At 38.7% G+C, this 288,358-nt stretch overlaps 1 protein-coding gene, 1 long non-coding RNA gene and 2 pseudogenes across 5 annotated transcripts; 2 read left to right on the top strand and 2 right to left on the bottom strand.

Moving 5' to 3' along the window:
* Positions 1–26,640: 26,640 nt before the first annotated feature.
* Positions 26,641–27,171, bottom strand: LOC149225150 (uncharacterized; annotated as a pseudogene).
* On the bottom strand, positions 27,171–28,169 carry LOC149225149 (alpha-aminoadipic semialdehyde synthase-like; annotated as a pseudogene).
* Positions 28,170–44,382: 16,213 nt separating this feature from the next.
* Positions 44,383–48,520, top strand: LOC149225148 (uncharacterized). 2 transcript variants are annotated; one of them, XR_016247640.1, is made up of 4 exons: positions 44,383–44,634; positions 44,924–45,580; positions 46,102–46,393; positions 46,540–48,520. It is a non-coding gene; the product is annotated as an uncharacterized LOC149225148 (long non-coding RNA). The 2 variants fall into 2 exon arrangements; XR_016247639.1 differs by having other exon boundaries at positions 44,384–44,634; positions 46,102–48,520.
* A 23,301-nt stretch (positions 48,521–71,821) lies between these two features.
* LOC149225147 (uncharacterized) lies at positions 71,822–238,695 on the top strand. 3 transcript variants are annotated; one of them, XM_089376947.1, is made up of 2 exons: positions 71,822–73,219; positions 82,465–82,498. In XM_089376947.1, exons 1-2 carry the CDS (start codon positions 71,901–71,903, stop codon positions 82,481–82,483), a joined length of 1,338 nt encoding a protein of 445 aa, XP_089233073.1. In that variant the 5' UTR covers positions 71,822–71,900; the 3' UTR covers positions 82,484–82,498. The 3 variants fall into 3 exon arrangements, with proteins under 3 accessions (XP_089233073.1, XP_089233075.1, XP_089233074.1); XM_089376949.1 differs by lacking the exon at positions 82,465–82,498 and adding an exon at positions 238,674–238,695 and having other exon boundaries at positions 71,823–73,219; XM_089376948.1 differs by lacking the exon at positions 82,465–82,498 and adding an exon at positions 76,531–76,674 and having other exon boundaries at positions 71,823–73,219.
* Positions 238,696–288,358: the final 49,663 nt, after the last annotated feature.

Genomic DNA, 288,358 nt, shown 5'->3' with positions numbered 1-288,358 from the left:
GGTCCAGACCTTTGTGCGTGGGTGGTTCGCACTCAAATTTGCACGGGCGGATCACACGAGCTGGGTCCTTTCATCGTTTTGGCATTTTGAAAAGGCCCCGGTCCTCCTCAAGCGATGGACGCCGTTATTCGACCCGGAGACGGAGATCATAGGCATAGGTCCAGTTTGGGTCAGGCTACCAGGCTTGCCGCTGCAGTACTGGTCAGAAGATATCTTTAAGAGGATTGGAAATGCACTTGGCACTTTCATGGAATCAGATAAATCCTATCTAGCATCGGGCTCGATGGCATACGCAAGAATCCTAGTGCACATGGACACCAGAGGAGGGGTGCCGGAAAACATCAACATACATTGGAAATCTTCTTCAAGAACACAGAAGCTTGATTATGAAGGCCTCCCCTACAGATGCAGAAGATGCCACCAGGTGGGTCACCTTTTCAAAGACTGTCCCCTCATTCAGAAGGCCGAGCAGACGGCACCAGGCCAGGACCCGCACACTGCAGAAGGACAGCCAAGCCCCCCTGTGGAAATGGCGCGCAGAACAGACCATATCATCACTTCAGATACGGTGGAGGCTCCCCCTGCCCCTCGTCGCAAGAAGCAAGGCTCAAATTCGGCTCGGCCTCCTTCTCCTCCTCTGACGCGATCCAGAGCTGCGAAGGGTGCGGTCTTCTCCTCGGGTACGTCCTCTCTTTCGTCTGCCTCTGTTTCTCATTTTGCATCTATGTGTTTATCCTCCTCGGGTGTGCCTCCCATCAGAATCCCTCCCCCCTCCTCCCCATCTGCCCTCGACCTCGTAAGGGATACAAACCCTTCCCATCTCCCTTCGTTATACGTATCCTGCCCCATTCCGAAGGCCCCGGGCTTCCCCATCCCCCCTCTTTCCTTCTATCCCCCACATTTCCTTCCCCTCGCCCTCCCCTTCTGTTAACTCCTCTCCTCGGTACTCCACCCGCTCGACCACCAAGCTAAATGTCTCGGATTCCATAGGGCTGGCGGTGGAAGCCCTTATCCTCTCGCCTAAGCAAGGGCGGGGCCGACCTTCTGGTATGTCCATTGCTCGTAAACAAATGGAGGATGAGATCCTTCGTGGCAAACAACAAACTCTCCACAGGGCCCTTAGAGCACAGGACACCCTCCCCCACCCCCCTCCATGAAAATCTTGTCCTTCAATTGTAGAGGGTTGGCCAGCCCCGATAAAAAATCGGCCCTGAAGCGTCTTCTTCTCGCAAACCCTGTGGACATTATCTTCCTTCAAGAGACATTATGTAAAGCAGACACTGCAACCTCCCTTCTAGGTTCATGGCTGCCGGGGTGGTCCTTCACAGCCATCGATGTGTCAGGAAGATCAGGAGGCATTGCTATTGGATTTAAGAACAATTCCATTAACATCAAGAATATATGGGGTGGAGTGGGTTTTCTGGGGGCTGATATTTATGCAAAGGACATGGAGGAAAATCTCAAAATTATAAATGTTTATGGCCCCTGCCAAAACAGAGAACTATTCTGGCAAAAGCTTCTCGGTTCCCCGCTCCTACTAGATGAGAACATTATCTTGGGGGGAGACTTAAATTTCTCTATGGGCTTCTCTGAATCCTGGGGTCACCAGGCGCAAATCGATCCTCTCTCCGATTTTTTCGGACAACTGCTTGAGGATTTTCACTGGATTGACCTCCCCTCCGCAAAAGTCCAATTCACATGGAAGAACAACAGAACAGGGGACCAAAGCCTAGCCAGGAGGCTGGACCGCTTCATCATTAAAGAAGGTCTATGTAACCTACACCCTAGAGCCAGACAATGGGTGGGAAGCGGAGGGATCTCGGACCATAGACCAATATATTTGGAAATGAGTGCAAGACAACAGTCTCAAAAAGCCCCGTTCAAATTCAATGCAACTTGGCTGCGGGATCCCACCTACATCAAACAGATAACGGACTTCTGGAAGGCACATCCGATTCGGGAGGATGAAGACCCAGCCATTGGCTTCGTCAGAAACCTCTCAGAGCTCAAAGTGGTTTCAAGAGATTGGGCAAAATTAAAGAGGCAACAGGATGACCAAACTATTTCTCTAGCGGAACAAGCTATTGAAGCCCTCGAATCAGGCTCAGATGGTACATACTTATCCCCTGATCAGAAGTCCATGTATGAAGACCTCATTAAAAGGAGGACTCAGATACTCAGAGATAGGGAGGACTCCTGGCGACTCAGAAGCAGAGCAATCTGGCTCAAGGAGGGAGACGAGAACACAAAATTTTACCATCGTTTTGCAAATGGACGGAAGGCAATCAACACTATCTGGGAACTACAGGATGAGCATGGATATACGGTGAGCAGGCCTGGAGAACTAGCACACCTCGCCACTTCTCACTTCAGAAATATATACAAGGCCCCAGAACAGGCAAGCCTACTTGAAATCATGAGGGTGGCAGAACTCTTTCCTAGGTTTGTGGATGAGGAGGATGCAGAAGAACTCACAAAAGATATTACATTGGAGGAACTGGAATCCACCATTAAAGGTTTTCAGAAGGATAAAAGCCCGGGACCGGACGGCTGGACCATTGAATTCTACTCAGCCTTCTTCGAGCTGTTGGGGCAGGACATTCTCAACGCTATAAATCATTGCAGCCAAAATGGATCTATCCCCTCAAGTATCAAAGCCACTTTCATAGCCCTTATACCAAAATCAGACAAGCCTGTGTCCTTTGATGACTTTAGACCCATCTCGCTCTGCAATTGCCTCTATAAGATATTGGCCAAAATTCTAGCAAACCGGATCAAGCCCATTCTCTCGGCTAATATATCCTCTGAACAATTCGCTTTTCTCCATCGACGACAGATCCACGAAGCAATTGGTACTGCTCAAGAGCTTCTTCATTCTATGCAGAGCAAAAATCTGAAGGGTATGATCCTCAAGGTGGACCTATCAAAAGCTTTCGATAGGGTAAATCTTTTATACATCAGAATGCTCCTCACCCATCTGGGCTTCCCCTTCCTCTTCATTAAGAGAATAATGAGTTGTATCTCTGATGTCCCGTTCAGCGTCCTCCTCAATGGCTCCCCTTCCCCTTTCTTCACTGCTGAAAGAGGCCTCCGACAAGGGTGCCCACTCTCCCCCCTTCTTTTTCTTCTCATTATGGAAGGATTAAGCAGACTGATAGCATCTGAGCATAGAAGAGGAAGACTAAAAGGGGTAAAAATCTCGGACAACTGCTTCCTTACACATCTACTATTTGTGGATGATGTATTGATCTTTTTAAATGGTAGTATGGCTGACACTTCGGCGCTAAAATATGCTTTTGATCTCTTCCAGAAAGCAACAGGGATGGTTATAAATATACAAAAATCCACCATAACAGAGCTTGGTTGTACTCCTCAAGAGGTCATCTACATTAAAAACCGTTTCCCCTTTCATATCCACCCCATAGAGGAAGGGCTAAAATATCTAGGTTTCAGGGTGAAACATGGAGGATACAAAATAGCTGATTGGATTTGGCTAATCACCAAAGTGGAGAAAAGGATAAATGTCTGGTATAATAGATACCTCACGAGGGCAGGAAGGCTCACTCTTATAAAAGCAGTCTTGGAAGCAACGCCGGTGTACTGGATGTCTCTAGCTTGGATACCAAGAGGGATTTTAACCAGGCTTCAAAAAATTTGTTGCAGATTCTTATGGAAGGGCAACAGACAAGGAAACCTCTTTGCCTGGGTAAAATGGGACACCATAGCTAGACCAAAAAGATGGGGAGGCTGGGGAATAAAGAGACTAGATCTATTTGCAAATGCTCTGGCAGCCAAATTGGGATGGCAACTCCTCACAGCAAATAGTCTCTGGACGAAGGTAGTTATGGAAAAATACATCGCCCCAGAAAGTATATACAGCTGGGTCTGCAGGGAACAAAGAGGAGGTGGAAGGCATTCAATAATATGGAAAGCGGTTTTAAACTCTCTTCCCCTTATCCGAGAGGGCCTCACCTGGAGAATCAGACAAGGAAACTCTGTTAGAGTTGGCATTGACCCCTGGGTTGGCTGTGGAAATATGCACTTACTTCCAGCCCAGCTCCTAACCCACCTCAGGGAACAGGGAGCCACGCAGATTGCTCATATTGCAGACCAGGGAAATTCTACTTTTCTCCACCAGGCTTGGAGGACATCTCAAGACCTGCACATTCCAGAACAGTGGAGACAAACATGGGAGTTATACACGGAGGCGCTCTCACAAGCACAGGTCAGATTAACGGAGGATGAGGACGAAATTGTCTGGGCTCTAGCAAAAAGCGGTTCATACACCCCAAAGGAGGGATATCTGCAGCTCATGCAGCCAATAAAACCAGACAACATGCAGCAATGGTGGAAAACAATCTGGCATCTAAAAGCAGCCCCCAGAACTCGCCTTCTCATGTGGGCAATTCTCTTCAATAAAATACCAACAGGAGCAAACTTAAAAAAGCGGGCTTTTCATGGACCTTTCTGGTGCCATTTATGCAAAAGAAATGACGAAGACACTGAACACCTCTTCCTCACATGCCCGGTTGTCAAAGAGCAGTGGTCTTTACTTGCTACAAAATCCCCCTCTATCCATCTATGGCAGGGCCAATCTATTAGTGCTGCATGGGAAAATTGGCAAGCACAACATTCAGGCAAAGAAAAGAACATACCCCTCCTGATGTGCTGGTCCATCTGGACAGCCAGGAACAGAGCCATCTTTGACCAAAAACCTCCTCTGTGGCCTGTCCTTATTGCACACCTTTTTGCTGACCTTGCTCTCATCCCAGAAGATCCTCCACCTGCTCCCCATAGGACCATCACCCCGGAGATCATAGATAAATCCTTTCCCTGGGCCTATTTTGATGGCTCAGCCCAAGAGGCAGGCTGTGGGGGGGGAGCCCTACTTTACCTGAGAGAAAACCATTTTTTCTCGCTGCAAATACACCTGGGAAGGGGCACAAACAACTATGCTGAGCTCACCACTGCAAAACACCTCATTTCATTTGCACATGAAAAAGGCTGCACAAAACTACAATTGTTTGGAGATTCACAGATTGTCTGCAATTGGCTCACCAGGAAATCATCATGCACTGTTTTCTCTTTGAGACACATTCTGGATGAGGCACTCAGACTAACAGATGCTTTTGAAAAATTTGAATGTCGACATATCTACAGGGAGCGCAACTCTCGGGCGGACTACCTATCCAAGCAAGCAGCGCAGAGGCAAGAAGCGGACTGGCTAATACAAGAAGACCTGGATGGAACCTACTTTCAGCACTACCATAGACCCTTTGATGACCAACAGGCACAAAGGGACACTTAGAACTGAAAGGGGTCCCAATATGCACAAAGTGCTGTTTTTTGTTTTTTCATTTACATGCTATTTAGATAGAACTGTTATTATGGACAGCATCGGTTACGGTGGACTGTTATAGTCACCTTTCTATATTTTTTGTGTCTCCCTTATGGGGGGCAGCACTCTCAGCTGCACAGCACAGCAAACACAGTATATATGTTTTTATTACATAGACAGACTCTTGGACAGATACCTCTCTGAAACTCCCTGCGTGGACCAACAGTTCGGAGAGAGGATGGTTTTTTTGTTATGATCGTACATCTGTGTTTTTTCAGTTTATTTTTGGAACTCTGGACAGTCTCCTTCAGAGTTTATTGAGAGACACACTGTCTCAGTATGCATATGCACAGCATCTACAGAATGTAATTTCTCTTGACTAATAGAAATTACGACTTTTTCCACGGGAAAAAAAAACAATAGAGGGATTCTATGGGGAAAATAAATAAAAATATGGGGGTAATAGGGGCACAACAATATAAATAAGGGGTATAACTACAATAGTAATGGGGTAATCACTAGTATTATAGGGACCCAACACACATCATCATTCATTTTTTCTCATATTTTTCACTTCCATCGGGAAGAAGTCAATTTTTCACTCAATCTCACATCATCATTCATTTTTTCTCGTCTTTTTCACTTCCATCGGGAAGATCCACACTTTCCTTGGCCAAATCTTGTCTTTCCCAACTGGGTACTATGCAATCCTAAGGCTTAAGCCACAAGATTGGCCACTAGAACTGCGCAGTGCACAGTATAGGTTGGCTCCATTTGAACGCTACGTAGTTCTGAGAGTTAGTCGGTCACCTTGGCCACTGAGACTATGCAATGCACAGTCTCTCGCAATCTCTACCCAGGCTAGGACTGTGCATTGTGTAGTCTCAAGCCTTAGGCTTCATCCTTGGCTACTGGGATTGTGCAGTACGCAGTTCCCTCAGTCAACTAGTCTCCCTTGTTGATAAAAATTTCACAATCCTTCTCTCCAGTTTCCCAGTTTGTTGCTTGATCATGCTTTGAAGGTTGATTTTGTTGAAGCTAATATTTGCTTGCCATGAGTGTCCTTTTGTCTCCACAAGTACCACACTTGTGAAGCATTTCTATCTAGTAGTCATTATTACCATGGCACCGAGGAGATTTGATTCAAAAGAGACCACTGAAGGTAGTACTGTGGAAGCAGTTGAGAAAACATTAGTAGAATTTCTAGTGTATGCAGACACTCAATTATTTATAGAAAAGGGATGAACACTAACATGGTAGCAAGTTAGTGAAGATCTTTCGGCAAAGAGCCTTGAGGTATATCTAGAGGAAAATTCTAGAAGCAACACCAACAGAAAGAAACAATATTGTATAGGATAAGGGAAAGAGAAAGGTTGCTGATAGTCCAGAGGGAGAACAAAGGTACAAGATGGAAGTGGATCCAATCCTTATGCAAGAAACTTTGGCAACATAAGCAAAGAGGAAGCAGTGTGGAGGAAGAGAGAAAATAGAGCTTGCAGGAAGCATAACTAAGGGTGCATAAAATAGAACAAGAACTGAACGAGGAACATGAGCCGAGGAGGAAAGAATAGGAAGATAAGCAGAAGTAGGAAGAAGAAGAAAGGAAAGGCACCATATGAGAAGAAATTATGCCAATACATGTTGAAGAGCAAGAATAGAACTAACCAACAACAAATGGAGAGAGAGAACATATGCAGGACCATGAGCTTGCTCAGTTGATTAAATATTTAATTGAAGTTGCGGACATGGAGTTGGGATTGGAGCTAAAGGATGAAGATATTGATCTGATGCTTAGTGCACCACAAGTCATCGTTCAATCTCCATCACCTCCAGCCATAGAGTTAGCCCTGAGTGAGGAAGGGGACATACTTCCCTTTAATGATGATCTAGTAATGGATGTGTACAATCTATCATATAATGAACTTTAGGAGAGAATTGTACAAATGCAGAGAAATAAATTTTCGGATGATCATGCATCACCTGCATTCATTAGGGAAAGGGTGATAATGGCGGACACCATCAAGAATCAAGATGGCATTACCGAAGACAAATTGGTTGTTGTAGGTGCAGTAAGACAAAACACTCAGTATTTGACGACCAAGAATAAGCAATTGACACAGGACTTACAAGCTGCTTGGCAAGAGACATAACAACTCCGCGCAGCAGCACAGAACACAGTCTTTGCATAGGTCTACTTGGACGAAATGAGAGCATTGGTACTTGGTGAAGTATCAACACTTGGAGAGACCATGCAGGACCTCTATGAGGAGCTCATAACCATACACAAGGCAGTTATTCACTTGCATGGATTGTAGCAGAAGAGTAGAGACTTTGTCAAAAGGAATGTATAAATTGCCATTGTCGGCGTGCAAGAATAGACAATGTGATACAAAGTGGCACTACTTACTTTGGTAAAGAAGATGAAGCCGTAGGCAGAGCTGGAGAAAGAAAAAGTTCAAATGTTGATTCAAAACAACAAGCAACTCACCTCATTCATGGGAAGTATTCAGGCCTCATATGTACGGTTATACAATAGTTTGGATTTCATGGTGAAAATACAAAGGATCCCATCATTTGTATTGCTCACCGAAGCCAAAAGCAGACACCAGGTCAGGTAGGATATCGAATAGTACTTGGGGTAGTTGAGATAGATTAACACCAAGGAGGATTTGGAAATGAGCAGATAGAACATGCAAAATTATATTGGTGGTCCTCTCCAGATTAGAACAATGTTGCTCTTGCTCGAGAGGGATGTTAAAACTGGATCCAAGTCATTGTACTCAGATTCCATGGAGGCTAGAGTCCACTTCCAGCCAGACACCATCATGTAGTTTGGGGATTTCATCACACAGTACCGAGCTTGGAACCAATATGTCACCGAGAAGCATCAAGTGGAAGTTGTTGAGCTATATTTTTCCAAACTCAAGCATCATAGTGTTGTGTCTTGTTAGGCTATCAAGTTGTCTCTACCCTATTTTGTCTTATATGGGTAAAAGTGTAAAATGTATTATTATTTGTAATTATGTTGTAAGTGAAATTCCAAGTGCCAATATTGGAATATGAAGATTCATCATGTAATGTAATGAGTATTTTTGTAAAGAAGTTGAAGAGTCATGAGGGTAGTCCAAAGGTCACAAAGGGAAGTTGTATAGTCACCCCCTCTTGTTAGAAATAGAACTTCATAACTCATGTAAAAGGCTTTTGGGAGCCAAGCTTTTGGCTAGGCTTAGGCTTAGAAGGAGCTTGGGAGTATTGTGAAGAGCCTTGGCTTCTCCGTAGCATAAAGCGAGTATACTTCTTTGCAGGAGTAGGTGTTCTTGACTTTAATGTTCCACTATTGGGGCTAGTGGTCCATCAATGGTGTATGCATGAATGAAACTTTCACTTATAATAAAATCAGATCTGACACGATTTCATGCATATGTTGTGAATATAGTAGGACTATTTTGGTTGTATTTGCAATGTATGTTGTTTAACTTACGCTTATGCTTATGAACTATTTCATTTACATTCATATGAATCTTGTTGAATGTGTGTTGTTGCATTAATTCATCACTTTAACTTGTGGATTATTCCACATCTTAGCTTGTGATGTCATTATGCTCGTGTGTTCCTTTCAAGCTATGTACTATTACAGGCTTCCAAGGGGCACACTTCCTTTTCCCTTCGTGTGTTGGAACCTTCATGCATCGCACTTGGCTTTCTGTAGGGTCACACTCTTGCTCTTGCCCAAAGTTAGTATACTTCACTCTACATGTTTTCACAATCAAGGCATAACATTACCACCCACTGTTGGGACTCCTACTCCAAACAGTGTGAGGTCTAGTTGGGGCTTCATATCGGGGAGATCCCCTGAATGTTGGCGGGCCGTCAATAGTAAGGTAATAATTTGTTAATTAGTAAGTAGTTCAATGTACCTCACTTTAGGGATAATTTCGGTGAAACTTTTGTTGATGAGAAGTGCAAGAGACTTTTTCCATACAACAACATTATACAACCTTAGAAATACAAACCCAAAATGACCCTTGTGGCTTTGAAAATATCACATGGTATTTGTATAACCCAATATATTTGTCATTGAACATTTCCATTAGCAGTTCCATCACCTATATGAGGGTCAAGTCCTAGTAAGAAAATTTTTCTTTCTCAAGAGACACTTCCCAATAAGAAGGAATTGGTAAATGCAACTTTGCATGGTTAGAATGCATTCGAGTTGCCTTCAATTGAAAAATAGTGAGATAATGCATAACAAATTCCCACTCAATTGTCTCTTGATTGGTAACTATTCCTAACTCTATCTTCAAAATGCTAATTTTCTTACAAACTTCCTTGATAGTAAGTCATTTGAAGAAGGCCTTTATGGGATAATATGTAGTCTTATGTTGATGGATATGAGACCTAATTTGGGAATATCGAGTCTATTGAATCTTATCAACCTTAAATAATTGTCTTAATTTGGCAACTCATTGTTGAAGGATGCGATCATAGTGAGTAAGTTGAAGATGACAAGATTCCTCTTCAAACTCCTCCTTGAATGCTTATGGCATGAAAGACACACAACTACAATATGCCATCCAAACCCTTGTAAAAATTTCATCATTTGGTTGATGGCACTGTTGAAAAATGCAGCAAGAATTTCTCAATATGATTTTGCCTTGATTAAATTGAGAAAATTCGAATTTCCACATCAACAGACAACTTGGATGATGTTGGAGGAGTTAGAGTTCTATTTTGCATGTGTTATTGCTAATTTTTAGCAATCAAAGTCAGTCATCTCAAGTTGTTTTCAGTTAAACTAGTTCCAACTTTTGGAGGAACTATTGGAAGGTCAATTAAGTGATGGGACTTCAGTCAAACTCAATGATCATGAAATTAACTGATCAATCAACCATTAAATGCTATTTCATTCAGAGAATTTGAGTTACCCAGTTGAGTTGGAGATTCCAAGGCAGTGTAACATCAATTGTAGACTAGTCTTGAGTGTACAATTGTTGCACGCAGTCAGATGGCCAACCTAAAGGAATTGTGCAATTCATTTGAGGAAATTTCCTAAATAATAGGGGATAATTCCTCAAGGAATAATTCAAGTAAATAAGATCTCAAGCCGAGGAAAATTTTGACTAAGTCTGGGTTAGAGGCCTTCAGTGAGCAAAGAGATGGTTGTGCACTTAAAGGGTGAACTCAGTTGAGCAAACCAATTGTAATACATCTCTATTTAATTTGATTGATGCAAGAGGAATTGTGGTTTTTAGTTGATTGTTTTCCCCATATAAAAATGCTTGTTTCATGTGTGTTATTCCTTCTTGCATGTCTGAAATTGTTGTTTTAAATTGTGAAATAATGTCCACAGAGTAGTAGTGTAGATCTGTGGCTTGTGATTTTGATTAAAACTTCATGAGCAGTTGCAAATCTACAACCTAATTTCTACATGGTATCAGAGTTGGATTCACATTAGAGTAGGAAATCGAAGTTGTTTCTCATAGGTTTGAATTTGAAGATCAATGTAGTAGGATTTCTTTAGAGCTGAGAAGATGGCCTTCAATTGACTAAGGCTAGAGTATGCCTTGGAAGACGCCTCTTATTTTGTTGCATGGAAGGACTGCATGGAGTAAATATTGGATGATGATGGATTGCTAGAATACATCAATACAAACGTTACAAAACCTCAAGCATCTGATGCCAAGAACCTTACTCAGTGGAAGAAAGATGTAGCCAAGGTGAGGAGAATAATCTTGGAGGGAATATGAGATCATATTGTCTCGAATCTCCACGGAAAAGAAACTTCATTCGTGATGTGGAAAGAATTGACATAATTGTTCGAGAATAGTAGTGACCACAGGAAGTTGGCCCTCAAGGATAAACTTTGAAGTATAAAGATGTAGAATAATGACACAATTCCGCATTATCTAAGCAAGTTTACACAGTGTCATGATGAAATTGGCGGAGTCAGTGTTAATGTCCCTAAATAAGACTCGATAATATTAGTCCTTTTGGGCCTTCCCAAGAGTTGGCATAGCTATCAAGATTCGGTGAATGGGAGGGATAAACTATCAAGTTGGGAGCACTTATGGTCTGACTCGGTATAGGAGGAATACTAGAGATGAGACTTCATTCAAGGGCGAGGATGAAGAAAAACTTGCATTGGATGGAAAAGAAAAGAAGGGAAAAGGGAAGAAATCCTAATCCAAACCAGAATCCAATCAATGGGGGAAGAAGAAATATTTGTCAAAAATTAAATGCTTCCAATGTTATGAATTCAGGAACTATGCCATGAAGTGTCCACACAACAAGGAAATCAAGAAGACCTCAGGAGGAGAAGCAGGTGAAGCTTTGGATTTACAATTCAAGCTTGAATTTACCTTCATTTCATGCATGGCCAACATAGTGGTGGGGAGCTTGTGGTACTTGGACTCAAGTGCATCATTCCATATGACATGAAATATATATTTTTCTAACGACCTGGAGGAGAAATATGTGCAGATGCACATCGAGATGGGGGATGATGGAAGGTATAGCGTGACTGATATTGGTACAATCAACTTTCAGAGGGAGTCAAGCTCCCCCCTCAATCTCAAGGATGCCATGTTCGTTCTGCACCTAAAGAAAAATCTCATGTTTGTTGCAATTTCAGAAGACCATGGTTATGATGTGATCTTTAGAAAAGAAAGGCATTCTTGAGACACATATCCACCAGATAGGTGAAGCAGATTAGGGTTTGTGTGAAGAACCTTTACAAGCTAGATGTGGAGGATTGTGCTCCATTGAGCACAAAGGTGGAGAAAGTGAAAAGATGTGATGTCGGTGAAATTTCGCATAGAAGACTTGGCCATTTGCATCATGGCACTTTGAGTGGCAAAGGAGTACTTGAGTAGTATGATGTATGGAAAGGATGTATTTTGGGGAAGAACAAAAAATCCACATTCCATGATTGGTAAAACAAAGAACATGCAATCCTTGAAAGGATCCACTCTGATGTTTGTGGACCTTTCTTGACAACGTCCATTGCCAGACACAAATATTTTTTCTTTTTTATTGATGACTTCCTATGAAAGTGCTTCATCTTCTTCACACAGAAGAAGGATGAGACATTCTCTAAGTTTGTAGAATTCAAGGCACTGGTTGAAAAAGAAACGGGCAAGAAGGTGAAGGCTCTCAGGAGTGATAATGGAGGTGAGTATGTGTCGAATGAATTTAATTTTTGTTTTTGTGCAAAAGAAGGAATTATAAGAGAGTTGACATCACCCCACAACCCACAGTAGAATGGGGTGGTTGAGAGGAAGAACCATAGCATTGTTGGTGTAATGAGGGCGATGTTGCATGACCAAGGTCTACCTCTACATTTGTGGGCTAAGGAATGCAACACAAGAGTCTATTTACAGAACCAGAGTCCTCATCAGATTCTTGGCATGATTACACTTGAGGAGGCGTTTTCAGGGAGAAAGTTGGATGTGTCGCACTTCAGGATTTTTGGAGCCTCTATTTACTGCCATGTCTCCAAAGAATCAAGGAAGAAGCTAGAGCCAACAATAGAATTGGCAGTATTTGTGGGTTACACAAAAACTCCTCACAACTACTGTGTGTACTTGTCATCCCTTTGAATGAGAATTGTGCGAAGGGATGTAAAATTTCATGAAGACAAAGTGATGCGGTGGTCTCTTGATAGGGAGCTTCAGATCCCACCAGAAGAGGATCTTTTAGCGCCAAAGGAGGAACCTCGGGAAGTTGTGTAGTAGCCACAATTTGAGCAGCATAGAGTGGAGACAACCACTCAAAAAAACCATCTAGAGAAGGAAGTAAAAGGACCAAGGAAGCTAAGATACTTGTGCAGGATGCGAGGGAGAATATGGGTGCTCCTTCAAATCAACGTAGGAAAAGAAGGTCACCAGATTAGTACACTGGATACATGGATCTAATCAAAGAGTTTGTAGAGACTAAGCCATCCTCATTTGAGGAAGAATTAGAGAAACTAATATGGGTTGATGCAATGGTGTAGGAATATGAATCCATTGTAAAGAACAGTGTTTAGGAAGTGGTCTCAAGACCAACAAATAAATTATTTGTGGTTTCGAGATGGATCTTCAAGGTGAAGCACGCAATAGACATAAGCATAGAAAAGTACAAGGCTAGATTTGTGGCCAAGGGGCACTCTCAAGTTGAGGGGATTGATTATGAGGAGACCTTTTCTCCTGTAGCAAGGTACTCATCCATTAGGCCAATTCTTGCTATGGCTGCATAGATGGGGTGGAATATCCACTAAATGGATGTGAAAACAACATTCCTCAATGGATTTATTGAGGAGGAGGTGTATATCAAGCAACCAAAAGGATTCAAGAATTTTGATTGGGAGTCTCATGTGTGCATACTCAAGAGAGCGTTGTACGATCTCAAACAAGCACCTCGTGCATGGTACACCAGGATCGATAACTATCTCACCAGTTTGGGCTTCACCAAAAGTGAAGTGGATGCAAACCTCTATCATATCTTGGTAGAAGGTAATATATTGAGCATTGTCTTATATGTTGATGATTTGATTTAACTGGTGATGAGTATTTCAGCAGATCTTGCAAGGAGGACCTTGCAAGAGAGTTTGAAATGAAGGACATGGATCTCATGCACTACTTCCTCATATTGGAAGTATGGTAAGGTGATGGGGAATTTTTTTTCTTTGAGGGAAAGTATGCCAACGAGATACTTCATAGGTTCCACTTGGATAGTTTCAAACCCATGGAGACACCTCTAGTGACCAATTGGAGGAAAGAGGTTGCGAATTTAGGTGAGCAAGTGGATGCTACTATTTACCAAAAGTTGGTGGGTTCACTAATATATCTTGTGAACACATGACCAGATATGTGATATGTAGTCAACCAACTGACCAAGCTATGGTTAGGCCAACCAAATTATTTTGGAGGGAATCTAAGCATGTTCTACGGTACCTCAAAGGCACTACCCTGTTTTAACTATGGTACAAACAGAGAGGGGGAGTGAAACTATGTGGTTTCACAAATGCAGATTAGGAGGGGATTCCATCAGACCGAAAGAGTACATCAGGTGGAATTTTTAGTGTTGGGTTCGCAGTTGTTTTCTGGTAAAAGAGGAAGCAAAGATCTATGGAACTTAGGTCAGCAGAAGCAAAATAAATGGTTGCCAGTCAAGCATCATGTGAGGTGATCTAGATGAGAAAGATACTTATTGAATTGTTTGGTCAGATGACGAATCCAACTGTGATCTACTGTGATAATCAGAGTTGTATCAAGCTCTCTAAAAATAATTTTTTTCATGATCGATCCAAGCATATAGATATCCAATATCACCATTTACGGGATTGTGTGTAGAGGCAAATATTGTTGTTGCAGTACATTCCAACAGAGGAATGAGATGATGAGATTTTGACAAAGGCCTTTTCAAGAGGGAAGTTAAGTTCCATAGGTGTAGTATAGGGGTAGTTGATAATCCCTTTCTTGCTGAGAGGGAGTGTTAAAAAATGCAGCAAGAAATTCTCAATTTGATTTTTCCTTGATTAAATTGAGAAAATTCAAATTTCCACATCAACATACAACTTGGATGATGTTAACTTGTGTGACATGGCTTGTGTCACCCATTTTACTCAGTAAATTTGAGTTTAGTTATACATGTGTGATTGCTAATTTGTAGCAATAAAAGTCAGTTATCTCAAGTTGTTTTAGTTAAACTAGTTCCAACTTTTGGAGGAACAAGTGGAAGGTCAATTTAGTAGTAGGACTTTAGTCAAACTCAATGATCATCAACTTAACTGGTCAATCAACCCAAAATAGCTATTGCAAGCACAAAATTCACGTTACCCATTTAAGTTGGAGATTTGAAGGTAATGTAACATCAATTGTAGACAAGTTTTGAGTGTACAGGTGTTGCATGTAGTCAAATGATCAACCTAAAGGAATTGTGCAATTCAACTGAGGATATTTCCTAAATAATTAGGGCTAATTCCTCAAGGAAAAATGTAAGGAAATAGGAGCTCAAGCTGAGGAAAAATCTGACTAAGTCTAGGTTAGAGGCCTTTAGTGAGCAGAGAGATAGGTTGTGCACTTGCAGGGTGAGCTTAGTTGAGAAAAGCAATTGTAATACATCTCTATTTCATTTGAATAATGCAAGAGGCATTGGGGTTTTTAGAAGATTGCTTTCTTGAGATAAAAATGCATGTTGCATGTGTGTTATTCCTTCTTGCATGTCTGAAATTTTTATTCTAAATTGTGAAATAATGTTCGCATAGTAGTAGTGTAGATCTGTATCTTGTGATTTTGATTAAAACTTCATGAGCAATTGCAAATCTACAACCTAATTTCTTCAACCTCCTCCTTGAATGCTTGTGGCATGAAAGCCACATAACTACACGATGTCATCCAAACCCTTTTAATAATTTCATCATTTGGTTGATGGCATCATACGAGGAATTTCAAGGTCTAAAATGGGCCTCCTGAGGAAAATAATAAAAATAGTTAAAATAATAAAATAAGAGTTATGAGTTTTTAAAGGAAAAGAAAGATTTTTTTTTTGGTTTGTCTTCTTATAGGTTTACTCAAATGTCAAGTGTAGGCACCTGTTCCATGTAGAATTAAATTCTGCATCCAATGAGTACCCACTCTACATACTTTTGAGTAGACCCACATTGGGGAAAATTGAATACATGAAAAAAACCTATTATCCTTCCCCTATGAACATGGTAGGAATTTTTGAATATATAAAACATTTTGGATGCAAGCTAGGTGTCAAAGATAGGAAACATTAAGCATGTAACAATATATAGGCATCTTCATTTGGTTGTTACTTAGAAAATATAAAAAATGATGGGGTGGTGGTCAAAGAGAGTGACCTCTCCACAAATTTCACCATCCTACCACCATCATAGTCAAATAGGAAAGTGTTATATTTATACATGATAACTCTTTCTGATTGATTCATAATGATTTTGATAATAGCCCTAAGTTTTAACCAGGTGAACCATAGCTTTGATGAGTTAGTTACTTGATACTTGTGGGGGTTTTAAAGGACAAGGTTGGCCTTGAGGCCATTCTTGGTCAGACACTCTTGTTGTGTTACATGAAGAAGCTTAATCCCGTGTTTTTCATGCTAAAATTTCACATTAGTCTATACACAATTTCTAGCTTATGTTGTGAGGAATTGGGCTAGTCAATCACACTACTTAGCCCTATCTTCAACATCATCGAGTGAATACAAATTAACAAGTTCCAACACCCTACCATCAATATTAAGAAGCACCCACACAACTTAGTTAAACAAGTTCATTTATTGACTAATAATTGTTGATGGTCAGAAAAATTCGTCCACCAAAAACAAGGGATGATTTCTTGATGGCAGTCCCAATTAGACTTTCTCTCATTTGGAGAAGCAATTTCCACTAGTATGTGGACCCGTTTACCACTAAGAAAGTTGCAATCGATTTAATATCAATTCAATTTGGAATAATTAATTCCAATATAACTAAGATCTAACTAAACATAATATATATACTATCTAATAAATATTAGATCTAATTAACTATCATTACCAAGAGAAAATCTCATTGACATCATACATGAGATTTAATATTCTATTATTGAACAAAAAGAAATAGTTCATTTAATCAATAATATGTTTTAGTACTGACACATATATCCTTATTTTTCAGATAAGTAGTCATCTAAAATATTTAATCATATGTACTTGTATCTAGTATCACATTAATTAAAGCATTTAAAATTCCACGAAAAAGAATTATACATGAAATACATGGAAGAACAACAAAATATACAAATCACATAAGTGCAAGAATATCATTCATTATTCAACCAATGAAAACTGCTTCAAAATATGTCTACATTTATCTTCAATTAAAACTCAATATAAATATACAAGTTTCATATTAAGGCTTCTAGCCATAGGTCTTCAATCATTTCTTCAAACTTCATGGCAACATACAAGTATAATTTTCAGATTTTCTATCCCCCATTACATCAAAATATTTTCCTTATAAAGACTCTTGTCTAATTTCTCCATCCAATCATACTCCAATTCATCTATCACGAAAGGGACATATGTTGCTAATTAGTTCCAACTGGAGGGGATTCAAGTTCTTTTTGGTTAAAATAGGTCTCCCATTGACCAAATAAATTTGTCAAATGTGAAATTAGAGGTGGATTTAAGTTATCCAAGCCCATTTCACAGCGACAAATTCTTCTTTCAATTTTAGATTTTTTTTCTACATGTTAAAAAGAAAATAGAAATTAAATTTTTACATTCATAGAAACAGTGACACAATCTTTGATAGCTTCATTGTTCCATGAGTTGATTTGTGATGCTTCATTGTTCCATGAGTTGATTTGTGATCTATTTTCTTTGTTGGATTTTTTACTGCACCATATTTTGTATGAAAAGTAGACATAGTAGAAATTATTTTATAGGTCCAACATATGGAATGTTGTAATCCTCTAGGATATCCAAAGAAAAATCCAAGAGAGTAGAACACCATTGATTGGCCTTTTCATTCGAGTCATTAATGTTTGAACCAATAACAACCCAATTATCTAGTGATACTTGAATCTGGAACTTTTCTTTAGTGGAAATTTTAATGATATTCTCTGGTTGTTCTTTTTCGTCCAAGAGCATGATTTAAGCACTTTTATGATCATCCAATTGAAATTTCACTCTATTATAACATTTCACTAGCTCATAATAAAATTGTTGTAAATCATTTAACTTCTTAAAGAGTTACTCTTTATTATCTTTTAAATGTGAATAATAGTTTGTGCTTTTGTTTTGATAACTTCTACATATTTACGTTCTATCTACAACTACTGCGTTTGATTATGAAAGGAAATGATCTATTCTTGAAAAGAATTAGAAGCATCTTCAAATTTAATTTCAATTTGTTTACCCTTGGATTCTATTTCCTTTAAACATTCTTGTTTTAATCTTTCCACTTGTTGTTTATGTTGATCTTTTGTTTTCCAATTTTACCATAAATTTTTCTAAGTTGATTAACATGACTCTAGTGCTATTCTTCTATTGCTAATTTTTTTTATCGCTTAATCTCTTCTTGAATGATGTAACTAGATACTTTTGTTTATGTAGCTCATTGAATAACTCATCGATTGATCAATCATTGGCATTAGAAAATGCGCCTAATCTAGATGATGTTTCTTGTGCTACTTTATTATGTGACTAACTTATTGCATTTGAAACCAAATGTTGTTTGACAAAATCTTCTTCATTAAATCCTACACTTCTCTTTTTGGATCTTCTTCTCATTACTGCTTTCTTTTCATTGCTAAATAAATTGTCTCCCAGTGGAACTATTATTTCCTCAAAGGGTTCTAATTGATCCAAATCCAATATTCTTTGTGTTATGGTCCCACTTCAAGTGGCAAGTGGTGTAATCACAAATGTGGGAGAAATCATTCCATTAGTGTTACTAATAGTTGTTTGAGTTGGGGTGCTCATAGTTATATTTATATCATGTAGTTTGGGAATTTGCACCTTGTATTAATAGTCACTTTCGAAGAACTATTCTTAGGATTGTTTGTTAACTCATATTCATGTAAGTCAATTTTCATGTCTATTGTTTCTTCTCCACTTTGATTTGTTGGAAATCAGGAGGTTTTTAATTTTATCATTAGATTTCTATTACATGATAATTACTTGTGATATTGTTAACATTTTTATTATTATGTTTCTTTCTTCATCAAGAAATTACCATAAAACATGGAGATCACAAAAAACAAGAGAACACAAGATATAGTCTCCAAGCTGAGGAAAAACCCCTCTAAGGGGAAAACCCATAAATTCTCTTCTTATAGAATCATATCAAATGAGATATCCAAGACCCATAACCAAAAATTTCCATCTCTAGATGCCAAGTCAAACCCTCCTTCCCTCCAACAAATTCATTAGCAAAAGACCAACTACAATAGATGAACCAAGATAGATATTCCACAAGTTCTAGCACAAGATGATATCTTGTTTTACAAATTTCAGCTCTCCATATCTTCTCCTCCCTAACTATGATATTTCAGAACAAAAACACCCAAGTGTGCGTGTCGAAATGAGCTCCATCTTCCCTCTATTTATATAGTTCAGAGGGTTGCAAATAAACATGTCATCATGATTCTTGTTTTATATATTGAAGAATCTCTTCATAACTTTGTTCCCGTGGAGGATATTTGTGATCCTTTCTCAGTGACATGATGTCAAGTGTTTCTGCATGAATAGGTTCCAATCCTTCTTCTATGGAGTTGTATTTATCAACTCTTTCTCTTTCTTCAAGAGTCCATATCTGATGTTGATCAATATCATCAAACAAACTCTCCTTCCATCTTCTTTACACACTTTAGAAATTTGTCTTACTCCCTTTGAAGTCATCATTCATTTTGCATTTTTTTTAATTTTTTTTTATCTTCCTATTGCAACAAGGTTATGCATCATCTTTCAATCATCAATGTGTTCTGGAATGAGCTCATTAGTTGGAAGCTTCAACATTATTTTCATCAGGGTCCTTATAGTTCCCTCTTTCCATCATGCTCATCATCATCAAGCATGAGTCTTGCTTTGCTTTAATCTTATGTCCTTCTCATCTTTATTCCTTTATTATGTACTTGCAATTTTCACTAACAAGTACAACCAAGAAAAATATACAAAGACAAGAGAAGTATGGCAATATTGTCAATCTAGGGTTTCCATGGTTTCTCAGAGGGTGTACTTCAAGGGTTCTAATACAAACCATATATTTATTAATCTAAATATTATTAGGGATTTTACTTTTAGCAAAAACATCAACCCTAGGGTCTTAATTTCAAATCCTAGGTTTTACCTATTTCAACCCTTGGTAAGGTTTTACCATATACCCTTAGATTATCTCTTTCAAAAAATGAATATGCAAACCCTAGGTATTATTTCTCCAATGCTAAGGTTTCCTAAGAGGGAACAACCAATTAGGGTAAGGTTTTCACCCTTTTCTATGGCTTTCCAATTCAAGTCACATCTATGGTTTACGAACCCTAAATACCAAAAAAAACTTTAAAAATTAAAATCCACAAACCCTAGATTCTTGTTATGCACAATATTTTGCAAAAATCTAATGCATTTCATCTCAATGTCTAATATGCAGACCCATTATCTATCATAAGCTCAACATGCTTATAACAATTATACATGCCTCATAGACAAAGACCATGTACCCCTGTCTTCCATGATCACCAGAAACTACTTTATTCCAAAGCATTTTGTCCTTCACTTCTTCGCAAGGATTTTAGTCCTTCATCAATTTGTCCAGGGCCAATCATCTTTTAGCAATGATGCTCCATGGTTCACAAGATCATGATTTTGTTTCCTTCCTTATGTCACATGATGATTACAACTATACCACATCCGATTAGTAACATATGTCTCTATATTATTGTCATGGTTGTCATTAAAGTTTCATGCCAAGATTGCCATCATACATCATATATGTCATTGTCTTATTGTTATATGCAGCTCTGCCTTATTGTTGCTGTGAGATCCACATTCCATTGAACATTTTGATACCGCTGAGGTACACAAATCAACGACCCATGCTAAAATAATGCCCAATGTTTTGTCAATGTCGTGTGTTAAGATGCTCGTCTAGAAAGTAATGCCATAAGCATTGATGTGAGTTAGAAAGTAAAAAAATAAGTGGATTTTTTCATAATTTTTATAAATATTACAGTTGAACTATGTCTTATTCGTAACTCTGAGCCATGTCTACACAGTAAGGAGCCACAAGCTAATAGTCGTATGTCACGAGCTTCTGTTGACTAATTTGTGCCATCGTGGAAAAGCAATTACTACAACGTTGTCAACGCATACTTATGACTATATATATATTACAACCACTTCTCATGAATTTTAGAATGTATAGTGCAACACAGAGACTGGATGCTATGCACAAGACCAAGCCATTGTAACTATCGTAACCCTCGCTACTATAAGAAGTAAGTCATATCAGTTGTGTTAAAATGCGAGCCCAATACATTGTGTGAAACATTGGGTAATTAAGTTACACAAGCCACAATGAATCTCACCACTAATCTGATCCTCTAGGGCTTCCACAAAGGCGATTTCAAACCATATGAGCTTTATATAATAAGCAAATCATAGAATAAATATATCGATCTCTTGTAGAGGAGAGCGAATCACTTTGTGATGAGCCTATCAATACTTCTGAGACATAGAGATATCGCTCTGAGTCAATGATTATTGATCTTCAAGCCTCCTTTTCCAACCATAACTTTGATACCATGTTGCAAATTAGGAGGTTTTTTATTTTATCATTAGATTTCAACTTTTCTTTTTATCATTAGAATTCCATTACATGATAATTACTTGTGAGATTGTTAACATTTTTATTATTATGTTTCTTTCTTCATCCAACAATTACCATTACCATAAACATGAAGATCATATAAGACAATAAAACACAAGATATAGTCTCCAAGCCAAAGCAAAACTCCTCCAATGGGAAAGCCCAAAAACTTATCTTCTTATAGAATAAGATCAAATAAGATTAGGAGGTTTTTTAGCTTTATAATTAGATTTCAGCTTTTATTTTTATCATTATATTTCCATTACATGATAATTACTTGTGATATTGTTAGCATTTTTATTATTATGTTTCTTTCTTCATCCAACAATTACCATTACCATAAAACATGAAGATCACATAAGACAATTAAACACAAGATATAGTCCCCAAGCCAAGGAAAAACTTCTCAAATGGGAAAACCCAAAAAAATCTCTTCTTATAGAATCAAATTAAATGAAATATCCAAGACCCATAACCACAAAAAATTCCACCTCTAGATGCCAAGTCAACCCTTCCTTCCTTCCAACAAATTCATCAGTAAGCGACCAACAACAAGAGACGAACCAAGCCAAATCGTCCACAAGTTCTAGCACAAGAAGATATCCTCTTTTATAAATTTCGACTCTCCATATCTTCTCTACCCTATCTGCGATACTTCACCAAAAACATCCAAGTGTGTATGCCCAAATGAGCCTCATCATCCCTCTATTTATATTATTTAGAGGGGTGAAAATATACTTGTCTTTTGTGGCAAGGCCAACTTGTCATGTCGGTTGACTTGGCATTAGAGGGGTTTCTGTCCCAAAATTACATAATTACAATTTTGTTTTTCTTTTACATTCTTTCCAAATAGGACTTTGACCCAAAAACCTAAAAGCATGAAGAACATGCTTGTATAGAAAAATAATGATAAGTTTCCTTTTTCTTTTCTTTTGATTTTTACTTAAAATACATAATGGTATAAATTATGAAGACTGGAACTAGTTACATTCTCCAAAGTGATCCACATCCTACATTTCCAGTGATGATTTCTTACTTTCTTAGTCAGCACTCAACAACCCTTGAGTTGAATTTTCAATACTCTACTCAATACTCTGCAATTAATGTGCATTTTGTGTTGCTTTTGCTTTATCTTTCCCATCCTTCTAAGAGTCATGAACAAAGTTTTATGTGTCTTATTCTTCATTGTTTTTACCCTCATTATCTCCTTTTTCATCCTTTTTCTCCTGATCAATCAGATCACAGTCTTATCTGCTAACAAAAGCAATTAATTTATTACTTTCTTTGAAAAATACCTTTTCCTTTCCTTTTGAAAAGTTGGATTTGTGCTTTTTCATTCTCATTCTCCATAAAGATTCTTATTAAAACATCATCATAATTATTTTCCCTTTTGAAAATACAATCATAAGGATAGCCTTCATGTATATATGATTTTGAATACCTAGCCGATTTCATATTAACAATAACTATATCATCATGATCGTGCATGTAAAAACTTGCACAATATAGTCATACATCTTCTAACATTTTTGCTTCTTCCTATCATGCTTGGGTTTCAATAAAGATCATATGCTAATATTCAAAGGAAAATTTGGCCATAATTTCTTTTACTTTCGAATTAGTGATCTAGTTATATTTGTAGCCATTGTTTGATATGCAATTTCTCTTAATACCAATTTGTCATGTGCATATTTTGGTAGCATGTGAGGGGTTGCAACACATCCAGATCTTCCATTTATTTGATGGTATCTTTAGCTTCTTGAGTAAGCCTCAAAGTTTCTTTATCAAGTAATAAATAATTTAGAGGAGCCATAAAATTGTCATAAATATCATACAAATGATTCTTGCATTCACTATCCTATAGAACAAAGCAATAAACATGAACACGTTTCTACTCAGGTGACCAATTCTACTTCATGAGTGGGAAGGGAGTTATTGCACACATTGCATTATTAAATACGCTGACATAAAGCATCCAACTCCAAACCTTGAAGGGGATTATAAGGTCCTCTTGATCGCTTGCAGGATGTTAATACAAATAAGATTTGTGCCCAGTTGAAGATTTTACCCTTTTTGGCAAGTTGATGAATTGAGGGAATCCATTGTAATTTAAAGTGTCGGGGATCTTTCTCCCCATAAAATTTGCATAGCATTATAGTAGCTAGTTTGTAGGGATTTTTAAACATCTAATTAGGGTACTACCTATTTAGTTTGATTTTGAAAGAGTCAAGGTCATAACACCAATCCTTAATTTAATTATAGCCATATTTGTTTTCCCTGCATCTAACTTTAAATTCTTGCATGAATCATTTATCTAAACAGACACATCAGGAGGGTCTCACTTATACATTCTAGTTATGTCTTTATGTTTGAAGGACCCAACTGCTTGTCTAGCATGGTTAACCATTGTATAAGTTTGAACATTAACATGGGAGATAATCCAATGTACCATGTCATATAAGGTAAAATAATTGTGTTGGATGCAACTTTGTGTAATCCTGTCCTTTTAATGTTAATTGTGATGTTTTCATTTGATCATAATCATCAAGCAACATCTCCAAACTCATTATTTCATGAATTTCTTTCCATTTTAGACAATTCTTTTGCCCAAAATGTTGTATTCCAATTTCTATCCTCATCATATTCTCTGTCTTCATCATATTCTATGTCTTCAAGGTCTTCTATATTTCATTGTTTACCCTTTAAATATAAACCCTCTACTTTTACTTGCTTACTCTTTGCTTTCTTTATCATTTGATCCACAAAAACTAAATTCAAAGAGAAATTATAAAAGTCTTGAACAAAGTTCTAATAATTTCAAACAAATTTAGATATTGAAGAATAGACAAAGAAATTTTCTTAGGATCCAAAAATTATCTCTTGTAGCAAGCTTTAACTTGTTTACCTATTAATAGTTTCTTAGGTTCTTATTGAAGTTCAAGATTACAGAGCATAAATATCTAGTGAAAAGATGAATATTTGGCGAAAAGACTAAGTTATGGTAGTTATTGATTTCGAGGTTATTTCAGTCTACTCACATAATTTTGCATATTGTGAATTAATAGGTATAATTTAAAATTTAAATAATGTCATCACTTGTGTATTTAATATTAAACTAATTGGAAAAACATAATTTAATATATCTCTGCTTAACAAGAATAAATAATATCCCAGTTTTATATTTAAATCAATTCTAGATCTAGATGTTTGGTTTTGAATCGTAAAAAAAGATAAAACTTATTTGGGAAGTGAATGGAAAAATCTAAACGTCAAAATGTTTGCAAAAATAGTTGTTTATCAAAAGACTCAAGTTTGGATACAAAGGTAGGGATCACCATGGAATGTAGAAGTGTTAAGATAAAAATCATATAATGTGTTAAGATTTACGTTACGTCCATACTAAAACACAAATAATTGCTTGGACCTCTTGGATCTAGATATTCGAATATATCTATTGGGTATGTTAGCGCTTGGAATTCACCTAGGCTGAGATAGACAAACTCTCAAGGCTACATCAAACCATTTCACCTCGTAGCTAGCCCTACGAGGTATGAGAAGGCTCTCTCGGGTCAGATTTGATAGATCTTTCAATATGATTAGGCTGACCAATTAAGAATAAAGATTTTAGGCTAGTAAATTGATAGGGGGGTTGATTTAATGATTTTTGGGGTTTTTAATGACGGGGTTTTTCTGGGCTGTATGGGCAAAATCACAGCTTCAAACAGAGAAATATAATGAACAACACAGGTTGACGACTGAGGCAAGGTAGGCAAGGAATTTAGCATCAAATCTAGATTTTTAAATGGGATGGCAAGACTGGTGAGGAGCTAAGGAGGGCAAATAATACTTTGAATCCTCCTTAAACAGAAGAAAACATTGAATGTGAGCAAATTTATAGGAGGAGCATACAATACTATGAATTCCTACCTAAACACTTCCTTTGCTCAACTAGAAACGATCATGAAGTGAAATGAAACACAACAGATTACATATGAAACACAAAAAAACACTTATGCTAAATTAACAAACCACAGGAATCTCAGAAGAGCTGTGAAATTTCATTAAAAATCTCTCTCAAAGACTGTACAAGAAAGCTCTGCTACGCTCCAGCAGCTCCCAGCACTCAGAAAACTCTCCTCTCTCTCCCCTCTCTTTTTACAAAAAATTATTTAATACATTAAATGGCTCAGAAGAAAACTGATCCATGAAAAAATGGAACTGTTTCAACTGGCACAATGAAAAATAGCAAAAGCTACTCATCGATTCCTAAATCTCAGCAGATACATATCTAGCCATTCGTAATTGCCGCTATTCATCTGCATAATCACCTCTGACTGCCTAACCACTTCAGCGTGAAGACCCAAAATGAACTAACTAATTCGATTTCTGTGTTGGGATAGTTATCTGTGTTTAAATTTGGCCTTTGACTTTTATTTTTCCCAAAAAGTCACGGCAAGTGTCTCTGCTGAAGGTCGTTTCCATGCTGCCACATATGTTCCTTATATGAATCGAATGCCTCACATGTTGCAACGCCTGCCACGTTCCTTTTTGCTGTTAGACCAAAATAGCACTTGGAATGTGGAGATCGCCCTTTAACAAGTGCATTGCAGATCAAGCCACGTTACACTTGCCATTTAAATAAAACAACCTTTAAACTAACATTCTGTTGATGATTTGGCTAATTATGAGGCAAAACTGGAGCGCATATCTTTTTGATTTCGGTGGTCTTGAAATAGGAAATTCGTTTCTATTTTTCTGTTGCGGTGGCGTGAATGAGGACCAAGAACACGTTTCAAGTGAAGAAGATGATGAGCAGCAGCATTGACTGAAGATAAAAAATAGGTGAATTGACCCTGTTTTTCTGCTCTGACAGATGTCTTCGTGGTGTTTGGTCCCTTTATCACCAAAAACGCTATGATACAGTGAACTCGGGGGCAAAAATTCATGTTTAATTAATCTCTTTGAAACCAAATAAATCAAGAATTTCTCTTGTCTCCTTCGAAGCACTTCCACGTCTTAGGATCTTATAGACTTTGGGTGTAGTTAGATCTATAATTTTTGAGCCTGCACGTCCAACTGGAAGTTGACCTCCATCAAAAATATAAGCACAATGTTGCCTCAGCTGCTCAAATTCTTGAATACAAACTGTGCTTGGTTGTCCACTTCGATTAGCGCTTGTGAGTGCAAGAGCGATGCCAAAATTACGAGCTACTATCTGGATAAAGTCACATTCTGGTATTCTGATTCCAATAGTATTCACTCCTGGGTTGAGGGATTTCTCAAAAATACTTTCGTTGCCACGGTCTAGCACTAAAGTGACAGGTCCAGGAAGAAAACTACTAAGTAGACCATCCGGTAAATGAGAGGTCACTGCAGAGCGATTAACATCCGACACATCAGCAACACAGATTGCAAGTGGGCTTGTCATACTGCGTCCTTTGATTTCATATATCCTTTGGACTGCTGCTGGAAGCAACGTTACGGTTCCCCTGCTAGAAATATAACTCCCTCCCCATTCATATCTTCATGATAAGAACCAGTTAAAGGATCATATCTGAAGAAAGGGCATTCTATTGGGATTACTTGCTTTAGACATTCAATTGAGCTCCCAATATCACACGTTATATCAGCAATCCCCACAAGGCGATTGAAATTCAATTTCAGCTCTTTCATTTGCTTATTAGTCAACAACCGAGGAAACCGTTTTTCCCAATACATGCAGTTCATTATACATGTGGCGTATGGAGCTATTTTTTCATGGAACACTAGGTAATAAAGTTCTGGGTGTGTGTAATAATCATATTTATCAAACTGCTTTGAAGGATCCTTGAGTGCAACCATATCCTTGGATGTTACAATGCAAGAAAATATTTGAAAATCTTGTCTGGAGAATTTTGATCCCTTTGAAGAGTTTGGTACATTTTTGGTTGACTCAACGAGCTTATGAAGTTCAGATGGATCCACAAAAGTATGAGGTAAAAGGCGTAACATCTCTTGTGCACCCTGTGATACATTTCCTGAACCTGTGAAGACAAAAACCAAAGGAGAGATTGCAGATGGAAGACCTGAAGTAGATATTTCCTCACCAACAGCAATAACTGCAGCCTTAGCAGCACTTAAGAGGAATACATATATGAAGACCCTAACGAGAGAAATGGAGTGGAATATCCAAGATTTAAGAATCTTTCCCCTAGGCCACGTAAGAAGTCTATCATTCCTGTTCTCCCAGCATATGTTCCAAAGGCCAACAATCTTTTTCCATTCTCTCCAACAATAAGCTCATAATCATATAAAGATACCCGCTGACTAAGAACCTTATCAAGTAATGGCATGTTTTTCTGGTTGAGCCTTGTGAGAGTGTGAGAAGAATGCATATGCCCTGTCGGGCAAAATGTTTTCCATCTTGGGTTGTTTGATCCCTAAAATAAGCCCACATTCAGACAAGTCCTCTGAAATTTCACAGCCAACATCTTCATATTAGAAGGCAATCAGCGCACTCATCAACACCACAGCAAAGACTATCAACTGTATCTGATGAAGGAGGGTCAAACTGCTTATTTTGTAGGCAGGGGCTTACAATATGTCTGAATTATTCTTTTCAAGGTTCCTCTTTATTGTCTCCATAAACTATCCAAGCAAGATTGCGAAGACCATAACACATCATTGTCTCTATTTGCAAGTGTTGCATCTTTATAACCATCCGTGTACCATCTTTCAAAATACCACCATGAACTTGTGCAATTGATACTGCTGCAATTGGTATTTTCTCCACATAACTTTTTGCCTCTGATTGCTAATGATATTCTGAATTGTGCTTGTGCAGATAGGAGCTTTGAAGTCGCTGCTGCCTTTTGAAGAGCTGGAGCATAAATTACATAATTTAAATCAATACATTAAATGATTTCTTCTTCAAAACAGGGTTTTGAAGAAGAATCAATCGCTGACATGAGACGGAGTCTAACAGGGTACACATATCAAGTATCCAAAGGATTCATATATTGGTTTTTTCTCCTTTCTAATAAGAATATATAATTTCCTTTAGGAGAATATATCTAAGAAACAAACAGAGGGGTTTTGTAGGTGAATACCATACAAAATTACCCCAACAAAACACAAAAAGTACAACACATAATGCAACTAGGGAATTTGTTTAATAGACTTCATCTGCCATTAGGGAATGATAGCAGGCCCAATTTGGCCATTGATCTTTAATTCACCTGTCTTCAATTTATACCCCTCGTTAGCATACTTGTTTGCTTCTTTGTTGAAGTCTATTAGGAAATGGAAATATTCTTTGGATGGGATATCTTCAACAATTCTTGATTCTTTTCACGATGTCTTCCATAGATTTCTACTTTGGGAGGCAGCGTTTGACTAGATGATGTAAGATTAGGAGAGAATCTCCCATAACCGTAAGTGTGTCCACCTAATGTTCTTTGATTAACAAAATTCCCTAGTAGATACCATATATCTTTGCTTGATTATTTGTCATTTGACTAAGACCCCATGAGTACCTAAACAATTTGTCCTCCTCAGGGCTATAAAGCACCCCTCCCCCTCCTACCACCCCTCATGATCTAGAAATCTATGAAAAAACTCATTAAGAGTTATTGTAGATCCAAATACAAAAGTAAACTAGTTGCAAATTCTGAATTTGAATATAAAATTTGTTTCACTCATTCCTAATGTGGATCAAGATTCCAATGACACCATTTGCATAACAAAATTTTGAGCAAATTTTCTATTGATTTAAACTAAATGCAAGATCTAATGAAAGATACAACAACGAAAGTAAATTGTGCAAAAAATGAAACAAAAAACACACAATAAAAAAATTAACATTGCAAAATCAATAATAGTAAACCATAAAATCAAAGAAAAGTCAAGAAAAAAGTTGGGAGGGGACCATTTATTTTATGATAATTTTCATTAAATAACAAGGTTGTTTTACATGCTACAACAATAATACACGACATGAAATTGAGCAAGATAAGGATGGTTTCCCCCCTTGCCCATCCTCATGCCCAGTATGAAACATGGCAACGAGTGACAACGAACATCTTTGATTCCTCTCATATTGCTACTTCTCATTGGATGAGGAGGGAAAACCCTATTTATAACCAACCCCTCCCCCCACCCCCAAATGAGAAGTAACATCTTGAGAGGAGTCAAACATGTTCCTTACTCATAAGTGAGTTGGTTACCTTTGGAGGTGTTGGCCCATAACCAATTGTGCTCTCAATTGAAAATATTATGAGCAAGATTACCCTTATTTCCTTTCTTTACCATCTAAATTCATTTCTAGCATTAGTTGACGCTGAAACCTTTTGGGTCTAGGAGGCCAAGGTCATAAATAGAATAATATTCAAGGAATCTACTTTTGATAAGAGTGGGAAATCCCTAACCCTATGGCCTAGGATCTAGCAATGGAAGTGGATGTTTAGAAGATTGATATACCTAACAAGTTGTGGAATGAATTTGGAGCCACCCTTAATGTTCTTTGTTTTCTCAAGTCTTAGGACAAGTAACGCTAATGTAGACATGCTTTTCTAGGCAAGGTCTAAACACATATTAAGGCTCGTGGTAAAAGAGTTACCTAAGGGGATTCAACATGTGCTTGAGAAAATCCCATAACTACATTGGGAGGTATTGGATTTCAACCAAGATGACAAAATGAAGCTAAGAATAATCATAAATGAAAAGTGTTCATGGGATCCAACAATACCACTAGGCTATTGCAACACATATAGGAACCACTCATGACCACCTTAATGAAATTATTTTATCCATGAAGACAAATTGGAAAATCCTTTTGTCAATCTTTGAGTGGCCATGCAAAACCCATTTGTAGGGATACCAATCCTCTTTAACCCAAGCATTGATAATAGATTACCTTCAACATGATCCAACAAAGTTTGATACTTTAGCCCATCATAAATCACAAAATATTCATTAACATGAGTTTCAACAACTATTTCATGACAAGGAATCTTAGTATCCTCATGATTTTTTTAGGAAGAACTTGCAACGATGCTTTGGTAGCACCATTGTTGCCACTATTAGGAAATTTAGTGGAAATTTCTTCTAGAGTGATGTTAAGTGGTAGTAGGGCAACCATTTGGCCCTTGCTAGTTTTATGGCAACCAACCTAGAGCTTATAGGTCAATAACTATATCAATTTGAATATAATAATTTTCCAAATACAGTCCATTAACTACAAATATTCTTAGTGCATAGGAGAAAAATATCAACAAGCAATGGCTAATAGATGTGATTATATTATCATCGAGTCAGTAGGGAAGACTTTATATAGAAATGCATGATTGCATTATTTGTACCTATTTGAGGATGTACCTTTGCAATGATAGGATCTTGTATATATACAACATGTTAAATCATATTAGCTATGACAAGAGACTGTATACAATCAATTTGTCTTTCAATTTCAATTTTTACATTACTAGAAAAGACAAAGGAAAAGGTATTAACTCTCCAAGTATTTTATTGTCATCCAACCACTGTCAGTCATTACATCCAATATCGCTTCACCATAACAATATATTATTTTCTCTTATTTGAGTCAACCATGTGAGTTAAATTGTGATGTTGTATATGGTCAAAAGCTCTAAAGGATGTTATTAATTCCTAGCTACATAACAATGGTGCAACAATGTGATGACTTATTAGGTAGAGTGGATGAGGTGGGGAGGTGGAATGCATGACAATTTTTTATGCTAGTCAATAAACGTGACAAGTGAAGCAATAATTGATGTTTTGAATTCATGATGGAGTGGTGAGTTGAGGTTGGTCACATAGAGAAGTGTGTAGTGCTCAACAATCATGTTGACTATGATTAGAATAATTACAAAAAGGAAAAAAATGTAGGTGATGCAAGTAATTGGGAGAGAAAACATGGAAATCATGTATCTTGAAATTTGGGTTATTGAAGAGGAGAAGGGAGTGATGTGGACGTCAAGGATCATTTATGAGGATATGTGCTTAAATCATGGTGATGAATAACTTCTGGTTGATGGAGTTGTTGGTGTGGTTAGTACATGTAGTGTTGATCATGTCTTGACAAGTTAGTAGGAGGGGATACAGACTAATCCAAAATGGCTTAAACTTATTGGTGGTGATAATGATAAATATTAGACCTATTTATTTAGTTGCCAAAAAATTGATATAAAAATATAATAATGATCCATCAAATAAACACACCATGCATATTAACAAGTGCTACATAGTAGCTAGTCTTATCTTAGTTTAAATACAGCTAAATTAAAATATATGTTATTGTTAAATATGCATTTTTTATTATTAATTTGTAAAAATATACACTGATATTTTTTAGCCATGTAATAAAGATTTGAATAAAGTTAATATGATATTTACGGTGACTATTTTGATATGACGTGGATGTGGTTCACTATGCTAGCATGATTCAATTTTAGCATATACTTATTTGTATAGTAATGTATGTTAAGCATGGTTCCACCACAAATTATTATGCGAGATCTTAGAGCTATAAACACTTGTTAAAAATTTTAAGTTGTTTCATGTTACATTACAATTATTAATATTTAGACTCATGTAAAAAAAAAATTGTATAGCAAAGTGTGTTAAGCAACCGAAAATTATTTATGAGGGACCTTAGAGCCATAAACAAGTGTAATTCTTTTTACTTTCGTACATGGACTAATGTACCCAATGTCTCATTTCAGTGATCCCATAAACTAGTTAAAGAGAGCACATTTTTTTTTTTTGACGAAAACGGGTATGGGGTATTTATATTCCTCTTGGGCTGAATGCCAATAATCTGGTTACATAGAGGTCTTCTTTATTCTGATGCGGGTCACATTTGTGTGTGAATATGCATCTTATTCTTACAGAAATATTCTTTGATCTGGTGTTCATGCTTTTAAGCGTTTCCCCCCATTTGAAGATACAAACATATTGCTTTAAAAGAAGACAGTAAATCATTTGATCCTGTATCTTAAGGTATGGGATCCCATGTTTCTTGTTTGTCTTTCTGCTTGGTTCCTATTGAGAGTAGAGTGGCTTTGTTGGCCTCTTTGTCTGCCTCTTTGTTAAAGGCTCTCAGCACATGAAAATAGCTTAATCTCTGGAAGCGTTTTCCAAGCCCCTTGATTCTGGATATCAGTCTAGTGAGCTTGAGATCTGTCACAGTGGTGCTGGAAGCCATTGCATCTATTATGATCTGAGAATCCCCGATAACGTTGGCTGTTTCAACATTTGTGTCTTGGAGGATCTTGAGTCCTTGATATAAAGCAAGAGCTTCAGCTTGCGCGCTGGTTGTATGCCCAAGCCCCCATGCGAAGGAGTGAATTATTTCCCCATTTTGATTTACTATGAACCCTCCTGCGCCAACTTTGCCCGGATTTCCCTTTGCTGCCCCATCAAAGAAAAGAGTATGTCCTGAAAGCGCATTGAGCCATTCTTTAAAGTCGCCTTCAGATTTTCTTATGTGCCAATTTTTATGAGAAGGGACAGCTCTGTTTGCTGGATGGAATTGCAAGCCAATGAGTGTACCCCAGGTGATGTCTTGTTGACTGAGGTTTGAGTCGTCTTTAATGTCAGCTAGGCATTCCCTGAGTTGGCTTTTAGCTTTGCTCTCTAATACCTTGCTGTTCTGTTTTATGTCTCTAAATATTCTTCTATTACGTTCAAGCCAGATTTGCCAGCATATTATCTTTGGAAGAATGTCCCAGGCTGTTTTTACTACCTGATTTTTTGAAGGTTGTCCTGGATAGTTGGTTGTCCATTTTGAAAACAGCTCCACAATGGAGCTTGGCAATAAGAGATTGTGATTCAAATTCTGAACAAAGTATTCCCAGATTCTTTTGGAAAACGAACATTCCAACATAATATGCGCTGCTGTCTTTGATCTTTTTTTGCATAGCGGGCATATAGAAGGCCCCTGTATTCCTTTCCTCCGTAGTATATCGTGGGTGAGTATTTTTCCATGACAGAGCTACCACGCGAAGTGATCTGTCTTCGGCCATGAGGGGGTGCGCCATACTCCATGCCACGGCGCTGGATCTGGAGGAACGTGCGGTTTCTCCATTAATTTTCTGTAGTCGATGGCCATGGTGTAACCTCTGCTTTGCGCTCCCCATCCCTTGCGATCCTGACTTCTCCTCTGCGTGGGGGCCAGGCCATGTAGATGCTCAGTCAACACGGTCCATTCCCTGCGCAGATGATCTGGCACTTCCACTGCTTTCCAGCCCGTCCAGGTTTCGTTATGCCACAACGATATGTCCCATAGCGTGCGCAGGCCATTGTTGTTCATCCACGATCGCAGGTCCCTTGTGACGATTTTATTTTCAAGAGGCTCCCTGTTCATAATGCGATCGGACCAGATGTTTATCCTCCTACCATTCCCGGGGATCCAATATGAATGATCTCTGATTAGGGGGCCTGCTTTGATGCAGAGTTTTAGGAATGATGAATTCTGCTTAATGAGAGGCGAATTCTGAGCCTGAAATTCGTTCTCTAAGCATCTTAATCGGGATCCCTTGAGATAATTTTTCCATAAGGCTAGTTGAGCCCATCCAGATTTGGGCGCAATGATCCTCCAGATGGTCTTTGCTGCCATGGCCACGTTCTGATGACCTATATTTTTGAAGTTTAGGCCACCTTCCATCAACGGCTTGCCAATGGTTTCCCAACTGATAAGGGGGATTTTCCTTTCATTTTGCTTTCCGCCCTTCCAAAAGAACCTGTGCATAAACTCATCCATCTTGCTGAGGATGGTTGAAGGAGCAAGGAGACCTGCAAAGTGGAAAATTGGGAGGCTGGACAGCACAGATTTTACAAGAATTGACTTGCCAGCAGCGTTGAGCCAACGAAAACCCCAGGACTGAATTCTAGATTTGAACTTTTCAAGCTGAGGATGCCAGTCTTTGACTGAGAGTCTTTTGAGGCAGATAGGGAGGCCCAGGTATTTAAAAGTGGTCCAAGAGGATGAAGCAGCAAAATCCAGGCATCTAGAGATAGCAGATAGAGTTCTTGGCGAAGTATTCCAGGAGTAGATATGGCATTTATTCTTGTTAAGGGCGCTGCCAGAAGCCTTGATAGAAACATCTAAGGCAGCTTTGAACTTGGAAGCTGAGGAGAGGGTGGCGCTACCTAACAGCAAGGTATCATCCGCAAATAAGGCGTGGTTTAAGCTTTTGACCCCTCTGGCTATACAAAGGCCATTGATCTCTTGGTCTTGTAATTTTCTCTCTAACAGGAAATTGAGGACAGAGGCTTGAATGAAAAAAAGCAGAGGGGAAAGAGGACATCCCTGCCTGAGGCCTCTCGAGGCTTTGAAAAAATCAGTGGCTCTTCCGTTTACTAGGGGAGCAATCCAAGGCTCTGAGATGCAGGCCCGGACCCACTTTATAAAATTTGCTCCAAAACCAAATTTACACATTACTTTTAATAGAAATCTATGATTGACTCGATCAAAAGCATTTGCTAAGTCTAGTTTGATCACCATACCTTGTTCCTTTCGGTGGAGACTTGAGTGTATTGCCTCCTGAACGAGAGTGTAGTTATCCACGATTTGCCTTCCCTGAATGAAGCCTCCTTGATTTTCCGGAATTATTTTTGGTAGGATGGACTTCAGCCTGTTTGCGATGACCTTGGTAATTAATTTGTACCCAGTGTTACAAAGCGAGATCGGGCGAAATCTGCTGAAGTTGCTGGCTCCTTTTTCCTTTGGAATGAGAGCTAAGAAAGCAGAGTTTGTGCTGCCTCCTATTTTCTGAGAATTTTGAGATTTTTGTACCATTTTAAGAAGATCCTTTTCCACAATCGGCCAGCAAACTTGGAAGAATCTGGCAGAGAAGCCGTCTGGTCCCGGGGCCTTGTCGGGCTCCATGTCAAAGAGGGCTTTTTTAATTTCCTCTTTTGTGATTTTGGCCTCTAGGATCTTGTTCATACGGGGAGAGATTGCTTGAGGAATAATGTCTAGCAGCTCTTGATGAAGAAGATTCTTCTGGTCTTCATAGATTTTGGAAATGCGTGTAGGCTGCTTTATTGATGTCTGCAAATTCCTTGTGCGTGACATTATTTTCCTTGATCTCAGAGATAGTATTGAAACTTTTCCTAGCCTGGGCTTGCTTTTGGAAGAAGCCCGTATTCCTATCTCCAGCTTTCAACCAGAGATTTCTCGATTTTAATCTCCAGTATTCTTCTTCTGCCAAGCAGGCCTTATGATAGTTTTGTTGTAGATGGGTTTCCTGGTCAATCAACTCCTCTGTGATTATGGCGCTCTCCATGCAAGTTTGATGAGAGGCAAGGGAGGATTTGATGACTTTCCTTTCAGTTGTTGGATTTGGGAGAGATTTTTCCCAGCGTTTCAAAACCCTTTTTGTCCTTCTGAGTTTTTCCTCCCAAATGTAAAAAGGTGAGCCATTGACAGGTTGGCTCCTTGATTGTTTGCATGAATAGGGGTTCCTTTACCCAGAGTGGACTGAAGCGGAAAGGAATGGGTCCCAGATCTGGGTGGGCAAGCAGCTCTAGCTTTATCGGCTTGTGGTCCGAGATGCTAAATGGGAGAATGTGCATTCTGGATTCTAGCCCAAGAAGCAGGAAAGAACTTTGGATGAAAAATCTATCTAGCCTGGCAGCGATATGCCCAGGACCTATTCTTTTGTTAGACCATGAAAACTTACCGGTTGAGGGTTTGATGTCTATCAAGTCCCATTCTTGCAGAAGATCCTCCGCCTATTCTCTTGCCAGGTCTCGGACTGTGCTTCCTCCCCTTTTCTCAGATGAGTGGAGAGTGAGATTGAGATCTCCAACAATGATTACATTTTCCAGAGTTGTCAGATCTTCCTGTTGTTTTATGGTGTCCCAGCACTCCTTTTTCTCTCTTATGTTGACTGGAGACTATACATTGAAGATAGTGATGGTTTCCTTTGTGTCAAGGTTCTGCATCTTTAACATCAACCAATGAGTGTTGGTTGCTTCAGAGGTGAGTGCATATTTGTTGGAATTCCATAGAGTACCGATTCCTCCTAAGGCACCCCTGGCTGAGTTAGCTCTTGCTTCGCTTTTGGGCCACAACTTTTTGCTTATTTGCAGGAAGAGTTTTTCTTCCATTTTGGTCTCCTGGATGAGAAGTATATCTGGGGCTTCTGTTCTTATTAGGTTTCTTATGCCTTCTTCCTTAACTTTGCTCCCCATACCTCTACAGTTCCAGGAGATAGCTTTCATTATTTATGCTTCTGTTGGGCTCCCTTGGAGCCTTGGGGCTGATTTTTCCCCATTTTGGGCTTTGAGGCCAGGAGCTTTTCCAGCGTTGGTTGGCTGCCCTGTAGCTTATCTTTGTAGGTCTGCTGCTCTCTTTTCTCTTTGTCTGTTTTGCGACCCCTTGCTGATCGTCTCACCGAAGTTTGGGATTCGCCTATTTCTCCTTCTTCTTCTGACTCCTCAGTTTCTTGTTCTTCTTCTTCCTCTTCTTGGAACGTGTCTTTAGGATTCTCAGCTTCTTTGGGGGAAGCTGGAGGTGTGCTTTTCCTTGAGGATTCTGGCTTTTGTATCTCTGCTTCTGGAACATCTTCTGTCGGTTGACTTAGAAGGACAAATTTATTTTCTTGCGTCTTTTTTGTAGGGGGTTTCTGAGTGTTGCTCTGAGGGTTGCCTTTGCCCTGTTGTCCTCCTTGTTTTTGTCCCTTTTGATTGGCTCTGGTTTGCCTTACTTGATTCCAGCCCTCTTCATTTCCTTTCTCTAGCTCTGGGTTGGTCGAACAGTTTCTGGCGAAGTGTCCATACACGTGGCATTTCCTGCATTTGAAAGGCAGTTGTTCATAATCCAAGATCTGCACATGGGACCAGCTGTCGACTTTGATTTTGATTGCTTCTGGTAAGCCTTCTTCTAAGTCTACCTCAACGCAGATCCTGGCACAATCGTACTGGTCCTTGTTGCTTGCCCGATCTATGAATTTTCCTAGGGAGTTGCCGATGTGCTTCAAGGAGTCCTAGTTCCAGCAGTGAACCGACAGATTTGGGAGGCAAACCCATACTGGAACAGCCTTGGGGACATCTACCGCCGGGTCGAAATCCGGTGTCCATTTATTTAGATAGAGGCCCTGAGGGCCCATGAAGTACGGTCCGTTTCTAAAGATCAGGTCTTTGTCTTCTCTGGAGGTAAATTCGAAGAGAAAAAAACCTCGCCCTAGAAAGTATGAGGTAACACTTTGGCTGATCAGAGGTGCCCAGTTCCTGTTGACCCATTGCTCTGTAGTTTTCGGGGATGGACAAAGTCCTGTGAATTGGCCAATGAGTCCCCGATCCGCCAGCGACAAAGCTACCTGCATGGGGGTCTCCGGAGGCAAACAGATCTCTGGAATTTCATCTATTTTCTTGACAAATTTAGAGGCTTCGTTTCTTTTCTTTGGAGGCAAGCCTGCCAGAAGTTGATGGAATGCCTCTGCGGCAGGATCAGAGGGAGGATCATGACCCTGAGTCTCCATCAGGCTTAATGCCGGCCGCCACCGAGGCAGCACAGCAGAGATCTCTCCCTAGCCAGAGGGGCGACAAGCTGTCAAGATCCGAATAGTTCTGGATTCGAAGAGCTGTCTGGATCGGTGAGCTAGATCCGATCAGCTCTGATTTCTTGAGGCAGAGGATGCTAGTCGGTGATAGGCGCAGGGCTTAGAGCCCGCGAGTGCAGATCGAGGAGAGCCGAGACCTGGTCACAAACCCTCGCAGCGCAGTCTTAGCTATTGAATAAAATCAAGAGAGCACATATTTAACAAGTGTTAAAAATGTATATATAATGGTCTTAATGGACATTAATCATCATCATTATAATATATATATATATATATATATATATATATATATATATATATATTATGAGTTGTTTATGTATGAATGTTTTATGAATACATGTTTACGTAGTATATTTTGTGAGTTAATTTATGCCCAAAATATATATGCAACATTAAAGTCCTCAATAGACAATTTGTTGTTACACGAGGAAAAGAGCAGTGCCATTTTTGCCATGAAATCTTAAACATCAAATAAATTATGTCATTGTTTGCGTGTGAAATGGTACGTGAGATGTGCGATTATTTTTAACAAAAAAAAAACTAGAACAAAGGTACTGCATAATTGTAGAGTATATTACTAAATTAGTAGTAAGTTAATTATTAAATTAGAACTTATTTTGTGTGTTATGTATTAAGTTAATTATGGAGTTGTCTTTAGTGCGACTTTTTGGAAGCTTTTGCAGTGGGTTTTTCCAATTAAATTTCTCTAAAATTTGGCAGGAATTTATTGAAATCACAAGTTTAATGGGTAATCTTGTGCAATCGAAGTGCCCTAGGGTTTTCGAGGGTGCTGGATCCATATATACAGTCAAAAAACTAGTTTAAATAACACAAATCAAGATTTCACCTCAAAAATTTCCACCGGATTCTGACACTAGAAAGTCCAAAAAGTCGCACTAAAAACAACTCCGTTAATTATTATTTTAATAATAATAATAATAATAATATTATTAGTATTTAGTGACTAGCATAATTGATAACACGCAGACTCTCGTACTCGCATCACACGAGGTTGATCCTCGATGATTGCCACTATAACCTCTAGGTGCGGCCGCACTACCCCAAGCACGACGCACATGTAAGACAAGGTTTAAACATGTGACTTGCACAACGATACAAACGCCTTAGTAGTGCATACACTAGCCAATAAGTTGCACCCCGGGAGCTACTTTAACATTTATTTTATTTATTAAGTATTAAATTAATTATTCATTTAATATTTTTTATTTATTATAAAAATAATATATTAATAAAATATAAATAATATAGTACTTAGAGAAGATAAAGGGAAAAAAAAATGATTTCTCAATAACAAATATAAAAAAATGTTAATAGATAAGTTAAATTATTAAATGGAATTTCTCATATTAACAAAACCAAATTGATGAAGGAACGTAGAAGAAATAGAGTGAATTGACTAAGCAAGGGCATGTTGATTTGCCACATGTGAAATTTGGAAACAAGGGAAATATGTATAGGCACCATTTGGTCTGTAATTTCCGAAATTGTTATGAATATGTTTATGAATATGTCTATATTGGCATAGGGTAGTCTATATAAGGTAACAATTATTCATCTTCGTGCGTGATAGTTAATGTGTAATGATTGTATATGCACATCGTTAGATCTAAGTGAGTACATTTCTTGTGGGGATCCAATGATGCGCATATACACCTGCTATGTATAGGTTGAATACTTGTTGTTGTCTATACAAATGTGGGTATGGATATATCTTGGAATGTAGGTAATATCTTAAAAGTACCTACAACTCTCATGAGAAAAGAGACAAAGTGGTGATGGTGCATGGAGAAAGTACCTGCTTTGCATGCTATTAATGTGGTGCAAGGATTAAGGTGTATCATTTTTTTATTTGGTAGGGTACAATATATCTGCTATTATATTTTTATATTTATTTTTAAATATGATAGATATCACAAGGTGTAATAAGATTTTATGAATTGGTCACAGGTACATCACCATCATTGTAAGGGTTCATTAATCGAGATAATGAGCAATAACATGTTCAACTTGATAACCAATCAGGTTAAAAATAAATAATTTCAATAATTTTTAAAAAATAATAAATTTCAATTTGCAATGTTAAATTATAGAAAATTTACATTTTTTTATCAAACCTAAATTAATACAAATTTGACCAAAAACTTAATACATTAGTTGATAACAAAAAAAATAAACATTATTTTAATACATGCAAAACTCTTACACGGATAACTTACACTGCCTAATATTTTTATACTTGAAACCATTATAACTATCATACCTAATTCTTTATAACTCAAACCACCAAATTCTTTATAACTTAAAGCATGAGAGGTGAAACCATTATAACTATCATTTTAATTATCAATTGCCTTACCTTATACCGCTTAGATTGTAAATCTGACCCTAACTAACTGTTACCTAATATTTAATGTTAAGGTGTATTTTATTTTATTATATATTTATTTATTTATTTATTTATTGTTACATCACGTTTAGGGAGAGAATCAAAATGCATATTCAAAGAGGGTGTGTTGATCTTATGCACACCCACTTAACATGAGCTCAACATTGAGATAGAGATGGATTTATAATATTTAATGTTAAGGTGTATTTTATTTTATTATATATTTATTTATTTATTTATTGTTACATCACGTTTAGGGAGAGAATCAAAATGCATATTCAAAGAGGGTGTGTTGATCTTATGCACACCCACTTAACATGAGCTCAACATTGAGATAGAGATGGATTTATAATATTTAATGTTAAGGTGTATTTTATTTTATTATATATTTATTTATTTATTTATTGTTACATCACGTTTAGGGAGAGAATCAAAATGCATATTCAAAGAGGGTGTGTTGATCTTATGCACACCCACTTAACATGAGCTCAACATTGAGATAGAGATGGATTTATATCATTTAGTTAAAAAATGTCTAGTCACGAGATTAGAGAAAGGAAAATTATAAATTTGTTAAGAAATTAATAATAATAGATAGTTTAGAGATGGGGAGGTATTTATTTATTTTAATATATAGTGGAAAAAATTGCTAAAACTTAGTTGTCAAATCAACAACGAGGATAGTTATCTTTGATTGTTATTTGTAAATGATGGCTGAATCATCACCGTTGTTCAAGGAAAACCATACCACCTGGAATTAGCTGTTGGTGGTACATAAGGAAGTAGACTTTCACTCCTTCCAGATGCCTCTTGGTCTTGGGCCAATAACATGTTTCCTTATATTCGAGGAAGAGAAGTTCTTACCCAAGCAAAAGCAGTTTTAGGGCATACTTCAAGCTCACTTTAGGGAGGAACATATATATAAGTTTGTGTATATATTTTATTATAATAATTAAAATAATTATTATGATAGTTTTGTTTAATGTTATAATTAAAAGGTTTTTTTGGTTTAAAGAAAATTTTGCAGGGATATGTAAAAGATGTTTCCTTACATTTTTAGATGTCATCTTTTGTAATTTTGTTGGCATAAATTAGTGTGTTGTACTAAGGGGATTTGAATTAGGTACTCATTATCATGGAATTAACTAAATCTCCAACAACATTAATGACAATTAGTTGAGTTAACCTCTTGGGTTTGAGTACCAGATCACTTTTAACCAAAACACTATTAATAACCATCATTATGAATTGTGATTTGTACTGCTAATAAACATTGATTAATTTCCTATAGTAAGAATCCATACACTGGGATCCATTGATGAATTGCATAATGAAGCATAAATAGATATTTGACAAAATTTACAATGGTTTCATCTTCAATGTTGCATTTGGAGTTATTAGAAACTTTATCTCACCCCAAATTAGTCCTCAATAGCATATTGAAAAGCTAAGGATTGCATAAATTGTCTCGTTGTTTGTATTATTGACGAACTAGGTATTGAAGGATGTTTGTTTGGTTTTCCCTATTTGGAATTGTTACTTGCTGCCACTTTAAGTGTAAGTCTTAGGGAGTGGAGTAAGAGGTACTTACCATTTGTTTCAAATCTTCAATATTACTTCTCCACGAAAAAGGGTTGGAAATATAGGATGTTATATTGGCTAGTGTCCCCCTATCATGAGAAGTATGTTCTAGTTCAAAAGGCCAAAGTCAAGGAGAATGGAGATGGCATTGAAATAGGAATATTGGGTTCTTAAGTCATAAATAAAGGTACATTTGGCATTGAGACTAACAACTAGAGCCAACAAAACTAAAACTTTAAGTCAGTGTCTTCTTAAATTTGTGGAGGAATGGTTGTCATATAAGGTCCATTGTGTGTAGGGTATCATATTATTCCTTAATAAATAACAACTCCATGGGAGTGTAAATATTCCTTAAGCTATGTATAGTGTTAATCTTGTTCTAATGGAGTTTATGAATAAACTCAAATCTTTTAACAAATCCAACATAAATATCTTAGGTAGCCCATTTTATAATGGTGGAAGAGCAAATTGGGGTTCCCTTGCCATAGGAAGATTTAGGATCAATGAAGATAATGATTAGAGATTGTTCCTTTTCCATTTGGTTGTGCACTATTATCACCCTTGCACCTTAACTTCATACGCAAACTCCCAAATGGCTTAATGATGATGTTCAACATAGTATTTAGGAAATTATCACTTGCATTCCATAAACTTGGCTCTAAAAATATGATTGGGAAGCATAATGGTGCTGCTCAACATAATATTTGGTTAATTATCACATCCCTTCCATAAATTTTGCTCTAAAACATGATTGGAGAGATTGGGCTTCAGTTCTCTTTCCCTCTTTCCATAGGAAGATTTAGGATCAACCAAGCTAACGATTAGATATTCTTCTTCTTCCATTTTTTTGTGCATTTCCTTTTCCTCTCACCCTCGCATTTTAACGTCATACATTAACTCATCGATGGCTTACGGATGTTGTTCAACATAATATTTGGCCAATTATGACATGCATTCCATTAAATTTTGCTCTAAAAACATGATTGGGGAGCTTGGGCTTGGGTTCTCTTGCATAGGAAGATTTAGGATCAATGAAGACAAGAATAATTAGAGATTGTTCCTTTTCCATTTCTTTGTGTAATGCCTTTTCCTTTCACATTTACATCAGAACTTCATCTACTAACTCACAAATGTCTTAATGATGTTGTTCAACATAATATGTAGCCAATTGTGACATGCATTCTATAAATTTCGCTCTAAAAACATGAATTCCCTTTAAATTAAGGATCTCATTTCTTCTTCTCATCATAAACTTCTTTGCATTAATCTCATTAGAATTTGTAAATCAAGTAGCATATTATATGACACCCATTTTCATGTAGAATTTTAGTTGATCGTTGAACTTTGTGTTTACAAAGATGCGTGTAATGTACATTCAATGTAGGTGGTGGAGTCCCATGGAAGCATGTATATTTATTCACATCTAAACATCACAGTCAACAGAGGTTCTCAGTGCCATCACAACAAATGTTAGTAGTAGGGTCACTACCTCTATTGACACTCTCATGTCATAAGGATCATGGTGTTTTGAGACTTAAATGTTGTTGGAGATCAAACCTCGTAACACATAATAAGAGAACATTTTAAAGTTCAGAATGTCCAAAAAGAAAAGAGTTGGGAGCCATTTGATATATCTAGTTGTATTGTCCTATTTAATAGTCACATATACCCACACAAGTACTAGAAGAGAAAAGATAAGTTGAGTAAATAAGCTCATTCATTCACAACCAATTCAATAGTAGAAAAAACACTACCTTGATAGGTAGACAATGTCATCCCGGAGATCACACTATATTAAGATTTATATGCTAATGTGAACCAAACCTTTCAACCAATGTAAAACAACACACAAGAAATCCTCCATTTGTTGTTTTCTATAAAAACTAGTTCAAACCCTAGTTAAAACAAACCATCCTCACTTTAATATATATCATATATTAAATGCAATAAAATGTGGAAAAGATAAATATTATTGACCAGGTTAAAAGTATAAGGGCATTGAAAATGTAAATATATATTATACAATCATATAATCAACCACGCCGCAACCGACTCAAGTGAACGTGACAGTAACCGATAGCAACTAAATTGAAACTGACAACAACCTGCAACTGGTAATAGGCAAATTCCATACACCTAATTACATTCACAAACTATAAGTACCCAATGGAGTTCACAAAAACAACATTGCGGGCTTTCCTCGTCTTGGTGTTTGAACTGTCTTTCAATCATGGATTGCATCAGAGGCTCCCATGATTTGTATTCTCTCGCAAATTTTCTCTTCCCCGGAGTTGACTCACAGAATTTCTATTACAAATTGATTTGGCTTTCGTATTTCTGCGACCCACAGACCTGAAATTTTGATGATTTGACAGAAATTACAGAGGTATGTAATATTTTTTTAACAATTTTATTGCGTTTTTTGGTAATTTTATTATCGTGTTTGTGTTGGGAAAAGTATTGGGAGTAGCAGAAAACACCAGGGTGGACAATGACATTTGAAAAGAGTGTGCCGGAACTCTTCTGGATTGGTTTTAACTGGAAATTTGAATTAGAAAATGGGGTTTAAAATTCATTGCAGAGCTTTGATATTCGATGTTTGCTGATATTTTTTTGGCAAAAATAATGGGTGGGTTTATTTACTGTTGGATCATTTGGTTGTTTTGTTTTTCCAGAGTGGCAGTTGATCGCACCGACTTAGAATATAGAGCTTGGCATCATAATTCCTTTTAACAGCAGAGGAAGGAAAAGACTAGGGTTCAATGAATTGGGTTTGGGATGAGCTATTGCTCCTCTTCCAAGAAGTGTTTGTTTACCTAATTCACTGGGAAGAGGATTAAAGAGAAAGTGTGTGTTTACCCAGTCCGGTAAGAAGCAAAAGCTTGAATCTGATTATTTGGGCCCAAAATAGGATGAGGGAAATTCGGTCTCGTCAGAATCCGCGAGAGCAAGGCTACTAGAGAAGAGAGAGCCTGCAAGATTTCGCCCAAAGAGACCAAAGAGAATGCCTGTAGAGAAGACGAGAGCATACAACACCTTTCTGGGCATCTTAGTGTTTTCACGCTGAATGCCGTGTATGGAGATGCAGATTATTTGCATCTTGTGATGGAGCTGTGCTCTAGGGGATACCTGATTGATGACATGGCCATAAATGGATGCTACTCAGAATCAGGCTGCAAAACTGATCAAACATTTAATATTGATCATCAAATACTGGCATGAGATGGGTGTTGTCCATTGGGATATTTAACCTGAGAATATGTTCTGAACCTGTACTGCACTGAGCAGCTGAAGTTAGCTGATTTTGGTTTGTCCATGGGGGTTTCTGAAAGGTATTTATTTCTGAACTGCATAGTAATCAAGTTTGACTCTTCTCACTAAACATCTACATAAGGGCATTATCATCCTTACTAAATAATTCAGGAGTTTTGTTTATGTATTTCATTAACAACATTTGTTTGCATTAAAACAGGCATGGAACATATTCTGGTGTCCCCTACATGCTACCTTGATAGGCCTGTTCTTTGGAAAATTTGTTGAAGCAATAAGCCTATCCCAATTGAGTTTTCATTCTGTGAAATTGTAATTGATAGGACTAGCTTGATGGATTCTGTCCTTATGGGTTGAAATGTTTCAAACATCTACACCTTCAAGTAATTGAGGGTATTTGAATCTAGGTGGGGAGTAACAACTTTGAAAATAATATTAATAATTGAAATTAAACTTAATTGACGTCAAATAGTAACCATTCAAATTCAAATTAAACCCAGTTGACAGTAAACACATTTAAATATTATGTAAGTAGATGTGATGCTTATATTGGTTTTGTGACCATATTTTTTTACTACTGCAGGATAGCTTTGGTATTCGGTTTAGACTCTAATGTATAGCTGCAGCCAACCAGGTCATAAAGAAAGAAACATATCGTGCCTGTCAATGGACCTACAAGGAAGAGAAGAACACACTTCACAAATTCAGTTTTAACAGAGAATGGAGAAGATAAATCTTTCTCTGGGCACTGCTGTGTCTACCACTCCAAACCTAACAAAACTTGATATCCAAGCAGCAGGAAATATGATCTTGTAGATGCTCTTGTCGCTGTTATTTCATGGATAAGATATCTGTGCCCAAAAGGAGCAAACTGTGTGTGTGCCTATATGCCCTATTCCTGTGTAGTGGCAATCTATTATAAGGATCTGCTTGTACACAGAATTTGGAAGCATATCGTTGTTCACTGTCACTTATCAACCGTTATCATTTACTGACTGACGGTACTCCATTGATTTTTCAGGTGGCAGTTAAATTTTTGATCATTTCTGCAGCCTGATGCTAAGAGTAGCATCCGTTTTTGGACATGTCATCGATCAGGCGTCCCCTGGAGCATAGCTCCATAACAAGATACTGAGAACTTGCATCTTCATGAATGGCATTCAGCGTGACAACATTAGGGTGACCAGAAAGGTGCTGCATGATCTCGACTTCCACATGAACAATTTCTTTGGTCTTTTTGGGGAAAGTCTTGCAGGTCAGCTCTTCTCCAATAGCCTTGCCTTTTTAGAGTCTGAGCATACCAATTTGCCCTATCCCAATTCTCAGTTCAAATAATAATCTGTTTCAGGCTTTCTCTTTCAGCTGGTCTATCCCAATTCTGAGTCCAAATAATAATCAGTTTCAGGCTTTCACTTTCAGCTCTCTTCCGAGTGAATTAGGTCAATAATCCCTTTTTAGAACGAGGAGCAGTGGCTGCTCCTGTAGGATGGATGGAAATGTATTCGGTCCCTCATTTTTTCTTTTCCTCCTTTGGAAAGAAAGAATAATGTTGCATATACAAGCTGTATGTTCCATGTTAGCATTATTTGCTGTTCTGTTCTCCTTGCCTCTTCCTCAATGAATACATATCAACTATGGAATCTGGAAAGTATTGGACAAAGCTCCGTAATGATTTGAATATTCATCTGAGTGAAGGTGTTTTTATCATATAAAGTTAAAAATGAAGATCCATGGGGAGATTACTGGGAATACTCTTAAAAAATCAGCACTGCATATTTAAATTACAGGTCAAGACAAAGATGAATTCATCAAATTACTTTATAAAACAAAGGAAATTTCTCATTACTTTATAAAACAAAGAAAATTTCTCATTCATATGTACAGGCCACCTCAAGCAAAGAGAAAATATAATTAGAATCAATACTGCAAACCTGATATGATGAAGTGTTATAGTGTTATGATAGCACTGTAAATGTGTTTCTTGTTTTTTAAATACAGGACAAAAGACGGATGAATTTCTCATTCATATTTACAAGCCACCTCAACCGGAGATTCCAGAGAAAGTTGTAAAATAATCAGCACTGAATATTTAAATTACAGGAAAAAAGACATGAACTCATCAAACTACTTTATGAAACAAAGAAAAATTCTCATCTATATTTTCAAGCCACCATAAGCAAAGAGAGAAAATATGATTAGAAACAAAGAAAATTTCTCATCTATATTTACAAGCCACCTCAAGCAAAGAGAGAGAAAATATGATTAGAATTAACAATGCAGATCTGATATGATGAAGATAAAATATTGTAAATGTTACAATGAAGATAAAATAGTGCAAATGTTTTTCTTTTAAACTGGAACAAGAATTTGGGCTACTTGACAAAAAACAATTTCATAAATCTTATGAATAAGACAATTAAAACATCTCTGAAGACTTGGAAAATGAATGGTTAACCAAAAAACTTGAACCAAAATTAAAATCTTTTACAAAATTACATTTCATCTTGTTTCATTTTTTTTCCTGGCATGAAAGGTTCATGAAATTTTTTTTTTATATTTTTCAATGTATTTATTCCCAGTTTTCTATATTTTATTCTTCACTGTATTTTTTCCACATGCCAAGCATGAAGCTACATTTGGCATCATATAGGATTCTGTGTAAAAGGAGAAAAGAACAATCTTAATTCGTATTCTGTGAAAAGGAAAAGAGAACTGTATAGGAAGAGGTTGTAAAAGGAGAAAAGAACAATCTTAATTCGTATTCTGTGAAAGGGAAAAGAGAACAGTATAGGAAGAGGTTAAGAAACTTGAATAGAACATTGATTTTGTAATCAATTTATAACTCTATTGTATTTTGCACGTGTGAGTGCATGATATGTTGGTCGGGGCGGTTGGTTTGATCAGCCCCCGACCATGTTCGAATCCTGCGGGAGCTGCGCGATGCAGCATATTTGTATTGGTGACGACTCTGCTCGCTTCGGCGATATTTGTACCAGTGATGATGTGGATATTTGTACCAGTGATGATTGTATATATATATACTCCTTCCGCGATATGATGTATGATGCTTCTTCAGCGGGGATTCTTCCCCCACTGAAAAAACTCTAGTGTATTTTAAAAAATGAGCTTTGAAAGATTTATTTAAAATAAAGGTTATTTAAACAGTTTTTAAATAGAATATTTAATTTTGTAATCCAATTTGTATTTATAACACAAATTTTTAAGATGCAAGTGTTAATTCATATTGAAAGGGGTTTTAAATAGAATATTTAATTTTGTAATCCAATATGTATTTGTAACACAAATTTTTAAGATGTAAATGTTAATTCATATTGAAAGGTTTTTATAAATAGAATATTTAATTTTGTAATCCAATTATTTATAACATAATTTTTTTTTAAGATGTAAGTGTTAATTCATATTGAAAGGTTGTATAAATATTAATTTATATTGAGTAACTTAATTTATGGTTGGAGTAGGGTTAATAAATATTAATTTACATTGAGTAATCTAAATATTCATTTGGAATATATAGAATTTCATTATTTGATTTTATTATTTAATTCATAATATATCGAGTTTAAAAATCTATTTGGTAATAAAAGTCAATTCATAAATGTCAAATATTTCTTATCAAAAGATTAATCTATATTTAATTATAAATATTTCAGTAACAAAAGATTAATCCATATCTAAGTCATTAGGTTTGTTCAATCTTAATCTCAAAAATTTCAAAAAAAAATAATTACAATGTAGTGTGATAAGGTTAATAGTGCCTATTCCTACAAACAATAAGTCTCATTGAGTCTAAATATCATTGTTTTAATACATAGATTTGTATTTATAAGCATATTGATTCCAAAGCGCCAATATCATTGTTTTAATACATAGATTTGTATTTATAAGCATATTGATTCCAAAGCGCCACTTCATAGTCAAAGCTAGTTCATAGGTGTAAAAGATTTCCATGTTAAAAGTTTAATTTAATAAAAAAATATATTGATTGTAAAAATATATTGAAAGGTTGTATAAGGATTAATTTATATTTAATGTAAATATTTGAGTAAATATATATTTTATTTTGAAAATCTAATTTATAATTTTATTGAATTCAAAAGTTTTGAGGGCTAGTTTAGTTTGTTAAATTACTTCTTTTATTAAGAGGTTTGTTGACTCTTGAGATTAGGTTTAATATTAGGTTTAATTCTTTAATATTAGGTTTAATTCTCTCGACACTCGCGATTAGGTTTAATTCTCTTAGGTTTAATTCTCTTGACACTCGCGATTAGGCGATTAGGTTTAATTCTCTTAACACTCTCGCAATTAGGTTTAATATTAGGTTTAAGGTAGGAAGTATTTGTTTTGGGTAGATATATTTGATACAACTATTTTGTTTAGGCGATTAGGTTTAATTCTCTTGACACTCTCGCAATTAGGTTTAATATTAGGTTTAAGGTAGGAAGTATTTGTTTTGGGTAGATATATTTGATACAACTATTTTGTTTAATTCTCTTGATATGGATGTGAGGTTGAGTTGGTAGGAAGTAATTGTTTTGGGTAGATATATTTGATACAACTATTTTGTGAGATCACTAATTGTTGGAACCATAAACCACATAAAATAAATAAAAAGAAGAATATATATATATATATATATATATATATATATATATAACTCAAAAAAACTACTAAGGAAATAAATTTCCATGCCTAGCATTTTTTTTTTGTATAAATATTTTCATGCCAAGTTTGTAGAAGGATTAATTCATATTGAATTGAAATATAGTGTCAAAGCTATTTTTGGATGTTTTTAAGGTTTTAGAGTAAATTTTGATTAAAACTTATAAAAAAAAAGAAAAGAAAGAATGAAAGAATGAATTTTTGGAACCACAAACCACATAAAATAAATAAAAAGAAGAATATATATAATCCAATTTTTTTTGTATAAATATTTTCATGTCAAGGTTGTAGAAGGATTAATTCATATTGAGTTGAAATAGAGTGTAAAAGTTATTTTTGGATGTTTTAAAGGTTTTAGACTAAATTTTGATTAAAATTTAAAAAAATGAATTTTTGGAACCATTGATGTGACCTAGCCCACTCTTCCACGTAACCTTGGTTATCCACTTGTTTGGGATTAACGATGTTGGAGGATTTGGTTTGTTGTTTTGGCGGTTGATTGCAAATATGAGTATTGGATATTTTTATTGGAGTTTGTAAACATTAATGGGGCTCGTAAATGCCAACCTACCGGTACCCAGCCTCGGGCTTTGTCCTCCTGTTTGATCTTTTACGCAAAATCTTTATGCTTCCCAGTCTTTGTGTGGGTTCTGCTCTATTATGGAAACTCTGCAAGGGTTCCTGTCAAAGTGTTTGGTCTCGTTCTTGCGCTTATGGCAAACTCTAGCTTTGGGCATGGTTGCGAATGAATGTTGGTCTTCCGAACTTGCTTGTGCTATTTGCAAGGATTTTCCCTATTGCATGAACTTGTCTCGGCTCTGGAGGTTAGTCTGCTCGAATTCTTTTACACTGAGTTCTTTCTTTTGTTTAGACTCAATATCTGGTCTTTCAGGCCATTGGTTGTTTTTTTACTGTCGTTGTTGGTACTCTTTACTTCTGCTATGGTGCAAAAGTCGATTTAAGTTCTGGTTCTGATGTGCACAGGTGACGACACAATGATTCTCTCGGCTACAAATCAGGTAACTTGTCCCTCCGTGCTTTATACTTGCCCTCTTCTGGTGTAGTAACTGACCAACGCCTGCTCCTCTTATCTCAGGCTTCTTTTGGTTGTCTGCGGCTCTGTTTCGTGAGATTCTTGGTCCGGTCGTGCCCAGGTATGCTACGCTTTCCCTTTGCTTTTGTTATGTCTCGGTTCAGGTAACATTGTGCAATATATGCTAACTGTGGCTCATTTGGTTTGTACAGGTCAAGGGTTCGACCCGGGGTGCGAAGACTTAACACAATTCGGTCTCCAAGCTAGACAACCCTCTGCTGGTAGGCTCTGTCTTCCACAGTTTGTCAACTTGCAGTTAGGGTTTCTTTTTGTTTCTGTGGTATTTGCCCCTCGCTATCCAGTTGCTGTGTACAAATTGGGTCGTTCTCATGACTTAGGCTTGAGTCTGGTTTTAGTTACGGTTCTGGTCTGGCTGTCTGGTTGAGGTTGAGGGTTTCCTTGACATCAAACCCTGGACTAGGGTTTGTCCGTTCTATCAGACGTTGTGTACTTGATTTGTTTTGGACAATGTAATACTTAATTTGCATGGAACAACAGCAATGTAAATATAAATTATCTGTCTCTGTTTGCTTACGAAAAAGTGTGAAAGTTTGTCCAAAAATTACCTCTGTTGCAATTTGTTTCTCCGGTGCTTTGTTTCTGTATTCTCTTTGATTGATTCGCTGTATGTCACCCTTCTAGTTGTGAATTCAATTTGCTTGCCCGTTTGCTCTGGTTATGGGATTTATATGCGTGTTACAATGTTGCTTTCTGTTAAGAGAGGAATAAAAAACACAACCTACAGTAGTAGGCCCGTACTCTGTCTGTTATCACTGAATTCAACTAGTTAATTGATAAAACATAATGGCACAACACGTAGGCAATGATACAGATGGACGATAGGAAGAAATTTACATTCTGTCTTTTTTTATTTTTTGTATCTGGAAATGCTGAACCTTTTACATGTGTTCCATTGTTCCATTTATATATATCTTTGTTTACAGTTAATGAAACTGTAGTTACTTTCGATTATAGGCAATATAGTTGTATAACTAGAAATTTACATTCTGCCTTTTTTTATTTCTCGTATCTGGAAATGCTGAACCTTTTACATGTGTTCCATTGTTCCATTTATACATCTTCGTTTACAGTTAATGAAACTGTAGTTACTTTCGGTTATAGGCAATATAGTTGTATAACTACTAGCTTCTCGGTTCTCTTTTCATGACAAGATTTACATTTAGACATTTTTGTCTTTTCTTTTTAAGTTGACAGAACAATTACTAATCTGTAATCTGTTACATTTAGACATTTTTGTCTTTTCTTTTTAAGTTGACAGAACAATTACTAATTTGTTGTTTATTAAGGTCAGATACATAACAACCCTAACCAACCAACTAACTTTTGACTAATACAACAATTAAGAGAAAAAAACGAAATTCTACCAATCTGTTACATTTAGACATTTTTGTCTTTTCTTTTTAAGTTGACAAAACAATTACTAATTTGCTGTTTATTAAGGTCAGATACGTAACAACCCTAACCAACCAACTAACTTTTGACTAATACAACAATTAAGAGAAAAAAACGAAATTCTACCTCCTGCTTTGATAAACTAAACATGAAAGACAATCCAAATGCTAAATCAACTTTCCAACCTGGCAGAGACATCACCCGGTCATGGCGCCCTAGCTGGATGCTCCTGCATCAGGCTCCCGGGGCAAAAAGAAATCATGGCTCCGGTCCATGAGCTTCTCGATTGAAGAACTTGTCTGCTCAATCTGCTTGGCATCAAGCCACAAACTGTCCTCAATAGGACGGTTCTTCCACTTGACCAGGTATTGCAGATACTCCTTCCGCTGAGTTCGTTTGGCCACCTGAGTGTCGAGAATGCTCTCGATCTTGGGAGGTTGAACGTAAGGCATCTGTCTCTTCCAAGCTTCTCCTCCATCCTGGGTATTCCATGTAGGCCGCGTGGTTCCATCTTCTTCCTTTTCTTCTGGGTCAGCTGTGTAGGGGAACAGGTCTGCTACATTGAAGATGGGTGAAATGCTTATCCCTGGTGGCAACTGTAACTCATAGGTATTCGCTGAAAATTTCCAGAGGATTTTGCAGGGTCCTATCTTCTTGTACTTTAACTTATTGTATGTACCCTTAGGGAAGCGTTCTTTGCGCAAATGCGCGAGGAATTCATCCCCCACGTTAAACTGTACTTCCCTTCTGTTATCTCAAAATCAAGCACTGGAAGGCTGCAACCCAGGGAGACTTCAAGTAACTATTTCACACCAATCTTTTGACTAAAGCTTAACCTCCTTAGCCTGAGAGGGCTCTCTCAAAGGATTATTGATTTTGACTATTAATAAGATGGCTAACTCTTGTGAATAACATTGACAAATAATGAAGGCTGGACAAACATTACATAAGTTTCCATTAGGCCTATGGAGTCAAACATACTACAGCAAACAATGATGATGCCTTACATAGAAGTCAGGGCATTTAGCATTTGGATGTTCAGAATACCACTTATATAAAACCACAGTTTACAAAGACATACAGGAAGTCAGAGCATGATCAATGAATTCTGAGTGATTATGCATTTGTACAACTGTAAAAGAAAACTAAAGAAAATATACCATCACACATTCTGAACAAGAAAATCCCTTATGAATCCTGAGAAGTAAAACAGTCATTTATATTACTGAACTCTGTTTTTACATAAGCCAAAACAGTCCTCTGTTTTATAAAATATCCAACCCCTATTCTTTTTCTGTTTCAGCTATATATAGAGTGCTTATTCTACCTGATTCAATTTAATTTTCTCTGAGTTTTCCAGTTCTTGTATAATATTTCCTCAAATGCTGGAAGTACTCGGGGTAAATTTCAAGGTTGCAGTGACCACCTCCATTGACCCACAAAGGTTCATACGGTTTTGTAGATAGCTTGTATAGAGCCTTGTATAGAGCCTTTCCATGTGACATGTCGACTATATCATCGTCTGTTCCATGTATACCGAAACCTCACTGCCTGTTCGACTAGCAAGTAACGCTAGGCATGACTGCACATTTTTTCTCACAATAAGTGTCGCATTTGGATTGAAAAGCTCTGCAGCAAGAAAATCCACAACTCCTTGAAAACTCTGTTTTCGATGTTCACATATTGAGCCCTTTCAAACTACCCAAATTCCATTGGCAAGAAACTCCTGCTAAGGGCTCTCTAAAAGCACAATTAATGTGTACATTTTGATGTGAATGTCCATTTGATATCAAGTTATCTCTACGACCATCAATCCACAAAACTGCACGCATCTGAGGCAGGTTATCTGCACCTTTCTGATCTGGGTGAATCTTAACACCACTACTTGGCTCTAGATATTCCAATGAAGTTTCCAATTCGGTCTCAATACAGTCAACTTGAATACTTCGCTAGCATAATACAGATGATATTACCATTGCCCCACCTAGAATTCTATGTGTCACTTTGATGTTAAGTTCACTACCCAAAAACTGAACCAAGGGTGGGCCTTGGATCTCCATTTGGCCAGGGACCGACTCTAGGAACTTCAGATGAAGATCATCAACAGAAAGACTAACAACAGTATCACTGGGAACCATTTCAACGAAGCTACCAAATGATCCAGTCTTATCCAATTCTTTGTTTCCATTCCTTTGTTGCATACTTTCACCTGTGCTTCTTTCTTTACCTCGACTTCCAATTCTTGATATTTCCTCACCCACCTTCCCCATATATGCATATAATTTCAAGACGAATAATAGTTGCTCTACAGAAGTGTTTGAGGTGAACCTTTTACATGCTACACCCATCCTGACCACACCACCTGGAGGTGGTACTGTAACCCAGGGACTACCATCCGCCGTCACCATTGCTCCTTCTATGCCAGGTTCATGCAATTCAACACAATTCCACAAGCCTGACGTCCAATCATGAGGACTTTTACTCTGAGCTAAATCATCAAAGCTTCCCGTCTCTAGAGATAAACTCAAGTGTGTTGTCCGCAAAAACCATTTTCTTTGACTGGAATCAATAGGATGGCCCTTCCATAAAGAAAAGCAAGCTGGATCTTTTTCAAGATTGAGAAGTTCAAATGACAAATATGGTGACTATGTAAAAATCAATCTTTCAACATGAAGTCTTGTCCCTGTGAAGCAGTTATCAACAATATTGCAAATGTCTTGATCTAGCTTTGCTGCATCTACCGGAATTGTAAGGTCAATCTCCTTGAGACTGAAGTAAAGGGCGTTCACCGAAGTATCAGGTAAAACATCACCAGGATTTACCACAATGCCATCAGCCACAAAAGAAGTAATTCTTAAGCATGATTCCTCTTGAAGATTAATCTTAATGGGCTGCAACTGAACAACTGTTTGTGATGGACCAAAAGGCTCTTGTGTGGCTCTAAACACTGCAGTGTCAATAGTAGTAAGCACCATTCGGGCAGGAACCTTATCATCAGGTGGAAGTAAATTAGAAAAATACCTCACAAACGACCCAAAGTAATTGACCTGATCTATTGTTTGATTTGCTCCTGTATCGTGTAGTTCTGGAGGGCGATCTGCTGTTCATTTGCAATAGGTTGTTCAATGCTACACTTTGATTTTGATATCTGATAAAATTTCAATCTTTCCCCAGAGGGATTTGGCAACAGTGGTGGATGCAAAGCATAAAAGTCACCAATGGAAGCAGCCAGAGACTCAAAACACTCCTTCTCTTCATCCCACTCAACGTTATTTGCCAAAGTCCTGGAGTAACTCCTTCACCTGTAATATTTCCCTTCAGATTCAGAACTGATGACAAGCATACACGCAGGAGCTTGAGAACATGCCACCTGTAAAATGCATCTATCCCAGAGCTATTTTGCATGACAGTTGCTATGGATTCGAACAAATCCCCAATTTTGTAGCGCAGCCTAAAACATGTTGCGCTGCGAAACTACAAAAAGGCTTTATACGCTTTACCATCAAACAAATGTAGGACATTTGGCATTGGAATTTTGTCAGTGATAACACCTTCTCTTCAAATCTGCTTGTTGTTTATACTTTAGGCTGTTGTCCTACAATTTAATTTTTACCTGTTCATGCAAATCTCTCATTGCGTTAGTGAAATCTTCTCCATCTGCGCTTCGCCTTTCTTGCAATCCAAGATCCTGCAACTCATGCACTCCGTGAGGATGCATGCCGTATAGGATTTGAAATGGGCTGAAGCCCGTGCTGTGGTTAGGCGAGTCGTTATAAGCGAACTCTACCTGTGCAAGCACTCGATCCCACATCCATGAATTCTCTCCAACCAGGCTTCGTAGCAGGTTTCCTAGACTCTTGTTTACAACCTCTGTTTGTCCGTCGGTTTGTGGGTGATAAGCAGAACTGTAACTCAGCTGTGTGTCCATTTTCTTCCACAGGGTACACCAAAAGTGTCTCGTGAACTTCACATCCCTGTCCGAAAGGATAGACTTAGGCAACCCATGTAACCTGACAATCTCTGTGAAAAACAAGTGGGCCACGTGAGTGGCATCACTGGTTTTTCTGCAAGGGATAAAATGCGCCATTTTTGAGAATCTGTCCACTACTACCATCACCGAGTCGTAACCTCGCTGTGTCTTAGGTAGACCTAAGACAAAGTCCAAGCTGACTGAGTCCCATGGTCTGCCTGGAACAGGTAATGGTGTGTACAGTCCCGTGTTTTGATTGTGACCCTTCGCCAATTGGCACACTTTACATCTGACCACAAATCACTGTACATCCCTCCGCATCTTTGGCCAAAAGTAGAAATGACTGAGCTGCTCGAGTGTCTTGTCCATGCCGAAATGTTCGGCCAGACCTCCACTATGCTTCTCCCGAATAATATTCTCTCTCATCGAGCAGTCAGGTATGCATAGCTGTCCTCCCTTAAACAACAGTTTCTCTTGTAGGTTGTAGTCCAACCATGGGCTGTTATCTCTCACCAAGGGATTCTGACATGCCTCATAGGCCTCCTTAAAGTTTGTATCAGTCTGGTATAAATATTTTAAGTGCTCAAAACCCAACACTTGCACAATACTTTCTTGCAGAAGTAAAGCTCTCCTACTTAGTGCATCCGCCACCTTGTTGGCCTGCCCGCTGATATGTTTCAACACGAAGTTGAAACTTTGCAAATACTCCACCCATTTGGCGTGTTTGTGGATCAACTTGTGCTGTTGCATAACATACTGTAGTGCAGAATTATCTGAAAACAACACAAATTCGTTTACCAGCAGATAATGCCTCCAGTGTTTTAATGCCTGTATAACAGGATAGAACTCCTTGTCATAAGACGAATATTTCTGTCTGCTTTCATTTAGCTTCTCGCTGAAGAATGCCACATGCTTATCCTCCTGGCTGAGTATAGCTCCAATAGTCGTACCACTAGCATCACAACGAACCTGAAAAAGCTTCTTGAAATCTGGCAATCTCAGGATCAGCCTCTCAGTGATCTTTCTCTTTCTCTTTAATAATTGGAAACTTCTCTTTGCTTTCTCTGTCCATCGAAAAGGCTCACTGGCCTTTTTAATGGTATCCAACATAGGTGCATAAATATTGCTAAAACTCCTTATGAATTTCCGGTAAAAACTCGCTAGTCCATGAAAGCTACGTACCTAAAATAAATTTTTTGGAGATGGCCAATTCACTATCGCCGCAACCTTCTCCAGATCCAGATCCATCTTCAGTTCCTTTTCTGCTATTACAAAGCCCAAATAAATCAATTCCTTATGAAGAAAGGTACATTTCTCCAAATTTATTAGCAGTTTATTTTGCTGTAATTTTTCCAGCACTTTCCGTATGTTTTGGAGGTGCTCTTCCCTTGTCCTGCTGAAAATTAGTATGTCGTCTAGGTACACTATCACAAATTTCCCGATGTATTCCTTTAACATCTCATTCATTAACCTCATAAATGTACTGGGCGCATTGCTCAGTCCAAATGGCATGACCAGCCATTCGTACAGTCCCTCATTCGTCTTAAAGGCTGTCTTCCATTCATCCCCCTCTCGTATCTGGATCTGATGATACCCGCTCTTCAAGTCTATCTTAGAGAAATATGCTGCCCCGCTTAAAAAATCCATCATGTCATCCATCCGTGGCAGTGGAAACCTGTACCGGATGGTGATTTTGTTGATGGCCCTTGAGTCTGTGCACATCCGCCACTCTCCTCCCTTCTTGGGAGCAAGAACCGTTGGGACTGCGTAAGGGCTCAAACTTTCCCTTATCAATCCCTTGTCTAGTAGTTCTTGTACCTGCTTCATAATCTCTTCATTGTCCTTGGGGCTCATTCGGTATGCCGCTTTGTTCCGCAAACTGGTTCCGGGTATGAAGTCAATATGATGACTTACACTTCTTTTGGGGGGTAATTTGTCTGGCAAGTCATCCACCACTATATCTGTAAATTTTTGCAACATTCGCTGGATTTATGTATGTTAATCTGATACCTCTGTATGCAACAACACTGTTTTTGCTTTCTTTACAACTGCATAACCCAACTCACTGTCCTCAACTTGTTTAAGAAATTGTTTTCCGCTAACCAACAATGCTCTTTGTTCACTTGTCCCTGTTGTCCCTTCCTCTTTGATGGGCACAAATGTATGCTTGATTCCATCCTTGACAAACTTATAACAGTTCGTCAATCCATCGTGTACCACTTTCCTATCGTACTGCCAAGGCTTGCCTAGCAGTATGTGACATACATCCATCGGCATGATGTCACAAACGACTCTATCCTTATATCTGCCTATTTGAAACTCCACCTCGCACTGTTCATCCACCAGCAACTGATGGCCTTTTTGCAGCCATGAGACTTTGTAAGGGGTTGGATGTTTCAAGTGCTTCAATTCCAACTTTTCTACCATTTCTGTGGACACCAAGTTATCTGTACTACCGCTGTCAATAATTAACTTACAACACTTACCATGTGACTTACAAACTGTTCTAAACAAAGCCTTCCGCTGTGTCTGTTCGGTGACCTCTTTGACTGGTTTTAACAACACCTTGTGCAGCACCAGGGCTTCCCCTGTCTCTGGAGCATTTTCTGCTTCTTGGGGAGGTGTCGCTGCTTCCTCTGGTTGTGCAACATATGCACCCTTCTATCCAGCTTGATCTGCCTCTGGACATTCAACTGATTTGTGTCCCCATTTATGACACCCGTAACACTGATAACCAACCCCTCTACCTCGGCCATTTCCCCTGCTTCGCTGGGATGACCTACTGCCTCTCGCATTATCACCTTTGTCTGCTGATTCGGGAACTCTGGAACTGCTGCTTTCCTCATTGCTACTAGCAGTCCGCCCTCTGCCATGTGACTGGCCTTTTCCCCTGCCTCTTACTCTCTGGGCATTCTGCCTTTTAGTAATTTTCTCTTCAGCTTTCATCGCACTCTGATACGCTTCTTCAATGTTCTTCAGAGATAAAATACTGATTTCATCTAAAATTTCTAATCTTAACCCATTTACATACCTAGTTGTTCTTTCCACGGTATCCTCTGTATATCCGGCTCTTAAGTTCACTCGATAGAACTCCTCCGTGTACTCCCTTACCGTCATTCCTTTCTGTTTCAGATTCTGCACTTGCCTGTGTAGTGCAATCTGATAGTCTTTCGGCAGAAATCTGCCCTTTAACTTGGCCACCATCCTTGACCAGGTTTTAATCGGCAACTTGTTCAATCTCTTTCTCTCCGTCTGGACACTATCCCACCACAGGGCTGCGTGTCCCTTCAATTTCGTCGCAGTGAACTTAACTCTGCGATCTTCGCTGACTTCCTCACACTCGAAATACTTATCCATCTCGCTGATCCAATCTAATAAAACCTCTATGGACAGGCTGCCGTCATAGGTTGGGAGTTCTGGTTTGGGTTTACTGCTTGCCACTAAAACAGACCTCAACAGTCTCACTTCTGGGGTCTCTCCTTCCGGTCCATCTGTTACTACTTCAGCTTCCTCTTCGCTGTCATCGCCTATCTCCGGGTCTCTTCTTCTCCCTGCCTCTACTGCCTCCAAACGGGCAGTAAGAATTCTGATCTCCTCTCTCAGCCCTTCCTCTGCTATCCTTCGGGCACCTCTGCCACGACCCCGCCTTCCTCTCTCCATTTCTCTAACTAACCTTAAAAACTGCTCTGATACCACTATGATGTGACCCAGCCCACGCTTCCACGTAACCTTGGTTATCCACCTGTCCGGGATTAATGATGTTGGTGGATTCGATTTGTTGTTTTGGCGGTTGATTGCAAATATGAGTATTGGATATTTTTATTGGAGTTTGTAAACATTAATGGGGCGCGTAAATGCCAACCTACCGGTACCCAGCCTTAGGCTTTGTCCTCCTATTTGATCTTTTACGCAAAATCTTTATGCTTCTCGGTCTTTGTGTGGGTTCTGCTCTATTATGGAAACTCTGCAAGGGTTCCTGTCAAAGTGTTTGGTCTCGTTCCTGTGCTTATGGCAAACTCTAGCTTTGGGCGTGGTTGCGAATGAATGTTGGTCTTTCGAACTTGCTTGTGCTATTTGCAAGGATTTTCCCTATTGCATGAACTTGTCTCGGCTCTGGAGGTTAGTCTGCTCAAATTCTTTTACACTGAGTTCTTTCTTTTGTTTAATCTGCTGCTACTTAGACTCAATGTCTGGTCTTTCAGGCCACTAGTTGTTCTTTACTGTTGTTGTTGGTACTCTTTACTTCTGCTATGGTGCGAAAGTCGATTTAAGTTCTGGTTCCGATGTGCACAGGTGACGGCACAATGATTCTCTCGGCTACAAATCAGGTAACTTGTCCCTCCGTGCTTTATACTCGCCCTCTGCTGGTGTAATAACTGACCAACGCTTGCTCCTCTTATCTTAGGCTTCTTTTGGTTGTCTGCGGCTATGTTACATGAGATTCTTGGTCCGGTTGTGCCCATGTATGTTATGCTTTCCCTTTACTTTTGCTATGTGTTGGTTCAGGTAACGTTGTGTAATATATGCTAACTGTGACTCGTTTGGTTTGTACAGGTCGAGGGTTCGACCTGGGGCGCGAAGACTTAACACAATTCGGTCTCCAAGCTAGACAACCCTCTGCTGGTAGGCTCTAGCTTCCACAGTTTGTCAACTTGCAGTTAGGGTTTCTTTTTGTTTCTATGGTATTTGCCCCTCGCTATCCGGTTGTTGTGTACAAATTGGGTCGTTCTCACGACTTAGGCTTGAGTCTAGTTTTAGTTACGGTTCTGGTCTGACCGTCTGGTTGAGGTTGAGGGTTTCCTTGACATCAAACCCTGGACTAGGGTTTGTCCGTTCTATCGGACGTTGTATAATTGATTTGTTTTGGAAAATGTAATACTTAATTTGCATGGAATAGCAACAATGTAAATATAAATTATTTGTCTCTGCGTGCTTACGAAAAAGTGTGCAAGTTTGTCCAAAAATTACCTCTGTTGCAATTCGTCTCTCCGGTGCTTTGTTTATGTATTCTCTTTTCGATCGATTCGTTGTATGTCACTCTTCTAGCTGTGAATTCAATTTGCTTGCCCGTTCGCTCTGGTTATGGGATTTATATGCGTGTTACAATGTTGCTTTCTGTTAAGAGAGGAAGAAAAAAACACAACCTACAGTAGTAGGCCCGTACTTTGTCTGTTATCACTGAATTCAACTAGTTAATTGATAAAACATAATGGCACAACACGTAGGCAATGATACAGATGGACGATAGGAAGAAATTTACATTCTGTCTTTTTTTATTTCTCGTATCTGGAAATGTTGAACCTTTTACATGTGTTCCATTGTTACATTTATACATCTTCGTTTACAGTTAATGAAACTGTAGTTACTTTCGGTTATAGGCAGTATAGTTGTATAACTACTAAATTCTCGGTTCTGTTTTCATGACAAGATTTACATTTAGACATTTTTGTCTTTTCTTTTTAAGTTGACAGAACAATTACTAATCTGTTGTTTATTAAGGTCAGATACGTAACAACCCTAACCAACCAACTAACTTTTGACTAATACAACAATTAAGAGAAAAAAAACGAAATCCTACCTCCTGCTCTGATAAACTAAACATGAAAGACAATCCAAATGCTAAATCAACTTTCCAACCTGACAGAGACATCACCTGGTCATGGCGCCCTAGCTGGATGCTCCTGCATCAACCATGAACCACATAAAATAAATAAAAAGACAAATATATATAATCCAAAAATTTTAATAAGCACTAATCCATAGGCATAATGCATTATTTTTTGTATAAATATTTTCATGTCAAGGCTGTAGAAGGATTAATTCATATTGAGTTGAAATATAGTGTCAAAGTTATTTTTGGATTTTTTAAAGGTTTTAAAGTAAATTTTGATTAAAACTTATAAAAAAAGGAAAAGAAAGAATGAAAGAATGAATTTTTGGAACCATGAACCACATAAAATAAATAAAAAGAAGAATATATATAATCCAATTTTTTTTGTATAAATATTTTCATGTCAAGGTTGTAGAAGGATTAACTCATACTGGGTTGAAATAATGTCAAAGTCATTTTTGGATGTTTTAAAGGTTTTAGAGTAAATTTTGATTAAAACTTAAAAAAAAAAATGAATTTTTGGAACCATGAACCACATAAAATAAATATAAAGAAGAATATATATAATCCAAAAAATTTAATAAGGACTAATCCATAGGCATAATGCATTATTTTTTGTATAAATATTTTCATGTCAAGGTTGTAGAAGGATTAATTCATATTGAGTTAAAATATAGTGTCAAAGTTAATTTTAGATGTTTTTTAAGGTTTTAGAGTAAATTTTGATTAAAACTTATAAAAAAAGAAAAGAAAGAAAGAAAAAATGAATTTTTGGAACCATGAACCACATAAAATAAATAAAAAGAAGAATATATATAATCTATTTTTTTTTGTATAAATATTTTCATGTAGGTTGTAGAAGGATTAATTCATATTGAGTTGAAATATAGTGTCAAAGTTATTTTTGGATGTTTTAAAGGTTTTAGAGTAAATTTTGATTAAAACTACAAAAAAATGAATTTTTGGAACCATGAACCACATAAAATAAATAAAAAGAAGAATATATATAATCCAAAAAATTTAATGAGGAAATAAAATTTTCCACGTGTAAGGACTAATCCATAGGACTAATGCATTATTTTTTGTATAAATATTTTCATGGCAAGGCTGTAGAAGGATTAATTCATATTGAGTTGAAATATGGTGTCTAAGTTATTTTTTATGGTTTTAAGGTTTTAGAGTAATTTTTTATTAAAACTTAAAAAAAATGATTTTTTTGGAACCTTGAACCACATAAAATAAATAAAAAGAAGAATATATATAATCCAAAAACTTTAATAAGGAAATAAAGTATTCCTAATGCATTATTTTTTGTATAAATATTTTCATGTGAAGGTTGTAGAAGGATTCCCTTGATCGGGGTGAAAGAATTGGAGAGGATGTGTGATAAAATGATGAAGGGAAGAGGGTGGCAAAGTTGGCCACCATACATCCTCATATTTCCACAGGACGCGGGGGCAGCATGCAGGCAGGGGGGTAGAATCTCGAGGCATAGAGGTGATAGGGAAGTGGGGGAAGAAGCAAGAGGAAAAGGTGGCGGAAGTATGATGAGACGCAAGGTAGGTGGGAGGAGGTTAACAAAGGTGGCGAAGAACAGAACCAAGGTTATCACGCAGCAAGGGAAGGAGAAGGCGGGAGCTCGATGCGAACTGGTGTTCTCAAAGAAGAGAAATCTACTAAGTTAATTCCACATCACCAGACAACAAGAATGAGTTAACTAAGTTAATTTCACTTAGTTGGCTCAGTGAATTCAAGTTGAGGGCCTAACTTGAGTCATGCAGAGTGGTTCCTAAATTTTAGGAGCCTAGGTTGAGTTTAATTTGAGTTTTAATAGTTTAATTCTGTTAAACTGAGTTAATGTCAGTTAAATTAGTTCCAACCATTTGAGGAACTAGTAGGAGGTCTAATAGTGGGGTGCAACTTCATGTGTTCAACCAGTTAACTAATAAATAAACCATAATTAACTCATGCATGCATGAAATTCGAGTTACCTAGTTGAGATTGGAGTTCAAGGGCAACGTATTATCAATTGTATAATTTTCCGAGTTTTATAGGTGGTGCATGTAGTCAGAGAAAGGCCTATAGGGATTGCGCAATTCAGGATGGGTATTTCCCTAATTAATAGGGGGCTAATTCCTCGAGAAACAATGCAAGGAAATAGGAGCTTCACGGGAAGAAAAATTGGCTAAGTATTGGCCATAGTCAGCTTGTGAGGTAGAGAGATAGATTATACTTGTGCAGGTATTGTTCAGGTTGAACAAACATTGTATTTCTTCTCTATTTTCTGACTAATACAATACAGATAGGAAGAGGTTTTGAGCAGTTGCTTTCCCCTTAGATAAATCTCTGAGCATATGTGATTGAATCTTGTTTCATGTTTATGTTGTGATTTCTTAATCGATTAATTGTTTCCATTGATGAGTAGAGTAGATTCAAGCCTTTTGTTTTAGCATATTATATAAGCAGTTTGAATCTACAAGGGATAGTGTAAATAGAGGACGTGTTGAGCTCATTTGAGAGCAATCAATTCGTATGATATGTCCTGAAATATTATAGAGAAGGATAGTGAAGAAAGGAGGGCCAACGTATGAAATTGTCAAGTAAAGAAGGGTTTTTCTTGAGCTCGATTTTATGGAAGTTATGCCATGACACATCTCTTATTGAAAGATTGTTCTTGATGCTACATATGTTGTTCATCTTTTGCTGTTGATGGAATTGCTATGTGAAAGGAGGGCATGACTTGACATCTTGAGGGTTGGAGTCTTTTCATGGTCATGGGTCTTGGATATCTCACTTTGATTTGATTATATAAGAAGAGAATTTCTTTGGGTTTTCTTCCTTGTAGGGTTTTCGCCCTAGCTTGAAGTATGTATCTTGTGATCTTCATGTTTTGTACATTTGGTAATTGTTTGATGAAGAAAACATAATAAACATTAATAAAAAGCCAACAACATTCACAAGAAATTATCAAAGAAGAGAAATCTACCCTAATGTACAGTCAACTTGATTTCTCAAAACCCCCAACAAAACCTCTATCCGAGAGTATGTTTGTAAACATTTTCTTCTGTCCAAAATGCAAGGTCTCTACAACCAAATCCTTTAAAAATTCAGAATTGGAATTCAAAATTACTGACCTTTGAAAAATGGTCCACAATTAGTGTTTCAATCCCTGGTGAAATGTCGAGATTAGCCGCATGTAGTTCCTTGTTATTCTCTTCAATGAACTCTATTTACTTTAGATATTTACATCGTAAAACATTTCTCTCTGAAATGAACTCCTCTATATGCCACATGTATTGTCTTGGGTTGTTGATATGATGTGTTAGACGACTAAAAGACTCCCACAGTAGGATCATCATAAGCGGTTATAGTAAGTTCGTTATGGTAATGTCTGTCTGCACCAACTCAAGAATATGAAGTATGGTATACATGTATGTAAAGAATTGATTTCCAAGTATATTTAAGGATGCTGTCAAATTATGTGCAGGTGTTTAAATTAAGGAGCCTATATCACCTATATAAAAACGGAAAGTTCCCTTCGTCGCGTTAGCGGGGGAAAACACAGAGCGACGACCTCGAATCAACATCGTTACTGTTGCCTGAATCTGAGTGGTTTGATCGCATTTTAAAGAATAGGGCATCTCAGCATGTAAAGTGTTGCTCGAGCGAAACAATTCCCTGAATCTGAGACTTCAGAGCTCAGATTTTGGACGCTTATGTTGTAAATGGTACGAGATGTGTCCATGTCTTCTGGCTGCTCCCAACAATTGTGATCAACTGTAGGATCACCTACTTAAGCAAGTATAAAGCAAGTTATTTTCTTCTTGCATGGGAAATTTAAATGATATTTTCACTAAAATTCGTAATATATCAGTGAGTGCAGCATTCACTGTTACAAAATTTGCAAAATATTCAACATGTTTATACAAAATAATCCCATTTATAATTGCCACCCCTAGCTAAGCAATTCAATGATAGCTCGTTGAATACATAGCAAATTAACTCTTTGGAAAATTTTTAATAAGCAATTAATGCTTCATAATTAATTATGGAGAGGACATTCTAATTGTGTAGCCACACCTGCATCACAATATTGAATGTTGGCAAACCCTGAATCATTTTTCAGGACGAAAAAAGCCAAATTGTATTATATAAGATATATAAACACAGATCAATACATTGACATAGTGATTCTGCATAAGGCAAAATATAGAGCTGAGCCCATAGAGAAACTAGGAAAAATGGGAAGCATAATCTCAGCTGATGGAAAAGATTTCCAGGAAGAAAAACAAGACAGTCCAAAAACTGCTAGCCAGATGTAAAATATTATACTTCTGATAGCTGCTAGCCAGATGTAAAATATTATACTTCTGATAGACAAACCCTGAATCGTTATCAGGTGTTTGACGAAAGTTTACTAATTAATGAATACAGTTTGCAAATACCTACACCAGCATTACGTTTCTTAACTAATATTCAATGGCTCATTAATACTTCACTTATATAGCACTTTGCGGTAAATAAGTTTTCCTGTAAATGCTTGGTTTGATGAGGAATGAAAAATGGCAAGGAGAACCTTGAAAAAGGTAATGAAAGAGAAGATGAATGTAAAGTTATATAAGAAGATACTATAAAGGAAAAAAGATGAGTTCATGCAAATAAGGAGAGAAGAGTTAATATATTTAAGAAGAATAATCCAAAGCTTTTCTGGCAGGCACTGCATCCAAGGAAGAAGCAAATTGAAAATAGTATTACAGCCAATTAATGGTTGGAATATGCAAGGCAACTCTATGAGAAAGAATCTGAGGCGAAGTCCCCCCAGGATCAACACAAATTTAAAGCTCTTCACATTACAAGAGGTAGAGAATGGAATTAAGAAGCTGAACACAGGAAAGGCAAAGGACTTGGTTGAACTTCAAGCAGAGTATTTAAAATGGGGAATGAACGCTCTTGCACTACACGTAATGAAAATATTCAATTCAACAACATCATTCAGCAAGGATTCCCAAGAGACTAGACAACTAGCCTAACAATACCCCTTTTTAAAAGTGGAGACATTAATAATCCATCCAACTATAGAACAATTATGATCAATCCTTTGTTTGCAAAGCTTTTCGGCAGCATGGTAGAAGACAGAATTAGCAAGTGGGTAGAAGTAAAAGAAAAGAGGGCAAGAGGACAAGCAGGTTTTATGCTGAAACATTCTACAGTGGATCATGGCATCACGTTGAGACACATTGTTGAAAAGGTTTGGGAGGAAAAAGAAGAAGTATTTTGCTGCTTTGTTGACTTCAAAAAAGCATTTGACACAATCCCTAGGGATAAGTTGTGGCGTAGAATGGAAGAACTTGAAATTCCTGTGCATTATAGAGCCGTTGTCCATAGACTTTATGAAGAAGTGAAAGTCAAAATTAGAACGTTAGCAGGTATCTCAGAAAGCTTTAGAAGTGACATTGGAGTCAAGCAAGATTGCCCTCTATCCCCCACTCTTTTTGGTCTATATATTGATAAATTGGAAGAGTGGCTAAATCTGCAAGGTGGAGATGGTGTTTGGTTGGGGGAGTTTGTGATAAAGCTTCTTTTATATGCTAATGATATTGTATTGATTTCTAAATCGGCCCATGGATTGTAAATGCACTTATATGCCCTTGAGCATTTTTGTAGAGTAGTGGGGATGCAAGTCAATACTAGCAAGACCAAAATAATGATTTTTTCTAATTAAAGGAAGCAGAGCCAACATACTTTCTTCTTTGAAGACAACATTCTTGAAGAAGTAAATGAGTACAAGTACCTTGGGATTGATTCCAACAACAAACTCAATTGGGAGGACTATAGAAAGAAAAGAATTTTAGGAGGGTGGAAAGCATTATATGTTCTTCAAAATAGATGTAGAGAAGCAGAGTTATGGGATTGGAAAACAATTAAAGTGCTTTCTGGACTCCTAGTTTGTCCAGTGATGCTATATGGGTGTGAATTGTGGGTTAGCAGTGCTCTCGTCTCAAAATGGAAACAAATTGAGAAAATCCAAAAATGCTTGATCATGAGCAAGTTCAAAATAAAAAGTTCAGTGCCTTATGAGATAATGTTGAGTGAAATAGGAGCAACTTCCATTGAAGCAATTGCTATGGTGCGGCTCATAAGATACCTAAAAGGAATTGAACAAATGAGAGTAGGTAGATGGCCTAATGTTATCTTCATTGAAGGCATGCGTGAAATAAAGAAAACATGGATGAAACAAAACTACACATGGATGCAAAAATGGAATATCTACCTCAATGCCTGTCCCACAAATAGCAAGGAGCTAATGGATTTTATTATGGAGAAGTTTCGTAAAAAGGTATGGGGAAAAGAGTTGGGTAGAAAGAAGAAATATTACATTGAGGAATTCAACCCTACGTGTGATTTACAACAAAAAGAGTTCATTGGAGCTAGCATTTCATGGAGGGCAAAGGTTTTTATTGCTCAATTAAAGACCAACTCACATCAACTTGGGTGTGAAATAGGACTGTGGAAAAGGCCTAAAGAAGCTTGGGAAGAACGAGTGTCTACATTTTGCATGTCTGGGGCTGTGGAATTGGAAAAACATTTCATTTTGGAATGTGATGCATTCAAAGACATCAGAGAAAGTCATGAAAACATGTTAGCATCAGTTTCTTGGCATTGTCGTTTTAGTAAGGGGATTGTTGGAAGGTTGGGTCGGCTCATCATCAATTTGAATCGAAAAAGGACTGAATTGCAAAGAGTGAAAAACATGGAACTAACGGTCTCATAGGCTATTTTTAGTCTCGTGGACCTTAAAATATCATATCATATCATTTATTATATTTTATTCCTAATTTGATAAACGGTAATTTTGTGGTTTCACCATCAACCTCAACAACTTATAACAACTTATAATGGCGGTGCATGAGGGCATTAAAGTTGTTTGCAGCATTGGCTAGAAAGGTTCAAGCCAAAATCGCAGGTAAAACATAAGGCTTTAATTGTGGCAAGAATACCATAGATATTGCAATCACCAAACACACTATCACACAATCAAAAAAAGTATAATGTTGTTGGCTCTATAATAAAAAGACTAAGTCAGTGGAACAATAACAATATAAATAAATATATTTTCCTATTTTAAAAAGGAAAATAATAATTTTAAAATTAAAAAATAATTAATCAATAATAAAATTAATTAAATAAATAAATATATTTTAATAATTAAAAAATGTTATATATATATATATATATAATAAACTTAATAATGTCATTTAAGTTTGGATAATAAACATGATTACATAAAAGTGTTTGGGCATTTTTTTTGACATAACACTTTTGGCCTTAAATGTGCTTGCTTGATGTTTCGTGCCCTTAATGCTGGGATATTTTAAACCCAAAGGATTGCCCATGAATGCCATTCGATTTGGCTTTGTATGAACTTTGGTTGTGCAATCGATTCATGGAATTGGAGAAAATGAAATCGAACCTTCAACCTTTTCTAATGTTTCAATAATATTAAATAATTAAAAAAACATATACTTGTACTTTTTTTTAAAATTATTATGTACACATACTTAGTTATGGGTTATTATATAATATAATATAATGTTATATAACAATGTTTCTCTCATATTGAAATATTTATATTAATATTAAATATGTATTAAAATATTTATATTAATAGTAAATTTTATAATTTGTATATTATTATTTTATCATAAACTCTATAATTGGTTTTTTATTTAAAATTTGTATTTTTTTCAATGTCTTTACAATCTATTCACTCACAAGAACTTATTGAGTATGCTAACTGATGTATGTGCATCTAACCTAGGTCAATTGTTTATTAGAAGAGTTAGTTTGTAAAGTTAGGATTTAATTAATTAATGTATTTTTTTCTATAATTTTTAAGAGAGAATGATGATTATTGTAAATAGGAGAAGATTAGAGTATTGTGGAAAGTTTGAGAAGATTATGGATTAGTTAGCGCTTATCTAGGGACAAGGGATTGGATGAGACATTTTATGGATATGAGAGATATTTTGGGAGTTAGTTTAAGGATCTAGAATCTACCTTGGGTTCTAATCTATTTGTAAAAATTGAGGTGAGTCCATGATGCATGTATGTATATAGAAGGTTGTAAATAAGTGTGAGGAAGGAGAAGTTCTCCTTTAAATATTTTATGTCTTTAATAAATTATATTTGAGAGTTTATATGCATTCTTATTTTGTGGATTTTAGAGTTCTATTGTGTTTGATTTAAGGGCAGAACCTATGGTTAGAGGCCTACATCAAAATTATTTTGGTATAGCTTGGATAGATAAGGGTTACTATGTGTGAAGAATTTTTGCATAAGTTATTGTGGAAAATTTGGGGTAGTTGGGATCAAACGTTGTGAAAATATGTGAAAAATTAAGTCCAATCAAAATTTTGAATATATTCCTGAGATTGAAGACCAACATTATGGACCTTGTATTTATCTTTAGCCCATTCTATGACCACTTTCCAATCCTCGAGAAACCAAGTTGTTTTTGCAGAATGTAGAAGTAGCCACAAAGCAACAAATTCCTCCCTCATATTTGATCTAAAACCTAGAGCATAGGAAATATGAGAAAAATGTGAGGAATTAATATGAAGAACTATTGCTAGTCAACACTGCAAAGGATGGTCTTGTCTAGCCCATCAAAAAACCCTCATAGGATCTTAAAATCCAAAGGAGGCATAATGGGATTACGAGCTTTGGCTTTCTTAGGATCTCACTTACACTTTCACCATCATCATGAAAGAGTAACATTTTAATGCTACTATTTGACCGTAATCTACTAGCTCTTCATCACACAAAAACTTATTCAATGTACTCCATTACCCTAGGTTTTTTTGACAAAACTCTCAACTCTAAGTTTCCCTCATACGCCTCTTCCTCCATACCATCAAGCTGGTTCTTTTGTAGAAGGCTGCTAATACTTTTACTTGCTTATATATATATATATAAACATTTTCACATATCCTTGACATTGTATAAGTGCAGTGGTTATTGCATCATGGAAAAGTTCACTAAAGCTATCATGAGAAAAATGTGAGACCCTTTATTTCTCCTCTAAATTGGAGAGGCTATGGGTTTTAGCATCTCTCTTCTAAAGTTGGGGCAAGTGTTTAATTTAATTGATTCTCCCAAGATTAAGCTCCAAGTCAATTGTTTAAAAAAAGTTTAAGTGATTTTGAGGAAGCAATGAAGAAGTTTTCCACAAAAATTTCGTTAGACAAAAGAGTTTGAGTGGTTTTCCATTAACTGTATTTCTTGTTTTGAGATAATGTTTCTAATGCAACCCTACACATTTAAGGGCACTTTTGACACAATGTTTCCATCCAACTCCATACATTTAAGGGCACTTTTGACACAATGTTTCCATCCAACTCCATACTTTGAAGGCAATTATGGGTGCTTTGTATATTTTAAAAATATATATAAATAAATTTAGACCTTGAATATGCCAAATTTCCAACAAAACCAACTTTGAAAATATGCCAAGTCAGCAACATGTGCGTATTTTGACTACGCTTTAAAAGGCAGCAGCATGAGAAACCTTGCACCTCGCAGTTCAACAGTCAGCAAATCAACTGTTCGAATCGAATGGCGCGCAGCGACAGAGTACGAGCCTACCGAGCCTCCATTGTGCACAGCGTGGGCGACCCCTCGCAGGTGGGCATCGAGGCCTCCTACGAGTACTACGAAGACGGCCTCCTCGTGGTCTCCGAAGGGAAGATAAAAGCCCTAGGCCACGCCCACGATCTGCTTCCCAGCCTGAGCCACGACACCGAAGTCGTAGATTACCAGGACTCCCTCATCGCCCCGGGATTCATCGACGCCCACATCCACTTCCCGCAGCTCGAAGTCGTGGCCTCCTATGGGCACCAGCTCCTGGATTGGCTCGACAACCACGTCTTCCCCGCCGAGGCCCGCTTCGTCGACCGTGCCCACGCCTCTACCGTGGCCCGTCGCTTTCTTGACGAGCTTCTGCGCAACGGCACGACAACGGCGCTTGTTTTCGGGTCCTCGCACATGGAGGCCGTGGACGCTTTCTTCGAGGTAGCGTCGGAGCTAGGGCTTAGAATGATCGCCGGCAAGGCCCTCATGGACCGCAACGCCCCGGATTCCGTCACCGATACGCCGGAATCAGGCTATAGGGACAGCGCGGAGCTCATCCGTCGTTGGCACGGCAAAGACCGTCTGAGCTACGCAATCACGCCACGATTCGCGATCACCTGCACAGGCGAGCAGTTGCGGCTCGCCGGCGAGTTGCTCGCGGAGCACCCTGGGGTGTACATGCACACGCACCTTTCAGAGAATAAAAAGGAAATTGAAATCGTGGCGGAGCTTTTCCCCGAGCACCGTGACTACCTCAGCGTCTACGACCACTACAAGCTGGTCGGCCCGCGGTCGGTGTTCGCCCACGGTGTCCACCTTACGGACGAGGAGTGCGCCCGCCTTGGGCAGAGCGGTGCTGCCGTGGCTTTTTGCCCGACGTCCAATCTTTTCTTGGGCAGCGGGCTCCTGGACCTGCCCAGGCTGGAGGCGTATGGGGTCAATGTAGGGCTGGGCACCGATGTGGGCGGCGGCACCAGCTTCTCGTTGCTCCAGACGCTCAACGAGGCCTATAAGGTTATGCAGCTCCAGGGCCACAAGTTGCACCCTTTCAAGTCGCTTTATTTGGCCACGCTCGGCGGTGCGCGGGCTTTGAGGCTGGACGACAGGATTGGGAGCTTCGCCCTGGGCAACGAGGCGGATTTCGTGGTGCTCGATTACAAGGCCACGCCGTTGATAGGGCATCGAATTGAGAGGGCGCGCAACCTTGAAGAGAAGTTGTTCGTGCTCATGATGTTGGGGGACGACCGTTGCGTGAAAGAAACATTTGCGGCCGGAAAGTCTGTCCATAAGCGCTCTCATTTCTGGTAATCTTTGTCTTGCCTTTCAGGTTTTTACCTCTCCCACATGCTGGTATCAAATATTTGAATTTCTTATTTTTCTCTGTTATAAAGAGGCCACTCACCAAAGTTCAGTCGGGTCGGTGTACAATAAATTGCCTGATAAGCCCTAATCGGCAGCCTCAGGCAGTCATCGCGAAGCATTTCCGAATATTTTTTTTTTTTTTTTATGAATTTTAAAATATTTTGTGATTGGTATTTAGTTGAAATAGTTTTTAATATATATATATATTTTTAATTTTAGGGTTTTGTTCGTTAAGTGATGTGAGTTTTTAATATGACTGAGTTTTCGCATATAATTTTTTTTACTGTGACCTTTACAACACATAGTGTTGTAACAGTATACTCATTACTATTTATTATATGTCATATAAATAATTCTAAAATATATTATTATTAATATCCTAAAATAATTTTTATAACTATATATTTAAAACACTGACAAATACAGTGGTTTCTACCACTTAAGTGATTGGTGTTCCTAATAATTTCTAATTTCTATGATTTTAAAATCTCCTCCCTTCCCTAAGATAGCTAGACTGAAATAGTTTATGATTTTAAAATCTTCTCCCTAGCCTCAAACAATGAAATAGTTTGTGACTTTATTACCCTGTTAGGGTGTGCGGCTCAAGGAGTAGACTCGCTTTATCCGTGAGTCTCCGCTCTTGCCAAAATCATAAGAAATTAGTATATCTGCTTGCAGGTTGTTGGATGTACTCTTGGTGTTATAGTGGCAGCTACGAGAATTGATCCTGGGTCTTCCCTAGATTAGGTTTGGCAGTTACCGATTCACACTGTGCCTAAAAAAATATGTTAATGATCAATGTCTTTAACTTGTTTTTATGACTTTGGAATCTCCTCCCTTTCCCTTAGAAACCTGGAATTTTGTAATTTCAAAATAAAATCAAAATTTCAAAATAAAATCTCATCCCTTTTCCCTGAAAGATATTCTATGAAGTAGTTTCTAACTCTTTTATGGAGTAGTTTCTAACTTTTTTTATTGGTATTTTTGATTAGTTTTTATGACTTTAAAATCTCTTTTCCTTCTTTGAGTAGTTTTAATGACTTCAAATTCCCTTCCCCTTCTTTTAGAGGCTTGAAATAATTCCTGTAACATTAACATATACCATGATTAACCTTCTTCTATAATTTTCAAGTCTCATCCCTTCATCAAAGACATCAATAAGTGGTTAAGCAACCTCCTATAATTTTTAAATCTCATCCCTTCCTTAAAGACATGAATAAGTGGTTAAACCTGAGTGTAAAAGGTCACACAGTTTATACGTGCCCGCTTATATGTTTTTCAGGCCATTGTAATGCTCCTATTTGAAAAGGCTTTTAACTCTCCCTTTTTAAGAATTATTCACGAAGAAAATGATGTGGATTAAGAAATTTGAAAAAAATGATGCCAATATTTCATTACCGGAAATTATTACAATTTATAATCTAATTTTGGGAATTTGTTTTGAACATGAATTTGGAAGTTTCAAAAGAATAATGTAATTTTATACAGATATGAAGTTGGAAGTTTCAACAGAACAATGTAATTTTATACAAATATGCTAAATTATTTTTAATTATATGATTTATTTTAGAATAGAGTTTTTAAAATTTCTATTTGAAATAAAAAAAATGTGATGATTTAGATTTAATAATATGAGAATATGTTTTCTTATAAACATAATCTAACAGATGGAATCAAAGGTTTTCAAACTATTTTTATTTTCAAAATTTATGCTATGTATTTGCTATATCTATTCTATGTTGACATTACAAATTTTTAATGTTACATAAATTATATGGCTAATAAATTAAATGAGACATAAGTGTTTGATTACTATGAACATTTATCAGCCATTTAATTTATATAACTATACTAATATAATAACTTAAAATTTTTATATAACAATCTAAAATAATTTTTATAACCACTGTTTTTGCCATAAAGTTTCTATTATTAATCAGAATAAAGCCAAAGTATAAATATACACACAGACAACTTATAGGGCCCTACTTTTTCTGGCCATTGTAATGCTTCTATTTAAAGAAGGCTTGCAACACTCCCCTTTCAATATTAGTAAAAAAGAAGGTTATTTGGATTCAGAAGTTTGAAAAAAATGTACATCAAAAATTATTTTAAAACTAGAAATTGGAAAGAATATTTAGTTTTTAATTTGAAATTAGGGGTTTGAAAATAACAATGTAACAATTACTTAATGTGTGGAAATTTCTGAAATAAATCGGTGAGAAAGAATAATAGTAAGTGTTGTACATATCACAACAATTGTGATATTATCATCAAAATCACATTTGAGGATATTATTGTTTGAAATTATCAGAGTAGTTGAAAGGAAATTATTGCCATGCTGCAGAAAAAATTGAGGTTCGTGTTTTTTAGGTTTTTTTTTGTTTTTTCTTGTGCTAAGATTGAGCTTTGACAGTTGTGTGAATTTTGTGATTATTTTTTATTAAATAAGGAAGGGAAAATCTATAGTTTTCTTTGCTATCAACTGGAGTGGAGACTTACTCTAATATACCATATCCTCCATATATATCTAGATATGTAATTTTTTTTCTTCTTTTTCTTGGTTTTCCAAGATTAGTATACTTTAAATTTAGAATCTTTCACTTCTTACCCTTTTTTTGAATTTCCACATTTGTTTTGTCTAGTAAGTCCAAAACATAAAAATTTAATTAGAGCTCTACAAAATGGCAAAACCATTGGACCAAATGTGGGAGTATGGTGAGCTATGTGAGGGTGAAATAGAACAAAGTTGAGTTGCAAGTTATGTGAAATGGAAATGTTTGGCGGAATCATAGGCTTGAAATACCACTTTGCCAAAATTCCAGGGCATGAAGTGGATATTTGCCCTATAGTTAACCCAAAGGTTGTCCTTATTGCAAAGAACTCAATTCTTGATACTGCTAGAAAGAGAGATTAGAGGGAGGAACTAAGGAATTGCATGGGAACCACAAGCTTCTCAAGGGCGAGGGAAACCTAATCCTTGGCCACACCTTCGTACTGCATTATTATTATCGGATTATCGTTATAGGATCTAGATGCCTCATGATGATCATCTCATGAGATACATTTATTTTTGTTTTAATGTGATTTTGTATTAGCTTTTATTTTGTGAGAACTTATCACTGAGGATTATCTACTATCAATGATTGATGAACCACTTGACATCTTATACATTTTATATTGTAGTGTTATTTTCATATTTGTGTGACAATGTGTTTGATTGATGTTGATGTTGTTTTTTTTTGTTTGCTAGGTTATGTGAGTCTTGAGATGACTGGCATGTTAAGTCACCTGACACGGGGTTCAGGATTCGACGGATACTGGGATTCGAGTGTTTGATACGAACACGTTGACCCCCAGGAACAAGACATGTTCGGATACATTATATATATATATATATATATTAAAAGTTAGATATTTCTTACACAAATTCTCATTCATGATACAAAGTCATTGATTCAAACATAGATTTTCATCTAGATGTAAGTTTTACAAAGTAACATTATGCATACAAAATTACAAATACAATTGTGACATAAATGATAAATGATAAATTATAAATTTATAATACATTCAATTCATCAATGATCCAATAGGAGAAAGACAAGATAGTAAGATAAAGATATTGTAGTTTTCTTATTAAGTCATCAAAATCAAAATGTGTTACTGTTTACATAGGTAGTGAAATTCCAATGGTAAATAGAAATAGCAAATACAAAACAACTACAACTCAAGTCTACAACTATACAAGCCTCAAGGCAATAGGTAGTTCATGACTCGTGAGTCATCAATCCTCATAGTCATCATCAAAACAACAACACTCTCCTCATCATCATGGTCAACATTGCTCTCCTCCATTGCATCCCCAACAACACTCTCCTCATCATCATGGTCAACATTGCTCTCCTCCGTTGCATCCCCCTCCTTTGTATCCAAAGTCATCTCTGCATCTGCTAGTGTGGAGGATGACCCCTCTATAGTATCACCATCATCAAATTTGACAGACTCTAGCACGCACTTGTTGCTTGAATCTTCTTGAAAATGCTCCCACACCCTTTGCTCTTTGCTCCCAAACACCCACAACAAACTAAACAAGTGAATGTGCAAATAGAATGGGGAAATACGTATTTATAATGCCGCGTGGGTTCTTGAATTCCAGATTCGAAGTGTCCTGATCGGGACATGTTCCAGATTCAAAGTGTCCCAATCGGACGCAATGTGTCCCGATTTTCGAACACGAATCCGCCCGATCATGGTGGGTCACATGTTCTCGAAGTTGTATGCTACTGTTCTACATAGGAAGCTCTCCAGTGACCTTGAGCAGAGACAACTCAGAGCTAGGGGACAGACAGGGTTTCGACCGGATCATCAAACCATTGACCACATCTTCACCCTTCGCGCTGTGATTGAGGAGGCGCGACACCGCTCTTCGAAAGTCTACTGTTGTTTCGTAGATTTTCGGAAAGATTTTGACTTTGTTCTGAGGGAGGCCTTGCTCTAGAGACTTAGAGATATTGGCATCTCTGCAACCCTATTAACCGCTATTATGCGCCTATATGAGTCCATTTTTGGTTGTCTTCACGCAGCCCATGGGATGTCTGATTTCATTCGAAGCACTATTGGGGTTAAACACGGTTGTCCACTGTCCCCCACCTTGTTTGGGATCTATATTGATGAGTTGGAAGCATTTTTACACGAACATATCCAGGACACTGAAGGTTGCATTCTTCACCAGGTTTTGATATCTATTCTATTCTTTGTGGACGACTTGGTCCTCCTCTCCTCATCCCCAAAAGGATTACAGAGGCAATCGGAGGCCTTAGCTCTGTTTTGTGACCTTCGACAGTTGAAGGTCAACCTGGGTAAAACCAAGGTTATGATCTTCAATGGGGTGAAGAAAACATCAGACTGTCACTTTCTATTCAAGGGGGAGGAGATTGAGATCACCGACACGTATACTTACTTGGGGGTGCAATTCTCAGGTCCCCGCTTCAGTTTGCGACTAGTGCTTCAACCTCATATCAACAAAAGATATGGATCCTTAGCCCTTCTCGAGAGACAATGCTTTTGACATCACTTCTAGGACATCTTGTCCAAGATGAGCCTCATGGACACCTTGATTCGTCCCATTGTTCTATATGGCTCAAAGATTTGGGGACCGTCTTTACTCAGAGTGGGTTTCAGCTAAGAGAGTCCAGATTCTTCTTCTCCGCCACATCATTAGGTGCACACTGACAGTGCCGCAACACATCATCTTTGTAGAGTTTGGAGCTCAGCCCTTTCCGCTTGAGATTGTCTTCAGATTGGTTTCATTCTTGCATTGTGTCTAGGGCTTGCCAGACTCGATAAAGAGTAGGGACCTTTATCCTTACTTGGCATATTGTTCTTCTGAGACTATTGCCCGTTCTACTACCTCAGGCCGAGCCAAATGTTGGTTTACAGGAGTTTCAAACCTCTTAGAGTCAGTGGGAATTCAGTTGGATCGTCTCCCTCCTTTTCGATATTCCTTAGATGCTCCTGGTCACCTTTTACCTACTAGATAGGAGCTAAACAAGATCATCAGGGAGGACATCTATAGGCAGTTCGTCCAGGTCACCTGGGTCAATCCTCCAGGAGGGTTGCACCCAAAGATGGCTTTCTACGCTGAGCACTTCTTGGAGTTGAGAGATGGGCTCATTATTCGACCCCATTATACATTTCACCATTGGATGCATGCTCTTCACATTCCTTAGGCTAGTTCAGAGTAGGTTCTCATAGACTTCTGGTAGAGACAAGCCACCAAGTGGATAGACTAGACAGAGTCTGCCAGGTATGTCATTTACAGGAAGTGGAGATCGAGGTGCACTTCATCCTTGGTTGCCCTGTTTACTACAAGATCAGAGGAAGGTTTCATTGCTTGTTCAAAGATTCTCGGAGTCTCGCCGACTTTTTCAGGTACCCCGATCAGAGATGTTTGGCCCTATACATGCAGGAGGCTCTTAGGTTCCGAGCGCATATTCTTTAGCCTCCCATCAGACCAGACCCCACACAGAGGATCACGACATTTTTCAGGGTACTACATTCAGACAGAGGCACCAAGAGATCGATTAATACCAATACGCATCCAGACTCCAGATCAACGAGGATTCGTGGGACCTCACTCTGCCACACGAGATCTTAGCAGCAGTTCTGTCTCAGATCCATTCCTGGGAGACAGACTAGGTCCTCCAGCATTCAGTAGCGTGTGAACTCCCCCAGGATACGATTTAGTGGACATTTTGCATTTGCCATTGGCTATTCATCAGGCGAACAGAGTTTGTTGAGTTTCTTCAGTGTTATTTATTCAGCGTCAGATGTTAGGAGAGATGGGTCTGATCCTTAGACATATTAGCTTCTGGATCTTCTACACTAGGGCCAAATGTTGATTTACTTCATGCATTGTATCTTTTATAGGAGACTGTTTGGTTTTCCCACTTTGTATATACATCAGTGTACTCAACAATCCCTTTGACCTACTTTGTGGTCATGAGTTGGACATAAATATAATTATCTTATCTTATCTAAGCGGTCAAAATCCCTTGGGATTGCGCTTGGCTTGTGCCACACCAACCGTTAGCATGGCTGGATTCTTGCCATAAAATTTTGAATTGATGACCTTTGCACTACACCACTGAGTGCTTTAACAAAACACCCTATAGCCATCTACTATATACCCAATAAACTGATATTAATGTTACTTAAAAAAATTGAAAAATATTTATTTTTATATATTTTTAAAAATTGTCAATATTTTTCCTAATATTACCGATAATTTAAATTTTTAAAGCCCCTTTGATCGCAACGACATTGATAAGAAAACAAAATTTAGTAAAATTTTCACTAAATCTCTTATTCAACTTACACATAAACGTGATCAACAAGTTTATAGTTCCTTCAGTTCACTTGTATGAACTTCTTTCGTCAGCACTAAAGTTCCAGAAAATATTGTATTACTTTTTTTTCTAGTTTTAGATGAACCATAAGTCAGTCTGAAAACAGTAATATCGTCTCCAGTATCTTCACAGATTTCAGCAAGGCTGCTCATTTCTGGCAGCTTCTGTTAAAGGACCATGAAACACATATATTTGCGTATTCTAAAGAATCATAGATTGGTTCAGAAAATAATGGAAATATAATAATAAAATTTAGTAGAAATTTTTGAAAATATGGTTCAACATTCTCAAATTTAAAGATTTTAGATGTTTAAAAGTGGGTTTTTGATAGTGCTGAATTTATTTTCACCATGAAAAAATTATACAAATACACTAGCATTCTAATATTTTGTAGTTTATTTTACCAAATTCAAACCAGAAATTTATCTTCCTGGAAAATTTGTGACATCCGTAAACAACTGCACAGTTTACCATATATATATATTTTTTAATTCATAAAAATAATAATTTTTTTAATTAGTAAAAATAACCCAAGAAAAGAAAAGAAGGAAGTAAGAAGAAATCACTTTTTCCTCTGAGAAAAGCTACTTCTGCTAATGATAATAACTCGATTCAAAATAATAGTCCTTTTTATGCACATGGTGCTACCACACACACCTGCCTTTTTTTCGTGTCAATAAAAGAGATCTTCCGCTCATGATAATAACTCGATTCAAAATAATAGTCCTTTTTATGCACATGGTGCTCCCCCACATACACATGCCTTTTTTTTCGTGTCAATAGAAGAGATTATTTATATTAATGTTAAAATTAAAAAAAAACTACTCTGAAATACATAGCACCAGCACCAATACAAAATCAGGGTACTCTTTAGCTTTATTTGTGGGGTTTCATATCAAGATGCGGATAAGCAACCAGTGTCATAATTGTAACCACAAAATAAACCAGACAAGACCAAAGCCTTTACAATAATCACAATACCTCTTACTGATGGGCTACTCCACAATTACAAAAACCAGCTGTAACCCCTATACTAACGGTGCGTAACCATCCTTAATATTATACTCCTAGGAGTACAAGTGAGCTGTGTCATTTGGTAGTCCAGGACTCTTCATAATCCCTTTTGCGCAAGTCGAGCTTCTGTTCAGAGTCAGAGTTTACTCTTTCAAATGGTGTTGCTTCTGGTGTGTGGGGGCATATCCCCTTTCTGGCTGCCCTAATCTATTCCCTCGATTGCCTCTCCTCCCATATGGTGACTACAGTGGCATTTGCCAGACAGTATCCAGCTTTTTCTCCAGGTATTCCAGCACCCATTCACTTAATTAATTAGGACTTCCTAATCACATCTTTATGATGTTGGCTTGATGGTGTAAGTCACCACCCATTCTTAAATAATTGCCCCCTCTTCTACACAGGACCATCTCACTCAAAGTAGTGAGTAAATTGTGGTCATTGATAATGTCTGCAATTTGCTCGATACTGCTACTACTAAAATCATGGCTCCTTGAGATTATATTTCTTATGTCTTAATTATCTACAACATTGAGCCTCTTATCCTCTTTTACATGGTCCTTGTTAATTATCTATTCCAATAAGCTGATTTCTGTCATCGGTTTTCAATTCAGGTGTGAAAACTGCAAATGGTATATCATTGCAGCATTTTTTTAGCCAATCAAAAAGATATTACACGCTACTAGCTTGAAAACATCGAACTTCAAATTAGGCAACTTGATTGGTTCCCTTCTTATAATTTTGTATACATTACTGAAGTTCCAAAATTAGATATTCCTAACCGACAAACAATTCAAGAACCGTAATCTTGTCTCAGAGAGAAGTTGATTGCTTAGTCTTTTTATATTTCACCCAGCATTGCTTCTTTTCTCTTAGATATTATATTTATGCACTGCACTGTTTTGATTCTCTCATTGTTATAATTATGATATGTGGTTTTTGGTCATATCACATTTATTTCATGGTTTTATTGTTAGTTTTTGTAACATCAAATGTGTTTTAGCCTTGAAATTTGGTGGAGAGACTAGAATACATGAGATCTCCGAAATTTAGAAATTATTTCCAGAAATTCCACCTAGAAATGAATTAATTAGATTATTAACCTGTTTTTAAATATTTCGTAAGTCTAGAATTAGGGAATATGTTTAATTAATCAGTATTAATTAAGTCAATAGGAGAATCATCTAGAAACTCACACAGATTGATTTAAAAATATACGAGTCATTGACTATGTTTTATTCTTGGTTGTTGGTGCTTTAACAAAGGATTATAAGAGGAAGTTGATGTGGTGATGGAGAATGCACTTGAGCAGTGCATTTTTTGAGCAGTTTGATTTTTAGAGTAGTAGTAGTGAGTTGCCAGAGAGAACACCAGAGATTGAAGGAGTGAGAGGGGTAAAGACAATGAAGCTAGAGGAGGCATTCCAGATCCAGTGAATGCATTTGCAGAGAGACATAAGAGCCACAAAGAGACTGATGGAAGGGTGGTGCAACAATCTCTAGAGGCAAGATTGATTCGCTGAGAAGGAGAGGTTTTCAGTTCTAGAGGCCGGGAAAGAGTCCTAGAGTGTCGGAGAAGCATCTTTTCAGTGAGCAGAAAGTAGAACGACTTCAATAGAGATTGGTCTAAGGCTAGACGTCCGTCCAACACGCTGTGCAGAGCAGTGTAGAGGCTGACATAGAGGGTCACAGGGCTGAATTTCTAAAGGCAAGTGGTGTCGGGAGATTGCCTATAGGGTGAGGAAAATTCCTCACTAGATTTTTGCCAGTATTTTTTCTATAGGATTGCCAGATTTTGGCATTTAGTTGTATTCAAAATTTCTCACTGCTGCATAATAATAAAACCATCAACTATTGCATCGGTTTTCCAAGTTGAATTTTTCCAGAGACTTTTGTCCAAAAATAATTGTGTTATTTTTATATGTGTGCTAACATTTCTCCGCGTTCAACTTTTTATTTTTCCACCAAATTTTATTTATAAAAATAGCAACGTATTTATTTCGATATTTACCTCAACAAATAAATTGTTAATTAATTAACATGATATGCTGATAATGTTATTAGTATTTTCATCCATCGCACATACCCACGTCTATGCTCAACATGGTTTGTAACTACACTTTTATTTCTTTTCACCAGTTAGCTAGCTATTCCTTATTTTGCTTATATTAATGATAAGAGTTGCTTGCGTCATTCTATTATTTGCTTAGATTCTTGGAATCATATTAATCAACTAGGTGGTCTTATCTTTAGTATATTGATGTATTTTATTTATTAAGATTATTTTTTAAATATTCAATGAAAATCTTTTATAATATTAATTATTTCAATAAAATAATCTGATGTCATTTTCACACATTCAAATTATGAAAAATAATCTGATGTCATTTTCACACATTCAAATTAAGAATGGGGTGTTGGTATGAAGGCAATCCTCGTGGAGGTTAATCTTATTTCTTCCTAGAATCTTTAAATAGAAGGTAAGAATTTTTAAATAGAAGGTAGATTCACTAGTAACCATATAGGTGACGAGTGGCTCCAAAGGATTCGATAAGATTTGGTCTTGAGACATTTGTGGACTTAGAACACAAGGTGATTACTAATTAACGTAACTCTTGGTTCCTTTTTCAAGGTTAATTATTCACATAGTGTTTGTACAATATCATTGACGTTAGTTATATGGGTGAAAGTTACATCTAATTCTTTTCGATATTAGATAGTGATGACATTACACATTTTTCAAATTAAATAGACCTTTCTCTTTCCTCTTTATAGATTTCTCTTTTCATGAACTTTTATAAACACTGATTCTAAGTGCTTGGGCAGATAATGTCATTTTTAATGTTTATATTTGAATTCTTATTTCAACTCCCAAAGAGTTGTAGTTCTTGTTTTTTTCTCTTTATACCAGCCTAGATCCATCTTAACTCCAGATGTCGATCTCACAACGCTTGGTAGATCCAGAGTTAAGATGGATCTAGGCTAGTTTGGTTTCCCCCTTTAAATATGCTATATTCCACTACATGAATACCATGGGTTTTCATACCGTGTGTCAATAATGTGGGCGAATACCATGAACTTATTTTTATTTTAACGTTTATTTTAATTATTTTAATTTTATTTTGACCAAGTAAAAATGTTTTCACGTTGATTTAATTTTTTTTATTTTTATTTTTATGTAATTTGACCAAGTCAAAATGTTTATAGAACAGGACATTACATCATCTCTTCCATGCTGGGTTGGAGAGTGCCTCTTGATGCAATAATGTGTTGTATCACCTTATTGTTCATCGAAAGTGTTACAACCCGTACCTACACCCAAAGTGGTAAATTTCTAAAATACAAAGTGCATCCTAGGGGACACTTAAGAAGGTTGCCCATTGTCACCACATCAGCTCTTCCCTTCACTTTAGGTTCACTGCCTTCCAATCGAAAGGGGCTTTTTAAAGTTAGGATTACTAAAGCTATGACAAGAAGGCTCTAGGTGGATATGAAGAGTTCACTTTAACAAAACAATACATTATAGCAAAATAAAATGACATGATGGAGGATTGAGACTAGTCCCTATTCAATATTGAGCAAATGGAGTTAAGTGATTGATGGGTAGCGGAGGCCCCGCGTAACAGTTTTGGGGCTTAAAGTCTATAAAGTAGGGTAATAATATTGTAAATCTTCGAAATATGTGGAGCACGAAATGTAATAGGTCGAGTCAAAGGGTTGTCCGCCCAAAAATAATATAGAATAATAGGAAGTAAGTCAGCCTGCCCATGGTCCATGGACCATGGGGGATGTATAAATAGAGCGAGGCTCTAAGGGTAGAAAGTAGTTTTTGGTTGGAGAATGGTGTTAAGGGTTTTTGAAAGTAATGGTGCTCTGAGTCTGTACGTCCAGGTCGTGAACTGTTAGTAGTTGGATAGAGGCTCCGTCGCTGGGTGCGTGGAGGCCTAATAGAGTCCGCAGCTGTGTGCGTGGAGGCCTAATAGAGTCCGCCGCTGTGTGCGTGGACCCCTGTAGCTGTGTGCGTAGGGCAGGAAGTTAATTGTATTGAATCAAGAATATTAATAAAGATAAGTTGGTTCTGAAATACTGTGTGGACTCTGAAACATTGTAGTTTTGGTTAATTTCTGGTTTATATATCTGTTTCGATCTGTGCACTATGCTTATGTTCTGAATTTATGCAAATTTATAACATTTTTGGGTGCACGTATTGGGTATCTCTATTAAATAGTTGCTTAAAGACTGTAAGGAGTAGATCTGGTCTATAACAAACTCATAAATAATAACTACTAAGGAAGTGCCTTGTTCCGGATCTACGCGGAAGCAGAGTGGCGCAAGGCCACAGATCGGTTGACAAACTTTTCAAAACACATCTAGACATCCCAAGGGTGCGGAAACCTGGTTCCAACACCCTCCCTTGCTACCTCAGATGAGACTTCAGTTTGTGCTCCGCGGACTATTGCTGAAAGGGCCAGTAGCGCGGGATTTGTTTGGCTAATAACTCTTAGGAGCCTGGGTCAGGCCTTAATAAGCCAACAAATGGTTCCGTTGTCAGGATCGGGATCTGCCTAAGGGATGTCTGATGTCGGGACGCTGGAATCATACGAAGAAAGAACTCGAGAATTGATTGGATCAGGAGTGGTACAAGTTCATAGTAGGTCCTAGCACACCGACGCGCAAACCAGAGGTTAAACATGACGAGCACGATCCAGTTGTCGGTATTCAAAGGAGCAGGAAGTGAAGATCCAGAAAAATTTTGGTTCGTGGTGAGGGCAGTATGGGAAGCGCATGGAGTTACGGACGATAACATCAAAAAGGCTACCCTGGTTAGCGCACTGCAGGACCGCGTGCTGACATGGTATATAAAGTACTCAAGCGATCACCCAAATGCGAGAACAGTGGAGATCTGGGCTGAATTGAAAAAAGAATTTAGCCGGCCGAAATCAGAGACACAGTCGATCATCGGGTTCAAGGAGATCGCGATGCTGCTTGGTGAAACCCTGTGGGATCTGGATTAGAGATTAAAGGGTACAATCTGCGAGGCTAACATGACACTGACAGATGCGCAACACTGTGGGTGGTTTGTGGCAACCTCGTCGTTGTCTCCAACGCTTCAGCTTGGGTTGAGATCTTTTGCTGTGACAGTGCCGTCCTCAAATGTGGTGTCAACGATGAAACTCCAATACAAGATTCAGGGTTGGGAGTTCAGCAAATCCACGCACAAATACAAAACCTATGTTTAGAAATGCAGAGTTTAAGACAAGAAAAGGTGCCCCGGCTAGAGGCCCGGGAGGAAGTGTGGTGTATAAAATGTAGAAGCCAGGGCCACGATAAGGATCACTGTCTGGTCTTTGCGAACTATGTGGCAGTGGGGGGACCAACACCGTTGCAACCAGAGGCACAAGCGGGGCCAAGCGCGACACCCTCACTCTGGTGCGTAATTTGTCAGGTGGGAGGAAAGCATAACACGAACAACTGTCACCTATTGCGAAAATTTAACCAGACCCCCCAGCAGCGATTTTGCAATTTTCGCAGATCGGTGGGCCACGAGGAGCGAGATTGCCGTAGTTATCAATTATTGATGGATCGGTCGCCAGCCTACAGAATGCAGAGTGAAGCGCGAGGTCAATATCCAGCCACGACGATAGCGCGCGGTGGGTTCCAGGGACGTGGATGAGGACGGGGAGGAATGGGACTAGGAAGGGGTCGTGGGTAGCGAATCTATTACAACTGCGGAGGACCAGGGCACTACGTGCGTGATTGTACCAACCCAAACAGAATATCGTGACCCTACTGCGAGCAGTTTGATCATGAAATGATAGATTGCCCCACACTGATAGCACATATACGCGAGAAAAGGGCAACACAACCCACGACGACGCAGAATGTCCAAATGATGAGGGCTAAACCACACGAAGAGGACCCCAGCGTAAACATGGTACTGAGGAGCGGCACAACTATAGGAGGAGATGCGAGGAAACAATGTGGAGAAGATGGGAAGGGTCGCGATGCCAGCTTTAAGGTGGAACAGGTAAAAGGGACATCTACGGAAGCTCAGAAGAGCTTCACAGAGGTCTCTACTTTAGGTAGTAGTGATCCAATTGAGCCAGGGATGGATCCCTCTATGTTAACTACCTTTTTAGAGACGTATGAAACTGTTACGCTATAATCAAGCGATTAAGGGATTACAAGAGCTGATAACTAGGTGCGCAGGGTCAGGTGCACCTTGCGTGGTCCGGAAATTAGGAAAACATACTTTGCGCACTGGATGGGAAATGCGATTAACAGCGCAGGTCGACGACTATGAGATGGATCAGATCATTCTGGACTTAGGTTCAGATGCAAATGTGCTACCTAAACAGACATGGGAATGCATGGGCAGACCTACATTATAGTGGTCCCTTATTCAATTACGGATGGTGAACCAACAAAAGATCTTGCCCATGGGGAGATTGCAAGGAGTCACAGTGGATATAGAAGGCGCGAGCACACAAACAGACTTTGAGGTAATAGAAATTGTGGATGACAGTAACCCTTACCCAGCATTATTAGGGATAGACTGGGCCACGGATATGAATGGAGTCATTAATTTAAAGAACCGGAAGATGATATTTGAAAAGAAGTCCCTCCGCATAGTCGTTCCCTAGACCCGGTTGAAGGAGTGGTATACTGAACCCGTATGTGACGATGAAATAGATGAGGACTTGGATCATATCTACAAGATCACGACGCGAGATCAGGAATGGGTGAATCTGACTGCTGATGAAAGAATTCCATGGGAACGCACAGAAGCCTGCATTTCAGATTCAGATGAAGAAGACGAACGGTGGCATAACCAGTTGAACGAAGTAACCACGTTAAACTGCAATATGATGACAAGGTCGCTGTGTTGTGTAAAAGCTCAGGATCGAGAACTGCCGATGTATGATGGATTGACCAAGGTAGACGAATTCCTGATCAAGTTTGAGTGCACAGTACTAGAACACCAGCGGTTTGATGCATTAAAATGGGCGTTGCACGCAACGCCTGCGCGGTGGTGGGGAACACATGAAGGAACCTTTGAAGATTGGCGCAGCTGCAGGCGGATGATGCAGATAAGATTTGGGAAGCTAGAACTACGACTAACTGAGAAATATGATGGATGTGAAAACCCGCACACACCTCACCAAATGGATTAAAGCCTATGGGGAAGAGCCCCAGCCAGAGTGGGTACACTTATTTTATCATACCTTGGATGTCATCCAGAGGAATTGGTATACTGAAATAGAGCTTCGACATGGCACGGGCGAATGGGATATCTTGCGTGAAGGTTTTTTGTTAACGTTCCTCTTTGAAGATCAATGGATGGATACTGTGGACGACGCGTTGCAGGTTGTGAAGGCCGCTATTTTCAAAATACCACTGGAACCAGAAGAAATCGTGCAGCCAGAATGGTCACGATAGTTGAGCCAGGCCTTGGAATGTTACAATGTGCAGGTAGAAGATGATGAGGACGACCCTAGAAACATCAATATTCCAGAAACAAAGGGGAGTCACGAGGTTTGTGGACCAGCAATCGAGGATCCAGACATCACCGCGTCGCTGAAAACGAAACAAGTAAACATGGAATGGAGGAAGAGCTAAAGTATGCAACGCTTGGGGACTATTGGGATGATGCCACGGTGGAAAAGGTCGTTGAATTACTTCGAGAGTATCAAGATTTATTCCCAACTAAAATCACGGAGTTAAAAGGGATCCTCGGTGACCTGGGAATGATGAAGATAACCCTGAAGCCGGATGCGAAGCCAGTTAAGCAACGACCTTACCGATTGAATCCGAAATACAAAGCGAAGGTTTGCGAAGAGTTGGACAAGATGCTTGCAGCAGGAATAATTGAACCAATGGAGGAGTCCGACTGGGTAAGTCTTATGGTTGTGCAGGAGAAAAAACAAAAAGGCGAAATTTGCATCTACGTGGATCTCAGGAAGCTCAATGATGCATGTGTTAACGATCCATTTTCGATGCCATTTACAGACGAGGTACTGGAAAATGTGGGTGGACAGGAAGCCTACTCCTTCACGGACGGTTTCTCAGGGTACCACCAGATCAAGATCGTGCCAGAGGACAGGAGTAAAACAACTTTCGCCACCGAATGGGGCTGTTTTCAGTACACTGTGATGCCCTTTGGACTGAAGAACGCGCCGACGATATTCTCGCGCGTTGTGGTAGCTGCATTCAAGGAATTTATACATAAGTTCTTGGAAGTATATCTTGATGATTGGACCGTATTTGGGTTAGTCAAGAAACATATCACGAGCTTACGATTAATGCTGGATACTTGCTGACGACACCAGATTACCTAAACCTAAAGAAGTGTACTTTCCTCATCCCCTTCGGGAACTTGCTTGGCCATGTGGTCTGTAAGCAAGGTCTGATGGTGGATCCGACAAAGATTGTTGTCATACTCAATCTGCAAGCGCCGCGAAGTGTCAAACAACTACGCACCACACTGGGACACACTGGTTACTATCGGAAGTTCATAAAAAGCTACGCACAGATCACGGCACCAATGGAACAGTTGTTGAAAAAGGATGCTACTTATTACTAGAATGAGGAATGTAACAAAAGTCTGGAAATGCTCAAGGAAAATATGGCATCAGCCCCTATATTGGTCTTTCTGAAATGGGACATCGAATTTCACGTGCATGTTGACATGTCGTGTATCGCATTGGGCGTGGTACTCACTTAAGGAGTGAGGGGAATTGATCACCCGATCGCGTTCGCAAGTCGACGATTGTCAAAAGTTGAGAAGAACTACTCCACTATTGAGCGTGAGGGATTGGCGATGGTATACATGCTCCAGAAATATCGCCAGTATCTGCTCGGAGGACACTTTAAGATGTATACTGACTACTCTGCGCTAAAATACCTAGTGAATAAGCCTGTGTTGGGAGGGCGCATTTGTAGGTGGTTGCTATTATTTCAAGAATATGACTTCGAAGTCGTTGTAAAGCGGGGACGTCTAATTGCAGGCGAAGAGCCCACAAACTTAGAGGAAGGACTACCTGATGCACAACGGTATGCAGTGCGTGTTGCGGATGGCCATTTTGAGGATATGATCCACTTTTTAACCACAGGAACCCCGCCGCAGGGATATTCCGTTCAGTAAAAGAAAGAATTGGTGATATGCGCAATAAACTTTACTGTTATTGCAGGGCATCTTTACAAAATGGGCAACGACGAAATATTACACAGATATGTACCTGAATTTGAGCGAGAACAGATCCTCGCTGAAGCACATGGGGGGGTTACTGGAGGACATTATGCGGGCCGTGCTATAGCACAGAAGATTCTTCGCGCCAGACTATGGTGGCCAACTCTACATCAAGACTCGAAAGCGTATTGTCGGGCCTGTGATGTATGTCAACGGATTGAGAAACCATTGTGGAGGGATGAAATGCCGCTCAAGCCACAGATGACGCTACAACCGTTTGAGAAATGGGCGATTGATTTTGTGGGGCCTATCACACCTCCAGGAAAGACGGGGGCGCGCTATATCATCACGGCGACAGAATACTTGACCCGATGGGCGGAAGCACAACCGGTTAAAGACTGCATGGCCGCTACAGCTGCGAAATTCTTGTTCGAGAATGTGTTAACGCGATTTGGATGTCCAAAAATTCTAATGAGCGACCACGGAACGCATTTCCTAAATGAGACTATCAGCGCGCTCACTGAGGAATTTTAGATATACCATCAACAGAGTACACTGTACCATCCGCAAGCAAATGGGACTGTTGAAGCATTTAACAAAATTTTGGAGACAACATTGACCAAGGTATGTAATGCGCAGCGAAACGATTGGGATTTGCGCATATCTGCTGTGCTATGGGCATACCGAACAACGTGCAAGAAGTTGATGGGCTAGACACCTTTTTGGTTAGTCTATGGCAAGGAAGTCGTCATGCCAATGGAATACATTATACCTAGTTTACAAATAGCAACAACGATAGGCATGGCAGACCGCGGAGCTTTGGAAGAAAGGATCGCACAATTGGAGGAACTCGAGGAGGAGCAATTTCTGACAGGATTCCATCAGCAAGTACAGAAACACCAAGAAAAGCTTGGCATGATCACCATATCAAGATGCGCACATTCAAAGAAAATGATCTAGTATTACTATATGACAACAAGTTCGAGAAATTCCCTGGAAAACTCTGAATGCATTGGTTGGGACCCTATGTAGTCAAAGAAGTCACAGATGGAGGCACGGTCCAGCTTGCCAAGTTGAATGGGGAGCCTTTCCCAGGCAGAGTAAATGGCAGTCGCCTGAAGCTCTACACGGGTGGGCCAACCGCCTGACTAACCGACCACAGGACAATCTCACTGCTCCAGGCAGTTGAAAGAGAGCGCGGGACGTTAAAGCAGTCTGTGGGGGAGCTGCGCGACAATCAAGGGACGCGCAAAATTGGTATGAGGTCGCGGTTGCACAGAAGGGGCTGCGCTGCTGCGTGGACAAGCAGAGAGGTGACCGTTGCTGACACTATTCATGACAAGATGTCTGAGTTATGGCAAAAGGGAGCGGGCGACGGGCAATTAAGAGACGAGGTACGAGCCAGATCTGGAACGATCTGCCGCAGGCTTAACGATATGACACCAAAAAAGGAGGGAACCGATGAATTTGAATTTCGAAATGCTTATAAATCACCAGGGGGCATCCGCCGAATGAGCTGCGCTTCTAAGAAAAGTAAGCTATTGTGCCCTCTCGCCGCTATGGAACTGTTCATTATCTACGCTCAAGGAGTAAGCCCGAGGGTTGTGATATGGCCAATGGAGATGCAGGACTTTCTGACTAGTATGGTGTTGACGACTGCAGGCACCGTGCAGAGTTCAGCATTGACGGTAGGGGATGTGCCAGAAATTTTTAGACATGAAGCAGAATTGGTCTGGATGCCATTGCCTAACCCATGGGTTGGTCGACAAACCATAAAAGATAAGGGAAAGGCTGTAAATACGGAGACAAATGGTGGAATTGCAGTTAACAAGTCGTCTTTGATGCACCTTGAAGATTGGGATCTCGCGGACAACAGCAATGGTCTTGCAAAATTGCAACACAAGTTGCAGCAGACAGTGCGTATAGAAGATACGAAATTGGAAATTGGTTGTGTTGGTACGAAGAGGTCTCATATGCGGCACCCCAGCTTGAGCTAAAATCCTATGAGGGGGTGCTCTGTGTTAACCGAGCAAAGTAGAATGAGCATCATTGGTTGCGTGAACTAGTGGAGGCAATGGAGCAGGAGCAAGAAGAAGAGTTGTAGGAGTCAAAGACGGAGCAACAGAACAGAGTGCGTCACTCACAGGGATGGTGGACTGCGAAGCCTAGGCAGCATGTATCGCCGCATCGACAAGTGACTCGGGACGAGTCACGATGATTGTGTTGGGGGCCTGTTGGGTAGCGAAGGCCCCGTGTAATGGTTTTGGGGCTTAAAGTCTATAAAGTAGGGTAATAATATTGTAAATCTCCGAAATACGCGGAGCACGAAATGTAATAGGTTGAGTCAAAGGGTTGTCCGCCCAAAAATAATATAAAATAATAGGAAGTAAGTCGGCCTGCCCATGGTCCATGGACCATGGGGAATGTATAAATAGAGCGAGGCTCTAAGAGTAGAAAGTAGTTTTTGGCTGGAGAACGATGTTAGGGGTTTTTAAAGTAATGGTGCTCTGAGTCTATATGTTCGGGTCGTGAAGTGTTAGTAGTTGGATACAGGCTCGCAACTGAGTGCGTGAAGGCCTGATAGAGTCCGCAGTTGTGTGCGCGGACCCCTACAGCGATGCGCGCAGGGCAAGAAGTGAATTGTACTGAATCAAGAATATTAATAAAGATAAGTTGGTTCTGAAATACTGTGTGGACTCTGAAACATTGTGGTTCTGGTTAATTTCTGGTTTATATATCTGTTTTGATCTGTGCGCTATGCTTATGTTATGAATTTATGCAAATCTATAACATTTCTGGGTGCGCGTATTGGTTATCTCTATTAAATAGTTGCTTAAAGACTGTAAGGAGTAGATCTAGTCTATAACAAACTCATAAATAATAACTACTAAGGAAGTGCCTTGTTCTAGATCTATGCGGAAGCAGAGTGGCACAAGGCCACAGATCGGTTCGCGAACCTTCCAGAACACATCTAGACATCCCAAGGGTGTGGAACCCTGATTCCAACACCCTACCCTGCTACCTCGGGTGAGACTTCACTCTGCGCTCCACGGACTGTTGCCAAAAGGGTCGGTAGCGCGAGATTTGTTTGGCCAATAACTCTTTCGAACCTAGGTCAGGCCCCAATAAGACAACAATGATCAAACAAAGAGAGTAGTTTACAAATGGTTAAGCCAAATAAAGTCGTTTTACAATCCACAATAAGCCATAACTTGCTATTAAATAGTGCATAAATTCATTTGTAGGACCTTAATGGTGTCACTCTCAAACATTGCTATGATGGTGTGCCCTACAATGGAGTATTAAACTAGCAACAACTCTTTCACAAAAGCAAGTTAATGCATTCAACCGTAAAACAACAAAGGGAAGAAGAGAGAAAATTGCTCACATAAGTTCTTTCCAATTTGTAAATATACTCCTCTTGATCTCTCATTCATGTTATTTGTACGCAGTTCCTAGAATATATCAACAACAATTAGAAACAAGAGCATGAGCTCGACATATAATTTGATTAAACCCTTGCACTTCTCATTAAGCCTTCCACATGATATACAACCAAGTTCCAAGACCAGAACTCCTCACAAATACACCATCACTACATGTTAAAAGAGTTACCCTTCAAATAGAGTGAACTCCATTTCCTTACAAGAAACGATGATTTATCTTCCTCGATCCACTATTTTCTCCAAGGAAAACAATACGATAATGCTCTCGCATAGCTAACTCCATGAGACAAGTCAAACAAATGATAAAATATGAGTGGTCATGCCATGTATCTTCTCCAAAGTGGTTGACCTCATCAACAAGCTCCAACGTATCCTAAATCCTCTACAAAACAAGTCGTTCCACTAATAATATTCAGTAGATGTGCAAAAACCATCTCAAAATAGCATGTGTGGACCTCAAGGTGGATGCATTATTAAATAATTGATCAAGTAACCACCTTCCAAAAGGGTATGCCTTGACCATCTAGTTTGAAAACCATTTATATCTCCTCAAATAAAAAAAATATTTACCAAGTCATAAGCATATGGTGGCACTCTCTAAGAGGCTTCTTATATAAGAAATACAATAAAAAAATCTCCACAAAGGAGCATCCTTGATCCTTGTGCATGTAAATGCCTTGGGACCTTATTGAACAAGCAATATATAATTAAATAATCTTTGAGGAGGTGTGACTTTGGTAAGTGTGCCAAGGTAGTTACATAAATGAAAGTGCCATGATGCCAATTGGGGGAGTTCTCCATCAACAAATTTATGAATAAGTGCGCAAAGGAGACTTCATAGTTGGAGTGCTTTACTCCCTTGACTAGTCAATTGTCTTGGGATACCTAAGACATTCTTAAAATATAAACATTGCCTCTCCAACATGTAACTAACTGATATTCATTGTGCTTGACCATGTCAAACCCTCCATATAATAACAAAATATGCTCTAATGTGGCTACAACTCAAATAGTGTGCAAGTGGACAAATCCAAGAAACATAAAGTCAAAATATCAAACAATAATATGCCAAGTCATTGTTGGGCCCAATTAACTCCTCTAAGGGTTTTACCCCATTTCTAGCAATACAATAATGTAAAAAGGTGAAAATGGCTTGACATGTGTGCCAAGGAAGGGAGCATTGCATTGAAAGCAATGTTCACATCATCATAAAGTAGTATACATGCTAAATATCTACAATCTAGCAAAGGTGTTTTCACTATGCAGCTCAAACCACCCTAATAAAGCTATTTTAAAGGCTAAAACCAAGAGAAAAGGATGAATAAGCGACACGCTATCCAAGAAAATGATGCCAACCCCACCAAGGTGTAACACACATGTGAAATAAACTACCAAAGTGCTAAGGCACACATCCACTAGGTTCAAATATCATCAAGTCATGCAAACCTAGTCATATGGTGATAAGATAAATTATATGTAGTAGGCAACTATGAAGCATATACCAAAAAGATGATCCATCGAGCAAAGGCATGCAATATGAACAATACTACTAGACGAACCATCAAACATGATCATACACCAAGGAGAAAACGAGTCTCCACCGAAACACCAGCCTAATCAATTGATAATACCATCTTTAAGGATACGAGTGTAGTAAAGAAGGAAGCTCCATTCAAGTGTGTATCCCCAACCCATTAAGGGCTCTATAAGTACCACGTTGCAAACCCCATCCATTGTGATTGAAATCACAAGGTAAAACCTCATGCAATATGAGGGGTAACAAGAAGTACACCATGAAAAACACCGAAGGAATGCTCTTGATTACTTATGTTCTCCCCATATTTGACAAAAGCAAAGGGTTCTCTATGGGTTTGATGAAAGCAATCAAATATTCTTGGTGCCTAATTTGTTGGTAATATAATCCTTTGGTCTTGTGAACTCTCCTTCATGACCATTCCTTTTGCATTTGATGCCAATTATTGTAGGATGCGTGTAACAAACTTTAACTATGATTCTTTTCTTTCCATTTGTGTAGAAGCTAGGATAGTCAAATCTTGTTTACATAATTATCATATTTGGATCTATGAAAGTTGAAAGGAACTCTGACATCCCCTCAACTTGTACTAGTTGGCATGCATCTTGATCTTCAAACTTGTATCTCATTCTATTTTGTCTCACTTATCACATGGTTCTCTTCGTGTATAAATGTTTAGCCTAGATCCACTCATTGTTCTATTGATGTTCCACCAACTTGGCTAGTTTCTTCAGTCTAGTATCATGTATTTTGACCATTTTGAATAGTGCAACCCACTTAAGTTGCAACTTTATCAATTAATAATAATAATAATAATAATAATAATAATAATCTAATTTTAAGGCCATGGCCAAGCCAGACGCGGAATTGGTGTATGAGACCCCCTTGTTTGTGGGACAAGGGACTCACCTCCACATATGGATTTCCTTGCTAAAGTCTATGGAGGCATACATACTCTAAGCTCCTCTAGATTTGAACCCATGACATCTTATGAAGAATCACATGTTCTTAACCATTAGGCCCAATGAAGTTGTATAATCATGTAAGAATGTTGTAATAGACATCTTTATGAACTCGCAAGAAGTGCATATGTCTCCACTTTTTTTGTTAGATATTTAGTAGTCACAATGACATGTCAACATTGATTCTTTTTTATGTAAATGCTTAAAGAAGCCAACACAGTCTAACCCCCATTATACAAAAACACCTGAAGACAATGGTGGGTGCAGTGGCATGAAATCCTTATTTGGTCTACCTGTTCTTTAGCATTTGCAAAAAGATTGTGTGTACTAATTTGGTTTTTCCTTTGGGCCATGTATATCTTCTGATTGATCCATCATTTGACTTTTGCTAAATGTGAGGGCATTTTACAACATTAGGATGTAATTTTGTAGAATCCAAAGCAACATTCACTCAATTAACTAGAAAGCCATAGTTTTCTTACTAAATTTATGTGTTCTTTACTCATGGAAGGAGGGAATTATCATGAAGGAAGATACTCTACAATTATTATATTCTACTTTGGTGCCCATCATCACTCGAAAGCAATTAGCATCTAGGAGCTCATCATGTACTCAAACTAAAACCCTTGAAAGGTTGTTCACTATAACATTGAATATATATAATAATGTGAAGTGTTTACAATTCCTTCCACGTAGAAATGGTTTTTGATTAAATATAAAAGAGCTTGATGGTCAACATATCACATAAAAATTAACAAATAGAATATGTCCAAAATTTTGGATTGCAGATGGTGGATTGTGTCTTCTTTATATGGAAAATTATGCGTCATGGTCTCTTCTAAGCTCATTTCCTCTTACCTAAAATTCGATGAAATCGGTTAGAAAATCACACTTGTTTGTCAAAAATGTCTTTGGTGTATATTATATTCATTTCTACTTCTCTTTGTTGTTAGACATCCTCACTACTTTTGTAATCATTAAGTCATTCTTCACTCTAGTAAGTGTTCATTACCTCCTTGATTGCATAAACATGTTCGTACGAAGCAATCTTCTATTGCATGTTGTGTTGTCTTTTATTAGAAAATACATATTATACCAAGACTTCTAATCATGTTGTTTTTAACCTAAATTGGTCATCATTTCAATGAGTAGTGTTCTTATTCCACAGTAGGGCATCTTTAAGGTCATTTTCTTGTTTCATTGTTTGTCATGTTGGCAACTTATCTTTTATTTCACATTGAAAACCCATGCAATTGGTTCTTCCTATATATCCAAGTTCTTATCATTTATAGTGTCACAATTTTATACTTGTCATCCACTGAGCTTATCCTCTATGAAATCAAGCTCTCCTATATATATTCAAGTCGTACTTTTCCATTCCTTGACATCATGTTGCATGCTAGGCTTCAATTCAAGCAACATTCCATGACATGACATCCTCACAATTTATGTTTTCATATTGTCAATAGGAAAACCGATAAGCCATCATATGGCTATGTGGATTCCTTGCATAATGTCTTACTCATTTGATCATTGAACATCCCAACATGTCATCTTATTTTATACAAGACGTTCTCTTGTTCTTTTTTTTTTACCATTACTTATGCATGGTGTTCTATTAGGCCATTTATAAATTATAGGTTGTCCTTGCAATGATTCCTTGATTGCTCTCATTTGTAGATGTCCTTACAAGTTTATTCTCATCATTTTAATCACAATTTTGATTAATTGTTATATTAGTATCTTCATGTTTAATCTTGTCTTCATCCACGATTTGGAAATGTTTTGGAGTAAACATCTTATAATCCTCCATCTACTGGCACAAAAGACCATTATGTCATTGTTAGAACATTATTCAAGTATTAGGTCCAAATAGCCAAACGAGCATAAAAAAGGTCTTAATCTAGTAATGTTACACCTAAATCAAGTGAAAGAGTTATTTGATAATAAGCCACTTCAAGGGGGCAACCTCCTATTATAATATATGAAATGCGTAACATGACCCTTCAAATGAGTTAATTTAAACAATGGAGACAAAGAGGGATAGAAAGCAATAATAAGTGGACATACCTATAAGTAATGTGATGAAAACGGATAATGGTTATGATTAGGGGATTAGCATGTCACTCCCATTGAAATGAGCTTTTCTTTCAATATTAATCTACTAGTTATGATGTTCTTTAGGAGTCATTGATTGAGATTCCTGAAATCTGTGTAGGTATTCAATACTCATACTTGTATGATTGCTCTTCATTAGTCATTTTTTTTCTTAGATCAATCAATAATATTTTACTATCATGTCTTATAACCAATTCGTATATCCCATAATCATCTTAATAAAGGTGAACAAATTGAAGCCTATTAGTGTGTTGGACTCATCATTAAATCGACTAAGAATCTATCTTGCAATAAACACTTCTTGTGATATTGACATTCCTTTGGGTTCCACTCTTATTTGATATGCCATCCTTTTCTACACTTCCTTATACATTCCTTTTATAGTATGAGCTTGACTATTGAAACCCATTCTATAACAATATACTTCATTTTATAGTCATCAATTGGCAATGTGACTTTAGTGACATGATTGCCTTCATTCATCACCTAGATAATATCTTTCTACTCATGGGGAAATTCTCAACAATTGTTTCTATAACATGTTTGCTCATTTCTCTACATTTAGATACAATGGTTTCCACTATGCAACATTACCTACTCATCTTCATACACAACTTTATGTACCTTGTAAATTGGTTTGCCACATAAAGTGTTCATTGTAAATGTTGCCATCTTTGTTGGGGTTTCCTTTTTCGTACCACTTGATGAACCAACCCAATTAGCATTTTTCCTATCTTGTATTTGATTTGATTGTGTTAACTAAATTTTCCATTTTTCTATATCATTGACTATTTCTCAGTATTTTGTCTTGGCAGTCACGGTGCCCAATTCTCCTTCTCATGCATTTTCTTTAATCAACTTCTTGGCTTCCTTCCCTTGAGTCTTCTCTTTCAGACGATGTTTGGATTGTGCTTCCTTCACTTGTGTCCTTGTTTGCAATCCATATATATCCATTCCAACAAAATTTAGTTGTTCGTCTTTTGGACAAGGGTCATCTTGTGACCGCTTGATCAACATCATTAACGCCATAATGCCTTCTTGGTTTTTCTTCCTTGCAATCCTTTATTAATGACCCCACTTCCCACATATAAAACATTATGCCATTAGTCTTCCTTAATGGTGTTTTCTTCTTATTTTCTATGTAGGATTACGCTCATTGTTACTATTTCCTTTACTAATGTTGGTATTACCATTATCTCTTAATCCTCTCCTCAAAATACATGAATATTGTAGTTTTGTTTTCTAGTATTGCACTCACTTTCACTAGTATCATGATTGTCTACTTTGCATATGTGACAAAATTTGTTTGTAAGGCATTCAAAGTCTAAATTTCCTTTGCACTTATAGTTTGTGAACTATATTTTTTTTGTCTCTTTTATGTTTCATTTATCTCGTGATACTCAAAACATCTTCTCTTAATGCATCAACTACAAAGGTTTCATCATCACTTCTTGTCAACATTCCTCAATCTTCACTCTACATTTAATATATAATTCATCATCACTTCTTGTCAACATTCCAATCTTCACTGTACATTTAATATATAATTCAGACTATCTTTATATGAAGTGGGGGGGGGAACTAGCATCATCGTGTTCATGTAATAGGCAACAATTCCCATGTGAACTATATTTTCAAGTATGGTTCAAATTCTTTAAGGCTCGTCTTCTTAATAAAATCTTTAAGGTTCAAATTTTTTAGATGGAGACTTTATCCCCCTCCTACTTCAAGTTGTGTATTTTGTCTACAACTTTTCCATCATCACATAATCATTTGAACTCAATTCTTTTTCTTTTTTGGGGTGCATGGCAATTATGGAATTTATTTATGGGGAACTCCTTATGTTAATCATACACCTAATATGCCTCTAAATGTCAGAAGAAATGCCTTTAAGTATTGTGCCTCTTCATCTTGAAAACATTGCTAATCTAAATTGTCTCCCTAATGCTATAATAGCTTATATGGCCTTGTCTCCAACACCGTTGACATTGGACAACTTTTCCTTTCAACAATAGTTGTTGTGTCGCTTGTTTTAAGAATTCTTTCGAGTTCCTCTCCTTGATTCCCTCTTATGTTAACTTAGTAGTATTCCACTTGAACTCCAACCTACACCCACTTCTTAGGGGATGAAGATGAAAACTTTTTATGGGATAAAGACACAAACTTAATCTTCACTTATCATAAATGTGTCCAAAATTCTAAACAGAGTTGAATCATTCTTAACCTTTTCTCCCTCCCTCTTTGCTAGTCTCCTTCAAAGGGAAACCATGTATGTTTCCAAGCTCACTAATATTTGCTTATTACTTAGACCCAATAATACATTTTCATACACCACTTCATCTTTAATAGGGAGGGGTTGTGACTACTTCTGACATGTGTCCCTATAGAATGTTGTAAATCCAAACTTTGTGACAACTTGTCTCATTGATTCTTCTTTCTTGGATTGTAATAGGGGCATTCAATAAATCAAAACCAATGTTTGAAACATCACCACCATAAACTTTTGAACAATTGGTGCTTTACAACCATATGTAAAATCTTCTAATCACTCCAAATCGACATGCATTTAATTTTGTATGAGATCATTGGATGCCAAATCTCTTCACTTGAATTGCTTCCTTATGGCTTGAGAGCCATCAAATAGACGATTGTTTTTACATCTTCATATACTTTTAACTTAGCATTACCATTATCACTAAATTCTCCTTGATCAAACAATCACAACCATTGACTAATTCAAGAGTTTACCTTGTTGAATTTGAACCCAATAGCAATTTTGAATGTTAAGAGTAAATGCCGCCAAAGTTATAGGTTTGAAATGAAAATGAGGCAAACAAAAATAAAGCAATGTGCATATGACTTAAACAACAGGAGTATTCTGTTGAGTTTCTACGATCTCGAGTCTAGGTTAGAATCTAGAATCTCCGACGCTACCAAACCAAGAATCTCAGCAGAACTACTTTGCACAACGAAAAATATAAAGCAGTAAATCATATATGCACAAGTATAGGCATTTTTTAACAAAATATTGTACAATAATGTACAACCCAATCTTCGTTATATTAGACCAATCTGAATAATACAGTAGACTATGGAATACAAGATACAATGAAAATCATGCTGCAGACTCTATGGCGTATATTGTCATGCTAGTCCTTCGCTCCTGATATACTCTCTAGTTGCCCCTTAGTCCATCAAAGGACATGTTGACGGTGCTAGGCCTGTGAACATTCAGGGGATCTCCCCGGTATGAAGTCCCAACTATACCTCACACCGTTTGGTGTAGGAGTCCCATCCGGTATGATGGCCCGGTTGCCATTATCTTAAAGATTTTCCTTAGCTCTTGCTTGTTAACACATGAGATTGGTTTGCTTTGTCTTTGAACAACGAGGTTTGCGTGCCTGGTGAGTGCTTAGTGTCACTTGTTTCAAAGTTATTTCACTACAGAGGGAAAGGGTGGAGTGAGTCTCATGTTGAGAGGGAATAGTCCCAACTCTGCTAGAGACACACAAGACAACGAGACATGCACAGCTTCCGGTCGAGTAGCCCACCTGGATGCAGCAATCACAAATACAAGGTGAGCATATATCATGTACAACACCCATCAGAATATTCCACATGAGTGCGGTAGTCATTATAACAGGTTTACGAAAATGAGTCTATCAAGTGCTCGACAGAATAGTCCATATGGACGAAACAACGTTAGAAACTGATACAACACATTTCCAATAACATATGTACTAAAACAATCGAAATAGTTCAACTGTCTTAATACAGATTAAAGCAACATGCATTACAAGCATCCAAATAATAGTCTTACAAATGAATAAAATACACTTGTGAAAACGTGCTGGCCTATTAGCAGGGTTCTGAATTAAGCGAAAGTTCCAAGACACATCCGTACACCATTACGTCACTAACCCCGATAGCGGGGCGTTGGAGCCACTGCTCACTCTTCAAAGAAAATATTACAGACTCTCAAGGCTATGTGGGAGGAGCCAAGGTAAAAAGTCTTTTGCATGTACAAATGAGGGGTATATATAGCCAAGGGTGAAACTGACCCTTGTGATTGTTCGACTTCCCTCATGACTATTTGACTTACATGACTCTTCAAATTTACATGACTCTTCAACTTCACACATGGGTTTCTTGGACTTCCACGTTACATTACATTGATTACAACAATATGGCCCATAGTAGCGATGTGGCTGAGATGACTTATGACATGACTCGACACGACAATGCTGGTATCTTCATGCTGATGGTGGTGTCCACGTTGAGTTGCAGTGCTGCTGAGTGATGAGTGTGATCTTGGTGTATCATAGCTTCATCTCCGCATGGCAAGGTGTGCAAAGTCTTCAATGGTCTTGGTGTTCGCTTGATAGTTCATGCATGCACATGTGTCTCCTTCGCTTGCTACTTGGTACGCTTCGTGTGTTCATCTGTTTGCGAACAAGTCTCCTAACATGCGCTCCTTGTTCATCCCGTTCGTCGTCGTGCCATGTCTCATCCATGTACCTGTATCTGCAATCACTCATGATGAGACGACATCAAATTCAGAAATCTCCTAGTCTACTATGATGCATCATCTTTCATTTTCGGGTGCGGGTGATTGGGAGAGAGGACAAAGACCTGAAATTGCGCAGAGCACATTTCAGGTCGGAATGCGGGCTGCGGGCATTGTCAAGGAAAATTGCATAGAGATCATCGGGAGGCTGAGAGTGGCAGTTCGGATCAGTGGTGACTATCTGCGGGATTTGGCTCGGCTGAAGGGAAGATCTACCAAATTTTCCAGGGAGGCAGTGTAAGCAGCAGGGATGATCCAGGTGGATCTTCAGATACAATGGCATGGAAAAGCTCAAAATTCAAAGTGGCAGAAAAGCAAGTATCTTGACATCAGATCGAAGTGCTCATTGCCCTGATTCCAATGGTGTGAATGACACTCCAATTCGAGTCCGGATGATGAAGTTATCGCGAAAAGAGTTCGTCTTTATTCCTTTGAAAATGAGGCATTTTCTCCTAAAAATGGACTTAAAGCCTTTGAAAGGCAAATCGCAATCGGAGAAATCAAGAGGCAGGGTTAAGGCAGGCGCAACGGAACCCCTGATCAACGATATCCGCCTAAATCACAATCAGGGGTAAGCGATCGGCAATATCGGGATGATCAGATTGGCGGATCAAATTGGCGAAATCCAAAGGATAGGACCAAGACCCCTGGGCCGTAGCAATGCGATAGGGTCGATGTGGTACGCCGATATCGGCGATCGACGATCGGCGGTCAACGATTGACGATCCGCGGTCGGCAATCCCCCGCTAACACGACTAGTGAACCAGCAATATGCCGATTGCAATATGGGGACCGAACCTGATGGGTTTTTGGACCCAATTTGATAAAATTTGAAGTCTGGGGTTTTCGGTTTTTCAATGTTTTTGCGTGTATTGTTTGTTCAAACAAACAAAGGCCATTTCAGGGTTTTTTGTGAAGGATGAGCGGATTCATCACGCTCGACTGATCCTCTGTTAGAACAACCTTCTATTCTAATCAGAGAACCCCGATTTTCAACTGGCATTATGTTATAAATCCCAATGCACGCAGAAGTGTACGGGGGAGAGGATTTTCTGGCACACGGTTCGAGGCAACAACTTGCAGGAGGGACGATTGATCATTTTGTCTGAATTGGGAAAATTTTATATGGCTTCTGCCCTTCTCGACGCCATGAACTCAATGGTGCTATCCATTTCTCCATTTCACAACCATTTTCCAGAATGGAGGTATAATACTCCTTTTATGTAACTGATGATTGTATTCTCTTCTTTTCATGCCATTTAATGAATGAAGGCCTCCCCATTGATCAAGCAGGGCCCAAAGACGTAGTCCGAGTTGGACGAACTCCATTATCAAGTCTTGTTGTCTTCTTTTCGTGCCTTTATGTGTTTCTTCTTCTTTCTTGTGTGCACATTAAATTTCTATGTTAAGCTGCAATTTTCACATGTGATTCTTTTCATACATCTATAAGCAAAAGATCCCTGGATCAAGTGGTATCAGAGCAGGTCTTTTTAGATGTGAATTGCATGTTTGTATGCTAACAAGAAATAGGCTCCAAAGAGGCGAAGGGGAACTAGAGCCTTTCGATCCCGAAGTAGGGCGTGCACATCGAAGGAGAAACATGGCAGAAGATGAAGCTCATCTTGAAGAGGAGCGAAATTTCCGTAAGACCTTCTATTTAATGGCAAAGAATGTCGGTAAGTTGGTTTTAAGACTGTAGAAAGCAGGAGAGAGAAACCTAGACAAATAAGGTTCAACGCATGAAAATGGTAGAGAAGAACCCCCTCCTTCTCCTTCCATGAGTGAAAGTTCTTCTTCCTCTCATCACCATAATAATAGAAATCCCAGGGATGCATCTAAGAAACCTTTCTCTAAATTAGATGTTAAATTTGATCTTCCCATTTAATGGTGAAAGTAACGCAGAGAAGCTTAATAATTGGATTAGGAAGATTGAGGTCTACTGCAGGATTCAACAGATCGTGGAGGATGAAGCGAAGATTCAACTAGCCTCTCTACGGCTGAGCAGTACCGCTCTCGTTTGGTGGGAGAGCAAATTGCAGAGTAGTAAGAACGTGGGTAACCTCTTTTCCTCATGGCCTGATTTTATTTCTGCGTTAAGGGAACAATTTTATCCCTTGGGATACAAGCAAAAAGCTTTAATGAATTGGCAGTATTTAAGGCAAGGCAAAGGTTAGGACGTTAAGAGTTTTACAAAGGAGTTTAGAAAGCAAGCACTTAATTTTGGTATTGCACTTGATACACCTGAAGTAGTAACTAAGTACATTGGATCGCTACATAGTTACATTAGGCATTCATTATTGTTGTTTGAACGAACCACTATTGACTCAGCCAGCGTAAAGACAATTCATATTGAGAATAGGGGCAAAAATGAAAGAGATGATCATTCCAGAAAACCACCATTCAAACCTCCCAATGGAAAATCTAAAGCGAAATGGAAAGGAAAGGAGAAGAAAACGACAACAGCCAAAGAAGGAGAAAGGTCGTATTGCAATCATTGCAAAAAGGAAGGTCACGATGACGATCACTGTTGGAAACAACATCCAGAACAGAGACCAAAGAAGTATGGAGGAAAAGGCAAGCAAAAGACAATGGCGACTGTGCAGCAAGACCTTGGATCCGATTCGGGCGATGAAGCCTTAATCACAGCCGCAGGAACAAAAGGTACTCTTACACCTCATGTTAATTCTGAATCACATGAAGGCACTAGTTCTGTAAATGAGTCCCTTCCTAATGATCAAAAGAGAATTGAACTGTTTCATATCAAAGTTGTTGTAAATCATACTAAAGTTGAAACTCTGTTTGATACTGGATCCCAAGAAAACTTAATCGCAGAATCCTTGGTAAAGAAACTCGACTTAGAAACAAAACCACATTCGAAACCTTACCTGCTTGGATGGATACATGATAAAGCAAAACTGAATGTAACCAAGCAGTGTAAAGTCAAATTTGTAATCGCTTCTAAGCTAGTGGACGAAGTAGAACTGGATGTAATACCATTGGATATCTGTGGCATGGTGTTAGGGAGTCCATATCTGTATGATAGAAAGGCAGTCTTTTTCCGTCATGAAAACAAATACCAAATCACAAAAGATGGGGTAGAATATATAGTAAGGGCTCATCAAAATAAAATCAATGCCAGCCTTGTAAGTGCTGGACAAATGAAAAGGCTGGTGAATTCCAGTAAGGGTTGCATGCTTATGGTTGTAAGGGAAAAAGAGGCAGAATTAGTTGATGCTTTCCAGGGTTGTGATCAGGAACATAAACAGGAATTATGTGAATTAATTTCTAATTATGATGAGATGTTTCAGGAACTGAAGGGATTACCTTCGAAGAGGGAAATCCAACATGAAATCCATTTGCAGCATGACGCTCCTTTACCAAATATTGGCATGTACAGGATGTCGACCATTGAGATGGAGGAAATCAAGAAACAGGTGCAGGAATTGCTGGACCAAGGGGTCATCAGGCCGAGCACTTCTCCATGTGGCTCACCGATTGTCTTAGTGCCAAAGAAAGACAACACATGGAGGATGTGTGTGGATTACTGCGCACTAAACAAGATCATAGTGAAAAATCGCTACCCTCTTCCACGCATTGATGACTTATTAGATCAGTTAAAGAATGCTATTTATTTCACAAAATTGGATTTGCGTAGTGGTTATCACCAGGTCCGAATTGCAGAGCAGGACGTGTGGAAAACCACCTTCAAGACCAAACAGGGGCTATTCGAATGGATGGTGATGCCATTCAGACTTTGCAACGCTCCAGCCACTTTTATGAGGGTCATGAATGATCTCTTTAGGCCTTTCATTGATGAATTTGTTCTTGTATATTTAGATGATATACTTGTCTTTAGTAAAAGTTGGAATGAACATGTGTGTCATGTGAAGAAAGTGCTTGATGTATTGAAAAAAGAAAAACTCTATGTAAAGTTGTCAAAGTGTGAGTTTGGGAAAACCTCTTTGGGTCACCTAGGCCATATTGTTGGTCATGGTCAGTTAAAAATTGATCATTCTAAAGTTGAAGCAATTGTAAATTTGCCTAAGCCTACTAGTGTAACCGAGGTCCGTAGCTTTTTAGGTGCAGTCCAATATTGGAAGAGATTTATTGTCAATTTCTCTGTTATTGCAGCGCCTTTGCACACATTGACAAGTGTGAAACAGGTCTTCCAATGGGGAGGAAGACAACAGAAGTCCTTCGAAAAATTGAAGGAAAAGATCGACACCGCGCTAGTCTTAGCCTTACCAGATCTCCAACAACCATTCGAGATCGAAACCGATGCCAGCAGTTATGCCATGGGAGCTATACTGATGCAGCAAATGAAGCTGATTTGTTACCATTCTGAGAAGTTTTCTCAAGCTGTGATAAACTATCCCACTTATGACAAGGATCTTTATTCCTTGGTGCAGAGTGTGAAAAGGTGGAAACAATACCTGATCGGCAAGAAGACCATCATCCATATGGATCATCAACCCTTGCGGTATCTTCAGTCACAGACCAAGTTGCAGCAATCTCGTCATTTTAGGTGGATGGGTTTTCTTCAACAGTTTCATCTGTTAATAAAGTATAAGAAGGGCACTAGCAATAAAGTGGCTGATATGCTATCTCGCCCTCCTATTTCTGCTTCTGTTATTTTGCATAATGCTTCGTTGTCTTTTGAGAGTTATGCTGAACAATATGCTAATGATGGTGACTTTAAGGACATTTATGCAAAACTAACTCATGGTTCACAAGTGGACAACTATCACTTGCAGGGGAAACTGTTGTATCACCTTCGTAAATTGTGTATTCCCACAGGGGAAAGAGTACATGTAATTCGAGAAGACCACACCTCTCTTGTGTCTGGACACTTTGGTGTCGAAAAGAGTTTATGCCATGTACAAAGATTTTTTTTTTGGCCTCATATGAAGAACATTGTGACTCGCTATATAAAGGGTTGTGTGATGTGTTCTGTTTCAAAGCCCTCTAATAGAAAACTCGGGCTCTACACACCACTCCCTATTCCTAGTCGTCCAAGGGAAAGTGTGTCAATGGACTTTGTAGGAGGCTTTCCTTTGTCTAGAAAGAGTCACGACTATTTGTATGTCATCGTTGACCATTTTAGCAAGATGTGTATTCTCATGCCTTGTAAAAAGCATATCACTACAGAGCACACTGCTTATCTTTTCTTTCAACGTGTTTGGGTCCATTTTGGATTGCCCACATTGATTGTGTCAGATCAGGACTCTCACTTTCTCGGAGAGTTTTGGACCAGCTTGTGGAAGATGATGGACACCAAATTGAAAAGAAGCACGACATTTCATCCACAGATTGACGGACAGATAGAGGTTGTCAACCACACTGTGGTACACTTGTTACGAGGCTATTGTGGGAAACATCCCAAGTTGTGGGATGAGCATCTCCCATATGTACAACATTCCTACAACCGAGCAGTGCACTCATCTACGCAACGTTCACCATTTGAGACATGTTTTGGTTACCTGCCAAAGGACCCTTTTGATATGGTCTTTGGAAGGGAAGATGGCTCTAGTGGACGTAATGATAGGAACAAATCTCAACAGTTCATTCAGCGAATCCAGTTGATTCACCAAGCAGTACAAGAGCAGTTGGAGAAAAGTCAAGCCCGTTACAAGGCTCGACATGACAAACACCGAGTCGACCATCAATTCCAAGTGGGCGACAAAGTGTGGTTCCACATCAGCAAGGATAGGATGAAGGGAGAAGGGAAGAAGTTGTGACCAATCTGATATGGTCCATTCACCATTTTGGAGAAGATTGGAAACAATGCCTTTCATCTTGATTTGTCGATATATATGCAGATCTACTCAGTGGTGAATGTAGAGAACTTAAAGTTGTATGAACCACCATTGATCACGGACATCGATGAGGTGGGCACAGTTCCTACAGTTGATGATTTTGCACTAGAATACTTCGATGAGTTACCTGAAGACATCATCCTTGACAGAAGGACCAAGGCTTCACGACGAGGAGATGTGGAATACCTTCGAGTTGGTTTCAAGGGAATGCACCCCAACAAAGCAAAATGGCTGGAGAAGAAAAGGGTGAGGGAACAATTCTCTCACTTGCCAATTGACTAATGAAAGCTTTTGGCGGTCCAAAAGCTCCTCAATGGGGAGGATTGATTCGGGTGGATCTTCAGATACAATGGCATGGAAAAGCTCAAAATTTAAAGTGGTAGAAAAGCAAGTATCTTAACAACAGATCAAAGTGCTTGTTGCCTGATTCCAACGGTGTGAACAACACTCCAATCCGAGTCTGGATGATGAAGTTATTGCGAAAAGAGTTCGCCTTTATTCCTTTGAAAATGAGACATTTTCTCCTAAAAATGGACTTAAAGCCTTTAAAAGGAAAATTGCAATTGGAGAAGTCAAGAGGCGGGCTTAAGGCAGGCACAGCGGAACCCCCGATCAACGATCTTCGACTAAATCGCAATCGGGGGCAAGCGATCGACAATATTGGGATGATCGGATCGGCGGATCGGGTTGGAGAAATCCAAAGGATAGGACTAGGACCCCTGGGCCGTAGCGATGCGATATGCCGATGCAATAGGGCCGATGCGATACGCCGATATCGACGATCGGCGGTTGGTAATACCCCACTAACAGGACCAGTGAACCAACAATATGGGGACTGGACCCGATGGGTTTATGGACCTGATTTGATAAAATTTGAAGTTCAGGGTTTTCAGTTTTTCAATGTTTCTGCGTGTATTGTTTGTTCAAACAAACAAAGGCCATTTCTGGGTATTTTGTGAAGGACGGGTAGATTCATCGCACCCGACTGATCCTCTGTTAGAACAACCTTCTATTCTAATCGGACAACCTCGATTTTCAAGAGACATCATGTTATAAAGCCCAATGCACGCAGAAATGTATGGGGGAGAGGATTTTCTGGCACACGGTTCGAGGCAGCGGCTTGTAGAAGGGGTGATTGATCATTTTGTTTGAATTGGGCAAATTTTATATGGCTTCTGCCCTTCTTGATGCCACGAACACAGTGGTGCTATCCATTTCTCCACCTGAGTTCTCCATTTCACAGCCATTTTCCAGAATGGAGGTATAATACTCCTTTTATGTAACGGATGATTGTATTCTCTTCTTTTCATGCCATTAATGAATGAAGGCCTCCCCATTGATCGAGCAGGGCTCAGAGACGTAGTCCGAGTTGGATGAACTCCGTTATCAAGTCTTGTTGTCTTCTTTTCGTGCCTTTATGTGTTTCTTCTTCTTTCTTGTGTGCACATTAAATTTCTCTGTTAAGCTGCAATTTTTACATGTGATACTTTTCATACATCTATAAGCAAAATATCCCTGGATCAAGGGAGGACAATGGCAGTGAAAACTACATAGATTCTTTGGGGATGCTGGCAGCAGGCTGTGGGAGCTTGCTGGCCAAAACTACGCAGAACTGGGAGGCTGGCCTGCAGGACATCTCTGCGCGGTTTTTCGGCTGAGCGAGGTGTCGAGCCGCTGGAGGACAACCCAAGAAAACTGCGCAGTTTTTAGGAGGAGTAGCAGGTCGGCTCCGAGGGTGACTAGATGATAGAACTGTGCAAATTTCAAGGGCAGTGCAATGATAGGCAATGGGTGCCTGTCCTTTAGGTCTATGCAATTTCTTTAGTCAGCGAAGGCGGGCATGCTGGCAACTTCTGCACAATTTTTTGGAGGACTGAAGCCGGGGTCATTGCCCTGTCAAACTCTCTAGTTGACTAGCGGGAGGCTTGATAGATTTGTTTGTGGGTAGCATAGATTAAGATGGTTTGTTGAGCAACTTTTATGTTATTCTGGGTGACAGTCAGTTGGGTTAATTTTAGGATTGTGCAGTGCAGACTGCCTGGGAGAACCTCAAGCTTTGCGCAATTCTGGGCAGCAGTAGCTGGTCACTTAGGCCTGAGACTGCACAATGCAGCTCAATGGAGGTCCGGCTGATGGAGGGTGGTCCGGTCGACAGATATTTGGAAAAAATGGTTAAGTGTGTGAATGAGTGAACTCGTGCATGCATGACCTTGTGAACACACACTTAACATGACTTGACGACAAGACATCTCGAACCAATAAGACAACATATGCTTAGTGTCACTGACTACAGGACTGTCAAATGGTGAAAGAGACAAGTGTGACACTTCAGATAAACCTTTAGACGACTGTGATGACACTTGCGCAAGAGTGCTTACAACATTGTGTGTGAGTGCGATATATGTTTACATAGCGAACACAACTCAAACACAAACCTTCAACATCACCAGAATAAAGTCGCAAGCACAACATAGCAATCGACATGCCAAAGATGACAGTCGGTCAAACAACAGAAAGAAAGGAAGACATGTAGAGGAAACATGTGAAATGACTTATTGTGTTTGCGCACATGCATGTTACCGAGGACAAGATGATATGATAATGACAAACAGTCCTGCAAACCCAACTAAGATGTGTACTTCAAAGATGTTCTTTAATTACCATACTTACCCTTGAGATGATCATGCATCTGACAGAGTTTGCATGCGGTCCTGATCTTTTCCATTACTCGGTCTCTTGGTCCTTCTCCTCAACTCCTTGGGAGTGATCTCTGCATGTCACCTTTTCTGTAGTCACTGGGTGATGGATCGATGGGAAGTGACTACTGCCGGAATGAGGCCTTGGGAGGCCTATCTGCGCAGTTTCTGCAGTAATATGGATAAGACAACTTGGAAAACACTGTGGAGTTTTGAGGATCAGGACACTATTGCGGGATGGGGGTCTTGGGAGGACACCTCTGCACAATTTCTAAATGCAGGGCAACTGACTGCTCTGCACATTTCTGGAGAGCAGTGCTCGCTGGGTCTCTGCGGGTTGTGGGGTTTCAGCAAGCAAGGCAGGAAGCTTGATGGTTGCAGAAGCAAAGTGCGAAGTTCTAAGAAACTAAATGAGGCTATGTTACTTGGGAAATGGCTAAATGTGATATCAGTGACACAGATGTAAACAATGATAGGACTCGACTATGATCACACACAGACACGTAGTGAAACAACGTAGACCATCCAGAATGCATAAAACATAATATTTTGTTTGATGCAACAACCTTCGTGACACGAGTGCATGAAGTGAGTGTGAAACATGTCTATGTGATTACAACCACTCATACACACACAATTCCCTTGAAGCAAGACAACATTCCCTTTGCATGACAAACAACAACCCCTATGCCCAATGATGATACATGCTGCATAAAGATGAGAACATGAACAACTCTTAAGATTGAGGAGGGGAAGCTTAAGATCATCAACTTACCAACAATTGACCAAAGATGATCGATCGCAGGATCCAAGGTAGGCTCTGAAATTTGAATGCGAGCCAAAATTTTGGAGGGTGGTTGTAGCCGCTATAACACTTGGTGAAACACTAGTAGAATTACAACGCTCTGAATGGACCTTGTTTCGTGAAAAGTGAGTCTAACCCTTCCAGAAGTTTTGTTCGATTATTTGATCATCATGGTTTCCACACTAACCTGATTGAAAGATGTAGATCTTGCCATGCTCTTGATTGGTCAACACACATTCCAAGCCAAGTCAACTCAGTTGTTTTGATTGGGGATGAGGGGTATATTGGTGCAGAGGTAATATGACTGTCAGAGTTTAAGTTTCATCTCTGGTTTTGCTCTGCTACCGACAGGACTGGACAGTACCCTACCTGAGTCACGCAGGAACACAAGCATCGCTCCACTGCTAGCGAGCCTGGTCAGTACCCCGACGGAGTTACTTGCATCACCTCTCTACGTAGGAAGCCTTCCTCTTCTTTCACCTTGTTCATTTTTCATTTTCAATTTTTTTTTGAAGAACTGTGCATAGGAACTTATTTATTTCAGAGGCGAAAGAAGGATCCCGACTTATTAAGAGCAGGAAAGGTTGTTCCTTCAGAGAAGTATGTTATATATACCTTTGACATACTTTCTAAGGTTTTTCCCCCTCACCTTACTCTACTTAACTGAGCTGACAAGGGTTAACCCAAAAGAATCGATTAAAGTAGGTGGTACTAGTTAATAGTGCAAGCTTTGTGTTTTCACCAAGACTCACTCAGAATAGAACGTATTTTCCATCAAGGCATCGTCGACTGAAGACAACAAATTCTTCATAAAGAGAGAGGACAACGAATAACCAAATGTTGATAGCTGTACAATACCTCTTAGATTTTCCCAGCTTGTCTCGAGATCCAAACACGGTTTCACAAGATGCTAACCTACGGGTACAAGCAAGCAAAGAAAGAAAAAAGCAAAAAACAGAGGTAAAGCGAAAGCAAAACAAGTAAGCAAAGCAAGCGAGTAAGAAAGCAAAACCAAGTAAGCAAGAAAACAAACATGCAAACCAGAAGGCAAAGCAAAGCAAAGAAGTAAACACTACTCCTACTCCTAGGCTAAAAAATGCATGGGCCTACTCATGTGAAGCGATATTTCTAATGCAGCCACTGACACATTGGTTGGCCCATGTTGGTGAAGGCATGGTTCGTGAAAAGCACAATCAAGGAACCAGCAAACATGAAAGATATAACAATGAAGACCAACACACTTTGAGTTTAAACGCGTCCATCGAAAAGAAAAGAGTGAAAGCACAAGACAAACACTTTGTGGAATTACCATGGTGTTGTGACACACTGCGTACAGATGATAAGCATATGCACTCTCTTGACTGTGATAATGTGATTCTAGTGGAGGAAGCGAAATCTGTGTGTTGGATTGATCTTTAGTGCATACAGATGAGTGATGAGGAGCTTTAGGTGTTTCAAAAATTTTCTGATCGGAAGTGGAACTAACCTCAGGAGAGCGAGGGCCTGACATAACCACCAGCTTAGGCTGAAGTGCTTGACAGCGTGCGGGATTGCCACTTCATCAATAGATAGATCATTGGAGACCAGTGGCTTAGACAGATTAATAATGAGTGAATTAACATCGTGATCAAATGAAGAAGTCCATAGATCATGACAACCACAATCAAAAAATTCGGGATGTTCGTCGACATCCTCATGATTTGATGAATCGTGCATAGGGGTAGATGAGAAGCAAGGATGTTCACCCTCTATGTTTTCAGAAATGAAAAATGACAGATGGGACGGATTTTCAGAGGAAAATGTGTCCTCTCTGCAATGTAATGATAGACTGACATCTGGTGTGTCTGGTGAATGATCAGAAATAGAAACATCCAGAGGTGAGTTTCCACAAGGGAAATCAAAAGTGGCAAAATCAAAAGGGATGTCAGGATAGAGCGGATGAGGCACGGATGGAAAGGAGTCATCCTTCATCGCGGGTTCTTCTTTAGATTTCCACACACACTCATCATGAATGATAGCGCAAGTTGGTTGCACAACACCAACTCTGTCGACAACTTGATCCTCGTTCACAACAAGTGTGGAGTTCGAAACAGAAGAACACAAGACAATACAATTCGGAGGATCAACAGAACGTGGAGACAAAGGTTGAGGTAACAAGTCCACATGACAACAGATGTGCATGCACCTTCTCCCACCTTGCACCACAAAACTAGAGGTGTTTGATGAGAAGAGGACGGACAGTCACTTGTGACATTGACCTTGTCCGTCTTAGATTTAGCGTCTCTAACATCGAGGTACGCTGGGAGGGGTTCGAATGATTCTAAGAATTGCGGATTTTCAGATATGTAAAGAATATACTTAAATCTTTTAGCGCAAAATTCCCAATCAATTTCATCTTTAGGAAATCGATATGAAATATTACGAAAGTGCATGTAAAATTATTCAACAGATTCATCAAGTGCTTTTCGTAATTCCAGAATTCCTTTATTGAATGCTTTACGGTTAAAATGATTGAAAGTACGGTCTATCTCTGCGATCAGATGATGGAAAGAGTGAATAGACTTTTTGAGCAATGTGGCACACCAATGCAGTGGGTGCCCTTGAAGCGTGTATGCAAACAATGCGCAGGTCATGTAATCTTCAAAGATTTCATGCCTTTCTATTTACAGTGCTAGACCCCACAACATGTGAGGGGATCTTCCCAGTAAGAAGTCCCAACTAGACCTCAGACTGTTTGGTGTAGGAGTCCCAATAGTGGGTTGTACGGTATCACCTTGACGGTGGTTGTGCATAGAGGCATGTAATATGTCCCTGTTGGTAGCAAGGGTGTGACATATGCGACAAGTCAAGGAAGGTGCATGAGCGGTTATAACACATGGAGGGTGACGTAAGTGCGCCCCATGGAAGCTTATGGAAGCACAAAGTTAAGAAGGGAACACACGAGCAAAGATACATCACAAACTGGACGACAAGTAAGTTAGCAATCCAAAGTGATGGTTAAACCAACAACACATTTTAGTGAGATTCATATATACATATATAGAAAATAGCTACACATGCACGCGTAAGCAAACATATACATATATCATTTAGAGTAAACAAGATAGCTGAAATACAATGTGACATATGCGTCAAACGTGTTGGCTTTGTTATATTAAGAAGTGAAAGTTCTAGTCATACAATACAACCATGACCAACCACTAGTTCCGACAGCAGAACGTTACAGTCACTGCCGCCTGCTCCTCCAAAGAGATATACTAGCTCTGCACAGTGGAGAAGCCAAGGCTCGTTACAATACTCTCCAATATTTCTCTAAGATACTCCTATCGGAAGCTTGGTTGACCAAAAGCCTCTACAATGAGTTATGAGGGACTATATATAGCAAAGGGTGGGGTGGCCCTTGACATTCCCCTTTGTGACTGTTCATCTATCCTCATGACTCTTCATCTACTCTATGACTGTTACATCCAACTATCGACACTTGAAATTCCACTTGAAAAGACATTACATACAATCTGCACATGTACCCATGTGAGACAAAATAGGCTTGAGAAAGACATCACTATGACTCGGACAACTATTTGAAGACGAACTCTTTGACATCCTCACGGTGGTCGACAATGGCGAATTGATGCCAAACTTGGTAGTCTGTGATGGTGTTTGTGTACTTTATGGTGACATCTTTCTGGAAACGAACTCTTGCCTCTGTAGCATCCGGGTACACTGCTATAGCTCCTCTGTCCAACTCATTTGATAACATGCGCATCATTTTCTTGAGTGCGGCCAGACCAGCGACATACTGATGCATGGTGTCTGCATTGATCACCGAGTTAGCGTTGGTGGCTATGTGCATCAACTTGTCAAAGTATGAGTCAAGCTCTAGTCAGACTTGTGCCTTTGTCTTTTCATGGTGAGTGTCCTAATAGATGGGACCGCATGTGCGCGCACAACAACATCCATACTCCTGAATACTCTTGCACAGGAAGCCTGCAAACTAGTGATGAGTTGCGGGAGCTCTTCATATTTTTGGATTTGACTCCAGATGCATGCCTTCAGCTCGACCGCTCTGGGATTCATCATCTTGGGCAAGTGTAATGAGGCTCCCTTGTATCTCATTGTCCATGTTTGCATGTATTCAACAACAATATGCACGCTTGACAAGATACATGCTCTCCTAGCACATTGTTGCTGCCAACCATTGAGATGGACAACCACCTTATGCACGGTATCAAACTTGGAATACAACACCCACATGACTGCCTCAAGGGACAATCCTTCATCTAGTATTGCCTTCTTCAACTCTCCTTGGACGGATGCTGTAACTAGTTCTCCTTCCTGCTTGGTCGTTTGTAACTCCTTAGCCATTTGCTTGTTCTCAGCTATCAAGAAGCAAACACTCGAGCTAGTGGCTTCGACATATGCTTTGGTAGCATCGACCAATGCCGCTGGATGCTTGCGCACGTCAGACACGATCATTCATTCCTCAAACTACGCAGGAGATGTGTTGTCGTCCGGAGTAGACACTCTGCAACATTGCACAACTCTATGTTGCGACTCGTTGAATGATATGTTGTGCATCTCTTTGTCGAGATTGTCTCCAAGGATCTCAATGTCTCCTTGGTCGCTTGGGACTTTCTCCGCGTTCGGATCCGGTGAAGCTGGTAGGTCGACCTCTTGGTAGTAAGGCAAGAGGTCGATGTCTTGCTCTAACACTTGTTGCTTCATATCTATATCCATCTGCTTAAGTGCTTGTTCAATCTCTTGAGCGAAGTCCTGCTCCTGCGATTGCTCACCATGTCTGCTTGGTGCCAGCTATTTGGATGAGTCTACCACCTGTACGGGAGCAGCTTCATCTGTCTGTACATGTTGTGCCCGCTGTTGTATCTGTTCTTGCTGCGCTTCCTTCTCCTATCTATGCAACTCATGTTCCTTCCAGATTTTCTCCTTCAACTCATGCAACTCCTTCTATGTCTCCTCCATTCTCCGTTTTTCTCTTTGCCTTTATGCATTCCTCTTACCACCCTGTTACCTCTTCGCCTCTATTGCCAAAGCTGGTTTCTGCACAAGTGGGTATGTTCTGAACTTGCAGCTTTGTTCTTCCTTCGCACTGTTGACAATGTTCCTCTTGCCTTTGTTGCGTGCCGATATGTTTACCTCTATTGCTGCTGCTGTTGGTGCTCTCTTGGACGCTGCTTCGCTAACCATTCCACAACGATGTCAACCGATTCATTGGGCCCGGAGAAGCTGTAACAATATCTCCATGGGTCTTTCTCCGCCCAATGACATGGCTTGTGGATCCATTGAAACTGTATTCTCGTGTAGTTTTCTTTCACAATAAAATGCGGGTCATACGAATTGAAGCTTCGAACATCGAAAGGATATTTCTTGATCTCCTCTATTTCGACATCCACATGCTTGAGGTTTTGTATCTCGTACAACCCGATCCGTAACAGAAGAGTGGGCCAAGGTGCCCTCTTCTTCCGGTGTAGCCTAGCTAACAATCCTGTTGAGATGTGGTATTATACTTCTTGCATGACGAGCTTGTCCATGGCAAACTTCAACAAAACATGCAGAGGCTTTTCCGCGTTGTACATCTGTATGAAGGTGCCGGACGGTGAGGCATACCAATCCGCTATATCGATTAGTGCCTGCATTGCTGCCTTTGACATGCAAGGTGGATCCTGCTCAAATATCATCTTGTACACAGGGGTGTCAAAATGATCTGACCGCTGTGTCATAACTCCTCTGAAGCTGCATTCTGAAAATAATTTGCAATAAGTGTTGACAGAGGTTTCTGCCGATGTCCTTGCCCACTTCATGCCCAGGAACTTCTAACGGGCACAGGTTGCATCCAAGATGTAGGCAGACATGTATATTTCTGCTTGTTGACCTTTGGGCGGCTGTATAGCTCTTGTGACCTGTTCCTTCAACCTGTGAGCCAATATGTCAGACCAGTTATATGCTTTTCCTTCACTGGCCAGTTGGTCCAACGCGATCACCCAACTCTGCGAGAAGGTCTCCGTGCGCTCTTGGCCATACAAGCGACTTGTAAAGATGACCAAGTATTGATACGCCTTCCACAATATCTTCGTCTTGTAGATATGGTTAGGTGTCATCTTGAATTTGGCTGGATCCTTTACCCAATTCTTCAAGATATCCCTGGAGTTCACATTGCTCCTGGGTAAGCTGAAAGGTATCTCCATGGTGATCACTGGCTTCGACAAATGATACATCTGTTGATAATCCTATGCCATAAAGGTAGCAATCTCCGTTCCACTAACACTGCTTAATGTCATCGTCTCAGGATCATTTTTAGAGATGATCCAACGTATCATGTCCGCGCATGGGAACTGGAGATACCTGCATGCAATCCGGTACAAGCCGGACTTATGAATGTTCACATAGACATGACTGTCTTCGAGATCTTCCCCAAATGTGCCTGCGAATGCATCATTGACCTCTTGCCATTTCATCTTGATGTCTTTGTGTACAATCAACTTGGCGTCTTCATAGATCGACAAACTTGTAGACACTTGCTCAACTTCTGCTCTAGTTGCGCTTCCGTCAGTGTCCTTTGATCCTGCTCTCTTGGAGGCCATTGATCCTGAACTGCTGAGAGACGGATAAACACATGCTATATCTGGAGACATGGCGATGCTGAGTGTAAGCAAAGGTGAATGATCATGCATGCAAACAGTGAATGCAAGATTCAAAAAACAAAACAACATGCATGTGTGTGAGATGAGTCGCCAAATTGGCGATTGTTCGTGCAAAACAATGTCATGCATGCATCAACAGTGAGATGCTAATGAAAACTGAAATGACGCTAGTACAATCTAATATGAATGTAAACGACAACAACCGTTCACAGAAATGAAGCAGACAACACTCACAAGCCAAAACACAAAAAGCGACGAAAATGTTGCAAAAGACAAGTAAAGCAGACTTATCCGGAAATAGCTGAGCTGGATGTATCGAAGACCCCTAGATGTGTTGTGGGATGTTAGAGCTCCAATATCAATGTGAAGAATGAGCTCTGAAGCGTCGAATAAATAAGTTTGAGGCTCATGATGCACATGCCACAAATCTAGGAAAAAGCGACACTTGGAGGAAAGTTTCTAAAACGATATTTGTAGATAACCTCCAGCTGCTAAAAATAGATCCCTAAAATCTAGGGATGATTTTTGCATGTTGCTTTTTTCTATTTAGGGAAAATATAGCCCATGCATGCAAGTCAAGTTTTCTCGGTCCAGGGTGGAATCGGTTAACTTGAGGGCACATGCAACAACCTGCTTGACTGAGGGGAAATTTGTTGCTAGGAGGAAGTTGGGATGGCTTTCTATAGGGATTACGCAATTTCTGGGAGGAGCAGCTGACTGCTTCCTAGAATTGCACAATTTCTGGGTTGATCAGTTCTGCTGGGGCAGATTGTGCAATTTTCATTGGGAAGGTTGACTGATAGGATTATGCAGTTTCTGAGCCCAGCAGGCTGCCAGTGAGATTTGCGAAATTTCTGAAGGGAATACTGGTTCCCCTCCAAAATTATGAAATTTATTGAGGGAGCTGCTTAGCCAATAGCTGGACCAAGTATGAAGAAGCAACCTGTGAGGGGAGTGAAGCAAACTATCATGCACAGGCTGGAAATCTGCTAGAAAACCACTAAAGCTCATGTACTTGACAGTGCAAGACATGCTGCTGAGGATGGTTGGTAAGGAGGCTCCAAAATGAAGATAAGGCAAAATTTGGGAGGGTGGTTATAGCCACTACAACACTTGGTGACACACTGGTAGAACTCCAGCTCTCTGAATGGACCTTGTTCGTGAAAAGCAAGTCTAACACCTCCGAAAGTATAGTTTAGTTCTCTGTTTGTCTTGGTTTCTACGCTTGCTTGATTGTAAGATGTAGCATCTGTCAAGCTCTTGGTCGATCGACACACATTCCAAGCCAAGCCAACATAATCGTTTCGATTGGGGATGAGGGGTATATTGGTGCACAAGCAATATAGTCGTCAGATTTTTAGTTTCATCTCTGGTGTTGCTCCGTTGCCAACAGGCCTAGACAGTACCCCGACGGAGTCACACAGGAACACAAACATCACTCCACTACCAGCGAGCCTGGTCAGCACCCCAACGGAGTTACTTCCATCACCTCTTTGCGCAGGGAGCCTTTCTCTTCTTTCGCCATATTCATTTTTCATTTTTTTCGAAATTTTTCACTTTTCATTTTTTCATTTTTCATCACTGTGCATAACACTTATTCATTTTAGAGGCAGAAGAGGGATCTCGACTTATTGAGAGCAGAAGAGGTTGTTCCTTCAGAGAAGTAGTTTATATATACCTCTGACATGCTTGTTAATGTTTTCCCCCTCACCTTACTCTACTTGATTGAGCTAACAAGGATTAACCCAAAAGAAACCGACTAGAGTAGGTGACACTTAGTTAGCACGCAAGCGTTGTGTTTTCACCAAGGTTGACTTCGAAAAATACATATTTTCCATCGATGTATCATGTACTAAAGATAACAAGTTCTTCATACAGAGATAGGATGACAAATAACTAAGTATTGATAACTTCACAAGTCCTCTTGTACTTTACCGAGCTTGTTTCAAGAATCACACATGGTCTCATGTGAAACTACCCTATGAGCGCAAAATAAGAAAACAAACACAAAAACAAAGCAAAAGCAGAAGTAAATGTGAAAGCAAAGTGAGAAACCAAACAAGCAAACAAACAAGCAAGCATGTAACACAAGTTAACAAACAAGCATGCAAGCATACAAACCAAAAGCAAACACTACTCCTACTTCTAAGCTAATTGTGCATGGGCCTGATCACGTGAAGTGATACTTCCAATGCAGCCATCGATGCATTGGTCGACCCATGTTGGTGAAGGCATGGTTCACAAACAACACTACTGTGCGAACCGACAAACACGAAAAAATAACAACGAAGACAAACACACTCCATGTCTAAATGTGTCCACAGAACATAAGTGAGTGCAAGTGCATGACATACAATATGTGGACTTATCATGGTGATGTGAGACACTGCATGCAACTGTTAATCATACACATACTCTTGACCGTGACATGCAAGTAAACAATAGAAACAAAGACAACTTGCGTCGTGCACGTGTGCTTGCAATGTAAGATTCCTCCAATGCATGAGCGATGGGATCGTGTAGTTCGAGTGGAGGAAGGATGATCTGTGTGTGAGGTTGATCTTCAATGCATACAAATGAGTGATGAGGAGCCTTGGGTGTTTCAATAATTTCTTGATCGGAAGCGACACCAACCTCAGGATAGTGAGAGCATGACATAATCGTAAGCTCCAGCGGAAGTGCCTCGACAGTTTGTGGGGTTTCGACTTCATCGACAGATAGATCATCATAAACATGCGGCTTCGAAAAATCAACTGCGATAGAATCTGTTATCACTTAGAATTTTCTCTAGAAGTTATTAGAAGAAAGAAAATGACCGAGGTAACCACAAACCAACTTTGGAGCATAGGCTCTAGCCAACCTATGGCTCAGAGAGGGCTCTCTCTATATGATTTAGCTTTGTTTGTTGGGATTTCAGGCTAGTTATGAATGTTTAGGGGGGGTTTGATTTGTATTGAAGATTGGATGGTGGAATCCTTAAAACAGATGGATAGAATGATGTCTTCAGACCATTGGGCTATGGAGTCAACAGAAGGGCAACAAAACTAGATCAACTCACTAAAGGGAATGTTCAAAGGGCAAGCTAGCAGAGTAAAGTGCAGGTCTTTGGAACAGGAGGGTGAAATGGTTTTAATCAGGGTGAGAGAGAAATTAAGAATTCTAAGACCGAGATATAAATGAGGAATAGAGGGTAATTGAAACAAAGGGAAATTAAGAATCCTTTGATATGGATTAGCAAGAAAGAACCTAAATTAAGGAGCAACTAACAATTCCTTAACTTAGAGATTAGTTGAAAACATTTATATGCCTAACTGTTAAAATAGAGTGTAATTAAACAAATTCTGAGATATTGTTCCAGTTATAGCATTAAGATTTAGAAATACATTAAAGATTGTGGAAAAACTTTAAGAAAGATAACAACAACATGAGAAAATACTTGTCTACACTTCGCTCAACACATGAATCCTGTGAAATATCTTGTCTTTATTCATCAACCCAGCTTGTTGGCTCAGTCAGTGATACAATAACTTTACAGTCTTTTGATCAATAAGTCTATAAAAATGTCTAAGAATCCACCCTACATATTTCGAATTGTGAAGTATTTATACAAAAGTTATTACAAAATATCTCAAACTAACTTGAGATTTAATCTAGGAAATACAGGTATCTTCTTGCACGAAGATAGAGACAACTATTGAACTCCTTTCATGCTGTCCCATTTATTTTGGTACTGCTGGCCTTTATGGTTTGGTTTTTAGCCCTTTATGCTCTTTTCTATTTGAACTTTCACGTTGGAGGCTTTAGTCACTTGAGGCTTTTATCTGATACTCTTCGACACTGCTGACCTGTCTTTATCTTTTCACTTAGCTGTCTTGCTTTTACTTTTTTACTACATTTTTCTTATAGTAAATCAGTCAATTATTCCCACCATTCAGCATCAGGTAATTTGATTTTCAACATCTTCCTATATATTTCATTTGCCTCGGTGTACTTAGCAAAAGTAGGCTTAGTGATGAATAAGTGTTTTACCTCATGCTGGAGGAAAAACAAGTTTTCAAATGTTTGGTAAAACACCTTGTCTGTTGGCAGTGCCTTTATTGATGACTTATTGGCCTGTTCTTTAGCTAGCTCTTTGATTTTGTTGTTGTAATATTGTTGTGTCATGAGCTTGTCGTTTATGACCAAGGGACTGGGTAACCCTTTCTCTTTCAAAATTTGAAACTTGGCCATAAATCTATCAACTGCTACCTGCATATTTTGACACTTGTCCTCCAAGTTTAACATTAAATATCTCTTGGAAAGGACCTTTCTCACCTCCAAAATGGTTTCTATCATGTTTTCTATCTCTAATCCCTGAAGTTCATACTTGTTTTTACTATTGAGGAAGTGGATAAGTCTTGTTGCATCTTCAGGCATGTCTCCTAATTCTTCCTTGGCTCTTTGGATAGCTTCTGTAGCTATCTTTATCAGATCTATTTGTTCAAAAATCACTTGAATGGATGGCCAAATATCTTTGACAGAGTCAATGATATTGACCCATAATAGTTCCTTGGTTTGCCCAAGGGGTTCCTTTAGTGTTAGATCTTTCTCCATGGCCTTTAACCTTTCATTCATTCAGGCTGCTTTCTTCACTTCTTCCTTGTGCATGACTTTGGCAAGCTTGTAATCTGTTTCCAAGCTTGTCACCCTTTTCCTTCAGCCTATTCATCTTTGTAGCTTGTATGGAAATTTCCTCCATGGCTCTGACCAACTTTGCTGCATCTTCACCTGATGCACCTGCTGTTGATGTAGACTCTGTTGAAACTAGTTGTGCTGTAGGCATAGGAGCTGTGGGAGTCAATGAGGCTGGCAATGTTGAAGGGATTGCTGTTGAGACTGTTGGGATGACATTTGCGGATTTAGTGGCAATATCACTTTGATTCAATTGAATTAAAGTGTCTAATGCCTTCTCTGTCACCCTTAATTGATAATTTAATTTCAGGACTAGGTCCATCAATTCTTCATGTCTGGTCTAGTTCTCCAAAACTTCCATTGTTTGGGGATGTTGCAGTTGAGGTATCTTCAATTGCTTTTTCAGTGCTGTAATGTCATCGTTCTTTTTCTTAATAAGTTGCTCAGTGGATTTAATGTCTTTGGTATCATGTACCAATTCAATCACTAAGTCTTCCAAAGACTTAATTTTGGTGTCCTTGGCCTATGAGGAGGCCTTTTCTAACTGATATTGAGATGAGATGCTGGTCAATGAATTCTGCAGTTGATGGGCAGCTATGGCTTTACCTGTAAGGGTGGATTAAATCATTTATCCAACCTGTTTATGAAACTCAATTTGGTCGATGGGGATGAATATCCTTTGCCAACACTTCAAAATCAATTCTCTTGTAATCTGCTGATGTCCTTGGCTGTTGTGCAGCTAGTTTTATGAAGGATATCTATAAGTTTCCCTCTTTCATGTCAAAAGATGACATCAACCTGGTCTGATTGGTAGGTGTGAGTTTGAGATACTGAGCATAAGTTTGGGCCTTCAACTTCTCATTTCTCATTTTGATCTCTTTATATCTATCTTTTATATCTTTATCCTTATCAGCAGGCCTACTGAATGAGGATACTTCTACACTTAGCTACCTTTCTAAAATCTGGGTCTATGATGTGGATGGACGCTGAGTTTCCTCAGATGGAGCTGTGCCTTTACTTCTGTCTAGCTCAGTATCAGTTATTTCTACTGAGCCTTCCATGTCCTCCTGCTCTGAAACAGGTTTTAGCCTAGGCATGTTGCTCTGACTGGTCTCATATTGTATATTTTATGTGCCCATTCCTGAACTTGAGGGTTCCTCTCTAGTCCTTTTGGGTTTCTTTTCCTCATTCTGAGGAGTCTGCATGATAGGAGGGGTGCTCATAGCTCTTTCTAGCTATTCAGGTACCTATAGAAACGAGCTCTCATCAAGCTGTCTTTCTAAGTCAATCAAGGTATTCTCTACATATACCTTTGTGTTATCCCTGTCTACAAGAGTGTTTTCCACCCATTCATATTGATTTGCATATCTTTCAATCTCTGGTATGGGATGATGAATATAAGGCCCCAATTTGACCTTTTGTCTAAGTTTAGTCATAAACCCCTGGGGATCATATCTGTAGGAATTTACAGGGTAAGTTCCTCAGAAAGAATACCAAAAGGACACCGCTCACAACCAGATCACAGATCAATACACCAGTATTTTTGACGTGGTTAAAACCCTCAAAGAGGGAAACAGTCCACGGCCTGTCCCAACGTGGGTACTACAGGCAATTTATTAATCAAAGAATGAAAATTTACATAAGCTTCTCTCATGCACGGATTACCCGAACAATGACCCTCCATGCGCTTGAAATAGAACTCATGGACCAATCGGGTGTCAAGCCACGGATCAAGTGTCGGTAATACCGAGGAGAGAATGAACCGTCGGATCACTACATATCGTGACCGTCGGATTGTAAGTTACAAAATGTACAACGGTAAAGAAACACACTTTACCTAACTCTACACTAGACCAAGTTGAACTTAACTATATCCTATGTGTCGGAATATCCTAACATCCCCCCTTAAGAACAACTTGGGATAGGATTGAAGGATTTATAAATATGACACAATAGGAGAAGGAAGGAGGCACTAGAGCCTATCCCCCCTTAGTGACAACTTCCTGAACTCCAAGCATATATCGAAGTTTAGTGAACTTCGCCTCTGTGAGAGCCTTTGTGAAGATGTCTGCAACCTGATCATCTATTGGACAATATTGCACTTCAAGAACATGGTCATGAATGAGCTTTCTGATGACGTGCATGTGTAGTTCAATGTGTTTGCTGCGCTGATGCTGGACTGGATCTTTGCATAGCTGAATGGCACTTTGATTATCACACCAAAGTGTGGTTGGATGCTGCTGCTCAAAGCCAAACTCTGATAGGATCTGACGAAGCCACAAGGCTTCCTTACTAGCTTCCACGGCACCACGATACTCTGCTTCTGCTGACGAAAGAGAAATGGCAGCCTGTTTCTTACAAGCCCATGTAATAGGTCCTGAACCAAGAGTGAAGACATAACCGGCAGTAGACTTCCGATCATTAGGGTCACCAGCCCAATCAGAATCAGTGAAACCAACTAACAGAGCAGCTGCTTTGGCACTGTAATGAATCCCAAACTGTACTGTACCTCGAACATAACGAAGTATTCTTTTAGCTGCTTTCCAATGACTTTCACGGGGGTTTTGCATAAAACGAGCAACAAGGCCAACAGCAAAGGAAAGATCAGGACGAGTATGGGTTAAATACAAGAGTTTTCCGACAAGTTGACGGTATAAGGTAGCATCAACTTCAGGAGAAGTACAAGAGACTGAAAGTTTGACTCCAGACTGAAAGGGAGAAGGGGTTGGCTTACAGTCTTCCATGTGAAAATGACGAAGAATATCACAAGCATACTTGGACTGGGAAAGGAAAATACCCTCCTGGGATTGCAAGACTTGAAGACCGAGAAAATAGTGTAAGTGTCCTAAGTCTGTCATTTCAAATTTCTTTTTAAGGCTGGACTTCACATGGTTTATAAGGTTGGGATCACTACCAGTAAGAATAAGATCATCAACATAAAGAACAAGGATGATAAGAGAGTTGCCCACTTTCTTGGTGTAGACAGTATTGTCAGAATGACACCTAGAAAAGCCAGATTCTAAAAGAAAGCTATCCATTTTGGCATACCAAGCCCGAGGAGCTTGCTTGAGGCCATAAAGGGATTTCTTAAGTCGACAAACAAGGCTGGAGTCTGTTTGTATGAAGCCAATGGGTTGTTCCATATAGATTTCTTCCTGCAAGTCCCCATGCGAGAAGGCAGATTTAACATCCATCTGATGGACTTCCCATTTTAAAGAGGCAGCAAGGGAAAGAACAAGGCGGATAGAGTTCATTTTGGCAATAGGGGAGAAGGTTTCAGTGTAGTCAATGCCGTCAACCTGTGAAAAGCCCTTAGCAACGAGACGAGCTTTATGTTTATCAACTTTCCCATCTGGTCCATACTTGGTTCTGTAAACCCATTTACATCTAACAAGTTTGCGTCCCTTTGGTAGAGGAACAAGATCCCATGTATCATTTGTCATCAATGAATGATATTCTTCATTCATAGCTGCTTCCCAATGTAGATGGCCTGAAGCTTCTGCAAAAGTGTCAGGATCATGATTTACTGGAGCTTGAGCCAGTAAAGAAGAGGCTCTTTCAAACTGAGAACGTGTATGTCGCTGATCTGTAGGATCACCGGCAAGATCACCTGCTGCATCCCGAGTAGCACGGACCCATCTTGGAAGTTGAGGATCCTGAGAAGGTGGGGGAGGATTATCATCCTCGCTTTCATCATCTGAAGAAGAAATGTTTTCAAAAGTAGAAGAGATAGGAAGAGGTGGCACATCCGCCGGACTAGGCTCGCAGGCCGATTTATTTTCATCAAATTTTACATCTCTTCTAATGATAACATTTTTGGACTTAAATGGAATAAGTCTATAACCTTTTACATCTTCAGAATATCCAACAAAAGTACATTTCTCACTCTTAGGTTCTAAAGCTTTATGCTTTTCATCTGGAATATGGGCCCATGCTTCACTTCCAAACACACGAAAGTGACTTACATCTGGTTTAATGGAACTCCAAGCTTCTTCTGGAGTGATATTCTCTAGAACCTTAGTAGGAGTGCGATTGATTATATAATTTGCACAATTAATTGCTTCGGCCCAAAAACTAAGACTGAGTCCTTTAGATTGCAGCATACAATTAGCCATTTCCTTTAAGGTGCGATTTTTCCTTTCAGCTACACCATTTTGTTGTGGAGTGTATGGAACAGTATGTTGCATTTGAATTCCATTTTCGGTGCAAAAGTTGATGAATGTGTTTTTAACATATTCTCCACCATTATCAGTTCTTAGCTTAAGAATTTGATGTCCAGATTGTTTTTCAACAAAGGCTTTGAAGGCCAAAAAAGTGTTAAATACTTCGCTCTTGAGTTTTAAGAAGTATACCCAAGTGCGTCTGGAGAAATCATCAATGAAAGTTAAGAAGTATTTGCAGCCAGAGAATGAAGCAACAGGAAGAGGACCACATAAATCACTGTGCACAAGCTGTAAAGGGGCTGAGGCGTGCCAAGAGGCACGTTTGTCAAAACTGTCCCGATGATGTTTTTCGAGTACACATCCGGAACAAACACCATCTCTGCAAGATACCATAGGAAGACCTGTCACCATATTTTCTTTACATAGATGCTGAAGGGAGCGATAGTTTAAGTGACCAAATCGCTCATGCCAAAGTTTGCTCACTTCATCATTATGAGCAACAAATACTGAGGGAAGATTTGATGACCCAAAGTTGTGGAACTTATACAACCTTTTGGAATCATCAGCAAGACCAATAGCTAGAATTCGTTTAGGATCTTTTAGATCCTTAATTACAACATCATGAGGTGAAAATTCAACAATTTTACCTTCACCTGAATGAGTTATCTGATAGACAGATAGAAGGTTGTAGGATAAGGTTGGAACACATAATACATCATTAAACTGACCATTGTCTAGATGAACAGTTCCAGTCCCTACAACATTAAGAGATCTATCATCACCAATATATATATTTTTGGTGTTACAATCATTTAAAGAAGAAAACATGGCTTGGTTTTTGGCCATGTGATAAGAGGCTCCAGAATCAATGAGCCACTCATGAGAATGAGAAGAAGAAGAAGATACATTTAATGCATAACCAGACTGAGATGATTGACAACGACATGCAGAAAGTGCCATTCCGGAAGTTGAAGTTGAAGTAGGCTCCACATGGATGTTATGTTTCTTCATTGCGGCTTCCAAGGCTTCCATCTTCTTAAAGCATTTAGATTCCAAGTGGCCATCTCGATTACAAAAGTTACAATGTCTATCAGTCTTCTTCCATTTGTTTTTATTGGTCTTATCATTTTGCTGAAATGATCTTTCATTTTGAGGCTGAGATGGTTTAGGACCATTCTTTTGAGGATATGACTTCTTAGGATTCTTTGAATTTGGTTGCTGCTGGGCGGCTAACGCTTTCGTGGAAGAGTTTCCAAGATTAAGAAGACCAAGGTGTAAGAGTTTTTCTTGTTCTCTTATTAAGGAATCACAAAAGGAGTCAAAGGAAGGGGCCTTGTAGTCTTTTCCTTGACAAATGAAAGCTTCCCTTGTAGAATGGAAAGTGGAAACAAATACAGAGTAGGCTGGTCCCAACTTAGTAAGGATGGAATAAATAAGGTTACCATCTTCTTTCTTAACTTTAACACCTTCCAAGAGATATCTAAGGGTCTTGAATTTGGACAAGAAATCTTCAATGCAAGAAAAATTATTAGGATCCAAAGTAAGCAACTCATTTTAAAGTTGATGGGCTCTAATTTCATTTTTAATCCCAAAAACTTTAGCAAGTTTTTCTAATGCTTCATGAGGAGTCTCAAGTTCTGCAATGTGGAATCTAAGATCAGGAGAAATAGACATCCCTATCAAACCACGTGCTTGATCTTGTCTATTTTCCCATTTTGCAGCCTTGTCTTCATCTTTTGGTTTCTTCTCTTGGTCTGTGGCTATTCTGAAGAGACCTTTACTTCTAAGTAAATCTTCCATGTAGGCTACCCATTGGAAGTAGTTAGTGCTGTCAAAAATGACTTGGCATGGACTTTCCATTTAAAAAAAAAAAAACTGAAGCTGAAGATGCTGAAGGTAAGTGTTCCAATGGATAGATCTCGAAAAAATAGGCGGTTTTAAAAAAAACGGCTCTGAAAAAGGCTTCCGGATGAAGAAGTTATGGCTTTTTGAAAAAAAATTGTTGACGTTGCCGGCAAAGTGCGCGAATGTGCGGGAATGAAAAAATCCGCCCCCACAAAATGGAGACTTGAACCCAAGACCTCTACTCTCTTAAAATAGCTTTGAACCAATTGATTTATACAAAAAATTTGAGAGAGAGAGAGAGAGGGGGGGGGGGCCTTGGTTTGCGTGCTTGCCTTGAGAAAGCTCTTTTTCCCTACAAAACACAAAACACAAAACCCAACACGAATATGCAAAGAAAAACGAACCTTGCGGCTCGAAGTTAGCTTTAGCAAAAAAACTAGAAATTTTTAAAAAAAATCTCAAAGTTAGCTTTAGCCGAAAAACTAAATATTTTTCTCAATGTTTCTGATTTTCCGAGATCACACTAAGGTGCAGGGAAAAGAGCATACGCATGAGAAAAATCCTTCCTTTCTGTTTCTGATTTGCCCAGATCGCACAGAGTCACAGGGCAAAGAGCATACGCAGAAATGAAAGGTATAGATCCGGTTAAAAAAAAAGGCTAAATAAACTGAGACCGAAATAAGCAGAGAGAAAATAACAGTAAACTGCAAAAAACACTGTATACCTCCCGATCTGAAAAATGACGCAGCTAGGGCTACCGGAAACCTTTTCGCCTGAAACGAAAGCAGTTCCTCACTGGAACAGATGCTCCGAACGCAACAGAGCAATCCTCTCGGCCCGAAAGCAGTCAGAAACAACAGATCTAGGAAACGACAGCCGCATGCAGTTCTACCGGCTTCAGATTTGGATCACCGTCGGACGCGGCCCTCAAATAGCTCTGATACCATGTAGGAATTTACAGGGTAAGTTCCTCAGAAAGAATACCAAAAGGACACCGCTCACAACCAGATCACAGATCAATACACCAGTATTTTTGACGTGGTTAAAACCCTCAAAGAGGGAAACAGTCCACGGCCTGTCCCAACGTGGGTACTACAGGCAATTTATTAATCAAAGAATGAAAATTTACATAAGCTTCTCTCATGCACGGATTACCCGAACAATGACCCTCCATGCGCTTTAAATAGAACTCATGGACCAATCGGGTGTCAAGCCACGGATCAAGTGTCGGTAATACCGAGGAGAGAATGAACCGTCGGATCACTACATATCGTGACCGTCGGATTGTAAGTTACAAAATGTACAACGGTAAAGAAACACACTTTACCTAACTCTATACCTAACTCTACATTAGACCAAGTTGAACTTAACTATATCCTATGTGTCGGAATATCCTAACAATATCTCCATATGAAACTGTTTTGGAACTTCATTCGTTGTAGAATCTTATCTGCTTCCTACCTTGCTTCTCTAGAGTTGCAAATGAAGGGGCGTAACTGGTTTTTGACTTTGAATTGACATATTTTCTTGGCTGAGACGAAATTGATCTCGTCAGAGTTCATTACCTGTCTATAGTATTCTAGAGCAAATAACCTCATGGGGAGGTATTTGGGCAGTTTATATGGTGCAAGCTGGCAACCATAGATTCTTATCTCTGTGTGATTTTGGTAAAGGTACCAATCTCCCACTTTGCTTTGTTTAGACAACTGAAGCACCCTTTTGATCTCTTGACTTATTCTGGGTGGAGGGCTTCCTATCAGCATGGTCATGATTGGATGAACAAAAGAATCAATGAAATCTGTATAGGTATATGGTGAGTGAAACTCATGGAAGAGTGGGGTCCAAAATATGACAGACCTGGGTTGTCCTTTGGTATCCAGCTTCTGAAGAGTGAAAGGAAATCTGTCTGGCTGATAGTATAGGAACATATGGTAGAGAACAAATGAGTATTTAAATACTCTCTCATTGTGCATTCTGGTGAACTGTTCATGCATTCTTTCAGCTATGAACTGGGCATAATCATACACAGTAGCAAGAGGCTTTCTTGGGGTGTAAGTGGACATGAAGGTCAGGGTAAGCTCATCAATAAACTCATCAGTGGTGCAACCTAGAATACATGATATCATGGTGATGATTTGTTTGCCTTTTTTCAGAGAACATGGCAAAAACATATGGGGGGGGGGGGATTTTAAGAATGTGTTTCTCTTCAACAATGAAATCTTAGAACAATTGGGCCAGTCTAGAGGGACTTAACTTGGAGTATTGGTCTAACAAATCTCCAATTGAGAATGGGGTTAGGTTTGGACCTGGTTAGAGTTGTAGCATCTCATTTATTGACTCAACTGTGTCGGTGAACGTGAATTTTTGGTCAAGGGACATTACAACTCTCTGGCTAGGTATGTAATAGGCTTGGCACATATGGACAATTTCAGGAAAGATATGTACTTGGGGAAATTGGATTCCCACAGACCAATGTCATCAGAGTGGTTTAGGTATTTGTCCCTACTCAAACAATGAAGTTTGAGCATGACCTCATATGCACTGGTATCTCTGATTTGGAAATCCCTGTCTGTCAGGGGAAGATGGTCTAGGTCGAGATGGGGAGTTGTGATGGGTCGGACATCCATTGCAACAGGGGCAACCATAATTCAATTCTTGTGGATTTGAATTTATCTTTACAGGTTTATTTAGGGGTTTTAACATAAACTAAAAACTTTCAGAAGGGTTTGGTCACAAAGTTTCAAATTCAGAGTAATTTTCAATTAATTTACTTAATTAAAATACTTTAAGAGTGAACATTTTCAAATTTTGAAAGGGCGTCTGGTAATTCGTTCACAAATACCTAGAGTTTAGGTGAATTGGCTTCGAACTAGTGTTCTGGACGACAACGGAAGGTTGAAAGGGATCTGAGAGCTTTGAAGGTGGTCTTCGCAGCTTCTTTGAGGACTGAAATGGGGTTAGTTGGTAATTTTCAGGTTGGTAGGTGTCGCACTGGTTTGCAGAGCTTTTCAAAGAGCTCGAGCGAAAAAAAACAAAAAAGGGCTTCTCGGCCTTTTTATTAAGCAACAGTCACTTTTTGGCGAGTGATTTCAAATGAACAATGAGCAGTTATCGGGTTGGCAGGGGGGTGGTTTTCCCAAGCCATCGCATTGCTTATGAGGGTCGGGCGGTATTTGGGAGGGGTCACCCAATCTACTCCGGAAATTGACACGTAGCATTTGGGGTTCGGGGGAAACTCACTTTATTAGACGGGTAACGATCGACCATCGAGCGTGGCTGATATGGCTATGGACCGTTGGATGAGGGCGCGGTTGATCAAACGATAGTCGGGTGGTGAACTTGCGTGGAGAAAATGAACGGGAGTTTAGGGTGGCCCAGGGATTTAAACTTCAGGGGTATGGGATTGATTTATAGGTTAATGATGGGTTAAAACGATCGGGCGGGGCTTAATGACAAGATTAATTGATTTTGTTGGGATATGGGGTGAATTGTATAATTTTTATTAAAACTAAGGGCTGGGGGTATTTATTTATTGGATTTAATTAATATACAAGTGTAGTGGCCAATCTAGGGTGCTAGATTAGACTAGATTTAATATCAACCAAGGTAGGTAAACTTAGAGGCACGTGTCTAAAGTCTATAGACCTAAAAGGATCTCATCTACCTAACTAAGTGTTTATTGTGACAGGATACAACACTCCTTTACAGGAGATTGAAATATGTTTCCTCTCACACTTTAGCACTCAGATCATCTAGTTTAATTAATTGTTCTAAATAAACAGCGTGTTACTAGTCTGAGTTTTCAACCCTCTTACAAGGATATCATTCACAAAAGCTCTTTCCAGCTAACACACTAAGCATTCATGAAAACCAAAAAACTCTTTTAAGCACATTAAAACTCAGATGCATGAACATAGAGTCCACTGAGATACTTCGAAATTCAATGGTTGATCAAATCTTTTACAAGATATTGTTCAATAATCTAGCAATCAAATTCTCAAACTATCACCATGAATAATACTTGCAAGAACTTCTAATCGAATCAATAAATTCACAGGCAAGAAAATAACATTAAACGCTATTCAACACTACTCAGACGTTATGGAAATGAAAATAAAAGTATACCAATCTCCACGTAGGGCCCGTCCACACTTCAATGGCACACTTAGGAAACTTCAAGTGATGAAAACTTAACGCATAAGCACTGTAATGGTAAAATGATGCCTGTAATTAAGTTCTGGAAATCAAATCACATGCAAGAGCAATGTTCTGAAAACAATACACAAGAACAACAACGTTCTGGACAATACAATATGCAGTCTTTTTTATCTGCTTGTCTCCTATCCTCGTTCACTAACTTTCCCTTCTAGTCTATAATCGGATGTACATACATTATCATCCAGATGTTTCTGCTTTTACAAGAAAGGTGATTTTTTGTCTTTTCTAATCTTAACTGATTTCCAAATAAACGAGATCAGTTTAGGAAACTCTGGCTTTTTGCTGCTTTTGTGACCAAAAAGGCTGGGTTTGACTAGCATTGACCATGTATCCAGGAGCTTTAGATTTGCTGTTGAATAGATCTTTTACCATGTATGTACATTCGAGATCATGTTCCTATCCTTTGTTTTGGTTTTCCTGCCATGCCACGTGTCACATCATAAACCATTTACAGGAAGTCATGACATCCTGTAATTTTGTTGAAAATTTCTAATTTTTAACATAAAAATTCACAAATTAAATTGAATGTAAAATAACAACTATAATGCTTTGATTAATCAATTTCAATGGACTATGAGGGGTTTATGGGAGAAAAAGATAGACAAATGATGGATTTCTAGAAGAAAAAGATGGCAATGAAATGGTACCAACATCTCCCCCAAGCTCAATGATTTAGCATGTCCTCATGCTAATCCTGATGTGCTCCCTTTATACTCTGTTCTCGCTTGTGCCTCTGCTGCTTGTAGCAATGCATCTATATTCTTCTGAGCTTGGGAATTCTTCTGGACGTGGAACTCATGTTTCATATTCTTGTATTTTTCTTTGAGAGCTTTCTTTTGAGTATACCATTTGGTTGCCCATTTGCATGTTTCAGTTTGGTCAACCTTAAGTTCTTTGATTTGCTTCTTCAGTTTTTCATTTTTCTGCTGAATCTTCTTGCTCTGAGCTCTCAACATTTCATTCTCCTTCTTGATGACCTTCTCTAGCATGTTTGCCTCCATCAATTCCTCTTTTAACTTTTCAATTTGTTTTTCTAACCTCCTTTGTTTCTTGTTTGCAGGTGCTGGCTCTTTCCCTTGTCCATTGTTACTCTCGACTTCCATTTCTGCTTCCAGTCCTGGCTGTGAATGAGCACCGCTCTCAATGTCCATTGGTGCATCTGCATTTGACTCTGGTTGATCATCTTGTGTTTGGGTCTTTTGTATTCTCCTTGATCTTCTTGTATATGTAGTGAAGATTTTGTCTTGCTCAATTTTCTGGGCAGCTTCTTGCCTCATCCTTCTTGTCCTTACACTACTGCTGTGTGGAGGAACATTTCTTGACTTGCGCTCAGGGATTTCCTCATCAATATCAAGCATAAACTCAGTGCGTTCTTGCTGCTGTTCCTGTTCATCTTCTTTAATTTGGTTGGCAATTAAGAATTCCTTCCATGTTTTTCCTCTCCTCTGCAACTCAAATTCAATTAGAATTTTGATCAACCCAAAATGACATAAACTCTTATCTTCATTACCCTTTCGTTTCTGAATGGTCTTTGCCATTTTAGTCAAACTCTGTAAGAGGAAGTAAGGTAAACTGATGGTGCATTGCCCTTTTAAGTGCAACAGGAGTTTGATGTGATATAGATATACTATGCTGTAACGACCTTCACATGTAACAAATTTCTGAATAATGTACACCATTTCATCCCATGGGTGCATCAGCCAGCTTCTAGGGACACCCTTTTTCCAGTTGACAGAGGAAACCCTCGACCTAGACATAAACTAAGTCCATGATTTTTCCTTAAATTGTTTTTTTTTGAAATATTTTTCCCCTTCTGGATTGATTCCCAAGGTTTGTGCTATAGTATCCTCTAAATCCTAAAAGAGAAGTTTCCTATCAATGTTTTCTCTCCATTAAATGTGAATGCAAACTGCTTAGTCACTTCTTCATTGTTCCCATTAAATTTCTCTAGGAAGGATAAGCATTGCTTTTCCCTTAAAATCGTAATACAGTCATCATGATATTGGGAACTATCAAATGTCTCAGGCTCTGCTCTATTGGTCATTTTGAAAAAAAAACTCCTGTTCTAACCCTTTTTGTTTATGCTCAACAATTCAACAGGGGTCTCTCGATTTGTTACCTCTGTTCTGCGCTCCACTTAACCGACCTGGTAGCGCCCTCGGTTCTCAGGGTCTCCTTCTTCAATTGCTTGGGCAGCGACCGGATTCACGTCCTCAGATTATGGGCGGAGATAGAAACTCGTGATGAGCCTATTTACTATGCTCTGCCTTTGTAGCGTCTGTTGTCTCGGCCTTTTTTTTTTTGAAATCACAGAGTTTGAATCACTAATATGGTAACGCCCTTTATGAACTGAGAGTTTTATGAAATGAAACTTAACAACCGACCTTACCCAAATTACTATAATGATAATGCAGAGCGCATTCACATCATAAAGACAGAGGAGCTGTATTGGTTTGCATATGTACAATCATGAGAACGCCATATACATGTAAGGAGTGCTGGAATGATGATAACGGATAGATGTTGCATGAGTCGACTTGGGTCAAACAATCGTTTTATAACTTGGCCGATTCAAAAATGAATGAAATCATTGAACACTTGTCTTTCCAATGATTCACCACTTGTCCATTACTTGTTGGTGCTTGGCCGATTGGAAAGATGATGGATCAATGACAAGGTTTGATGGCCGATTCAAAAATGAGGAGTTAATGACAAGGTTTGAAGGGTGGTATAGGAAAAAGATTTAAAAATTGTAGGAGGAATATGGTAATAGGCTAAAGTGTGTTGGGAAATGATAGCAGAGTTGAGTAGTTAGGAATGTTACAAGGGCGATGGGTATAGGGGTGTGTGAAATTGATATTAAGCAATTATAATCATCATATTTAACACTAAAATAATTCAAGAATTTTAAATGTTAAAAATAAAAATTACAACAATACATTACACTTGTTGGTTGACCAAAAGTTGAGTTGGCATGCACAGGTAGGACTGATCTTCATTACAGGTAGGACTGATCTTCATTACAGGTAGGAATGATCTTCACTGTCCATAACAGGTCCCTTTTGAGATGAAATTGGATATAACAGGTCCCTCTGAGATCTGAAGAATGTTTGTGCAACTTCCTTGATCCTTGGTGTTGATGTAGCCTTGATGATGAGCAACCTTTGAAACTCTGTTGAAAATTTGTTGAAGTAGCCTGATGTATCTTGAATGCAGTCTTTAACAGGTCCCTTTGATGTTTGTTGAATAGGTCCCTCTAATATTGGTACTAGTAACATAGTCTTCTGAATAGGTCCCACTGCGTATTGCTTGAACAGGTCCCTCTGATTAGAACAAAAACAAAAACAACTCCTTTATTTAAATACTGAAATGCTGAAACAAATTCTTTGAAGATTTACAAATGAGGAGATGAGATAAGGAAAACAAAATGTTGATGCTTCTCCCCCACTAAAGCTGTGACTTGTCCTCAAGTCATTATTGAAGCGATGAACCAAACAGTAAACAAACAGAACAAGGAATTCTTACCAGCCAAAGGATTGGTTTTCAAGTAAGAATTCTAGGTTAGAGTGTGCCAGAGTATGGTTTTCACATCTAAACAATTATTATTTATTTTATTTATTTTTGTTTTTATTTATTTATTTTAATTTTTGTTTGTTTGTTTGTTTTTTTATTATATTTATTTATTTATTTTATTAGTAAAAATGAAATGAAATGAACTAAGGTAGAGAAATCACAGCTGAACGCTGTAATATCTCAACCTCCCTTTGTTGAGATATAGTTTGAAGAAAATCCTCCTTGCTGATGGGCTTATGATAGAGTTTCAACCGGTGGCCATTGACAAGAAAGGTGTTGCCTTCTCCATCAATGGTAGTAAGCTTGACTGATCCATTTTCATAAACTTGAACTATTTCATATGGGCCCATCCAATGTGTGGTAAATTTGGCTTTATGATCTTTGAATTTAGAGTCAAAGAGTAAAGCCCAGTCTCCTTCTTTGAATTGTTTCTTTTTGATGTGTGCATCATGCCACTGCTTCCTTTGTTTCTGCATTAGGAGTGTTGTCTCCTCTGCTTGTTGCCTCATTTCATCTAGCTGGTTCAATTGCTGAATCCTCTCTTGTTGGGCTTCATTGAGATCAATTCCTAAATCTGCAACCATCTTATAAGTGTGTATTTGAAATTCAATAGGAAGCATTACCTCTTTGCCATACACCAACTGATATGGTGTAAATCCTGTAGTGTTCTTCCACGTGATTCTGTAAGCCCAGAGTGCATCTTTGAGCTTCTCTTCCCAATTATTTCTGTTCATTGCTACTGTCTTAGTGATAATTCCTTCCAATGTTTTATTGGTAGATTCCACCTGGCCATTGGTCTGTGGATGGTAAGGTGTACTTTTCCTGTGCTTGATTTTATATTCTTCTGTGATGTCTTTGACCAGCTTTGAGGTAAACTGAGTACCTTGATTGGTCACTATCTCCCTTGGTACTCCATACCTTACAAAAATTTCTTCAAAAAGGAAGTTTACCACTGTTTGTTCAGTTGCCCGGACTAGTGCTTTGGCTTCAGCACATTTTGTCACATAATCAGTACATATTAAGATGTACTTTTTACCTTTAGAAGTTGGACTGATGGGTCCTATGAAATCTAGAGCCCATTTTTCAAATGGCTCTAAGTGTACTTGAGGCTGAAGTGGCATTTCATCTGTAGCTGTTGGCCTGCCCATTCTTTGACAACTATCACAACTCTTCACATACTTCTTGGAATCCTTAAAAACAGATGGCTAGTAGTTTCCAAGACTAAGAATCTTGAATGCTGTTATTTTCGCTGCAAAATGCCCACCACACGGTTCATCATGGCAAGATTTTAAAATATTAATTATTTCGTCATTTCTTACACATCGTCTAATAAGCATATCATAACCAGTGTAAAATAAATCTCCATTAACCCATGAGTATCTAGCACTTTGTTTGATCAACCTCTTCTTTTCCTTTGGAGTAAAATATGGAGGTGTTCTTCCTGTGGACAAATAGTTGGCCAAGTCAGCATACCAAGGATTCACTATTGAAATTGCAAATAAATTTTCATCTGGAAAGGAATCTTCAAGCGGAACAACCTCACCTGGATTTTGCAGTCTAGAAAGGAAATCTGCCACCTGATTCTCCTTACCTGGTCTATCTAACACTGTGATATTAAATTCTTGTAATAATAACAACCATCTGGTAACTCTGCCATTAGTGATTGGTTTATTCATTAAATACTTAATGGCAGAGTGATCAGTATGTACAAAAACCTCATAACCAGTGATGTAATGTTGGAATTTATTTACAGCATGTATGATGGCAAGCATTTCTTTTTCAGTGACTGTGTAGTTTAATTCTGCAGGTGTTAGATTTTTGCTAATGAAATAGATGGCATAATTGAAAGACTCTTCTTTTTGGCCTAATGAGGCACCTACTGCAGTATCAGATGCATATGTAAAGATGTGAAATGGTAAGGTCCAGTTAGGTCCTTTTAAGACTGGTGTGGTTGATAACTTTCTTTTGAGTGTTTCAAAAGCTTGCTGACAATTCTCATTCCAGTTGAAAGCTGTATCTTTTGCTAGAAACTTAAACAGAGGTGAATCTATTTTACTAAAATGTTCAATGAACCTTCTGTAATAGCTTGCATACCCAAGGAAACTTCTTACCTCTTTTGGAGTCTTCGGAATTGGCAAATTGACAATGATCTGGATTTTTGATGGATCAAATTTAATGCCTTGAGAAGAAATATAGTGTCCTAATACTATCCCTTCATTTAACATCATAAAACACTTTTCATTGCTCAGGGATAGATTAGCTTCAAAACATTTCTTCAAAACTTTTTCAAGATTCTCTAATGCATGCTCAAATGAATTACCATACACTGAAAAATCGTCCATATAAACTTCAACACAGTCATGAACTAAATCAACAAAAATAGCTAATACAACTCTCTGAAATGTAGCTGGAGCATGGCAAAGTCCAAATGGTAAAACATTATAGGCATAAGTGCCCCAGGGACAAGTAAAAGTGGTTTTGTCCTGGTCCTCTAAGGCTATCCTGATCTGATTATAGCCACAAAAACCATTAAGAAAAGAGAATGATGATTTCCCAGCTAATGTGTCTAGCACTTGGTCGATAAATGGTAGTGGGAAATAATCTTTGAGGGTTGCTTTGTTCAATTGTCGGTAATCAACACAAATCCGCCACTTTCCATTTTTCTTGGGCACTACTACCAATGGGGATACCCACTGACTGTCAGAGATAGGATAAATAAAGTTGACTTTCAATAGTTTTTGTAATTCATCTCTAACAATATCCTGAAGCATGGGATTCATTCATCTCTGCGGTTGCCTCACTGGTTTGATATTACTATCCGTATAAATATGGTGAGTACATGTTTCAGGGTGAATTCCGTGCATATCGGTGTAGTCCCAAGCAAATGCGTTCTTATATTTTCTCAATAATTGGATCAATTTTTCCTCCTGAGATGAGTCTAGGTGAGTGCTAATATTCAAAGTTTTTCCTAGACTAATCTCTATGGTCTTGCTCTGTGTGTTTGTGATAGATTGAATGGGAAAAATGTTCTGAAATGTTGTTTGCAAAGATTGAATGGTGCATGTTTCCTGAAAATTTTGTGCCAAAAGTTCATCTGCAGCATGGTATTGTTCATTTCTTAATTCTTCAGAAATATCAGGTTGAGAAAGGAACAATTCTACCAAATCATCATTATTATGTTCTTGAAAATCATAGATTTGATTGATGCTGAAAACAGATTGAACTTCTTCCTTGTCATTGTATTTATCGTCAAGCCATAAATTGTGTGCTACTGCTGGTGATTGTGCTGATGGGTAAAGAGTGAGTTGCTTTCTTTCAGTTCCTCGTGAAATAATCATATTACCCGATCTACACCCTATGAATGCATCAACAGTTGCTAACCATGGTCTACCAAGGATGATAGGGTGTCCTCATAAATTAGATTTTGGCTGAAGAACTAAAAAGTCCACTGGATACTCCCAGGAGTCCAGTGAGACAATTATGTCCTCCAAAATCCCTTCAGGAATCACCTTAGACCTATCAGCTAGTTCTAGAACAATTGTTATGTGCTGTAATGTTTTCATTGTTTCAAGAGTCATCACATTTATTGAAGCACCAAGATCACTTAAGGTGTTTGGAATATGTATGTTGTTAATGATTGTAGTGACTCTCGGAATACCAGGATCAACATACTTTTCCATTGAAATGGTGTTTGTCATAAGGCCAACTAAATGTCCAATAACATGAATAGTTTATGGATCAATTCTTTTCCTAGTAGGTTTCTTGAGGCACAGTTCTTTGATTGCTTTAGTATATATGGGAATGTCTTTTATGGCTTGCAATAGTGGAATTTTTATATAAACATTCTTTAGCTCATCTAAAAAATCAAACTGTGGTATAGAAATGGGAAGTTTTGCTTGGACCAATCGTTCTGGAAAAGGTGGTGGATGCAATGGTTGCATTTGTTTATTTTTGATGTCATCATTTTGTTTCTTTTGAGTTGGAGTTTCATTTTCTTCGTTTTCTTCTTGTTTTTCCGCTATTGGAGGTTCTTTTTGAAGTACCTTACCAGACCTCAGATTGATATTTTGTAAAGGTAATGTGGGATATGATGGTCCCTCATCTACATTATAAGCTGGTCTCTCTGCTCTGTTATTTGGATTTGGTACAGGCTGAGCAGGAATCTGAGTGGGTCTAGGAGGTTGTTGGTTAGATGGGAGTTGTAAGTGGGGTGGATTTATTGGTGGAGGAGCAGGCAATGCTTGTTGAGTGTTTTGGGGTTGATAAACAACTTGCTGCTGAGGATATTGCTGATATGTTTGAGGATATTGCGAATGTGGTTGATGATACAGTTGATATGGCTGGGAATACAGTTGGTATGGTTGAGGATATGGTTGATATTGTTGAGAGTACTGGTGAAATTGTCTCCATTGTTGCTGTGGGTAATTTTGGTGTTGCCATGGCATGGGCACATTCCAAGAATTCTGAGCATACATCTGATCTTGTGCAGGAAATTGCAAATTTTGGTTTGGAAACATACCTGGAGGTGGAGGTCTAGGTTGCCACGATCTCTTAGCGCCCATGAAATACACATTCTCCATATCTGTATTCGCTGCTTCCACATTACAATTCTACAAAATCTTGACTTTAGAGCAATGAAATATATCATGATTTTCAGTACAAAAGGCACAAACTTGAATGTTTTCTAATGGGCAGTCTTTCAAGGCATGTTTCTTCCAGCACTTTGGACAAAAGACAACCATTATTTGATCTTCCTCTTCTTGTCTTTTCTTGGCTTTCAGAGTGTCAATTTGAGTTCCTAAGGTACTTAATAGATCTGTTTTGAATTCTTCTAACATTTTTCCTATTTCAGCCCTTGTGACACTTGCTGAAGCAGATTTTGTGGCTTTAGATGATAGAACTCTTTTTCCACATCTAGCTTTGCTCTTGGAATACTTTTCACATAACTCAGCAATTTCTTCAAAAGGTAAAGTGGAAATATCACCTTTTCCCATCAAATTAAGATCATCTAAGTATTCCTCTCGAATGCCCTTCAAAAATATTGTTCGAATCAGATCAAGAGACATGGTTCTGTGTTTTGATTTTTGTAAATAGTAAACAAACCACTCCAAGTACTCCTCTAAATTTTCATCCTCTTGTTGATTCATCCTAAAGATATCATCTTTGGAATCTTTTGATCTACAATAAGGTTGGTATTTCTTTAGGAATATTCTTCTCATGCCATCCCAATCAGTTATTGCATGTTCACCAAGCCCCATGAACCATCTTAATGCTCATGCTTTTAATGTTGCTAGGAAGAGTCTAAGCCTATGGACATCATCTATGTAACCATACGTTCGACATACTATGTCAAACTCAAACAAGCATGAATCTAGGTCTTCTGAAGCCATGCCATAAAAGTTTGGTAGCACAGATGGAGGTATGTTTTTCATTTTTATTTCGTCATCTTCTTTTGGTTCTTGAATAGGAAATTTAAAGGTTGACTCTTCCTCCTCTCTTCGACCTTGATTTGGTGGTCTTCTTGCTGATCCATCTCCTTCCTCAGCCATTTTGATAGGTTCCTCTGTTGATTTAATTTCTTGTTTAGTGTCACTTGTTTCAAAGAGAAGTTCAAGGAGAGATTGTTGAGTTACTGTGCTACTTTCTGTTTTTATAGAGGATTCAGGGAAATGTTTCTTCTGTGATTCGTGTGCTAATATAATTTTCCTCTCGATGAGTGTGAGTCTTTGCCCTGATTTCTGTTTATCCTCTAATGCTTGTATGGTAACTTTCCCGGCTGGTGTTGTGTGTTCAAATTTTCCTAAAGGGTCCGCTCCTAGTGGTAGGTTAGTTTTTGGATGGGGGGTTTTTATGAATCTACCTTTGTCATCTCTAGATCTAGACATAAGTAAACATGACTTCTAAAGTGATGAACTAAAATTAAATCTATGTTTTTGCTTGTTTTTGTTTTTTTTTTGTTTTTTTTAGAAATCTTCTAGTTGTGCCTCCCTGGCAACGACGCCAAAATGTAGTGGCCAATCTATGGTGCTGGATTATACTAGATTTAATATCAACCAAGGTAGGTAAACTTAGAGGCACGTGTCTAAAGTCTATAGAGCTAAAAGGATCTCATCTACCTAACTAAGTGTTTACTGTGACAGGCTACAACGCTCCTTTATAGGAGATTGAAATATGTTTCCTCTCACACTTTAGCACTCAGATCATCTAGTTTAATTAACTGTTCTAAAGAAACAACGTGTTACTACTCTGAGTTTTCAACCCTTTTACAAGGATATCATTCACAAAAGCTCTTTCCAGCTAACACACTAAGCATTCATGAAAACCAAAAAACTCTTTTAAGCACATTAAAACTCAGATGCATGAAAACAGAGTCCACGGAGATACTTCGAAATTCAATGGTCGATCAAATCTTTTACAAGATATTGTTCAATAATCTAGCAATCGAATTCTCAAACTATCACCATGAATAATACTTGCAAGAACTTCTAATCGAATCAATAAATTCACAGGCAAGAAAATAATATTAAACGCTATTCAACACTACTCAGACGCTATGGAAATGAAAATAAAAGTATACCAATCTCCACGTAGGGCCCGTCCACGCTTCAATGGCACACTTAGGAAACTTCAAGTGATGAAAACGTTAACGCATAAGCACTGTAATGGTAAAACGATGCCTGTAATTAAGTTCTGGAAATCAAATCACATGCGAAAGAAATGTTCTGAAAACAATACACAAGAACAACAACGTTCTGGACAATACAATACACAGTCTTTTTTATCTGCTTGTCTCCTATCCTCATTCACTAACTTTCCCTTCTAGTCTATAATCGGATGTACATACATTATCATGCAGATGTTTCTGCTTTTACAAGAAAGGTGATTTTTTGTCTTTTCTAATCTTAACTGATTTCCAAAGCAAAACGAAATCAGTTTAGGCAACTTTGGCTTTTTGCTGCTTTTGTGACCAAAAAGGTTGGGTTTGACCAACATTGACCATGTATCTAGGAGCTTTAGATTCGCTGTTGAATAGATATTTCACCATGTATGTACATTCAAGATCATGTTCCTATCCTTTGTTTTGGTTTTCCTGCCATGCCACGTGTCACATCATAAACCATTTACAGGAAGTCATGACATCCTGTAATTTTGTTGAAAATTTCTAATTTTTAACATAAAAATTCACAAATTAAATTTAATGTAAAATAACAACTATAATGCTTTGATTAATCAATTTCAATGGACTATGAGGGGTTTATGGGAGAAAAAGATAGACAAATGATGGATTTTTAGAAGAAAAGGATGGCAATGAAATGGTACCAACAACAAGAAAAAGGTATTATGGGAATTATATAATAAAATTAAAAATTAATATGAAGTTTGGTGGAATGAATATACCCTTAAGTATAAATGTCAATGTAATATTTGTACACTTTATTTACATACACTCAATACTTTGGATAAGATGTTTTTGTGGGTTTTTGAATGAAATAGGATTTACATGGGGGTCTTCACTTTTCCTAAGTAAATGAAGCTTATCCTTAGAAAAAGGGGTTTTATTAGGGTAATAAGGGGAAATGAATTTCATGAGGGGGATTCCAACACTTGATATCCATAAGTCATTAAGCCGAGGGTCCGGTCCCACCAAAAGTCAGCAAAATGCCTGAGCCTCTTTGACTTGAAGGATTTAAAGTGCTAGAACATATTTGTGGATAGGAAATTAGTAAGTAAGGGGAAAAATGAATGAGGGGGATTTAAACACACTTAACTTCCAAACCTTTGTTTTTGCTTCCATAGTTGATCATACATGTAGAAATATGTGTCTAAGCATGATGCATGTGTTTTGATCCAATCAACTTTACACTTTAACAACCTTTCTTCTACTTACCCTACCATTTTTTCTTCATTTTATGTGGGTGCATTTAGGCTAGCAAACCCTTATCAACTATTTTTCTTTTGAAAATTAATCTATCTAATTCTAACCTTATATCATCCAAGTGCTCAGATTGAATTGATGAGCTCTTTTATTTTCTCTACCTATCTAATGATCTGCCAAGATTAAATTGTTTGGTCAGATTTTATTCTCTAACTATAAACATAAAATTCAAAGCATGAAATAACCAAGTTTAAACAGTTTGATTACCATGGGTTGTGGCATGAATAACAAGTTGCACGCAATCATTATTATGCAAAATAGTAGTGGCATTTAGACTTGCACACCTTCATGGTCTTTTTATTTTTTTTGGGTTCATATATTCTTTTTTTTAACCTTCTCTTTTTCTTTTTTGTCCTTTGATATTTCTTTTAGGATATACACTCTTTACATTTTTAATTTTTTAATATGGAAAACATTTGCAAAAAGCAAAGGTATGTACAATATTACAAGGCTCAACCTTAGTCATTCAAAATTATGACTCCTATTGGTATAGGAACCTAACAGTGGCTCCACTTGGCGATGGCATATTTGAAAAAATGCCAAGAACTAATGAAGATCAGTAGCCTTTGAATTGTTGCTGATGTTACCTTGCAAAGTGTCCTTTTGTGAATCTGCATTATTTTTGAAGTCCATTCTTCACCACCATTTATACCTACACTCCCTCAAACAACCTATTGTTACTCATTCACCATCTACTAGTCCTAGTTTTTCATCCACTGCTGCACCATCTCCCAGTACCTCAACCCCACATCTCAGCCCCTCCCAACTTACAGCAATGGCCAACATATATTCTCCCCTTGTTTTACCAACTCAACTTCATGCTATGCCTGCAGATTATCAGAGTAATATTTTCTTGTTTGATGTTATTGGTCATTACAATGCCCAACAGCATGTAAACAAGATGTCTGACTTTTCTTAACTACATGAAATAGATGAAGTAGATGTCTAGATGAGACTCTTTACCCAAACTTTGACTGGTGATGTCAAGAAGTGGTTTAAATCCTTTCTTGCCTACCACATTACAAACCTAGCAAATTTCCAAAGGTTGTTTATTGGTAGGTGGGAAAAGAATAAGAATCCATTACAAATCCTTTCAGAATGCGAGAATATTAGAAGAGGACCTAATGAAACTATTCAAGATTACTACACTAGATTCAATAATATTTATAACGCCATCCCAATTAATCTTAGACCCCCACCTAACTTAGCATTAATAAAGTTCCCTGATGGTTTTGACACAGATATGTCATACCAACTTAGGGAAAGAAACCCCCTAACATTAGAAGAAATGCAAAGTGTAGTTGTTAGTGTAGAAGCTAATTTGTTAGCTAAAAGAGTTAGAGTTAGAAATGAAAGGAGAGGCACTGCTAAGAATGAAACTTCACTATCTGACATTAAAATAGATACTTTAACCAAAAGTATGGAAAGACTCATGAATAAAATAGAGAATATGGAGAGGAAACCTCAATGGGATAACCAACAAGCGCCTCCAGTTAGAAACCCAAATTCTAGAAAAAACCAAAACATTTGGAAAAATGCACCAGATTAGAACATTATGCCTCCTTTTCAAGAAAATTATGTAGAGACATCCCAGCCAGAAGATCTAGAACAAGATACACAAATTAACGTAATGGGAATAAATGAGGAGGACAATTTTTTCTAACCCAAGATGAGCAGGAACTGTATATGCTGCAACAATTACAAACACAGTCTGGGGAACCATTTGATTACAAACAAGGATATGATTCTGTCATCTTTGAAGTACATAAACAGTATAATCTAAGAAGAAAAAAGAATGCTGATGTCCCTGATCAAACCAAGAAAATAGTACAAAATCAACCCAAGAAAATAAAAGAAGCCCCTGTTTCAAAAATCCTCCAAATTCTCCCTAGGGAAAACCAAAAACCTTATGGCCCCACAATTGTAGACAACATTTGATCAACGTTTTGTTGATCCACCATCCACTTCAATTCCACATAAGGAACTAGTGGACAAAGCTCAAAACATCAAATCTGAAAATCCACCTAAGGAGGCCCCCAATAAAGGAAAAGAAGACAGACCTACTCAAATCCTTGCTGCAAAAATTCAAAACCTTCAAATAGAAAAAGTCTCTTTGCCAGTCAATCTAGGAGCAGAGATAGCAAAGCTAAATATTTGAGTTCCTTTAACAAAACTAATCAAGAATGAAACTTACAAATCACAGGTAAACCAGACCTTAAACATTGCTGAAAATGAGGATTCAGTCAATTTGTTTGATGACCAACCATAACTCATATTTGGTCCAAATGTTAATGAAAAACCATTAGAAGGACGAGTTCCACCTTTTTACATCAGCCTTAGTATCCATGACAAAATTCTACACAATGCAATGTTGGATTCTGGGGCTTCTCACAACCTAATGCCCAAATTAGTGATGGAGAAATTAAACCTAGACATTACAAGGCCTTACAAAAACTTATTCTCATTTGACTCCAGTCAGGTAAAGTGTCTAGGATTGATCAAATACCTATTTTTCACTTTAGTCCAATATCCTGCCAAAAACATCCTTATTGATATTGTAGTTGCTGACATCCCACCAAAGTATGGCATGCTGTTATCCAAATCATGGGGAGCCAAACTTCAGGGATCCTTACAACTAGATATGTCATATGCAACAATCTCTGTTCTTGGAAAACCTAAGAAACTATACCGTGAAACCTTAATGAAATATATGGTAAGTAGCCAGGATCAGCCTCAAAACCTTCCCATCTACTCCATACACTCAGATATCAATTCTTTTAGCTTTTATAATGTTGATCAAACACAAGAATTTTTTTTAGACAGTACTAATACAGAACTAAAAGAAATTGCAGTTTCTACACAAAATGAAACTAACCAGTCTACAGAGTTGTTCAATGAACAAGATGGTCAAATTGCTATAAATGATGAAAATTTTGTTGCACCAAATAGTGTAAATATAGATCATGAGATATTATGGCATCTAGAATTTGATGGGAGTCAATAGGTTAGGAGCAGGAGTGTGGATATATAATTTGGAAAATAATCACTTAGAAGGCCATGCATATAGATTGAATTTTAAATGTACCAACAATATGGCCAAGTATGAAGCATTAATTTTAGGTCTTAAGTTAGTTAGGAATCTAGGATCTAAAAGAGTTTATGTCATGGGAGACTCTAAACTAATTATAAAATAGATTGATGTTGTAGATATGACAAATGACCATAGATTAAGTTGTTATAGGGGAACTATCGTAGAAATACTTAACACTTTCCTAGAAACAAAGCTTGCAGTAATCCCTAGAAAACACAACATGCAAGCCCAAAGTTTAGCAATGTTTTCCAGTACCTGCAAATTACCCTTCCAACCTAACCATTAGTACACTGCTAAAGTTAGGCACAGACCTGCAATTCCATATAATTTGAAGAACTGGCAAATATTTTCTGATGATAAACAGATAAAGAACTTTTTACTTTCAGAAGAAGAGTTTGTAAATAATAATATAGATACTGATACGTCAATAGATCCTGACACTAAGGGTGAGATAGAAATAAATGAGATCGAAGGTGATGAACTAGATAGACTCAACCCAAAGAAATTTATCAAATCAGATGTAGGTAACTTAGAGCAAATTGAGATTGATGAAATAATCAGTGAAGAAACCAAAGTAATTAATCTCAATGATAACTTCTTACCAAAGGGATTAACCCCTATGGAATATTTATTTGATTCTAATGATGTTCCTAAGAAACCTAAAATGAAACCTTTAAGGTTTGATATAGAGGAATGTAATATAGGCACTGATGAAAATCCTAAATTGATCAAACTTTCGAAATCATTACCCCCAACTGAAAAAGTGAAATACATTGAGTTATTGAAAGAATTTCAAGATGTCTTTGCTTGGAGTTATGAGGACCTCAAATCCTATGACACCAACATCATCCAACACATAATTCCTATTAAAGAAAATCAAAATCCTTTCAAACAAAAACTAAGGCGGATTAATCTTGTTTTATTACCTGCAATTGAAAAAGAAATTCAGAGGATGTATGATGCCAAAATAATTGCACCAATCAGATTTTCTAACTGGGTCTCAAACTTGGTGCCAACTAGAAAGAAAACTGGTGAGATTAGACTCTGTGTGGATCTCAGAAACCTCAACAAAGTGTCACTAAAAGACAATTACCCTCTCCCCAAAATGGACCACATTTTACAGAGAGTAGTTGGATCAACCAGAATCTCATTGTTGGATGGGTTTTCTGGTTACAATCAAATCTTGGTTCACCCTGATGACCAACCCAAAACTACTTTTACTACTCCTTGGGGCACATTTATGTATGTGAAAATGCCTTTTGGGCTAATGAATGCAGGAACCACTTTCCAGAGGGCTATGGATATAGCCTTTTCAAAAGAAATTCATGATTTCCTTGTGATATATAAAGATGATATTACTGTATTTTCAAAATCTGAAAATCAACATTTGGATCATCTAAGACAAGTTTTTATTAAATGCATGAAATTTGGAATCTCCTTAAACCCCGAAAAATCCTTGTTTGGGTTAGAAGAAGGAAAGTTGTTAGGTCACATAATTTCAAAGATGGTATAAGAATAGACCCTGCTAGAATATAAGCCATCTTGCAAATAAGACACCTTAGGAACATTAGAGAGTTAAAATATTTTTTAGGAAAAATTAATTTTCTTAGAAGATTTATATCTAATTTTGCAGACTTAATTAGATCATTGATCTGAAAATGGGGCTCTTAGGCTTCTTGTCTAACTTATAAGAACCTCTCCCACTTTCAAAGCTTTAAATTTTCCCAAGTCTTAATGATTAACCAATGCGGAATTAAGAAATGCTCGAAAATATGGGTGTATGCTTGTATTTGTTTTCAGCTGATTATTTACTTTTAAAATCTGTTGTTTGTGATGATATGGGAAGGTACTTAAACTGACATATAAATGCATATAACAGTAGTTTAAGCAGCAATAAAAACAAACACATAAGACAACAAGATAATATGGAGTTCACCCTAATATCTTGGGCTACGTCTCCTTGAGCTCTAATCAACTTGATTAGGCTCTCTAGAATTATGGCTTCAATTCTTTTACAAGTGCTACACTTAAATCCAATGTTTTATACCGGAACATTGGGCTCAAAACACCATCTTATCCCTTGGCTCTTGGAGCTCTTCGGATTTCTAGCTCTGGCTCTTGACTCTGGCTCTGGCTCTTGGCTCTAACTCTGGTTCTGGCTCTTTGGCTCTAGCTCTGGTTCTGGCTCTCAGCTCTTGCTTCTGGCATCGCTCTGGCTCTTGGCTCTAGCTGTTTTCTCTGGATCTCTAATCTCTTTCTCTCGGCCTTTGCATGCCTCTGTGAATCGCTCGACCTTCGAGCAACTCCAACAACAATATGCTGCTGTCAATTGATCTCTCTGGCTTTTCACTCAACCTCTGAGTGGCTCCAAAAGACTCTCTACGCATTCGATGTTTCTTTTTCTTTCGCCGCTTTCTCCTCACTCTTAGCTCTTTCTCTTTGTTCTTGGCTTAAGGCCAATCTGTCTCACGACTGTTCGAATCCCTTCTTTCGGCTGTTACAGTCACTGCATCACCTCACAGGGAAAATGGCCACCTGTTCCATAACGGATAAGTGTCAGGTTCACAGGAAACACTCGATCGTTTGAAACGGTCATTATTTCCGTTTACTTCAAGAATTCCCGCGAACACGAATCTCTACCAACTCATTGCCCACATTGGACTTCAAATCTTTACGCGTCGTGGTTTATTTCTCCCGTCGAATCCGGTTTCCCATCGGGCACAATCTCCACCATTGGATCTGGGGCCTCCAAATCCTACGGTTATCGCTCTTATCGTGCAGATGACTTACTCGGACGTTAGCCCGCGATAAGAGCGGTTTTCTCTCTCATTCACCGAACACGCGTCATTCGTTGTATGGCATCGCTGTGTCTTCTGACAAACCCGATTATCGGCCGAAACGCCTCCGATATACCGCTGGTTTTGGAGCACGGGACCCGCCGTCTGTTTTAGCCCTTTTCCCACAGTTTCTCAGCTTCGCTTGTGACCATGCACTTGGGGATTCTGCTTCTCGAGGGGTTTTGCTACTAATCGCGCATCAGAAACAGCGTCCGTTTCCTGATCTGGATTTCCCAAGTGCTAGTTTGCGCCACTGTGTGGTCTCCACGGGCCTCGGTCAACGTGCTTTGACCGAAGGTCCTCGTTACTCCGTGCTGGCTACAAATTGTCGTTGTTCAGAGGCTATTTTTGATAGGCTTTGACATCCACAAGACTTTAAACTTTAATATGAGTTTTTACAGAGTCCGGGTAGCTTTAAGAGAGTTTAAGGATCCAATTTCGGATCTCGCCTTCCCACTAAAAGAACTTTTGGTCCACCAAAAGACTGATTTACTGATCTGAGCAGTAAATGAGAGTAACAACACCCTCTTCTTTTAGCCTCCCTACACTTGCCTTTGCATAGTGCCTCTGAACCAGAATCTATGACCACTTCCCTTCTTGGATGGGTTGGTCGTCTCAGGAAGAACTGTTGTCCTCCTTGACTTCATGCAGAACTTTTGTTGTGAAGTTTGCAGAGGGTAGTTTGAACTTCTTTGCCTTGATCCTTGATCCAAGGTGGCTCAAACAAATGTGAAGTACATCTGCTCCACAAAACTTTCATTTTTACCTGTTTGAAACGCTGCCAACAACAACTATTAACAACAGCAGGCATACAGACAACAACTGCATGGGCTAACTCCTGCTTCAACAAAGAAACATATTTCACATCTTGTGAACCCTTCCATGTCTTATATCTACATACAAACGATTAGCTAGATAATCAAGCCAATAAAACACGCCTTTACAACAAATGACCCTTCAAGTCAAGCATGTAGGAAAAATACCTTTAGAATTCTTTTCCAAAATATGAACACTTCATCCTTATCTCCATTTTAGAGACCAAGTTAACTTCTCCCAAGCCAACATTACATGCATCTCATGCTCATGCATGCATTCCATCTATCAACTTTCGCTTAAGTACACTGTACTTCCGAAGCTGAAATGATCGTATTGTTGCAGCAATAAAGTGAGTTTCATACTTAACTTCTTTCCATTTACCATTTTGGTAAGAACGTGCAAATTGCATTTATTCCACAAAGAAATGCAAACAGGTGCATCAATAGACATGCAGTGTTAATTGGATAAGAATTCTAACCATTTCTTACCAATCCATTTCAAAGGTCCCTCCTTTGTTTGCACATCAGCATCAATATGTGAATCATCCTGAACCACATCAATCATGGAATATTTATTTCCATCCCTGCCATTTTCTTTTTCCACCTTATCCTTCAGCTTTGGTGGGAGCAGTGCTGGATTCAAAGTTCAACACCTTTCAGCAAGATTCCCTTGCTTATGGCAGTGGGTGCAACACATGTGCATCCTTTTGACAACATGATTTGCCTTGTCCTGTGGACCTTTGGCTGCTTGCTTCTTTTCCTTCAAAAGTCTCCTGTATGTGGCCATCCTCTTCCAACATCTAGAAACATAATGGTTATCCAAACCACAAAAGGAACATACAATTCTTTTTCCATGCTTTACAAAATTAGAATGAATGTGTTTAGAACCAGATTTATACCTGCCTTTTTCACCTTTATTGCCTTCATGAGGAGGTGAGACAAATGAAGAAGTAGCTCCCTTTGGAACACTATCACTTTCTTCAAGGCTGTCAGAGTTTCCACAACCCTCTGGTTCAAGTATGTGCTTCTGAACACCTGCATCATGCGAATGATGTTTCGAGCTATTGCATTCCTCCTAAATACAATCCTCACACTTCTGAGGTAGAGGACCTGCAATGAAACTCCTTTTCGGAACTATTTCAATGGCCTTCATGGCAGCTTTGGAACTCTCTCCATAAGACTGTCCATAGCCAAGACCCAAATACTTAGGCCTTTCCTCAACCATTATTGGCTCAACAATACCTTGTGTGTGCTTTCCCAAGCCCTTTCCTTCATAGCCCATCTTGGACATTAGCTTGGAACCTATGCCTCTGGTATATTTTTCAAAAGAACCAATATAAGCATTCTTAGAAGAATTTGAAGACAAACAGGAATGGTTTACCTCTTCTTCAAGCTGATACTTGGCCAAGGCTTCTTTTGCAACAAAGAGCTATGATTCAAACTCATGCATCCTTTTCAGGTTCATATTTGCAATATGAAGTCGCCTCTCCATTTCCTGCAATTTGTCAGAAAGCATCTGCTTCTCTTCGTCCACTGAATTCAATCGCTCTCTAAGTATGCTGCTCTTCCATGCATCCTCATACATTTCTCTCACCATATCCATCATGGTGGATAAGTCTTGCTTCATGTCTTCATCAAAGACTCTTGTGAAGAAAGAAGAATTTGAGGACTCACTTGTAGAATTTGTCATTATGCCAATGAACAAAAGAACTTCAAACAAGATTAATAAAGAGCTTACTCAAGCAACCTTTTGCAACAACCTTCCTATCCTTCAAGGGTTGCTTTGAGGTCTTTTGGGGATAAGAAGAGTGCCTTCAACCCTTCTTCCTTCTTGTCCTTCCTGGACTGATCTGATAATCACCCTATGAGTGACCTCAGTTGAAGATTTATTAAACAAAAAGGTATTACAGACCCATGTGTTGGTGTGTGTGTTCTGTGTTATTGAAACAACAGATCGATCAAATTGCCAATACACAGAAAATAGGTGGAAAGACAGCAGATAAATACAGTAAGCAACACAAGACACAAACAATTTTTAATAAGGAGTTCACCCTATTCTCCAGGGCTACGTCTCTGATCCAGCTTTAGTGGTGGCCTTGTTTTATTGTGTCTTACAGCAGAGAAATTACAATACAGGGACTCAATATGAGTTCTCCTGAAGCAGATTTTGCTTGGTAGGGTGGTTCTTGGATTCCCCAAGCCACTCAGAGTTCAAAGACTCTTTTCTTCCTACCAGCTCTGTGACCCTTGGTCTACAGTGGAAAGAGCCAAATGTGATGCTCATTCTGGACAGATTCCTCTATGGGAAGGCTTGAATCTTCAAGCTCTCTGGTGCTCGCTGCTTCCTGTGGTCAGCTCGGACCTCTGTCTCCTCTGCTTGGATTTACTGCTCTCTGTGTTCACTGTCTCTCTTAGTTGCTTGGACTCCTCCCAATTCGGGTTTTCAATTAACTCTTCTCCTCTCTCTTTTTCCCTCTTCCGACTGTCTCTATTCATGGCTTTAGTCATTCGATCCCTATGCCTGTTTGGTTCCTTTCCTGCCTATGTCGATTCACCTTCTGCAGCTGTGCTTGGAATTCCTTGTTCGGCGTCAGCACGATCACTCAGGAAGTGGCCACGTGTCTCCATCTAACTGGTGCCAGCATGCTTCGTCGGTTCGTTTCTTTCGTTACGTCGTGTATGCATTCTTTCTCCACCATGGTGGTCAAACGGACTCCAAATCTCTTTAGAACTCGGCTTGATCCCCTGTCGATTTCGCTTCCTCCATTGGGCGCAATCTCAGCCGTCCGATCTGGGCTCCTCCAGATCCAACGTCATATGCACGTCGAGCGCGGTTGACTTGCTCGACTGATAGCGCGTGATCAACGACGGTTTTTCTCTCACCTCCGCTGCCACATGTCGATCGCTGAGTGGGATTGCTTCGCTCTCCTCCAAAACCTCTTACCATTCAAGGGCGCCCCGATCAATACCGCCGATTTTCGAGAGCGCGGGTCCCGCTTTTATCCTTTAGCGCTTTTTGTTTCTCCCCCCGCAGTTCTATAGCTCCCAACGCGACCGAGTGCTTAAGGCTCTTCCATTTTGGCCATATTTGCCCAGCGAAGCGCTAATCGCACATCAAAATCGCCTCCTTTTCTCGATCCGGGGTTCCCAGGGGCTACTTTGACCTCCTACGCAGTCTCCATGGGCGTCGGTCAACGCGCTTTGACCGAGGTCCTCGTCGTTCTACGTTGGCGACCATTGCCACTGGTTCAAGGCATTTTTTATTGCTGTTTTGGAATTTTCAAGGATTTGTTCAACTCGATACAGTCAAGGTTCTTGACAATCTTTTGTGGATCCGATTTGGATCACGGCCTCCCTACTGAAAAAGCTTTTGGACCACCAAAAGTTGGCTTTCTTCAAGCATCGGCTAAGTGAGGAAATTGTTGTCTCACCTGCCCAATCTCAATCCACTTCGCACTGCTCGACTTCGAACCTTTAAGCCCAATCCTGAGGTATTCCACCTGTCCACTACGCGTCGTCCTTACCTTCCTATCCAGCACTGTGTCTTCCCGTAACTTTTTAAGATATTCAGGTAGCAGGTCATCAACATAAGGTAATTGACTCTGCTCTTCAGGGTCCTCAATCATTGAAGGTCCAAACAACCTCAAGCAATCTGCGTTCACGATTGAGTAGATGTGCACGTAAGCTGGCAGATCAAGGCGAAAAGCATTTTCACCAATCTTCTCAAGTATCCTGAAGGGTCCATACCTGATAGGTTTTAGCTTTTTACCTTCACCTTGCATCCTGTCCTTGCTAATATATAGCCAGACTTGGTCTCCAACTTGAAAACTATGCTCCATCTGATGCTTATCATGCCTAGCCTTGTACTTGGCCTGGCTCTTTTCCAGCTGTTCCTGTACCGCTTGCTGGATCTCCTGGATCTGTTCAATGAACCTAGTTGCCCTGTCCACATCACTGTGTCTATCAACCATGGTATCTTTACCAAAGACAAAATCCAAGGGAGACCTTGGTATGAAACCAAAGCAGGTCTCAAAGTCTGGGTAGAAGAGTGTTTGGCTCTATTGTAAGCATGTTGCACATAACACAAGTGCTCATCCCAAAGCTTAGGGTGTTTGCTGCAATATCCTCTCAGTAACTGGATCACCGTCCGGTTAACTACTTTTGTCTGGCCATCTGTTTGTGGATGAAAAGATGTGCTTTTCTTTAACTTGGTGTCCATTAGTTTCCATTGACTTGACCAAAACTTCCCCACAAATCAGGTGTCTCGATCAGTTACAATAGAAGTGGGTAATCCAAAATGAACCCATACATGTTCAAAGAATAATTTTTCAGTTTGTTCAGCTGTAATTTGTTTACTACAAGGTATCAAAATACACATTTTTCTGAACCTATCCACAACTACATACAGATAATCATGACCTTTCCTAGATTTGGGCAGTCCTCCAACAAAATCCATGGAAACGCTTTCCCAAGGGTGAGAAGGAACTGGCAATGGAGTGTACAAGCCTAGTTTCCTATTGTTGGGCTTGCTTTTAGCACACATAGCACATCCCTTCACATATCTAGAAACTGTTTCATTCATTTTTGGCCAATAGCAGAACCTTTGCAGCTGTGCAACTGCTTTACTTACCCCAAAGTGACTTGATATCAGAGAAGTGTGTGCTTCCCTAATTATCTTTACTCTCTCAGTTTGTGGAATGCAGAGTTTCCCACAATGATATAAGATTCAGTCCTTCACATGATAGTCCAATTCTTCTACTATTTTGCCTTGACTCAAAGTTGCATATACATCTTTAAAGTCCATATCCTGAGCATACTATTCTATGTAGCTTTCATGCAGCACAGAATTATGCTGAAGTATGGTGGATGCATTTATAATGGGTCTAGATAACATATCTGCAACCTTGTTATGTATGCCCTTTTTATATCTGATGACTAAATGAAACTGTTGAAGAAAACCCATCCATCTGTAATGTCTTGACTATTGCAACTTAGTTTGGGAGTGTAGATATTGAAGTGGTTGATGATCAGTATGTATTACTATTTCTTTGCCCATTAAGTAATGTTTCCACTTTTTTACACTCTGAACTAATGCATACAATTCTTTATCATATGTAGGATAGTTAACTACTACAGGATTAAAAGTCTCATAATGATAACATATGGGTTTATCGTGTTGTGTCAACACTGCTCCCATGGCATAGTCATTGGCATCAGTTTGGATCTCAAATGGTCTTTGTAGATCTGGCAGTGCTAGTACAGGTGCTGTACTAATTTTTTCTTTCAAGGTGTTGAAGGCTTTCTGCCGTTTGCCTCCTCACTGAAACACCTTGTTCAATCCTATCAAAGCATGTAAGGGAGCTGCAATTGAGGAAAAATTGGAAATGAACTTCCTCCAATATTTTGTTGCTCCTAAGAATCTTCGTACTTTTGTAGCAGACTTGGGTTTAGGCCAGTTTACAATGACTGCCACTTTAGAGGGATCTATTTTCAATTTACCTCCCCCTACTATGTGACCCAAATAATTTAGAGAGGTTTTTCCAAATTCACATTTGGAGAGTTTAACATAAAGTTTTTCTCTTTTCAAAACATCTAACATCTGCTTAACATGCTTTAAATGTTCTTCCCACGTTTTACTAAAAATCAGAATGTCATCCAGGTACACAATAACAAAATCATCAAGAAAAGGTCTGAGTACATCATTCATTAATCTCATGAAAGTAGCAGGAGCATTAGTTAGGCCAAAAGGAATAACCAGTCATTCATACAATCCCTACTTTGTTTTGAAAGCAGTCTTCCATGCGTCTTGCTCTGCAACTTTGACCTGATGCTATCCACTGTGCAAATCCAGCTTGGTGAAATAAATAGCCTCCTTCAATTGATCTAAAATATCATCTATGCGAGGAAGAGGATAACGATTTTTTATTGTTATCTTATTCAGTGCTCGGAAGTCAATGCACATTCTCCATGAGCCATCTTTCTTTCTCACCAAAACGATTGGTGACCCACATGGTGATATGCTAGGCCTGATGAACCCTTTCTCGAGCAACTCCTGCACCTGCTTCTTGATTTCAGCATTCTCTAAAGAAGATAACATGTACATCCCAATGTTAGGCAAAGGAACATCTTGCTGCAAAACAATATCATATACTATTCCATTTTTGGATGGCAGACCTTTAGGTTCTTGAAATAAGACATCGTACTCTGAAACAATCTTTTCTATATCAGCTTGCTGATCAGCATTACAACCCTCAAATACATTGGTTTTTTCAGGTGTCTTTTCCTTTACAACCATCAATAAGAACTGTTTGCATGAATTTATCATTCTTTTCATCTGTACTGAGTTTATGAGAGTATAATTATTCTTGAGCTTATGAGCTCTTACAAAGTATTCGATTCCATCTTTAACAAGTAGATACTTGTTCTCAGCTCTATAGAAAATAACCTTTCTATCATACAAGTAAGGACTTCCTAAAACAATTCCACATATATCCAAAGGAATTGCATCTAACTCAACCTCATCTACAAATGCTGACCCAAAAGAAAACTTGAGTTTGCGCTGTCTAGTCACTTGTAGTTGTGCTTTATCATTCAACCATCCTAATGGGTATGGCTTCTTATGAGGTGTAGTTGCTAATCCCAATTTCTTTACAGTTGCTTCAGAAATCATATTTACTTGTGAGCCACTATCAAACAAAGTATCAATCTTTTGATTTTTGGAAACAACTCAAATATGGAAAAGCTCATGTCATTTTCTCTCATGTTCTTCATCAATAACAGATTGAACAGAATTACTAGTAGATGCTTCAGAATTCTCACCTTTTATACCTGTGGCTGCAATGATTGTTTCATCTCCTGAGTCTGACCCCAAATCTTTCTGAATAGTTGCAGCAGTCTTCTTCTTCTTTCCCTCGGACTTCTTAGGTCTCAGCTCTGGATGCAGAATCCAACAGTGCTGATCATCATGCCGCTCCTTTTTACAGTGAGTGCATAAAGTTTTGCCTTTTTGTGCAGTGTTAACCTTCCTTGCTTTACACTTCTGCTTTCTTTTCTCCTTGCTCTTGCTTATAGTGGGTTGGGATGGTTCCCCAACTTCTGGATTTCCATTCTTTCCTCTGGCTTCTAGATGAGTAGCTTGTACAGATACCTCATCTATACTAGTGGGATTAAACATGAGGATGGTATGCCTCATGTAGCTGTGTAGACCACCAATGTACTTCAAAAGAGTTTCTGGTGAGTCTAATGAGATACCCAACATCAATGCTCTCTTTTTGAACTCTTGAGTATACCCTTGCACACTTTGCCCTTTCAACTGCTGAAGAGTTTGCCAACTCATCATGGCTTGTTGCATGTAGGCCAATGGATAGAACTGCTTTTTGATTGCAGCAACAAATTCACTCCAGACAGAGATGGTCTTACCATGCTTCTTCACATCAGCTTGGGTTTTGCCTTCCCACCAAACTAAGGCAGTGCCTCCTAGGCGTAGGCTTGCCAGCTGAATCTTACTCTTGTCTGAGTCTATATTTTGTACTCTGCAATACACATCAATTTTTCTAATCCAATTGTCCAACTTTTCAGCATTTAGCTCTCCATCATATATAGGAAAATCAAATTTAACATCTAGCTTAATCAAAGATGCTTTCGTATTGTGCACAGGGCTATTAGGAGGTCTAGGGAAGATTTCTTCTTTTCCCTTTCCTTTTGAGTGGTCATGGGAATGAGATTCATCTTCTTCTTTATCTTGCTTAGACCCTGATGAATCTTCATCCTTATGCTTTCTAAAGTCCCTATACATTTCTTCTACCATAGACTTTATAGCTAAGAAACTTTCTATGAAGTGAGGGTCTGGCCCTATAGAACCTTCTTCTGACATTGTCTTCTGAGAATAGACTCTCCCAATTTCAGGATTAGTTTCCACCAACTCTCTTTCTCCTAATTTGAGCTTTGATCTAGTGAGCATTCATAGCTAAACCAACACAAGCTTGTTTAACCTTACAGCCTAAAGCTTTGATACCACTTGATCTAATAATCACCCTATGAGTGACCTGAGTTGAAGATTTATTAAACAAAAAGGTATTACAGACCCATGTGCTGGTGTGTGTGTTCTGTGTTATTGAAACAACGGATCGATCAGATTGCCAATACACAAAAAATAGGTGGAAAGACAACAGAGAGATACAGTAAGCAACACAAGACACAAACAATTTTTAATAAGGAGTTCACCCTATTCTCCAGGGCTACGTCTCCGGTCCAGCTTCAGTGGTGGCCTTGTTTTATTGTGTCTTACAACAGAGAAATTACAATACATGGACTCAATATGAGTTCTCCCGAAGCAGATTTTGCTTGGCAGGGTGGTTCTTGGATTCCCCAAGCCACTCAGAGTTCACAAACTCTTTTTCTTCCTACCAGCTCTGTGACCCTTGGTCTACAGTGGAAAGAGCCAAATGTGATGCTTAGTCCGGACAGATTCCTCTATGGGAAGGCTTGAATCTTCAAGCTCTCTGGTGCTCGATGCTGCCTATGGTAAGCTCGGCCTTTTGTCTCCTTTGCTTGGATTTACTTCTCTCTCTGTTCACTGTCTCTCTTAGTTGCTTGGACTCCTCTCAATTTGGGTTTCCAATTAACTCTTCTCCTCTCTCTTTTTCCCTCTTCCAACTGTCTCTGTTCATGGCTTTAGTCATTCGATCCCTATGCCTATTCGGTTCCTTTCCCGCCTATGTTGATTCACCTTCTGTAGCTACGCTTGGAATTCCCTGTTCGGCATTAGCACGATCACTCAGGAAGTGGCCACGTGTCTCCATCTAATTGGTTCCAGCATGCTTCGTTGGTTCGTTTCTTTCGTTACGTCGTGTATGCATTCTTTCTCCACCGTGGTAGTCAAACGAACTCCAAATCTCTTTAGAACTTGTCTTGATCCCTTGTCGATTCCACTTCCTCCATCGGGCGCAATCTCAGCCGTCCGATCTGGGCTCCTCCAGATCCAACGTCATATGCACGTCAAGTGCGGTTGACTTGCTCGACCGATATCGCGCGATCAACGACGGTTTTTTTCTCACCTCCGCTGCCACGCATCGGTCGCTAAGTGGGATCGCTCCGATCTCCTCCAAAACCTCTTACCGTTCAAGGGCGCCTCGATCAATACCGTCGGTTTTCCAGAGCGCGGGTCCCTCTTTTGTCCTTTAACACTTTTTGTTTCCCCGCCTATGGTTCTCCAGCTCCCAATGTGATTGAGTGCTTAAGGCTTTTCCATTTTGGCCCTATTTGCCCAGCGATGCGCTAATCGCGCATCAAAACGCCTCCTTTTCCCGATCTGGGGCTCCCAGGGGCTACCTTGACCTCCTGCACAGTCTCCATGGGCCTCGGTCAGCGCGCTTTGACCGAGGTCCTCGTCGTTCTACGTTGGCAGCCATTGCCACTGGTTTAAGGCGTTTTTTATCATTGTTTTGGAATTTTCAAGGATTTGTTCAACTCGATATAGTCAAGGTTCTTGACAGTCTTTTGTGGATCCAATTCGGATCATGGATTGAGCTATCAATAGCTTTCCCTTCGCCTCTGCAAACTCAAACAATAGTCAGTTTGCAACCAAGCATACAATTGATGAGGCAATCAACCCTTGACTGTCCAAACACCTTTCAGACAAGTAATCTTTGCCCTGTCAATCAAGCATTCTGATACAACCTTATTTGAAGGTGGGGCTAATCAATCTTAAGCTCTGATACCACCTGATGTGAAAATGGGGCTCTTAGGCTTCTTGTCTAACTGACAAGAACCTCTCCCACTTTCAAAGCTTTAAATTTTCCCAAGTCTTAATGATTAATCATTGCGGAATTAAGAAATGCTCGAAAATATGGGTGTATGCTTGTATTTGTTTTCAGCTGATTATTACTTTTAAAATCTGTTGTTTGTGCTGATATGGGAAGGTACTTAAACTAACATATAAATGCATATAACAATGGTTTAAGCAGCAATAAAAACAAACACATAAGACAACAAGATAATATGGAGTTCACCCTGATATCTTGGGCTACGTCTCCTTGAGCTCTAATCAACTCGATTAGGCTCTCTGGGATTATGGCTTCAATTCTTTTACAAGTGCTACACTTAACTCCAATGTTTTATACAAGAACATTGGGCTCAGAACACCATCTTATCCCTTGGCTCTTGGAGCTCTTCAGCTTTCTAGCTCTGGCTCTTGGCTCTGGCTCTGGCTCTTGCTCTGGCTCTTGGCTCTGACTCTGGCTCTGGCTCTTTGGCTCTGGCTCTGGTTCTGGCTCTCAGCTCTCGCTTCTGGCGCTCGCTCTGGCTCTTGGCTCTAGCTGTTTGCTCTGGCTCTCTAAGCTCTTTCTCTCGGCCTTTGCATGCCTCTGTGAATCACTCGACCTCCGAGCAACTCCAACAACAATATGCTGCTATCAATTGAGCTCTCTGGCTTCTCACTCGACCTCTGAGTGGCTCCAAAAGGCTCTCTACGCATTTGGCGTTTCTTTTTCTTTCGCTGCTTGCTCCTCGCTCTCAGCTCTTTCTCTCTATTCTTGGCTTAAGGCCAATCTGTCTCACGACTATTCGAATCCCTTCTTTCGGCTATTACAATCACTACATCACCTCATAGGGAAAATGGTCACCTATTCCGTAACAAATAAGTGTTAGGTTCATCGGAAACACCCGATTGTTTGAAACGACCGTTATTTCCGTTTACTTCAAGAATGCCCACGAGCATGAATCTCTGCGAACTCATCGCCCACGTTGGACTTCAAATCTTTACCCGTCGTGGTTTATTTCTCCTGTTGAATCCGGTTTGCCATCGAGCGCAATCTCCATCGTTGGATCTGGGGCCTCTAGATCCTACGGTTATCTCTCTTATCACGCAGATGACTTGCTCAGACGTTAGCCCGCAATGAGAGTGGTTTTATCTCTCATCCGCCATACACGCGTCATTCGCTGTATGGCATCGTTGGGTCTTCTGACAAACTCGCTTACCGCCCGAAACGTCTCCGATATATCGCCAGTTTTGGAGCACGGGACCCGCCGTTTGTTTTAGCGCTTTTCCCACGATTTCTTGGCTTCCCTTGTGACCGTGCGCTCAGGGCTTCTCCTTCTCGAGGGGTTTTGCGCTAATCGCGCATCAGAAACAGCGTCCGTTCCTTGATCTGGATTTCCCAAGTGCTAGTTTGCGCCACTACGCGGTCTCCACGGGCCTTGGTCAGCATGCTTTGACCGAAGGTCCTTGTTGCTCCATGCTGGCTGCAAATTGTCGTTGTTCAGAGGTTATTTCTGATAGGCTTTGACATCCACAAGACTTTAAACTTCAATATGAGTTTTTACAGAGTTCAGGTCGCTTTAAGAGAGTTTAAGGATCCAATTTTGAATCAATCACTAAACAACATGCTGAAAAAAGACTCCACCATAAAATGGACTGTTGAGGCTAAAAAATCCTTTGAAGACATTAAACTGGCCTTGACTAACACACCCGTGTTAATTAGTCCTAAATTTGACAGAGATTTCATCATTTTTTCCTTTGCTTCTGAGCACACAATTGCTGCAGCTCTATTGCAAAAAAATGACCAGGGCTATGAACAACCCATTGCTTTCTTTAGCAAAGCCCTGAGAGATGCCCCCTTGAAATATAATATAATGGAAAAACAAGCATTGGCCTTAGACAAAGCCATTAAGGACTTTAGAGTATACATCTTATATTTTCATATAGTAGCCTATGTTCCCAATTCAGTAGTTAAAGACATCCTAACTCAGGATGGTCGAAGAGGGGAAAGTGGATTGCTACTATTTTAGAGTATGATATAGAAATCAAGCCTACCATGTTAATCAAAGGCCAAGGTTTAGCCAAACTTATGGCTGAATCGAACTGTGACGCCTTGGATATAAACTTTATTGCAACAGTAGATAATGAAGAGGAGATGGCGACTCCATTAATCATCCAGGCCTTTATTGAATCACCTTGGTATGCTGATATTATTTATGTCTTACTGAATTTACAAGCTCCTCCTCAATTATCAAGGAATAAAAGCAGGTTTTTGAAGATGAAATACTTAAACTTTTGTATACTAGACAATGCTCTGTTTTGGAGAAATCATGAAGGTATTCTTCTTAATTTCTTATTAAAAGATGAGGCTAACAAGATTTTGCAAGAATTTCATGCAGGTGACTGTGGAGGACACATTTACTAGAAGACCACAATAGATAAAATCCTTAGAGCTGGTTTCTACTGGCCTACCTTGTTTGCTGATGTCAAAAAATATGTGGCCTCCTGTCACAAATGCCAAATCTTTGAGGGGAAGAAAAAGCTCTTACCTTTACCCCTCAAGCCAATCTCTGCAGAGATACCTTTTCAACAGTGGGGTTTAGACTTCATTGGTGAAATTCACCCACCCTCCTCTGCCCAGCACAAATGGATCCTCACAGCTATAGACTACTTCACAAAATGGATAGAGGCCACACCTTCAAGGCAAGCCACAGACACTGTTATCATAACATTTTCTATAAAGATTTGGATATCCAACTAAGCTCATTACTGATAATGCAACAGCCTTTAAATCCAAAAGAATGATATATTTCTGCACTAAATACCATATCACCCTTGGCCATTCCACAACCTATTATCCTCAAGGTAATGGACTGGCAGAATTCTCAAACAAAAGCCTTGTAAACATCATCAAGAAGTTATTAGAGGACAATAAGAAAACCTGGAATAAAAACTAGTCAATGCCTTATGGGCAAATAGATTGGCTATTAAGAAATCAGTTGGTACTTCTCCCTATCAACTAGTTTATGGGATGGAAGTTGTCTTTCCATCCTCTTTGGGAGTACTAGTAATGAAAATACTTCAAGAATTACAGGTTGAGCCAAATAGTATCCAAAGAAGAATCAACCAAACTATTCGTCTACAACAAACTAGAGAAGAGGTCTATGTCAGGTCTCAAGTTGTGCAGGAAAAGATTAAAAATATTTTTGATAGAAGAACCAAGGCTGAAGATTTCTACCTTGGTGACAAGGTGCTCAAGTGGGATTCAAGGAGGGAAGACAAAGACAAACATGGGAAATTTGATTTCCTATGGAAAGGTCCCTATGTCATTTATGCTTACAGAGGAAATAATGCTTTCTTCTTGAGAGAAATTGATGGTATAGATACAGAAGGTGGACCAGTGAATGGTCGAATGCTAAAACATTACTTTGAACCAAGTTACTAATTTTCATTTCCCATTTTGTACATACTTTATTTACAAAGTCTAGTTTGGATTGGGTGGTGATCTTTGAAGTTGAAGCCCGAAGAGAAGGCCCTAAGCTTTAAAAGATTTACTGTCATAAGTATCAATAATGCAGATTCACAAAAGGACACTTTGCAAGGTAACATCAACAACAATTCAAAGGCTACTGATCTTCATTAGTTCTTGACATCTTTTCAGAAGATGCCATCCCCAAGTGGAGCCACTGTTAGGTTCCTATACCAATAGGAGTCATAATTTTGAATGACTAAGGTTAAGCCTTGTAATATTGTACATACCTTTGCTTTCTGCAAATGTTTTCCATATTAAAAAATTAAAAAATGTAAAGAGGGTATGTCCTAAAAGAAATATCAGAGGACAAAAAAGAAAAAGAGAAGGTCAAAAAAAGAGAATATATGAACCCCAACAAAACAAAAATACCATGAAAGTGTGCAAGTCTAAATGCCACTACCATTTTTCATAATAATTATTGTGTGCAGCTTGTTATTCATGCCACAACCCATGGTAATCAAATTGTTTAAACTCGGTTATTTCATGCTTTGAATTTTATGTTTATAGTTAGAGAATAAAATCTGACCAAACAATTTAATCTTGGAGATCATTAGATAGGTAGAGAAAATAAAAGAGCTCATCAATTCAATATAATCCCTTGGATGATATAAGGTTAGAATTAGATGGATTACTTTTCAAAAGAAAAATGGTTGATAAGGGTTTGCTAGCCTAAATGCACCCACATAAAATGAAGAAAAAATGGTAGCGTAAGTAGAAGAAAGGTTGCTAAAGTGTAAAGTTGATTGGATCAAAACACATGCATCATGCTTAGACACATATTTCTACATGTATGATCAACTATGGAAGCAAAAACAAAGGTTTGCAAGTTAAATGTGTTTAACTCCCCCTTATTCATTTTTCCCCTTACTTAATAATTTCCTATCCACAAATATGTTCTAGCACTTTAAATCCTTCAAGTCAAAGAGGCTCAGAGCATTTCTCTGACTTTTGGTGGGACTGGACCCTCGGCTTAATGAGTTATGGACGTCAAGTGTTGGAATCTCCTTCATGAAATTCATTTCCCCCTCATTACCCTAATAAAACCCCTTTTTCTAAGAATAAGCTTCATTTACCTAGGAAAAGTGAAGACCCCCATGTAAATCCTATTTCATTCAAAAACCCACAAAAGCATCTTATCCAAAGTATTGAGTGTATGTAAATAAAGTGCATAAATATTACATTGACATTTATACTTAAGGGTATATTCACTCCGCCAAACTTCATATTAATTTTTAATTTTACTATATAATTCCCATAATACCTTTTTCTCGTATATTAATTAAATCCCATAAATAAATACCCCCAACCCTTAGTTTTAATAAAAATTATACAATTCACCCCATACCCGACAAAATCAATTAATCCCGTCACTAAGCCCTACCCAATCGTTTTAACCCTTTATTAACCTATAAATCAATCCCATATCGTCAAAGTTTAAAGCCCTGGGCCCCCCTAAACTCCCGTTTATTTCCTCTGTGCAAGTTCACCACTCGACTACCGTTCGATCAACCGGGCCCTCATCCAACGGTCCACAATCATATTGACCGCGCTCGATGGCTGATCGTTACTTGCCCGATAAAGTGGTTTTCCCATGAACCCCAAATGCTACGTGTCAATCACTGGAGTAGATCGGGTGACCCCTCCCAAATACCACCTGACCCTCATAAGCGGTGCAATGGCTTGGGAAAACCACCTCCCTGCCAACCCGATAACCACTCATTGTTCATTTGAAATCACTCGCCAAAAAGTGACCGTTGCTTAATAAAAACGTCGAGAAATTTTATTTTATTATTATTTTTTTTTTCTCTTCACTCGAACTCTTTGAAAAACTCTGCAAACCAATGCGACACCTACCAACCTGAAAATTACCAATTAACCCCATTTTAGTCCTCAAAGAAGCTGCGAAGACGACCTTCAAAGCTCTCAGATCCCTTTCAACCTTCCGTTGTCGTCCAGAACACCAGTTCGAAGCCAATTCACCTAAACTCCAAGTATTTGTGAATGAATTACTAGATGCCCTCTCAAAATTTGAAAACGTTCACTCTTAAAGTTTTTTAATTAAGTAAAATTAATTGAAAATCACTTGGAATTTGAAACTCTGCAACCAAACCCTTCTAAAAGTTTCTAGTTTCCATTAAAACCCCTGAATAAACCTATAAAGCTAAATTCAAATCCACAAGAACTGAATTATGGCTGCCCATGTTGCCATGGACGTCCAACCCATCACAACTCCCCATCTGGACCTAGATCACCTTCCCCTGGAAGACAGGGATTTCCAAATCAGAGATACCAGTGCATATGAGGCCCTGCTCAAACTTCATTGTTTGAGTAGAGACAAATACCTAAACCATTCTGATGACATTGGTCTGTGAGAATCCAATTTCCCCAAGTACATATCTTTCTTAAAATTGTCCATATGTGCCATGCCTGTTACATACCCAACTAGAGAGTTGTAATGTCCCCTGACCAAAAAATTATGTTCACCATCACAACTGAGTCAATAAATGAGATGCTACAACTCCAACCAAGTCCAAACCTAACCCCACTCTCAATTGGATATTTGTTAGACCAATACTCCAAGTTAAATCCCTCTAGACTGGCCCAATTGTTCCAACATTTCATTGTTGAAGAGCAGCACATTCCTAAAATTCCCCCCCCCCCCCCCCCACATATGTTTCTGCCATGTTCTCTAAAAAAGGCAAATGAATCATCACCATGCTATCATGTATTCTAGGCTGCACCACTGATGAGTTTATTGATGAGCTTATCCTGGCCTTCATGTCCATTTACACCCCAGGAAAGCCTCGTACTACTGTGTATGATTATGCCCAGTTCATAGCTGAAAGAATGCATGAACAGTTCACTAGAATGCATAATGAGAGAGTATTTAAATACTCATCTATTCTCTACCATATGTTTTATACTATTAGCTAGACAAACATCCTTTCACTCTTCAGAAGCTAGATACCAGAGGACAACCCAGGTCTGTCATATTTTGGACCCCACCCTTCCATGAGTTTCACTCACCATATATGTATACAAATTTCATTGATTCTTTTGTTCATCTAGTCATGACCATGCTGACAGGAAGCCCTCCACCCAGAATAAGTCAAGAGATCAAAAGGGTGCTTCAGTTGTCTAAACAAAGCAAAGTGGGAGATTGGTACCTTTACCAAAATCACACAGAGATAAGAATCTATGGTTGCCAGCTTGCACCATATAAACTGCCCAAATACCTCCCCATGAGGTTATTTGCTCTAGAATACTATAGACAGATAATGAACTCTGACGAGATCAATTTTGTCTCAGCCAAGAAAATATCTCAATTCAAAGTCAAAAACCAGTTAGGCCCCTTCATTTGCAACTCTAGAGAAGCAGGGCAGGAAGCAGATAAGATTCTACAACAAATGAAGTTCCAAAACAGTTTCATATGGAGATATGACCCCCAGGGGTTTATGACTAAACTTAGACAAAAGGTCAAATTGGGGCCTTACATTCATCATCCCATACCAGAGATTGAAAGATATGCAAATCAATATGAATGGGTGGAAAACACTCTTGTAGACAGGGATAACACAAAGGTAGATGTAGAGAATACCTTGATTGACTTAGAAAGACAGCTTGATGAGAGCTCGTTTCTACAGGTACCTGAATAGCTAGAAAGAACCATGAGCACCCCTCCTATCATGCAGACTCCTCAGAATGAGGAAAAGAACCCCAAAAGGACCAAAGAGGAACCCTCAAGTTCAGGAATGGGCACATCAAATATACAATATGAGACCAGTTAGAGAAAAAGGCCTAGGCTAAATCCTTATTCAGAGCACGAAGAAATAGAAGGCTCAGTAGAAATAACTGATACTGAGCTGGATAGAAGTAAAGGCACAACTCCATCTAAGGAAAAAACAGGGTCCATCCACATCACAGACCCAGATTTTGGAAAGACAATTAAGTGTATAAGTATCCTCATTCAGTATGCCTGCTGATAAGGATAAGATATAAAAGATAGATATAAATAGATAAAAATGAGAAATGAGAAGCTGAAGGCCCAAACTTATGCTCAGTATCTCAAACTCACACCTACCAATCAAACCAGGTTGATGTCAGCTTTCGACATCAAAGAGGGAAAACTATAGATGTCCTTCATAAAACCAATTGCACAACAGCCAAGGACATCAGTAGATTATAAGAGAATTGATTTTGAAGTGTTGGAAAGGGATATTCATTCCATAGACCAAATTGAGTTTCATAAACAGGCTGGAGAAATGATTTACTCCACCCTTACAGGTAAATCCATAGCTACCCATCAACTGTAGAATTCATTGACCAACATCTCAGCTCAATATCAGTTAGAAAAGGCCTCCTCACAGGCCAAGGACACCATAGTTATGTCTTTGGAAGACTTAGTGATTGAATTGGGACATGATCCCAAAGATATTAAACCAACTGAGCAGCTTATTAAGAAAAAGAACAATGACATTATAGCATTGAAAAATAAATTGAAGATACCTTAGCTATAGCATCCCCAAACACTAGAAGTTTTGGAGAACCAGAACAGACATGAAGAATTGATGGACTTAGTCCTGAAATTAAATGATCAATTAAGGGAGACAGAGAAGGAATTAGACACTTTAATTCAATTGAAGCAAAGTGATATTGCCACTACATCTGCAAATGTCATCCCAACAGTCTCAATAGCAGTCCCTTCCACATTGGCAGCCTCATTGGCTCCCACAGCTCCTATGCCTACAACACAACCAATTTCAATAGAGTCTACATCAGCAATAGGTGCATTAGGTGAAGAAGCAACAAAGTTGGTTAGAGCCATGGAGGAAATGTCCATACAAGCTACAAAGATGAATAAGCTGAAGGAAAAGGTGACAAGCTTGGAAACAGATTACAAGCTTGCCAAAATCATGCACAAGGAAGAAGTGCAAAAAGCAGCCAGAATGAATGAAAGGTTAAAGGCCATGGAGAAAGATCTAACACTAAAGGAACCCCTTGGGCAAGCCAAGGAACTATTATGGGCCAATATCATTGACTCTATCAATGATATTTGGCCATCCATTCAAGTGATTTTTGAACAAATAGATCTGATAAAGATAGCTACAGAAGCTATCCAAAGAGTCAAGGAAGAATTAGGAGACATGCCTGAAGATGCAACTAGACTTATCCACTTCCTCAATAGTAAAAACAAGTATGAACTTCAGGAATTGGAAATAGAAGACAGGACAGAAACCATTTTGGAGGTGAGAAAGGTCCTTTCCAAGAGAAACTTAATGTTAAACTTGGAGGACAAGTGTCAAAATATGCAGGTAGCAGTTGATAGATTTATGGCCAAGTTTCAAATTTTGAGAGAGAAAGGGTTACCCAGTCCCTTGGTCATAAATGACAAGCTCATGACACAACAAGATTACGACAAAAAAATCAGAGAGCTAGCTAAAGAACAGGCCAGTACATCATCAATAAAGGCATTGCCAACAGGCAAGGTTCTTTACCAAACGTTTGAAAACTTGTTTTTCCTCCAGCATGAGGTAAAACACTTATTCATCACTAAGCCTACTTTTGCTAAGTACACCGAGGCAGATGAAATATATAGAAGGATGTTGAAAATAAAATTACCTGATGCTGAATGGTGGGAAAAATTGACTGATTTACTGTAAGAAAAATGTAGTAAAAAGGTAAAAGAAAGACAACCAGGTGAAAAGATAAAGACATGTCAGCAGTGTCAAAGAGTATCAGATAAAAGCCTAAAGTGACTAAAGCCTCCAGCGTGAAAGTTCAAACAACAAAGAGCATAAAGGGCTAAAAACCAAACCATAAAGGCCAGCAGTACCAAAATAAATGGGACAACATGAAAGCAGTTCAATCGCTGTCTCTATCTTCATGCAAGAAGATCCCTGTATTTCCTAGATTAAATCTCAAGTTAGTTTGAGATATTTTGTAATAATTTTTGTATAAATACTTCACAATTCGAAGTATGTAGGGTGGATTCTTAGACATTTCTATAGACTTCTTGATCAAAAGACTGTAAATCTATTGTATCATTGACTGAGCCAGCAAGCTAGATTGATGAATAAAGACAAGATATTTCACAGGATTCATGTGTTGAGCAAAGTGCAGACAAGTATTTTCTCATGTTGTTGTTATCTTTCTTAAATTTTTTCCACAATATTTAATGTATTTCTGAATCTTAATGCTATAACTGGAACAATATCTCAAAATTTGTTTAATTACACTCTATTTTAACAGTTAGGCATATAAATGTTTTCAACTGATATCTAAGTTAAGGAATTGTTAATTGCTCCTTAGCTTAGGTTGTTTCTTGCTAATCCATATCAAAGGATTCTTAATTGCCCTTTGTTTCTATTACCCTCTATTCCTCATTTATATCTCGGTCTTAGAAATCTTAATTGATCTCTCACCATGATTAAAACCATTTCACCCTCCTGTTCCAAAGACCTGCACTTTACTCTGCTAGCTTGCCCTTTGAACATTCCCTTTAGTGAGTTGATCCAGTTCTGTTGCCCTTTTGTTGACTCCATAGAATGGTCTGAAGACATCATTCTATCCATCTTTTTTAAGGATTCCACCATCCAATCTTCAATACAAATCAAAAACCTTCCTGAACATTCATAACTAGCTTGAAATCCTAGCAAACAAAGCTAAATCATATAGAGAGAGCCCTCTCTGAGCCATAGGTTGGTTAGAGCCTATGCTCCAAAGTTGGTTTGTGGTTATCTAGGTCATTTTATTTCTTCTAATAACTTCTAGAGAAAATTCTAAGTGATAACATAATCATCATCATGATCGAATAAGGGAGTAAATAGATCACGAGAGCTACGATTAGAAAAATTGATGATTTCATCAGCATCCTCATTTACCAGCTCTAGCTCTAGAAGTAGCCCTTTCTGCCTATGTCAATAGTGTTTCCCATTCTGAAAACAATATTTCTTTATGCGACTCTTGAATTTTCGGTAGGTTAGCAGCTCTGCCTTCCACTGTGCTTTGCTAGGAGAGGAAATTTCTGACCTTGTCATCTGTGTCCTCAAATTCTAATATGGTATTAACTTCCTGATCGATCAACGATGTAGTTATGATGCATAATGGGTCGAAAAGAGATATTCTATGGAAAAGTAGATTGAGTTTTTATGATAAGGCTTTATTTGCTTCTATGGCTTCCTTCTTAAATTCCTCGACCTTAGGATAATCTCTTAACTGTTCTGTATATAGTTGTAGTTGTGAGATTTTCTCCTCTTTAGCCTTCATTTCTTATTGATGTGTTAATTGAAGCTGTTCGAGCTGTTGGAACAACTGTTGTTGTTTTTGGATGGTATGTTGGCCAACCTTTAGTTTCTCCAGGTTTAATTGTACTTTGAGCTGCTCGTTCTTTCATTTTTCTTCTGCCAACTGTTCTTCGAGCTGATTAATCTTCTGTTGTTCTACTGCTGTTTTCTCTTCAAGCTGAGTAATCCTTTAATATTTTTCTTTGATTAATTGGTTAACTTCAGTGGCCTTATCAATTGTAACAGCCGTGTAAGCCCCTACAAATTGGGATAACTTAGTCAAATCCTCAGAAGGATTGACCTCTGAATCCTTCCATATAACATTCATAAATTCAGATTAAGGAGCTATGGATGACGTTTGGTCAATTTTCCTCTTTTTCCTCTGTCTCTTGACCACAGCCCTGTGCTTTGGGCTGTAAAATACATCCAAAGGTGGTATTTCCTCAATATTTAATATAATTTCTCCTGAAGGATTTTCAAGGATTATTTCAATCTCTTTCTGAGCTATGTCTGTACTGGGTGTCCCTTCAATCACACTCTCAGTAACGATGGGCTGTTGTGTTGCAGGCGATGCTGATGCGATAATGTTCTGGGGGTCACTCTGGCTTTTGATCTATTGACCAAACTGCTCCCATTCTCTAATCAAGATGGGGTCAATATTAACATCTATGCTAAGGAGTTCACTGGTTTTTTCAATTGTTTCCCCTTCCCCGGAAATCTCTTCAATAGTTTGTTGCCCGCTGTGCTCTGTTTGCTAAACAGTAGGGGTAGTATTCAATAAATCTAAAGGCAATGTATGTAACCTCCGTGTCCTGTATTCCATGAATTTATCCATCTTTGCGGCTCCTAGTTTGAATCTTGCCACATGAGTTACTTGTGAGAATAACCTTACTGAAGCAAATAAATCATCAAACCATCCCCCTCATGTATAAATTTACTAATTTTCACGTGATTGGTGAAATTGTAAGTGACCTTGTTTGGATCATACTGTTTTTTAGGAGTCACTGCTAGACTCGGATCCTTAGTTTTCTCTGCTTCTTTCTCAGCATGTTTAAAGTCATGCAATGTGTAAGTGCCACAACGGAGGGGAAATGGAGGCCACACTTGTTTTTTAGAGTCTTTAAGGTTTCTAGTCATCCCCTTTTCCACTATCTGGTATGCTATTTCCCTAGCTAATAGCTTATCTGGAATATAGAGTGGAAGGACATGAGGGTCTGTAATACTGCCAAAAACCATAATATAGGTGAAATTTTCCTCCCCGAACCAACTGCCGATTGAAGTTAAATCAATGCTAGCCTCGTCAAACACCCGAGGAGCAGGTTTGTTAAAAATGGCTTGATGAACAGGTAAAACAAAACCATGGAAAATTTTGTATATATGATTCTTGTAATTAGACTTCCATAAATACTTATGATAAATATGAATGGGGGTTGGATCCTGAACAATCCATTTCCAACCTAGAATGGGAAAGTTGGAATTAAAACAGATTGTGTCCATTATGTAGGCGCTCATATAAAATGGGGGCATGACTCGGGTGGTGACAAATCTGTTCCTTCTATAATCTAATATTTGACTGGCCATTTTATCTGATAGAATGGTTGCCCAATCCATAATAAAGGAGTTGATTGCTGCTTCTATTAGTGGAACCATTTCTATAGAAAACTTAGTAGAATCGGGGCTTCTAAAGATCCTACATACCATTGCAGCAGCATAACAATACGAAGATGCTAAGGAGTCTATAGAGTACATACCAGAGGATTCGTGTTTATGCTTGTTTGGAAAATGTCTCCACTGTTTGATAGGATCTGACTCTACGTCATTCTCCTTAGCGAAAGCTTCCAGAAATGCTTTGTTGTAGTGTCGTTGGGGATCTGGAAAATGATACATATTCTTGACATCTTCAGGCTTGAATGTCCCAAACATCCTCTCATCAGATGTGAAGAAAGCTCTGTCTGCTATATTAATACTTTCGATTACCCATCTCACTAGATCATTATATGGTAAAATTTTGGCTCAGGTTGTTATTTTATGGAGGAAGGAGCTGGCCAAATCATTGAGCGTGCTTTCTGTTCGATTAGTTCCATCAGTTGTTGCTTCTTCTTCTATCTCCATTGGATTTTCTGCTTCGAGTAAAGCATATATGCCTTCCCACGAGATTTTACCAAGGCCTAGACAGGTAGTATCTGCAATTACCACCAATTTTGCTGGTGCTTCTTCCACTATAACGGGGGCCTTTGCCTTTCGAGATTTCTTAGACATCTTGCCTGATTGTGTGATTCTCAGTCAGCTCTACAAAATGAGAAAGAGGAGTGTAACAGTCGAAAAACTTGAAAAGAGATAATACAAATTACAGACCAAACGCAGTTAAGCGCATTAGATGCATGAGATGTTATATTGTACTTAGCTATCATGGATGAAATCTTCAAAGGACTTACCCATAACTGCTCCTTAATGTTTTACTGTAACTTCCAACGTGAAACTTTAATGCTGAAACCATATGTCGCGTCGCAAGTCTTGTAACAGTCTTTTTTTATAGAATAGGTGCCATGACTCTGCAATTTGCAATCAACGATTGCATTATTTTAATATTTTTGTAATAATCGCGTATCGCAAATCAAGAGTTATAAGTGCCACACTCAAAAGGTTTGTTTGCATAGTTACGAATGCGATGAGTGCTGAGTTGACATGGGGAGACAACGGGTTTTAATCTTGGAAAATCACGTTATTTCTTTATAATCGATTTATCCCTTTACCACATGTATTCATAGTATTTATCACTTTTCTTTTATCGAGAGCGCGACATGCGATAATTAAATCGCATCGTGATTCTTCAATGCAGTGTATTGGATGCTTCCTTATGAATCAACGATATGCGATTGCGATAGCCTCATCGCATCGCAAGTTTTGAATGCCGCTTTAAGTCATTCCGTGGGATTAATGATGTGCGAGGCGCGATAGTCACATCATATCGTGTTTTTATAAATGGCTTATTTTGATTAAAACTTTGCAATGAGGGCTTTGATATGACTTTGATCAGATCGCAAGCTCTCCAAATGGATGTTCACATGTTGTAAAGAAATGCGATTTGCGATGAGCAGTCCTAAATACTCTAAAAGCAATTTTCATAACTTTGATTAAAAATTTATTTTATTCAAAAGTTTATTGCTTTTATTTATACTCTAAAGGGGACCCATTTCTTATTTAGAATTTTAAGATTGACTTAAAAAATTGAAATGGGTGGGGGGGGGAGAGGGTGTTGTTGTATAGCACAACAATTGGCGATTCACTGGGAGAAACAATTATCTCTGAAAATAATGAAATTTCTAAAACTTTCTTAAGTAGAATCAATTGAGGAAAAAGACAACTATCTAAGAATTGGTTAGATAAAAATTTACTTTGAATAAAAATATATGAATTTTGCAACTTCTTGTACAAACCCTTATGATAAAATAAAAACATTTTTTGGTTTCTTCAAGCTTTGATTGGTTGTTAAAGATAAAGTAGGGGGCTCTTCCAACTTAGCTTTTTATATTTACTCTTTTGTCACAGGTAGTGCCTCTGTTGCCAACAAACATCTATAGTCTCGACAGGGTTACCTTTTAACCATCAGTCATTCATTTTCCCATCCATCTAAGAGTATAACTTTTTGAAAGATAAATCCAAAAGATATGTCTACATGTATTTTTTATTTTTTACTTTTTCATTTTTTTTGGATAAAATCCATTGTCCTGGTTTGGGAGCCAGATGATGACAATGCCATTCACTGGTTGTAATTGAACTGAACAAGCTGGCTCGTAATGAGACCCCTTGTCTTATGATTATAAGCCATTACCCTGTTTTGATATGCAATTTTGGTAATGTCAGTTTAATTAGTTCCCTATGATCATGGTAAGCAATCTCGTCATGAGACTTCTTATCTTTTAAATTAGATATATTTTAGAATTACACTCTGAAAAATCATAAACCTAGTGGATGGGGTGAATGAGTTACTCCTTAAGAGTTTGTGGATGACAATTTTAGAGTTGTGGATGCTTAGCTGGAGAAAGTCTTTACCTTATTGTAAATAACCTTTTTTAACTTTATAAAACTTCAAAATGATTTACTGTATTTTCGAGGTTTGGAATATTTCACAAATTTAAAGAGGTTCTCAGAGTTTCATGTTTTATCTAATTTCCAAAAATGTAATCATTTCCTTGAAAGGTTCTATTTTTTGAAGGCCAATATTCACAAAATTATTTCAAAGAACTTTTCAATAGTGAAAAGTCAATGGGAGACTATTTACAACATTATTTCCTAAAAGAAACTAGCTTGCATAAAAAATGTGTACAGGTAAGAAGGGGTTACCTCCTTAGGAAAATAATTTCTTTGAGATAAGCCCATTCACAGGAAGAGAATCCCTCTTTCCTGATAATTCTTACAGTAGAAATGTTGATGAACCTATCTTTTCAATGATCTGAAATGGTCCAAGCCACATCTTTTGAAATTTGGTATGCTTACCTTTGTCTTCATGTGCTTTGTCCCATTTCAAAACGAGATCACCAATTTGAAATGTTTTTGAGCCGGCAAAACTTGCATCAAAAGAAGATTTAATGATTTGTTGATGTTTAGCATGAGTAATTTTGGCCTTTTCTCTTTCCTCATCCAATTTAAGGATTTGATCAAACCTCAATTGAATGGAGGAAGAAGGGATTTCTTCAATAAATTGTACTAGGGCTAGAGATGGGAGTGCTAAATTTGGAAGTATTACAACTTGTTTCCCATACACCAAGTTAATAGGAGAAGTACCTATTAAGGCCTTATGAGTTATGTGATCTGCCCATAATGCAAATATTAAAGATTTATGCCAATTCTTTTGATTTTTATCAACAATTCTTTTAATAATCTTAATGAGATTCTTGTTAGTTGACTCTACTAAGTCATTTCCTTGAGGATAGTAATTTGCAGAGTATTTTAACTTAAAACCTCTCTTAAGAGCAAATTCAACTATACTATTCCCAGAAAAATAAGATGCATTATCAAAAATAAGCGCGTTAGGTAAACCAAACCTTGTAATGATGAATTGATCAATAAATTCAATAATTGCATTAGAATTGGCTACCTTTAGTGGAATTGCTTCTACCCACTTTTTGAAGTAGTCCGTGGCCGTGAGGATGTATTTGTGTTGCTTGGAAGAATGTGGAACAATCTCTCCTATAATATCAAGCCCCCATTGTTCAAATGGTTGCTCAACATTTACTGATTGTAAAGGAAAGGCTGGTTTTCTTTGTCTTCCACTAGCAATTTGACATATCTTGCATTTCCTTACGTAGTCACGGGCATCTTTAAACAAAGTCGTCCAATAATATCCAACATGTAGTATTTTGTGAGCTGTAGTGTCTCCTCCAAAATGTCCACCTGCTGGGCCATCATGCAATTCTTGCAAAACCATTTGTGCTTCAGTTTTTTCCAGGAATCTTAATAAAATTGAATCATAATTTCTCCTGAATAACACATTATCAATGATTTCGAAGTGTTTGGCTTTTAATCTTAAGGCATGTTTGTTTTTGTAACTGAATTCAGGGGGAGCATATCCATTTTTCAAGTAAAAGATAAGATCAGCATATTGAGATTCAGAATTAATGATACTTATCTCATTTACTTGTGCAATATTGTTTGAATCTTCATGGTCTGGAATATTGGAAGCTCCTGTGAATAACCTGCAAAAACCTTGCCCTCTAAAAATTTTCACTGGTTTAATATCGATATCATATTCTTGTAAAGTTGTTACCTAGTTAGCTCTCTTCTCTCCTACTTCCCTTTGAACTAGCAATTGTCTCACTGTAGAGAATGGGACAATCACTTTATTATGTGTTTTTAGGAGAAATGGTCTAAAGTGTCTGATAGATTTAAATATAGCGAAAGCTTGTTTTTCAACTTCGGAATAGTTGAGCTCAACACCTTGCAAATTATAACTAAAGAAAGATATGGTTGCTTCTACTTGCTGGTCATTGATTTGTGTTAAAACAACGACGTAAGATGTTTCAGTGGCTAAAGTATACAAAATAAAACGACTAGAAAAATTCGGAGTATTCAATGCTGGAGCACTAATGATTGCTTGTTTGATCAAGTCAAAAGATTCTTTTTCGTTATGTCCCCATTTGAAAACTGAATTTTTCTTAATCATAGATTGCAAGGGTAAAACTATCTGAGAAAAATCAGGAACAAATCTTTTCACAAAATTTATTTGTCCCAAAAATGATTGCATAGATTTCTTGTTATGTGGCAAAGGAATATCAGAAATCTCTTTTATCCTATCTGGATCAATGTATATGCCATATTTGGATACAATAAACCCTAAGAGCTTACCTTCATTAAGAGCAAAGAATGATTTCTTGGGATTTAAAGAAATCCCATATTTTTTACAACGTTCAAAGATCTATTTTAAATCATGTAGATGGTTGGTCCTTTTCTTAGAGTAAACAGTTATGTCATCTAAGTAAACACTAATTGTTCTATTGATCAAACCTTTGAAGGTTATAACCATGGCTCGTTGGAAAGTAGCTTCAGCATTTATCAAACCAAAAAGCATTTTCTGATAAGCATATGTTCCCCATTTACTCTGGAATGTAGTCTTTAATCTATCGTCTGGATGTACTAGTATCTGATTATATCCTGAAAAACCATCAAGAAAAGACATTAACTCTGAGCCAACAACTGATTTAAGTATCTGTTCCATTGTTGGTAATGGGAAATTATCCTTCTCACATGCTTTGTTGAGATTTCTAAAATCTATGCAAATCCTAATATCACCGTTCTTTTTCCTCACAGTTACCAAGATTGAAACCCATTTAGAATGTCTGACAAGAAAGATTATCTTAGCTTTAAGGAGTTTATTCAACTCTGCTTTGATTTAACTTTCAAGACTTGGGTGAATTTTCCTTAGCTTCTGTTGTACAGGTTTCTCATCATAAATCATTGGAATTGTATGTTGAATGGTAGAGGTATCATAAGTTTTTAGATCTTCGTAATTCAAAGCGAAAACATTTTTGTATTTTTTAAATAATCTGAAGAAAGCAAATCTTTCCTCTGATGAAAGTCCAAGTCCTAGATTGGCATTCTGGGGTTTGGCCTCAGTGCTAAGATTTACTAATTCAAACCTTAAAGTAGAACTTTGAAGTTTTTCATTAGTGACCTTTTTGAATCTATCCTTAATATCATAAAGATCTTCTAGCTTGACCACAGATTTAGGAATAGGATTTTCATTGAGTCTTTGTTTTAATTGAAGATCATGATTGCTTTCATCGATAATTTGCTCATCATAAGATCCTTCAGAAGTCAGGAAATTTAAGATATCCTCATCATGATTAAATACACGCCAATTGGTGACATTATTTGGGACAGATGGTCGAAAAATTAATTCAATAGAAAATCTATCTGGACTATAATCCTTGGATGGAAGGAGCTTAGAAGCAACATTAGCCAAAAGATCGGTTGTTACATTCTGTGATCTAGGAATAGGAGAAATGTCGAATGCCAAAAAATGAGTTATGAGATCTTGAACAAGTGATTGATAATGTTTGAGATGTCTCGAGAGACAATGGATAGTATTTCTCACTTGTTTTATGACAATATCAGAATGACAAAATACTTTCAGATATTGGATATTCAGTCCTGTTGCTTTATAGAGCCCTTGAATCAATGCCTCATATTCCACAGTGTTATTGGTACACTCAAATTCTAATCTACATGATAACATTTTTTTTTATCTTTCTGGATTGACTAAAATACATCCTGCTCCTGCACCATATTGGATTTTGATCCATCAAAATAAAAAGACCAAAATAAAGGCTTATTTACAAGTTCATCTACAACATTAACACACTTTGAGGTATCAATATGGGAGAAATTTTCGATCTGTGACATGACACTATTAACAAGAAAAGGGGATTGCTGAGCATTAAAATTTCCAAAAAATGACTCAGCCGAATAGTTTCCGAGAATGTTATTATTGAAGGCCACAGGTTGATTTTCTTGTTCAAACTCAGTTACTGTATGAGTCAAATGTTTTTCATGATCTATTCTGATTTGATTTGGTTTCCCATTATAGGGAAGCCACATGTGAGACCAATCAGTCGAAATATAACCGTGAAGTTTTTCAGACCAATCTCTGCTCAGGATCAAACCATAAAGCTTAGGGATGTCAACAATTAGTATATCAATTCTTTGGACAACCTTGGGATCAGCTTCTAATCTGCTAGTAATTGAATTTATCTCTCCTAAAACTTATACCTTAGTTCGATCTAATTGAGCAATATGGACTGCAGACATCTGGGGACCAATATTTAATTTGGAGAAAAATGAGGCTGGCATTATATTTGATGAAGCCCCTGCATCTACCAGGCAGTTACGCAAATTTCTATTGTAGATCTTGTTAGTGTCGGTCTTGAGCCCTCCATCGGTGATCAAAAGCTCTTTTCATTATGCATAGGTAGGTGTCTCATCAGTATCAGTTTTGCATCCCGTTAGGCATGCCATAAAACTGATGGAGGAGCTGGTCCTTTTTCCCTTCTTGGCTTTGCTGGATCAGGTCATATCATAATGAGGTTGGGTCACACTTGTTTTATTTTTGTCTTGAAGTCCCAAGTCTTAGGTCTAGGGTTTTGGTCAAAAATCACTGCAAGGTCATGAGTCAGAGGTCTAATAGTCCCCAGCAAGCCGGAAGGAGGTATGTAAATATGTTCCATTGATATCTTTCATCAGGTACAGCTCATTTATACCTTGGTTTTAAAAACCCTGTTTTTAAACCCAAGGTCATGTAATATTTGTAAAAAATAAGGAAAATTTCAAAAGTCTTCAAAATGCCGGCAATAACCCTGGTCTCCTCGCCAGAGTCCATCAGATGGTCAACTTGCAAAAAGAACGGAGTTAAAGTGCCTCAAAAGCTAAATTCAGGACAAAACAACTCAAGAAACAGTGTTAAAAGTGAATGCCAAAATAGAACATTAGAGAGTGGGTTTTGTGATTTAATTTTTTCAAATTCAACCTACAAGAGCTAAATTTCCCTCTAAACATTTCATTATGCCTCTATGAGCTAACAAAGAGGAGCAAGAGGGCGAAAATAGTGAAGGAGGTCGAATTGCAGTGAAATTGGAGAGTTTCTCTGGTGCGCGACCACTCGGGCAGGGTGCGCGACCACTCGAGCCCTCCTCCGCAGTGCAAATTTTACACTGGCATGACCACTCGAGCTGCACGCGACCACTCCAACCCTGCGCGCGACCACTCGAGCTGTAACTTGCAGAACCAGCCCAAACTCACTCAAATTGCCTTGTGACTTGTAAATTGCTCGAGGTAGGCCTCTCAAATGTTTTGAATGTTGAAAATAAGGATGATGAGCTTGTGTTTGTGCATTTTTATCATCAAAATTATGAAGAGAAATAGGTTAAGTGATTGCTTGTTCTTGTAGGCAATTTTGCTAGGGTTATGTTTGATTTCAAGGTTTTTAATTCCTTTTTATTCCCTCCATTACTCCTATTAGATTTACACTTGTCATCATGTGTCTCAATCTCATCTCATTTGCAAAGAATGAATCTCAATTCCCCATTCCCTACACCTAAAACCCTAATCCCTCTCATATGCATCCCTAAACCCTAAACCCTCTATACAAATCTGTCCCAAAACCCTAATTCATTCCCCACAGCAATATCATTATAAAAATATGTAAAACCACAGCAAAGATCAAATAGTGATGGGAAAATGAAAGAGCAATTGCAATAATAAAACAAAAAGACAAAAAACAGAGAAAAAGATTACTATGTATAGCCAAGCCGTTGCAAGAACAAAAGAAACTTATTGCTGTGCATAGTCCTCACAAATACAGTGAAAAGAAGGCTGTGTTATTCAAAGCAAAAACAAAGCAAATACAGCTGTACATATTTATTAAAGGACATGCTGCTCTGAAATACTGTTTGCAAAAGAATGTTGCTGTGTCTCCAAAACCTAACCCTAGGCATCCTTTTCCCTTCTATCCCCCTAATACCCTTGATGCAATGCATCTCCTTTCTCTTTGAATTTGTTAAGTAAAGCCCTCCTCCCCTTATGACAAATGTAAATTAATTCCTTATTTCCCCTTAGCATCAAAAGTACATCAATCCCTTGGAAAAATAGAGTATGCCTAATAATGTACAGTCAAAGGACAAAATCTAAGAGCTATCTGTTGATGCTAGTAATCAGTGCTGCCCCATCTCCTGTATTACATGCTATCCCTTACCCCCTGTTGTAAAATGTATTGTCCTTTCCCTTGGTGACCCTATTACATGTCTTCCCTAATAAAGATATTTCTTTGCAAATGATTTCCCGATGATGAGAGATGAGATAACATGTTTGACATTTTGTGAATTTTTCCTTAAAAGTTCCCTGTTTTTATATATTTTCCCATTCCTTATGAAAAAGTCCCTCCCCTAACACTTCCCTCATGATTTTTTCCCCTTGAAAACAGCATATTTCTCAGCATTTTGCAGGCAGGGCAGCAGTCAACTTTGTCTATTTTCTCCACCTTGCTCAATAATACCATGTCAACCACTCAAACCTATGAGCAAGGTGATGACCGGTCTTCTTCCACAGAGGTTGAGGTACAGCGGAGGCCTCGTAGGGGAGGCAAAGGTGATCATCACAAAAGAGAGCAGCAAACTCAAGAAATTTTGAGAGTTTTGAGGCATTTTGGGCATTTTTGAGAATTTTACAGGTTTTGGCCGTTGGAGTGGTCTCACCCCGCGCGCGACCACTCGTGGGGATAGCTCAGAATGAGAAAAGCTTTGCATTTTTGGAATTTTCATGCAAAAATACACTTGCCTATGCATGGGGTCAAATTTTTATGGAGATTTGGGCCTCCAAAAGCTCAAAATACATGCAAATTTTGACTTTCTGCCCACTTTTTGAGTTGCTGAAAGCTGTCTTGGGAGAAATGACTTTTGAAGGGTCAAATCAACTCCAAATTCATAAATTCTAGTTGGGTTGGAAAGTAGACTCACAGACCTTTCCAACAAGCTATCCTGCACCTGATTTGGACACCAGGAAGGCCCTCAAACACAGCTGCCAATGTGCGCGACCACTCCAAGGGAGGGGCGCGACCACTCAGGGAAATTTCACCATTTTGACTATTTCGGCCTGCAAAACACTGTTTTTACTTTGGTTGACTCTTAATGCATGTAAATGATGGATTGTTGGGTAATTTTCATGGCACATGGATACATTTACTCTCCTTTAACACTTCTAGAAGTTTCCTTGATGTAAATAGTGAATATTAAATGCATGAATGGGTTACCTAAGTTTTAGAGGCAAGTTGTTTTGACTGCCTATTATCTAGTGCTCAGTTTAGAATTAGTTCAAACTGCTCCTAGGAAGCTGAGCTCGACCCCTAGAGGTGGGGAAAGGAGTTAGATGATCTATATTATGCCTTCTCTTGCTCATTTTCATGGTTGGACTCTTGAGGGAGAAGCTCCTATTGTATATTTCACTTGTATCTCTGCAATTTGAGGAAAAGGAAGGCCAGGGTTTTGCAGACATCATTGGGATTCTTGTGGACTCTTGTGTTGATGGTGTGTTCCCTTATTGTAATTGTAAGTGTGTTTATGTGTTCCATCTCTTTCTTTATTGCAGCTTATTAAACAAATGAAGTGATAAAGTTTGAATTCATGCATGCCATGCTCAGCTTTCAAATTTGTTTAATGTTTATGTTTTCCACTGTCTAGAGAGGATTCAAAGTCATTGTTTGCCCTCTTTAGCTTTTCTCCTTTCTTCCTTGATCATCCATTTCAGCTAAAGGCATCATCACAAGCTCCTACCTTGCCCCAAAGACCCACCTGCAAAAACTGAGCTCAATCCCCGCACCCTGAATTGCACTCCCTCCAATTGCCACCAAAAACCCCAAAAACTTTAAATCAACCCTCCTTATCAGTTTACTAGCCTAATATCAGTGTTCCTAATTGGGTCAGCTCATCCTATTGAAAGATCTACCGAGTTTGACCGGAGAGAGCCTTCTCATACCCCGTAGGGCTAGCTACGAGGTGAAATGGTTTGATGTTGCCTTGAAGGTTTACCTTCCTCAGCCTAGGGTGAAATCTCAAGCGCTAACAGATCTCATAAGTCAAGAGAAAAGGAGGAGTATGAGAATTCAACCTATCCCCAATTAAAACAACATAAGTAGCATCTACCTTATCATATGGTGGCTTACCTAATCCTTTAGCAGCCTTGGATAATACACTAGTTGGAAGAGGAGAAGAAGGTACGACATTTAATTCTTTAAGCAACAACTTTTGTTGATGTTTGAGCTTGCTATGTTCATGCAAAAAAATATTTGCTCGAGTCTTCTTCATGTCTTCCACAATGTTATAATCCATGGAGTCTGAAACTACTAGCATTTTAGATGACGAATGAGGATTGGAGGATGATGGTTGATTGTGGGGAGGTGCAACTAGAGTTTTCTTTGTGGGAGCTTTGTCTTTAGTAACAGGACTTGAGTTTTTCTTCTTAGAATTTGCCTGATTAGGCTTAGCTATACTTTTGCTTCTAGTATTTATTAGGAGAGCTTCCTGTTCACTTTCATTATCAGAATTGGGCAAGATGAAGTCCCACATTCCATGACATTCAACTTTTTCATTTTCTTTCGTTTCTTTAGCTGATAAAACTGTATCTTCATCTTCATCATCGTCCAGATCAGATTCAGCATTAGATATAGCATTAGGAGGTTTAGGATCAGCTGACTGATTCCTTTTAAAGTTCCTAAATGGTTTTTTCGTAGAAGTTTCAGCCACTTGCTTTTTAATTTCAACCATTTCATTAGACATAGTTTTAAGAACTTTTTATAAACCTTCCATGTCATATGGATCCTTAATTGCTTTCTTCTTTGAATCATCTCTAAAGGTAACTTTTTTGGATTTTCTTTCTTCTATAGCGTTTTTATTTTCCAAAGCAAGGATACGTTTTTCAACAGTGATTGCTTCCTTCATATTTTTTGCTAATGTTGGTTTATCAGCCCTATCAACGAAGATTGCTATGTTGGAAGGCAAGGCAGAGATATACCATTCATTTCGAACTTCCTCACTAGGCTTGGATGTCGCAAGAATTTTATTCAATAACTTATTAAAGCGTGAGTTGAAGTCTTTGATGGGTTCCTTGCGGATTTCATATTGGACAGATCATTAATCAAAGTGGCAGTGGACCTATCATCTCCAAACTCAGTTAGAAATTTCTCCTGAAAAGCATCCCAACTATTGATAGACCCTGGCGGTAAAGAAAAGTCCCACGATCCTGCTACTCCTTGTAGAGTGTATGGAAATAGTCTAACAACATCTTCTTCCGTTACTCCATTCAAGTGGATTGATAACATGAAATTATTTATATGTTCTTCTGCTAACATACCAATGTCAAGATTAAATTTTGGTAACCATTTCTCAAGATGTGTTGGTAATTGGCTCAAAGGTGTAGGCATTCTGACAGCTCCTGGGTTGGTCCATGGCCTTGGTTGAGGTTGATTATGTGCCATCATTGAGCTAACAGTAGAAGAGGGTGAAGAAGCAGTTGAAAGCAATTGGGTAGAGGATGTTGAAGTTTCTGTTCCTATTTGGACTATGATCTGAAGTTGGGAAACGGATGGATGACCTTGCAATGGTATGGATGGAATAGATGATGATGAGGAAAAAGTCTCACTGTTAGATTCTGATGGTGTCTTCCTAGCCCTTTTTCGACTTGGTAGAGGAAATTCGATTGGTGGAATACCAAGTTTTTCACTCTTTGCTCTAGTAAGCGGTTGCGATGGGATATATTGTGAAGTCACACTACCTTGGGATAACTCAGATTCTTCTTGGGATATTGAAAACCCTTGGAGTTTATGAATCAAAGACTGTACTTCAGGGGTTCAGGAGAAGAATTATCTAGTGTGTTTAGGGTTTTAGCAGTGGGTGTTGTATTTTTCTTTTCAACTTCTCACTTAGAAATAGGAGATTTAGAATGCGAGGGAGAAGTTGGAGGAGATGGTGAGGGAGTTTTACTCTTAGAACGACCTATGGATTTATATTTACTTGCCATTCTTAATAAGGGCCTCCTTCTAGCACCCAAAATGTTGATGCCTCTAAAATTGTAGCACCAACATTGGGGGATAACCACCCAGTCTGAACCTTAGTACAACTCCTTTTTCGTTTAGGATGGTGGCTCTGACTGGATATTATGGGACCAGTTTCCCAATAATGTGTGGTTTGATGAATGAGTGTTTTAAAAATGTATATTGAATGTGGTAGATGGTTTAATCTATGACTTTAAAATATATAAATATACTTATATAACCCGGGTAATCTTATAACAATGTGATTTTTGATAATTCCTAGCAGACAAACAATCATATAGATGATTTACTTATCCATAGAAAGATGCATTTAAATAATGATTACTTTGTTTAAGAAATTAAACAAAGTAATTATAAAAACATATCGCATGACATCGTAATATTTATCACTGATATATATCTATAATGTAACAATTCTAAATCATTCAGAAGTGACTCAATATAGAATTGCTTGATGTGTGCGAATACATCAACAATGGAAAATTAAATGAAATGCTAATAAAATCAAGACAAAAAGAACTTTGATAGAAATGTTGCATGTATTTGAGTCTTGATATATAAATAACATTCTGATTCCACCTCTTTATTCTAGAAACTTCCAGGAGATACAAAAATGCAGGGCTTGAAAATGTTCTTTCAAAAAAATCTGAACCTTGATCCACTGCTCATAAAAAAATAAATTTAGAAGTGCAGAAGCGCAACTTCTCAAGTCTAGTTTTTGTACAAATTGAGGACCCTTTCTTCAATAACATGAAAGGGTTTATATAATAGAACTAAAACAAACTATCAACAAAAATCGCTTAGAGTTGTTGGAACTGTAAACATTAAAATCTGGGATTTGAATTGAAAAAATAGTAGTGTGATTGCCTTTGAAAAGATTCATTGCATCTATTTCTTCTCCTATGTCCGCAACTGACAAATTGAGAGCATGTTTGAATTTCCAGAGGATGACTCATCCTGGAGCGTAGTTGTCCCATGTATGTGGCATCTGAAAGCTCGGGCACCATGCGATCAACAACATCGACAAGGCATTTGATGGTCATCTATTGGCTGTGCGACTTGACCAAAAAGGACCAATACACATCCCAAGTAAGGCTTTGTACTCTGCTGAGTTGTTCATCTTTGGTGGCCAAATCCTACTTCCATTGATTTTCTAACACTTTCGCTTTTGGAAGTTTTCCTGGGGAACAATCAGAAATCAAATTGGCTCCATATAAATTATCATTTACCAGCTCAATCACATTGTTCATTATAGCTCTGGCTCTGGAAGTAGCCCTTTCTGCCTTTATCAATTATGTTTCTTTATGTGACTCTTGAATTTTCGGTAGGTTAGCAGCTCTGCCTTCCACTGTGCTTTTCCAGGAGAGGAAATTTGTGACCTTGTCATCTGTGTCCTCAAATTCTAATCTGGTATTAACTGCCTGATCGATCAGCGATGTAGTTATGATGCATAATGGGTCGACAAGAGATATTTTATGGAAAAGTAGATTGAGCTGTTGCAATAAGGCTTTATTTGCTTCTAGGGCTTCCTTCTTAAATTCCTCGACCTTAGGATAATCTCTGAACTGTTCTGTATATAGTTGTAGTTGTGAGATTTTCTCCTCTTTAGCCTTCATTTCTTTTTGATGTGTCAATTGAAGTCATTCGAGCTGTTGGGACAACTGTTGTTGTTTTTGGATGGCATGTTGGTCAACCTTTAGTTTTTCCAGGTTCAATTGTACTTTGAGCTGCTCGTTCTTTTGTTTTTCTTCTGCCCACTGTGCTTCAAGCCGATTAATCTTCTGTTGTTCTACTACTTTTTGCTCTTCAAGCTGAGTAATCCTTTGATATTTTTCTTTGATTAATTGGTTAAATTTAGTGGCCTTATCAATTGTAGTAGCTGTGTAAGCCCCTGCAAATTGGGATAACTTAGTCAAATCCTCAGAAGGATTGACCTCTGAATCCTTCCATATAACATGCATAAATTCATATTGAAGAGATGTGGATGATGTCTAGTCAATTTTCCTCTTTTTCCTCTGTCTCTTGACTACAACCCTATGCTTTGGGCTATAAAATACATCCAAAGGTGGTATTTCCTCAATATTTAATGTAATTTCTCCTGAAGGATTTTCAGGGATTATTTCAATCTCTTTCTGAGCTATGTCTGTACTAGGTGTCCCTTCAATCACACTCTCAGTAACGATGGGCTGTTGTGTTGCGGGCAATGCTGATGCGATAATGTTTTTGGAGTCACTCTGGCTTTTGATCTGCTGATCAAACTGCTCCCATTCTATAATCAATATCTGGTCAATATTAACATCTGTGCTAAGGGGTTCACTGGTTTTTTCAATTGTTTCCCCTTCCCCGGAAATCTCTTCAATAGTTTGTTCCCCGTTGTGCTTTGTTTGCTAAACAGTAGGGGTAGTATTCAATAAATCTAGAGGCAATGTTTGTAACCTCCATGTCCTGTATTCCATGAATTTATCCATCTTTGCGGATCCTAGTTTGAATCTTTCCAGATGAGTTACTTGTGAGAATAACTCTGTTGAAGCAAATAAATCATCAAACTCATCCTCCTCATGTATAAATTTACTAATTTTCACATGACTGGTGAAATTGTAAGCGACCTTGTTTGGATCATACTGTCTTTTAGGAATCACTACTAGACTCAGATCCTTAGTTTTCTCTGCTTCTTTCTTAGCATGTTTAAAATCATGCAATGTGTAAGTGCCACAATGAAGGGGAAATGGAGGCCACACTTGTTTTTTAGAGTCTTTAAGGTTTCTATTCATCCCCTTTTCCACCATCTGGTATGCTATTTCCCTAGCTAATAGCTTATTTGGAATATAGAGTGGAAGGACATGAGGGTTTGTAATACTACCAAAAACCCTGATATAGGTGAAATTTTCCTCCACGAACCAACTGCCGATTGAAGTTAAATCAATTCTAGCCTTGTCAAACACCCGAGGAGCAGGTTTGTTAAAAATGGATTGATGAACAGGTTAAACAAAACCATGGCAAATTGGAATCCTGAACAATCCATTTCCAACCTAGAATGGGAAAGTTGGAATTAAAACAGATTGTGTCCATTATGTAGGCGCTCATATAAAATGGGGGCACGACTCGGGTGGTGACAAATTTGTTCCTTCTATAATTTAATATTTGACTGGCCATTTTATCTGATAGAATGGTTTCCCAATCCATAATAAAGGAGTTGATTGCTTCTTCTATTAGTGGAACCATTTCTATAGAAAACCTAGCAGAATCAAGGCTTCCAAAGAGCCTACATACCATTGCAATAGCATAACAATACAAAGATTCTAAGGAGTCTACAGAGTACATACTAGAGGATTCGTGTTTATGATTGTTTGGAAAATGTCTCCACTGTTTGACAGTGTCTGACTCTATATCATTCTCCTTAGCGAAAGCTTCCAAAAATGCCTTGTTGTAGTGCCACCGGGGCTCTGGAAAATGATACATCTTCTTGACATCTTCAGGCTTGAATGTCTTGAACATCCTCCCATCGGCTGTGAAGAAAGCTCTGTCTGTTATATTAATACTTTCGATTACCCATCTCACTAGATCATTATATGGTAAAACTTTGGCTCGGGTTGCTATTTTATGGAGGAAGGAGCTGGCCAAATCATTGAGTGTGCTTTTTGTTCGATCAGTTCCATCAGCTATTGCTTCTTCCTCTATCTCCATTGGATTTTCTGCTTCGAGTAAAGCATATATGCCTTCCCACGAGATTTTACCAAGGCCTAGATAGGTAGTATCTGCAATTACCACCAATTTTGTTGGTGCTTCTTCCACTATAACGGGGGCCTTTTCCTTTCGATATTTCTTAGACATTTTGCCTGATTGTGTGATTCTCAGTCAGCTCTGCAAAATGAGAAAGAGGAGCGTAACAGTCGAAAAACTTGAGAAGAGATAATACAAATTACAGACCAAACGCAGTTAAGCGCATTAGATGCATGAGATGTTATATTGTACTTAGCTATCATAGATGAAATCTTCAAAGGACTTACGCATAATTGCTCCTTAAAGTTTTACCTTAGCTTCCAACGTGAAACTTTAATGCTGAAACCATATGTCGTGTCGCAAGTCTTGTAGTGGTCTTTTTTTTTAGAATAGGTGCCATGACTCTGCGATTTGAGATCAACGATTACATTATTTTAATATTTGTGTAATAATCACGTATCGCAAATCGGGAGTTACAAGTGGCACACTCAAAAGGTTTGTTTGCATAGTTGCGATTGCGATGAGTGTTGAGCTGGCATGGGGAGACAATGGGTTTCAATCTTGGCAAATCACATTATTTTTTTATAATTGATTTATCCCTTTACCGCAATTCACTGCATGGAAGATAAAGGCAGTGCTGCATTTTTGACATTGGCTGCATATGAAGAATCATTGCTGCAGGAACAAGACAGTCAAAGGTGAGACGGAGAAGCTGTTATACAAACTGAGGAGCAACGGAGATATAATCTGAGGTCAAATGCAAAAAATTTCAAGGAGAATCCTGCCCAAAGAGCTACTGACCAAACAGAGTCACGGAATATCAAACAGAGAAGACCAGCAGCTGATCTAGTCATCCTCAAAGCACCAGTTCAAGAGGTAAGAAGTTCTAATAAGTTACCTTCCTCTTTCAGTTTTGAGTCAGAAGTCCAGAAGTTAAAAATATTTGTGCCTCTGTTATAGACATTTTTGTGCCTTACAGCTATAAGCATGAAATGTCCATAAACCAAGGGATCCTAAGTCCCTAAAGATGTTGTTCCAGCTCCTAAAGAAACAAGGTCAACAAATTACAGCTTCTCCCAGAAGTTCTCCACCAGAAACTACTCAAAACTAGTCAAATCAGGATCAATTCAAATGCTCCACTGGTTGCCTGCGTTGCAAAGCACCCAAATACACTGGCTAGATGCGTTGCAACGCAGGTGAATGCACTACCAGGGTGCGTTGAGTGGGAAATGACAAATGCCAAAGTCATTCAACGAGGTGGAAAGGCAATGGAAGCTTCCAGAATCTTCTCCAATGACACTTGCCTCACTAAATTCGACCAGTGATGAGTAAGAGGCTCTCAGTCTCCAAGTGGAAGCAAGAACTGACAGAGAGAAGCCACAAGTCAAAACATAAGCTGACTCATCTTCTTTGCTTACATCTATATATGGATCCCTCATCCCAGAGATCCAGAGGCTAGAATTTTGTACTTTGTAGAGAATTGTTGTTGGTTTTGAGATTGAGATTAGTGCATTGGGTGATTTATGCTTTGTTGGAGGTGAGGAAGGGATTCCTTTGCTGGGAGGTAGATGCTGGATCGGGACTCACTTGGTTGTATCTCCTCTTGGACTTTCTTATTATATCAATAAAACTATTTGAGTTTCTCCTACATGCTTGTGTATCAATGATGTTTGTTATATATGCATGTTTAGCTTAAATCTGATCCTAAGCTATTTATGAATGTAAATCTATGTCTTTTGTGTAGTTTTCCTCTTCTGTGATCTTGCAGGAACTTGGTGAAGCTGGGTAAGTAAGGGAGCAGGAAGCGGGAAGCAAACAAAGAGGAGAGCGATTGGATCAACAAACTAGCGAAAGACACAGGTTAGTTACATCCTTCCTCTTCGTTTACATTTCATAAAGAAGAATACGAAAGTAGTTTTTCCTTGTTTGTTGCTAAGGCACTGTCACACCTTAGAGTGGGATAGGGGCGTTCTGAATAGATACTTTTCCCAACAACAGCCTCTGGTAGAACTTGTAAAGAGTGAAGTGTTTATAAAGCCTATCCTTGAATCTCTTGAGCTGGAAACCACACAAACCTCCACTGACTCTGTCAATTCGCAAGATGATAAGCCTGTCGTTGTGCTTAGCCCCATGATTGAACCTGCTAATAATAATTCTCCATCATTTTATGTCTCCTTGACCATTCATGACAAAATCCTCTACAACTGCCTACTAGATACAGGGGCTAGCCACAATCTGATGCCTAAAGTTGTCATGGAAGAGTTAGGCCTTGATATCACTAGACCCTTTCATGATTTATTCTCTTTTGATTCAAGGAAAGTGAAATGCCTAGGATTAATCAAAGACCTGGTCATTACCTTAACTCAGCTGCCCATGAAGAGTATGATGATGGATATTATGGTGGCAGATGTCCCTCCTAAGTTTGGCATGCTGCTGTCCAGAGGATGGATTAAGAGACTAGGTGGGACATTACATAATGATCTATGTTATGCCACTGTCCCAGTTTTTGGAGGAGAAAGCAGGAGATTGTACAGAGAAGCACAGCTGGCATACATCATCAGTGATGAGAAGAACCCAACTAATCATCCCATATATGCTGTGGACACTGATTTTGGAGCATGTATCCTCAAAATAGAAGAATCACAGAAAGCCTAAATGCAAATCAGGAAACCAGTAAACCAGGCCGAGAAAGAGCAAGGAAGTCAAGTTTGGGAGATGTTCTTTGATGGAGAATGTTCCAAGGAGACTTCAGGAGCAGGGGTGGTGTTGATATCTCCAGAACAAAAAAGCACACAGCTATCTTTTGAACTGGCTTTTCAAGTCACAAATAATATAGCAGAGTATGAGGCTTTGTTGTTGGGCCTTAATGCAGCAAAAGACAGAGGAATCAAGAACATAAGGGTGTTTGGAGATGCTGATTTAATCATTTAGCAAGTAAATAGAACATTTCAAGCAAAGAACCCAAGGCTGAAAGTGTACAGAGATGAGGTATGGAGACTCAAATATTCCTTTGACAATTTCTATATTTCATATATCCCTAGAGCAAAAAATCAGCTTGTTGATTCCCTTGCTGTGTCTGCTAGTCTGTTTATTCCTCCCATGCCTCCCAGACTAGTTTATGAAGTCCAAATGAAATATAGGCCATCCTTGCCTGATAATGTCCACCATTGGAAAGTGTTCGAAGATGATGATGAAATAAACAGGTTTCTGCAAGTCATTGATGAGTTTTCCGAAATGCAAATTGACCAAGAGAATGAAGCCTTGGAAGAAATCCCCAAATCCCACCTTAGAAACATAATTGGCAAAGATAGCATTGTCCAACTTCCCAGTAATCATATTCCTAAGGGTTTAACTCCTCTAGAACAACTGTTTGACCAGAATGATGTGCCTTACAAGGCTGCCCAAAAAGAAGACCAATCTGCAGTCTGTAAGCATGACATAGGGAGTCCAGGTCAGCCTAGATACATAAATCTTTCTTCTCATCTATCTGTTGATCAATGTTCTGAATACTGCAATCTAATGAAGCAATTTGTTGATGTGTTTGCCTGGGAATATAGTGACCTGAAAACCTATGATAAAAAGATTATTCAACATAAAATCCCTCTGGAGAAAGATACCATTCCTTTCAAGCAGAAGCTGAGACCAATAAATCCTTTGCTCCTTCCTTTGATTGAAAAAGAAATTAAAAAGTTGTTGGCTGCCAAAATCATAGTCCCTCTCAGATATTCAAAATGGGTAGCCAGCTTGGTGGTAGTGAGGAAGAGAAGTGGAGAAATCAGACTGTGTGTCGATTTCAGAAACTTAAACAAATGCTCTAAGAAAGACAACTATCCTCTACCCAAGATGGAGCATTTGTTGCAAAAAGTCTCAGGAGCCAAAGTAATGTCTTTCTTGGATGGATTTTCAGGGTTTAATCAGATTGTTGTGCATCCAAATGATCAAGAAAAGACTGCATTCACCACTCCTTGGGGCACTTTTATGTATTCCAAGATGCCATTCGGATTGATGAACGTTGGAGCAACCTTTCAGAGAGCTATGGATATAGCATTTGTAGGAGAGAAGGATAAATTTGTCCTCATCTACCTAGATGATATAACAGTATACTCCAGCAGCCATCAAAACCATTTGCAACATTTAAAAAAGGTGTTCCTGAAGTGCAAGAGGTTTGGGATTTCAGTCAATCCTAAAAAATCACAATTTTCTTTAGAAGAAGGCAAGCTGTTAGGACATGTTGTTTCTGCTGTAGGTGTCTGAATTGACCCATAAAGAGTAAAAGAAATACAGACCCTATCTGTCCCGAGATCAAATAAGGACATCCAATCCTTTCTGGGCAAGATTAATTTTGTAAGGAGGTTTATACCAAAATTTGCAAAATTAGTGAAGCATATTACCTCCATGTTGAAGAAGGGGTCAGAAATCAAATGGACTGATTCAGCAAGAAGATATTTCAAGTCCATCAAGAAATCCATTATGGAAGCTCCCACTCTAAGTAGTCCAGATTACAGCAAGGAGTTCCATATATTTTCATTTTCCTCTAAAGACACCCTTGTAGCAGCTTTATTGCAAGCAGATGAAGAAGGCTTAGAGCATCCAGTGGCATTTTTCAGCAAAAACTTAAGGGATGCTGAACTGAGGTATGACATTATTGAGAAACAAGCATATGCTCTTATCAAATATTTGAAAGCTTTCAGAGTTTACATTCTGCATTCCAATATAATTGCATATGTACCCTCTGCTGCAATAAAGGATGTCTTAACACAACCTGATATTGATGGAAGAAGGGCTGAATGGATTGCAAAGATGATTGAATTCAATATAGAACTGAAGCCCACCAAACTTGTCAGAGGTCAGGGTCTTTCCGGGTTGTTAGCTGAAGAAAATTGCAGAACACCGGACATAAACCTCATGGGTCCAATTTCAGAAAATGGTCAAACAGAAGAAGAGGAAGCTGTTGAACCAGAGAGAAAGCAGTCAGTGGAAGAAAATCGAGCTTCTTGTGATTGGTATTCTACAATAGTTAAATTCTTGCTAAAGCTAGAAATCCCTCCAGGCTTAAGCACTAGTCAAGCCAGAACCATTAAGCTTAGGGCAGCTAAATATTGCATTAATGAAGATCTGCTCTACTAGAGGGATCCATCTGGAGTGCTTTTGAGGTGTCTGGACAAGGAATAGTCAATAGAAGTTATGTAGCAGTTTCATTCCAGCATGTGTGGAGGACACCATTATTGGAAAACCACTGCCCATAAGATCCTCAGAGCTGGGTACTATTGGCCCACTTTATTTTCTGATGTATTTTCATTTGTTAAATCTTGTGACAGGTGCCAAAGATTTGAAGGGAAGCAGCAGTTGAAGTCCCTGCCCTTAAAACCAATACATGCAAAAGGACCTTTTCAGCAGTGGGGCTTGGATTTCATTGGAGAGATCAATCCACATTCCAATGGCCAACACAGATGGATATTAGTAGCCACTGATTATTTCACTAAGTGGATTGAAGCAATCCCTACCAGAAAGGTTGATCATAATGTGGTCATGAAGTTTTTGACAGAGAATATCTTCACCAGATTTGGTTGTCCACATAAATTAGTCACAGACAATGCAGCAGCCTTCAGAGCAAAAGAATTGGTGGATATGTGCAATTCAATGGGTATTAAACTAGTTCATTCTGTTAGCGCTTGGAATTCACCTAGGCTGAGATAGACAAACTCTCAAGGCTACATCAAACCATTTCACCTCGTAGCTAGCCCTACGAGGTATGAGAAGGCTCTCTCGGGTCAAATTTGATAGATCTTATAATATAATTAGGCTGACCAATTAGGATCAAAGATATTAGGCTAGTAAATTGATAAAGGGGGGTTGATTTAAAGATTTTTGGTTTTTTGGTGGCAATTGGAGGGAGTGCAATTCAGGGTGCGGGGATTGAGCACAGTTTTTGCAGGGGGATCTTTGGGGCAAGGTAGGAACTTGTGCTGATGCCTTTGGCTTGGATGAGTGATCAGGGAAGAAAGAGAGGAGGTTAAAGAGGGCAAACAAGGACTTTGAATCCTCTTTAAACAGTGGAAAACATAGATATTGAACAGAATTAAAAGCTGAGCATGGCATGCATGAATTCAAACTTTATCACTTCATCTTGTTCAATTAGCAGCAAAGAAAGAGAGATGTAACACATAAACAAACTTACAGTAACAATTAGAAGACACACCATCAACACAATGATCCACAAGAATCCACAATGAAGTCTGCAAAACCCTGGCCTTCCTTTCCTTAAATTGCAGAAGTAGATGTACAATACACAATAATGCTTTCTCCCACAAGAGTCCAACCATGAAAATGAGAAGGAGAGAGCATAATATAGACCATCTAGACCATCTAACTCCTTTCCCCACCTCTAGGGGTCGAGCTCAGCTTCCTAGGAGCAGTTTGAACTAATTCTAAACTAAGAACTAGAAAATAGGCAGCCAAACAACTTGCCTCTATTACTTAGCTAACTCATCCATGCATTAATTTTTCACTTTTTACATCATGGAAGCTTCTAGAAGGGTAAAGAGAGATAAAATCTATCAAAGTGCCATGAAAATATTACATTTATCCATCATCTACAAGTAAAAATGGTCAACCATAGTCAAAACAGTGTTTTTTGACCGAAAATGGCAATTCTGGCAAATCTGGAAGTTCTGGTCGCGCCCCTAGAAGTTCTGGTCGCGCACCTTTACAGCTGTTTTTGAGTGGGTTCCACTGGTCCAAATCAGGTGCAAGATGGCTCATTGGAAAGCTTGGCCTGTCTACTTTCCATCCCAAGTGGAATTTCTGAATTTGGTGTTGATTTGACCCCTCAAAAACCATTTCTCCCAAGGTCACTTTCTGCAACTCAAAAAGTGGGCAGAAAGTCATTATTTAGGTGTATTTTGAGCTTTTGGAGGCTCAAAACTCAAAATCAGGCTTCTCCCAAGTATTGGTAATTTTTATTTTTGAATGCCCTTTCCAAAAATGCCAAGTTTGCAAAATTCCGAGCAGCCCTTCAAACTGGTCTCACCCGGGGTGAGACCAGTTCTTGGGAAAAACCTGTAATTGGCACAAAAAATTCACAAATGACAAAATTTTCTCCAAATTTCTTGAAATTTGGGCTGGGAGTCCCCAATCAAGTACCATGCTCAGTCAAAGAGGCTTTGGCCAAAATTTGGAGTGGATCGGGCGTTTTTCTTCGTTTTTGTGCTTTGGCCAACCGTCCTTGGAGCACCTTCGTTCTCGCCGGTATTTTTGACATTTCTCTCAAACCATGACACCTGTGTAAAAAGTGAAAGAGATTTTTCTTCCTTGGCATGTTGTGGACAAAAACCTCTCTCAGTTTTGCAAAATTCATCTTTGATTGCTCAGAAACAGCTTTTGAGTGAAACTTGTCCCGATGTGTGAAACAAGGGATTTTGTCGAAATGGAGCGAAATGAAGGGGATAGAGGGCTTCTAAATTCTTGGGGAAATTTTTGGGAGTGGGGAGGGATGTTAGGAAGCAGGGGAAAGTGGAATATCAGAGATTGAGTGAGGGGAAGGGGTCGAAAAGGACAAAACACAGGCCAAACCTAGAAAATTGCCATGTTGTAGCTAGAAACTAGGGTTTGTGCAAAAATGAGGAATTTGGCGGATCTAAGGGATGGGAAGTGTTTGATAAGGTACTTTAAGGATAGGGAAAGGTGTATGAACATCAGGAAACAAGTTTTTCCGGTGATTTGACCATCCAAGTGAAATTGCCTTCAAAACCCTAGGAGAGGGAAATGACCTTGCCTAGGTGCAACCGAAGCATGAAAAAGGTGTGAAAAGACTCATTAGACACTGACATGATAATGACAACCCTCTGAATGATGATAGGCTCAGCTGAATGATGACATGGACTGACATTTGGGCAAACCCTAGACCTAATGCCTAGTGACCAAATTTTGCTTGAAAACTCTTTGAAATGACAAAATTTGACCTTGACACTTTAAAATCACTTTGAAAGAGCATATTTGATCACTGGAGGAAGGCTGGAAAGACTGACACTAACACATTCCACCTCATATTATCCTCAAGGCAATGGTCTAACAGAATCCTCTAACAAAAGCCTGATAAGGATAATCAAAAAGTTGTTGGAGGACAACAAAAAGAATTGGGATTTTAAGCTCAAGTATGCACTGTGGGCTGATAGAGTGACCATTAAGAAATCCACAGGAAATTCTCCATTCAGGCTGGTATATGGCACTGCAGCTATATTCCCAATTCAGTTAACTCTCCCTGTGGCAAAGTTCCTGCAACCAGAACATAATGAGGGAGAAGACATGGCACAAAGGATCACTGATTTAGCAGAGGTACATCAAATCCGAGAACAGCTAGTTGAAAAGGCTGCAGCACATCAGAAAAAGATCAAGGAAGTTTTTGACAAAGGGACAAAAGCAGATAATTTTCAAGTTGGAGACTTGGTACTGAAGTGGGATGCACTAAAGGAAAAGAAAGGCAATCATGGGAAGTTTGATGCTTTCTGGACAGGGCCTTTTATCATTTCTCATATTCAAGGGAACAACACCTTCATACTAAAAAGTATGGGAGGAGAGGCAGTTTTTGATGGCCTAGTTAATGGGCGTTTTCTAAAAATTTATGTGATTTAAGGCCTTTTGGCCTTAAAATTGTAAATATTTTATTTTATCAGTCTTAGTGTAGGTTCAGTTAGACTCCATGCCCAATGGAACACTAGGAATTTTTCTAATTTGTTTTCATCAGAAAGGCATTGATCTGCAGGTTCTTGAGACCTCACAAGGAGGATCTCATCCCTAGAAGGAGCCAGTGTTAGCTTTGATATTCAATTCAACATTACGAGGATCAAATACAGGCCTGATCAGGTCATTTGCTCTCAAAAAAGGATGTGCATCAGTTGTTCTTCTCCTGCTCTTCCATTTTTGTGTACTCCCATAGCCCCCCGCTGCATGTGTTTTCCTCCATTTCACCTCTAAATTGCTGTGAAAGCCTATGTTCTTTCGGCCCCCTAGGCGCTAGGGATTAAACCCATGTAACCATGGTAGCATGACCGCGTGCCTTTTCCTACGGTAACCCGTGTGATTAAACCCACACCGTTCAATTATTTCATCACTATCCGACGGTCTCCACTGCTTTCCCCGCTCATTAAACCCAGTTTACTTTTCCCACCGGCGATCGCGTTCACCACAATCTAACGATGTTCGCTCCTCCCGATGCCACAAGCTGCCCGCACGTTAGCTCGCGGGGAAAGTGGTATTGACCCTGTCCCATCCGCCACGCGTCACAATCCTAATGGAATCGCTACCCCGCGTACGTTTACCGCCTACTCACCAAAAGCGGTGCGATCAATACCGCCCACCGCTTGAAACCGTTCTCCCGGCCGTTAAATCCCTGCGCAGCTTCCACCCCCGATCACCGTTGGATCTGTCTGCCCGAGATCCAACGGCCTGCGATCGTCCTTCGCCTCACCTTCCCAATAGCCCCTGTCGCGCTGTCTCCGCCGTTGATCTGTGCAATCCGACGGTCCGCCTCGTTCCTCCATTCACTCTGTCCACCCGCCATGAAGTCCTCACTCCTTTGACTGTCCTATGCTCCCGAAGGACAACAGCGATCAACTACCAGTACCCGGTGCAGTTACTCCACAACAACTGCATTTATCAAGGAAAGAAAGCCGTGAAGGAAAGAGCAGTTAAAAGCATTAATCAGTCATGGAGCTTTATTCATATTACACTCCACCTGCTCGAGGAGTACAACAGAACATCAAAGAACATCAAATTCATCCACTGAAGCAATCAGATTGTATCAGAGACCCGTATTAGATAGTTAATGTGGTTGATGGTCCATTATGACCACTCCTCGTATAGGATAGCAAAACATTTTGTAAAAAAACTCCATATATACCCAGAAAACAGATGTAATGAGGGTTGATGGTTGTAGTTTTGATGTAAGGTTCAACTTCTGGAGTCTGTTACTACTATGATACTTGCAGTGTCTGGTCTTCATTTTCAACTAATGCAAGCTTCTTTTGTTGTTAATTGCTCACTTTCCATTTCTATTCTGTTCTAGGTTGTGCCTGTTATGTCTTTTTAATGTGCTCTTGATGTTTAGCATTAGAGGGGCTGTCATCCCACCTCTGTGTTAGAATCTAGTATGTATCATTGAATGCGCTATGCAGGTTTTTGTTTCCTTAGTGCCAAAGAGTTGTCATCATGTCTGTGCATTAGGAAATAGATTTGCAGACCTCTTTACTGGTTGCAGCTGGCCATCACATGGTCTTGTGCATCTGCTGGTATGGTCAGTATTCTCCATGTTCACCTAATCCTCAAACTGTGAGTAATTGGTGGTTTAAAGCCTTGTAGTCTGAGTGTGTTCACCCATGTCTGGAGTTAAGCATAGTAGAAGTGGTTATCTGGCTTGAATATGCATCATTCCTTCCATTCATCCATTTCCAACATTTTTTTGAGTTTGTAATGTTCCTGAGCATCTCTGAGATACAACCTAGGAGAGCTTCTTGGGGTGATAACAGTTAGAATGGTAATTGAAAATTCGAGTGACATCCCCCATGGTGGGTGCGAGAATAAGCCAAACATCATGCTAGTGATTCATATGAATGGCGATACAAACCACCTACCCTTTTTTTTGCATATGCCAATGTATAGGTACACTATGTTAATTCCTCACATGTCATGAGAATTAACAGACTCAGTGGGTAGGTACACTCGCTCAACTCTGAGTTAAAGGAAAATGATGGTGAATCGTAATGGAATGGAAGGGATCATTGAGTTGCAAGCAGAAGGCAGCCTTAGAGCACTGCAACTTCCATATTTAGACCAACCGAGGTCTTAAAATATTTGTACAGACTATCTCTCTTTGTTGTAGGATATGACGGTCACCAATCACCATGTCAATGGTTTTCGTCACTGCTATGTTTACATCCACTAGCCCATCCTTGGGCATTATTTGGTTTTCTCCTATTTCACCTCCAACACACTCCTGCATCTTCCTGGGTACTGTGCAGTTCAAGATGGTTAGCCAACCTCAATTTGATGGTTCATCTGTCACCAAGTACCTTTTGTCTTCTTTCCATCCATCGAACACTATAGGTGGCATCCTAAAATTCATAAAGGAATCCGCTCACTACAAACTGGGGGCCTCTCATTGGAAGCTTAATTTCTCCACTAGTTTCCAAACAATGATGGGTTCGATTGGCATTACACATTTTAGCACCTTGGAGTATTAGGAAGACCATGGTTTCGTCTGCATAATACAACTATCAGTAGTTCTTTCGCTCATGGCCACAGAGCCAATGGCTTATGATTATGCAAGGCGGAGCAACATAATAATGGACACAATAGTCAAGATCATGGTCATGAAGATGGTATCTGAAGACATGGTCGAGGTGCTCATGTTCAAGGTGATCGTGGTCGAGATGCTCGTGGTAGAGATTCTCATGGTTGGGGTGCTCGTGGTTGATATGCTCCTGGCCATAGATATGGTAGAGGTGCTCGTGGTCAAGGTTTTGATCGTGCCCCAGTGTCTCTAGTCAAGACCAATTATCATTGTTCTTTGCTTGTCAATGGTCTCGCTCTTCTTATTCATCAAGGGTTGTGTTTTAAATTATGTATTACAGAGTAAAGGAACACATAAAATATTGTGGAAACATAAACATAGAAAATGCATAAAACAAGAGACACAGATATATGTGGTTCACCCAATTTGGGCTACGTCCATGGAAAAACAACCAATCCTTCCTTTTATATTATCTAACAAAATGAAGAGATACAACCTACATCAAATCCACTGTAATTTCCTCTTCACACTCACACAGTCCCCTCTTTCTTTCTTGCTCATAATAATTAGACACAACTGCAATAAAATTCCCTCATATAAAGTGAGGGTTTCCTTTTAGGGAAAAAAATCCCTAAATTAGCATAACTCCTACCATCATATCATCTGCCTAATGAACGACCCATATTGACTATGGAATTACAATATATTACAAGGAAAATTTTCATCTATTTTTAGCTTTGGGGACGTTGGCCCCCAGACCCCTCAGCCGAGGGGGATGGTCCCCCCCACACCCCCCCACGTGGAGGGGTGTACAGTCTTCCTGGGGTATGCATCTGGTTGAAACAAAGGCCTCTGAATTAGGAAGATAATCAAGATCCACACCCAGTAGGTTGCCTCTCTAAGCTAAGTCTATCTTTGTGAACATCTTCCCTCTTCCTAGTAGATGGATTCAACAATCTCAAAGAACCAAGGAAGTTTTCAAATCACTCAACAAGATTTGCATTGCTCCTATTCCGAAGAAATGAGATGAAATATCCTTTGTGGATTTTAGACCCATATCATGTTGCAATTCCATTTACAAGATTATTACAAAGCTAATTGATGTTCGTTTAAAGCCTATCCTAATCGGAGTCATGTTTGAAGAACAATTTGATTTTATACAAGGTAGACAAATACATGATGCTTTGGCCATTTCTCGCGAAACTATCCACACTATCAAGACTTCTAAGAAGCCAAATGATGTGCTCAAGATAGACCTGCCCAAATCTTATGACAGTGTTAGTGGGACTTTTTTAAGATCATTTTTTCTTAAGATGGGGCTTTCCCTTCCAATGGTTAATTAGATTATGGACTACCTCCAACTAGTTTTTTTCTCCCTTCTCATAAATGTGGGCCCTTTTAGTTTCTTTAGAGCCTTAAGGGGATTGAGGCATGGATGTCACTCTTATTTCTAATTATTGCAGAAGCATTGAACAAATTCATTGATCTTGAAGAAAGAATAGGTTCATTCTTCAGAGTTGGGGCTATGTCCAATGAAGTTATGTCACACATCCTCTTCATGGATGATGTTCTTTGTTTCACAAATGGATCTTTTGGGTACATCAAATCATTAAGATGCATTGTGTATCATTTATACACTACTACATGTATGGAAACCAATATCAAAAAGTATTTCTTTTTGCATTCCAGTTTACTTGATCTATGTTGGTACCATTTGGGAGAGTTTTTCCATTTTCCCCAATGAGATCTACATATGGGTTTCAAATATTTGGGTTTTCACCTAAAGTCAAATGTTTATAGGATCTCAAATTGGACTTGGCTTTCAAAAAGGTGGAAGCTTGCATCTCTCTATGGGTAAATCGTTTCTCATCTAAAAGGGTCAAGCTAATATTGTTAAAATCAATCTTGGAGAGCATCCTTATCTATTGGATGTCTATTTCCGTCGTTCCAAAGACTATTCTCAATAAGGATAAGAAAGCAAGTTTTTACTTTTTGTAGGGAGGTTATAAGGATTTTGTTATTCTACTTGCTAGGTGGGACAAGATTTCTTTCCCCAAGTCTCTGGGTGTGTGTGGCTTAAAGAATATATTCCTTTTCACCAAAGCATTGGTGGCTAGAAGCCTTTGGAGAATTTCTCAAAATGAGACTCTTTGGGGCTACGTAATGAATTCTAAGTATTTAAAACATGTTACATTTGTAGATTGGTTCAAACACCCAAAAAAATCTTCAAAAGGGTTAGTTATATGGAAGGCCATGGTAGATTCTTTCCTTATCATTGGAAATTAGGTGGCTTGGAAGGTAAGAAATGGTGTGAGTATCATAATAGGGGAAGATCTGTGGGTGGGTGTTAATGATAAATTCAGGCATTTGATGGACTCAAAAGTGATTTGAACGATGCCAAAATTTACTTTTTAGTTTATTCAAAGGCCAATATCCCTCAATCTTTGAGTTGAGCAAGCCGGAAATCCCCCAAAATGTTGGGGCTATAAATTTGCGTAGCGGAGGAATGACAGGTCTTTGTAGATCAATTGGCTTCTTGCTATATTATTTTATGCATGGATGATTGAGATTCTCTACTCTGCTAAAAAAACCTAACAAATGGTGATTATCCAATTATATTAAGCTATAATATATAGTGTGAAGACTCTTTCAGTGGTGCATCCTATTGGTGGTGGATTTGCATATGGAAGCTTCATGCATTGCTTAAATGTAAAACTTGTTTTTGGTTGGTAGATAACAACAAATTATTGCCATGGAACAATTGTCAAAAGCATCATTGGCTCAGTCCAGGTTGGTGCTTTCTTTGCAAAAATAACATTGAATTTTCGTTACACATTTTCATCAATTATTCATATACTCAACTAGTGATCTCTTCAATTCAACAAGATCCCAAACAAGGTACAAATTAGGACAAGTATTCACTCTAGATATGCTTGCAGTTGTGGCTATCTAATAAGTCAGTTTCTAGTTTTGGAGGAATGCCATGTGTCTTTATATATCATATTCAGTGAGAGAGAAACACAAGAATTTTAGGTTTATTGACATCCAGAGATCATTGTTGCTTTTATCAAAAAGATGACCAAGGAATATGAGGTAAAGTAGATATCGATAAAAACATTCCTTGGGGTTTTTTTATGGGGATTGTCAAGGAGACCTCCCCATGTGTGGAATTGATGTGGTATTATTCATTGCATAAAAGCATTTTATCAATGTAAGATACGCTCGTGGTAGATGCACTAACAACAAAGTTGAGTTACTAGGCTTATGGTCTCTACTGGAGGTGGAGAAGGGTAAAGGCATCATAAAACTATAGGTTTTCAAGGATTCTCAGCAGGTAATTAAGAGGGTAAACAACCAAATCTCTATGGAAATTATGTGCTTACACTCGCTCCTCCAAATATTACAGGACCCTTTACAATCTTTTGATTTTCTCTTTGAAGCATATTTACAAGGAATTGAATGAATAGCCAGATTAGCTATCAAAAGAAGCCCCCAAGATCCCAACAAACATTTTCAGCAATTAAGAATATTTTGATGGAGAAATCACATAGTCAATGAACATAAGGGTCTAGTGCTCCCCTTTATTTTTTTCTTTTTTTTGTCTTTTGCAAAATCGATGCATTGAACTTTGCATGGTTATGCAGTTTAAAACAAAAGAAAAATGTAGAAAATATACTCAATTTTGTGTTTTAAAAGATAGGATAGAGCAAGCCAAAGGATCTTAGCTCGAGTGGTTTGGGGAACAATTTGTTTCCCCAACTGTGTGGGTTTAAGTCTCTAAAGACACGTTATAATCAACCTGCTAGTGGTATGTATGAATAGTTGTATCTGGTGTAACAATCGCAATGAATCTATCAAAATTAGCAGTTCTCCAAAAATTCTTATTTATTATTAAAACAAAGGTAAAAAATGACATTATACAACCTACTATTAGAAAAAAACATGTATACTTGTTTTATGAAATATAATTATTATTATTATTTTTGCTTGAAAACAACTATAATTATACAATTATTTACTTTTCTTTTAGAAAATTTAGCAACTTAAATTCTATTATTATGTAAATTATTTCCAATTAAAAAAAAACAACAACAACAAAAATTCTTTAAATAACAAGAGTTTATGAGCAATTTTTTAACACCTTCCATCATTAAAAAGTTGAAAAATTTTGAAACCCTCTATACACATTCATTGAAAATTTTCGAAATCCTAATTTTATGATCAATTGCCCATATTCTTAAGAAGATTAATGCCTCTTCTTCATTCAAATTAGGGTTTTTAAAAGATAATAAAAAAACAGAAGTTTTCTCAGTGGTTTGTGGTAAGGATGACTACCTCATACTTCGATTAGACTAAAATTTTCATTTTCCTCTGTATGAAATTCAAAAGCTTAATGAAAATACGGATCCATCATTGTTGGCACTACCAAAGCTAACCTTAGGAAAGCAAAAATAAGAGAGGTTGACGGGTTATAGTTTACAACTTAAACTTCGAAGGGTGAAATGTGTTTACCTTTCAAATTATATATATATGGGGACAAAAGTCAACTAGGAAGGGAAAATAAATATGTGAAACCTAGGAAGAGCATTTTCATTATCTTGGGTAAATAATGAAATATTTAGTGTCCTAATGCATTTTGGGGCTAAACTTTAAAAATATCATAATATGAAATTTTCACTTTTTAACTTTTCAAACCCCTCAAATTTTCATTGGCCATCCACAAGCATAACATTGTCAATCCACAAAACAAGGACACGAGGTCACCCTTTTATGATTAAACCATAGCTTTTGACCCATTGGTGGTTTTGGAGAAAGGGGTCCTCTATACCATATATATGTGAAGAGAGTAAAGTTGGGGTCAAAGTGAGGTTAGGACAAAGTGTTGTAAACAAGCCTCTTATTAAGAAATCAATAAGGGAGGTTAACCAAATTTGACTAATATTAGGATCCTTTGAGCATTCTTACAAGCGATTTTAAATCTTAGTTGTCACCATTATCTTGAAAGCACATAAACTAATTTGATAATTTATATCGACCAATTTTTAGGACCCTTTTTGTATGAATGGTGATCTCTTGTGCTACTAGGTGGAGCTTAGCATGGGCAAGTATAGGATGGTGACTAAATTTAATTCAAAACATGGAGAAGGAAGTGCAACATTTTTCCTAGCAATGTATTATAGCTAGGCAAAAATTGCCTTGAAGTTTAATGCTCCACAGTTCAAGTTCTCCAATAAGTCTAGAGTCTACACAACAAACAATTCAGGAATAATTTCACACAACTTTTTGATAATGATCAAACTCTACGAACCAAAGCTCTTTTGTTATACTTATTGTGCTTTTGCACAAAATTCAGTGGCCTATAGCATACCTTTTCCACAATTTTGTTGAATTTTCTCATCCTTCTATTGTATCTTGTTGTAGGAAGGTACTTTTGCCTTGAATATCAATTTCACTATGGAAGTAGTATTGCACAATATTTTAGAAGCTTAGATCTTCCAAATCATGCACAAGTGTTTTGCACATCAGGTGGAATCAAGGAAAAACACAATTTTTAAGGTTGAAGAACTATGAGACAATTCACTCTAGTTCTAGGTATAATCTTGAAGATTTTGGATCACTTGACCACCAAATAGGGAAATGTTATGTGCATGAAATCATTGATCTAGTGAAATGCCACAATGTCTTGATGGTCAAAATAATTTTTGGCACAGATATCAAACCCAACCAAAGCAAGAATGGGTATGTTCTGGAAATAGCCTACTAGGCACTTTTCACATGGTAAACTGTATAATCTTCTTCCAAAACATTATGCAAATTTATAGCCTAGAATTATCAATTTAAGAATTAGTCTCAAAAAGCTATGAATGAGCATATCAAGAAAGGTGCTTCTATCATTGAAAAAAAAATCATTTTCACTAAAGAGATAGTGGTTGCTAACTTTACTTAGAATCTTTATGTAGTGCCCTATTCTATTGGACCTTCGATAGGCATTATTTTAACTATGAGATTGCATTATGACATATATTCTTTAAGACATTATATTTCGATGATCTGGTTAATACTATTTCATGCGAGGACTTTCGTGATCCATAATGAAGATATGAGTCTTTCGGATTAATCACATCGTTAGGATTTGATCGACGTTTTGAACCAACTAATGTGGTTCATCCTCAGGACAAGGTGAGAAATCAATTGATCTAAAGGAATAAATAGAATGGATGCATCATTGCCAAGAGTTAGCTGTTGAAAACTAGTTGTTGGTAAATTCATTAATGAGGAAGGTGTTGTGCTGTACAACAACCCCCCATTTCATAAATTTTTTCTTTAAAAACATAATATGAAATGGGTCCCTTTTAAACATATATGTGTGAATAAATTGGTATTAACTCATCATTAGAAAAACCCTCTTCAAAAGGCCCAAAGGAAATGATATATTATAAACCTTTTGAAGAATAATATAATAGGTATTTTAAATAATTGCAAAGCTCTTTATTATTACGATAAAGCAATCATAAGATCACATATCGTAATAATAAGAAAACATATATAAAAGACCCATTAACTACTCCGATCCGAAAAAGGAAATCGCTATCGGATATCGGGGAAAGGCAAAACACATCGTATATACAAAGCACCTCTCCCATTCCTCCGATGCGATAAAAGGCATCGCCATCGGCAATCGGCCTTAACAACCCTGCATATGAATTGTCACACCTTCAAATCTTCCGATGCGATAAGGCGTATCGCCATCGGCGATCGGCGATTTCGCAATGGCATAAGTAATATGACCCGAGCCCATTCCCGATTGCGATACATTAAATCAAGGCACGTGTTTTGAAACATATTTGAAAGGCTTGCATGCATTGTATCACCTTTTGGTGATCGAGGGATATTTTGGACTATTATTAAAACCTTCCCGTTCACGTCACCAATCATCAATTGCGATTATCCGCCAAAAATCTAAGCCACGCTTGAATCGATCATTCACCATATAAACGTTATGATGGGTATTTAAAAGCTCCCTTACCATGATTGACAGGTGAAACGGCCAATTAATGAAGCAGTTATGCCGAGATTTTCCACTTAGATTCTATCTGCGGCAGTTTCACTATAATCTTTGATTATTCGCTAATTGATATAACTCTTTCATATTGGCTCATACTACCTATTTCCCTGTATCACGCTGGTTTCATTCCTTGTGCAGAATTCCGCCGAAATAACAAGTTTTAAGCAAATGGGAAAGAAATCCAAGAGATCCGCGGCAGCAGCGGCCCCTACAGTAACAGTGCAGCCAACCAGTGATCCAGGACCAAGTAAAAAAGGCCTAATCTCAGACACTACATGTCTCGGCCTTGGAAATACAAGTTGGCAAAGCATCTATAATTTAATTGAAGCAGAGGAGCCTGAGGAAGTGTTGGAAGAAGCTACTGCAGACTCAACTAATAAATCAGAAGCCTCCTTGAAAGATTTAGCCGACTCATATTTGCACAGGATAGCAGCTCGGGAGAAAATTCTTCCATACACTGATGTAGTTAGATGGGTGGTTGAAGAAATTCTAGTTTCAAATAGAACATTTTGCACAGTTGACGGAAGAATTTTTGGTTCATTTCAGCCTGATGACTTAAGAAATATGTATCATTTTCCCGAACCTGAAAATAAATAAAACAAAGCCTTTCTGGAAAAATTCGCAGCGGATAACGAGACAGAATCGGCCCCGATTAAGCAATGGAGACAGAATCCCACAAAGCACAAACATGAATCATCGGGTAAGTACTCCGTGGATTCGCTATCATCTCCTTATTGTTATGCTGGGGCAATGATGTGTAGGATATGGGGAATGCATGATTCAGTAAAGTTTACTATTGAAATGGTTCCTTTAATGGAAGCGGTTGTTAACAGTTATGTGATGGATTGGGCTAACATATTGTCTGATAAATTAGCCTCTGCAATTCTTGATTTTAGATCAAATTCACGTAAAACCACCTGGACCATTCCCCCTTTCTATTATAGTGCTTATGTTATGGATATGTTTTGCTTTAATTCCGAATACCCGGTACTTGGGTGGAGATGGACGCCACAAGACCCTAAGCCAATCCACATTTATCATCAAATGTTATGGAAGGCGCACTATAAAGACCATTTGTACCAAATCTGTAATGGTTTCATGTTGCCTATCTATTATGCCATTTTTGATAAGCCTGCCCCAAAGATTTCTGAGGAGGCAGAGATTGACTTGATTGTTGTAGGGAATTGGTTCTGGGAGGACAAGTTCACATATATAAGGGTTTTTGGTAGCCTTGCAAGACCCCATGTCCTTCCTTTGTATATACCTGATAAGCTGTTGGCTCGAGAGTTGGCCTACCAAATAACAACAGCAGGAACATCCAAAACTCTTAGGACTTCTAAAAAGCAGTTATGGCCTACATTTCCTTTAAGATGCAGTGTTTATACTCTACATGATTACAAACATGCGGAAAAGGAGGCAGGAAAAATAAATATGCTCAATCTTCCAACCATTCCTAACAGGCAATTCGATCCAAGGAAAGTTGCCTATAATGTGCTTGAACAAGCCAAACTTACAAAGTTTGACCATGAAAAAGATGAATTTGACGACCTGTTTTCTTCAGCAGAATCATTGTTTCAGGTGAAAACATTGGCCAAAATGAAATATAAAGATGAAGGACTGGTAGAATTCAATAGGCTCAGAGAACAGAGGTTGCAAACTCTACCTCTGGACTTATTAGCTACTACACCAACAACTCAGTCAAGCGAGCCTGAACAGAGAATTATTGACAAACCTCCTGCTACAGAGAAAATCCCTGAAAAGGGAAAAGAGCCAGAACAAGAGACAGAGCAGGAGAAAGAGAAGAAGCAGGACAGTGAATATATTGATCTAGAGACTCAAATTGATCCCAAACTCCTCAAAGAGTGGCAACAATTTGACTCTATTATAAGCAATCCTGAGACTTCACAAGGGTTTGGCACACCTCAAGTAACAGTCGGTCAAGAAACAACAACAACTACGGTTCCAATTGAAGGAACCAGCGGCCTATCCATCAGCAAAGATGCAGAAATAATTCCTAAAGATCCATCCGATCAGATTGTTTTGCAGATAGAAGACATACCACCATTAGATGTCTTTTACAGTCCCAAACATAGGGCTGTGGTGAAAAGATAGAGGAAAAGGAGGAGACTTGATCAATCTTCCCTTTTACCAGAACAAACAGAGATGGCTAATGTGGTGTGGAAGGAGGAATTTAACCCTTCCGATGACCTTACAAAACTTTCTCAGTATGCAGGAGCTTATTCGGCAACCACCATGGATAAAGCCTCGGAAGTAAGCAATCTACTTAAGGAAAGAGATCAAACAATTGTTTCATTGTAGTCACAAGTGTCTGAAACACAGCGAAAAATAGAACAATTAGAACAACAACTATCAACGCAGCAGCAGATAAACAATCAATTAAATGAGCAATTGCTCAAGGAGAAGGAGAGGATAGACTTAAGCGTAGTACAAAAACAAAAGGAATTATCCGAAGCATTGGCAAGATTGAAGGCAATGAATGAACAAATAAGTAAGACGAAAGATGAGCAAATCGCTCAACTGTCACAAGAAGTAGAAAAGTGCAAGCGTCTTCCGCAACCAACAGATTTCAGGTTCGAAGCTCTCCAAATAAACAAAGCATTGATTACACAGCTAAAACTGCTATGTCACAATATTTCTCTGGTTGAGCCTCTTTGTGAGATTACTGCATCAATAGTTGACAAATCAGTCGATGCCAGGCAGGATTTAGAACAGGTCGATGAGACTTTAACCAACTTTCTTGCTTGGCAAGACACCAGTGAAGGACAAGCCGCGAATCTACCCAAAATTCTAGAGTCACACAAAGACATCCTTTTCCTAGAATGGCAGTCACAACTGATGAAAGCAGAGAGAGAAACCTCAAGATGCAGATTATCTACCAGTAATTTAATTGAGTTAATCAATGACACCCTTTATCTGTCTAACATGATTTCACAGTGCACTCCAGGTAAATTACTGTCAGCCAAAGCATTGGAACAAACATGCAATCAGGAATTGGAGAAGAATGGAAAATTAATCGCTGGCATCCAAAGTTTAACTTGGGATACCTTTTGTTTTTTCTTAATTAAACCATACAGTCAAAGGGCTGCACTCAAATGTTTAACCGATGCGATCGGTTGTATGATTCCCGAAATCCATGATGCCACATACTCAGCCCAACTGCATTCTCGTCTAAGTCGCCCTCCAGAATTGCAACCGATGCTTGCTATCTGCCAGCTCAAGCCAAAGGGAGATCATCTGAAACAATGAATCATGCTGCCGACTGCAAACAAGCCGATTTTGAGGAGATACTCATAATGTAGTTGTACCAATTAATAACATTTTTATTTTGTAATTAGTTAGCCTAATTAGTATTTATAGGCCCTTTCATGCATTTAGAAAGGGTCCTCAGTTTTTGTATAAACTCAAATCAGTAAGTCACACTATTGTGCTTCTGATCTATTTTTTATGAAGACTGGGCCAATATTCTAAATTTTAACGGAGAAAGCTTTGGTGACATGTGCACTATTGCCTTATTGTAGAAGTGTTTCTCAGTTAGAAGAAGGAATTTGAATGCGATTGATATCGGGAGTGATTCAAATAACATATGGTACTATTATCTATGCTCTTGCCTCATTCTTACATGTGAATCAACATTTATTTAATCTTGCTATCATTGGATATATGTATGTGTTTTAACAACAATCCTTATACTTTTCACTATTGAATGTCTAAGGAGTGTTATTCTTTCAATCATATTTATGTCTATGATATATATGAAGAATAGTGTAATAATGTTTGCTTGATTGCTTTGTTCAACTATTTGAACTTAGTAATTATCATATGAATAAATGTCTTTGTTTACCAATAGAGTCATCTATATGCCTGTTTGTGGATAAATATCATCAAAAGTTACACTAAAGCAGAAATTTCCCGGGATAGGATAGTTGTTTATAATTTTACTTTTAGATTAAATCATTCATCCGTTATCATTAGATATCAAAGAATCAACCACTTATCCATCATATTTACCAATCATTGGGAAACTGGTCCCATTATTTCCAGTCGGAGCCACCACACCAAACGGAAAAGGAGCTGCCTATAAGGTCTGGACCGGGTGGTTTTCCCTGATGTTGTTGCAGCGTTTTTCGAGGAATCATAATTTTTGGCACTAGAAGGAGGGCAGAACTGTGAATGGCGAGAAAACCTAAACCTATAGCCCATTCTGAGAGTAAATCTCCCTCCACCTCACCTCGGACCTCCCGTTTGCATCCTGGAACACCAATATTCAAACGAGAAGAAGAGGAGTCAACTACCACTACTCAAACCCACCATACTTCAGATCGATTAAGTCTCGAGTCCCCTGAAGTGCAGTCTCTGATCCATAAAATTCAAGGCTTTTCGATATCACCATAGAAATCTAAAGTATCTCAAGGCAGTGAGACTTCGCAATTCAATCTACCTCATCCTCTCACCAGACTTCAAAGCAGAAAACTCGGTATTGAACCTACTGAGTTTCCTCTACCCAAAAGGAAAAGGGAAAAAAAGAATACTGAAGGATCTGACAGTGAGAATTTCTCATCATCATCCTCCATCTCATCTTCTCCAGTGCAAAGTCAACATTCACTCCTCCATTACACATTGTTGTTCAACAAGGATCGGCAACTTCAACATCCCAGCCTACTCAATCCTCAATAGCAACTCCTTTCCAAACATCTGGAACTTCATCGGCAATATCATCTACTATTAATTTGACAATGGCTCAAAATCCATGGAGTAGTCCTGGTGCAGTCAATATGCCTGCACCATTACACCCATTGCCAGATTCTCCTGAAAAATGGTTGCCAAAATTTAATCCAGATACTGGAACACAAGCCGAAGAACATATTAACAATTTCATGTTATCAGTTAATTTAAAAGGAGTGACACGGGAAGATGTTGTCGTTAGGCTTTTCCCTTATACTTTACAAGGATCAGTTGGGTCTTGGTATTTCTCCCTGCCCTCTGGATCCATTACAAGTTGCGACATTTTTCAAGAGCAGTTTCTGACTAAGTATGGTGACGACAGGTCTTTAGCATCGTTAATTAATGATCTCTCCAATCTTAGGATAGAATCTAAAGAACCTATTAAGGAATTCAACTCACGATTTAATAAACTCTTGAATAAGGTTCCAACCGCCTCTAAACCAAGTGAGAAAATCAAAAGCGAATGGTATATAACAGCCCTACCTTCAAATATATCTATGTTTGTAGACAGAGCTACTAAACCAACTTTAGCTGAGAACATGAAAGAGGCACTTGCTGTAGAAAAATGCATTATTGCTTTAGAAAAGAAAGCGCCTCTTGAAGATAGGAAATCCAAAAAAGTTTCTTTTAAAGATGATTCAAAGAAGAAAACCCCTAAAGATCCATATGATATGGAAGGTCTACAAAAGGTCCTCAAGACTATGTCAAATGAATTGGTTGAGATCAAAAAGAAAGTAGCTGAAACTTCAACAAAAAGGCCATTTAGAAATTTTAAGAAACCTGAATCAAAACCACCAAATAATATATCCAATGCAGACTCGGATCTTGAAGAGGAAGAAGAGGATGAAACAGTCTTGCCATCCGAGGAACTAGAAGAAGAAGAGACTGTTGAATGCCATGGGATGTGGGATTTTATTTTACCTAACTCCGATACAGAAAATGAACAAGAAGCTTTTCCTGTGACTACCAGAAGTAAAGGTACTCCTGAACCTGTTCAGGCTACTTCGAAGAAAAGGAATGCAGGTACCACTACTACCAAAGAAAAGGTTTCCACAAAGAATGTCGCACCAATACCATCTCAAAATCAACCATCATCTTCAAATTCACCTTCAACATCTAAGACATTAGCAGTTACAGATTCTATGGACTACAATATTATCGAAGATATGAAGAAGACTAAGGCAAATATTACTATGTTTGAACTTAGCAAACTCAAACATCAACAGAAGTTACTTCTTAAGGAGCTAAACGATGTATCTTCTTCGCCTCTTCCTAATGTTGTGTTGTCCAAAGCTGCTAATGATTCAGGTCGACCACCCCCTGGTAGAGTAGAGGCTATTGATGTAGTTTTAATTGGGGATAGATCAAATTCTCATACTTCTCCTTTCCTCTTGACCTATGAGATCTAAATAGAAATCTACACAACTGTTTGATTAACTCAGGGGCTTTCTCTAATATAATGCCATCTTCAGTTTATTCCAAACTAAACATTGAACCCCAAAAGTCTGCAACTCATATTGTACAGTTGGATAGAACTAAGGTCCAGGTTTTAGGAGAAATCAACTCAGTAACTATCAAGTTATCAGCTGATCCAAGAGTGGTTCAGAGAATTGATATTTTAATTGATGATATACCTGAATTCTATGGTTTAATTTTGAGTAGAGACTGGTCTGAGAAACTCCACTGATTGGTCCCATATGTGGCTACCTTATAAAGGAAAGCCAAATCAGATCAAGTTTGATCGGGAAAAACATATGACCCATACTGTTACTGAATTCGAACAGGAAAATCAACCAATAGCATTCAATAATAATATTTTGGGGAATTATTCATCAGAATCATTCTTTGGCAATTTCACTGCCCAACCATCTCCTTTCCTAGTTAATAATTTCACATCTCAAATTGAAAACTTCTCACAAACAGATAGGTCAAGATGTGTTAATATTGCTGAGGAAACTGTAAATAAAATTGTTGATAATTCTTTATTTTGGTCACTATACTTTGATGGGTCTAAATCTACTGAAGGTGCAAGAGCACGATGTATTTTAGTTAGTCCTGAGGGAGAAAAAACTATGTTATCATGCATATTCGAATTTGAATGCACAAATAATATAGCTGAGTATGAGGCCTTAGTTCAAGGACTCTACAAAGCAATTGGTCTTAAAGTTCAATATTTGAAAGTGTTTGGTGATTCAGAAATTGTTATAAAACAAGTTAGAAATACAATTCATTGCCTTTCTAGTCATCTCAAACACTATCAGTCTTTGGTGCAGGAACTCATATCTCAATTTTTAGCATTCAATATTTCTCCCATCCCTAGGTCCCAGAATGCAGCAGCAGACCTGCTAGCTAATTTTGCTTCCAAACTCCTACCTTCCAAAGATTACAGCCTAGACAGATTTTCAGTAGAGTTAATTTTTAGACCATCAATTCCGATAATGTCACCAATTGGCGAGTGTTCAATCATGATGAAGACATTTTAAATTTCTTGACTTCTGACAAGTCCTACGATGAACAAATCATTGATGAAAGTGATCATGACCTTCAAATGAAAGAAAAGCAAGAAGAAAACTCAATACCAAAACCAGTGGTCAAGCTTGAAGATTTTTATGATATTAAAGATAGGTTTAAACACGTGACCAATTCAAAGCTCCAGAGTTCCACTTTAAGATTTTAGTTGATAAACCTAGGTACTGAGGAAAATCCTCAAAACATCAATTTGGGATTAGGACTTTCTTTAGAAGAAAGATCAGCATTCATTAGATTGTTTCAGAAAAACAAATATATCTTCGCTTGGAAATATGATGATTTGAAAACATACGATGCATCGATCATTCAACATACTATTCCAATGCTTTCTGAACAAAAACCAGTGCAACAGAAGTTAAGGAAAATTCATCCTAACCTAGAGAGTCAAATAAAGGCTGAGCTAAACAAACTCTTGAAGGCTAAGATAATTTTTCTTATCAGACATTCAAACTGGGTGTCCAACATGGTGCCTGTTAGAAAGAAGAATGGCAATATCAGGATTTGCATCGATTTAAGAAATCTTAATAAGGCAAGCCAAAAAGATAACTTCCCTTTACCTACCATGGAACAGACACTCCATTCAGTAGCCGGTTCTGAGTTAATGTATTTTTTAGGTGGTTTTTCGGGATATAATCAAATTTTGGTCCATCCTGATGACAGGCTTAAAACTACCTTCAGAACTAAGTGGGGAACTTATGCTTACCAAAAAATGCCTTTTGGACTTATCAATGCAGGAGCTACATTCTAGAGAGCAATGGACATAGCATTCAAAGGATTGATCAATAAATCAGTAGTTGTCTATTTAGATGATATCACTGTATTTTCCAAGAAAATGTCTAATCATTTACATGATTTAAAACAAATCTTTGAACGATGTAAACGGTATGGTATTTCGCTTAATCCAAAGAAGTCCTTTTTTGCTCTTAATCAAGGAAAGCTTTTGGGCTTCATTGTTTCAAAGGATGGTATTTATATTGATCCAGATAGAATTAAAGAAATTTATAATATTCCATTCCCTCATAATAAAAAATCCATGCAGTCATTTTTGGGTCAAATTAACTTTGTCAAAAGATTTGTTCCAGATTTTTCCCAGATAATTTTACCATTGCAAACAATGATTAAGAAAAAATCAATGTTTAAATGGGGACCTGCAGAAAAAGAGGCATTTGATTCTATCAAACAATCAATCATTAATGCCCTTGCTTTAAGCACTCCCAATTTTTCAAGTCATTTCATACTATATACTCTCGCATCCGCTTCGTCTTATGCGGCAGTGCTAACTCAAATTAATGATCAAAACTTGGAAGCACCCATCTCATTTTATAGCTCAAATCTGCAAGGTGCTGAACTATTTGGGAGTTGAAAAACAAGCCTTTGTTGTGTACAAAGCCATTAAACACTACAGGCCCTTCCTCTTGAAAGCTCACACAAAAGTTATAGTTCCTTTTCAGCAGTAAGACAATTACTAGTTCAAAGGGAATTAGGAGAAAAGAGAGAAAATTGGGTCACAGCATTACAAGAATATGACTTATAAATAAAACCAGCAAAAATTGTCAAAGGCCAAGGTTTTTGCAGGTTGTTAGCAGGAGCATCCAATATTCAGCAACCTGAACTGAAGAAATCAATCAGATAAGTATCACAGATTCCAAATCACAATATGCAGATCTGATTTTCTATTTAAAAAATGGATACGCTCAATCTTTCCTATAAAAACAAGCGTGCCATTAGATTGAAAGAAAAAAACTTCACAGTGGTAGATGATGTATCATTTAGGTGAAATTATGATTCAATTTTATTAAGATGCTTAGAAAAACCTGAAACACAAAAAGTTTTGCATGAACTACATGATGGACTAGCAGGAGGACATTTTGGAGCTGATACAACAGCTCACAAAATCATTCACGCTGGATATTATTAGCCCACCGTATTCAGAGATACTCATGAATATGTAAGGAAATGCCAAAGTTGTCAAACATCCAGTGGAAGACAAAGAAAGCCAGCTTTCCTTTGCAACCAGTCAACATTGAACAACCTTTTGAGCAATGGGGATTGGACATCATTGGAGAAATCACTCCCCATTCTTCCAAACAGCATAAGTATATCCTTACTGCCACTGATTACTTTACTAAGTGGGTTGAAGCAATTCCTTTGAAGACAACGAACTCTGAGGCAATCATGGAATTCATAGATCAATTCATTATTACCAGGTTTGGTGTTCCAAATGCTCTCGTTTTTTACAATGCATCTTATTTCTCTGGAAATTCTATATTTGAGTTTGCAATCAAAAGGGGATTTAAATTAAAGTACTCTGCAAATTACTACCCCCAGGGTAATGGTTTGGCAGAATCCACCAATAAAAACCTTATTAGAATTATTAAGAGAACTACTGAGTAGAATCATAAAAACTGGCATAAATCTTTGATATTCGCACTATGGGCTGACAGAATAACACAGAAGGCCTCCATAGGCACTTCTCCATTTAATCTAGTGTATGGAAAGGAAGCTGTCATACCAGCAAATTTAGTACTTCCATCTCTAGCTTTAGTGCAGTTTATTGAAGAAAGTCCCTCATCTTCTATTCAACTAAGACATGATCAAATTTTAAAACTAGAAGAAGAAAGGGAAAAAGCCAAGATTATACATGCAAAACATCAGCAAATTATCAAGTCATCTTTTGATACAACTTCAACTTGTTCAAAGCAATTACAAGTTTGTGATCTAGTTTTGAAATGGGACAAAGCCCATGAGGATAAAGGGAAAACACACTAAGTTCCAGAAAATGTGGCTCGGACCATTTCAAATCAACGAGAAGATAGGCCCTTCTACTTTCATATTGCAAGATCTATCAGGTAAGAGATATTCTCTTCCTGTTAATGGCCTTATCTTGAAAAAATTCTTCAATTAAGGAGGTAACCCCTTCTCCCTTTGTAAATATTCAATTTTCAGCAAAATTTGTGTACATAGCTTATTTACTATAATTATAGGAAAATAAAGTTGTAAGATCCCTTCCATTGGTCTTTGCTATATTGAAAAAGCTTCTCAAAAGAAATAGTTCTGATATTTACTTTTAAAAATGGAAGCCTTAAACGAAAGGAAAATTTCTAGGAAATTAGGTATATTTAGATTCTGAAACCACATTTTATTTTTGTGAAATCTTCTCAAGATTTAGAAGTACTGTAAATCATTTTAATGTTTTTAAGCAGCCTGAGAAAGGTTATCAATACAAAACAGAAACAGATTCAATCTTAGCATCTTCAACTCTTACCCTGTCATCCATGTTCTCTTAAGGAGAAAATTGTTCATCCCATTCGTCAAAGTTTATAATTACTCAGAGTGTAATTCTAAAATATATTTGATATAAAAGATGAGAGGTCTTATTACAAGCCTGCTTACCATGATCATAGGGGAATAGTTCAACTGACATTACCAATACTGCATATTAAAACAGGGTAATGGCTTATAATTATAAGACAAGGGGTCTCATCATGAGCCAGCTTGTTCAGTTAAATTACAACCAGTGAATGGCATTGTCAAATAGCTGGCCACCAAACCAGGACAATGGCTTTTTATATTACAAAATAAGAAAAAAGAAAAAGTGATACGAAAATATGAAGGCATATTTTTTTATTCATTCTTTTAATTATACTCTGAAATGAATGGGATAATGAATGATCAAATGGTTAAAAGGTATCCCTATCGAGACTATAAACGTTTGCTGGCAGCAGAGGCTCTACCTATGACAAAGGAGTCATTATAAAGCTAAGTTGGAGAATTTTTTGTTTTATCATTATCAACCAATTAAGGCTAATTTAAAACATAGAATGTATTTACTTTTAATAGGGGAAGAAAATAGCAGAAATAGTTATTATTATATTCAGAATTTATATATACCTAGTTATATTAGAATTCTCTTCTTAGATAAGATTTCCAGATGAAGAAAGTTTAAGTGTTTCAACATTTCTCAGAGATAATTGTTTCTCCCAGTGAATCGCCAATTGTTGTGCTGTAAAACAACCCCCCATTTCATAAAATTTTTCTTTAAAAACATAATATGAAATGGGTCCCTTTTAAATATAGATGTGTGAATAAATTGGTATTAACTCATCATTAGAAAAACCCTCTTCAAAAGGCCCAAAGGAAATGATATATTATAAACCTTTGGAAGAATAATATAATAGGTCTTTTAAATAATTGCAAAGCTCTTTATTATTACGATAATGCAATCGTAAGATTGCATATCGTAATAATAAGAAAACATATATAAAAGACCCATTAACTACTCCGATCCGAAAAAGGAAATCGCTATCGGATATCGAGGAAAGGCAAAACACATCATATATACAAAGCACCTCTCCCATTCCTCCAATGCGATAAAAGGCATCGCCATCGGCAATCGCCTTACAACCCTGCAGATGAATTGTCACACCTTCAAATCTTCCGATGCGATAAGGCGTATCACCATTGGCGATCGGCGATTTCGCAATAGCATAAGTAATATGACCCGAGCCCATTCCTGATTGCGATACATTAAATCAAGGCACGTGTTTCGAAACATATTTGAAAGGCTTGCATGCATTGTATCACCTTTTGGTGATCGAGGGATATTTTGGACTATTATTAAAACCTTCACGTTCACATCACCAACCATCAATTGCGATTATCCGCCAAAAATCTCAGCCACGCTTGAATCGATCATTCACCATATAAACATTATGATGGGTATTTAAAAGCTCCCTTACCATGATTGACAGGTGAAACGGCCAATTAATGAAGCAGTTATGCTGAGATTTTCCACTTAGATTCTATCTGCGGTAGTTTCACTATAATCTTTGATTATTCGCTAATTGATATAACTCTTTCATATTGGCTCATACTACCTATTTCCCTGTATCACGCTGGTTTCATTCCTTGTGCAGAATTCCGCCGAAATAACAAGTTTTAAGCAAATGGGAAAGAAATCCAAGAGATTCACGGCAGTAGTGGCCCCTACAGTAACAATGCAACCAACCAATGACCCAGGACCAAGTAAAAAAGACTTAATCTCAGACACTACGTGTCTTGGCCTTGGAAATACATGTTGGCAAAGCATATATAATTTAATTGAAGCAGAGGAGCCTGAGGAAGTGTCGGAAGAAGCGACTGCAGACTCAACTAATAAATCAGAAGCCTTCCTAAAATATTTAGCCAACTCATATTTGCACAGGATAGCAGCTCGGGAGAAAATTCTTCCATACACTGATGTAGTCAGATGGGTGGTTGGTTTCAAATAGAATGTTTTGCACAGTTGACGGAAGAATTTTTGGTTCATTTTAGCCTGATGACTTAAGAAAGATGTATCATTTGCCTGAACCTGAAAAGAAATACAACAAAGCCTTTCTGGAGAAATTCGCAGCGGAGAACGAGATGGAATCGGCCCCGATTAAGCAATGGAGACAGAATCCCGCAAAGCACAAACATGAATCATCGGGTAAGTACTCCATGGATTCGCTATCATCTCCTTACTGTTATGTTGGGGCAATGATGTGTAGGATATGGGGAATGCATGATTCAGAAAGTTTACTATTGAAATGGTTCCTTTAATGGAAGCGACTGTTAACAGTTATGTGATGGATTGGGCTAACATATTGTCCGATAAATTAGCCTCTGCAATTCTTGATTTTAGATCAAATTCACGTAAAACCACCAGGACCATTCCCCCTTTCTATTACAGTGCTTATGTTATGGATATGCTTTGCTTTAATTCCAAATACCCGGTACTTGGGTGGAGATGGACGCCACAAGACCCTAAGCCAATCCACATTTATCATCAAATGTTATGGAAGGCGCACTATAAAGACCACTTGTACCAAATCTGTAATGGTTTCATGTTGCCTATCTATTATGCCATTTTTGATAAGCCTGCCCCAAAGATTTCCGAGGAGGCAGAGATTGACTTGACTGCTGTAGGGAATTGGTTCGGGGAGGACAAGTTCACATATATAAGGGTTTTGGTAGCCTTGCAAGACCCCATGTCCTTCCTTTGTATATACCTGATAAGTTGTTGGCTCGAGAGTTGGCCTACCAAATAACAACAACAGAAACATCCAAAACTCTTAGGACTTCTAAAAAGTAGTCATGGCCTACATTTCCTTTAAGATGCGGTGTTTATACTCTACATGATTACAAACATGCGGAAAAGGAGGTAGGAAAAATAAATATGCTCAATCTTCCAACCATTCCTAACAGGAAATTCGATCCAAGGAAAGTTGCCTATAATGTGCTTGAACAAGCCAAACTTTAAAAGTTTGACCATGAAAAAGATGAATTTGACGACCTATTTTCTTCAGTAGAATCATTGTTTCAGGTGAAAACATTGGCCAAAATGAAATATAAAGATGAAGGACTGGTATAATTCAATAGGCTCAGAGAACAGAGGTTGCAAACTCTGCCTCTGGACTTATTAGCTACTACACCAACAACTCAGTCAAGCGAGCCTGAACAACGAATTATTGACAAACCTCCCGCTACAGAGAAAATCCCCGAAAAGGGAAAAGAGCCAGAACAGGAGACAGAGCAGGAGAAAGAGAAGAAGCGGGACAGTGAATATATTGATCTAGAGACTCAAATTGATCCCAAACTCCTCAAAGATGGCAACAATTTGACTCTATTATAAGCAATCCTGAGACTTCACAAGGGTTCAGCACACCTCAAGTAACAGTCGGTCAAGAAACAACAACAACTACGGTTCCAATTGAAGGAACCAGCGGCCTATCCATCAATAAAGATGCAAAAATAATTTCTAAAGATCCATCCGATCATATTATTTTGCAGATAGAAGACATACCACCATTAGATGTCTTTTACAGTCCCAAACAGAGGGTTGTGGTGAAAAGACAGAGGAAAAGGAGGAGACTTGATCAATCTTCCCTTTTACCAGAACAAACAGAGATGGCTAATGTGGTGTGGAAGGAGGAATTTAACCCTTCCGATGACCTTACAAAACTTTCTCAGTATGCAGGAGCTTATTCGACATCCACCATGGATAAAGCTTCGGAAGTAAGCAATCTACTTAAGGAAAGAGATCAAACAATTGTTTCATTGTGGTCACATGTGTCCGAAGCACAACGAAAAATAGAACAATTAGAACAGCAACTATCAACGCATCAGCAGATAAACAATCAATTAAATGAGCAATTACTCAAGGAGAAGCAGTGGATGGCCTTAAGTGTAGTACAGAAACCAAGGGAATTATCTGAAGCATTGGCCAGATTGAAGACAATGAATGAACAAATGAGTAAGACGAAAGATAAGAAAATCGCTCAACTGTCACAAGAAGTAGAAAAGTGCAAGAGTCTTCCACAACCAACAGATTTCAGGTCCGAAGCTCTCCAAATAAATAAAGCATTTATTACACAGCTAAAACTGCTATGTCACAATATTTCTCTGGTTGAGCCTCTTTGTGAGATTACTGCATCAATAGTTGACAAATCAGTTGATGCCAAGCTGGATTTAGAACAGGCCGATGAGACTTTAACCAAATTTCTTGCTTGGCAAGACACCAGTGAAGGGCAAGCCGCGAATCTGCCCAAAATTCTAGAGTCACACAAAGACATCATTTTCCTAGAATGGCAGTCACAACTGATGAAAGCAGAGAGGGAAGCCTCAAGATGCACATTATCTACCAGTAATTTAATTGAGTTAATCAATGACACCCTTTATCTGTCTAACATGATTTCACAGTGCACTCCAGGTAAATTGCCGCCAGCCAAAGCATTGGAACAAACATGCAATCAGGAATTGGAGAAGGATGGAAAATTAATCGTTGGCATCCAAAGTTTAACTTGGGATACCTTTTGTTTTTTCTTAATTAAACCATACAGTCAAAGGGCCACACTGAAATGTTTAACCGATGCGATCGGTTATATGATTACCGAAATCCATGATGCCACATACTCAGCGCAACTGCATTCTCATCTAAGTCGCCCTCCAGAATTGCAACCGATGCTTGCTATCTGCCAGCTCAAGCCAAAGGGAGATCATCTGAAACAATGAATCATGCTGCCGACTGCAAACAAGCCGATTTTGAGGAGATACTCATAATGTAGTTGTACCAATTAATAGCATTTTTATTTTGTAATTAGTTAGCCTAATTAGTATTTATAGGCCCTTTCATGCATTTAGAAAGGGTCCTCAGTTTTTGTATAAACTCAAATCAGTAAGTCACACTATTGTGCTTCTGATCTATTTTTTATGAAGACTGGGCCAGTATTCTGAATTTTAACGAAGAAAGCTTTGATGACATGTGCACTATTGCCTTATTGTAGAAGTGTTTCTAAGTTAGAAGAAGGAATTTGAATGCGATTGATATCGGGAGTGATTCAAATAACATATGGTACTATTATCTATGCTCTTGCCTCATTCTTACATGTGAATCAACATTTATTTAATCTTGCTATCATTGGATATATGTATGTGTTTTAACAACAATCCTTATACTTTTCACTATTGAATGTCTAAGGAGTGTTATTCTTTCAATCATATTTATGTCTATGATATATATGAAGAATAGTGTAATAATGTTTGCTTGATTGCTTTGTTCAACTATTTGAACTTAGTAATTATCATATGAATAAATGTCTTTGTTTACCAATAGAGCCATCTATATGCCTATTTGTGGATAAAGATCATCAAAAGTTACACTAAAGCAGAAATTTCCCGGGATAGGATAGTTGTTTATAATTTTACTTTTAGATTAAATCATTCATCCATTATCATTAGAAATAAAAGAATCAACCACTTATCCATCATATTTACCAATCATTGGGAAACTAGTCCTATTATTTCTAGTCGAAGCTACCACACCAAACGGAAAAGGAGTTGTCTTTAAGGTCTGGACCGGGTGGTTTTCCTTGATGTTGTTGTAGCAATTTTCGAGGCATCAACAGAAGGTAAAATATTATTTAAGTAAAAGTGGTAAGGGGTTATCTGTTTAATTATTCAATATTTAGTTAGAAACTAGTTGTTATGTGATAATTAATTATTTAATTTAGATATTATAAAATAGTAATTTAATGATATCAATTTATATGGTAATAGTTAATATATATAATATTATTTGACTTATTAAATAGAATATATTCGGTCGAAAACTAGCTCTTAGGAATAATTCAAAATTAAAATAATATATTTTAATAATAATTTATAAATATTATTAAATTATTTTATTTCACTATATTTTAATGATAATTCATTAATATTATCAATTTCTTTAATAAGAATATTTATTGATGTTATCCATTTAATATGATTATTACTTATTAGAGGATAACTTATTCTTGAATAGGAGGATAGTAGCAGAGGAAAGCAGCAAAAGCCTTAAAGGTTAACAAAAATTTTAATAGTTAAGATGTATTATTAAGTGCATCATGTAATTTAGATGTAAGAAGAAAAAAAAGGATGCTCAAAAATATATAATATACTAATCATATTAGACATATGAAGTTAAGAAAATTAATAAGGATAATAGGGGATAAAACTAGAAGAAGATAGAAGAAAATAAGGAGGAAACTGAGGGAGAAAGGAGAGAAAAAAGGAGGAAGAGTCATGAGGAGAGAGTTGGAATCCAACTTTTACTTAATTTCCACCCATCATCCCTATTAAGGTTATTGGCATGCCTTTCAATTTCAATCGCTTCCCTAAGTTTCCTGTGGTGGAAATGATCAACCCTAGAAATGATTGTGGATTCTTCAATGCAGACGTGGTGTTTCGATTTATCTGCATGCTCGGCAAGGGCTGATGTGCAGGAACAATTGTGTCTAATGTAAGCAACATGTTCATTAATCCTCTGTTTAATAGACCTACCTGTTTCTCCAATGTAGGGGATACCACAAGAGCAGGGAACAAGGTAGAACCCTTTCATGTCCTTAGGATAAATAGGGTCCTTAACAAATCTAAGAGAATTTTTAGTGGTATTGAGAAGTTTGAATGAAGAAGAGACATTAATATTCTTAAGAATATAGGAAATCCTATATGTGGTTCCTTGGATATACAGGCGATGAACCTTAGAGATAGGATCAACACGAGTGGGTTTAACTCTAGGCATTTTGTTGGCTCTATGAAAGGCCTTGAGGATTTGGGTTTGCTATACCCATCCAAGAAGCCATTGATATCATAAATCACATCTCTAACAAAGACATTGCTAAGTTAGTTGGTATTTGCCTCACCTCGACTTTCTTCAGTTCCCAGGGTGAATTCTATGAGCAAACTTGCAGTGTTGTGATGGGATCCCCTCTTTCCCCCATCGTCGCTAACTTGTTCATGAAAGATTTTGATACCAAGGCCTTAACCACTGCTCAATTTCGCCCTATAAAATGGAAAAGATTCGTTGATGATACCTACGTCATCTGGCCTCATGGTCGTGAGAAACTAGATTTGTTTCTTAACCACCTTAATTCTCAATCAAACTCCATCAAGTTCATGATGGAAGTTGAGGAGAATGGTTGCCTTCCCTTTCTCTAAATTATCCTTTCTAGGAGAGATGATGGTTCTATCTGTCACCGAGTCTCTAGAAAAAAGACTCGCATTGAACATTATCTTCATGTCAGTTCTCATCATTTCCCGGCTCAGAAATTCCGGGTTCTCAACACTCTTGCCACCCGTGCTTTAAGAATCTCTGATGATAGCCACCTTGAACAAGAGAAATCTCATCTTCTTGAAGTTTTTAAAAATAATGGGTATAGAAGACCTCAAAGCCTCGAGGCCTTTCACAGAGCCAGCAAAACATCTAGAGTTAAACTTGCTCGTGTTGATCCTATCTCTAAGATTCATCTCTTGTATATCCAAGGAACCACGAACAAGATTTCCCATATTCTTAAGAAGATTAATGCCTCTTCTTCATTCAAACCTCTCAATACCATTTAAAATTCTCTTAGATTTGTTAAGGACCCTATTGATCCTAAGGACACAAAAGGGTTCTACCTTGTTCCCTACTCTGTGGTATCCCTACATTGGAGAAATGAGTAGGTCTATTAAACAGAGGATTAATGAACATGTCGTTGATATTAGACACAATCGTTCCCGCACATCAACCCTTGTCGAGCATGTAGAGAAATCAAAACACCACGTCTGCATTGAAGAATCCACAATCATTTCTAGAGTTAATCATTTCCACCACAGGAAACTTAGGGAAGCGATTGAAATTGAAAGGAATGCCAGTAACCTTAATAGGGATGATGGGTGGAAATTAAGTAAAAGCTAGATTCCATCTCTCTCCTCGTGACTCTTCCACCTTTTTTCTCTCCTTTCTCCCTCTGTTTCCTCCTTTTTTTCTTCTATCTTCTTCTAGTTTTATTCCCTATTATCCTTATTAATTTTCTTTAACTTCATTTGTCTAATATGATTAGTATATTATATATTTTTTGAGCATCCTTTTTTTTCTTCTTCTTACATCTAAATTACATGATGCGCTTACTAATACATCTTAATTATTAATAGTTGTGTTAACCTTTAGGGCTTTCGTTTCTTTCCTCCTTTGCTACTATCCTCCTATTCAAGAATAAGTTATCCTCTAATAAGTAATAATCATATTAAATGGACAACATCAATAAATATTCTTATTAAATAAATTGATAATATTATTGAATTATCATTAAAATATAGTGAAATAAAATAATTTAATAATATTTATAAATTATTATTAAAATATATTATTTTAATTTTGAATTATTCCTAACAGCTAGTTTTTGACCGAATATATTCTATTTAATAAGTCAAAAAAGTATTATATATATTAACTATTACCATATAAAATGATATCATTAAATTATTATTTTATAATATTGAAATTAAATAATTAATTATCACATAACAACTAGTTTCTAACTAAATATAGAATAATTAGATAGATAACCCCTTACCACTTTTTCTTAAATAATATTTTACCTTCCTCATTAACGAATTTACCAACGGCTAGTTTTCAACGGCTAACTCTGGGAAATGATGCATCCATGCTATTTGTTCCTTCAGATCGATTGATTTCTCACCTTGTCATGAGTATGAACCACATTAGTTGGTTCTAAACGTCGACCAAATCCTAACGATGTGATTAATCCAAAAGACTTATATCTTAACTATAGTTTGGATTGATTGCATACTATTGACACTATAAATTTAAAGTTCAAAATAATATTTTTTTATGATTACTAATGACATGATAGTGGTTGTAGGCACAGGTCAGTTGCTTGGGAAAATGACTCACACTTAGGTGATGGGGTTGTACAGATAAATGGAACTTTATGGGAGGGGTGGGACAGCGTCCCTGATTTCATCCGCTAGCACTCCCATCGTGACTTGGGATGGAAGGTGTCGGGATACCTTCACCTTAAATATCATTACGTCATGGAGGTAGACCGCATATTGGGCCACTCATGATGATTTTACTGGGGGTATGCGCATCAAGGCATATTCCTTGATCCCCAACACCATTAATCTCACTATAATTGGTGACAGGAGAGGATAGTAGTCTCCATTGTCACATCTAGTTTTTTTCCCCTCGTATTTGTTGGATGCTTGAAGGGAAAGTGGTGTGGCATCCTTAGAACTTCAATGCAAGTTCTTGAAGGGAACGACCAACTTGGCACCGTTGGCATCATGAAGAAACTTAATTGTGTGGCACCCTTGGAACTTTGAAGGGAATTTCCTGAAGGGCGTGACCGACTTGGCACCCTGGGCATCAAGAATAAACTACTGAAATATAACTAACATATGATAATCATTCTAATTCACATAATGTGGTAAGTAGGGTTTTAGAACCAAATAGAAAAGGGAGAATAGGAATAAATAAAAAGGTTGGACCACTTGAGAACTCTACCCTCCCCACATTTGGAAAATATAAGGGAGATAATGTGCATAAGTGTTTTCATAAGAAAAGAGGGGAAATGGACATAAAGTTAATTAGAAAGATTAATCCTAAAATAGTTTAACCTCATTAAGAAAAGAGGGTGGTGAATGAAAATAAAGAATAATAAATTTAATTAGAGAAATTTAATTTCATGAGAGAACCTCCATGTGGCAAGAGCCAACACAAGGATCTCCATCTAAGAGTCAAATTGAGTTAAACTAGGGTGTAGTTGGGAGACCAAATATGAGACCTACCAATTGACTTCAGTAATGAACACAAATTAAGGAGCATAAAGGGGAATTAAGAGACAACTAGGAGAAAAAATAGGGAGTCATGTTGGGGTGAGGAAAACTATTATTTTTGAATAAGAATTTAAGTAAATAATTTAGGAGAGCCTTGGTGAGAGGGTGACACATGGGTGGGTGAATAATCAAACTTTTATATTAATAAAAATAATTATTTATGCATGAAGTGCCAAGTGTCACCTATGAAGCCTCCTATAAAATAAGGGGCAAGTTATGGGGGGGCCTTTTTGCCCTATTATTGGATGGATGATATAATGCTATGGTGAGTGACTACGAGCTATAGTGAGTTTGGTGAGGTGGAGGTATTTAGAGAGGAGACTCTTGAGCCAAGAGTGCTCACCTCTATTAGCTGACATTCTTCCTCTATTGTACAACCACATTGCAGCTCGGGGGTCTGTGGGAAAGTGGAGTACCCAAGGAGAAGGTTGGGAGGTAAAGTGGTGAGTCACTAACATTCGGTTGGGACACATCAATATTCACACATGGACAAGGACGACAACAAGGGAGCGCAAGCAACAACAAGTCTGAGAACCAAAGCTCCACTCCTGGTTGAACAGTACATTGAGTATTCATAATTTATGTTATATGATTATTGATGTATTTATAATGACCAGATTGTAAATATTAATGGCATGATGGTTGAATTGAAATTTATAACTATTGACGTATGCATATCAATTTATGTGGTTTCAGTAGTCATTTAAATTTATGTGGGAACTTGATTTCTACTTTGAATTGTAAATTTAAAAAAAAATGGTCATCATAGGGAAGGTCCCTACACTCTAATAACTTTCAACTAAAAATTTTGTTTTTTTTAGGGACCAATACCTTAGTCAACTTGGAATATAAAGTGAAGGATAAATAAGAAGTGCCTTCATTAGACATGTTAACACTAGATTGAGTGCAGATATTCAAGTGTCAAGAGTCAACATGTATACATGAGTACTCTCCGGATCAGGTTGGACTTCTCTTCCTGGTCACTTGACATTGATGGTTTGAGGTCATCATACAGGGGTGAAGTTAACATTATAGAGCTCACTATTAACATTGATAGTTCATGAGTACCTCATCCATATTGGTACATTATTGTAAGCCATTATTCCATCCAAAGTTGCATTAGTATGAGTGTTTGGAGATCACATTAAGATCACTGCTCTAGGGGAAACACATGTTGTGTTATTTTTAGCAGGCTTCTGGTCTAGGCTACAAGATCTATTTTAAGAAGGTTCCTTGATTGTGGTTGCTAACATTTCCAAATTTTATGAAGCTTTATTTGTCTAGATGAATCCTAATGTATTTAGGTAGTGCATTAGGATAGACATTAGGTCAACAATGGCCAAGTGTAGTTTCCTAGTGAAATAAATCTTTTTGGTAGGCAATATCATTGTGAGAAGTAATATGAAATGCGTCATAGCCAGAAGAAGAAGCATGTTGAACATTTCAAGGATGAATATTCCATGCACATAGGATTTGGAAAACATAACTAAATCATGATGATCATCACTCAATTCCCACACTTGACAATCGAGTGACCATTGAGCTCGAATTTTAAAAATTCCCCTTTCCTTGTCGCTCCTCTGAACAAGGTTTGGATACTTAAAGGGAGACTTCACAAAAATGGATGGGATGAATGTAAATTTTAGTGAATCTAGAACGAATGCTAGTTATATGCCCATGAAAAGTACACACTTGTCTTTTTAAGACCACTTATTTTTTCCAAGATCGGTTTCTTAAAGTTGTTTTCTTGGGAAGATGATTGTAGATAGAGAAAAATCGGTTCATATTTTTGGGGTACACATAGCCAAGTAGAACGAGGCAGTGGATTGTGAGTCCATCATTGGTGGGGTTACACAGTGACAACAATTACTCAAATGTGCATACATCTAATAAAGGCCTCATAAGTATACTTCCAAGGAATTGAGATGGCATATTTAATTCCTTTTGTTATATTCAATATGTTATATCTTTAGTAAGCGGAAAGAGAAATATTCATGAATGACACATTTGAAATTCTTAAATGGGAGGTCTTGCGGGATGCCATTAAGTTGGGATCGACTTGAGGTATTGATAGGTACTGAATTAATACGAGAGATAAAATATCATATGATCGCGATGAAAGGTAATTCTAAAGGAAGCACAAGATCAAAAAAAGAGATATGCATATGCTTATCGATTAATCAAAGTTGTGAAGGAGGAGAGAGGGTGTTTTTCATAGTAAGGCCTAAAACGAGCTCCATAAGGTTTGGGAAAGGAGAAAAATTATCTCCACAATTCATGCGACCTTTTGAAAGCATAGAAAGGAAATAGTCGATGGCATATAAGCTTTCCTTACCTTCATCTCTAGCACGTATGCATGATGTGTTCCATGTGTCAGTATTGTGTCATTATGTTTTAGATCCTTTGCATGTTATTGACTTGGGTCATTTGTAGGTCTCAGACGAGGGCACAGTGATGGCCAAACCAGTTCGCATACTAAACTAGCAAACTCTATGGCTTTGACGGCGATTGGTGGACCAAGTTAAGGTCCAGTGGGACAGTTATAGTCCCAGCTCTGCCACTTGGGAGGACGTCGAGGAGATACATCACCATTTTCCTTTTCTGTTTTGAGCCCTTTGAGCAAAGTACATTGTTAAGAGGGGGTGTATGTTGTGCCCCTCTTTTGTTAATTGACCCTAATATGAAATTAGCCTTGATATATCCTTAGGGCTCATACATTATTCTTAGAGTACCTCAGGCCGAGGATCTGGATAATTGAAATTTACTATTTTTGCATGTGATAATAAATATTTTTTGGTTTGATGTTATGATGATAATAACTATGATGGATGTGTTTTATGACTATGTCTAATAATGTGATGGATTCATTATGCTAGCTGCATACATTAGTTCTTGCTCATGATTTACGGAAACGTTGTTGATTATGTCATGATGATGATTTAGCATACAAAATTATATTGGTGACTAATAATATGAATCAAGTATTAATGATGATTAATGAGTGTGGAAGGAGATTACCCAGATACATTTCATGTGATGAGTCGGCAACATCTTATTTGGTTTGAATTACATATTATTATCTCAAAATATTTTAAAATTTTAATTTAAAATTCTATTGTGAATTCTAATGCCCTATTAGTGGTTGCAGACACAGTTTAGTTGCTTGGTTGAACGACTCACACATGGGTGATGGGGTTGTACAGATAGATGGAACTTCAAGGGAGGGGTGGAACAATATCCCTAATTTCAACTGCTAGCACTCTCATCGTAACTTAGGTTGGAAGGTGTTGGGATACCATCTCCTTGAATATCACAATGTCGTCTAGACAGACCCCGGATTGGGTTGCTTGCAAAAATTTTACTAGCAGGCATGCATCAAGGCGAATTCCTTGATCCCCAACACCATTAGTCTCGCTGTAGAGGATGACATAGGAGAGGATAACAGTCTCTGTCATCGCACATAGTTTTCCCCTCATAGTCACTAGATGTTTGAAGCGCATGTGGTGTGGCACCTTTAGGACTTCAAGGGAATTTCTTGAATTCCATGACCAACTTGGCACCCTTCACATCAAGAAGAAACTAATTGGGTGTGGCACCCTTGAAACTTCGAAGAGAAGTTCTTGAAGGACATGACCAACTTGACACCCTTAGCATTAAGAAGAAACTACTCATATATAATTAAGATATGATAATCATACTATTTCACATAAAGTGGTAAATGAGGTTTTAGAACCAAGTTATCTAAATCAAGAATAAACCTTGGGTAAAGGGAGGATAGGAAGAAATAAAATGATTGGACCAATTGAGTAACTTTATCATTCCCATGTTTGGAAAATATTAGGTAGATAATGTGCATATAAAGTAACCCCATTGTATTTAATTGTTTGATGATAAAAAGGGGAAAGGGACATAATTTCAATTAAAAACATTAATCCTAGTATAGTTCAAACTCATTAAAAAAAGAGGGTGGTGAAAGAAAATAAAGAATAATAATTCAAATTAGAGAAATTTAATTTTATGAGAGAACCTCTATGTGGAAAGAGCCAACAAGAGCCAATTTGAGATAAACTAGGGGTAGTTGAGGAACTAAATATGAGACCTACCAATTGACTTCAGTAATGAACACAAAATAAGGAGTATAAAAGGGGGATCAAGAGGCAACTAGGAGAAGAGATAGGGAGTCATGGTAGGGTGAGGGAAAATATTATTCTTGAATAAAGTTTAAGTAAATAAATTAAGAGAGCATTGGTGAGAGGTTGACACATGGGTGGATGAATAATCAAAAGTTTATATTAATAAAAGTAATTATTTATGCATGAAGTCTCAAGCGTCACATATGAAGCTTCCTATAGAATAAGGGGCAAGCTATGGGAGAAGGTCACGTTTTTCCCTATTATTGGATGGATTACATAATGCTATTATGAGTGGCTATGAATCCTATAGTGAGTTTGGTAAGGTTGAGGTCATTAGAGAGGGGACTCTTGAGCCAAGAGTGCACTCATCCATTGCACAACGCCATTGTAGCTCAAGGGTATGTGGGGAAGAAGAGTACCCAAGGAGTAAATTTGGAGGTCAATTGGTGAGTCAACAATGTTCGATCGGGACACAAAATTAGTCATATGTGTACACAGACAACAACAAGGGAGCATAAGAAGCAACAAATCGAGGTCGAATCTCCACTCTTGGTGAACGAAACCTCGTGTTTCTATAAAATTTCTACTACATGTGTATTGTTGCATAAATAATTACCATATTGTAAAGGTAAATGATATGAGGATTGAATTGTAATTTATGATCTATTGATGTTTATGCCTTAATATATTTGTGTTCCCAATGTTGATGGGTGTTTAAAGTACTATGTGATCTTAATAATGGGTTTTTCCAGCAAATGTTAGTTTAAATGAAAATGTTTATTTGCTTATAACTGAATTTTGATACTGAACTACATTACTTTTGGTTTTAAAAAAATGCGTCATAGATTTGGTACCTACCCCAAGTGCCAAGAAGGATCAAAACTCTTTTCACTCTAAAAGAGGTTTGCATCTCAAGAGATTTCATCCCTCTTGGCACTTGGTAGATCTAGAGCTAAGATGAATCTAGGATAGTATAAATCATCTATTTTACCATCGCAATTTTATGTTGAAAGAGAAATGACTTGTGGGAATGTAAAAAAAAATTATCATATATTGAAAAAAAAAAACATAACATAACAATTTATAAATAAAAATAGAAATAAATAAAAAAGGAAAGCTTTATTGTTGATCCTTGAATGTTCACACAATAAAAAAAAAAGTAAGGAAAAGTTGAGAAGAGGAATCAAACCTTAAATGCACAGGAAGCATTGTTCGATCAGCTGACCAAACTCACAAATCAGCCAGCTCATGATCAAATACCACCACAACCTTCTTCTTCTACAGATCCATAACATTGTCCAATACTTGAGCATTCTTCTTTCTTTCTATTGTATCAAATCTTGTAAAATTTTGTAAGTCTCCAAATTTTGTAAGGCATTGAAGGTGGGGGAGATGTTGGAGGGGCTAGAAAAGAGTCGATAAGAAAGAATATATTTTAAAGTCAATCGATCCTCTAGTCAAGTCAACTACCTGAGTTGGTAGGAAAAAGTCAGTTCTAACAGTTAAAATGTTGTAATGGACTTGATAATATTACTTGAAATAAAACGAATAGACAAGGATGTTTCTTCTTCCTCTTCAACGGTTGATAATAATCATTGACAAACCAATTTCACATCATATAATGAGAATTCCATTATGATGTTATTGCGTTAAGAGGCACTCTCCAACCCAGTATGATAGAGATGTAATGTAATGTAAGGTAATACCCTATAAACATTTTAACTCGGTCAAAATAAAATAAATAAATAAATAAAAATTATTATTTTTATTTTTATTAATTTTTATAAATTATTACCAAGAGCTTTTGAGCTCCAAGTTTATGGGAACTGATGGTATTGACCCATGCTATTCATGTGGAATGTAGCTTATTGAAGGGTGGAAATTAAACAAGCCTAGATCCATGTTAACTCTGAATCTACCAAGTGTTGTGCCCCACTTTGGTTGACTGACCCTGATATGACATTAGCCTTGATATAGCCTTAAGGCTCATACATTATTCGTTGAGGACGTTAGGTCAAGGATCTGAATATTCGACTTTTACTATTTGTGCATGTGATAATAATTATTTTCGTGTTTAATATTATGATGATAAGAATTGTGATGGATGTGTTTTATGACTATGTATAATCATGTGATGGATTCATTATGTTGTCTACGTACATTAGTTCTCGCTCAAGATTTATGAAAATTATGATGATTATGTCATGATCATGATTTAGCATAAAAAGTTATATTGGTGACTAATAATATGAATCAAGTATTACAAATTATTATTGAGTGCGATAGGAGACTACCCAGATGTACTGCTTGTGATGAGTTGGAAACCTTTGTTTTGGTTTGAATTGCATACTATAATCTCAAAATATTTTAAAAGTTAAATTTAATTTTTTTTGTGAATTCTAATGACATGTTAGTGGCTTCAGGAACAGGTTAGTTTCTTGGCCAAATGACTCCCACATGGGTGATGGGGAACTTCATGGGAGGGGTGGGACAACATCTCTGATTTCACCCTCTAGCACTCTTGTCGTGACTTAGGCTGGAAGATGTTAGGATACCTTCGCCTTGAAGATCACAATGTCATGGGGTCAACCCCGAATTGGGTCGTTCACAAATATTCTACTAGAGGCCCTGCATCAAGGTGGATTCATTAATACCCAACACCATTAGTATCACTATAGAGGGTGACATAGGAGAGGATAATGGTCTTCGTCATTAAACCTAGTTTTTTCCCTCATATTCATTGGATGCTTCAAGGGCAAGCGATATGGCACCCTTGAAACTTCAAGGGAAGTTCTTGAAGTGTGACCAACTTGGCACCCTTGACATCAAGAAGAAACTAATTGGGCGTATCACCCTTAGAACTTTGAAGAGAAGTTCTTGAAGGGCACAACCGACTTGACACACTTGGAATTAAGAAGAAACTGTTAATATATAATTAATATATGATAATCATACTATTTCACATAATGTGATAAGTGAGGTTTTCGAACCAAGTTATCTAAATTAATAATAAACATTGGGGTAAAGGGACAATAGGAAGAAATAAAGAATATTATACCAATTGATTAACTCTACCCTTCCATTGTTTGGATAATCTTAGGTAGATAATGTACATATAAAGTAACCCCAATGTATGTAAGTGTTTAATATGTAAAAAGGGGAAAGGGACATAGATTTAATTAAAAACATTAATCCTAGTATAGTTTAACCTCATTAAGAAAACAAGGTGGTGAATGAAAATAAAGAATAATAATTTAAATTAGAGAAATTTAGTTTCATGATAGAATCTCCATGTAGCAAGAGCCAACACAAGGATCTTCATCAAAGAGTCTATTTGAGATAAACTAGGGCTTGTTAAGGAGCCAAATCTGATACCTACTAGTTGGCTTCAATAATGAACACAAAATAGGGAGTATAAAAGGGGGATCAAGAGACAACTATGAGAATAAATAGGGAGTCATGTTAGAGTGAGGAAAAATATTATTTTTGAATAAAATTTAAGTAAATAAATTAGGAAAGCCTTGGTGAGAGGCTAACACATGGGTGGGCGAATAATCAAACTTTTATATTAATAAAAGAAACTGCTTATGCATGAAGTTCCAAGTGTCACCTATAAATCCTCCTATAAAAGAAGGGGCAAGATATGGGAGAATGATCACTTTTTTCCTTATTGTTGGATGGATTACACAATGTTATTTTGAGTGACTACGAAGCCTATAGTGAGTTTGGTAAGGTGGAGGTCATTAGAGAGGGGACTCTTGAGCCAAGAGTTCTCCCCTCCATTAGTTAGTATTATTCCTCTATCGTACAACCCCATTATAGTTCAGGGGTCCGTGGGGAAGAAGAGTACCCAAGGAGTAGGCTGGGAGGTCAACCGATGAGTCAACGATGCTCGGTTCGAATGCAACAATCTTCACACGTGTACGTGGACAACAATAAGGGAGTGTAAGAAGAAACAAATTCGAGATCGAATCTCCACTTTTGATGAATGGTACCTCGTGTTTTTATAACAATTCTACTATGTGTATTGTTGTATAAATAATTAACATTATGTTAAAGTAAATGAATGAGGATTGAATTATAATTTATGGACTATTGATGTATATGCCTTAATATATATGTGTTGCCAATTTTGATGGGTGTTTAAAGTACTATGTGATATTAGTAATGGGTGTTGCTAGCAAATGCTTATTTTAAATGAAAATGATTATTTGCTTATGATTTCATTTCGATACTTAACTGCATTACTTATGGGTTAAAAAAAACTGGCATCATAGGGTTAGTCCCTACACCTAGTATTAGTGCCTAGGTTCAACCTCTAGGACCTATGGACCCTTGAAGTAAAGCGCCAAGAAGGGTACAATCCTCAATCGAAGAAGAACGAATATGACTAGAACTAGTGAGGCCTCCTAAAATGTGTTTCATTATTGTTATACAGTAAAATGACCTCCTCATCAGCTCAAAGGAGAAAGACACATTGGTTGACGATAATACCTAAATTACAAGGCCATTTTCCAAGGTAATGCACCCTAGAAACAGACAAGGATAGTTATAACGCTTTCCATCTCTCAGCCAAAGGTGTTAGTCCCTAGTTTAATGCTTTATTTTGCCTAAAGGGCAACATTACTAGATATTTATGAGATTCTGGAGGTCAAAGCATGAGTTGATTGATTGACACTCCGCTTTTCACTCAAATGTCAGCTCAAAACGCAGGAAACATCTGCCTTCAGCCTAACTAAGGACATTGGTATTCATAAAGGAGTCTCATGGGAAGTGAAAGAGAAATAAAGTGAGGCAACATCCAAGCTTTTGCCTCAATGGAACTCATGAAAGAATTGGCAAGGATGAACCTCTCTCCATCTATATATTGGAGGCTCGGTCATTGTAATGGAGGTTGAATGGTTGTCAAAACTTTGCAAGAGATTTAGTATTGTTATGTTGCCATGAAGTTAAGATAGAGAGAGAGAGTGGAGTTGAAGGACTAGAGGAGGCTTGATCCAACCAAGATGGTTGTAATCATTCTTCTTCTATCTAATAATATAGATATGTTTCTGTGTTATCTACTTGATGGTGTCGATATTGTATTCCTTTACATGTTGATTTGATTACATGATTAATAATGCATGCTAGCTTATATTCTCATATATTGAAGTTTTGATTATCAAGGTTTATATATTGTAGGATTATGCTTTATCTTGTCTATGTGCAGGTTCTGATCTAGGAGATGGCGAAGAGGTTTTCCACTTTTCCACACTGAGTTTTCCAGCAGGGCTACACCAAGGACTAAGATAATCATTCTCCTTTTTCTTTATCAATCATGTATTAATATGAATATATGTGTGTTTCTTTGTGACATTTGCATCTAATCTTAAACATTCTACCTTGGGTCCCAGGAAGACCCGAGAGAGTATTTCATTCACAACCAATCGTGCATTAATCCCTATAGCAGAAATGGCGACTCCGCTGGGGACTAATACTTAGTTCCTGGTTTTGATCTTTCAAGTTCCTGGATTTCTCTTTCTTTCTAGGCCTTCCCATTTTTCTTGGTTCCCATTTTGACCAGTCATGATGCTTCAAAACCTCCTATGTTGTGCATAGCCTTTGATCAGACCCTTAATGACCCTTTTAATAGCCTCTACCTCTATAACGCACCCTATTTATGCAGTCCAGTGAGTTATAATGCTCCCCAGGCTTTTGGACAAAGTGTTAGTCCTGCTATTAACGCTTTTTAACCTCTTCTAAGAAATGTTAGTCAACCATTATCTTGATATCCATCATGTTCTTTGGATTCCGGGGTTGGGAGGTTGCTTGTAGTCTATTCTAGGGATCTTTAACTGTGCATTGTGTTTGGTTGCCTACTTCTATGATCATTTTTCTTTTTATGAAAATAGCTTAAGTGCATTTGTTTTTCAGGAAAAGAAAATGAAATTTTTTGTTTAAATTTATGTTTTAGTTGGTTTGATTCTGCATATATATTGGGTTAGTTGTTAGAGAGCATTGAATGTATGCATGTTGTGCATGTGTTTACTACATTGGATGCATGGTACTGAATTGATGTATATATAACTCTCTCCTTTTAGAAATACTTCTTCATCGAATTGAAATTGAAAAGCATATTTTATGCATGGTTTGAGTCAGAGTCTCATAAAACTCCATATGTCAACACCCCTTCTGAAGACATTAATAAAGTACCTTTAAAATCAATCTCGTAATAAAAACAATTAGCAACTCTTTTTGAGCATACACACAGATTAGTTTAGGCTAGGATATTGAGCTAGGTCATGGTGAATAAACTGCCCACAATCACAAAACTGAGACCAGAGTCATTAAGAGAGTAAAATCATGTTGCACTCATATCATCCGGGACCGCTCCCCTCAGAAAGGAGTTAAATGTGAGACAACATTGGAATGTGAGAGAAGGTATCTCACCTTCGATTGCATCTCCATTGGGTATTTTGTGTATTGGGGATCCCCTCGGGGATATTGGAGCTGAGTCGAGGACTCAGGTATCCTGCCCACACAACATATTGTCTACGACCATGTCCCCCCCAGTGGTGTCTGTGATTTTAGGTAACCTTAGTGGCCAGAATTTTTTAGGGACGAACATAAGGTGAATGGGGCAGGCTTCCCTAATACCTAAATAGATGAACCTACTCCATCTTCGGTTTTTGGGAGGGTTATCGTCTTCACGAGAGTACTTGGACCCTTAATTTAAGGTTCGGAGGAAGCTCAGGAGTAATCATAATTGCACATTTGGCCAACTCTCTCTTTTAGCCATTGTGATATTGGGTTTCATCTCCAGCAAATGGTGGTTATCAAATAGATTCATATTTGCTTACTGCTTGTTGATTGAATTTTAGAGTATTTTTTTATTTTTAAGTGTTGGTTTGTTATCACTGAGACTATAATAAATATCACTTTAGATTTTCTTATAAAATATATCGGCCACCGTGGCTACATACGGCCCACATCATCAATCTAGGTGACAGCAAGGTCTTCCTCCACTGACCCTGGAGGATCAGTCGAGCCTTGGTAATATGGATTCTCCATTTCAGGAAATCAGTCTCAAATGTCTAACGCTGAATCACATAACACTTCCCAAGGAACCATACTTCCTGAGGACTTCTTTAACGAAGGAGTTGTACCTCCTTACAATCCTCCCCTCACTAATCCTCTTGGACCAGTGTTGATTTAGGTAGCACATGTACCTGTCATGTCTTCATCAGTACCCACATCCAACATTCCCCTGACGACTAATGGGTTGTGGTATTTTATGGACAACTTTGGTCCACCATCACTTCCCCCGCCTATAGTCAGTAATACATAGCTGATTGGTTACCTTGCTATCTAGACTATGCCTAGTCAGAGCAACCTAGTTAAACTTGTTGTTATATACCTAGGGTGGATAATATGGGGTACAAAGGGAGGTACCCAAGGTAATAATGTAATAATGGGATGGGCCATAGTAATAAATAACATGGTTAACCCATATCATGTAAGGGACCACAAGTAGTTAGTAATAATGTAATGGGCCCATGGTATTAGTTCGATGGTATGAGGGAACCATGGTAATCACCCACGGTATTGTATGTATGAGGCCTATATAGAGGCTAGAGACTCCACATGGAGAGGTGTCAAGGAATATTGTATGAACAGGCATATGGCTTGTGGAGTGTACTCCTTCCTTAAGGAGTGAATGTCTGGGGTTGCCCTACCTTAAGGGTTTTGGTCAATAAAGAATAATTTCTATCTATTTCTATCTATTATTTCTTGGGTTTATTTCTATTATCATATATTTTTTATTCAAAGCCATAACAAGTGGTATCAGAGCACATTTTTGAGCAAAAAAGTGGAGAATTTTTTTTATTTTTTTTTTTAGGATTTCGAGGGCGGCGAGTTTGCAGATAAGATTTGTACGTGTTGGTGCAAGATATGAAAAATCTAATTGTATATCTGGATTCTATGTGAAAAAATACCCGATTCAAAAAAAAATCGGTCGAATCGGAGTTCGGATGAAGGAGATATCGCTGATTTAAAAATCAGTGGGGGTTGCAGACAATTTTTCGGGGCAGCGAGTTTGCAGCGCAGATCTAGACGTCCTGGTGCAAGATCTGCAAAATCTAATTGCAAATCTGGATTCTTGGTGAAAAAATACCCAATTTCAAAAAAAAAAAATCAGTCGAATTGGAGTCCGGATGAGGGAGATATCGTTGATTTAAAATCAGCTCTTTTTTGCAGAAATTTTGATGACGGCAGGAGAGTTGTAGCGCAGATCTGAAATTCCAGTGCCTGGATCAAGATTTCTATCACATGGGCAGATGCAGAATATTTGTTCCATTTCCAAAAACAGATCATAATATGGATTCTGAAAAATATTGACTAAACTGTGACATTTTAAATTCTCGCCAAGTTTTTTTGTGATGGCAGCCTAGATCAGAGTTTGAGGGACTTGTATAAATTTGATGGCTCTCATCTAGCCAAATAGCTAGCACAAATGGAGAAATATTTCAAATATAATTACGTCTATGATGATGAGACTCAGGTGAGTGTGGGAAAAATGTACTTGGACAATGAAAGATGGCAATGGTGGCAAGGGCATCAACGTTGCTATGGAAGGCCTTTAACTTGGGACACATTCAAAAAAACTCTTATGGACCACTTTGACCGTAAATCTAATCTTGTGGATAAACTCACACAGACAGACACACAGCCTAGCAAAGATTTTACTTTTACAGGAAAGAAGGAAACCAAGAAACCTAAAGGGTTATTTTCTGCTGGTATCTCCTTATTGCAGGTTCATGGATTGATTCAGAAAGAGATGATCAGATCTCTGACGGTACTCACAACATTTGTTTAGATCTGGTCTAGGTTAACCCAATGGATGGTAGTTCCAAGGTTTCTCCTACTACTGCTAAGGTGGAGTAGTGGTAGCTAGCTACGAAGTGGTAGGTTGTGAGGTAGAGGTAGATGTAAGAGTACTAGTATTAGGTGATGGTGTAGGAGGTGGAGCTGCTTGAATAGAACATTGTAAGATCCTTAGTTCTTATTGTTGTTGTGGCTGTGTCGGAGGTATAGTTGGTGGAGTAGTCTGAATGATAGCAATTGTTTCTATAAATCCTAGTTGCAAGCATAATTTTATCAATGTTAATTTGGCAAAAAAATTGCAAGTTCCAGTCAAACACATTGAAAACACACAGGTGGATGATGAGGATGTTCAATTGTATAAGGATTTGAAGATTTCTATGGATAAGTATGTGTTGCATGGTGATTTTTATACTTCAGAGATGGATAATATGGATGTTGTTTTGGGATATTCTTGGATGGAATCTGTGGGTACTATCAATATTAATGTGCAGAAGAAATTCTTGAAGCTCTGGTATAAAAAGAAGAAAATTACATTACAGGATATTTCCATCAATAAACAGGTAGAGTCCAAGGAGGCTGAAGCAGAAGATGTTCTAGGGACTAACATATCAGATGATGAGCCAGTGATGATCGACAATCAAACACAAACAGAGGTTGAAGCAGAAAAGGTTACAGGTGCTGATACATCAGATGAGGGCTCAGTGGTTGAAGTAATATTGGAAGATAAGACACCACAGCAGGCACCACAACATAACAGTCAGGCTCCAGTAAGGGGTGAATTAAAGAAAAAGACATCGTGGGTTAAAACTTCAACATATCATCACCCACATCACCCCGCAAGACAACCATCAAGATGGCAACCAATTAGCCACAAGGACAACAACCCCCGCAGGACAGATAGAGAGGAGTGAAGATCCACCTACTACACATCAACACAGAAGAGCTACCACGGTCAACTTCCATCTCAAGCGAGCGAGGCACCAGCGAGATCGAGGGTTCACCTTTCTCTTGGATGGCTAGATGCACGTGCATGGTACCAGTGGACTACTCTTTTGAGTAGATCTTATTATTTGTGTTCTTCCCATGTTTCGGGGACGAAACATGCTAAGGGGGGTGGAATGTTATATACCTAGGGGGGATAATATGGGGTACAAAGGGAGGTACCCAAGGTAATAATGTAATAATGGGATGGGCCATAGTAATAAATAAGGTGGTTAACCCATATCATGTAAGGGACCACAAGTAGTTAGTAATAATGTAATGGGCCCATGGTATTAGTTCGATGGTATGAAGGAACCATGGTAATGACCCATGGTATTATATGTATGAGGCTTATATAGAGGCTAGAGACTCCACATGGAGAGGTGTCAAGGAATATTGTATGAATAGGCATATGGCTTGTGGAGTGTTCTCCTTCCTTAAGGAGTGAATGTATGGTGTTTCCCTACCTTAAGGGTTTGATATCAATAAAGAATCATTTCATATTATTTATGGGTTTATTTGCATTGTTTTATATTTTCATATCAGATCTATAACAAGTGGTATCAGAGCTATAACAAGTGGTATTAGATCTATAACACTTGCTATGAGTGGAACCCAGTACATCCTGATTTCTGCCCCTTTTGTGTCTTCTCCTGGACCTTCGGCTATCGCTCCTAGTAGTGTTGTTAACACTGATACCTTCAGTAACCCTTTTGGTTGGAACCCTTTGCTAATTTCAAACCCCCAAGCTCATATGCTTTGGAGAAATGTTCCCAACATGCATATACCGGTATGGGGCATTACTGTCCCCCCTCCTCCTATAGGACAACCTAGATCATCATTAACTGACTTAACTCCTCCAAGTGGACACTATTATAGTGTCATTCATGTTCCTACAACAAACTATATGGCTAGCAGAATCCCTCAACCTGGTCCTACTCCGTCTATTTAGGCACCCCCTCCTCAACCTCAATTGAGTCAAGGGGGAACTTTTTATCCTGGGGGAAACCAGTCTTTTGCCCCCCAGCCTAATATCCCTTATGGGTTGCCACTGTATATAATTTTTCCACCAAAATAGGGAGGTTATTATCCAATGAATCATATGTATCATGTTGGAAACAACATGATGGGAGGACCCCAGGGTCCTTCAAGTCATTCTTCATCACCCTGGTCAAACTTGGGGGCACCTAACTCTTTGCCTTTTCTGGAAACACTTGATATCCCTGATCTATATAAACTGACTAATGACCCCATCTATCATAACTTGCATTGGCCCCCAATCCCGCACAAGATACCTACTGACATCCTGAAGTTTGAAGGGAAACAAGGGGATGATACAGGTACACATGTCACCACCTACCATCTATGGTGTGTATCGAACTCCATGGTGGATGATAGTATCTAGCTCAGACTCTTCCCCCACACCCTTACTGGAAATGTTGGCAAGTGGTACATTGAGTTACCACGCACATGAGTCAATACCTTTGGTGCCCTGGAAATGGAATTTTTAAAGAAATTTCAGCTTCCTATCTGCTATGAAACCATAACAGAACTCCTTACTACCTTATGCCAAGACACCTCCACCCACATCTCTGATCACATCCATGAATGGAGATGTAGGTGGAGGCTTGTCAAAGCTCCCATTCTGGATTACTTGTTAGCAGATTGGTTCTGCAAATCACTTCTTCCTCAAATTGCCAAGGATGTTGCCTTAGGTGGTGCAATCACAGAAGACCAATCCATTTGTTGTGCCCAAAATTGAGATTTGATTTACCCTCAGTTTTGCGTGCTATGATATAATTCCCCATGCCCCTCAAACTTCCAATGCTCCCACTACTCAGCAACCTGGTGTGCACACTGACGGTCTCATCGGCGCTACCTCTGAGACTGTTGAAATAACTTAGCAGGCTCGTTGCCCAATTGTCTGTCGATATTGCTCCTTCTACACAATCAGATGCTCTTCCAACCACTGTGATAAACTTTGTGCCATCTACAAAAAAACCCAATGGCAAGAACAAGAAGAAAAAGAAAAATACCTCTCCTTTCCAAGAGTGGCCCACTACACAAAACAATCCCAAATAGAAAGCTACTGCTAAATATGAAAGTGGAAAGGAAAAAATTGTGCAGAGGACCACATGACACACAAATGTCCTCGTATTCAATAATGCAAAAATCTCTTTGCTCAAAAGTACACTGGATGGACCCCAACGGTCCTAAACAACCCTTTCCCTCTCAGCAGCAACAACATATTGTTTCGAGCCCACCGCAACCCCCGCAAGGGGGAAATGGCAGTTCAAACCATCCTTCCTTTGGTGAACGATCGTCAACCACTTACACCTTTGAAACAGTTGATCTTCAAACGCAATCCAAAATTTATGGAACTCTCGTTGCTAACACTCTAAACGCTTCCTCAAGTTAAAATCCACCATCGCCTAATGATCTTCATATTGAAAGGCCCATTGCTCATCTTTTGATCATCCCCCCTAAAGGGGCACTTCGTCGCATGGAACACAATACCTTTGCACATACTTCCTAGAACTACATTATTGTAGAATATTTGGCGCAAGCATCATCAACCATGTCTGCACTCAAAGTATTGAAAACATGTCCAGCACAATGGAAAGCTTTGCTTTTGGCCATTGGTGGAGTTCATCCTCAGGATTCCATGCTAGCAATTTTCGACATGGAGAAAAGTAAGCCTCGCCTTTCCCACCAACTTGCATTTCAATTGCAGGTTATTTTGAAAGGCAGAGCTATCCATAGAACTATCATCGACGAAGGCGCTTCGACCGGCATCATGTCTAATTCATGTTGGATCGCGCTAGGTTCTCCAACCTTCGCACAGCTGTCGAATTCCCTTAAAGAATTCGATGGCCACACGTTCATTCCAAAAGGAGACATTGCCATCTACCCCGTCACTCTGAGTGGTAAAATGGTAACGGTGGACATTGAAGTAGTAGATCGTCATCTCGACTATAATTTGCTTTTGGGCCGTAGTTGGACTTATGTGATGACTACCATTGTTTCTTCGGTCTTCTGACTCATCCTCTTTCCATTGGATGGGAAAATAGTCACAGTGGACCAATTGTCCTTTTGTACCCCAGATTACTCCCCGTTGCTTAGTGGCACTATGCCCTTAGTGGGTGGCATACTTGAATCTTATGTCAGTACCAGTCTTTTGAAGGGTTCCTCCCTGTTAGGTTTATTTCCTCTTCTGTCACCCGAGGTTCCACAGATGGTTTGTATGGTCTCCACCATTCCTCATGACCCAACTGATCCTTGGATCCTCCTGGCCCCTTTAGACATTGACTCTTATGGAGAAAAAATGTCGCTTTCACCAGCCGAATTGGCTTATCAAGCCATTCAATCTGCATCTGATTCTTCCACTGATTTGGTTACGACTAATGGTACCGCCCCCTCTCCCATCACGGCTCCTAAAAATATCCTTGATGAAGTCCTAACTATGGAAGAAGCTATTCGAGAGATCATGTCTTTAGAAGAGTGACCTTGGGAAACCTCTCACCATCGTGCTTCGATATCTTATTCGGACGTGACATCTGTAAAAATCCTACCTTTTGAACCACCTGAGATTGTTCCCTCAATTTATACAACTGTCCAAACTATGGATTTGGAAGGGAACTTGGGAAATCTTTCAAAGACTATGCTCATTGATATCTCAGTCAAAACAGGTATCGTGGAAAACATTCAAATTGGAGCTGACTGCAATCCTGAGGAAATTGTGAGCTTCACCTGCCTTTTTAGAGAATTCTGTGATGTATTCACCCGGTCTTATGAGGAAATGCTCCTCATAGATCCTTTTATTTTTGAGCATGAGATCAAGGTCTATGAAAATGTCAAGCTTGTCTGACAAAGGCTTTGACCATTCCACCCCCTGCAAAATTGTAGCTATCAAGATTGCGGTGGAAAAAATGTAATGTGCTGGTTTTATCTACCCCATTCCTTTGACGGAATGGGTTTCCGATCTAGTTTCTTTAGACAAAAAACAAGGTACCATCTGCGTTTGTGTCAACTACAACGATTTGAACGCAACATGTCCAAAAGACAATTATCTGACTCCGTTCATTGTGTTGAAATATGGCAACAAGAATATTCCAATTTAATTTGTCCTTGAATTAAATTGTGAATTAAAATCGAATTTAGTCTTAATAGCTACTTGGAAATAATTAATTGAGTTATTTTGACTTAATTGGTTGGAGAAATTCAAGTTAGAATTCTTTCTAAAGTCATGCAAGAGTTATCCCTTAAATTAAGGAGATAATATTAAGTTATATTTGAGTTGTAATTAGTTAACTCAGTTTACTGAGTTAAGTTCAGTTAAATTAGTTCCAAACTATTTGAGGAACTAATAGAGAATTAACAGTCAGTTGATGCATGCATGCACTCAACTAGTGTACTCCAGTTAACTGAAGATTCCCTCATCAAAAACTCATGCATGTCTATTCTGAGAAAGACCCAGTTGAGATTAAAGACATGGACAGCATACTATCAGTTTCATGTGTTTTCTTATAAATAAAAATAATGCATGCAGTCAAGGCATCATTCTTTGAGGATTGCGTAGTTCTGACAGTGTGTGAGAGAGTGTTACACTTGGTAATAGGAGAATCATCCACAAGGAACAACGCAAGGAAATAGGAGCTTGGAGGGCAGAGAGGAAGCCTTGAGAGAAGCCTAGATTGCCTGTGAGCATATGTGAGGATTGTACTAAGAGCTGGCTAGCTGTGAGAGCTAAGGCTTTGTATGATTCCTATGTATTTCCACCTTGTATGATAATACAGATAATGGGGTTTTTAGCTGAGGCTTTCCCAAAATTATTTTCATGTGTATTGTGCATTGATTCTTCTTCTTCTGGTTATATTGTTCAGCTCGATCTTTAAGCTTCCGCAAATTGATAGTAAAAGTAGGTTATAGTATTCTGCTTTGATTTATATTGCATTATCGGGTTAACCTACACCATATTTTCTAAACATTGACCAAATAATCGACGATTGAACCGGTTCTGAGTCCTTCTCCTTCATGGATGGCTTCTCAGGCTATAACCAGATTGCTATAAAACCTGCAGACCAGCACAAAACCGCCTTCATTTGTCCTTGGGGCATATTTTTGTATTGGAATCTCCCATTCAATCTAAAGAATGTGGGTGCAACCTTTCAGAGGGCCATGGACTATGCATTTCACGATATCAGACATATTTTTTCAAGATTACTTGGATGATCTTCCGACTCATTCCAAGAAACGAGCCCAACACCCAACTCATCTTCGAGAAATATTTCCTAGATGTAGGTTTTATAACATCTGCCTAAATCTTCATAAGTGTGTATTATTTGTCCAGTCTGGATACCTGCGTTTTTTCATCGTCTCCAAACAAGGAATAAGGATTGATCCCGATAAGGTAAAGATGATTACTCAATTGCTCGCGCTAAAATCCATCTTACAAATCTAAAGTTTCCAAGGGAAGGCAAACTTCTTACGCCATTTCATCATGAATTACGCTGAACTAATGAAAGGATTTATGTGCCTGCTAAAGAAAGGAGTATCATACTTCTGGGACGATCAAGCCCAACAATCATTTGATGCCTTGAAAGAGGAACTCATATGTGTCCCACTACTTAGTCCTCCTGACTATTCGCGTGACTTTCTCTTATACCTGGTAGCCTCGCCATCCTCCATTGGTATGGTGTTGGTCCAAACTCACAATGATCACAGTGATCATGTGATCTATTATCTCTCGAAAGGCCTGGTTGGGCCCGAACTTTGATATTCACATGTGGAGAAACTATCCTTGGCAGTTGTCTTTTTTATCAATCGCTTCCGACACTACATCTTGCTGCGACAGACTACTATCATTGCCTTAGATAATCCCATGAGACACATTCTATCTCATCAAGTCATTGGAGGAAAATATTCCAAATGGATTGTGATCCTCCAACAATTTGATCTGGTTTTCGCCACTACCAAGGCTAAAAAATCCCTAGTCTTCGTTGAATTATTGTCAGACCTTCCCATAGTCGACCCAGACAAGGTATCCCATGATCCTATACTAGATGAATCTGTCTATCTGGTCGACTCAACTAATCCTTGGTATGGAGACATTCTTGTCTACCTCCAAACACAATGGTTCTGCCCATATCTCTCGTCAGACGACCATCATCGCATCCACCACCAAGCCAAGCACTACTTAGTGTTGAACAATACTCTATATTGTCACAACATTGACTTAGTTCTTCAACATTGTCTCACTCATGTCAAGGTGGAACACGTTCTAAATTATTGTCATGTTGGGGCATGTGGCGATCATATTTCTTGCATGGATACTGCCCAAAAAAAATTGTGTGAAAGATACTACTACCCAACCTTGGTTAAATATTGTATTACTACAGTCTAGCAGTTTCATCCTTGTCAAATCTTTACCAAGAAAATGAACGCACCCCTGCCCCTCTTCACCTGGTTATCTCCGTCAACCCCTTTGCTAAATGGGGCATCGGCTTGTCTCCTGTAATCCCACTTCCTCTTATGGACACAACTTCATTGTTGTTGTTGTGGACTACTTCAAAAAATGGGCAGAAGCCATTCCCCTTTTTTGAGTTGATGGAGAAACCCTTTCTTTATTCTTATTCAATCAGGGAATATGTCATTTCAGCGTGACCCGTGTGATCATTATAGAACATGGTTCCAACTTTCAGAACCATATGATGTATGACTTAACATTGTTGCTCGGTTTTAGGCAAGAGCATTCTTCCTCCTACTACCCATAGGCCAATGGCCAAGTGGAAGCTGTCAATGACGTCCTAAAAACCATGATATGTCGGTTAGTAGGCAATCATAAAACCCGTTGGCATCACATGTTATATCCTGCTCTTTGGGCATATCGAACGTCAGTCAAAAATGCTACAAGCTTTACACCATTTCAACATGCCTACGACCTGGAAGCAATTCTTCCTATCGAGTGCCAGATTCCCTCCCTAAAATTATTTGTTGAACTCCTGCCTGACACTACTACTGAAGAAGAGCACTTACTATCACTCAATCAACTACATGAGACTCATTTAGATGCCACACTGCATCTCAAAGCCCATAAGTGTCAATTCAAATCCCAATATGAAAAAAATGTCAAGCCTCGATCTTACCAAGAGGGTGACCTTGTTTTACTTTATGATCAAAAGCATGATCTCTTGGGGGCAGGAACCCTTCAACCATTATGGGTCGATCCATATGTCGTTACTAAGGTCTTTTCAAAAGGCGCCTATGAACTTCAGGACTATGATGGAATTCCACTTGTCGTGCCCCGCAACAGGCTCTACTTGAAAAGGGAATTTTTCCCAGTATTCAACTGGGCATCTGCTTTGTAATTTTATGTATATAAGTTTTTCTTCTTTTGGTGTGTCTGGATTTTTTTGGCTTTTAATGGGTATTTGTCTCATACACATCTCTCGTTGCACAGATGTCTTTGTCACCCTTACCATACGTCGGATATGCAGATGGTGTCAGTCGTCACACATGGCACATTGCATTAGCTGCTTGGGTCCTTTACACACCTGAGTTGGAACTACTTAGTTCCGGGGGAGTTTTTCTTGGTTCTGCCACCAACAATATTGTCGATTACATGTCTATGATCAAACTCCTTACTAAAGCCTCATCTCGAGACATCTACAATATAGTGGTCAGATTAGACTCTTAGCTAGTCATTATACATTTGACTAATCACTATCACATTTGCAATCCAATATTGTTACGTTACTTTTTAAGGGTGCAACTTTTGGAACGTAAATTTGAGTATATTACTTATGAATAAATTCCAAGAGAATCTAATGCATTAGTTGATCCGTTGGCAAATTATTTATTGGATTGGCATATGTCCCATTATTTATAGTTACATGTATGAATGTAAAATTTTCATCATTAAAAATTTACAAAAATGAAAGCAAACACATACACCATTAATTGCTAATATATATATATATATATATATATATATATATATATATATATATATATATATATATATATATATATATATATATATATATCGAGTCCAGTGTTTTTACATCAAAATTTCCCAAAAATTAGGTGTTTTAAGTACAAAATGGCTCTTCTAAGCCTCACTATGACACCCGCTGGCCATATGCTACTCCTATTGAGCCTGTTTCTCATGGTAACAAATGAATGATATAGCTAACCTCCTAACACTACAACAAAACAAGAAATTTGTGCCATATTTAGCACCAGATTTTAGTACATATTTTTCTCAATTGGGATGAGTAGCCTGGCACTAAATCTGGCTCTATTGTACAATTTTTAAAGCGTCCTTTTTTTGCGCCAAATTTTTCATCTTTTTTTACGCCAAATTTTGCATCATATTTTGCACCAAGATTTTCATTTGGTTTTACAACATGTTTTGCTTCTAGTTTTGTGCCATTTTTTGCATCATTTTTTGCTTCATGGTTTGTGCCATTATTTTCTTCTAGTTTTGTGTCGTAATTTGCATCGAGTTTTACACCATATTTTGCATCTGATTTAGTGCCTTTTTTTCATCCAGTTTTTGCATCTGGTCTTACGCCATTTTTTGCTTATAATTTTGTACTTATTTTTACATCTATTTTTGCGCTAGTTTTTATGCATTTTTTTCCACCATTTTTTGCATCCACTTTTGCATTTTTTACACCATATTTTGCATCCACTTTTGCATTTTATTTGTCTCCCTTTTTTGCATCCTATTTTGCACCATATTTTGCATCTAATTTTGCATTATTTGTTGCATACAATTTAGCATCATTTTTAACACCATTTCTTGCATCCCATTTTGCATCATTTTAAGCATCTTAATTTGCATCCTATGTTGAACCATGTGTTGCATCCACCTTTACATCCAATTTTATGTCTAATGTTATATTCAATTTTGAGCCATTTTTTTCGTCTACTTTTGCACTTGTTTTTGCACCAAGTTTTGAATCGTTTGTTGCACCTGATTTTTCATCCAAATTTGAGCCATTTTTATGCCCATTTCTGCACCATTTTTTCTAATTTTGTGTCCAATTTTGCACCATTTTTTATGTCCAATTTTTCATCCTTTTTGTTGTCTAATTTTGCATCATTTTTGGCATCTAAATTTACATCTTTTTTCTGCCACATTTTGTGTCCACATTTGCATCTCATTTTTCACCTAGATTTTAGTTTGAATTTTCATCTAGTTATGCATCACTTTTGGCATCCTTGGTTTCTCCCTTTTTTGGTCCCATTTTGCATCTTGTTTTGTGTCTTTTCTTACATCATTTTTGCACCCAATTTTTCATCCTAATTTTACACCATTCTTTGCATCCTCATTTTGGTGTCCATTATTTGCATCATTGTTTGCCCCCAATCTGGTATCCTTTTGCATGCCCTATTTTGTTCCCTTATTTGTGTCTAGTGTTGCACCATTTTTTAATTCTACTTTAAAACCCTTTTGTGTCTAGTGTTGCACCATTTTTTAATTCTACTTTAAAACCCTTTTGTGTCATTGTTTGCATCTATTTTTTTATGGCTAGTTTAACATCCAATTCTACTCCCAATTTTTCATCCATGGTTACATCCATGTTTGGCTTCTTGTTTAGAGTTTTAATTTTATTTCCATTTATGACCCCATTTATGGGTTCATTTTACTAATTTCAATTAGATAGTGAAATATAGTACAGTTTCTAAATATCATTTTGTTGTAGGATTTAATGCACGGTTATGTGAACATAAAACCCTCTCATTTTAGCCCCAAGGTTTAGCTCAGTTGGTTAAAATCAGTGCCTCGCCAATCGGGAGGTCACAGGGTCCATTCTGCTCGAAGCCCTTGGGGTTAGGCCTTGCTAGTGGGCCGCAAGGCTAGATTCCCTTCGGGGTCGATCAGCCCAAATTTTTCTGTGGACGTAGCGACCACCCGTTAACCAAGGTGTCTGTGAACCACAGCCAAAAAAAAAAAACCCTCTCATTTTATCCCGGAAACCTAGGACGGACCAATTAAGAGAAAGGTTGTTCTAAGGCTTAGGATTCTTAGTAGATCAAGATGTAGAGTATAGATTAAGAAAAAGAGAAGGAATTCCTGTGAGTCCTCGCATGTAGGTCTTGTTGGAGTTTTTAATGTAGCTGGGAAGCGCTCCTAGCTAGCTCCAAAGCTTGGTCCTACACATAAGATAGTGAACAAAGCAACCTTCAGAGCATAATATATTGATAATTGGAACTATCAGAAACATATAAATATTACTGGGAAAAAAAATTCCCATGCATTCATTAGTTAAATAGAATAAGTAAATAATGAATAGCAGCATATGGAAGGAATAACAACTGATCTATATTAATAAAGGAGTTGGAGGAAATTTACAACCATCAGATGCAGTTTCCCAACTCGTAGCTCCAAAAATCTCCCTCTCAAGATAGATCTTAGCAGCGTGACAATACAAGAACTCCCATCATTTTCTCAATGGCCAAGCCTCCAATATCTAGTAAAGTGAAGGCTATGAAGATTTCCCAAATTCCTCGTTAGTTCAATTTGGGTAAAATATTTTGGGTGAATAATGATTCCTCATATAAAAATGGCCTTTTCCACTTTTTAGATGCTTTTGTGCTTAGGAAAAAGCTTCCCCGTGCTTTATGGCTCTTTCCCGCTTTTGTATGCTTTTCTTTTTCAGTAAAAAGCTAACAATGAGGATAAAGAGATCACATTCCTCCATATGAGTTTTTGAAAGTGAACAAGAGTGTCAAATTCTAGTTAACTCGAGCTTTTTCCCTCGTGACTGAGTGAGAATTTTGGTAACAAAAGTTATATGAAGGGGACAACTTGTTATAGACTAGTATAATGTGGTCCTCATGGTGCATAACTTGTGTTATAGTCTTATATAGTCTAGGAGAAAGGGGTATTTCAACCAACAACCTAGTATTCTCCTCCAAGATGATAGGGAAGTATTTTCATGTCGAACACATTTAAGAGGATATCACAATTCAAATTGATAACTTAATATTTGTTAACAAATTTAAGGGTAATTGACAACATTGAGAAAAAAGATAGCAATATCCTCATATATAACAATTCTCTATCAAAAAATCATTGACAATTTTCAATATACATATATGACTACTAAATCAACACTTAGCGTAGATATCATTATCCAAGTTAAATTCACAACATTACATCCAAAAATAGTAATATCATCACACATAATTATTCTCCATAAAAAAGCATTGACAATTTTCAACACATATATAAAGTAACAAGATAATGCTAATAATATCCTCATCATCTTTAATCAAATCAACTAAGATTCAAATGTGTGATTATCAAATCAAAATCTTTCGTGAACACCATTATTCTAAGGTAAATTCACAACATCCATCAAAAGATAGTAATATCATCATACATAATAATTCTCCATCAAACTAATGTTGATAATTTTGAATATATACATAAATTAACAAGATAAAAATGATAATATCATCATCATATTTAACCAAATCAACTAAAATTTAATGTATGATTACCAAATCAAAAAGTTTCATAGATATCATTATTCTAAGGTAAATTCAAAACATCCACATTAAAAAAATAGGAATCTCATCATACACAATAATTCTTCATCAAAAAAATGTAAACAATTTTCAACATATTCATAAGGTAACAAGATAGCATCGATAGTATCATCATAATTATTCAAATCAACTAGAATTCAAATGTATGATTTCCATATTAAGACATCCCAACTAAATATCAAAAATAATGCATGGCTAGCTAGCATCACAAAAATCATAGTCAAGATCATCCTCATGATCATTTCCATGATCATCATCTTGACCATCCTGATAATATCATCCACATAATCAATGTCAACGCCATCACCATCATCATCATTGTCTCTGATATATGATCTAATCTAATCATAGTTTGTATCATCATCTTCGTGCTCATTACCCGTAGCGTTTTGGAAAAAAAAAATCAATATTACATGTTAGTACTAATTCTATAGCACAATGCATATTTTTATTACAATGCTAACCATAAAATTAGGTATGACATAATAACATTTAATAGTACTAAAAAATAAAATGAAAATATGGTTTAAGATATATTGGAGATCTAACTAAGATTACACTTGTAATTCACATTAAGTAGTAGAAGCATTTTTTATGCATATGAAGTAGGTACCCATTTGTTATTCATATTATATTGTGATTGTTTCTTATGATATCCATGCACGATTGGTAAATTAAGAGTTACTAGAAGCTTTATTTCAAATTACAATTGTAATTCAAATTAGAAATAGAAGAAATTTTAACAAAAAAAGAATGTCACATGAAAAAGTAAATTGTTTTTAATGAAAAATGAGTTGCATACAATATGAATGTCACATGAAATATTGAGTTGTTTTTAATGCATGTACTTTTCTCTATGATAAAATGGTTCCTAATGTTCATTCAAGAATAAATGCTCACAAATAATTACTTCATTTTATCCATTATCACACTTAATCCATTATACCTAGTGACAATAATAATTCCATTCAAATTGCTTTGATCTCCACGACCGCAACCCCCTCCCTTGCCTCGTCCACCATCAGAGACAATGAACTTGGACTTATGACCACGATAGCAACCCCTCCCTTACCTCGTGTCCACCATCAGAGGCATTGAACTTGGAATTAAGAGTACTCAGGTTTTCTTTTCTCTAATTAATCTCCAAGGAATCAAAACTTGATCAATATATCAAGGACTCCATCAAGGAATAGATATATCATAGGCAAAGCTCAATAGGCTTTGACAAAAGAGTGTGAAATAACACTTATCTATGTTTTATGAAATAACTCAAGTGAGTGGAATGAATGGTGGGAAACATTTATTAGGGAAAGGAAGATTTGTGGTCCATCCTTATTTCTATTATTATTTTTTCCTCTTAGAATGGAGGGAAGCGTTTAAAAAATTTCTAAAAATTATTTTAAATTAAAATGCTAACCTAGTTTAATCACACCGGGATACAGTATCTCTTCAGATAGTGGACGGCTACGCCTTCTCTTCCATATTGTGGTTGAATGTGCGTCGATCCAGTCGCTGCTTGTAGCGTGGCAGAGCCTTCCTTGCACTTCACTGGACGCAGGGCGAATGAATGGATGCAGCGTGAAGGGATCTAGCGGTTTGAGCTGCGGTTCCTCTTCAGATATACGGTTTGAGTTGCGTATCTCTTCAGATCTGCGGTTTGAGCTGCGGTTCGTATCTCTTCAGTATCTGCGGTTGAGTGGGACGTTCGTATCTCTTCAGATCTGCGGCTTGAGCTGCGTATCTCTTCAGATCTGCAGTTTGAGTTGCGGTTCGTATCTCTTCAGTATCTGCAGTTGAGTGGGACGTTCGTATCTCTTCAGATCTGCGGTTTGGCTTTCGATATAGATCTGCAAATTCTTGCTCGGCTTTCGGTATAGTTATGATGAAAAAAATCCTAAATTAAATTAATACCTTCTCCCACGATTGGGAAGAGATCTTTCTTTAGCTTTCGGTATAGATCTGTGGTATTGAATTGAATCTGGGGTATAGATCTGGTGCAGATCTGCGTAAAATATGGCTCCGAGCTTCGCAAAAATAACTGGTGGCTCATCCGCCTATGGAGGGAAATCTCCTGCCCATATCGTGAGTGAAGCCCCAGCTCCCACTATCCAAGTGGTCCAGGACTCACTCGATGAAGCTTTGAAGTTCTCCGAAAGTGCCCTAATTTGCCAGTTCAATGGTTTTTGGCCGCGGCTGATAGCACTCCACAATTGGATCTCGGAGGTATGGAAGCCTATCATTTCTGATGAAATTAATATCTACCCCTGTGCTAGAGGTTTCTTTATAGTAGATTTTGAAAATCCTGAAAGCAGACAATGTATTCTAGATTCCGGCCCTTGGTTTTGGGAAAAATCAGGCTTATTCATGAAGCCATGGAACCCATCATCCGATCCCTCTACAGCAATGATAACCTCAGCACCAGTTTGGGTGAGATTGCCAAGCCTACCCTTGCATCTCTGGAATCTCTCCTCGCTAAAAGCCATCGGAAATGCAATTGGGAAATTTTACTGCAGGTGCCCAGAAACAGAGGAATATGCCAGAACCACCTATGCACGCATCTGTGTGGAAATGGATTTCAACGCCGGATTCCCAGCTGAAATAAACCTAACAAGTAAAGGCTATGTGTGGAACCAGAAGCTTGATTATGAAAGTGTCCTCTTCAGATGTCGATCGTGCTTTGAGACGGGGCATCTAGCCAAAAATTGCCCAAAAGCCTCTGAGAAAAATTTTGCTAGAAAAAACCACCACAGATCTACATGGTGGGAAGGAGCACAAAAAGAACACTACACTGTCATCAAAGAAGAATATTCTAGAGAAAACTCTGAGTCACAAGAAATCAAGGAAGAAGGAAACAACTCTCAAAGCAAGCAAGGAGAAAGCCCGCCCCAACAAATCAACAGTTATGAGGATTTGAATACCGCAGAAAATAAATCTTCATTTAACAGCAAAGCAGATCTCCTAAACCAAACTTCTTCTCCGACTATAGATCGCGAAGCTAAGACACCAATGTCCCAAGAACCAGAAGAGATGAAGGAGATGCAAGACAAAGGAAGTTGGAAGACCGTAGAGAAAAGAAAGAAAGCTACAACACCAATCTCGCCAAGAAAGACGAGGAGCCAGACAAGTAAAAATTAAGAAAATTGTAGGTCCGATAGACCAATTTGGTCTCAGTGGACGTTAACCATCATCATCATCATCATCATATATATATATATATATATATATATATATATATATTTGCTTATGTTTCAGTTTTTTTTTTAAATTTTTTGGTCAAGTAAGAATGGAGCCTTCTATTAACCGTACAAGTACATTACATATGTTACACGTCTTTGCAAGTGCAAAGACCCAAACAAGAACTAGCCTATTGTGGGAATGCCAACAATAGGAAAAACAAAAGCCAAGATCAAACCAATTCTCACGGATTTCCAAAACTTTTAAACAGGAAGGAGTGTTAAATTCCCAAGGGCTCTTTGTCATCCACTGACAACTTTAGAGCTTCTGCTAAGCTAACAGACCCCTCCCAAAGTCGTAGATTTCTGCTAAACTTCCACAAATCCAGACCCGACGGTAATACAAACCACAGTCTAAAAAATTTGAAATCCACCCCTCTAAAGAATTTTCGGCACTTCTCCATCGTTGATCTATCCAAGATCCAACAGTCACAACATTTCCCGACTTTGAAACATGCTCCTCGTCTGTCAACCGTCTCACTCTGCCAGATCTAACGGCTCGCACGTATTTCGGTCAGTTAACTTGCGCACTTCAAATCTGCCCGAAAAGTGGTTTCCCTCTCTCACCTTGCTGATACGTGTCATTGAGTGAGTGGAATCGGAGCCAACTGGGAAATACCATTTACGGCTTTTCCTCCACCCGAAATCCACTTGTGGGTTTCCCAACCTATTTCTACTAATTCAAACCCAACGGTAACTCAAAACAAAATTTAAAAAAGTTTGAAATCTGCCCTTCTAAAGAAGTGTCGGCACTTCTACACCGTTGATCTATTCAAGATCCAACAGTCACAACACTTCCCGACTTCGAAACTTGCTCCTCGACTGTCAACCATCGATCTCGCTCCACCAGATCTAATGGCTCACACCTATTTCGGCCAATTAACTTGCGCACTCCAAATCCGCCCGAAAAGCAGTTTCCCTCTCTCATCTCGTTGTTACATGTCACTGTGTGTATGGAATCGGAGCCAACGAGGAATTACCGCTTACGGCCTTTCCTCCGCCTGAAATCCACTTGTGGGTTTCTCCAACCCACTTCTTCTCATTAACTATCGGGTAACTCCCTCACCCAAACACCATAGATCTAACTCAACCGAGATCTATCGGTCCAAAATCAATCTCGACACCACTACTTCCTTGGTCTTCCTCACCACTACTTCCTTGGTCTTCCTCTATTGATCTCAACCAACCGCTCAAATCCTTTGGAATACTGATGCCAATACAATCTGCGGACTGCTGCCAATCAACAAGAAAACAGTTTAAGCATCCATGTACTCCTGCCTATCTCCTAAGCCTCATCGATCCAGCTTGTCGATCCATTGATCCCTATCTTTGGCAGCCTGACAAAGGCAATCCTCTAACAGTTTGCCTGGGGGTATCAGCTCCCAAACGTGTCGAGTGTCCCTTTCCTTACTAATCACTCCTTCATTCACCAGACGATCAGCTAACATATTAGCTTTTCTTTTCACATGGAAAAAGTTTATAGTTTTTAAGGTTTGCAGGTGGGTATAAATACGGAGAAAGACCTGCAATAGCCTCCAATGTTTTGACACTTTATCCGGTGCCGTACCATTGCATATTTTCTTGGCCGCTCTAATAATCAATTCTGAATCTACTTCAATGATGACATTGTGTGAATTTGAGTCCACCAAGATTTCTAGGCATTGCTCTAAGGCCATGAGTTCTGCCATGTTATTAGTGGCCTTCCCCAAGTGGCCATGAAATATCTCCTTTATTCGTCCCTGTTCATCCCTTATAACACCCCCAAAACCAACTAACTCTGGGTTGCCCTTAGACACTCCGTCTATGTTGACTTTTAAGAAACCATGTGGAGGAGGCTTCCAAATATTTATATCTGCATTTATTTGGCTCACACCCTTATTTATGCCCTGTGGGCCTATAGACTAGAGACCCAAATGCAGTAGTATACACGCATCTTGGGGCAGAGGAGGGTCCTTGGGAAGTTTCCATAACAAGCTTCTGACTGTGTCTTTGATTTGCCTTAAAATTTGATCAATTATGTGGTGGGGCTTGATTGCTTTGTTCTTGAAGATCCTACTATTATGTTGTTTCCAAACATCCCAAATAAAAAAGCCTGGAACCAGAGTCCAGGTTTTATTGATGATTTCATTCCCTGAGAAGTTTTTCCTCCAATTCTTCAAAGTGTTGGAGATGCTGAGTCTATACCTATCAGTGTGCCTAAATATTGAAGCCACCCATTCCCACACGGTAGAGGTGAAAGGGCAGAGGTTGAGAAGGTGATCCATCGTCTCCTCTTGTAAGCCACATAGGTAACATTTGGATGGGCGAGTGAATCCTTTTTTCAAGAGATTCTCCCAAGTTAAAATTTTCCTCTGATGAACTAGCCAAATGATAACTTTATTTTCATCCAGTGGGGGCTCTGCCAAATATTCTTCCATACTTGATTAGGGTTTTGGTAGTTAAACCCTGTTACTACTTGTTTAGATTCTTTGAGATTGAAGTTTCCTTCAGTATTCGTTCCCCATCTTAGTTGGTCAGGCAAGGAGGATACCAAAATCCTCCTATGTTCTAGATCCTGAGCAAGAGAGTCTACCTAGGCTTTCAGAGGGGTCTCTTCACTGTGGCCTAGATCCTTCCAAATTCTCCATTTTCCATTGTTCCTTACCTGGTCCCAGAAGTCATTTACCATGAGTAAACCTTTTTTATCGGTATCATGCTTGAGAGTTGCTAATTCATCCTTATACATGTTGGGTTCTTATTGCCAGTTATCCTCCCAAAACCGAGCCAAGTTCTCATCTCGGATCTCCCATAAACTATGCTGCTGAACAATACCTTTATTTTCCCAAGCAAGGTTCCAAATGTGGGAGCCCTTAATATACCCTGACATTCGAATTTGATCCTTCTCCTACCAATTTTTGGCATATTTTTCTTTCCAAATCTTGGCCCAGGGGGTTGTCAATTCCTTGATCCACCTCCACTTGAGTTTAGCTCCCGAAACTCTGTTGAGGGTTTCAGGGTCATGAAGCCCCAAACCACCATGGCTCTTGGGTTTGCAGATATTGTCTCAGGCCACTAGATCCCATTTCTTTTTCTCTTCTCCTTTGCCCCATAGAAAATCCCTTTGTATGCTCCTGATTTGTTGCTAAACTCCTTTAGGAGCAAAAAGAGTTGAGAACATGAAAATGGGAATTGCCTGCAAGACAGCCTGTGTGAGCACAAGGCACCCCGCAAAATTTAAAGACCTGCATGTCCTTTTCTGATCTTCTCCTGAATTTTATTTATTATTGGCTCCCATACTCCCTTGCTTAGAGGCTTATCTGTAAGAGGTATGCCCAAATACTTGGAAGGTAATCGGTCCCTTTGAAACCCAAGAATCCTAGTGATGTTTCTGTGAATAGCAATGTCAGTGTTAAAGAAAAAAACTTTTGATTTGTTGAGGCTTACCTTTGTGCCAACTGCCATAGCAAAGTCATTTAAGATTTGTTTGATCGCTCTGGCTTCCCTAACTGTGGGTATGCCCTGCAACATTGTGTCATCCACAAATTGTTGATGAGTATTTGCCGCTCCATCCAAGGTGAGTTTGATACCTTGGATTCTTCCTTCAACATTTGCCATTTTAATCGCTCTACCTAGCCCTTCCATCATGAGAACAAAAAGGAAGGGTAAGAGCAGATCCCCATGTCTGAAACCTCTGGAGGGTGTGAAGGTCCTTGAAGGAGTGCCATTGAGCAGGATGGAAAAAATGGTCGTGGTAACTAGTGCCATAACCCATCTTATCCAGTTTTGGTTGAAACCTAATGCTCTTAGAACTGCCCTTATATAAGACCAACTTAGCTTGTTGTAAGCTTTCGTTAGGTCCAACTGAATGGTCATACCAGCTTGTTTGTTGCTTTTGAGAGAGTGTACCACCTCGTGAGCTTGGATGATGTTATTGAGAATTTGTCTTCCTTCCACATAGCCCATTTGCTCCTCTAAGATGAGAGTTGGTAAAAGTGGCTTGAGTCTATTGGCAATCACCTTGGAAATAATTTTGTACACCACATTACATAAAGTTATGGGTCTGAAGCCATCCGGAGTCATGGCTTTTTCCTGTTTTGGAATCAAAGCTATAAAGGAAGCATTAAGAGCCTTCAGAACCTTTTTGGATCTTCTTGAGTCTTCCACCACCTCAAGGATATCCTGTTTGATTGTTTTCCAGCAGGCTTTGAAGAAGTCTACATTGAACCCATCTGGACCTGGAGCTTTTCCATTTTGCATTTCATTAATCACTCCATTGACCTCCTCTTCCAACACTGGCCTGTTAAGATTGTGGCTGTCCTCTCTGGTAACCATCTGAGGGATGTACTGAGTGAAATTGTTGATGAACCTGGATCTATCCACTAGAGGCTCCTCTGCTATACTGAGGAAGTGTTGAACAAGGACAGATTCCATATCTTTGTGAGAGACGAGTTCTATCCCTTGAGAATCTTTGAGCTTTGTGATTATGTTGTGTGCCCTGTGATCCATGGTGGATTTATGAAAGAACTTCGTGTTTCTTTCTCCCTCTCTAATCCACTGCACCCTCGATTTCTATCTCCAGAAAATTTCCTCTTGCATGCACCGATCTTTCCATTCTTCCTGCAAAGAGTCAGCTAGCTTTTTCCGCTCCTCGGTAAAGCCATCTGTGATGCTGATCTGATTGATCTCCTGGAGTTTCTGCTCAACTTCTCTTTTGGCTTTGAAGATATTTCCAAATTCCTTTTTGTTCCAATCCTTAAGCCTAGATTTGATATGTTTAATTTTCTGTTGGAGCAGGAACATTCTAGTGCCTTGAATGTTCAGATCCTCTCTCCACTATTTGTCAATATTGCTGGTGAATTCAGGGTGAGAGAGCCAGGCATTTTCAAATCTGAAGGGTTTGTTTCTTGGTGTACCCATAAAAGTGGCTTCTAGTTGTACAGGCAAATGGTCCAAACCTCTAAAGGGAAGAATAGAAGTTGACATGGCAGGGCCTAAAAGAAATAGGTCCTCTGAAATGATAAATCTATCGAGTTTAGAGGCAACTTGTGAAGCCCCTCCCCTCTTGTTGTTCCAAGTGAAGGTCCCATTGATTGTTTCAGTGTCCACCAACCCCATGTTGCTTATGAAGTTCTAGAAGGCCATGGAGTATCTGCCTAGCTATCTGATACCGCCTTTTTTCTCTGTAAGATATCTTATCATATTGAAATCTCCTGCAACGATCCAGGGCATATTAGGGTGTCTTGCTCTTAGTTCCTCAAGGGAGGTGAGAAGCCTGAGTTTATCTTCTTGATTTTGATGTCCATATACATTTGTGATCATGTATATCTTCTGATCACCTAAAGGTTGACATACTAAAGAAAGATAGTTCCTAGACGCTTCAGCATCCAGGATTCCAAATTTCTGGGGATCCCAGAGTGTAAGAATCCCCCCCGCCGAGTTATTTGTTTTAACCTCTAGATACTTGATTAGCCATTTATTATGAATTTCTCTGATCTTATCCATCGAACATTTTGTCTCCTGAATAAAAACCATATCTGTTTTTTCTTCCTTTATTCTATTACTAATATTTCTTTGTTTCCTTCTATTTCCTATGCCTCTAATATTCTAGGTTGTGAGCTTCATTAAGAAATGTTTGTAAAGGAATAACTAGTGATATGTTTCATCTTACCTGAGTTGATCAAGAGTTTCCCACATTCGTTTAGCAACTCATTCTATCTTTTTCTTCCTCTTTTCCTGCCTGGGTTCTTTGGAGATTGTGCCTGTATCTCCTCCATCATTTTGATCCCTCTATGCTCCTGGATTTCATGATTTATTTTGACTCCAGAGCCCTTCGGTTGTGATCTCCATAGGAAGAGTTGTTGAACCCTATCATATTCCTCTTTTGGCAGGGAGTCCACTCCTTTGGTCATCCCTTGTTCTAGAAATTTCTCTAGATCTAGATTTTCCCTTTCTAAAATCTCCTGCAGTTCATGGTCCTTTGTTCCCTCTTCACTTGGAGTCATCTCATGGTCCCTAATTATCTCCATAATGCTTGGCAGATCCTCCTTTTTCTGGTTGTTTTCTATGATATCTTCCATGCTATCATCCCTATCCTTCTTAGTGATAATGTTCTTCGTTTCCTAGTTTGTTTCTTTATTTCCATCTTCTTCTTCTAGGATCTTAAAGCTATTGTGGCTCGGTTGTCTTTCCTCATTGATATTTTTTTGTGGCCGCTTCCCGCCTTTCCCTTTGCCCCCAACCTTGGTGAAACCCTTGGGATTTTTATCCGTAGTGGTTTTCACATTTCTCTCCATATTGTTTGTTGGGAAATCTCTGTATAGATGCCCATGTTCATGGCATTTGTAGCACCTAAATGGGATGTGCTCATAGTCCACCGCCTGCACCCATTTTTCATCATATACTTCTAAAATTATCGCGTCTGGAAGTGCTCCAGATAAGTCCATTTCCACACATATCTGGGCGAAGGAGGTGTATTTTCCTTTCAGAGTCGCATCTGAGATCTTTAGAAAATTCCCCAGTTTGTTGCCTATTGTTTTCAAAGATTTCGGTAGCCAATAATCCAATAGAAGGGAGTATATTCTAATCCATACTGGTATCGATGTGAATGTTTCACGTTCTGGGACAAAGTTCATCATCCATGGCCGCATGTAGAGGCCTGCAGCTGCGTAGAAATATGGTCTCCTCTAGGCTTGTGAACACAACTGTGAAGAAGCCCTTAGATCCCAGATGAAGGTTTATTCCCCCCTTTGGTTTCCAGCGGCTCCTTATCCATACTTGCAGCGCCCTCTCCGTCGGCCATATCCCCATGAATTTTCAAATCCGAATATTCCGCCATATGATCCCTATGCGCTTGCAACACTGGGTCGCTTAAGATGACCCAGGAAATGATGTTCGACTTGGGTTTGCATACCCTAGTTGTCCTTATAGAAGTAGTTTTTTTACTGCTACCCCCTTTCTCCTTCTCCTTACTAGCTTCCTGCTGATCCCCTTCCTGTTCATGAGGTCTATTTCTTCCCAATATTTCCATGTTACTTGCCTCTGTTGTCTTCTCCAGAGGTTTCTTGAAACGTTCCTTTCCAGTGTCCTTACTTCTATTCGTGACTGCTTGACTGTAGGAGGGAGCATCACTCCCCCATGTGCCTCCCGCCATGGTACCCAACGTCAAACCCTAACGCCAACCCTAGATCAAGTTGCAGAGCCTCTGCCATCGAGTGTTCTGTTTTATTTTTTTTTAATATATATTTAGTTTTAGTATTTTTTATCTTCTAAAAAAGTATATTTATTTTTTGGTAATTTTTTTATAACAAAAATTATATTTTGTTTTTATAAAAATTGTTGACACCTAATCCTTGTGATTGGATAAATATATGTAAATAGATAAATAAGAAATATGAACAGTCATCGGGAGATGAACTGAACAGTCTCTCCCTCATGTATATAATGAAGACCTACCTGATGGAATATGACACACGAATCATTTTTTCCTTGTGGAGTTACTACCTGGCCTGACATGGTATTAGAGCCAGCTCCTTCTTTTTTTAGCTCTTATGTCCCTTGTAACTCCCTAGTCTACTCTCCATATAGAAGCGCTGCTCCTCCATACAATTAGTTGTCCATATAATTTAGAGCCTGACACTGCCTGTGCTCTCTGGCTCTCTGGACTGTCCATAAACGTTTTCTGCCATACTGTTCAAAGGAATCAAAGCGCATTAAGTCCATAAACTTTTTCTGCCATAACGTTTTTTGCCATACTTATTCCACTAAAAGCTATCGCCTCCGCCATTATCATGAGCCCATACAGTCCGTTTGAGGAACATTGGTGCGTGAGTCAAGCTGCCGCCATCACTGAAAGCCATCGCCTTAGCCAAGGTTCTAACTATTCAGGAAAGGGTTCTTTTCTTGGGTAATCTTTACACTTTCGAATCAATGCTCAATATAAACATTGTTTCAAGTTTTCTACGTAACGCTGCTCCGGTATTTTTTAACGCTGGACTGATAGAACGCTAAAGACCAACCAAGGCGAGTTGAAGGAATTCAAGGTCGAAACTCCTCTGGTTGTGGAGGAGTGCAGTGCCTTAAGGGATAAATTGCAGCCTGACAACAGTCTTGTTGTCGATCTGGATGCCTGCATTTTGGAATTGGTGGTGAGCTTCCTCCAGTTCAGGAAAATGATAAGAGACCAATTTTTGGGCGATGATTTAGTGAACAGAATGGCTTGGAAACGATATTGAACTTGTATCTCAATCTGCTGCCTTGATTAATCAGAAATGTCACATGAAGAAGAAGGATATTTGAAAATTTTTGGATGGTATATATGTGTGTGAGAGAGCCACTATTGAAGATTGAAGGTTGTGCTCTCCCATCAGACAACAAATTTTCTCCATCATTTTTAAAGATGCGAAGTAGTGCAATTAGGGTAGCGAACTGAGCTTTATTTCAGGGTTTTTCTAATCTAAACACATAAAATTCATGTTTTTTTTTTTTGTTTGAGATGATATCATTATCGTTGGCATATACTTTGAAGTTTTTTGGTATATACGTTGAATATTTTTTGACATGTAAAATGTGTACTCTTAACTCTGTTTAACACATGGAATTGTATTGAGCCCCTTATTTTTAGTACGCTGACTGCATGGTATTGGCGTCCATATTGGTATATAAGGAAGAGATTTGAAATCTTTTGAGAATGCCCTTTTGAGTACAATTTTACTGTATATTGGCAGAAGTATTTTTCTGACAGCAGAAATTATTTTTTTACAGAATGCATTCAATCATATCCATGGTGGGAGTAGTTCTCACTGGAAAGGAGAACTATCCTAAATGGTCCGGGATGATAAAACACACCCTCATTTTCAATGAGTTGTGGAAAGGACTGTGTGTCGGAGACGGAGACAATGAACCAGTACAACCTACCTCAGACAAAGAGCTCGTCATTTGGGAAAACAAGAACAGGAAAGCTTATGCATTAATCACAGCATCTGTAAATGAAGAGGTCAGTCACCATATTTCATCATATTCAACTGCCTTTGAAGCCTTACAAAAGCTGAAAGAACTCTATGACTCACATTATGCACTTGAAGTTGTTCAACTCATGATTAAACTCTTCACTCCTGAACTGCAAAATAATGATCCTCTTGCTCTTGCATCTGAAGTAAAGTCTATAATGCATGATATCAAATCCACTAAGGTTGAATTGGATGTTCCTCTTATCACTTTTCTCAAGCCACTTTATCCTACTTACTCCAATTATCTTGAGCCATTGCAAGCAAATGGAAATCTCAAAGATATAACCTTTGACTCTCTTATGAAAAAGTTTGCTGAAAGAGAGAAAGCTTTTGGAAAGAACACATCCCCTAAATCTTCTGAAGAGGTTGTGTGCCTTGCTCATAAAGAAAATCATCGTGCTCAAGATTCTACAAGAGGAAGAGGTGGTCGAAGAGGAAGAGGAAGACATTTCAGAGGCAGGGGGGGCAGACATTCTCAAGGAGAAAAGGCAGATTTGCACTGCATACGCTGCAAAAGAAATGGATCACATGATGCCTCTACATGCAAGCTACCATGGGACAAAATTGAGCAGAAAAGAAACCAACAGAAAGGTAAAACTGATGATACAGACAAAGGTAAAGCACCTGAATCCACTCACTATGTTGTGGCACAATGTAACATTGGAGTAAATGAAGATTTATTTAATGCTTCACTTGCTTCTTTGAAAAATGATTGGTTGCTTTATTCAGGAGCAACCTGCCACATGACTCGTAGAAAAGATTTTTTTGAAGATTTCACTGACAATGTTGATGGAGCAGTATACTTTGCAGACCAATCAAAAATCAAGCCATCAGGGCTTGGCACAATCAGGCTTAAACTGCCTGGTCTTCCAGACTTTCTTCTGCATCATGTTCTATATCTCCCACAGCTCAAGAGAAACTTGTTGTCCTTGGTCCACATCCGCCAGCAAGGTCACTCCATTAATATGTTTGATGGCAAGCTTGAGGTAAGAAAAGCATCTGACCACTCACTTGTCATGAGGGGAATAGAAGAAGAAAGGCTTCTCAAGCTGCAAGGAACCTCTGCTCGTGCACAACATTTCCCATACAATTCTCATCATGAAGAAGGTACACTTCCATCAAGTTTATTATGGCATGCTAGATTTGTACATTTAAACTATGACAGTCTCCGCTTGTTGAAGAAAAATGGTGTTGCTGGTTTGCCTACAATTCCTAGGAAACTTAAGCAATGTGATGCTTGCATTCTAGGAAAGCATAGCAAACAGTCTTTTCATGATTCACATTCAAGAGCACATAGAAAACTTGAACTCATTCATTCAGCTTTATGTGGTCCAATGCTTGTTCCTTCTGCAAATGGAAATAAATATATCATGACATTTATTGATGACTACACCAGAATGTGTTGGGTTTATTTATTGAAGAACAAATATGATGCTTTTCAAACATTCAAGAATTTTCATAAATGGATTGAAAATGATGCACAATCTCATATTAGGTCTATTCACACTAATAATGGAAAAGAATACACATCAAATGAATTTGAAAACTATCTTCGCCAACATGGGATCAAACATCAAACAACTATGCCTTATAATCCCCAACAGAATGGTGTAGCTGAAAGAATGAATAGGACAATCTTAAATATGGTACGATCCATGCTCTTCTTCAAAAATGTAAAGATAATGTTTTGGGTTGATGTTGTTCTATGTGCTGCATATATAAAGAATAGATGTCCATCTAATGCTATAAGAAACAAGACCCCGTATGAAATGTGGTATGGATATGTTCCTTTGGTAAAGCATCTCAGGATCTTTGGTTCCACCTGTTATGCCTTGATACCAAAGGTACATAGAAACAAACTTGGTGTTAGAAGTTGTAAGTGTATCTTTCTGGGGTATTCAAACACCTCCAAAGCATACCGCCTCTATGATGAAGTAAATAAGAAGTTTGGTGTATCTAGAGATGTAATTTTTCTTGAATCATCCAAAACTGACAATGTTGTTGAGCGGCAACTTGATCGCTTGGATAGATTCGCAAAAGCAAAATCATTTCAAGAATTTGATAATCAGATTCCACATCTTGAAGGGGGGATTCCTATACTAGATCAACATGTGGAATCTTCTTCTGAAGAACACTCTCCCCTGCATGAAACTCCAACAACGGATGATGCTTTAAGTGATGTGATTGATAGAATTGGGAGACTCGATCTTGATTCAGTCCCAACTCAATCAACGGAGCAGCCTGGACCATCTAAAAAAGGCCCCCCAAAGTGGCTGACAAAGACACTTGAAAATGTTCATCCTGATGAGGTTGGAAAGACAGGAACTAGAAATTCAAACCGGCAAAATGGAGGTGATGTGGATGACTCTAATTCACCTGTTGATATGGATGTTTCTTATGATTGTGAATTGAACTTGTCTACAGATTTTGAACCAAATTCCTTCAAAGAAGCTGCTTCTCATGATGAATGGAAAGAAGCAATGCAAAAGGAGTATGATGCCCTCATAAAGAATGGCACTTGGAAGCTGGTTGATCCTCCATTAGGAACCAAACCAATTGGCTGCAAGTGGGTCTACAAGAACAAGTATAAAGCTGATGGCTCACTTGACAAGCACAAAGCTAGGCTTGTGGAAAAAGGTTTTGCACAGAAGGAAAGGGTCGATTATGAGGAGACTTTTGCCCCCACAGCAAAATGGGCTACCATTTGGACACTCTTTGCACTAGCAGCTCAGAATGGTTGGAAAGTCCACCAAATGGATGTAAAAACTTCTTTCTTAAATGGAGATCTAAAAGAGAATGTTTTTATGTCCCCGCCTGAAGGATTTGCTGTGAAAGGACATGAACATAAATTATGAAAACTGGTGAAGTCCTTGTATGGCCTCAAACAAGCACCGTGAGCCTGGTATGAAAAACTGAGCATCTTCTGAAACTCAATTTCAAACATTTTGATCTTGATGATGCAACTTTATTTGTCAAGAAAGTTGGCAAAACGGTTGTATATCTTGTGGTATATGTAGATGATCTTTTGATGATAAGGAACAATGAAAGCTACATTGCATCCATAAAGAAGGAATTGGGGAAAAGTTTTGAAATGACTGATTTGGGCTATGTTCATTACTATCTTGGCATTGAAGTAACCCAACATCCAAAGTCCATATTTCTTTCTCAAAAGAAATACATTGGAGATCTGTTGAACAGGTTTGGCATGACAGAGTGCAATCCTCTTACTACTCCAATGGAACAAAACTTAAAGCTCACATCTATTGAAGGAAAAGAATTTGAGGATGCAACAAAGTATAGATAGCTTGTAGGAAGTCTCAACTACCTAACTACTACCAGACCAGACATTTCATTCGTTGTTGGAATCCTCTCCATGTTTATGCAAAAGCCTTGTGAGGTACATTGGTCTGCTGCAAAAAGAGTTCTAAGGTACTTGAAGGGAACTCAAGAATTTGGAATCAAGTATACACAGGTGGACGACTTCAGCTTGATTGGATACTCTGATTCAGACTTCGATGGAGAAAAAGAAACTGGGGTATCTACTTCAGGATATGCTATGAGTCTTGGATTAGGAGCTGTCTCCTGGAGATCACGCAAACAATCAGTTCTAGTAGATTCCACAACAGAAGCAGAATACGTGGCAGCAGCTGCAGCAACAAAAGAAATTGTATGGCTCAGGAAAATTCTTGAAGATTTGTAGGTAAAACAAGTACAATCAACTCCACTCATGATTGAAAATACCTCTGCAATAAAGTTAGCCAAGAACCCAAAGTTCCATGATCGAATGAAGCACATCAATACTAAATATCATCTGATTTGACATCATGTTGAGGCCAAAACAATCCTTCTCCATCATTGTTCCACAAATCAGCAAATTGTAGACATCTTCACCAAAGCGCTTAGAAGAGAAAAGCTTGAACAATTCAGAATGATGCTTGGACTCACCAACATCCCTTTAGATTAGGGGGGGAATGTTGACACCTGATCTGATAATCACCCTATGAGTGACCTCAGTGAAAGATTTATTAAATAGAAAGGTATTACAGACCCATGTGCTGGTGTGTGTGTTCTGTGTTATTCAAACAATGGATCGATCAAATTGCCAATACACAAAAAATAAATCGAAAGACAGCAGAGAAATACAGTAAGCAACACAAAGACACAAGCAGTTTTTAATAAGGAGTTCACCCTATTCTCCAGGGCTACGTCTCTGGTCCAGCTTCAGTGGTGGCCTTGTTTTATTGTGTCTTTTAGCAGAGAAATTACAATACAGGGACTCAATATGAGTTCTCCTGAAGCAAATTTTTTCTTGGTAGGGTGGTTCTTGGATTCCCCAAGCCACTGGGAGTACATAGACTCTTGTTCTTAATACCAGCTCTGTGACCCTTGGTCTACAGTGGAAAGAGACAACTGTGATGCTCAATCCGGACAGATTCCTCTATGGGAAGGCTTGATTCTTCAAGCTCTCTAGTGCTCGATGCTGCCTGTGGTCAGCTTGGCCCTCTGTCTCCTCTACTTGGCTTTACTGCTCTTTGTGCTCAGTCCTCCTCTCAAGGTTCACTGTTCACTGTCTCTCTTGTTCGCTTCGACTCTTCTCTATTCCTCTTCTCTCCGAATCCTCATTCAACTGTCTTTGTTTATGACTTTAGCCATTCGGTCTCCATGCCTGTTCGGTTCCCCTCCTGCCTACGTCGATTCACCTTCGTCCTGTGTGCTTGGAGTTCCCTGTTCGACGTCAGCACGAACGCTCAGGAAGTAGCCAGGTGTCCTCATTGGAACAGCGCCAGCCCGCTCATCGATTCATTTCTTCCGTTATGCCGTGGATACGTTCTTTCTCCACCGTGGCGGTCAACGGATTCCAAATCCCCTTAAATCATGGCTTAATTCCCTGTCGATTCCGCTTCTATCTATCGGGCGCAATCTCAGCCGTCCGATATGGGCTCCTCTATATCCAACGTCATACGCACGTCGAGCGCGATTGACTTGCTCGACCGATAACGCGTGATCACGGCGGTTTTTCTCTCACCTCCGCTGCCACGCGTCGATCGCTGAGTGGGATCACTCCGCTCTCCTCCAAAACCTCTTATCGTTCAAGGGCGCCCCGATCAATACCACTGATTTCCATGTTATGGGTCCCACCTTCGTACAATGGCGCTTTTCGTTTCTCCGCCCATGGTCCTCTAGCTCCCAACGTGACTGAGTGCTTAAGGCTCTACCATTTCAGCCCTGTTCGCCTAGCAATGCACTAATCGCACATCGAAAATCAGCTCCTTTTCCCATTCCGGGGCTCCCAAGGGCTACATCGACCTCTTGCGCAGTCTCCAGGGGCCTCGGTCAGCGCGCTTTGACCTAGGTCCTCGTCGTTCCACATCGGCTGCCATGGCCACTAGTTCAGGGTGTTTTCCATTGTTGTTTTGGATTTCATTCAAGATTTGTTTCGTCCCGATACAGTCATGGTTCTATGACAGTCGTTTATGGATCCGATTTCGATCACGGCCTCCCTACTGAAAAGCTTTTGGACCACCAAAAGTTGGTTTTTTTTTTGCTTCAAGCATCAACTAAGTGAGGAAATTGTTGTCTCACTTGTCCAATCTCAATCCACTTCGCACTGCTCGTCTTCGAGCCTTTGAGCCCAATCCTGAGGTATTCCATCTATCCACTACGCATCGTCCTTACCTTCCTATCCAGCATGGTATCTTCCTGCAACTCATTAAGATATTCAAGTAGCAGGTCATCAACAGAAGGCAATTGACTCTGCTCTTCAGGGTCCTCAATCATTGAAGGTTCAAACAACCTCAAGCAATCTGCGTTCACGACTGAGTAGATGTGCATGTAAGCTGGCAGATCAAGGCGAAAATCATTTTCACCAATCTTCTCAAGTATCCTGAAGGGTCCATACCTGATAGGTTTTAGCTTCTTACCTTCACCTTGCATCCTGTCCTTGTTGATATACAGCCAGACTTGGTCTCCAACTTGAAAACTATGCTCCATCCGATGCTTATCATGCCTAGCCTTGTACTTGGCCTGGCTCTTTTCTAGCTGTTCCTGTACTACCTAGTGGATCTCCTGGATCTGTTCAATGAACCTAGTTTCCCTGTCCACATCACTGTGTCCATCAACCATGGTATCTTTACCAAAGACAAAATCCAAGGGAGACCTTGGTATGAAACCAAAGCAGGTCTCAAAAGGAGATCTCTGGGTAGAAGAGTGTTTGGCTCTATTGTAAGCATGCTGCACATAACACAAGTGTTCATCCCAAAGCTTAGGGTGTTTGCTACAATATCCTCTCAGTAACTGGATCATTGTCCTGTTAACTACTTCTGTCTGGCCATCTGTTTGTAGATGAAAAGCTGTGCTTTTCTTTAATTTGGTGTCCATTAGTTCCCACAGACTGGACCAAAACCTTCCCACAAATCGGGTGTCTCGATCAGATATAATAGAAGTGGGTAATCCAAAATGAACCCATACATGTTCAAAGAATAACTTTGCAGTTTGTTCAGCTGTAATCTGTTTACTACAGGGTATCAAAATACACATTTTGTTGAACCTATCCACAACAACATATAGATAATCATGACCTTTCCTAGATTTAGGCAGTCCTCCAACAAAATCCATGGAAATTCATCCCCAAGGGTGAGAAGGAACCGGCAATGGAGTGTACAAGCCTAGTTTTCTGTTGCTGGGCTTGATTTTAGCACACATAGCACACGCCTTTACATATCTAGAAACTGTCTCACTCATTCTTGGCCAATAGCAGAACCTTTGCAGCTGTGCAACTATTTTACTTACCCCAAAGTGACCTAATATCAGAGAAGTGCGTGTTTCCCTAATTATCTTTGCTCTCTCAATTTGTGGAATGCAGAGTTTCCCACAATGATATAAGAGTCAGTCCTTCACATGATAGTCCAATTCTTCTACTCTTTTGCCTTGACTCAAAGTTGCATATACATCTTTAAAGTCCATATCCTTAGCATATTGTTCTATGTAGCTTTCATGCAGCACGGAATTATGCTTAAGTATGGTAGATGCATTTATAATGGGTCTAGATAACATATCTGCAACCTTGTTATGTTTTCCCTTTTTATATCTAATGACTAAATGAAACTGTTGTAGAAAACCCATCCATCTGTAATGTCTTGATTGTTGCAACTTAGTTTGGGAGCGTAGATATTGAAGTGGTTGATGATCAGTATGTATTACTGTTTCTTTGACCATTAAGTAATGTTTCCACTTTTTCACACTCTGAACTAATGCATACAATTCCTTATCATATGTAGGATAGTTGACTACCGCAGGATTAAAAGTCTCAGAATGATAACATATGGGTTTACTGTGCTATGTCAACACTGCTCCCATGGCATAGTCACTGGCATCAGTTTGGATCTCAAATGGTCTTTGTAGATCTGGCAGTGCTAGTACAAGTGTTGTACTAATTTTTTCTTTCAAGGTGTCGAAGGCTTTCTGCTATTTGCCTCCCCACTGAAACACCTTGTTCAATCCTGTCAAAGCATGTAAAGAAGCTATAATTGAGGAAAAATTTGAAATGAACTTCCTCCAATACTGTGCTGCTCCTAAGAAGCTTCTCACTTCTGTAGCAGACTTGGGTTTAGGCCAGTTTACAGTGACTGCCACTTTAGAGGGATCTATTTTCAATTCACCTCCCCCTACTATATGACCCAAATAATTTAGAGAGGTTTTTCCAAATTCACATTTGGAGAGTTTAACATAAATTTTTTCTCTTTTCAAAACATCTAATGTCTGTTTAACATGCTTTAAATGTTCTTCCCACGTTTTACTGAAAATCAGAATGTCATCTAGATACACAATAACAAAATCATCAAGAAAAGGTCTGAGTACATCATTCATTAATCTCATGAAAGTAGCAGGGGCATTGGTCAAGCCAAAAGGCATAACCAGCCATTCATACAATCCCTACTTTGTTTTGAAAGCAATCTTCCATGCATCTTGCTCTGCAACTCTGACCTGATGGTATCCACTGTGAAAATCCAGCCTGGTGAAATAAACAGCTTCCTTCAGTTGAACTAAAAGATCATCTATGCGAGGAAGGAGATAACGATTTTTTATTGTTATCTTATTCAATGCTCGGTAATCAATGCACATTCTCCACGAGCCATCTTTCTTTCTCACCAAAACGATTGGTGACCCACATGGTGATGTGCTAGGCCTGATGAACCCTTTCTCGAGCAACTCCTGTACCTGCTTCTTGATTTCAGCATTCTCTAAAGCAGATAACCTTTTATACCTGTGGCTGCAATGATTGTTTCATCTCTCGAGTCTGACCCCAAATCTTTCTGAATAGCTACAGCAGTCTTCTTCTTCTTGCCCTCGAACTTCTTAGGTCTCAGCTCTGGATGCAGAATGCAACAGTGCTCATCATCATGCCCCTCCTTTTTACAGTGAGTGCATGAGGCTTTGCCTTTCTGTGCAATGTTAGCCTTCCTCGCTTTCCACTTCTGCTTTCTTTTCTCCTTGCTCTTGCTTACAGTGGGTTGGGATGGTCCCCCAACTTCTATATTTCCATTCTTTCCTCTAGCTTCTAGATGAGTAGCTTGTACAGATACCTCATCTATACTAGTGGGATTAAACATGAGGATGGTATGCCTCATGTAGCTGTGTAGACCACCAATGTACTTCAAAAGAGTTTCTAGTGAGTCTAATGAAATACCCAACATCAATGCTCTCTTTCGGAACTCTTTTGTATACCCTTGTACACTTTTCCCTTTCAACTGCCGAAGAGTTTGCCAACTCATCATGGCTTGTTGCATGTAGGCCAATGGATAGAACTGTTTTTTTATTGCAGTAACAGATTCACTCTAGATAGAGATGGTCTTACCATGCTTCCTCATATCAGCTTGGGTTCTGCCTTCCCACCAAACCAAGGCAGTGCCCCCTAGGCGAAGGCTTGCCAACTGAATCTTGCTCTTGTCTGAGTCTATATTTTGTACTCTGCAATACACATCAATTTGTCTAATCCAATTGTCCAACTTTTCAGTATTTAGCTCTCCATCATATATAGGCAAATCAAATTTAACATCTAACTTAATCAAAATGTTTTCTTATTATCCACAGGGCTACTAGGAGGTGTAGGGAAGCTTTCTTCTTTCCCCTTTCCTTTGGAGTGGTCATGGGAATGAGATTCATCTTCTTCTTTATCTTGCTTAGAGCCTAATGAATCTTCACCCTTATGCTTTCTAAAGTCCCTATACATTTCTTCTACCATAGACTTTATAGCTAGGAAACTTTCTATGAATTGAGGGTCTGGCCCTATAGAACCTTCCTCTGACATTGTCTTCCGAGAATAGACTCTCCCAATTTCAGGATTAGTTTCCACCAACTCTCCTTCTCCTAATTTGAGCTTTGATCTAGTGAGCATTCACAGCTAAACCAACACAAGCTTGTCTAACCTTACAGCCTAGAGCTCTGATACCACTTGATCTGATAATCACCCTATGAGTGACCTCAGTGAAAGATTTATTAAACAGAAAGGTATTACAGACCCATGTGCTGGTGTGTGTGTTCTGTGTTATTGAAACAACGGATCGATCAAATTGCCAATACACAAAAAATAAATGGAAAGATAGCAGAGAAATACAGTAAGCAACACAAAGACACAAGCAGTTTTTAATAAGGAGTTCACCCTATTCTCCAAGGCTACGTCTCCGGTCCAGCTTCAGTGGTGGCCTTGTTTTATTGTGTCTTTCAGAAGAGAAATTACAATACAAGGACTCAATATGAGTTCTCCTGAAGCATATTTTCGCTTGGTAGGGTGGTTCTTAGATTCCCCAAGCCACTAGGAGTACACAGACTCTTGTTCTTCCTACCAGCTCTGTGACCCTTGGTCTACAGTGGAAAGAGCCAACTGTGATGCTCAATCCCGATATATTCCTCTATGGGACAGCTTGATTCTTCAAGCTCTCTGGTGCTCGATGTTACCTGTGGTCAACCCGGCCCTCTGTCTCCTCTGCTTGGCTTTACTGCTCTCTGTGCTCAGTCCTCCTCTTAGGGTTCACAGTTCACTGTCTCTCTTGGTCGCTTCGACTCTTCTCTATTCCTCTTCTCTTCGAATCCCCATTCAACTGTCTCTATTTATGGCTTTAGCCATTCAGTCTCCATGCCTATTTCGTTCCCCTCCTTCCTGCGTCGATTCTCCTTCTGCTTGTGTGCTTGGAGTTCCCTATTCGCCGTTAGCACGAACGCTTAGGAAGTAGCCACGTGTCCTCATTGGAACAGCGCCAGCCCGCTCGTCGATTCATTTCTTCCATTATGCCGTGGATACGTTCTTTCTCCACCATGGCGGTCAATGGATTCCAAATCCCCTTAAATCGCGGCTTAATTCCCTGTCAATTCCGCTTCTGTCTATCGGGCGCAATCTCAGCCGTCCGATCTGGGCTCCTCCAGATCCAATGTCATACGCACGTCAAGCGCGGTTGACTTGCTCGACCGATAACACACGATCACGGCGGTTTTTCTCTCACCTCCGCTGCCACGCGTCGATCGCTGAGTGGGATCGCTCTGCTCTCCTCCAAAACCTCTTACCGTTCAAGGGCGCCCCAATCAATACCGCGTCGGTTTCCAGGTTGTGGGTCCCACCTTCATACGATGGCGCTTTTCGTTTCTCCGCCCACAGTCCTCTGGCTCCCAACATGACCGAGTGCTTAAGGCTCTACCATTTCAGCCCTATTCGCCCAGTGGCTACATCAACCTCCTGCACAGTCTCCATGGGCCTCGGTCAGCGCGCCTTGACCGAGGTCCTCATCGTTCCACACCGACTGCCATGGCCATTGGTTCAGGGTGTTTTCGATTGCTGTTTTGGATTTCATTCGAGATTTGTTTCGTCCCGATACAGTCATGGTTCTATGACAGTCGTTTATGGATCTGATTTGGATCAACACCTAATCCTTCTGATTGGGTAAATATATGTAAATAGATAAATAAGAAATATGAACAGTCATCGGGAGATGAACTGAACAGTCTCTCCCTCATGTATATAATGAAGACCTACCTGATGGAATTTGACACACGAATCATTTTTGCCTTATGGAGTTACTGCCTAGCCTAACAAAAATGGATTTTGAACATTCAATTCATGCTAAAAATTTTTATTTTATGATAGAAGTTTAAATTATATATAAAAAAGTAAATTAATGCCATGTGTTTTGTCGCTGAGATGGGTATTATACATCTCTTCCTTGCTAAGTTATAGAATGTGCTTGGTTTTCTTAATGCATTAAAACTAATTTTGCTCTTCATTATATCTTGAGATGTTCAGCTTGCACCTAATAAAACAATAAAGTTAAAATAGGTTTTCATTTGTCCTTTGTAGATCTTTGTCCCCATTAATCTTGGTCTTAATAGATTAATTGTCTTATGGTGGCCTTGAGTGGTCACTCCCATTAGTTGCATGCTTTTTAGTTTTCTATTAGTGACATTTCTTAGGCTTGATAACATGTTATTTAATTTATGAAAATGTTTTATTGTCCATATTATTGTTAAATATTAATATTAAATATGTTGGTTTTGAGCATGGTTTAGCAAAAAGCTCCCAAAATGTTTATAGATTGTATTTTATAATGCAATGATTCATTGCTTGATGAAATTGTTTTGGATATTTTTTTTTAATGATTCATTGATTGATGAAATTGTTATGGATATTTTTTTAGTATATTAACTTGTATGTGATAAAGTCAAAAGTCACCTCTTTTTGAGATTTTCATTGGTCAATTTCCCTTAAGGCCATCAAGTTCACCATTTGGTCCCAAGTTAAGGTAATATAGGAATCATGAAGTGGTATTTTCCAAGCACTTAAATCTTGAAACATGTTTTTTAAGTCACATTGTACTTCCTTTCTGTGTAAATTCTCCATGAAAATAGTCTCATGGAACATGAGGGGCCTCAATAGTAAAGGAAAACAAAGACTCCTAAAATAAAAATGGTACGCAAAGCACCCATCAATAATGTTGATATAAGAAACAAAATATTAAGTGAGGTTCTACCTCATATAATTAGCAAATGGGGGAGGAATTTCCAAGTAGTATTGATTGATGCTTAGAGATACTTGGGTGGAATGGTTGTTATTTGGAATGATCAGGACATCAAGGTTACCAATATGTTTACCTCTTTTTGGATTATGAAAATACAATTTTAGTTAATTGACATCGAGTAATACTACCATGTATCCAATGTCTATGACTTCAATATCACAAATGGAAAACCTCTATTTCTCAATTCTATTTCCAGCACACCTAATTTATACTCCCCATATCCATGGATTATTGGGTTTGACTTCAATATTATCAATTGTCTCAAGGAAAGAAAGGATGAATCACAATGTTTACCAAGAGATTTTGTAAGCTATACCATCAAACATCAAAGCCCTAAATTAGTCTCCATTAAAGTTCTCAAGCAATGAGTCTCCAACCCACACATGTGGATCAATGAGATGTAATACATGTGTGTGTGGTGACTAACTTAATACATTGTTCTAATAACTCCACAAACTTAAGTATTTCACTTTGTCACATAAATTGACCGTAGTGTGACATAAGTAAACCAAGAGTAGACATGAAACCCTTAGGCAAAAAATATTCCCTATATCCTCAATTAGGTGCTTAAATGATACAGTGAAAATGCAAGGGGAAAAGAGGACTTCATGATTTAACCATCACAAACATGTGATCAAGTGTGACTAGGAGTGTATATATTCATATGTTTTCCAAATAGGGAGTGAATACCTAAGTTGACATTCATTGGGCCTTATTTTTATTTATTTTTCTTTTTCTTATATATAGGACTTGGGGAATAAGGTTTTCATAAGTTTGGCACAACTCATAGATATAAAATTTACATGAATTTTAACTTCAACCTTAGAGTTTAGACTTAGATAAATCATTATAGTGTATCTTTAATGATTTTGGCTTTCACTTTTTTATTTTCTTTCATCACAAATGACAAAAGTGGAAATATTTGCGACAAATATATGAATGCTTAATCATAAAGGCGTCATGCGATGAAAACAAATTAATTATGTTATTCTTTATGAAAATGATGGGTATTCTTGATAAAAACTTATGATTGTGGATGTATCCTCCCTAGTTGAGAGGGAGTGAGGGTGGACACCATATTATCCATGTGTCATGTACTATGGCCAGGACTAACAGTCGTAAGCCTAGTAAAGACACCAGTATGGAGAATGATGGATTGGATAAACATCTAGGACCAATATTCTTTGCGAATTTGTACTTTGACGAGGACTAACCACCATAAGTCAAGTACATTAATCCAAGATAAGAATAGTCATGAGGATCGACATTTTCTGGTGTTAAATATTATGACAGTGGATTAGGAAATGATCATGTGAGGACATACCTGATGAACATCCTGGTGGGGTAAGTTCCTAAAGAGGCAATGGTGTCCAAATTTATTCCTCCCAACATTGTGCTCTGACCTAATGGAGAGATAGAACTTGTTAGTCAAATCCTTGCTATTTTGATAGTGTTGGCTATGATGATGTAAATCATCATTGATGCTTATCAATCCAAATCCCTTCTTATATGAATATTTCAATTTGAGAGTATTATTTTGTCTCGTTATGAGTACCTCCCTAGTTTAGATGGATTTTCATCATCTTCATTATCATCATCACCACCAGCATCATCATCATTATTCTCATCATTTCATTACCATCATAATCACCATTCATGCTGTCGTCATCATCATCATCATCGTCATTATGGACATTGTCGTCAATTGTTCATAATTATAGGTATCGTAAGAAATATCATCAACCCAAAAAATGTTATGAGTGCTCGAAAATGGTTGTTAGGACACATGATATATGAAATAGAAATATCAACTTTATTTTTTAGAGATGATTGATGATGATCATCATCACTACCATTATCATTGTCATTATAATTTTCATCATCCCCATCATCATAATTAATGTAATTTCTATCATCATTGTTATCATCTTTATCACGAACATCATAATCATCATTCATGCCATTATTGTTGTTGATGATGACCAAGAAGAAAATAATGATAATGATGATCATATGATGATGACTTGGAAGACGACGCCAAATATAATTTTTTGGGCGCAAGATCTCCCAAGGGAATTTTTGAGGCTTAGAGCCCAGATTTTGGTCACAAGTTGTAACTACGATGTAAAGGCTCTGCATTTTGTGGGCGCGGAGCATGTAGCTTGTAAAAGAGTCATAGGGTTGTCCGCCTTCAATTTTGTAATGTAATGTCAGCTATAGAGATCTACCCATGGTCTGCGGTATAAATAGAGTGAGGCTCTAAGTAGTTAAAACATCACACAAGTCTAAGGATGAAGAGTTGAGTCATATCTAGAGGAAAAGTCTAATTTTGGTTCGTAGAGTAGGAGAAGGCTCTGCAGCTGAGTGCATAGAGGCCTAGTAGTCTGCAGCTGAGTGCACGGACCCCTGCAGCTAAGTGCGCAGGGTGAGTCGAGTCTATAACAGTTGGAAGTCTCAATAAAGAGAAGTTTTATATCAATTTTGTGTATTTGTTTCCTGTTTTATGCATTGAATGTATTGGGTATGAATTTCACTTCTACTGTTTATATGATGTGCGAATATATATGATTGTGTTAATCAAGTGAATATCAGATAGAATATTTGTTTACGCGAAGTTAATAAGATGTGTAAGAAGATAAGTAAGAATCAAGGTGTAACTGAGGGAAATAGCGCAAGTCACTGCCATAGCAGCGCGAAAGCATCTTAGCCCCTGGTTAGGGATACGCAAAGGACGATTATAACAGATCGTGGAGGTATTGAAGACCAGATAGTGCGTGAAGTCACCTGCACGAAGGTAGGCACAGTTGGACTAAATCGACACCTCAAACATCTCAAGGGTGCAGAAACTTAGTTCCAACATCCCCCCATACTGCTTCAGGTGAGACTTCAGTCCGCGCTCCATGGGTTGATGCCAAAAGGGCCAGTAGTGTAGGGATTTGTTTGGCTAAATAACTCTGAACCTGGGTTAGGCCCCATAAAGCCAACAAATGGTTTCGTTGTTAGGACCAAAATATGCATGGAGATGTTTGATGTTGTATCATTGGAATCCAACTAAGAAGGAAATTGAAGGTTGGTTGGACAGAAGAATCCATGATTTCACGGCGCAGGAGAACAGGAACATGTGACTTTCAAGAAGAGTGGTTATACTGCTACCTGTACACAGAGATCCGTGAAATCTTCTTCGCGTCCTTCCCCACTGAGCTATATGAGTGGATCGCAAAGCTAGCAGATAGCCAAGGAAGGTGGAAACTTGACGGTCCTATTGTGTGGACCCCATAATTAGTGCGAAGATTGGAAGCATCGGAGGATAAGATAACACACATCATTTATCATTAGCTCGTTTGAATTATAGGAGGATTCATTACTGAGTTCGCGGTAGACACTTGAGTCAGCTAGAGCGAGGCAGAGCGACGCTTTCTCAAAGCACTGTGAGATAAGTATGTAAGATCTTTGAATACTTTGATTAAAATGTTATTGTGCGAAAAGAGGGTTATGCAATTACATTGATGTTTGGGGCTACGCAAAGTGGAAAAACTTACAGAAATGAAGGAAATAAGGGACCAGAAAATAGCCCCTTGATTTCACCTCCACGAGGGGACAAGGAAGAGCTCGCAAAGTGTGATCCATTTGATAAGGCAAATAATTCCGCGAATACCACCCCCGCCCACACTGCCACCAGCTTCACCGCCCTCACATCCATCTTCACCTGTACCGCCTCCACCACAACCGCGATTCAATATGGTAAGCATAGTAAAGTTGCCTGTGTTCAAGGGATTGGGAAATGAGGATACAGACCAATTTTGGTTCGTTGTAAGAGCTATATGGGAAGCGCAGGGAGTTACAGATGACAATATAAAGAAAGCAACATTGGTTAGTGCCCTGCAGGATCACGCGCTGACCTGGTATATTAAGCATTCTAATGATAATATGAATGCGGGAATCGCGGATATCCAAATAGCACTAAATAAGGAATTTAGCAGGCCGAAGTCTGAAGCACAGTCAATCATTGGATTCAAAGAGATCACGATGCTACTAGGTAAGACTCCTTGGGAGCTGTATCAAAGGCTGAAATGTATGATTCGCGAAGCTAATATGAATCTGACGGATGGACAGCACCACAAGTGGTTTGTAGCATCGCTAATGCCACATTTAAGGAGTGCCCTATCGCAACAGAAGCTAAACACTCAGGTAGAGGCCTTGGAGACCGCGATGAGGCTGCACAAGACCCCGATGCAGGATGCTAACTTAGGAGTTCAACAGATCCATGATCAGTTGAATAATTTATGCCTTGAGTTACAGAGCCTGAAACAGGACAGGACAGCTCGACTAGAAGTGCGCGAAGAGGTGTGGTGCGTAAAATGCAAGAGCAATGTCATGACAAGGAACACTGCCTGGTGTTCGCAAATTACCTCGCGAGAGGAGGACCGATGTCATTAAGGCTGGAAGTGCAAGCAAGACCTAGCGCGACGCCTTCTTTATGGTGCGCGATTTGTCAAATAGCTGGAAAACATGCTACGGACAACTACTATTTGTTACAGAAGTATACACAAAATTTGCAACAGTTGTTCTGTAACTTTTGTAGGTCGGTGGGACACGATGAGCGCACTTGTAGAAGCTACGACTTGATGATGGATAGAAATCCCACCTATAGAGTTCAGGCCGAAACATGGCCCCTTGACCAGAATGTAGGAATGGCGCAAACAGGATTTCAGGGGCACGAACGAGGCCGAGGTGGAGGAGGACCTGGAAGAGGTCGCGAACGATTGATATGCTATAATTGCGGAGGGAAAAGAAATTATGCCCGCGATTGTACGCATCCAACATCCCCATCGTGTTTGTATTGCACCTTGTTTGATCATGAGACAAAAGATTGTCCTACGCTGATAACTAGGATACGCAACAAAGGAGCGCTACCCCCTTCCCGAATCAAAACCTACAGATAATGAGGTCTGAGCCACGTGAGGAAGATCCGAATGTGAACATTGTGCTCCGAAGTGGAATCGCGACGGGAGATGACAAAGGAAAAAAACCAGAAGATAGTACTTGGGTTCGCAAAGCTCCGGCGAAAGAAGCAGAGTTTGATTTGGAGTGCACTCGAGAAACCTTCATGGAAGCTAAGAAGAGCTTCGTTCATGCCTCCACTTCAGGAAGCAAAGACAGACCAGAATCGGAGATGGACCCATCTATGCTCACGACATTCCTGAAAATGTGTATGAAGTTATTGCGCGACAGTAAGGCTGTAAAAGGATTACGGGAACTCATTAATAGATGCGCTGGGACCGCGCCAGGAGAACTACGTGTAGTCCAGAAGATTGGAAAGCAGAAGACAAGGACGGGAAGAGAGATGAGACTTACCGCACAGATCAGAGAATATGAGATGGATCAAGTTATCCTGGATTTAGGATCAGACGTGAATGTTATGCCAAAACAGACGTGGGAGCGAATGGGGAGACCTACGCTGTAGTGGTCTCCTATTCAGCTGCGAATGGCGAACCAGCAAAAAATAATACCCATGGGCCGATTGCAGGGAATAAGCTCGATATTGAGGGAGCGAGTGTGCTAGAAGACTTTGAAGTGATAGAGATTGTTGATGATAGCAATCCCTACCCCGCACTCTTAGGAATTGATTGGGCCACTGACATGAACGGGGTGATTAATCTGAAGAAGCGCAAGATGATTTTTGAGAAGAAGTCTCTATGCGTAATTATACCCCTAGACCCTGCTGAAGGATCGCGCTATACGGAGCTAGTGCGCGAATATGAAAGTGATGATGATTCGGACTGCATCTACAAGATTACAGCGCAAGAGAAAGATTGGGTAAATCCCACCGCGGATGGGAGGATTTCATGGGAGCGTGAGAGCTCCTGTACTTCGGATTCTAAGGAGGAGATAGAGCGATGGCAGAATCGATTACATGAAGTAACCACGCTGAACTGTAATATGATGACCAGGTCGTTGCGCTGTGTATAGACAGAAGTGAGAGACCTACCTACTTATGATGGTTTAAGTGAGGTAGATACTTTCTTGGATAAATTTGAAAGAGAAGTGCCAGAAAAGCAATGTTTCCAGGCCTTGGACTGGGTACTGCACGCTACACCCGCAAGGTGGTGGGGTATGCACAAAGGGAGATTTGATGATTGGAGCGAATGTAGGAGAATGATATGCACTTAATTTGGGAAGCTTAGGGTGTGATTGACAGACAGATATAATGGACGGGATGATCCGCATGCGCATCTGGCTAGGTGGGTGCAAGCATATGGAAAACAACCTACGCGAATGCACATGAACTCCGCATTGAGAGGTATGGTCAATAAGCATGTGTTGGGGGGACAAATGTGCAAATGGCTCTTAATGTTGGGGATACATTATGCAGGAAGAACAATCGCGCAGAATTTTATCCATGTAGAAGCATTCAACAAGGTGTGCAACACACTGAACAAAGTATGCAATGCACAGCAAAGTGATTGGGACCTGCGCGTACCCGCAGTATTATGGGCTTATAGGACGACATGCAAGAAACTGACGAGACAGATACCTTTTAGGCTGATCTATGGAGTGGAAGCCGTAATGTCGATGGAATACATCATTCCTAGTCTACGCATAGCAGCGCTCACAGGTATGGCAGACCGCATAGCCCTGGAGGAGAGGCTCGCGCAGTTGGAAGAGCTCGAAGAAGAATGTTTCTAGCTGGATTCCATCAGCAGGTACAAATGCAGCGCGAAAAGGCCTGGCACGATCGACATATTAAGTTACGCACCTTTAAGGTGAATGATTTGGTGTTGTTATATGATAGTAATTTTGATAAATTCCCAGGGAAGACCAAAATGCATTGGATGGGGCCATATATTATTAAGGAGATCACAGATGGTGGCGTGGTGCAGTTGGTAAAATTAAATGGTGAACTCTTCTCGAGAAAAGTAAATGGTAGTCGTTTGAAGCCATATACAAGTGGCCTGACCATCTGACTAGCCGGCAGAAGCACAATCTTAGCGCTCCAGGTAGCTAAAAGGAGGCGCGGGACTATAAACTAATGTGCTCGGGAACTGCGTGATGTCAGGACTGCGCGCAGTAGCAAGGTGTCACAGGGTCCGCAATAGCGCGAGGGTAGCTGCATTGCCGCGCGGGTTGGCTGGAAAGTGACCATTACAATCACTATTCATGATGTGATGCTTGGTTTGAAACCAAATGGAGCAGGTAACAGGCATTTAAGGCAAACTTTATGGGCTAGATTTGTGAAAATCTGCCGCCAAGTGGGCATTAATGGACCGAATGTGGGGGGAACGCTCAAATTCAAATTCAAAAGGCATTATAAATTACAAAGGGTTGTCCAGCAAACAACACTTGGCAATTTGAGAACTGAGTTTTTGTGGGTCTAGACACTCATGAACCCAGACTTGTTTGATCTTTTGAAGTCGAAGTCGTTGTTTGAGCACTTACCCGGGCCATTGAGAGAATTGTGGAATAGCAATATGGCAGCGCCATAGGAAGCCATGGATAATGAAGTAATGACTGCTGAGGAGGCCACACAGACCATGACGGAAGTAGAAACCCCAAAAAGTGTCAGGATAGTCGCAAAAATCCCTAAATCGTCGCGCACGCCGAGACCCAAGAAAGACAAGCAAGCTATGGTATCAGTGCGTGTGTCCCCTACGAACCCGCTAAGAACTAGGCTGACCATGGAAGTAAAGGGGAAATCTATTGACTTGGAGGTCGATGAGGAGGAAGAATTTGAAGAAATCCTGGAAGAAGAGGAGGAGGATGTAGAAATGGAGGTGGAAACCCAGGGTACGGACCCTCTGACCAAGCTGCCCGCGTATGTTCCTCCGTAGAAGGGAAAAGCAAGGGTGCCCAAAGACCTAGATGAGAGAAAAATCTCTCTGCAGACTTCACTGCTCCCCAACGACATCATTTTTTACAGAGCGCACTTAGGACGAGTGCCTATACTGAAATTTGAAGTCTAGGATCTCGTGAACCACGAGAAGTTCCCACATTTAGCAATTGCGTAGCTAATGCGCCAGAAGAAAAACACACTGACGGAAGTTATAGAGTTGGACCTGCATCAATGGTTGCGAGGTGTGGAGAAGGCAAGACTGTTAAACCTGCTCTAGGTGCCACATTACCATCGCGCCCCAGTGACCATTTTCATCATCAGGCAGTTGCTCTGCCTGGTCCACGATGGGTGCTTGTGGCTGGAGGAGCCCATCCCCATCATGGACCACTTAATTCACAAAATTACTCAGCTCCCTTGCAAAGGGGAGGACCGAACAAACATCTCGGAGGGTAAAAGTTATGATTTGGCCATTGCAGAGGCCATGAAGAAGAAGTTCAAGCTATAGAAGAAGAAGAGAGGGTACGTGATTTCCAACATCAACAACGTTGCGGTCAAATTCGCAACACAGATATTGACCAAAAAGGTTATGTGGAAGTGTCGCGCAGATGAGGTTCCCGAACCAGTGGTTGCACTTGCCGCACAATGCGCAGAAGGGGTCCAGTTTAACTGGGCAGACTACTTGTGCAAAGAGTTCCTTGAGAACTGTCACGAGGCGCAGGAGCAGGGGAAGACTTTTCATTATGCGTGGTTGTTGTTGTCCATCGTGCTGGTGGCATGGGAATTTCCCAAGGACAGATAGTTCCCGACGATTTCACAAGACCTTCCAGAGGCAGCGAAGTACACTTCGTTGTGGGCAACCAAAGATGTGCAGAGAATACGGGACAGTAAGATATTTCGGGTTCATGGAGATGAACATTAGAATGGGGATTAACTACAAGCCACAGTTATCGCCCACTGTCTACAACAGTCTGCAGAGCCTCGCGGAGTTCAAGGCGGACTTCCACCATGTGTACATCAAGGCGCAGAAGGACCCCGCGAGGACATGGAACGAGCTACCCTACCTGGCAACGGATGATGTCAACTTCGTGGTCCTTGAGTCATGGTCGTCAAAGTGGCGCACTCTAGCCAGCTCCACGGTGGAAGCAGAGAAGTCCACCGCGCAAAGGAAAAAGGATGAGGCGAAACTGCAGATGGCACAGTCAGTAGAAAAGTGCAGGAATGAAGCAGCAGCAGCCAAGGCCCAAGCGGCACGGGACGCTGAAAAAGAGGCGGAAGAGCAACAAAAGGCAGCTGAGGAAGAACGTGAGGGAGAAAAGTCACCTTTTCCCAAACAGGAGACAGAGATAGAGCAAGGTGGCATGGACCCGCAGACA

This window comes from Pinus tabuliformis, chromosome J (genome assembly GCF_031772625.1).
Source record: "Pinus tabuliformis cultivar Carrire ecotype Pingquan chromosome J, CPIR1, whole genome shotgun sequence".
NCBI lineage: Eukaryota > Viridiplantae > Streptophyta > Pinopsida > Pinales > Pinaceae > Pinus > Pinus tabuliformis.
Note: the sequence above shows the minus strand (reverse complement) of the source record. Positions and strands in the feature narration are given on the sequence as shown.

Coding starts and splice junctions, on each gene's coding strand:
- LOC149225147 (XM_089376947.1), top strand. CDS start 71,901: ATGGCGCGCAGCGACAGAGTACGAGCCTACCGAGCCTCCATTGTGCAC.